At 44.1% G+C, this 288,358-nt stretch overlaps 5 protein-coding genes, 2 long non-coding RNA genes and 1 pseudogene across 15 annotated transcripts; 4 read left to right on the forward strand and 4 right to left on the reverse strand.

Moving 5' to 3' along the window:
• The first annotated feature begins 6,495 nt into the window (after nucleotides 1-6,495).
• On the forward strand, nucleotides 6,496-87,452 carry FAT2 (FAT atypical cadherin 2). Its single transcript, XM_077895818.1, has 24 exons — nucleotides 6,496-6,656; nucleotides 27,144-30,432; nucleotides 32,053-32,367; nucleotides 37,466-37,524; nucleotides 39,137-39,448; nucleotides 40,401-40,611; nucleotides 42,142-42,281; nucleotides 42,881-43,162; nucleotides 44,219-44,429; nucleotides 48,154-52,212; nucleotides 54,051-54,247; nucleotides 56,455-56,608; nucleotides 58,496-58,729; nucleotides 60,909-61,292; nucleotides 63,325-63,539; nucleotides 64,517-64,654; nucleotides 65,268-65,411; nucleotides 67,849-68,046; nucleotides 71,305-72,115; nucleotides 76,107-76,252; nucleotides 79,751-80,192; nucleotides 82,154-82,307; nucleotides 83,908-84,365; nucleotides 85,450-87,452. The coding sequence occupies exons 2-24, from the start codon at nucleotides 27,165-27,167 to the stop codon at nucleotides 85,989-85,991; spliced, it is 13,074 nt and encodes a 4,357-aa protein (XP_077751944.1). The 5' UTR covers nucleotides 6,496-6,656; nucleotides 27,144-27,164; the 3' UTR covers nucleotides 85,992-87,452.
• SLC36A1 (solute carrier family 36 member 1) lies at nucleotides 48,566-155,853 on the reverse strand. 6 transcript variants are annotated; one of them, XM_077895822.1, is made up of 12 exons: nucleotides 155,696-155,847; nucleotides 154,877-155,167; nucleotides 132,218-132,365; nucleotides 125,447-125,537; nucleotides 124,472-124,560; nucleotides 123,886-123,981; nucleotides 121,461-121,545; nucleotides 120,841-121,059; nucleotides 116,306-116,404; nucleotides 113,746-113,912; nucleotides 110,138-110,307; nucleotides 97,077-101,562 (listed from the first exon to the last, which is right to left on the reverse strand). In XM_077895822.1, the coding sequence occupies exons 3-12, from the start codon at nucleotides 132,358-132,360 to the stop codon at nucleotides 101,291-101,293; spliced, it is 1,431 nt and encodes a 476-aa protein (XP_077751948.1). In that variant the 5' UTR covers nucleotides 132,361-132,365; nucleotides 154,877-155,167; nucleotides 155,696-155,847; the 3' UTR covers nucleotides 97,077-101,290. The 6 variants fall into 6 exon arrangements, with proteins under 6 accessions (XP_077751950.1, XP_077751951.1, XP_077751949.1 ...); XM_077895824.1 differs by lacking the exons at nucleotides 97,077-101,562; nucleotides 154,877-155,167; nucleotides 155,696-155,847 and adding exons at nucleotides 48,566-49,202; nucleotides 142,961-143,107; XM_077895825.1 differs by lacking the exons at nucleotides 97,077-101,562; nucleotides 154,877-155,167; nucleotides 155,696-155,847 and adding exons at nucleotides 78,984-79,591; nucleotides 142,961-143,107.
• LOC144312786 (uncharacterized) lies at nucleotides 88,408-108,253 on the forward strand. Its single transcript, XR_013378398.1, has 3 exons — nucleotides 88,408-88,537; nucleotides 89,699-89,811; nucleotides 108,061-108,253. It is a non-coding gene; the product is annotated as an uncharacterized LOC144312786 (long non-coding RNA).
• An 11,120-nt stretch (nucleotides 155,854-166,973) lies between the features above and the next one.
• On the reverse strand, nucleotides 166,974-178,126 carry LOC144311907 (uncharacterized). The gene is made up of 4 exons (XR_013377389.1): nucleotides 177,851-178,126; nucleotides 172,503-172,738; nucleotides 168,945-169,067; nucleotides 166,974-167,526 (listed from the first exon to the last, which is right to left on the reverse strand). It is a non-coding gene; the product is annotated as an uncharacterized LOC144311907 (long non-coding RNA).
• A 19,945-nt stretch (nucleotides 178,127-198,071) lies between these two features.
• SLC36A2 (solute carrier family 36 member 2) lies at nucleotides 198,072-222,787 on the forward strand. The gene is made up of 10 exons (XM_077895826.1): nucleotides 198,072-198,436; nucleotides 201,351-201,441; nucleotides 201,982-202,070; nucleotides 202,591-202,686; nucleotides 206,519-206,603; nucleotides 209,536-209,754; nucleotides 211,464-211,562; nucleotides 216,881-217,047; nucleotides 218,860-219,029; nucleotides 221,685-222,787. Exons 1-10 carry the CDS (start codon nucleotides 198,273-198,275, stop codon nucleotides 221,954-221,956), a joined length of 1,452 nt encoding a protein of 483 aa, XP_077751952.1. The 5' UTR covers nucleotides 198,072-198,272; the 3' UTR covers nucleotides 221,957-222,787.
• Nucleotides 222,788-227,275: 4,488 nt separating this feature from the next.
• On the forward strand, nucleotides 227,276-275,220 carry SLC36A3 (solute carrier family 36 member 3). 4 transcript variants are annotated; one of them, XM_077895827.1, is made up of 12 exons: nucleotides 227,289-227,426; nucleotides 227,585-227,850; nucleotides 230,904-230,994; nucleotides 233,438-233,526; nucleotides 237,682-237,777; nucleotides 243,598-243,682; nucleotides 244,774-244,992; nucleotides 247,153-247,251; nucleotides 247,655-247,821; nucleotides 250,498-250,667; nucleotides 253,518-253,698; nucleotides 275,026-275,219. In XM_077895827.1, the coding sequence occupies exons 2-12, from the start codon at nucleotides 227,711-227,713 to the stop codon at nucleotides 275,144-275,146; spliced, it is 1,458 nt and encodes a 485-aa protein (XP_077751953.1). In that variant the 5' UTR covers nucleotides 227,289-227,426; nucleotides 227,585-227,710; the 3' UTR covers nucleotides 275,147-275,219. The 4 variants fall into 4 exon arrangements, with proteins under 4 accessions (XP_077751954.1, XP_077751955.1, XP_077751953.1 ...); XM_077895831.1 differs by lacking the exon at nucleotides 227,289-227,426 and adding an exon at nucleotides 229,835-230,008 and having other exon boundaries at nucleotides 227,713-227,850; nucleotides 275,026-275,220; XM_077895829.1 differs by lacking the exon at nucleotides 227,585-227,850 and having other exon boundaries at nucleotides 227,278-227,426; nucleotides 275,026-275,220.
• On the reverse strand, nucleotides 238,220-240,146 carry LOC144311999 (rab9 effector protein with kelch motifs pseudogene; annotated as a pseudogene).
• On the reverse strand, nucleotides 263,646-277,238 carry GM2A (ganglioside GM2 activator). Its single transcript, XM_077895832.1, has 4 exons — nucleotides 276,876-277,238; nucleotides 271,545-271,706; nucleotides 265,717-265,899; nucleotides 263,646-265,353 (listed from the first exon to the last, which is right to left on the reverse strand). The coding sequence occupies exons 1-4, from the start codon at nucleotides 276,963-276,965 to the stop codon at nucleotides 265,198-265,200; spliced, it is 591 nt and encodes a 196-aa protein (XP_077751958.1). The 5' UTR covers nucleotides 276,966-277,238; the 3' UTR covers nucleotides 263,646-265,197.
• Between the last annotated feature and the right edge of the window lie 11,120 nt (nucleotides 277,239-288,358).

Genomic DNA, 288,358 nt, shown 5'->3' on the forward strand with positions numbered 1-288,358 from the left:
CTGAGGCCTGGCCTGTGGAGAGGGCCTGGGGGCTGCTGAGGAAGCCAGAGTGGCCAGTGCTCCCTGCTCCCAGAGACCCAAGCTCCTCTCCCCACTGACTGTCTAGGCCTCGGTTCCGGGGTTCCTAGCCTTAGGGCTGCCCTCTTCCTAACCTGGCAGAATGTCTGGAATGTGGCTGTTGAAGGAGACAGGGCTGTTGGGGCTGCCAGAGCTGCCTCTGGAATTCAGGCAGCAGGGAGTAGACTCCTGCCCCTGAGGGCCTCTGCCCTGCTGGCCTTCAAGTGACCCAGCAGGACCCAAGCATCAAGAGCAGGAGAGGGGGTGGGGGGGCTACGAGGCCCTGAACAGGCCAACAAAGCTCACTAGGCCTCAATTTCTTCATCTGTAAAGTTACATCCTACTTCTCTACATCCGTGGCATTGCTGCACTTCCAAAGCCATTTCACATCTATCCTCCTCCGCACCTTGCACATTTCCTTAGCACCATGTGGAGAACTATGGGAAATTCATAGATGATTTAGACACCAGACTGATCCAGGAAACTACTACTTTTTGCCCCAGGCATACTGCTTAGTGTTTTACCAATTCATCCATTATTTAATTTTAATAATTCCTGCAAGATATGTTACTATCACTGTATGGCAGATGAAGACATTGCTACCCAGAGAGGCTAAGTAGCTTGTCCAAGGCCACACAGCTGCACACACAGCTGGCAGAGCTGGGGTTGAATCCATCTATCCAATTTCAAGTCCAAACCTCACCCTGTGCTCCACTCCCCTGACAACTACAGCAAAGGGAGGATGAGGACCACACAGTGATATCCTGCCCTGACCTCACTGTGATACCAGAACAGGGCAGTCTGCTCCACACGGGCCCAGAAACCTTAGTGGTTCAGGGGGGAGGCGCGGTGGGGGCAATGAAGAGATGCTCATGAGCAGGGAGCCTTGTGACAGACCAGGTGGGTGTGCAACCAGGTAGATGCAGGAGGGATGGCAGCCTGGACAGAGGCCTGGCATGAGCAAAGGGAGGGTGCCGGGTCGAGGCTGGGGAGCCGCAGGCTGGCTGATGTGCCCAACTGGCTGCATCACCTGCTGGGCCCAGTGCAAAATGACAATGAGAGGAACCTGATGCCAAATTATGGAGATTCCGAGACACAGACAGCAGAGCATTGTGAGGCCTTTCTAAATTCGGGTGGTTAAGTCCTTGGATTTGATTGGAGCAACACACAAGGCAGAGTGGGAGTGGGGAGGCTAGAAGCATGTTTTTCCTTCTTTTTTTTTTTTTAATAAATAATATTGTTTTACTTGAAGAGCCTTTAGCAGAAGAGTACATAAGTCATTCCATAAATGTTAACATAGAGATCTTAAAATATTCCTTGGGAAGAGTCCTCAGTTATGCCCCTTTCCTTCCAGAATTAAATAAAGCCATCACCCAACAATTATTTCCTAGAAACAGCTTAAAAATGAAAACAACTAACAAGAAGAAGAAGAAAAAACCAGCCACTGTCATCAGTAGCGGTGGCAGCAAAAAGATCCATCAACAGACTCTTGCCTGAAGTGGAGATGCACCCCACTTTCGTGATAGATGGAGTGGCCTCAGTGTTTGCTTTCTCACTCGGTTAAATATTTCCATGGTAGAAGTATGGGTTTTAGAGTTAGCTAAACTGAGTTCAAATCCTCACTCTCCCATTTAAGGGTATGATGACCTTGGATGAGTCACTTTAAACTCCCTGAATCTCAGTTTCTTCTTCTGCAAAATGAGAATGAAAATAATAATATTTCATGAGGAAGGTTTATTTGAAGATAATAGGATATGATAAGCTTAGCTAGCACTTCATAAATTATAACAAATATCAGTTATTATTACCACAAGTACTATTATTGCTGTTGTTACTATGCAAGAGGGAGACGGGGAGATGAGGCTGGAGACGCAGTACATGGTTGTGGGAAAGAGGATGTGGGAGGGGTACTGGCTCCCATGCCAGGGCCACATCAGAGCCCCAAGTCTGGGGGCAGCTATACTTGGGGATAACAGTAGAGGTTCTGTTTCCAGACCTCAGAGTGACTCCCCTATCTCAGCTTCCTATTGGGGTGACCTAACCAAGGCCACTGGACCAGCCAGCCTGGCTCCAGGAGCTCTCAGCACCGGAGTCCCACCTGCCAGCACCAGCCTGGGGCGGGCTGACTGAGGGCTGGATTGACAGCAGATGAGCTCATGCTCACCGGCCTGGCCAACAAGGCCGGACGCTTCTCCTGGCAGGAGCCTGTCAGAACTGCCAGCTGGGGGTCAGGATGAGCTGGAGGGCCCGGTGGTGCCCAGATGCCCATGGCCAGCAGGTCTGCTGAGTGTTTGATTACATTCCCGAGCACCCCAGGCAACGCCAGGGCTGGCTGTTCCAACTCCTGCTGGGGCCCGTCTGTCCGCGCCAGAGCTGACATCCCGGGCTCGGCCCCCACGGCCCACCTGCCTCCCACCTTCTGCTTCTCCCTCTCGGCTGCAGGCTGCAGCCTTCGCAGAGCCAGGTGGCCCCAGCCCCTCGATGACTTCATTCTCCTTAAAGGCATCATGTCCCTTTGACAGCCGGGCCTCTGGAGCCTTTCCTGTCCACAGGTCCACAGCCCAGGCTCCGGGGTCTCTGCTCTGTACCTCTCTCCCAGCCCACTCCCCTCCTGCAGTGTGGCCCTCTCCAGGGAGAAGGCAGCGTGATGGCAGGGGCCCCCAGCCCTGGAAATGACAGCTGCATTGCAAGTTCATTGACATGTTGTTTCAAAATAGCCAGTCCATCAGCCAACTGTCCCCAGTGAGCTCAATCTTCTCTTAAGAATGGTCTTCCCAAGTGGACCCCACTCACTCGGCACCCACTCTGGGTATGTAACACATATGGGTGACGCAATAATGCTGCAGTTCCCTCCGGTTGGGTGACCGCCATTCCTGTTTCCCTGGGACCGTCCTGCTCCTGATCCCTGGGAACCCCTCAGCCCCGGGCCAACCTAGATGTTGGTCAGCTGACCCTGCACTCGCATCTGGGATAATGCTGTCTGTCTCTGAAGATTTGTATCTGCTTTTCACGGAAGAAATCTGAGCCTTTAGCCTGCCCCCAAAAGAATCAAAAGGATCCAGTCTGCTAAAAATGAAAATAACATGATCTGTGTTTTCAGACTTTATGAGCGCCCTGAAGTTAGCCACCTAGTCAGAGTTTTCATCACTGCTCAGGCCCCCCGTTTATACTGTCTGTCCCATGGCAAAGGTGCACAGATTGCTCTGGAAAGGATAACCCAGAAGGGAGGAGGGAAAGCTCACCCAGTCCACAGGGGTAATATGGCTTTCCTCAGGCCGGTAACAGGAGTGGACAGAGACTATTTGCTAGGTTTGTCTTTAGAAGCCTATAACATCCTTGTAAAGAATATTAGAATTTTAGAACATCAGGGATCCCTGGGTGGCACAGCGGTTTAGCGCCTGCCTTTGGCCCAGGGCGTGATCCTGGAGACGCAGGATCGAATCCCACGTCAGGCTCCCGGTGCATGGAGCCTGCTTCTCTCTCTGCCTATGTCTCTGCCTCTCTCTCTCTCTCATGAATAAATAAAATCTTAAAAAAAAAAAAAGAATTTTAGAACATCAGTGCTAGGAATTAAAGATCTGAATTCAACATCTGCTTTGTTGAGATAGGGAAACTGAGGTCTCTAGAGAGAATTCAGATCAGATGTAATTCCTTTTAACGTCCATAACGTGCCTGGCCCCAGAAAGTAGGATGTGATTGGTCTGGGGGTGGGCCTGGGCATCAGGATTTGTGAAACTCCTCAGGTGATGTCAATGCGCAGTCTTCGTTGAGAACCACTGAGTTAGATAGAGATCCATCCCCTGAGAGCTTACTATGGAGCGGGCCAGGGTTGCAGTGAAGACAGGGGTATATGGAAGCAGAACACAAAGCAGAGGGTCACACAGGTGGTTTAGTCAGAGGGCTGCAGGAGGAGGGACAGACCCAGGACAGTGAAGCCCAGTGGTTAAGGACTTCAGACAGATGGGAGGTTGAAAGTTAGCTTAGTCTAGACCTGTGACCTTGGGCAAGTAATTAAAGCTTTTCTGAGCTTCAGTTTCTTCATCTGAAAACTAGAGCATGATAACCACCTAATCCACTGTGGTGGTGTTCAGAGAAACGAGATAATCCCCACAGAGTGCTGAGTTGAGTGCCTGACATTAAGATTAGCTATTATTGTTATATTATTACTTCTCACTCAGGTCAGGAGTGTGGTCGGGGGAGCTCACAGAGGGGAGGTGGCCTATGGGGGCTGTACCAAGATGGATAGGGATGATCTTAGATGTCCAGGAAGCTGTGAGTGGAGCTCAGGAATGAGAAGTGTCCAAGTATGCTTGGGGGACACTGTGGAGTCCAATTTCCCTGGTGCATGGGGCACTGGAGGCCAGCAGATACCCCAGACAGGTCCTGGGGCCAAAAAGGAAGAAGGACGAGGGTCTGGGTCAGTAGTGACTGGGGAAGTCATCCCTTCCTTCCCTCCCTAGGCTGTAGGCTATCCCTGCACTGGACAGGCTGGAGGCCAGCCTTGGCCCAGGTAGGGACCAGAGGGGAGACAGCTGCCTGCCATTCTGCACATGACTAGTCAAAGACCTCTTGGGGGCCACTCAGCCACCTTCCCTTGGGTTAATGCCTAATCGGCCCGGACTCGGAGACTTGGGTGGTAACCAGTCAAGTGGATAATTGTCCAGGTCAGCCTTCCCACTGGAGCTCCCCTCATGCTGCATATCCAGCCCTAGGCCTCTCAATCAGGGCTGAGGCAGCTTGTAGGAGAGAGGCCTGGGAGATTCTCCCCCCAGCTGGGGAGCTCCTCTGGGTGTCTTGGGCAACATACCACAGCAGCCTGCCTGGCACCTGGTCATCCCCGACGCTGGTGACAGATTCCCAAGCGTGCCGCCCACAGTGGCTGCAGCAGGTCCATGAATGAATAGTTGCCAAGAGCTGGGAAATAGCCAAGAGCCTCATTACTCCTTTATAAGCATCAAGACCAGAACCTTAATGCCTCCAGTTGCCCTTAGGGTCCAGCCTGGACTCTTAGAGAACCGTGTCCTAGCCATAGAACCAGGCCTCAGCTTTTGTCACATGGCAGAGAAAAGACATCTGTTCTGAGCAGCCCCAGGAGTCGTCAGCTCATTTAACAATTGAGGAAACAGAGACTTAGCAAATTTGAGTCATCTGCCTTGGGTCACGTAGCTTATAATAATGGTAATAATAAAGAAATGCAAAATTTTTGTTTATTAACCAGGTTCAAGGGTTGGGGCTCAGCTGAACATCAGATAAAGATGCCAACAGTCAGAACTGATTGGTGGGAGAGGTAATGAGTTCCCGATAATTAGAGGTATGCAAGCGAAGACTCACTGGTCAGGGAAGCTGCAGAGGGCTGCGAGTCCTGGGTAGCAGGGAGGGGATTGGATAGGATGGTTGCAGAACCATTTTCCGCTGGGAGGGTGGGGCAGGAACGGCTTCATTTACCCTTCTTTCCCCAGCACCAGGTACAGTCCCTGGAAAAGTGTAGGTACTGGGCCTCACACAAAACAAGCAAAGGAATGCATTCTATAACTGAAAAGCTAATCCCTGTCTGACTTTTTTTCCCTTCCCTTAAAACACTGGTTCTCGACGCAGGGAGCATATTAGAGTCATTTGGGGAGCCAGAGCAGAGAGGTACCCCATAAATTGTACCAAAACTCAGATATCTTGCTTCCCAGTGAGAGGCAGGTGCTGTGCTTGGCACTTTACACACAGTATCTGTCCCGTGGATCTGCACAATCTTATGAAGCCAAGATTCCTATTCCCATTTCACAGATGGGGCAGCCAGAGCTTGGAGAGGTTAAGCCACTTGTAGAGAAAGTCACAGCGAGTCACAATGAGAAGAATGACCTTTCACGGGAGACTTTCTCTGCTAAGTGACTTCCTTTTAACCTTTATTTCATTTAATCCTCATAAGATAAGAGTTATTATTATCCTCATCTGTAAAAAAAAAAAAAAGAAAAAAGGAAATTGAGGCTCAGACTAGTATCTCACCCAGGGTTATTGAGCTGGGAGGCAGCAGCGCCAGGGTTTTGGAACAGACCTGGGTGGGTGGGGGTGGGGGTGGCGGTGGGGGGTGTCCTAGATCTGCAGCGTCAGGGAGGAATGTTCAGGGAGCACCAGCCCAGAGCTTAGCCACCCAGGTCCTTCTTTAGATGGCTCATGGTCTCTGTGTGTCCTCCACCAAGGACTACCTGCCTGGGGCCTCAGTTTATCCCTCTGGAAAGCCCAGGAGGGAGGTGGAGATGGGCCTGGTTTCTCAGCAACTTTCCAGCCATCATTTTCCATGACTCGATTCCCCACTGTGAGTTCTGGGCCACAAACCAGTTGGCTCCCCTCCCTCCCTCCCTCTCCGTGAGACCGAGAGCTGGCAGGAGGGGATGATCCGCCTCAATTCTCCTCCTCCTCCTCCTGGGCTGGGACACACCTACTCCAACTTTCTCAGCAGCCTCCTCGGAGCGCGAGTGCACGCGGGCTTTCCTGCGCGGAGTCTCTGCGCCTCCCTCCGGAGCCTGTCAGCCCCGAGCTCGCGGAGAGGGCTCCAGCCCAGCAGCCCAGCAGCCCAGCCTGGGCCCCCCTCCCCTACCTGAAGGGCATAGGTAAGGACTGCTGGAGGATGGGAGGTTGGGGGAGGGGGTGCACAGCGGATCCATTCTTGTGCCTTGTCCCAGAGCAGGTGGGGGCGGTCCAGGTTCTTGGAGGGTGGGTGACGGGATCAGGATTGGACTGGGGCAGTCATGGTGGGGGTAGGGCAGGGACACCTGGGCCCAGGGCACCTAGGTACACTGATTGCAGCCAGAGATGTAGCCAGCCCAAGCCTGGGGGCTGGAGATTGGGGCCCAGGAATGGACAAGGCCAGGAGTCTGATCTCATGGAGGAGCAAGGTCATATTTGCACGTGTGGGAAGTTGGAGTCGTGTCCTTGCAAGAATGAGAGTCTCCGCATGGGCTTTCTGGTGATGAGCCTTCAGAGGGACGTGGGGACATTTTCCTACGTACTTTTAGGGGGAGGTTCTGGGACCAGGGAACCAAGAGGTGCTGGCTTCTTGGTGTATGTCCAGGGGGCAAAGGAGTCCTATTACAGAAAAGCCACCTGGCGTGGAGGAGAGAAGGAGGGCTTGCGGGACAGTCTGATAAGCTGGCCAGCCCTGGCTCCTGTATGGCTCTTGAGGCACCCTGATTAGAACCTCAGCTTTCCTGGTTGTAAAGTGAGGGTGCTCACCATCTCTAAGGGCTGTAAAAGGCTGTGAGTCTGAGAGGCACCCCTGAGGTGGGGTGAGTGGGAGCAGGTCTGTTCCCCTGTCTTGGGGGAAACAGGAATCCGATGCATATCTTTGGAGGCAGGTGAGCTGGAGTGGAACGCGAACAGAGCCACCAGGCCAGAGTTCAGCCTTCCACTGGAGAGAGGGTGTGCCGTATGCCCCAATGTGGGGAGCAGCAGAGCATGCCCCGGTTTGCGGAGGGCTCAGAAAGGCTGTCTCTGGCCCCTGCCACACTCTAGGGCTGGCGGCCTCGGCTCAGGAGAGAGGAGGGAGGCAGAGAAGCAGGCTCAGGGCTCCTTTGACAGATGGGGAGCTGAGCCTGGGCAGATTAACAGAGCCCTCCACGCAGAACACGACTAGTATAATAGTTATTATTACTGTTGATACTTACTGGATGCTTCCCAGTTCAGGGACTGGGCTGAGTACGCCTGGTCATTTGAAAATTGAGAGTTTTTGAAGCAGGGGGGATGGAAAGAGAATTTCATGATTCACGTCTCTGTAACTCGCAGGCTGTGTAGCCTAAGATGGTTCCATACCTCTCTGGGCCTATTTTCCTACATATAAAATGAAGGTGGCTATGATCCACTCTTAGCTGATTCACCCCAGTAAGCCTGTGGGATAAAGGCAAAGAGGGAATGGTTGTCAATTTTGCAGGTGAGGAATCCCGGGGCAAAGTTTCCCCTGGTGTTCTCCACAGACCCCAGCTTACACCGTGGCAGGGAGGTGCTGAGTCCATGACACTGGCTAGCCCGAGAGAGTGCAACAGTGACACCCTCCTCTGCCAGAAGCTCCCCAGGTCTCAGTTTTCTCATCTGTAAAATGGAAGAGGAGCTAGAGGGAGCCAAGATCTCCCTGGAAACTCCTTCTGATTCCATGATTCTTAGTGGTCTCCTTAAGGACTCAGGAGACAGACCAAGAAGGGCTCTGACATTCTCCAGCCCCTGTGTGTCAGCGGTGGCTGTCCTTTCTACAGGGAGGGGCTGCCAGCTGGTCCCCTGTGAGTTGGGCCACCGTGGTCTGCTCCCTGCACTTTCTTCCTTGGGCACAAATGAACTCACCTCGGCCTAGAAGTTCTCCTTCCAGCAGCCCCGTAACAGACGATGGTGCTGGCACTGCTACTGGCCAGGTGAGGCCAGGTGGGACAGAATGTGGGGCAAGGGCCAAGTCTTAAAGAGAGCCAGGCAATGATGTTGGTATAATCAGGGACCTTCTGTATTCCCTGGGTGCGCCTTGCCTTTTGGGCTCCTTCGGAATTGGACAGGGCGGAGCCTCTGGGCATTTCCCATACTTCCTGGGTCCCCCACACAAGCTGAGTTGGCTCAGAATCTCAATGCTACTATTTATATGGCTGATGGTCTTAATGCTTACATTGATAATGGGGGTTTCTAGATAGACTTACAAAGAAAAGTGTAACTCCAAATCCTGGATATTATTTTAGTTGTGTGACTGGGCCTCAACTTCCCTAAACCTCCGTCTTCTCATTTGAGAAATAGGGCTAACGATTGTCTTTTTCTCAGAGATCGATGTGACATTTAAATGTAGCGCACAAGGTCGTATTCAGTACACTGATGGTCATCAACTAACCGGCTCCTTCTGCTTTCCCTGGGTGGAGACCACCCACAGCACCCTGAAGTCTTCCTTCATAAGAAAAATTGCAGTTGTAGTTACTAATTATTCGAGGGTCTTTTTCTGTACTATCTCTCCTACTAAGTGTTGCTCACTGCTCTGGTCCTGTGTCTAGCACAGCGCCTGGCCAATCAAAGATGCTCATTGCATATCTGCTGAGAGAACAAATGAATCTTCATTTCTAATTCATAGATGAGCACTGTCACTTACAGGGACTAAGCATTAGCCAGTCACAGATCAATAAGAGTGGGGAGCGAAGGATCCTTAGAGATAATTGAATCAGACAGATGGAGACGCTGCAGCCTGGACAGAGAATGCTGAGCACTTGGCTGAGGTCACTCAGCATGTGAGTGGGGAAGGCCTTTTCACTTACCTCCACCTCTCTCTGCCGAGCCTGGCTCAGGGAAGAGTATTGCTTCCTGGTCGGGTTGGTCATTCACTTAGGAGGCCGGCCAATCATCCCCACAACACAACCAGGCTGGTGGCTAGACTCTGAGTGGCCCTTCAGGGGACAGGGGACATAAACCTCATAAATTGGACCTCTCCCCCAACTCCCACAAACACCCCCCCCCACATGCACATGCACACATGGGGTTATACACCACTGCCAGTGAGTTGGCAGGTATCTGTAACTGTGCAACTAGAAGGTTCCTCAGGAGTTCCCTGAAGTCTCCAAGAATCATTGGTCCCATTCAATGGATGGAAACATAGAATTTTTAAAAAGATTTTATTTATTTATTCATGAGATACACAGAGAGAGGCAGAGACATAGGCAGAGAGAGAAGCAGGCTCCCCATGGGGAACTCGAGACTTGCTCCTGGGTCTCCAGGATCATGCGCTGGGCCAAAGGCAGGCACCAAACCGCTGAGCCACCCAGGTGTTCCAGAACCATAGATTTTGAATTACTTGCCTCAAGTCACCAGTTTGTAATGGTGTCCTGGGTCGTTGTACAGCCAACAGGGAGCCATTGCTGAGCATGAGATTTAAACATGTAAAGGGGAGTGCTCATTGACTGGGCTGTCACCAGGTTAGACCATTTCACAAGGACCTTCTACTCTGCATAACTGCCCTGCAGGCCAGCCCAGTAGTGCCTCTTGGCTGCTGCTGGTGCCGTTTTCCATGTGAAGATAAGAGACACTCAGAAAGGCTAAGCCACTTCCTCTCCATCCCACAGCTTCTGTCCTCTCGGCACTCAGTTCACTACACCTAATGAGTGTGTTCCATGTGTCAGGTCCCCAGAGATTCACGGTTGGGGGAGGCAGACCTATATAGATGGATGGATGAATACCTTGAGGTAGGCAATAAAATAGAGGCACACTGAGACTGTCATGGGGGCCCAGAGGAGAGATACTCAGCCTAGTCATAGAGTCAGTGAAGGAAGCTTTCTTGGAGGAGCTGTCACAAAACTTCAGTTTTGAACTCTGAATAAGGCTTAAATAAGGAATGGATAGCAGGAAAGGCACTTCAGAAAAAGAAAGTAGCATGTGTCAAGGCAAGGCAGGTGTGTGCAGGAAACCATCACCTGGGTGGAGAATGGTTAGAGATGTGCACTCAAAGGTAGGGTGGGGCCGGGTCATTGAAGGGCTTATGTGACATGCTAAGGCATATGGCTTTTTTTTTTTCAATGTAATTTATATATGATTTTTTTAATTCATGGGAAATTATAGAAATAAACAAAAGTTAGCAGAAGAGTATAAAAAATCACTCAGCTTCAACAATTGTGTTTCCTCCACTAATTCTTCCCTCATCAGATTATTTTGAAGCAAATCCCAGATATATACTTGCATCTGAAAATATCTTCATATGTCTGTATATAAAACATAGGACTTCAGAAAATCATAGTAGGAGCATGGCCTTTATTTTGTAAATATTGGAGGACTGTTTTGAGGGAGGTTAAGTTGAAGGGGGACTTGGCTACTGTGTGTGGCTGTGGGGAGGAGCAGAAATTTAAGGAAGGGAATTGGAGTACAAGGTTATTTTGTTGTCTCCCCTTGGGCAAGTGCATGCCTGATATTTCCACTGATTAGCAAACTCTCTCCTAAAATTCATCTCCTCCTGAAAGAGGCAATTGCCTTAAACATTTCCCAGTGTGGAGCTTGTGGAAGAGAGAAATCGCACCCCCCCCCCTTGCCTTCTCTCAGTCCTGAGTCTTTTCCCATTCCTGAGACTGGAGTGGCCCCTGCGAGGCACCTGTCCATTTCATTGCTGGGGGCAGGGAGCCCATAGTGGAGAATTCTCCATTTTCTAGGTCCTGTTTGGCTCCAGTGCTCAAGCGGTTGGCCTCCGTGCAAGCTGAGCAGGACTGTACATGCCAGCTGTGGGGTAATGTTAGTGTGCGTGTGCTCACGCGCCCCAGGTCAGAGCTGTTGTCTGTACCTGCAGCATCCCCTTTCCTCTGGATCCTCTCAGCAAATGCAAGACTGCACGGCACAAAATGCATCATTTTGGATGCCCAGGGGCTTAGCCTTGGGAAGCGGGGGAGCATTGCGTCAGGGTTTGGGCACATGAGCTCTGGAGCCAGGGTGCCCCAGCTATGTCCATGGCCTTGGACACATCACTTCACCTCTCTGAGGGTGCAGGGTGTGTAATGCTATCTACCTCGCAGAACTGTGTGTGGATGCATATAAAGTTGTTAGCATAGTAGCCAGCACATATTAAAAGCTCACTAAACATTAGCTACTATGACAGATTTGGGGGCTCCTGAAGTCTTGGGAATTGAATCGAGAGAATCATAGCATCTTGGAAAATTCAAGTCCAAGAAATCTCCAACTCTTGGAGATATATAATTAGAAGAACCCTATTAGATCCCTAGTATGTCTCTACCCTGTAAAGATTCCTTATACAGTGTCCCTGACTGTGCTTTTTTCCATCTTGCAAACATTCAAGAACATCAAGTTATAAGTTATAATCAAATGAACACACCAGTGTCCAACCTGTGACCGGAGCAAAAGCAGATACCCTCAGCTCCCCAAGAGCCCTCCTGATGCTCCTGGCCAGTCACCCTCCTGCCCCTTCACACACACACAAACATAGTGATTACCCAGGCAGCTGGGGTGTTGTCAAATACTTTCTTGATGGGTTGTGTACCATCGTTAGGGGAACTCTAATTATTAGAGAGGCTCAGTGTGTTAATTTGGAAGTTGTAAATGAAACTTTACCTTTAAGTTGTTTTGTTTTCACTGTCCTATTTCAGTGGCAGTCTAGCTTAGGGCTGAACTTCTCAAATGCCTAGGGCTGTTTTTAAAAATCCAGATTCCTCAGCCCCATCTTGATCTACAGCCCTAGAATGTGGGATCTGGGTGTGGGGCCCGGGAATCTGTATTTTTACAAGCTCCATTGGAACTCCAGGTGAGGACCAGCTGGGTTTGGAAACCACTAAACGAATGTTTCCGAGCTCCAATTCTGGAGAGGCCATTTTTCCAATCCACATACCATCTTACTGGCCACTGACCTGGGACAGGCACTTGGGCTTCCTGACTCTCAGTTTTTTTCATTTGTAAAATGGGTATAAAATGATAGTACCTACATCCTTGGGTTGTTGAAAGACTCTGACAGCCACAGGCAAGGGATGAAGCTACAATCAGCATGACTATTACTGAGAAGAGCCTATCTGTGATATAGCCAAAGGAATGTTGGACTTGGTAGCTGAAGACCTGTGTTTGAGTTCTGATTGGGCCATTTGCTGGCAGTATGAACTTGGCCAAATCTTCCGGCCCTCCCCTCTCTGCGTCTCAACTTCCCTATCTATAAAATGGAAATACTCTTTGGTTGCCTTTGAGGGGATCAAACTAGAAAGTGGACAAGAAAACTGCTCTGAGGATAGAAAAAAATGCTGCATGAAGTAAACCCCAGTGAATGGGGACTCAGCTGAGCCTGGGAACCCAGTGGAGAGCGGGCTTGCCTTGCCCTTGCGGTTCTGTGAGGGTGGGGAGAGGGAGCTGCTGAGTGTTCAGTGTTCCACAGTCCTGGTATGCTCTGGCACAGCTCCCGTGCTTCTTGGTTTCTGAGAACTATCTCCTTCCTGGTCCTGGGGCAGGAAGAGTCCAAGATCCCAGAAGCAATGAAGTCCTATGCAATGTGCTGTAGTCAGAATGCTTTTATTATTTCAGTGTCTTCCCTTTTATTAAAGGTTCTTTGAAGTCCTTTATTAGCATTTTCAGAAAACTTTTTAATGAAGTATAATATGCACGGAGAAATGCACAAATCATAAGCTCAATGAACATTCCAGAAACTAACCAGCTCCCAGATGAAGAAACAGAATATTTCCACCATTACAGAAACCTCCTTTGTGCCCCTGCCAGTTACTAACCCCCCGCAAGGACAACTTTGTCTTACTCTAATCCACAGATAAGTTTGCCTATTTTTAAACTTTATATAGTCAGAAGAGTACAGTATGCACTCTTTTGCATATGGCTGCTTTTGCTCCACGCTATGTGAGTGGGATTCATCTGTACTGTTGCCTAGAACAATACTTCATTTCCCTTGCTGTATAGTATTCCCTTGGATGAATATCCTCATTCTGCTCTTTTTTTTTTTTTTTTTATTTATGATAGTCACAGAGAGAGAGAGAGAGAGAGAGAGGCAGAGACACAGGCAGAGGGAGAAGCAGGCTCCATGCACCAGGAGCCCGATGTGGGATTCGATCCTGGATCTCCAGGATCGCGCCCTGGGCCAAAGGCAGGCGCCAAACCGCTGCGCCACCCAGGGATCCCCTTCATTCTGCTCTTGATGGACATTTTAGGTGTTTCCACTGTGGGGCTACTACAATAGTGCCTCTTTGAACATTCTCTGTTAGTCTTTGGTGAGTCCACGTGCACATTTTTGCTGTGTCCCCTAAGAGCAGGACTGCTGTGTCATGAGATGTACATACGTGCATGGAACCCTTTTTATTTTCCGGTTCAGCTCCATTCACTGCAAGTAGAATATGGTTCACGGGGCTAAGCATCTATCTGGGAGATAGACAGACCTGACCACAGCAAGATAAACAATTGCCTCCGGGGTCTGAGATGCTGATGCATAGAGCAATCTGCAGATTCAGAGACTCTCAGGTGCAAGTCAGACACGGGAATCAGACCTGTCACTTTCCCTTTCCTGTCTGCTCTTCTAAATGACTCCAGAGATAACTGTGGGTCTGCCCTACCTGAGGGGCTGTGTCTACACCCCACCCCCCTCTCCCCACAGGGGCCAGCAGACCACCTGTAGGGGACACTGTGCGCTTCAGCGCACTGCAGCCCTACTAAATCAGACTGCTTGCGATGAGGCTGTGATTTTTAACGCACTGACTTTGGGGAAGCACTTCTATGAGCCTGCGGTCTTCTCCTCCCTTCCCCACCCCTCTCCACCGGAGCCTAGGAGAGGGTCACGGATGGGATATCCATTTTGAAAGGAGGCATGAGAGGATCCTAAAGGAAGAGATGCCCTTGCTTAGCAGATCCCAAACACCGGTCCCACCAAAATCACCCTGGGAACTTGTTAAACATCTATTCCTGAGCCCCACCCCTAATGATTTTGTTTAGCAGAGATCTGGGGTGGGGCTGGCAATGAGTGGTTTTAACCCCCACCCGCACCCTCTTAGGGGATTCCCAATGGTGGGAACCACTGGTTCAATTCAAGGGCCAGCCCTGTCTGGTGATAACGCAGTGGGCCCAGTGGCTCCACTCTGTGTGTGCCACGGTGGAGTGGAGCTCAGAGCTACTGTGGGAAACAGGAAATCAGTATGGACTGAGCTCAGGGGGCTTGAGTGTATGGAACTCCAGAGCTTGGCCTGGAGCCAACCAGCAGAGGCTGCTTGGCATCTCATTAGTATGCACCTTGAGGCTCACAATCACCCCTAACTCTTTCGTGCCACCAGCCCACCACAGGTTCAGCCAGCTTCGCGGCACTGACAGGGGCTTCAGAGAGGATCTGCCTGTGGCATCCCACTGCTGGAGTGCCGCTCCCTGCCTGCCCAGGCCTGCCTGCCACCTGCTTTGTCGCAGTTGTGCGCAGAGGGGTCTGGCCTCGGCCGGACGGGCAGCATGGCGAGGCCAGGCCAGGCCAGGCCAGGCCAGGGGGAATGGGCTGAGAGGGAAAGCTGGACACAGAGCCTTTGCTGACAATCTGCGTTTGCTGGGCTGGGAGGGCCCGTGGTTCTACGATCCCTCTCCTCTTGAGTGCTATTTCCAACCCTTCCCCAGGGAAGGGGGAGGCAGGGGATCCCATCACACACCGGTGATCCGAATTTTAATCCTGCCGTGGCCACATGCTGGCTGTGTGCATTGTTAGTTGGGTAACCTCTCTGAGTCTCATTTACCTGGTCTACAAAATGAGGATAATTACAGAGTTGCTGTGAGCGAGTTTAAAGCTACAATGCGTGCCAAGTGCTTACTACAGGGCCTCACCACATAGTAAATGTTCAATAAATGTCAGCGGCGACAGTGTCTGTATCTCCGTACACATTTCACATTCCCTAAATGTCACCATCCTGGGGGTATCATTGGACAACAGCTCAGTGGAGGGCCAGCTCCATGAAGGCAGGAGAGCAGGGACCAGGCCCCGTTCCCAGATGGACACGGGAGGTCCCATAAAATGAGGGGGTTCTGCTCAGCCCCCACTGGGCCCCCTGCTTGGCCCTCTGATGGGTTACCGAGGACCCTTGACACCAAAGGAGTGGGGCCCACCTTCAACACCGTGTCTGCAAGTGAGGGCTCCTGTGTGGGGCAATGTGAGGATGGTTTCAGGCACTTCGTTTTAACTGAGCCTGATGATTATCTTCTCTGATTTATGTATGAAGAGACTGAAACTCAGTCAGGTTCAGTAGTTTACACTACATCATACGGCCAGCAATGGTCATAAACGTAAGCGGCACTCCAAACAGCTGCCTTAGGCCCAAGCCTGAGCGGGTGGCCATCATGTTCTGTGGCCCTAACAGTGGCCTCCCCACCTCCCAGGGTGCTTGAGTTAGAGGAGACCTGACTAGGAGTGGCCTTGGGTGGCTGATGGTGGCATGCACGAGGAACAATGAGAAGCTTCCGTCCCAGCAGCGTCTCAGAGCCAGCTAGGAGGAACGGGGTCCACTTTACTGGTGGCTCCGGGGCCCGCTAGCTCCTGGGAAGGCAGCTTGTCATGTCCTGGATAGAGACGGGAGCTATGCCGAATGGACTCATTATACAGATCACAGAGGATGGGGCGTGGAGAGGCCACCCCGGCATGCCAGCGTCGGAATGAAAAAGATCAGGAAATTCATGTTGTTGGGGTGCACCCACGACATTCTCTACCTTCTGTTTTCACTGGCACCTCACATCCACCCGACTCCCTCCCTCAGCCTCTGAATGACGTTACATTGATTAGCTCTCTGCACCCACTACAGGGGAAAGGGTGACAGGAAAAGAAAATATGGAATAGAAATTCTTCTTTTTTTTGAGAGAGAGGGAGAGAGAGAGAGAGTGTGTATGTGTGTGTGTGTGTGTGTGTGTGCATGAGTGGGGGGAGGTGCAGAGGCAGAGAGAGAGAGAGAGAGAGAGAATCTTAAGCAGGCTCCATACCCAGCCCAGTGCCTGAAGTAAGGCTTGATCTCATGATCCTGAGATCATGACCTGAGTCGAAACCAACAAGTTGGATGCTTAACCGACTGAGCCAGTGGCACCCTGGAATACATATTATTCTTATTATTTTGATGTCATTCAACCTGCCTGCTTGAGCTTTGCTACAGATCATTGCAAGGAAAGAAGGGATGTCACGAAGACCCATGGTGCGTGTGCGCACACACGTGTGTGTGTATATATAGAAGGGTGCTTTGGGAAGGAGCTCCTGGGACATAGGCAGGGATCAGTACACATACATGGTTCCCTTTTTTCCCCATGTACTTTCTTTTTAACACCTAGTATAATTGTAGTAACATTACTGTATTTTTACAATAGTAATGACTAATAATAGTAATAACATTAGCTATTTCCTGTGTACCTGGCACTGTGCTAAATATTTTCCATGCAGAAGCTCATTAAATCCTCCATGAGGTAAGAACTCCATGGGACTTACCATGAGGTAAGAACTGATATCTCCATGTCACAAATGGAGAAACTGAGCCGGGGAGAGACAAAGCCATGTCCCGAGATGCAAGCAGAGGCAGGATGAAGGCCAGGTCTGACCTTGAGGCCTAGCTCCTACCCCCTGCAGTCTCCTCCTGGCTGGTGACCTTAAGGATGGCCTTGTGGGTTCCTAGGAGCCTCCAGGTGGGGAGAAAGGCCAGGCTGGGGGCAGCTGCTTGGTCAGTGCAAAGAGCCCAGGACAGGGAGACTGGGTTCTGGTTCTAGTTGCGCCACCACTGTCGTACATGACTTAATACGATGCCTTCCCTTGTCTGGGCATAGTCTTCCCATCTTTCTAAACAGATTAGACTTCTAGTAGTCTTCCAACTGTGCCCTCATGGAGCCTGGGAATGTCACAGAGATGCCTCAGAAGGTGGAGGTGGCAACAAATGGGAGTTAAGGCTCTGTACCCCCAACTTGCATCTACCACAGCGCCAGCTCTGTTTAATTCACCTATGATAATGATTATAGTTTAAAAATCACAACAGTAAAAATCACACCAGTTAGCATTTATTTCGTGATGGCTGAGTGCTGTGCACCATGTTAAGTATTTAATATGAACCATCGAATCAAACCTTCTGAACAACTGCCTGAGGTGAGTTTACTTACTATATCCCTCTTAAAGATGAGGAAAAACAGAGGCACAGAACTCATGTTAGTTATTCAAGGTCACGCAGTGTGGAACTTGGTGTCTACATGTCTGAAAACTCACCCTTTTGCAAAGGATTCCACTGGATTCAGAGTGACAACAGGCACAGACAGGAAGCACCCCACTAGACAAGGCTATGTAGCAGGGACATTCCGGCCTCTGCAATTTGTGCTACTCACTGAAAGATGCTCTAGGAAACAAACGGAGGGTGCTGGAAGGGAGGTGGGGGTGGGGTGGGGTAATTTGGTGATAGGTTTTAAGGAGGGCATATAATGTGATGTGCGCTGGCTGTTATATACAAGTGATAAATTATTGAACACTACATCTGAAACTTAGTATATACTATATGTTGGCAAACTGAATTTAAATTTAAAAAAAGAAGCTTTTCATTCCTCTGGGGGAGTCTATCCCCCATGACTTCAGAATACAAACTTCCTCCCTCCCAGAGAGCCACCCCAAACCCAGACCTTCAGGAAAGCTCTTCTCCCCTCTCCTTATCCCTCCTCCTGTACAGGGACCTCCTGTCGCCTTTCCAGTCAGGAGGAGAAAATTGAGATTTCCCATGGGCCTTCCTACAAGGTTGAGTTCACACTTGTGTCCCAATCTGTCCCAGGGCACAAATGTAGAACCTGGAGGAGATGCTCTGTTGCCCTGCTTGTCTCTCAAGCTTCTAATTGATAAATATTGTTTTCTGTCCTGTTGAGCTGGAGCTGGTTTTCATCTTACAAACCACTCTGGCCCAGGAACCCCACAGGAAATGGGGCGGGACCCCTTCCCTCCTGTCTCTTCCTCCAAGCCTGCAGATCTTGGGGTGCCTCTGGTTTAGGGAGTTTTCAGCTCCAACCACAAAGTGCATGGATCCACGTAGGCAATCCCAAGAGGAAGAGACCTCTTGCTCCCTCTGGGCCTCACTAAGTGTCAAGGTCTGCAAACCTAGAATGCCCACAGCCAAACTGTCCTCACAGTGTAGATAGAGATGTGGGTGTGAATGGGTGTCTCTTCCATTCGAAAATTGACCTTGGTGATAAACAGTAGCTGAAAGAGCCTCAGTGTCTGGGAAGCGCTCTCAAGACTTTGGAGAGTGCTTGCTCCCTCTGGTCTATCTGCATGACCTCCTTGTTCCTGTTGTGGAGCCTCTGCACTGCCTGTTTTTTTCTGCCTGGAACTTTCTCAAGAAGTCTTTGTGGCCCTCTCCCTGCTCAAATGTCACCCTGTCATGTAAGGCTCCCCTGACCACGCTGATTTACCATCTTTTTTTCTGCTAATTAGAATAGACTTACCACAAGAGTAAGAACCTCATCTGTCTTGTTTCCTGTTCTAGAATGCCCTCAGTGCTCAGTAAATAAGTGCTGAATGAATAAATGAATGAATGACTTTGGCAGAGGAGGCCCAATAACAAAACATTTTCTCATCCTTCCCCACTTTGTCCCTTTTTGTCCCCAAAATTCAGGTGCCTGGAAGCCCTCTGTTTCCTTCAAATATTCATCTCACCAGGGTCATATTAATACTTTCAAGGTTCCTAGGCATTATTGGCCCTTTATCCATGAAGAAATATTAGAAGTTATAGTTTATGGTGATGTCGATATAAAGATATATATATATATATATTTTAAAGATTTTATTTATTTATTCATAGAGATACAGAGAGAGAGAGGCAGAGACACAGGCAGGGGGAGAAGTAGGCTCCATGCAGGGAGTCCGACATGGGACTCAATTCAGGGTCTCCAGGATCATGCCCTGGGCTGCAGGCGGTGCTAAACCGCTGCGCCACCGGGGCTGCCCAAGATATATTTTTATATATGAAAACATTTTCTTCAACCTAAAAGACTGTTTTCTTTCTTCTGAATTTAATAGAAATTAAAATATTTTCATGGGTCTCTGGAAGTACGATGGGCCTTCAGGTGTGCCCACCATGTCTACCAGATAGGTGGATCTTGCATCCTCCTTTGAATCCCAAGCATCCTTGGTTCTTGGTTCCCATGCTATGCTCTTTAGAGCTGAGCTGGCCAATTCAGTAGCTAGTAATCACATGAGGCTATTTAAATTTAAATTAAATAAAATTACAAACTCAGTTCCTCTGTTGTACCACAACAGCCACACGTGGCTGTTGGCTCCCATACAGGACATCTCAGATATATAGAACATTCCCATTATGGTAGAAAGTTCTTTTGGAAAATATTGTTCTAAATAACTGGCTCCAGCTACACCAGCCCTCTCTTCTTGGAATATGGATTCCAATTCTTGGCTGGCACTTGAATCCACCACCTATTAGATGGATGAATCTGGGCAGAGCCTTCAAATTATCCAAGCCTCAGTTTCTCATTTACAAAATGAGGATCATAATAAGTGTCATAATAATGGTGATGTTGATACAATAATTTACTTGGACTGAATGCATTCTAGTGCTTGGCTATTTGTCATGCATTGACTCATTCAGTCTTCTCAACAACTCTGTGAGATGGTACTTATACCATATCCCTTTTACTGGGACTAGAGAGGTGACATAACAGCCCAAGGGCACACGGCTGGTGAATGGTAGAGCTGGGACTTGAAACTAGGTCTATCTGACTCCAGAGCTCACTTTCCTGACTATTATTAATTCTACTCAGTGCTGCACTTCTCCCTCAAAACCAGGTGAGATAATGCATGCAGATTTTTTAACTTACAGATTATATACAGATATGACACTATACTTTTTGTCATCAGTAATAAAGAAGGGGCCCCCCAGGCCCAGCTCCTTTTCACCCATGTCCTAGGTGAGGACTTCCTTTGTTAGTCATCTCTGCCTTCTAATTTCAGGTGTGGGCAGACCTGGCCTTTGACAGCTCCCCTGAGAGCCTCTCAGTCGGCTGGCAGTTCGGGCTGCCTTTTACCAAGCCATGTAATAAGGTGTTCCTCTGTGTCTTTTCCTCCCTGCACATTCACCTACCATATTATCTGTCTCCCCTGCAGCCCTGGGAAGTAGGTAGGAGTAGCTATTATTATCTGCAGTTTACAGATAAAGTGAGGCTCGGAAGAGGTTCTGTGGCCTTCCCAACGTCACACGACCCATCAAGGGCTCAAGCCACTGGCTCCTTTCCTGCTTGTGTCCAGTTCTTGGACTTGTTTTGTTACAGCAGAACCTGGCAGGGGCTGTCTACATACTAACAAATGACTCAGGGTTCATCCAAGTTTCTGAAAAGTAAATCAAGCCTCTCTCCCCACAGGGAATTCCAGTTGGCTTAATCCAGTAGAGCTGCTCTTCAAGCCTAGTCCACACCAGAGTGGGAGTCTTGAATGGAAAGATCCCCCTTTTAATTTGATATCAGATTACTCTTCTCAGCATGTACTCCTTTTCCAGTCCTGCAACTTCTCAAAAATCTTCAGGGGCTCCCTACTACTAGGAGAAAAAACAACTTCGTAGCTAAAGACTTTGGGACTAGCAGGCACATGGAATGTCAATATTCTTTCACTGATGATTTTAATTCTGGTTCAAAGGCACAATCCCTCCTGCTCCTTCCCACCTTTAAGCTATTGTCACAAAGAGAATATACTTAGGATTTTTTTCTTGAGAGGCATGAGAGCCAGCCCCAACACTGATGCCAGAGGCAGACACCATGGAGGGGAGGGGAGTGGGATCAGAAAATACTTACCAAGGGCACTCAAATCCATGGTTAAGTGGATTGGACATTCTCCTATCCAGAAAAATGAATCCAGGGACTTTTTCTTTCATGAAAGTATCTCCAAACTTTAAACAATATCTTATCTCATTGCATTTTCCTACAGCCTAGGAAATCCAGAACATTTGGGTTTGGGAAGTCTGGCTGTGTGTTTTCAGTTCAGCCACCATCTTTCTGGGTGGCCTTGGGTATGCTGTGCAAATCTCACGTCTCTGATCTGAGAGGTGGGAGTAAAAGGGCAGATGTGCTTCCTTGGAGTATTATGTAGGCTACTACATAATATCTGGACATGCCTACAGAAAGGGAAGGTGTTGTGCCGTGGAGGAGAATGTCATCACTGGTCTGTACCTGGGTACTTCTGGGAGTGACAGGCATGAATTTCATTGTCAGAAACAAAGCCTGACAGTTTGAAGAAATCTGGTAAAAGCTTCTTTGGTGGGAGTTTGATTTGGCTTTGAATTAATCTGAGTACATCTGGTTCCCCATTGAAGGGACAGCATTAGTTAGAACTAAAGTCATTGCATGTGGACCATTACAGATATAGATCATAGTACATTAGAATCATAGCGCATCCAATTGTGTGTCTTAGGACTTTTTTATAACAGGGCACAGGACATTAGAAGAGCAGAGCCCCAGCCTGTCAGATCTGCAGGGGTTCCTAGAGGCCATCTACCCAGTTTTTAAAATCTGTGCTTCCCAGTGGGGTGAGGGACAAGCCTGTGGGCAGGGCCCTTGCCTTGCACCCCTGCTCCTAATAGTGCAGCTCTGCTTTTCTCTATTTATAATTTCATTAGGAAAAAAAAAAAAAAAAAAGAGATCCTGCCCTTGAAAGCAATAGAGGGGTTTGAAATCATGAACCCATTCCAGTCCCTTCACCCAACATACCGCACATCATTTACAGAGGAAGAAAGAGGTTCACAAGGGTTTTGTGGCTGATTTGACCAAGGCCACACAGGGAACAAATGACTTTAGATCCAGGTCTCCCAAGGGCCAGATTAGCTTGCTACAAGGAACCCTGAGCAAGCATCAATGAGCATGCAAGCCTGATCCACAGCCAGAGGAAATCCATTCGCTGCTTTTGAGGACTCTTTCAGGGTCTAGTAGAGATCATAGGCCTGCAGAGGCCAAAGAATACCTGTGTGAGTTGGAAGGGACTTTAGAGCTTTATTCGTCTCCCCCAAGGGCAAATATCCCTCTAGAGTACCATATCCTTCTCAGGTTGCCACCCAGCCTCTGCTTAGACTCCCCAGAGATGGGGAGCTCTGTATTCTGAGGTGACTCATTCCAGAATTGCACTTGAGGTCACTAACCACAAGAATGAGGAAAGATCTCATAGCACTGCTCCTCCCATTTGTGCTTAGACTTTTTATCAGTGACTTGGATAAAGACATGGGTGCCACAACCACCAAGTTTCTGAATGTTAGAATCGAGATTCTGAGAAGCCATAGTGGTGAGCTGAAACACTGGCTAAAGTGTATCATGGTCTCATTAAAGCCCTAGAGCATTTAGTTGGAGAAAATCAGCCTGTGAAGAACAGATTGGGGGTGATGTGATAATACATCTGAGAGTTTTCATTACCTACAAACTCAGCAGTCAAGAGTGTGAGCTGGCTGCTAAAAGTAATAGTAGTTGATAATATTTGTTGAAAACTGTGTCACATACTATATTAAGCATTTATGTATATTAACTGATTTTGTTCTCAAAATGGTACTATGAAGTAGAGAAATGAAAATCAGAGAAGGTAAGCCACTTGCCCAAGGTCACATAGCCAGACACTGAGTGTTGTGAACCACTTTCGGCTGTTTTCCCCATCAATGAGAGGGTCTGGGAGTTCCAAGGAGGCAGATTTAATTCAGACTTATAGCCTAGAAGCGTCTATTCATGAACCCTCACCCTGCACTTGCTTACGCCTGTGCACACACAAGCCCCATAGCTACAAACTTATGTGCTCATATCATACTCATTCTGTCCAGCAGGCACACACAATTAAAGTACCCATACAACTTTTCAAAAATAGACACCTAAGTATGTATGCGTGCTCTCCTGCAAATGTGCACATTCACCCACATGCAGATTTTCTTCTAAGTCTGGGGAGCCAAGAACGGGAGGCCCCACCCCAGACAAGCGCCTGCTCGCAGCTTACCAGAACAGCCTGTGGCTGGGCCAGCAAGCTTAGACTCGACCAGAGACCAGCGGCTTCCTGCTCTGCTGGGGCACAGCCTGGACCTTCTCCAGAGGAGTCAGTGGACCCCACCCTCACCCTGACCTCAGGCTTTGATTTTGTTTTGGCTTTAAAAACTAATCATAACTAATATTTATTGAGTGCTTTTCTATTGGCCAAGAGCTGTGCTAAGTACATGAATGGGCATGATCTTTAGTCTGTATAAAATCCCAGGAAAACAGGACTCTTCATAGCCCCATCTTACAGATAAGAAAACAGAGGTCTGAGGAGGTTAGCTTACCCAAGGCGATATAGTTAGCAAGCAGCGACTTTGGACTTAAACCCAAGTGGTCGGATTTACAAGTAATTGTGGCTTCTCCTTCTGGCAGTAGGGTCGGGAGGAAAGAACCTGGCTCTGGTTCTTACCCTGAGATTTTGGGCAAGTCCCTTTCTTTTGGGGGGACTTCATTTTCCAGCTTCAGAAAGGAAGGGATAATCACTAAAGGTTCTTTCAGTTTTCATTCTCTCATTGCTTTTCCTAAGTCCAGATCCTTCCATTTTTCAACTGTTGAATAGGTTATGTGCCAAGCACTGGGAATTTATGCATGAATAAGATACACAAAGCTCCTATCTTCATGGAGCCCAGTGTCTAGCATAGAAGACAGTCACTAAACAAATTAGAAAGAACATAACTGAGTGGGGCTAAGAGTCATGACAAAAACGGTGCGGTATGATAAAGAAGGGTGCTAGGAAGGAGGCTACATCAAATTGGGGGTTAGGATATGACATTTGAGCTGGGCCAGAAAGAGGGATAACAAGGAGTTAGCATTGTGAAAATCTTTTTTTTTTTTTTTTTTGTGCGTTGTGAAAATCTTAAGTAAAGGGAAACAGCAAGTGCAAAGGCCCTGAGGCAGACTCTAGTTTGGCATGTTTGTGGAAGAGAAAGGAGGCCCGTGTGGCTGCAGCTTGGTGAACAGTGGGGAGAGTGCTGGGAGGTAACATTGGAGAAGCAGGCAGGGCCCACATAGAATGGGGTCTTGTAGGCTTTGGTAAGGGGTTTAGATTTTAATCTGAATGCTATGAAAGCCACTGGAAAATTTTAAGCAGTAATTTGAATTGGTTTATGATTTCACAAGATGTTTCAAAATAGTGGTCCTAGGTGCTGTGGGCTGGGAGGACAGCCCAGGGAGCCCACCATGCCTCTGCACCTTGCAAACCTATTCACTTGCCCAGGCATAGTGCCAGGAAACAAATGTCCAGACACAGGCTGGTCTGTGGGTCCTACAGCTTGAAAACAACTCTGGTCACCAAACCCTCATTCAAGGGTGCATCCTCTTTGCATCTTATCCCCTTCTAGGGAGATCCTGCCCCTGGTCCCTTCCCTAAGCTCATCTCTACAAGATGCCTGTGCAGCTGCTGAGTGCTGTGTCTTGTTGGGGCCTGCCCTACACGGGTGCTGACCTGGTGAACAGGAAGCTTTCCGCAAAGCAGGGCAGGCTGAGCAGGGAGGCTGCATGAATGCTAGGCTCCCTGGGCTGCCTAGTGAGAAGACTTGGGACTGGGGTAAGAACTCGTTTTTCCTTGGGGCTTCAACTTCCAAAGCAATGCCATCCTGTAGGGTTAGGGTCCACATGACTCAGGGGTCCACTCCCTCTTACAGGAGACTGTGTTAGGGATGGTTGAGTGGAATGGGGTGAACATGGCTTCTGCCTGAGGCCTGCTTCACTGTGGGCCGCAGCGGTAAGCAAGGAGTAAGAGTAGAGGAGTAGGAAGGATGGGGAGAAGATACCCCAAGTATAAAATCTGCCTCTATCCCTGCTCCCTCTTCTCTAAGGTGCTGGGCCTGGGGTGCCACCAATAGGATTTCAAGAGAAGGATAGTGGGGAGGCTGGAAGGATGGGGCATATTCAAATTCTTTTCTGTCACAGGCTTGCAGATCCCAAGATAGGCAGACTTTTCCATTCCTGCCTCCATCCTGCCTCCCATGTTGGGATGCTCCCTACCAGGTCTTAAAGAAGCTGCATTTAGCTCCCTCAGGACTCTGGAAAGCAAGCCTCTCTTTTTCCCTCTTGCCCCAGGAGTTTAACTCTTTTTTGCCTTTGAAGAGCAAGGCAACTGGAAAAACAAGTCTTGCCTGTTTCATCCAGGAATGCTCCGCACATCTGGCTGGCAGCCATGAAGCTCCTTGGAGTCAAGACTCTCACGGGCAGGCCAGGCACTAGCCTGGTGTATGCAGCCTCACATTCTGCTTCTGGAAGGCTTAGTTTGGCAACCAAACTCTGCCCTCCCTTACTCCCCTTCTACCTTCTCCCTGATGAGTCTGGCTGGACTTTTAACCCAGGTTGGAGTTCAGGGATGAGCCATGTGGGAAATGACCCAGGAAGGAATGGGAGCCGCAGCAGGTCTTAGGGGGTGAAGCACTCATTTGTAGTTAGTTCAACAATTCCCAGAGACTAGTTATTTCCTGGCCACCCACTATGTGGAATGGGGCAAGACTCATCACCCCTCTGGGGCTCTATTTCTCCATCTATGCTTGAGGAGTGGGGTCAGAACTCCATGTCTCAAAGATCCATTGTAGCTCTGACATTCCAGGAGATTCGAAGTTACAGGATGAGTCAGAATTAGGCCCTATCCAAAGGGGCTTGCAGTGGGATGAGTGCAGATAAGCCTGGGATAGGGGAAGCTAGCCCTGGCCTATGATGCAAGGAGCCCCAGGTCTAATTCTTGTTTTGATGCTATCTAGCTGTAAGGCCCTCGATGGGTCCCTTCCCTTTACGAAACTGAGTTTCCTATTAGTAATAATAGCCAAGATCGAGTTAAAACTTCTTTTTTTAAAATAATAAATTTATTTTTTATTGGTGTTCTTAGGGTTAGGGTTGAGTTAAAACTTCTATGTCCCAGGCACCCTGCTGATTTATTTACCTTTGTTATTTCACTTCATTTTCACAACCATCCAAGGAAGGTTGGATATCTACCTGTAGATAATATCCTTATCCCCATTCCATAGAAGAGGAAGTTGAGGCTTACACAGGTTAAATAACCTGCCCAGAAAATCACCCAACTAGCAGGTGCTGGAGCTACAGCTGATGGCCAAGTAGTCTGATGCCAGGCTTATGGTCTTGGTCGCTTGGCTTTTCTGTAGTCCCTGCATGTGCAGACACAGCTCCACTTGGCTGGCCCTCAGCCTTCATGGAGCAGTCTTAGAGGAAGTACTTAGAGCCAGGTTGTTAAGCTTGGGACCTGGGTGAAACTACTTCAACACCATGGGGGAGCCGTGATGATTTTTTAGGAAAAGGAGTCAAGTGGTCAGGGTTGTGTTGTATGTGCCAGGTACCCCTGAGAAAGCATTTAAACTAGTCTGTCTCGTCTTCAAATACAGGGTTTCTCAGCCTCAACACTATTGACATTTGGGGCTGGGTCATTTTTTGTTGTTGGGGGGCTGTCTTGTGCGATGCAGGATGTTTAGCAGTACCCCGGCCTCTCTCCAGTCACTAGATGCCAGTAGTACCCCTCCCCCCCAAACCAGGATAGCTGAAAATATCTTCAGACTTTGGCAAGGGTCCCCAGAGGGGCAAAATCACCCCAGCTAAGAACCACAATAGGAGCTATTTCTTTCCTAACTTACACCCTTCCTTTTTTTTTTTTTTTTTTTTTTTTTGCCTAGGGCTTCGGGAGCTTATCCATCATGGTTATTGCCTTCCTGGGCTTTGTCATTTTCTTGCTCCATTGTACAACCTGTGAGAAGCCCCAAGAAGGGATTGAAGGGATTGTCTCCTCCTCCGCCTGGCGCTTCACACACTCTCTCTATAATGCAACCATCTATGAAAACTCTGCTCCCAAGACTTACGTGGAGAGCTCCGTGAAAATGGGCATTTACTTGGCTGAGCCGCAGTGGGCAGTGAGATACCGGATTATCTCTGGGGACGTGGCCAATGTGTTTAAAACAGAGGAATATGTGGTGGGTAACTTCTGCTTTCTGAGAATAAGGACAAAGAGCAGCAACACGGCCCTTCTGAACAGGGAGGTACGAGACAGCTACACCCTCATCATCCAAGCCACGGAGAAGACCTTGGAGTTAGAAACTTTGACCCGTGTGGTGGTCCACATCCTGGACCAGAATGACCTGAAACCCCTCTTCTCCCCACCTTCATACCGAGTCACCATCTCTGAGGACATGCCTCTCAAGAGCCCTATCTGCAAGGTGACTGCCACAGATGCTGATCTGGGCCCAAATGCCAAGTTCTATTATGCCTTTAACATGAGGTCGGAGATGTTTGCCATCCATCCCACCAGTGGTGTGGTCACCTTGGCTGGGAAGCTCAATGTCACCTGGCGAGGGAGGTATGAGCTCCAGGTGCTGGCTGTGGACCGCATGAGGAAAATCTCAGAGGGCAACGGCTTTGGTAATCTGGCTGCACTTGTCATCCATGTAGAGCCTGCCCTCAGGAAGCCACCAGCCATCACCTCGGTGGTGGTGGTTTCACCAGACAGCAGTGAGGGCACCACATATGCCACCGTGATGGTGGATGCAAACAGTTCAGGGGCTGAAGTAGACTCACTGGAAGTTGTTGGTGGAGACCCTAGAAAGTACTTCAAAGCCATCAAGTCTTATGCCCGCAGCAGTGAGTTCAGTTTGGTGTCCGTCAAAGACATCAACTGGCTGGAGCACCTTCATGGGTTCAACCTCAGCCTGCAGGCCAGGCGTGGGAGTAGGCCTTCTTCTTATTCCCAGATCAGGGGCTTTCACCTACCTGCTGCCAAACTGGCTTCCCTCAAATTTGAGAAAGCTGTTTACAGAGTGCAGCTTAGTGAGTTTTCCCCTCCTGGGAGCCGTGTGGTGATGGTGAGAGTAAACCGAGCCTTCCCCAACCTGCAGTATGTTCTAAAGCCATCCTCAGAGAGTGCGGGGTTTAGACTTAACGCTCGCACTGGGCTTATCACCACCACGAAGCTCATGGACTTCCATGACCGAGCCCACTACCAGCTACACATCAGAACCTCACCGGGCCTGGCCTCCACCACCGTGGTTATTGATATTGTGGACTGTAACAACCATGCCCCCATCTTTAACAGGTCCTCCTATGACAGTACCTTTGATGAGAACATCCCTCCAGGCACCAGCATTTTGACAGTTACTGCCACAGACCAGGATCATGGAGAGAATGGATATGTCACTTATTCCATCACTCGTCCAAAAGCTGTGCCCTTTTCAATTAACCCTTACCTGGGGATCATCTCCACCTCCAAACCCATGGACTATGAGCTCATGAGAAGAATTTATACCTTCCGGGTACGGGCGTCAGATTGGGGATCCCCATTTCGCCAGGAAAAAGAAGTGTCTATATCTCTTAGGCTCAAGAACTTGAATGACAACAAGCCTATGTTTGAGCAAGTCAACTGCACTGGGTCTATCCGTGAAGACTGGCCAGTAGGAAAATCTGTAATGACGGTGTCAGCTATAGATGTGGATGAGCTTCAGAACCTAAAATATGAGTTTGTGTCAGGCAATGAACTAGAGTATTTTGATTTAAATCATTTCTCTGGAGTGATATCCCTCAAACGCTCTTTTATGAATCATACTGCTGGTCAACCCATCACCTATTCCCTGAAAATTACAGCCTCAGATGGGAAATACTATGCCTCACCCACAACTTTGAATATTACTGTAGTAAAAGACCCTCGTTTTGAGGTTCCTATAACATGTGATAAAACAGGAGTATTGACACATTTCACAAAGACCATTCTCCATTCTGTTGGGTTTCAGAACCAGGACACCAATGATGAGGACTTCATTTCCTTAAGTGCATATCAAATCAATCATCATACTCCCCAGTTTGAAGACCACTTCCCACAGTCCATCGATATCCTTGAGCGTGTTCCTGTCAATACCTCCCTGGCCCGCCTGGCAGCCACTGACCCTGATACTGGCTTTAATGGCAAACTTGTCTATGTAATTGCAGATGGCAATGACGAGGGCTGCTTTGACATTGAGCTGGAGACAGGGATGCTTACTGTGGCTGCCCCTTTGGACTATGAAGTGACCAGTTTCTACATCCTCAATGTAACAGTGTATGACCTGGGAACTCCCCAGAAGTCCTCCTGGAAGCTGCTGACGGTGAATGTGAAAGACTGGAATGATAATGCACCAAGATTTCCTCCTGGGGGGTACCAGATAACCATCTCAGAGGACACAGAAGTTGGAACCACAATTGCAGAGTTGAAAGCAAAAGATGCTGACTCAGATGACAATGGGAGGGTCCGCTACACTCTGTTAAGCCCCACAGAGAAGTTCTCCCTCCATCCCCTCACTGGGGAACTGGTTGTCACAGGACACCTGGACCGGGAATCAGAACCACAATATATACTCAAGGTGGAAGCCAGGGATCAGCCCAGGAAGGGCCACCAGCTCTTCTCTGTCACTGACCTTATAATCATATTGGAAGATGCCAATGACAACTCTCCTCAATGCATCACAGAACTTAGCAGCCTGAAAGTCCCAGAGGATCTGCCCCCAGGAACTATTCTAACATTTCTGGATGCCTCTGATCCTGACATTGGGCCTGCGGGAGAAGTGCGTTTTGTCCTATTGGATGATGCCCATGGGACCTTCCACGTGGACTTGATGACTGGTGCACTCAGTCTAGAGAGAGAACTGGATTTTGAGAGGCGGGCTGGATACAATCTGAGCCTGTGGGCCAGTGACAGTGGGAGGCCTCTGGCCCGCAGGACCCTCTGCCACGTGGAAGTGATAGTCCTGGATGTGAATGAGAATCTCCACCCTCCCCACTTTGCTTCCTTTGTGCACCAGGGCCAAGTGCAGGAAAACAGTCCCTCAGGCACCCAGGTGATGGTGGTGGCTGCCCACGATGATGACAGTGGCTTGGATGGAGAGCTCCAATACTTCCTAAGGGCTGGCACCAGTCTTGCAGCCTTTAGCATCAACCAGGACACAGGTACGGGAAGTGGGATGGATGGGAATGCTAGGTGCTGGGAGAGGATGGGTCTCAGCAGATGAAGGGTCATCCTGAAAGAAGGCAGGTTTCAGGCTAAAAAGAAAGGCAATAGATAGGGACTCTCTATCTTGTCCCTTTTATTTTACTTTAAATTTATCTTTATCATATTGAAGATGTGTGTGTCTGTGTGTATGTGTCCCATTTAAGTCAAATCACCCATCTCATTGGCATCTGTGTATATATTTATGTACACACATTTATTACATATTATATATTACTATTATATATAACATATTACATGTATATGCTTATAGAAGTAATGCATCATCATTATAATTTTTAATATAATTGGAAAATGAATGTACTTTTTTGTGTCCCACCTCCCCAGATCTAATCTTTATTAGCAATTTGGTCTATAATTTTGTAAATTTTTCTTCTTTGAATCTTATATATTATGACTGTTTATTCTATTGTGTGAGAAAATAATACAAAAGACACTAAGCTTGCAACACTTTTTCCCCATAACACACCACCAGGATATCTTATATATCAGTGTATATGAATAATTTCCCTTCTTTTTTAATGGCTGCATTTTATTCTATCATATAGATGTAATATCCTTGATCATATACCTTTGCTCAAATGCATAAGTCTCTACAGGAAAAATCCTTAAAAATGCAGTGGCTGGGTCGAAGGACAATGCATATTTTCAATGTTAATAGATAATTCCAAATTGCCCTCCAAAGAGGTGGCACCAACTTATTTATTCCTTTTGAGCTTCATAGAAAATAAGCACAATTCCACAAACACTTGCAAGTACCCTCTGCTTGTGTAGTTTTGGAGACGGGCACCTTGGGGGAGATCTCAGGTGAATAGAGGTGGGGCACTGTCCTCGAGGAGTTTGCAATTTATTTCCAGCGTGAAGGGCAGGGGTGATGTGGTAGAAAGAGCATTAGACTGAGAACCAATGATAGACCCGGCTCTTCTGCCCACTTGCTACATGATCTTGATCAAATCACATTCTCTCTATGGGCCTCCATCTCCCCACCTGAAAAGGAGTGAGGTTCCTTCAGCTCTGACACTCTGTGGCTGTGAGCCTGGGTCCTGTCCTCTCATACAAGTTCTTGCAGCTCGGTGTGACCCATGAGAACCTACGGTGCACTCTTGTACCTCACTCTTGTACCTTTGACTTCTAGAACAGTGTTGGCCCGTAGTAAGCAATGGTGGTGTGAGTGAACTAATGAATCACCATAAGACTCTGAAATCATAAAAAAAAAAAAAAAGACTGAAATCATGAAGATGCTGGAGAGGGGGACAGCAATTTATTTATCAAACCCCGAACCCTTAAATTGGTACCTATAATATCGGAAACTTGAAGGAACTAGGTTAAGGACAATTGCCGTAGGCCTATTTTAGCAGAGAAAGTTTCCAAGAGGCTCTACAAAAGGATATGAATTCCCCTAAATTTGACTCAGCAGCTCCCACACCATCTTGGCTGCATCCCCTTTTCTTGTGGAATTCCTATGTCCACAGTACTGCTTGGGGACTATTAGGGAAGATTATTTCTAAAGCTATTTTAGGCTCTAAAGTATTTTGGGTTTGGTGATCAACTGTCCTTAGGTATGATTCAGACTCTGGCACCCCTGGATCGAGAATTTGTGTCCTGCTACTGGCTGACGGTACTGGCAGTGGACAGGGGTTCCACACCTCTCTCTTCTGTAACTGAAGTCTACATCGAGGTTACGGATGTCAACGACAACCCGCCCCAGATGTCCAGACCCGTGTTTTACCCCTCCGTCCGGGAGGATGCACCTTTGCACACCTCTGTGCTTCAGCTGGATGCCCGGGACCCGGACTCCAGCTCCAAAGGGAAGCTGACCTTCAACATCACCAGTGGGAATAACATGGGATTCTTTGTTATTCACCCTGTTACAGGTAAGGACCTCAGAAATCTGGGTGAATGGGGGGAGCTCTACAACAGTGCTTTTCAAAGTTTGGTCCTCGACCAGCATTATCAGCATCACCTATGAACTTGTTAGAAATTCAAAATCTTTTTAAAAAATTTTTATTAATTTATTCATGAGAGACACAAAGAGAGAGGCAGAGATGTAGGAAGATAGAGAAGCAGGCTCCCTGCTGGGAGCCCAATGCAGGACTCGATCCCAGGACCCCAGGATCACGACCTGAGCCAAAGGCAGATGCTCAACCACTGAGCCACTCAGATGCCCCAGAAATTCAAATTCTGAGGCCTCACTTTATACCTACTGAATCAGAACACAGGTTGGGGCCAGAAATCCATATTTTATTTACAGGGGATTCTTATGTGTGCACAGTTGGAGAACCACTGCTCTACAAAGTCCACGTCTCTGGGAAAATTCTTACTTATGTTAACTTTCTTTCTTTCCTCCAGGCCTAGGGCAGCTAAGCAGGTTGACTGGTGGTCAAGCTGGGACTACTTTAGACCTGAGTGCTCCTAAATTGACCCTTCCCCTGAGTAATAGCCTCACTGAATCTCTTCACCCTCATTCTGAACTGATCTAAAGCCTGCCCACAGAGTGGTGGCAATGGAGAGCCACTTTGGTGTAGCCAACCATCTCACAAATATCTATCCTTGGCCCAAGGCCATCTAGGGCAAGGATGGTGGACGGTTTGGAGGAATCCAGAGGTCATGAGCTTGCAGCTGTGAGCCAGACATAGTCCTCAGAGGTGTTCGGTTTGGCTTGCACAAGTTTTAATCAATCATTTTTCAAATTGTTGCCAACATTTAAAAATTCCATAAAACACTCCAAATTTCTCATTGTTCATAAACAACTAGGAGATCTGGCCATACTAACCCCATATTTGCACAGGGCTGTAACTGCCTGGAGCCAACAGCAGCCCTCTGTGCAGAGCAGGTGCATGTCCTCTGGTACTCATGGTTCCCTCACTCCCAGTTGTACCATTCCCAGCCTGCTTCCCAAATCTATGCTGCCTGCCTGGCTCCTGTTGGTGTTGGAATTTGAGAGCTAGCTCTCAGCACTCTGGGTACATCTCTAAGGCCACATCTTCCTCCTAGAGAATGAACAACAATCCTATAGCAGAGGAGGCTGACACTTTCTTCTTTGAACCCAAGATCCTATTTTCTGGTTCTAATAATTCACTTTTAAAAAGATTTATTTATTTATTTTAGAGAGAGAGAGTGGGGAGAGGCTGAGGGGGAGAAAGAGAATCTCAAGCAGACTCCCTGCTGAGCACAGAGCCCAACTCTGTGAGTCAAGCAGACTCCCTGCTGAGCTCAATCCCAAGACCCTGAGATCATGACCTGAGCTGAAACCAAGAGTCAGACACTCAACCGACTGAGCCACCCTTGTGCCCCTCCCACAATTGACTCTTGGAAGGACAGAACCCTGGTGAGATTGGAGAAGGTGGGAAGGGAGAAAACTCATCACCCATCTTTAAGACAAAAGGGTACAAAGAGGAACATGAGCCTGAGGTCCTGGGACAGACAGTGGGTAGAGGACACTAGTGTCTATTTGCACAGGGACATCTGTTTGGAGCCTTTCCTGTTAACTTTTGACATCAGGGAATGGATTAGTCCTTTTAGAAGGACCCTTTAGCCCTGGAATATAGGCCTAAGCTGCCTCTTTACCTGGGCCCATCCTGTCCTAAGCCTTTCAGAAGAAGGAAGAGGTCTCTCACCTAAGGCACTGGCTTCTCAGCATCTTCCAAATCCCATTCTGTTTACTGTCAACAGTTCCCTGACAGAGGGTCTGGCAAAATGCCCCAGAGAACAGAGATGTTCTTAGTCTTTCTGCAGTTGAGAAGAAATCTGAACCAGCATGAACATTTTTTTTTAAGATTTTGTTTATTTATTCATAAGAGACAGAGAGAGAGAGAGAGAGAGAGAGAGAGAGAGGCAGAGACACAGGCAGAGGGAGAAGCAGGCTCCATGCAGGGAGCCTGACATGGGACTCGATCCTGGGACTCCAGGATCACACCCTGGGCTGAATGAAGGCAGTGCTAAACCACTGAGCCACCCGGGCTGCCCCAGCATGAACTTTAAAAATTAAATAATAAGTCAGCAGTGGAGCCCCTAGCCCACCTTTCTTATCACTCCTATTACATCATCCCACTTCCTTGCTTGGATGCCTTGGATGGTTTCCCCACATCCTTAAGATAAAGTCAGAACCTGTCATGTCTCATACACTTGTGTCCGACATGGCCCACGCTGACCTTTCGGGCTTCATCCTGCCTTTCTCACTCTGTCATTCTCTGGTTTCAGCCATGCGGCCTATTTCAGTCTATGCCCTGTCCTGGCACACGGCCTTTGCACACACTGTTCTTTCTTCCGTAAGTTTCTTCTCCTCTTCTTTTGTCTGGCTAACTCTTGCTCTTCTTTCAGATCCTAGCCTAGCTGTTATTCCTTGAGAGTTTTTCCTGATGCTATGATCCATCTCCTAGCACCATCCACTCCTTTCTTTTTTAAACACTTATCACATAGATAATTATCCTTGTCCTCCACTAAGCTTCAAAAGCTTTCTAGAAAAGGAACTTTGACTATTTTTGCCCTCTATAATATCTTCAGTAACTGGCACACAGTAGGACCTCAATAAATAAGAAGGAAATGAATGAATGAATCTCTGCCAGCATCTACAATCTCTAGGGAAGCCTGAGCTTCATTCATTTGTTCAGCAAATGTTTAAAGGTGTCTGCCCTTATGAAGCATTGAAACTATGTGCCATGTTGAGATATGAAGATAATGAAACACAGTTTCAGGCCTTGAGGCATTCAATGCCACTACTGCTCAGAGGAGAGAGGGAGCTGCTCCATGTAGTAGAGTAACAATGGCTGCATGGAGTGGGGGTGGGGATGCCCAGCCAAAGGGTATGGAGGACTGATAGGCAGCAGTCTGTAGGGGCACGGGGGCAGGGAGAGTCACTGGAGCCCTAGCCAGCAGGGAGGATGAGCCAGCAAGTAGGTCAGTTGTCTGAAGGTAGATCCTATTCCCCTCACTTATCTACTCTAGGATCTCAGGACACTTACTCAGCTATTCAAAGCCTGATTTTCCCACCAGTGAAGTGCAAATGATAATGGCCCTCTCCTGTGTGGTTGTGAAGATTAGATGAGTTAATTGAGAGAGAGATATAAAGAGCTTGGAAGAACATCTAGACACACAGGAGCTCCATGAGTGCTGACTGTTGGGATCCTGGGGGAGAGGGAGGTGGGCAGGTGGTTGGGGTTAAGACCTAGACTGTGGTGGGTCAGGGTGAATGGCGTAGAAGGATCTGGAATCCATTAGAAGTGGAATCAACAGCAGTTGGAAAACCACTGGATGAGGAAAAGTCATAGATGGGCTTGAGGTGGGTGATAGGAAACATTTGTTTGGAGAGGAGAAAGGATAGGGGCCCACCTCATGCCAGGAAGGGTGCTCAGTGGGCCCTCACACAGCCCTGTGGGGCAACTCTGCTATGTCCCCATTGGGCGTGGCACTTCCTGGGAATCTGGACACTGAGCTCAGAGAGGCGGATAAGGCTGACAACGAAGGCAATGCCATGGGCAGCAATTCCACAGGACGCTGGCTCTTAGAAGGTCAGAGGATGTGTTGGGGAGAGAAAGGAGAGAGAGAAGAAAAACCAGAGAAAGAATGTGCAAGATTCAGAGGTAAACAGGGGGAAGACTGGGGTCTTCCCAGTGGAAGAGAGGGGTAATGAAGGGAGGAGGTTGGATGAGGGAGAAACAGAGACAGACAGGAGGGAAAGGGGCAAGAGGGGGTGGAGAGAGAGAAGGTGCAGGGAGAAAAGTCAGCACTGAACCAGAGGAAAGGTTTACCCGCTGAGGACCTCTCTTCCCTGCACTCCTCCTGGAGGCCCCCTGGATCCTGGGTCTTTGCCCATCAGGCCCCTTACCTTGGGGATGAGCTGGGTGGGAGGATCTGGGACAATATTCACACTGTCTCAGAGGAATGTGCCTTTCTTCCTTAACTGGAAGGGTCTCTGGCTGTGGGGTTTTCCAGGAAACCTTTCTGCTCCCCACCATGCCTGAGGCAGTTTGGTTCTCCTGGTGACTTGGTTCTAGTGTGCAAGGGAAGAACACTTAGCTAACAGAGGCCACTCCTCACACGTGCTCCAGCATGGGAGGCTCCACCCCAACACTGAATCCCCACTCCTTTGTCCCCTCACCAAGCCCCCATCTCCATACTTCATTTCATTACTCCATCCTTTTATTGCCTAAATAAGATTTATTTTTTAAAAGATATTTATTTATTTATTCATTCATTCATGATAGACAGAGAGAGAGAGAGAGAGAGAGAGAGGCAGAGACACAAGCAGAGGGAGAAGCAGGCTCCATGCAGGGAACCTGATGCGGGACTCGATCCTAGGTCTCCAGGATCATGCCCTGGGCCAAAGGCAGGCGCTGAACCACTGAGCCACCCAGAGATCCCCTTAAATAAGATTTAAAAACAAAAACACCTTACTGAAAGTTTCAGATGATCCATTGACCTCATTTGTTCTGCTTTCATTGAAGAGAACTTCCCTTCTCAGCCCTGACCTCTCTGTCTGTGGGCTTGGATGCCCCTCTCGCATAATCTGCTTCTTGACTTTCCTGATGCCTGCAGAAAACTGGCACCTTCTCTCCTCTGTGGCTTCAGATGGCCTCAATTTATAGTTTGTAGTGCCTCAGAAAATTAAAACTAGACTTGCAGATAACCAAATCCACCTTCTTCAATGTCCAGGCAAGCTGAGCGGGACCCAGAGGACACCAGCTGCCTCCCCCCTCCCCTGCCACCATAGAACCTGTGCACAGCATCCCTCCTAAAGGTAGAAGCCGGGATGCAGGTGGGAGCCTCCGCTGATCCCATTATCTCTGCTGTACTCTCCCACCTCCTCACTTTCCCTTCTCCTTCTCCAGAGTCCCATCCCCCCTTTAATGTCCTTGTCCTCCAAAGACCAGAAAAGTTCTAGCCCAGGATTTGGATGTATCTGTGAACTTGCTCCTGAGTAAGTGGCCCTGGGAGCCCTCTGCTCAGGTCTCCCTCCTTCCACCTCTCCCCCAGGTCTCCTATCCACAGCCCGGCAGCTGGACAGAGAGAACAAGGATGAACATATCTTGGAGGTAAGTAATGGTACTGAACTCATTCACTGGATTCTTTTTTTTTTTTTTAATTTTTATTTATTTATGATAGTCACAGAGAGAGAGAGAGAGGCAGAGACACAGGCAGAGGGAGAAGCAGGCTCCATGCACCGGGAGCCCGATGTGGGATTCGATCCCGGGTCTCCAGGATCGCGCCCTGGGCCAAAGGCAGGCGCCAAACCGCTGCGCCACCCAGGGATCCCCATTCACTGGATTCTAAAACCTCCTGAAGGAGTCCGAGCAGAAGCCTAGCCAGGCCTTGGGGCCACTAGCACGTCTCCAACCACCGTGGCTGAGGAGGGCACTGGGCTCAGGGAGGAGGAGTTTCTTAAGCTGAGTCTTGCTGTGGTTGGTGATGAAGATTATCAGAGTCTTCCCTGGCTCTCCAGCACTGGGAAGGGAAGGAATCTGAAACTTTGTCTGGGCTGGGCAGGAAGCACTGATTGATTAGTAAAGCCTGCAGCAAGTGCAGGAAAAGGGAGCGGTACACACAGTACACGCGTGCTATGGTTTCCAGCCCATCCCTACAGTCAGAGGGAGAGCCACCCAAGGTCAAGCACTAGGTCAGGAGCTGAGCCTGGATGAAAACCCAGACCTTTGTTCTCTAGATCTGTGGGTTCTAGGATATCTCTAAAATCATATAAACATCCCTGGTGCCCATTCCAACAGGGGGAGTCAGTCTTGATCCACAGGGGAGTAAATCAGAAGGAATCTAGTTATGCCCCCTCTAGAGCTATTCATAGCTCACGAACAGGCATTTCTTCCAGGCCTAAAGACATCAGGTGGGAGGGGCACACATTCTTCAGCAGAACTGAAATAAATTGGCCTTCTCTGCTCCTAGCTCTGGCACATTCCCTTTGTCAGAAATAGGTATTATTAGTAAGCAGCTGCTGCAAATGGCCTTCTAGGGACTGAGGCATCCTCCCTAGTTCAGTAGAGGTATTTATCTTTAAACACCAAAATATTTAAAATATTTAAAAAATTCAGTACCATTTAGAGTGCAAATGTCCTATCTTGCATGATGCCCTTGGGGCTATTGATGCATGGGCCGATTTGCCCTAACATGAAATAGCCCCTGATTCTGAAATTGTTTTAGTGCCTTTTCTCTCACTCTGGATTTCATTTCATGCATCGGTCCACACGCCTGACTCAAAAGGTACCACCCACTCCTTTATATACATCTTCTCATTTGTTTTTTCTAACCCTCAGTAGCTTACGGAAACCAGAGAACAAAGCTTGTGAGAATTACAAGCAAATAAAAAGTAAATGGTCTCTGAGAAATGGCCCATGGGCCTCCTGAGTAAAGAGCACCACTTTTCTCTAGAGCCTCTGTGGCTTTTTTTTTTTTTTTCTTCTAATTCTTACTAGTTTCTTTTTTCTGTTCTTGCTGGCTTTCCTGTGGGCGAGGTTACCAGAAAGCTGGGTTCCAAGTAGGTGAAGTTAGGATAATAAAACTCATAAGCATATACCAAAGAACAGACTGACTCCTATTTCCAGGCCGCTGAAGGCAGGGGTCACGTGTTAGGGTTGCAGTGGGTGGTGATGCATATTAACTGCTTCACACTTGGCCATTCATACTCTCTTCTGTCCCCAGGTGACTGTCCTGGACAACGGAGAGCCCTCCCTAAAGTCTACGTCCAGGGTGGTGATACACATCGTAGATGTCAATGACAACCCCCCTGTGTTCTCCCACAAGCTCTTCAATGTCCGCCTTCCGGAGAGGCTGAGCCCGGCAACCCCTGGGCCCGTGTACAGGCTGGTGGCTTCAGACCCTGATGAGGGTCTCAATGGCAGAGTCACCTACAGTATCGAGGAGAGTGATGAGGGGAGCTTCAGTATTGACCCAGTCACAGGCATGGTGTCATCCAGCAGCATCTTCATGGCCGGGGAGTACAATATCCTTACGGTGAGGAGGGGATGGAGGCCACAGAGGGGGGAGAGTCATAACTGGTTAGTGATTTTCTTTGAGGATACAGGAGAAGGGAAATAGCCATCAGGCATGGTGGAGGTGGTACTCCCTTCTCTGGCTTTTTCTGAGAGAAATGGGAGCCCTGACATCAGTGAAAGCATCAGAATTCTTGGCCTTTCTCTTTGAAGGCAATAAGGTCCTCACCTGGGAAATCTGCTCTAGTCTTAGAGGTAAGGATTTTGGTGAGAGTAGCATAGACTTTGGAGGTAAGCCTGCATTCCAACCCTAGCTCTGCCATTTTATACCTGCGTGGCTTTGGACAAGTCACTGAACCTCTTTGAGCCTTTGTTTTACCATCTGTAAAATGAAAATAAGAACATTTTCCTTGTAGGAAGCCTATATAACATGTGGCTAAGATGTGGACTCTCATGTCTGACAGCCCGAATCCAATCCCTGCTACTTGCTGGCCAGGCAGATGATCCCAGGGAGCTGAATTCAGCACGCTGAATGCATTTCCTCCTGCAGAAGGGAGATACAATGGTACCTCTCTCAGGGCTGTCATGAGAATTAAATTAGATATTGCATATATTGCTCTTAGAGCAGGGTGGGATACTAGTGAAAGCTCCATAAATTCTATTTAGTTTATGTTTATGGCCCATTATGTACAGTCCATCTCAGGAACCACACCTTAAGGCTCTGATAATTTTTTTGCTACGCTTGAAGTTCTTGAGCACAGGTTGTTTTGCTCACCACTGTGCCAGCAGTAACTAGCACGGTGCCTGTTTACAGTGAGCCTTCAACTGTGTGTTGAATGAAGGGATAAGTAGATAAAAGTCCAGCTCCACTAGTCACAGGGTACTCTGTCTCTTCACTGACCACCTGGGTCTTCTTATTTCTTGGCCCCAATCCTACAGACACAGCCTCCATTTCAGGTTTGGCTTCTTTTCAGATCAAAGCAACAGACAGTGGTCAGCCACCACTCTCAGCCAGTGTCCGGCTACACATCGAGTGGATCCCCCAGCCCCGGTCCTCATCCATACCACTGGCCTTTGACGAGCCCCACTACAGCTTTACAGTCATGGAGACAGACCCTGTGAACCACATGGTGGGCGTCATCAGTGTTGAGGGCCGACCCGGGCTCTTCTGGTTCAACATCTCTGGTGAGAGCTCTAGGAGGGCCAGCCCCTCCATCCTTATAAACCAGCCCTGGTCCACATAGCACAGTCCTCTGAGCATTCTCATTCAGGTCATGCTCCCTGGCAGCCCCTCTTTTGTCTATGATTAGTGACTGTCTCTCCCCTTATTCTCTGGGGCAGTGGGTGAGTAGAACCACCACTTCTGCCAAACTGGCCTTCCACACCAGCTATGATCTCAGGGAGAACCTCCATGGTCTCACTGGTAGCTCCCAGGCAGAGATGGGCAGAGCCACAGTTACTCCAAGTGCTTGGAAGACTCAGGAGACAGTACAAATTTTGTGTTTCCTCTACTGCCTCAGTGTGAGATCCATGTCAAGCTGCCATCATTCACCATGAGCTTGAAGACCACTGTACTCTGGGGCCATGCTTGATATTCTAATCCCAGGTTCCATCCTCACAATCGGGGAAAGTGTCCATTCTCTTTATAGGTCTCTATATAGAGACCAAGCTCTTTTGGTCTTCTCTGAAATTCCTTACTGTCTCTAAATGAAGATTTTATTAAAATATCTGGGAAGAGGGAATCTCAGACCCTTTTGGTAATCTGATGAACCGTTTGGGACTCTAATGAACACTCAGGCCCTCTTCCCCGAAAGATGTGCATGTGGACACACCAACGTTTGCACACAAATATAAGGATTTGTAGATCCTCTGAAACCCAGCCAGGAATTCCAAGAACCTCTGAGAGTTTAAGTACCACATGAACCATAGAGTCCTATTATAGAGATTCCCACCCTGGTTCAGAGATTGGATGTACACCTGTCCCAAGCTTTTTGACTCCTGGATCTACTTTCAATTCTGATTCACCATTCTTTTTGTTTGGATTTTTTTTCTTTTGTATAAAATTAACACATGTATTCTGTAGATCATTTAGGAAACACTAAGAAATGCAGAGAAGAAAATTAAAATCACCCGAACTTCCACCAGTCAGAAGATAATCCACTGCTAAAATGTTGATGTATTTTCATTTAGTTGTTTTTCTTAACACACACACACACACACACACACTTAGGGTTATATTAAAGTATTGTTTTATAACCTTTTAAAATATAATGTGAACATATTTCTATGCCACTAAACAGATTTCTATTTAGTAGGCATTTAAATAGCTGCATATTAATTCCATATTTAGATTTGTATAGTTTATGAAATCAATTCCCTCCTGGTGAACGGAGTTATTTTCATTTTTTCCCTACATACAGGCTCCTTTAGACTATGTAAACTATCTGAAAAGCCACAATGTAGAGCTCCATTATTCATGCATGTTTCAGTCCTGGTAGCAGAACACGTTCTATGGCAGACACTGGACTTCCTCTGGCACTCTTCAGTCCTTAAACATTACCTTTCTCTGTACTATCATTTAGATCTTTAAAAATTTGACAATAACTTGACAGGATCTACTATCACCTCCTCTAAATCTGCTAGCCAAATCCCGTTGCACTACTGCTGCCTTCATCATTGAGGCCATGTGTGCTTTCCCCCCTGTTCCCACTCCAGGTGGCGACAAGGACATGGACTTCGATATTGAGAAGACCACAGGCAGCATTGTCATCGCCAAGCCTCTTGACACAAGGAGGAGGTCGAGCTATAACTTGACTGTGGAGGTGACCGATGGGTCACACACCATTGCCACTCAGGTTAGAGGTCTCCCCAGGGACTCCTGAGCCAAGATGGGATGGGAGGCCTCCTTGGTTGGGATAAAGCTACAGAAGGTTTTCAGTGGATGTGGTGTATCTCAGAGGGCACTGAATTTGGAACCAAAATTTTGTCTTCCAGTCTTACCTGATATGCCTTCTATGGTCTTGGGGCAATTCTTGTTCCCATTGTGGATCTCTGGTAATGAAGGACTTTGTCTAGATGAGCAGTTTTCATTTAAAGACAGAGTTCCATAGGGGCTACCATGGCTATGAGGAATGATGGTAAGTGGGGCCCTAGATTTCTACCCTAGTTTCAGCCAGAGTTTTATCTGTTTCATATGTTGGAATTTCACAAAAAAATTCACTTGAAGAAAAGGCCCTTTTAACCAGAATTTTGTTTTTGAAAACCACTACACTGCATGTGATTTCAAAGCCTAGGGATTTTGAAATCCTGTCTTTCATTCAACAAATATTTACTGAGTGATGGCTGTGTGCCAGGCACTGTGCTAGGCACAAATGATATGGTGAAGAACCAGACAGACAAGGTCACTGACCCCCTGGAGCTTACAGTCTACCTTCTCTCTCATTCTCCTCCCTAGGTCTACATCATCATGATTGCCAATGTTAACCACCATCGCCCCCAGTTTCTGGAGGCTCATTATGAAGTCAGAGTTCCCCAGGATACACTGCCAGGCGTTGAGCTCCTCCAAGTCCAGGCCACGGATCCAGACAAGGGCAAGGGCCTCATCTACACCATACATGGCAGCCAAGACCCGGGAAGTGCCAGCCTCTTCCAGCTGGACCCAAGCAGTGGGGTCCTGGTAACTGTGGGGAAGTTGGACCTGGGTTTAGGCCCCTCCCAGCACACACTGACAGTCATGGTGAGTAAACTGAGAAATCAGGGAAGGATGCACTTGCATGTGGATGTGTGGGGGTGGACACATATGGAGCAATGCTGAAGGTTCTCTTTCCCCTGATGAGCTAGGTGTGCTGATGCTCATGATGATCCATGACATGAGATGTGACATTTCACAGCCTGACAGAGGCAGGCTTAAGGGGTGCTTGAGAGTAAAGAAGAGGGGATAGCTGCCAAAGAAGCTCCTGCCACCCTGGCTTTCTCTGAGCTCACTCTAATACCCCTCAACAGTTCTCTCCCTGCTCCATGACTGCATGGCCACAACATGGACTGACACAGTGTCAGAGCTGGGAAGAACCAGAGACTATTCGCCCTGGAGCTAGCACCATGGTGAGGGAATGAGGTGTGCCGGGCACAGAATTGAAGAAGGATTCACTTTCAGGGTTTGGTTCCCGCACTTTTATGACCCTGAGAGTGAGCCTCCTTCAGTCTATGCCCTGCATGCCTAATGTGTCTCACTCAGTCCCAACCCTGACCTGACTCACTACTCTCATACCTGAGGCCCACAGAGGCTCACTATCATGCAGTTCTTTATGAAGGAACCAGAATCAAAGCTAGCCTTCCTGACCCAAGGTGCAGCATTTTATGTGTCAGTTCATCATCCTTTGGGCACATTAATATACATTAAAGGCTCTGTAAAATTCTACAGCAAAGAAAACTTTAACTTCATTTAACTCAATGCCTCTTAAATTTAGTTGACCAGAGAATTTTTTTTCCTGTCTAACATGGTAAAATCTTGAAGAACTAATATTTTCTGAGACCTAACTTGGAAAATACTGTTTCTGTGCTTATCTCTGCCTTCCTCCTAAAGCGGGATTTTCCATGAAAATGGTCAAGCCTAATAATCACTAATTTATAAATTTATTTTAAAAAAGAGTATAAATGAGAGCAAAATTTAAAGGAATACAGAGAGTTACAAATAGGTATATTTTTCACTGGCATTCTATCTCATTGACCTTATTTGACCCTGCCTTCTTGCAGTCCTTTCTCTGTTCATGGCATTATCCCTTTGGGCCCATAGGTCCGAGACCAGGAGATGCCCATCAAGAGGAACTTCGTGTGGGTGTCCATTCACGTGGAGGATGGAAACCTCCACTCACCTTGCTTCACCCAGCTCCACTATGAGGCAAGTGTTCCTGACACCACAGCCTCTGGCACAGAGCTGCTCCAGGTCCGAGCCATGGATGCTGACCGGGGAGCCAATGCTGAGATCCACTACTCCCTCCTCAAAGGTGAGAGGCCTGACAATGAGTCCAAACTATGAGGAAAGAGTTTATGGCAATAAGAAAAACCACTGCAAGTCAAATGCCAGGCTTTCTAAATTTTGGCAAATATCATTTGTAGAGTATTCTTTGAGCTTATAATTGCTTAACACACTTCCAAAGATGGTAAGAATAATAACTAAGGGCCTATTTAGTAATGGGAGAATTTATGTACATACTATATAAATTCACCAACAATCGTATATGTGAAGGATGTTTATGAAGTCCACATAACATTTTAAAAGGCAATTCCCTTTGCCTTTACAATAGAAGGGACCTATAAATACTTTATTTTATTTTATTTTATGATAGTCACAGAGAGAGAGAGAGAGAGGCAGAGACATAGGCAGAGGGAGAAGCAGGCTCCATGCACCGGGAGCCTGATGTGGGATTTGATCCCGGGTCTCCAGGATCACGCCCTGGGCCAAAGGCAGGTGCCAAACCGCTGTGCCACCCAGGGATCCCACCTATAAATACTTTATAAGATGTATGGGACAGTTTTAGGAATTACATTTAGGAGTAACATTTTCTGTTAAAGTTGTATTGTGACTTTATATCTATTATATGGTTTTCCTCCTCTCATAAATGGGAACAACATTCTTTGTGCCAGAAAGCCTTTTATAAAAATTAAAAGAGAAAATGTATGTTAGTATATCTTGTAAACTGTAAAATATTATATGAATGCTAGGGGTTTATTGCTATCATTGATAAGTGTTAATTACACATAATTAAAGAAACAAAAATTATAATACCTAGTATCTAGCTAATTATTAATAATTTTAATGTTTGCTAATCCATAATTAATGATATTTAATAATTATTATTATCTTTAATAAAATTAATACTCCATAGTGCTAGATGTTGTGGAGGGACAAAGTGAAGATGACTTTGCTCTCATAGAGCAGAATGTTCATTTATTGCTTATAAACTTTCCAGAAATCAGAGCTTTTACATTTTTTTAAGAAACAGAAGTTGTTATACCTTGCCATGTGGCAGAAATCTATGCATCACTAAAGAAAAATAATACAAATTCTAACCCATTAATTGCTTATTTTTGTGATTTATGGAGCATAGTCACATCTTTTATATCATTTCATCTCATTGACAACCCCACTGATGGAGGTACTAATTTTATCTTACAGATAAGTTAAGATTCGTTTTAAAATATTCTTCTGATTATAGAAGTACCACATGCTCATTTTCTAAAATATGGGAGAAGCAGGAATACATAAGGAAGAAAATAGCACTCAGCCATAGTTTTCAGTACAGACAAAATAATTGTGTATATTTCCTTCCTATCGTTTTGGTGCATCTTTTGCCTTAGTGAGATTGAAATGAATATACAATTTTGTGCCCTAATTTTTTTCTCAGCAGTATAATCTAAATTATAATTACCCGTAGGTAGTTTACTTGGCTACTTTTAATAGAACTCCTTTTAAATTACAGTCTAGGGATCCCTGGGTGGCGCAGTGGTTTAGCGCCTGCCTTTGGCCCAGGGCGCGATCCTGGAGACCCGGGATCGAATCCCACGTCAGGCTCCCGGTGCATGGAGCCTGCTTCTCCCTCTGCCTGTGTCTCTGCCTCTCTCTCTCTCTCTCTCTGTGACTATCATAAATAAATAAAAATTAAAAAAAAAAAATTTAAAAAAAAAATAAATTACAGTCTACCTACTGAAACTGTATTCTTTGATGGAACTTAGGGTTTGTATCACAAGGGCAAATTAGGAATTCATCTCACTAGTCAACTGGACAATAGCTTCCATAAATGGGGGGAATCAGATGGAATGTTCTGTGATGAAGCCTAGCTATTTGTTTGCATTGAAATAATAAAATATGCACCTGAATGATAAGCAGAATAAGAATAGTAAAGAGCAATACTTTCCTGAGTGGAAGACCTGTACCCTTGCTGGTGAGCAAAATTACTCAGGTGTTACTAAGTCAGAGCATTAAATAGGTAGTCATCTCATCATAAGAAAAAAATTGTGCCTATGTGAGATGATGTTAGCTAAACTTATTTTGGCAATCATTTTGCAATATGTATGTATGTACATCAAATCATTTGTAGTACACCTTAAACTAACACAGCATTATATGTCAATTATATCTCAATAAAACTGGGTGGGGGGAAATGTCAGTTATGCAAGATGAAATTCTAGAGATCTGCTGTATGACATTGTGCTTTTAGTTAACAATACTGTGCTATAACCTTAAACATTTGTTAAGAGGTAGATCTCATGTTATCTGTTCTTCCTATAAAAAGAAAGAGAGAGAGAAGGAAGGGAAGAAGGAAGGAAGGAAGAAACTGTTGCTGTTTAAATGAGGTCAGACTTTAAAAACTGATAACTTTGAGAAACTACATTTTTAGGGAAATAGAACTAATTTTCAACATTATATTTTGTGAATCATATAATGTTGTATAACCATAACTTTCCTCAAAACTTAAATTTGAAATATTATTGTGCATTTATCAAAATAAATATTAAATTTTAAAAGGCCTAGAAAAAAATAGGCAATCAGATGTGGAGAAAGTACTCTCCCTTGATTCTCATTTGGGCTTCCTGATTAGTCAAGGACAAAACTTTTCCCAGGTACTAGGAAATTATAGAATCTCTATAATTCTTCTCTAATCCTTGCTACTCTGTTTTTATTGTAGGAAAAGGATAGGTCTCAGGCTCACATCCTTTAGCAAGAAATAGATTTTATCCAGAATTTAATAAGATATTTTTTCCCACTGACTTGTTTCTATGGTAACCTCTGATTTTATGACAAGCAATAATGATTTTTTCTTTTTTTATGATTTTCTTTTTTAAAAAATAGCAATACAAAAGTTGCCTGTTAAAATATTTTAAGTTTAAGAAAATGAACCAATTTAAAGGAAAATAGCCATTAAATAATGGTACAAAATAGTAAAGGTAGAGGCTGGATATTGAAAAAATTGCAAAGGCAATGTGAGACTGTCTTAAGTTTAGGAAATCCAAGTGTGGTAGAAAGGGCATTTGACCAGGAGCCTCTGGGTCTGTGTGTCCTATCCAGTTCCTCCCCACTTAACTCTGTGCCACTCAACCCCCAAGCCTGACAAGGACCCAAGGACCTTCCCACCATAGACTATATGGGGGAGCAGATAATGCAGTGTTTTAAACTCACCTATAAAAGCCACCACTGAAATAGAGTGGAGTGTGCTTTTCCTGAAAAGTATATGTTTCCTTTCTTTCAAGACCTTCTATACCTTTGGTTTTTTGGGGGGTTTTTTGAAAGATTTTACTTATTTATTCATGAGACACACAGAGAGAGAGGCAGAGACACAAGCGGAAGGAGAAGCAGGTTCCTTGTGGGGAACATGATGCAAGACTCGATCCCAGGACCCTGGGATCAGAACCTGAGCCAAAAGCAGACGCTCAACCACTGAGCCACCCAGGTGCCCCTATAGCTTTGATTTGTAGCTTAGTTTGTGACCCCAAAACTGAGTAATCATTGAAGCTGCCATTTATGGAGTAGCTACCATATGCATCACATAAGGTATTTTATAAAGTAGGTATCTTCCCTATATACTATATCATAACTAAATCCAGAGTAGCATAACATGTAGATTTTGTCCTGTCCAAGTTTTGTGTAATAGCCCCTTTACTGATCTATAAAGCCAAGTTAGTCTCTCTTGCCGTGCGGCAAACTTCAGTTTGTCTTGTCTTTTGTTTCAGGGAACAGCGAGGGTTTCTTCAACATCGATACCTTGCTAGGCATCATCACTCTGGCCCAGAAACTTAACCAGGCAAATCACGCCCGGTATAGTCTGACAGTCAAGGCAGAAGATCAAGGCTCCCCACAGAGGCATGACCTGGCTACAGTGATCATTAATGTCTACCCCTCAGATAGCAGTGCCCCCATCTTTTCCAAAGCTGAGTACTTTGTAGAAATCCCTGAATCAATCCCTGTTGGTTCCCCAATCCTCCTTGTGTCAGCTACAAGCTCCTCAGAAGTTACCTATGAGTTAAGAGAGGGAAACAAGGATGGTGTATTCTCCATGAACTCATATTCTGGACTCATTTCCACCCAGAAGAAACTGGACCATGAGAAAATTTCATCTTACCAACTGAAAATCCGAGGCAGCAATATGGCAGGTGCATTTACTGATGTCATGGCTCTTGTTTACATCATTGATGAAAATGACAATGCCCCCATGTTCTTAAAGTCCATTTTTGTGGGTCAAGTTAGTGAAGCAGCTCCATTGTACAGCATGATAATGGATGAAAACAACAACCCCCTTGTGATTCGTGCCTCTGACAGTGACGAAGAAGCTAATTCCTTGTTGGTCTATGAAATTTTGGAATCAGAAGCTTTGAAGTTTTTCAAAATTGATCCCAGTATGGGAACCCTAATCATCATATCAGAAATGGATTATGAGAACATGCCCTCTTTCCAATTCAGTGTCTATGTCCATGACCAAGGAAACCCTATCTTATTTGCATCCAGGCCAGTCCAGGTCATCATCAATGTTAGAGATGTAAATGATTCTCCTCCCAGATTCTCTGACCAGGTATATGAAGTAGCAATAGCGAAGCCCATTCATCGGGGTATGGAGCTCCTCATCGTGCGGGCCAGTGATGAGGACTCAGAAGTCAATTATAGCATCAAAACTGGCAATGCTGATGAAGCTGTGGCCATCCATCCCGTCACAGGTCGTATATCTGTGTTGAATCCTGCTTTCCTGGGAGTCTCTCGGGAGCTCACCATCAAGGCTTCTGATGGCCTGTATCACGATACTGCACTGGTAAAAATTTCTTTGACACAAGCCCTTAACACAAGCTTACAATTTGATAAGATTGTCTACAGAGCAACAGTGAAGGAGAATTTACAAGACAGAAAGGCACTGGTGATCCTTGGCGCCCAGGGCAATCATCTGAACGACACTCTTTCCTACTTCCTGTTGAATGGCACAGATATGTTTCATATGGTCAAGTCAGCAGGTGTGTTGCAGACAAAAGGTGTGGTGTTTGACAGAGAAAAACAGGATACTTATGAGGTGGCAGTGGAACTGAGGGACAATCGGACCCCTCAGCGGGTGGCTCAGGCTCTGGTCAGAGTCTCTGTTGAGGATGTCAATGACAACCACCCTCAATTTAAGCATCTGCCCTATTACACAATTATCCAAGATGGCACAGAGCCAGGGGATGTCCTCTTTCAGGTATCTGCCACTGACCAGGACTTGGGAGTAAATGGTGCTATCACATATGCATTTGCAGAAGATTACACATATTTTCGAATTGACCCCTATCTTGGGGACATATCACTGAAGAAACCCTTTGATTATCAAGCTTTAAATAAGTATCACCTCAAAGTCTTTGCTCGGGATGGAGGAACCCCATCCCTCCAGACTGAGGAAGAGGTACTTGTCACTGTAAGAAATAAATCCAACCCACTATTTCAGAGTCCTTACTACAAAGTGAGAGTGCCTGAAAATATCACACTCTATACCCCCATTCTCCACACCCAGGCTCGAAGTCCAGAGGGACTCCGACTCATTTACAACATTGTGGAGGAAGAGCCCTTGATGCTGTTCACCACTGACTTTAAGACTGGTGTTCTAACAGTAACAGGCCCTTTGGACTATGAGTCTAAGACCAAACATGTATTCACGGTCAGAGCCACAGACACAGCTCTGGGGTCATTTTCTGAAGCCACAGTGGAAGTCCTGGTCGAAGACATCAATGATAATCCTCCCACTTTCTCTCAATTGGTCTACACTACTTCAGTCTCAGAAGGCTTGCCTGCCCAGACCCCTGTGATCCAACTGTTGGCTTCTGACCAGGATTCAGGGCAAAACCGTGATGTCTCCTATGAGATCGTAGAGGATGGCTCAGATATTTCCAAATTTTTCCAGATCAATGGGAGCACAGGGGAGATGTCCACAGTTCAAGAGCTGGATTATGAAACTCAACAACACTTTCATGTGAAGGTCAGGGCCATGGATAGAGGAGACCCCCCACTCACTGGTGAAACCCTTGTGGTTGTTAATGTCTCTGACATAAATGATAATCCCCCAGAGTTCAGGCAACCTCAGTATGAAGCCAATGTCAGTGAGCTGGCAACCTGTGGACATCTGGTTCTTAAAGTCCAAGCTCTAGACCCTGACAGCAGGGACACCTCCCGTCTGGAGTACCTGATTCTTTCTGGCAATCAGGACAGGCACTTCTCCATTAACAGTTCATCAGGAATAATTTCTATGTTCAACCTTTGCAAAAAGCACCTGGACTCTTCTTACAATTTGAGGGTAGGTGCTTCTGATGGGGTCTTCCGAGCAACTGTGCCAGTGTATATCAACACTACAAATGCCAACAAGTACAGCCCAGAATTCCAGCAGCACATTTATGAGGCAGAATTAGCAGAGAATGCAAAGGTGGGAACGAAGGTGATTGAGTTGCTAGCCATCGACAAAGATAGTGGTCCTTATGGCACTGTAGATTATACCATCATCAATAAGCTGGCAGGTGAGAAGTTCTCCATAAACCCCAATGGCCAGATCACTACTCTGCAGAAACTGGATCGGGAAAATTCAACAGAAAGAGTTATTGCTATTAAAGTCATGGCTCAGGATGGAGGAGGAAGAGTGGCTTTCTGCACTGTGAAGATAATCCTGACAGATGAAAATGACAACCCTCCACAATTTAAAGCATCTGAATACACAGTATCCATTCAATCCAATGTCAGTAAAGATTCCCCAGTTATCCAGGTGTTGGCCTATGATGCAGATGAGGGGCAGAATGCAGATGTCACCTACTCAGTGGACTCAATGGAGGACTTGGATGAAGAGGTCATTGAAGTCAACCCAATTACTGGTGTTGTCAAGGTGAAGGAGAGCTTGGTGGGATTGGAAAATCGGGCCTTTGACTTAAAAATCAAAGCCCAAGATGGGGGTCCTCCTCACTGGAACTCTCTGGTGCTGTTACGACTTCAGGTCGTTCCTAATGAAGTATCCTTGCCCCAATTTTCCGAACCTCTGTATACTTTCTCTGCATCTGAAGATCTTCCAGAAGGGTCTGAAATTGGTTCTGTTAAAGCAGTGGCTGCTCAAGATCCAGTCATCTATAGCCTAGTGCAGGGCACCACACCAGAGAGCAACAAAGATGGTGTCTTCTCCTTGGACCGAAACACAGGAGTTCTAAAGGTGAGAAAGGCCATGGACTATGAGTCCACCAAATGGTACCAGATTGATTTAATGGCACATTGTCCCCATAATGATACTCACTTGGTTTCCTTGGTCTCTGTCAATATCCAAGTGAAGGATGTCAATGACAATAGGCCTATATTTGAGGCTGATCCCTATAAGGCTGTTCTCACTGAGAACATGCCAGTGGGGACCTCAGTCATTCAAGTGACTGCCAATGACCAGGACACTGGGAATGATGGCCAGGTGAGCTACAGGCTGCCAGTGGACCCTGGTAGCAATATCCATGAGCTCTTTGCCATTGACAGTGAGACTGGCTGGATCACCACACTTCAGGAACTTGACTGTGAGACCCACCAGACCTACCGCTTTTATGTGGTGGCCTATGACCATGGAAGGACTATCCAGCTATCTTCTCAGGTTATGGTTGAAGTCTCCATTACAGATGAGAATGACAATGCTCCCCAATTTGCTTCTGAAGACTACAGAGGATCTGTGGTTGAGAACAGTGAACCTGGTGAAGTTGTGGCCACTCTTAAAACCTTGGATGCTGATATCACTGAGCAGAACAGACAGGTCACCTGCTATATCACAGGTAAGGATATGTGTCTTGGTATGGAGGAACTGGGGTACTATAAAAAAAGTCTATTAAGAGGTACCCTAAGACATGGGTTTCAGTCCTGGCTCTGCCACTTATTAGCAATGTGACCTTGGGTAAATCAATTAACCTTCCAGGATCTCAGTTGTTTCATCTATGAATGTGGCATGCCTGTTCTCATTCACCTTACAAGGATGCCAGTAATATCTAACTTGAAAAAGCTCTTGAGAGTTTCCTATAAATTGGCAGGTGTTTTGTAGAGAGAATTTCTTACTATTTTAGGTGGAATAGAATAGAAGAGAGATACTGTAACTGCTCTCAGTTAGCTTCTAGAGGATGGGGAAGGCATCAATAATGGTATAATCCCTGGAAACTCTGTCAGATGACTGCCCCTGTAGAGTCTATTCTGCCCAGAGCAAGATACTAGAAACACTCCTAAGTCAATCACAGGACATACGTGTTAGAGTGAAAACACTTCCATAGCTCTGATTCCAGTTCAACCCCCTCATTCACACACAGGAAAACCAAAGCCCAGATAGGGGCAGAAACTCAACCAAGGTTACACTCCAAGTTTGAGTCAGGTCTGGGATTAAAACCCCACCCTACGAGCTGCTTTCCTCAGTGGATACCTATTGAAAACCTAAACTACCCCAATCTCTGTCCAGTGGCTGAACCATCTAGCCAGGGGCCAAAAAAAAGAGCTTCTTTTCTTCTCAATGTCCCTTTTCCTCTCTCCTGGATGCCATGTCATCTCATCCCCATAGACATGGTTCCTTCTGCTCTCACAGCTGTCTGGGAGAAAGTTAATGAACCTGAAGTTACAACCAAAATTCATAAATTCCTATAGAGACAGATCCTGTATCAGAGCTGTTTGAAATATGGAGATGTAGGGAAATAGAATCTTATCATCCTATAATATCAGACTGAAAAACACTAAAGACTTAATATCTCCGAATGATAGAATAAATGTCAATAGATCATCAACTCCTAGAATACTTGAGTCTTGGAACTCTGGAATCTTGGAATCTCATAAATCCATCTCCTCTATCAGTGCTTGGTGTCAAGGAAAAAATGACTCAGAAGCAAACCTAGTGATCTATGGAAACCTCCATGTAGTCTGTGTTGTCATTTATTTAAAAAACAAAACAACAACAACAAAAAACCCCAAAGGGATCCCTGGGTGGCGCAGCAGTTTGGCGTCTGCCTTTGGCCCAGGGCGCGATCCTGGAGACCCGGGATCGAATCCCATGTCAGGCTCCCGGTGCATGGAGCCTACTTCTCCCTCTGCCTGTGTCTCTGCCTCTCTCTCTCTCTCTCTCTCTCTCTCTCTGTGTGACTATCATAAATAAATAAAAATTAAAAAAAAAAACAACCCAAAAAACAAAAAACCTCAGGGAGCTTAGTGTTTTCGGTCACTTCCCACCTCTCTACTGTTGAACAGATAAACCAGATACCAGAAGGTTCTTGTTTAAAATTGAAATGTGCTTCCTTAACTTCCCCCAGTGCCTTTCAAAGCACACACACACACACACACACACACACACACACACACACAAAAAAAATAGAAGGAAAAAAAGAAAAAGAAACCTGCTCCTCAGCTACATATTCTAGAGTGGTGCTTCTCACAGTGATAATTCCATTTAATAGGTTGAAGTCAGAAGAATCTTCATAACACCAAATAACTCAATATACAACTGTGGGTCCTTAATTAAGGGAGGAAATTTTTGTCTTTCCCAGCAGTCCTAAAAAAAATGTCATGTGGGAAGCCACCTATGGTACAAAGCCTGGTTCATTCCTATTCCTTGGCTTCTGGAAGCTCTGTTTCATCTCTTTAGAGGGAGACCCTTTGGGCCAGTTTGGCATCAGCCAAGTGGGAGATGAGTGGAGGATTTTCTCAAGGAAGACCCTGGACCGTGAGCACATGGCCAAGTACTTGCTCAGAATCACAGCTTCTGATGGCAAGTTCCAGGCTTCGGTCCTTGTGGAGATCTTCGTCTTGGACATCAATGATAACAGCCCACAGTGCTCACAGGTGAGAGCCTTGTGAGGGTGAGGTGGCATTGGAGGCAAAGAAGCTTGAGTGAAGGCCAAGAGGAAGGAGAAGAGCTTGGGGGAACTATCTCTGAAGCTGGGCATCACTGACCAACCCTTGCTTCTCCCCAGCTAGCCTCAGACTAGTGCCTTAGGCAGGGTACATGCTAGGTAATTCCTCCCTTCTACCCCTGGCATAGGGATATCACCAAGCTCTTTAAAACCGTTGGTCCATAATTCTCTCCTTACACTGCCTTTAAAAGTCTACTTCTCTGAAAAATATATCCAGAAGTAAAGTAACTTCATTCTCCAGTCTGCTGTGCCCAGTGGGAAAACCCCTCCACCACTCGGTTTGTTAGCATGGCTCATTATCAAATATGTCCAAAGAGAATAGCCCCTAGAGACACCCTGCACTGCTACCATGCCCATATATATACATAACTCCACATCTACATGGGTAATACAGAGCACCACAGATGCTCTCCCGAGGTTATATGTATACACAAACATGCGGACTTCCCTGTGTTACATTTTTGCTGAGGACTTCATTTAACTCAACCTTAAATTTCCTGTGAAAACAAATGTTGAAGTGGTGGTGGTGGTGGTGGTGGTGGTGGTGGTGGTGTGTGTGTGTGTGTATGTGTGTGTGTTGGGGATGGAACTGTGTTCTTAGAGGACATAAATGAACAATCATTGTCCTGTAGCTTTGCATTTAAACATATTTTTTTAAATACAGTAAATAATTTTTAACTTTTGGGATTTGCATTACCTTAAAGTTTTCAGATAAAGTTAAAATGTTAACATTTTACCTTTATAACATTTTTAATTAAAATAATTTAAATTTACATAAAATCCAGCCATTCAGTATACATGCATAAATGCAAACTCCCACATACTTATTCACATACACATACACAAAGGATCATCAACAACTCTATATATACATGCAAATACACACACACACATATATATACACACACACACACAGATTCATAAGCATATACCTAATACCCACAACATTCATCCATCTGTATGCCCATCCATACAAGAAAATATACATATAAAACTCACACAAACATACTTACATGTGCATTTGCATATATACACTTTGTTTGCACACATATATGCATCACATACCCTGTAACATAAAACAATGCATTTTCCCATCCCCTTTTCTTCCTTTGTCTTCTACATTCCAACCACATAAAATCATAGTAGAAAAAGAGAACCTACATTATCAGGATGCATGGAAAATGTCTTTGCAGGATCCAAGACTATCACCTTTTTGGTGGTCTCAGAAGGGCAGCCTTTTTTGGGGGGATGGTGGCCATACTTTCTTCCTCTTTCGTATTCCCCTTAGCCATCCTAACAACCAGCCTGCATGCTCCCCATGCTGGAAGAGACCAGGATCAACCCCGCCCCCAACCTGGCCTTCCCAGGGGTGATCAACACCATCACTAGAACCAGGGAGAAGAGGTCTGGGGACCCATCTCTACAGCCCACCCAGGCTCAAAGCCTCCATCCAGAGCACATGCAGAGGTTCATGCTCACCCACACCCTGCAGTGGGGGGTACTAGTTTGCTTGAAGACTATGCTCAGGAATAGCAGCTATAGGAACATTGGGCTTCCAGGATGCTCCAGCCTCTCCCCTCTGCCACAACCCCTGCTATGAAGGTGCCCGCAGTGGAGGGAGGATGGGGCAGACCCAGGGGGTCATTGGGTCCAGACCTGACTCATACCCAAGAGTCTGTCTTGGGGTGTGGGCAGGGAGTGAGCCTGACAGCATGACCTCACCACAGAGACCAGGATGCCTGGCCTGGAGTGAGTAGCTTGATCTGACACCTTCCAGAATACCTCATATCACACCCATCTCATCAACCTCATCCAGAAGCCTGAAAGGGCCCCTGTGGAGTAGGGGGCAGCAGGTCCTTCTAGCTATGAGTGTGGGTTTTCAATGTGGAGCTTCTCTCTCATTCATTCTCTTTTCTGATTTGTCCTCTTGTCATCCTACTCCTTGCTTTTAATCTCCATTTCCTTGCATGTTTCAACTTATTCTCTCTGTTCCACCCCTGCCCTGCTTCTCTCTTTTCCTCTCCCCATCTTGCTCTCTATCTCTCTCTGTTTTTCCCTCCCTCTCTGTCACTCTACCTTTCTCTCAATCTAGGTGTATCTCCCACAGTCTCTCTCTTCTTTGTCTTCCATTTACAGCTTCTCTATACTGGCAAAGTCAGTGAAGATACATCTCCAGGACACTTTATTTTGAAAGTGTCTGCAACAGACTTGGACTCTGATACCAATGCTCAGATCACATATTCTCTGCATGGACCTGGGGCAGATGAATTTAAGCTGGATCCTCATACAGGTGGGTTTCCTGAGCTACAGGATCAAGCCAAGAACTTATTTAATGAATACCAGTGCCCAGTACCATGTTAGATTCCTTGGAGAAGAAACAGGAATTTATTTATCTATCCATCCATCCATCCATCCATCCATCCATCCATCCATACATACATCCACTCAGCAAATATATTGGCACCATGTGCCAAGCACTGCACTAGGTGGTGGGGACATAATCAAGAGACAGATAAGATCTGGTCTTGTGGGAAAGGCAATCATTGAATCAGTGGTTTGAAATGTGCTGAGTTAAGAAAAAAAAATGCAGGATGCTAAGAGGAGGTTTGACAGGAGCAGGGAGGGCGGCATGGGAGTAAAGGGAGTAATAGGGATGGACATTCAAGGCAGAAGAATTTATACAACGGTTTTGTTTTAGGAAAGAGCACATACATCTGAGGTCCTGATGGAAGGCCAGAAACTGGTGTACAAAGGGGAGGAGAGAGGACAAAGAGTGAGGGTGGGGGGTACAAATCTCTCCTTTAGAGCCACTAGAGGATTCAGGCAGATAAGCTTCATGGTCAAGGGCATGATTTCAAGATGCGTATACTGCAGACCTCAATGTATCATTGTAAAAATCCTAAGAGATGAAGTATATAGAAGTCTAGCTCAGGTCTGGCACATAATAAGAGTTCAGTAGATGTGGTTGCCATTGTCATTATTATTAGAGGACAAAGCACAGAGGTGGAAGCAGACAGCCCTGCAGGGTAGACCACCCAATGCCTGGGAGAGGTTGGGCTGCGAGAGTCTGGTGGAGAAGACAGGATGAGGTCTGCTTCCTTTGGAAGAACAGCCCCATAGTGAGATCCCTGTCCTGCTGCTGGGCGTGGGGACAGGCAGCACAGAAGGCCTAGGCCTCAGAGGGCCAGCTGCTGACACTTGGCTTGGAACCAGTAGCTCAAAGGATGGCTTGGAGATTCCTGAGCAGGGAGGTGGCAGGTGAGAGTGATGTCCCAGGAAGCTGTCTGGATAGATAGGAGACAACATTGTCCTTTCTCATTCTAGCATGGGCATGCTGAGTCACCCCCGGTAGGTTACCTAATCTCTCTCTGTTGCTGTTTGTTCAGCTGCAGGATGATTGGTGGGGTCTTAAAAAAAAAAAAAAAAAAAAGAACTGGGTGGTTTTTCTAAGTATGGAAATAATACATGCTTATTGTTAAAAAATTCAAACACTGTAGGCATGTATTATGCAGAAATTGGAAAGTCTATATAATAACCAGCCCCTCCCCAAAGATAAGCACTCTAGAGTACTATTTGTGACTTGCTTTTTTTTTTTTCCACATAGCAACACCTTGGAGGTAATAACAAGGCATTACATAAAACTCCATCATAATTCCTTTCGGGTTGTGCAGAAATTTTACCGTATGGTTAAATCATGATATATTCAAACAGCCCCTTTTTGAAAGACATACAGGGTATTTTCAGTATGCTGCTATTATGAACAATACTGCAGAAAATATCTTTATTTATGCATTTTTACACTTGGTCTGATTATTCCATAGGCTATATTCCCAGATGTGTAATGTTGGACCAGAAGATAAACACATTTTATGTGTTGTTAGAAATTGCGTCCTTGCCCTTTAAAAACATTGTGCCTCTTTGTAGCTTGTGGTGAGGATCTTAAACTGGTGACATGGCTGTGGAGTGCATTTGGGAGGATTAGGGAGGAGGTAGGTGTGGGACTCACCTTCTTTCCTAACTGTATATAGGCAGGACTGACCTGTTTTCTCCGACCCCTTTCTGTCACAGAGTGACAAAACCCTGTGTGCCTGTGGTTGTCTCGCATGGATATCTAGAAGGCAAGTTCTGGAGTAATGTCCCCTAGGGAAATCTCACCTGCTGTCATTTCTCTGGCCAGGGGAGCTGACCACCCTAACAGCTCTAGACCGAGAGAAGAAGGATACATACAGCCTTGTTGCCAAAGCGACGGATGGAGGTGGCCAATCGTGCCAGGCAGATGTGACCCTCCATGTGGAGGATGTGAATGACAACGCCCCCCATTTCTTCCCCAGCCACTGTGCTGTGGCTGTCTTCGACAACACCACGGTTAAGACCCCCGTGGCTGTGGTATTGGCCCGGGATCCTGACCAAGGTGAGGAGGAGAAGGATGGGCGACTTGCTCACAGGGTCACTGGGGCTGAGGGTTTGGCTCTTCGTGTGTTGCTCTGAGATGCAGCAAGGACTCTGCCTCCTTGCTGAGTCTACAAACACTTACAAGAGGAAAGTGTTTGCCCACAAACCGCATACCTAAGTGCTAGATGACAAAAGATTTGGGTAATGTTTTGAGGCCGGTACAGGGCCTTTCAGCCTCCTTGTTTCTCACAGGCTCTCAGACCTGGAGCCCTTTCAATTCTGCCATTTACGCTCAAGGACATTTTAAATACAACCATCTAATCTGAAGTACGCTAATTGGAACTATTCAAGTCCAATAAATTTGCCAAAAGAAAGGAGTTTTTGGCACGAATTCTACCAAGCTATTACATTTTGTGCTCAATTTTCTATACAATAAGGCGGAATCATTTTCAGTATTTTACATTTTTATTTTAATGACATTATTTGCACTGGAGTTAATTCTCTTTAGAATTTACAGGGCAAATTAGATTTGTGCGTGATATTTGTTCCATATTGTACCAATTACAACTTCTGCCATCATGAAGCATTGTGTGCTTTATATATATATACAGTACATATGTCCAATTTTCTTGAGTTTTAGCTTGGCATTGAAGGAGATGGGAGATTTTGGAGGAATGTAGGGGTTTAAGAGAGGGCAAATAGAGCAAAGGCATCTAATGGCTACAAGGTCCTGCTGTGCTCACTAGCTAGTACTTGCACACTTCCAGGGACAGGAAGCTCCCTACTTCCTAGGCAACCAATCACCTACTTTCTCATGGTACCTCCCTACTTCCTAGCAGCTACCCTACTGACCTTCTGTGGTACCTTAGATAATTATCAAGTGCTACCTATTTTGAGCTGGCACCCATCAGTCCTGGCCTTGTCCTCTGTAGTCACAACAGATCTCCTAGACTTCCACCCACTTCCACCCACGACACCCTTCCAAGACTGGGAGGTGATGATTATCTGCTCCAGCCCTAAGCTTTCCTTTCTGGGTGGAGGAGACCTAGTTTCTTCAATTACATGCTTCTGATCATGCCTTCTTTCTAGGACACATCCTGTAGCTTTGTACCCAGTTTACCATTAGCCCTTTAAAACTGTTATTATTCTAATCTAAACACTCCATCAGATATTCCAAATGTGACCTGACCAGAAGCTTCCTCTCTTTAGAAAGAATATGGTCTTTCCAGAAAAATGTATATATGGGGAAATTGCATGGTATGTGTCCTTAACTTATGTAAGTTCAACTATTCTAATAGGCAGTTTCTGCCACTATTCCACCAAAAGGGTGTGTGTGAGATGTGAGAACCTCAGGCTCAGGGTGTGTACTCCTCCCACTGGGTAAGGATCTTAGGGCTGAGCATTCAGTATTGGTGTTCTTCATACACAATGGCCCCTACTGCTTTATTTAGTACACAACCATACACAATGGCCCCTACGGCTTTATCTAGTACACAACCAAAATCATAGAATTTGAGCCAAACCTGAGGAAACACCACGTTTTGATTTGCTAAGGACTTTCCATGGGTATGTGTGTTTCCTTAACTTTTTATTTTGACATAATTGTAGATTCATAGGAAGTTGCAAAAATCATACTGAGAGGCCCCTGCACCCTTCACCCAACTTTTCCCATTGGTGACATTTTAGCTATAGCAGGAAATTGGTACTGGGACATTACTGGTAACTGGACTATTAACCTTATTCAAACTTCACCAGTTTTTTTTTTTCACCAGTTGTAATATGCACATTTGAATGTGTGCGTGTGAGCATGTCTTTATGTGTCTAGTTCCATTCAATATTATCCCATATAGAATTTCATGTAACCACCACCACAATCAAAATATAGAATTGTTCTATCACAACCAAGGGACTCACTATAGATTTTTCACTTTGTAAGCTGGCATTGGACTCTAATTCCCACATAAGCAATTTCAGATAATTGTATAGATCTGCAGATACTCCACCCCCAGGAACCTTTCTATGAGGCCTTGAACCCCCAGTGAAGAATCTCCCACTGAAAGATTCTCACTTTTAACCTGAGTATGTTAGCTTCTATGGGGACCCTCCACCCTAGTCTCTCCTGTGGTTAGAAAATTCACTGCCAGTGGGGCCAGAGAAGGGTCTTTCAGTATGAATCATGCTCTTGGTCTCTCCAACAGGTGCCAATGCCCAGGTGGTTTACTCGCTGACGGACTCTGCTGAAGGTCATTTTTCCATTGAGGCCACCACAGGTGTGATTCGGCTAGAGAAGCCACTACAGATCAGGCCACAGGAAGCATTGGAGCTCACTGTCCGTGCCTCTGACCTGGGAACTCCGATACCACTGTCCACTCTGGGCACAGTCACCATCTCAGTGGTAGGCCTCGATGACTATCTGCCCGTGTTCCTGAACACTGAGCACAGTGTACAGGTGCCCGAGGACGCCCAGCTTGGCACAGAGGTGCTGCGGCTAGCCACCCTCACTCGTCCCGGGGCCGAGAAGACTGGCTACCGTGTGGTCAGTGGGAACGAGCAGGGGAGATTCCGTTTGGATGCCCGCACAGGTGAGCCAGCACCTGAGGCTACCCACCCTCAACATGCACCTGCACACCCAGGGTCTTGGGGACCACTGACTTCTTCACATATAGGGCAAAACTCTTTTGGTTCTTTCTTTACTCTTCATCTTTCCAGGTCCCAAGCCCCTCTTCTGCCCTGGGGCCAGCTTATGTGGGGACACCCTTTATTCCTTCACGCCCCCACCCAGGATGCTTGGCAACCCACTCTCCTCCCACAGTTTGTAGCTTCATGGTCCCAGCTCAGGCCCAGCCTCTGGAGGATGAGACCACTCTCTGCCCTCGGCTGACAAGGCACTTGCTGGAATCTGGGGCATAAGCTTCCCAGGGTATGGCTACCTGCTTCCCTCTCACAACCCTCCCCAAATATCCTGGTACCCCTGCCTCTCCCCTCATTCTCATGAAGAGAAGTAGGAAACGGTCTCTTCTTTCCTTCAGAAGAGCCTGAGTCAGACTCACAGAATCTCATGAAAGGGCCTCAGAGCCTGCTCAGGTCAGATTCCTCCCCATAGCACCCTTGCAATAGTACTTTCTACCTTCTAATGCAGCTGTCTTATCACTGAGCAGTATTTTTTAATGGTTGTACTGTGGAGACTTTAAACATATAAAAATGTAGAGAGAACAGTGTAATGAACCCCACGTTCCCATCACCCAGCTTCAGTAATTGTCAGTGTCCTGGTCTGATTTGACATTGGCCCTTCACCACCACCCCCATGCACACATACTGCATTTGGTCGACAGGCAGTGTTTTAAGTCTCTTTTAATCTCTAACATTTTCCTCTCCCTCTTTATTTCATCTACCATCTAACTAAGGAAACTTGAGTCATATGTTGGGCAGAATTTTTTCTATTTTGGATTGATTACTGACTGTATTTTTTTGATGTCATATATCTCTCTAGCCCCTATATTTCTCATAAATGACATTTAGATTAAAGACCATGATCAGGTTCAAGCTTAATCTCATAGCAACAGTGCTTCATAGATGATGTTGGGCTGTACTTTGCACTTTGTCAGGAGGTATATATAACTGATCGGATTTTTTTCTGAGGTTAAGATGGACAATGGGCTTGTGTGTTGTCAGCCTGACCCAACCTAGAGCCAAATCCCCATAGAGTTCTTCATCAGCTGTTCTTCTAATGGTTTTAGCAACCTTAGATGATTATTTCTTAGATACATTATTTCATTAGGCACAGCATAATGACGATCTCCTAATTTTATCATTCCTTATTAATTTACTAATTGGAATTCTTTTATAAAGAAGAGCTTTCCACCATATAACTATGCAGGAACAACACAATAAGTCCTTATTCTTTTCCAATTTTCAGAAAAATAAATCTGTGCCTTAGCAGTTCATTGAACAATTTTGGGTAGTATAAAACTCCTTATAATCTAAGTTCTGTCACTTACTAGCTGGGTGAACTTAAGCAGGTCATTTACTGATGAGAGCATCAGTTGACTCACTTAGAAAATAGGAACCACAGTTATTCCTACTCTACAGAATTATTATAGATTTATATGAGAAAGATTTGATATTACAGATTTAAATGAGATTTCAATGAAATATTATAGAAGTAAATGAAGGAAACACTGCTGTTGAGAATGACAATAAGGAAAATGAGAGATGGAGGAGGAGGGGAGAGGAAGGTAATGGAGAAATAGAAAACAGAGAAGGTGATGTAAGAAATGAAGGATGAGATGATAGGAGATGATGGAGGAGAGGAAGGAAGAGATGATGGAATGAAGGAGGAGGTGATGGAGCAGATGATAGAAGAGAGGAAGGAGGTGATGATGGAAGAGATGAAGAAGGAGATGAAGGAGGAGATGGAGGACATGTTGGAGATGATGGAGATAGCGGAGGATAAAATGGAAGAGATCATGGACAAGACAGAGGAGATGATGGAGAAGATCTGTCTTTCTCAACCCTATTGAGCTGCCTCTTCTGGGGTTTGGCTCAAGACTCTTCAGCTCTATACCTTTGCAATCCCAAATGCTTCATTGCTTCCATCATCTCTTGTTTCTTCAGGGATCCTGTATGTCAACAAGAGCCTGGACTTTGAGACAAGCCCCAAGTTCTTCCTATCGATAGAATGCAGCAGGAAAGGCTCTTCTTCTCTCAGTGACATGACCACAATTGTGGTCAACATCACTGATATCAATGAACACCGACCCAGATTCCCCCAGGATCTGTACAGCACAAGGGTCTTAGAGAACGCCATCGTGGGTGACGTCGTGCTCACAGTAAGGATCTGCAACTTTGCCTTTTAGGGGGCATGGACTTGGGTGGGCTTTTATCTCCCCCTCTCCCAGATGTCTATGACCATGGGTTAGTTTATCAATTTATACACTAGGGACTTAACTCTGACTTGCAGCTACTTGGCCAAACTGTTACGCACGACAGAGGGTCTCAGAGCCATGTTTGATAAGGTCTAGATTGGGTATTGTTAGAATGGGGCATAGGAGAGATCCGAGAGGACTGCCAGAGGCTCCAAGGCCTGGGAAAGGCCTGGTCACTGTGTATGACAAGGAGTATTGGTGTGTGTGTAGGGAGAGAGGCACCAAATAGCACCTCTTTGCATCTAAACATGTAATTGCTCCCTACTACATAGAATGAAACCAAAGTCAAGGTCCTCTATGACCCCTCTTTATTCTGCCTTCTGGTCTTATCTCCTCCCACTCTCTGATATGCATCCTATGCTCCAACCACACAGGAAGATGTGTCTTTCCCTAAACAGCCTCTGCATTTTCACACATTCTGGGCTCGTGCCTGGAATGCTGGCTCTACTCCCAGGAGCCCTCCTTATCCTTCTGGGACCCAGGAATGCTTTGCTAATCTCCCCAGGTAGAATTTATCACTGTGTTCTCTGTCCTCTCATAAAGATGATCATACTTTTCCCCAAATTAGAATTACCCATAAAATTAAACATTAAACTTCCTGTGGGCATATTCATTTTGGCACACCCCTCACCTCCTAGCTCAGGACCCAGCAGCCGGTCAGTATGAGTGAATGAGTAAATGAATGAAACATGGCATGCTGAAATCTATAGTAGGCTATAAAATGAAGAGATTCCTTTATAGGGATGACTGTGGTCCAGGGACTGCCAGCCAATGGCTGTCATTGGAGTGAGGACATATCTGTTCCCTTACTCTCCCAGGGGCAAAAGTTCCTTTCTGGTTCCTCTTGCCCTCCATTCACAACTACTCTCTCATTGCTGCAGGTGTCAGCGACTGACGAAGATGGACCTGCAAATAGTGCCATCACCTATAGCCTGGTAGGAGGGAATCAGCTTGGGCATTTCACCATCCACCCCAAGAAGGGGGAGCTACAGGTGGCCAAGGCCCTGGATTGGGAACAGGTGAGTCATGTGGGAGGGGCCCAATCTGAGTTTATCAGAGCTATAGATATGGCCTTAATGCAGGTCCAGGGGATAAACTGAGGTCCACACCCCATGCTGACTTCTCCAGGCTTGTCCTCAGTGTTCCGCCCTTGTTTTTTCTGTGTGGTCTCTATGGCTTGTGAGGCCAGAGGCAGGAGAGGGACTAAATTGACCCTTAACCTTCACTACAGGAGCTCAGGCTAGGTTCTTACTATTGACCAGGAATCATATCCTTATCTAACCATCTTCAAAGGCAAGATCATTATAACAAGTTATCATTAATTATCTGCTCTGTGCCAGGAACTTTGATAAATTCTTTATATATATTATGCCATTTGGTCCTTAAAATAATCCTAGGGGGTGGGTCCTGATAGCCTCACAGATGTTTAGTCACCTTCCCAAGTTCTCATAGCTAATAAATGGTAGAACTGGGAATCAAATCTATTTCTTTCTGACTCCAAAACCTGGACCCTAAAATAGTATAAGTGGGTAATAGGGGAGTGTCTCCAACCTTATTTTTTTGAAAACATTAGCAATGAGTCACAGAACTGAGGGGTCTTGTTGCTAACTCTCCACTGGCATCTTGCTACAGACTTCTAGCTATTCCCTGAGGCTCCGAGCCACAGACAGTGGGCGGCCCCCACTGCATGAAGACACAGTCATCGCTATCCAAGTGGTTGATGTCAATGATAACCCACCAAGATTCTTCCAACTCAACTACAGCACCTCTGTCCAGGTACGCTTGAGCTTCCAAAGACATCCTGAAGCCTTTCTCCTTTTGTTTCCCTCCTGGTAGAGGGTGCTCACCATTGGTATCAGTCCACCCAAACAGTGGCCATGACCTTGCCACTGATATCCCTAACAGCAACACAGCCTGCTAAAGGGGACTATGAACTATGGAATTAAAAATAATCAGGGGCACCTGGGTGGCTCAGCGGCTGAGTGTCTGCCTTTGGCTCAGGTCATGATCCTAGGGTCCTGGGATTGAGTCCTGTATCAGGCTCCCTGCAGGGAGCCTGCTTCTCCCTCTGCCTATGACTCTGCCTCTCTCTGTGTGTCTCTCATGAATAAATAAATAAGATCTTAAAAATGGCACTGAGGTGGGCACTTGACGGGATGAGCACTGAGTGTTATTCTATATGTTGGCAAATTGAACACCAATAAAAAATAATTTAAAAAAAAAAAAAGAGACAACAGCTGGAATGCTAAAAAAAAAAAAAAGATCTTAAAAAAAGAAAAAACAGTATATATGGTGTGATACTATCCATGGTTTCAGGCATCCACTGGGGGTCTTAGAACATATCCCTATGGATAAAGGGCCTACTCTGCCCTATTTACAGATTTTTTAAAATGGAAGTGCAAAAATGTACCATAGCTAGAATGTGGCAGACTTGGGATTTAAACCTAGATAGTTTTCCAGATCCCCAAGCTATTTCCACCGTACCAATGGTTTACAAATGGGATTTGAAGAGGCCTAGGGATTCAATGGGAACTGTGACAATAAGAGGTGAGGGAGGTGAGGAAGAGGACAGGAAGGTGGAATCTGGGTCCTGCTATGTATCAGCTAGAGTCACTCCACTTTTACTTGTTTGTATGACCATTAGTTAGGATGCTTTGATTGCCAATAACAGATTACCTGATTAAATGTCATTAAATAATAAGGTGTTATTATTTCCTATAAAAAGGTATGATGGTGGGAAGTTCTATTACAGAATTGGTTATTTTAGCAGAAAAACAGCACCACAGCTTTGGGCTAGCTTCTTTGAAATTCCCTCATCTTTCTCATGGTTACAAAACGGCTGCTGCAGCTCCAGCATCATATCATTATCTAACCATCTTCAAAGGCAAACAAACAAAGACTCCACCCCACCCCATCCCAGGATCTGTTTTCATCAAAGAAGAAAACTCAGAACCCTCACCTGGTTGACTTCTCCAGTGATCAGAATCAGATTGCATGATCACCATTAAACCAAAAACTGGCACAGGAAATCAGATTTTATAACTGATTTAGACCAAGCATACATAGTCTCTCTCTCTCTCTCTCTCTCTCTTAGAGAGAGGGAGCACGAGTGGGGATGGGCAGAGGAAGAGAGAGAATCCTAAGCAGGCTACATACCCAGTGCACAGAGTCTGATATGGGACTCAGTCTCATGACCCTGAGATCATGACCTGAGCTGAAATCAAGAGTCAGACATTTGGGGATCCCTGAGTGGCTCAGCGGTTTAGCTCCTGCCTTCGGCCCAGGGAGTGATCCTGGAGTCCCGGGATTGAGTCCCACATTGGACTCCCTATATGGAGCCTGCTTCTCCCTCTGCCTGTGTCTCTGCCTCTCTCTCTATGTGTCTCTCATGAATAAATAAATAAAATCTTAAAAAAAAAAAGAGTCAGACACTTAACTGACCTGAGCTACCCAGGTGCCCCAGTTCATCTCTTCTTAATAAGGGCATATCTTTTCTGAGGATATTGGCACCCACACTTGAACAAAAGTCGGCTTTTGTAAGAAAGGGAGGAAGGAATGTCTGTTGGATAGGCAACCATTAGTTTCTCTTCATAAGATTCTGTTTGTAGATAGGATTTTGTTGCAAAAAGACTGTTAACAACCACTGTGTTATAGATACTGAATTCCCATGTTATAGAACAGAAACTGGAACAATACCCAGGGAATCCATTTTTCTTAGTTGAATTCCTACTCATTTTTAAATTTTCTCATTGAGCTGGATATTCCATTGGTCTTCTACACAGGAAACCATTTATAGGTGTTCATTTGACCCTATGAATCACAAATTTCCGCTTGGATCCCAGGCATTAACTAATTTATATACACGAATCATCAGCTATGTGACCTTGGGCAAGTCACCTTTTATAGGATTGGGCAAGTCACCTTTTATAGGATAAAGGGACTCTAAATACACTTCCTGCCTTTTTGTTCTCTGTTTCTAAGACTGAGACTGCCCTCAGGAAGCTCCTGGTCTAGATTAGCAAAGCCAATAACCAATTTACAGGCTGGCAGAATGAATGAATGAATGAATGAATGATAGCTCAAAGTCCAGACATGGCCTGAGAGAGCAGTCGGAGTGCTGAGGATTCATCCCAGATGAGAGGATCCAGAAAGATACCAAAGAAAGGACTGGAACTCATTTTGCTCTTTGATTTCCTGGCACTCTCTGCCTCAGGAGAACTCACCCATTGGCAGCAAAGTCCTGCAGCTGATCCTGAGTGACCCGGACTCACCAGAGAATGGTCCCCCCTACTCATTCCTAATCACCGAGGGGAATGATGGCTCTGCCTTCCGAGTGACCCCTGATGGATGGTTAGTAACCACTATGGGCCTGAGCAGGAGAGTCCAAGAATGGTATCAGCTTCAGATCAAGGTGAGAGCTGTGTTGGGCCACTGGTGGTGACCATGGGGACATTAATGTGCTGCCAAAAGCACTACTAATGCTTCTATAATTAGAGGAAAATGTATGGAGCTCTTACTAGGTGCTGGGCCCTGGGCTGTACTTCACATGCCTTATTGCATTAACCCCCCCACAACAGGTTTTAGGGTGGGTACAGTTACCACCCCCACTTTATAGATGTAGTAATTGAGGCACAAAGAGGTTGAGGGACTGTCTTATAATACTACTACCAATAAGTGGCAGAGGTGGGTTTTTTTCAGACCAAATACTCTGAGCCTAGAGCTTTAGCTCTGAATTCCCACACTGCTCCCAGGCAGAGCAATACCCTCACTCACCTTGGCTCTAACTCCTTGAGTTTGGCTAGGACAGCTCTCTGAACCTCACAGAAACTGTTGTGGGGTCCAAATTTGAGAAGATACATACATATTTAGGGGGTTATGGTGGTATTGCAAAGGATAGCGTGAGAATAGCCAAAAGAAAGTGGTCAAGGTGGTAGTGAAACGTTTCTTCTTCATTTCATTCCCTCAAGATCCCTTTCCTAAATCTCAAGTCCTAGAGGACCCTGTTATTCTGCAAACTTCTCTGGGCTCAGGATGATATACATCCATTCATCCATCCAGCTAGTCAGTGATTTGCTAAGTCTTTCAACAAATATTGAGCACCCATCCTGTGCCAGGGCCTATGCTCGCTGCTGGTAATATATAGCAGGGGGGAAAGAAAGGGTGATCCCTATCCCCATGGGCTTTTGATTTGAGTCATGGAGATAAACAATTAACAGATGAAGAAATAAAGAGATGAAAGGCTCATAAGGCACAGGGGAGACATATTCAGAGGGTAGCTGCCCTCATAAGGAAGGACATTTGAGCTGGGACCTGGGGAGCCAGCCACATGAGAATGGGCAGGAGAGTGCCACAGGCAGGAACAAGATAAGCCAACACCTCGAGTGGGGAAAGAGCTTAAAGTGGCCTGAGATGGGGCCAACGTGGTCAGCATTATGATCCTAATGGGAATAAAGCTGAAGAGATGGGTGGAATGGATCATGGAGGCCTCATAGCTCAGGTGACCATCCTACTTGAGGTCCAAACTGTGATGCTCCTGAGAGGGAGAGAAGCACTAAAAATAGTTAATTGGTGATCACTGAGACACAACAGGATCAATTTGTGAAAATTAAGACTGATCTGGGCAAACCAACAAATACAGCCATCCTAATTATAAGTCTTGGTAATACATTTAGTATTCATTCCAATCCCAGCTGGAGCTAGCAGTGCAGAAACCTTGGGCTGATAACGAAGATGCGAGAAGTGGACAGACTAGGGACAAGCTCTTCTAGAAATAAACCGGTTTTGGTGATAGATTGGATATGGGGAGAGAGAGAAGAATCAGGGGTGACTCACAGGTTCCAGACTCTAGTGAAGACTGGGAGATGTGCCCATTGCTGAGGCTGGAAGGACGGTGAGGTGGGTGAAGGACAGGTTTACGGGGTAAAATGAGCACTCTGTTTTGCACATGTCACCTTTTAGTTGCCTTAGGTGAGATGTTTAAGTGGAGGTGTCCAGTGGGTAGCAGGGAATGGGAGTCTGTAGCTCAGAGGACAGCTCAGAGGACAGGTGTAGGCTAATGTAGAGGGTTCTTTCTCAAAGCCAAAGTCATGGACATGATTGCCTAGGAAGTGATGAACTCTGTATCCTGACCCAGACAATCTCTCAGTAACTACCGGCAACGCCATCTCTTGCCCTTGACTTGTATTTCTGCTTTCTGGGAGGCACTAGAGGCCAGCAAAGGAACAGGCTATGGACACAAGTAGGAGTTGAGATTCTGCTCTGACCTTTGGTTAGTTACTTGACCTCTTCGAGCCTCAGTGATGGCTTTTTTAAGATGGGAGACTTCGTCGTATCTATCTCATGAGAAATGTTAAGGTTAGGGTTGCTGCGATATCTGATATCATGCATCAGAAGTGGTACAAGTGACTGGCAAATAGTCTGTGCTCAGTTGATGGCAGCTGTATATTAAACTTAGCAGAAGTACTAATTACTGTTGCTGCTATTAGTAATATGTCATCTGTGCTATGCACAAATCCCAGCACTAGGTGTAGTTTCATGACTTGCTCACCTACCCAAAGCCCTGGAATGCATATGAACAACTCTACTGTCGGGAAAGTTGTGGAGACCCCTGGTGACAGCTGTGAAAGTGATAACGTCACTAAAGGAAACTTTGTCCTTGCTAATCTGGACAGAAAGTTGCAGGGATGCTTGGCGAAATATCAAAGGAAAAGGCATTTTTTATTTACATTCTTTTTGCTTCACTGAGGTCATAGCACAGCCTTGTTAAAACCTTCAATGTCTTTTCATGGCTCTGACATAAAACCCGACCTTGTGCTCCTCAGCCTATCAGTGACCAGGCGGCCTCCTTCGCACCCTCCTCTGGCCCTTGGCCCAGCCCACTGGCTCCAGCAGCCATGGACCCTTCCTGCTTGATAGAGCTCACCACATTCTTTCCACTCCAAGGCTTGACACTTGCTGTTCCCTTTAGCACCTCCTCTCCTTACCTCTTCTCATCCCTTAGGACTCAATTCAAATGTCAACTCCTCAAGACAACTCCCCTCCCACCTGATCTGAGTTAGGTCCCTTTCACTCTTCAGACTTCTGTCCCATGCTCCATTTATCTCCTTCACAGAACTTTATCTATGTCTGACATTCTCTTGTTTAGTTAATAACATATTTATGGTCTCTTTTCTCCTGATCACAGCAGAGGGCTTGGCCTATTGAAAGTACTCAGTATTTGTTGACTGGTCTGAGGAAGAAATGCCCACCCTGACCCCAATCACATAGTAAGGGGAGATTCCAAAGAGAACCTCCTTAGGCTGGCAGGAGTCATGAAGGATGTGTACAGGAATTTTGAAGAGACATTTGATGACTCACCTAAGGAAAGAGATAGAATGAGGGACACTGGAGAAGAAGAAGGCATAAGTGTGAGTGGCTGGAGAGATTTAGGAAGAGGCTCAGAGAGCTGTCAGATGAGCAAATGGAGTTAAGTCTTACTGTGTGGTATGGGATATAACTCCCTCCACAAAACCTTCTGTGTTTTGCAGTTATTGTTCTCTTTTTTTATTGTGATAATTATGTTGAGTCTGCCCTCAAACACAGAGACATGGCTGCCCAAGGAGGCCCAGCCTTGTCTGAGCGACAGAGAGCTACAGTCCTATAGTAATGGCAGTGCTTGTTTTGCCCACAGGTGTCAGACAGCGGCATCCCTCCCCTCTCGTCTTCAACGTCTGTCAGAGTCCATGTGACAGAGCAGAGCCATTATCCACCCTCCACCCTCCCACTGGAGATCTTCATCACTATTGGGGAGGAGGAGTTCCAGGGTGGCATGGTGGGCAAAATCCATGCCACAGACCGAGACCCACAGGACACACTGACCTACAGCCTGGCAGGAGAGGAGACCCTGACCAGGCACTTCTCAGTGGGTGCACCTGATGGCAAGATTATTGCAGCCCAGGGCCTGCCTCGTGGCCGCTATGCATTCAACGTCACAGTCAGTGATGGGACCTTTGCCGCCACTGCTGGGGTCCACGTCCATGTGTGGCATGTGGGGCAGGAGGCTTTGCAACAGGCCATGTGGATGGGCTTCCACCAGCTTACCCCAGAGGAGCTGGTGAGTGACCACTGGAGGAACCTGCAGAGGTTCCTCAGCAACAAACTGGACATTAAACGAGCTAATATCCACCTGGCCAGCCTTCAGCCTGCAGAGGCCACAGCTGGGGTGGATGTGCTCCTGGTCTTTGAGGGACATTCTGGAACCTTCTACAAGCTCCAGGAATTGGCATCCATCATCTCTCACTCAGCCAAGGAGATGGAGCACTCGGTGGGAATTCAGATGAGGTCAGCCATGCCGGTGGTGCCCTGCCAGGGCCCCAGCTGCCAGAATCAAATGTGCCAAGCGACGGTGCACCTGGACCCCAGGGTGGGGCCCACATACAGCACAGCCAGGCTCAGTATCCTGACCCCGCGGCACCGCCTGGAGAGGAGCTGCTCCTGCAATGGTGAGGAACAGGCTTCCCCAGGACAATCAGTACTGTAGGGCTCAGCCAGACTGACTCTAGAAATAGAGATCCCAGGGAAGCCCTGTGGGGCAGTTAGAGGGGGGTTTTAGCGAGGCAAAAGGCCACAGGCCACCATGGAATAGGTAGTGTCCTCCCAAAATCTAGTCATGGGATGACATCCTATTCTTGACCCTTTTGCAGTGTTTTGAAAATAACAGTAAGGCCACAAGAGACAGGGCACCTGGGTAGCTCAGTTGGTTAAACGTCTGCCTTCAGCTCTGGTCATGATCTCAGGGTCCTGGGATCAAGTCCCGCACTGGGCTCCCTGCTCAGCAGGGAGTCTGCTTCTCCTTCAACCCCTCCCCCCTTGCTTGTGTTCTCATTCTCTCTCTCTCTCTCTCTCAAAAAAAAAAAAAAAAAAAAAAAAGAGGATACAAGAGGCAGTTACCATGATGGCTGAAAGCACAGGCATCAGACTGCCTGGGTTTTTAAATTTTTTTATTTTTAAAGATTTTATTTATTTACTCATGAATGAGAGACACACAGAGAGAAAGAGGCAGAGACACAGGCAGGGGAGGAAGCAGGCTCCATGCAGGGAGCCCAATGTGAGACTCAATCCCGGGACTCCAGGATCATGCCCTGAGCCAAAGGCAGACTCTCAACTGCTGAGCCACCCAGGCGTCCCATAGACTGCCTGGGTTTAAATCCCAGCTCTGCCACTCGCTAGCCGACTGACCTTAGGAAAATTATTTAGCTTCTCCCTGCCTTTGTGCTATTATAGAGATTAAATGAGTATTAAACATCAAGGGCTTGCTTAGAAAAGTGCCTGATACAGAGAAAGTGGTCACTAAGATGAGTCACTAATAATATTACCATTATTACTACAGCCTGGTGGCTATTAACCTCAAGACTTAAATTAGGCAGCTCAGGTTTTAACTCCAGCTCCATCTCTTACTAGCTGTGTAATCTTGGGTGGGCTAATAAGTTTTCTGAGCTGTTGTTTCTCATCTAGAAAATAATGAAAATATTATCACCTGCCTTCTGGAGTGGGTTTGGAAAGTAAATTACTTAATGGATATAAAAGCACTTAGCCTTTTTCTGGCCCATAAGCACCCTGTCGATGATGGTTGTTATACACGTGGTAGCAGTTGTTGCTAGAAGGACTCTGCTATGTGCCAGGCACTGTGTAGATGTTACCTAAACTGACTGTCACCAACACCCTACATAGCAGGGTCATTAGTTCAAACTACAGTTGAAACTGAGGGATGGGGACTGTATTGGTTTACTTGAAACCACACAGCCTCCACTGAAGGGCTGGTTATTTAAATACCCACGTGTCCCACTCAAAGCCTGAGCTCTTCACCGCGCTCTACAGAAAATCAGTTTTCAGATAAGACTCACCCCAGCACCCCTGGCATCAAGAATCCATGCTCTGGACCAGCTCAGGAGTATTGGCAAAAGGAAAATGATGTTGCTTCCAGGTCACCATCACCCCCTGCCTGGTCTGGCCTGCCCTTTATGGGTTCCCCTGTTTGCATTGGGGAAATTCTTACGCTAAAGATTTGTGGACTTTCTCCAGGTCCCACTGTATTGAAGCTGGGTATGCTACTCTTGGGGTGTGTGTGTGTGTGGGGGGGGGGGTGGAGGTGGGGAGGTGGGGGACTGGGAGGTCAAGTGTGCTTCCCTTCTGTGTCTCTTGCTCCAGAGTTACCTGCAAGGGGAACTGTGATAGCCAAAGGTTCTCTCTTGGTCACCTGGCACCAGACACCAGAGGTTCTAAAATTCATGCTTATGTATAATCATCTGGGGAGTGTGGTTTGTTTTTTGTTTTGTTTTTTTTTTTACATTTTCTAAATTTAAATTCAATTTTCCAACATATAGTGTAACACTCAGTGCTCATCTCATCAAGTGCCCCCCTCAGTGCCCACCACCCAGTCACCCCATCCCTCTACCCACTTCTCCTTCCACAACCCTTTGTTTCCCAGAGCTAGGAGTCTCTCATGGTTTGTCTCCCTCTCTAATTTTCCCACTCAGTTCCCCTCCTTTCCCTTAATATCCCTCTCATTATTTCTTATATTCCATGTATGAGTGAAACCATATGATGATTGTCCTTCTCTGTTTGACTTATTTTACTCAACATAATACCCCCCAGTTCCATCCATGTTGGTATTTTTCTCTTCTGATGGCTGAATGATATTCCACTGGGGAATGTGGTTTTAAAGAGATGTGCTCCTGGGTGTCATTTCCAGAGTGTATTATTTAGAAAGTCTTGTGTGAGGCCTAGAATTGGCATTTTTTATTAAGTTTTTATTTTAATTCCAGTATAGTTAACATACAGTGTTGTATTAGTTTTAGGTGTACAATATGGTGATTAACAATTCTGTACATTATTCAGTGTTTGTCATAAGTGTACTCTTAATCTCTTCACCTGGTTCACCCAACCCCATCCACTCCCCTCTGGTAAACCATTAGTTTATTCCCTATAGTTAAGAGTCTGTTTCTTGGTTTCTCTCTCTCTCTCTCTCTCTCTCTCTCTCTCTCCTTGGAATTGTCATTTTTAACCAGCGTCTCAGGCAATTAACATTTTGGTGAAATACAGCATACAGAAGGGTCCATGTCCCATAGTGTACAGCTCAACTATTTTTCACAAGCCCAATACACCCATGTAACTGGCACTGATACAAGGATCACAACATGACTAGCTTCTCAGAAGCCCCCTTTGGTCTCTCTTCCAGTCACCACACCCATTGTGGGGAGATTTTAAAAATACAGATCCATGTGTGCTTCCAGAACTACTGAGTCATAATCTCTGAGGGTAGAGTCTGGCATTCTGTATTAGATGAGCACTGGGTGTTATTCTGTATGTTGGCAAATTGAACACCAATAAAAAAATAAATTTATTATTAAAAAAATAAATAAAACTCTCTAGCTGATCCTGATATTTAGCCAAGTCTGGGAATTCCTAGATAATCTAGATCATCTTCAATATCCCATCTATTAATGACCTCTACAATAGAATTGCTAGCAGCAGAGAGTTTTAGACCTAAGGGATGACAGACTCAGGATCTTGAAATCCCATGTGCCTCAGGCTTCATGGTTCTTCCTTTTCCTCATGGCTTTTGCTCCCTCTCTTCAACAATCTGGGACATCTGAGGCCTATACAACTCTTCCCCTTGCCTGTCCACTGATGAGCTTATTCACACTGAAGTTTTAGGGATTTAACAACTGGACTCACTTCTGGGGAGGGTACTGTTTGATATATATAACACAGCATTTCTCAAAGTGGGTCTACAGAATGCCATTTCTGAGAACTTTGAAGAGGTGGTCCACATAAGAGGGTCCCATGGTCAAATAAACTGGAGAAAGTCAAGTTTAAGAGGAGACTCCTGTCTCTGCAACTATGCGCTAGCAATTGCTACAGGGTGGTGCACATACAGGGCTTCATAGAAGTTTACCCCCCTTCTTTGGTTACAGTGACTCTCAACCTCTCAGCAGTATTTTATCTGGTTACATCTTCTCAAACAGTTACACTCCTAATAATGAAAGGGAGATCTTGAGGCAAATGACCTTTATGGTAGTCTTGAAATCACACATATATACAGAATCCTCTCCATTCTTCCTCCTTCTTCCCCCAGTGATATCAGAAATAACACAGAAACTATGGAGGATAGAAATTTTGATTTTTACATGTTTAATTGGGTACATTTCTGGCTTGATTCTTGCTTTCTTAATGGTTTGAGCTTGTAGTTCCAGACTCAAGCTAGGACCCAAGGCAAGGGGCTCTGGGGCCAAAAGAAGGTGTGCAGGGTCATGGCCTCTGTCTAGCTGCAGTGACCCTGGCCAGGTACCTCCCCCTGACCCCCAAGAAGCCTCACTTCTTCATCTATAAAATGTGAGCAATATGACCCAAGGGTCGAATGAGACAAAGTTGGTTTGAAGATTCTGTGGAGACCTCTTCATGTGGAGCTGACATCTCCGGTTGCTTCTACAGGTACTGCCACAAGATTCAGTGGACAAAGCTTTGGGCGGTACAATCTTCCAGAGGCACAGAACTGGCACATCCATTTCCGCCTGAAAACACTCCAATCACAGGCTATTCTCCTGTTCAGCAATGAGACAGTGTATGTCTCCCTGAAGGTAAGGCACTGCCAGCCTGAGAGATTTCATGTGGGTGTGCCAGGCTAGGGAGGTAGGGACAACCTCAGGAACAGCCAAGAAGTCCAGTTTCTGGCAAAGAAAACCCTGCATAGTTTTCAGGGATGCTGGTGTGACTATTGGGTTAAGACACAAGACTTTCCAGTTGTGATGTCCAAAGCCCCCCTCAAATGGAAATATATATCCAAAAAACAACCAGAGGTTGGACTGCTCTGTGGGAGGAGAGAGAGCTTCTGAAGATGGAGAAATGGGAGGCCACTTAGCCATGGTGTGCTGTTGTTGTTTTATCACTTTTGCTGAGTAACAGACCAGCATTTTCCAAGATGAGTGGGAGGCTGGCTACCACTGGGGTGCTCAAGAATACAAACCCCAGCATTAAGTTATATGGGATCACATGGAATAAAAATGAATTTCCTTTCTAATGGTCTCTTAGAGCTTTCACCCCTACAAGGGGAAGACTGACAATAAACATAAACATAATAACTCAGAAAATTATAGTTTGTCCAAATGTGGTATGCTTTGGCTTAAAAAAAGGTTAAGGGGCAGGGCACCTGGGTGGCTCAGTGGTTGAGCATCTGCCTTTGGTTCAGGGTGTAATCCTGGGGTCCTGGGATCGAGTCCCACCGCAGGCTTCCCAAGGAGAGCCTGGTTCTCCCTCTGCCTATGTCTTTGCCTCTCTCTCTCCGTGTCTCTCATGAATGAATGAATGAATGAATGAATGAATGAATGAATCTTAACTTTAAAAAGTTTAGGGGTATCAGCACTGTAGGGACTTGCAATTTTAAGTAAGGTAACCAGGGAAGTCTTCACTGAGTTGGTAATTGCACCATAATATGAAGGGGATAAGGGAATTAGCTAGGTAGACATCTGGAGGAACAGCATTCTAGGGAGAGGGAATAACAATGCAAAAACCTTTTGGTAGAAGAATGCTTAGCATGTTCAAGGAACAGTTCAGATGTGTATATGGCTTGAGTAAAAAAAGTAAGGGAGAGAATAGTAGTAGGAGTTGAGATCATAGGCCTCAAGTTCTCATAGGCCATTGAAGGACTTTGGCTTTTATTCTGAGCAAAATGGAAGGCATGAGAAGGTCTGAGCAGAGAATTGACATGATGTGACATATTCAAAAAGGTCATATGGCTCCTGTGTTGATAAACAACTTTAGAGAAACAAGGATAAAAGCAGAGAGATCCAGCCAAGAGGCTATTGCAATAATTCAAGTGAGAGTAGTGGTCTAGATCAGGGTAATGACAGTGAACTGGGAAGAAGAGTTCAGATTTTGGAGAGACTTTTGAAAGTAAAACCAACAGGATTTCCTAATGAATGAGGGCTGGGAGAGAAAGCAAGGAGTAATATGTGGGCCTGAATAATTGGAATGGAGTTGTTGCCAACAGAGCCGGGGAAGGATATGGGTAGAGCAGAGGGATGATCTGAATTTGAGGGATGATCAGAATTTCAGTTTTGGAGATGTAAGTATGAGATGCCTATTAGACTTCCAAGTGGAGCTGGATAAACAAGTCTAGTGTCTGTAGGAAAGGTCTGGGATAGAGATGAAGATCTGGGAGCCTTCAGCAAATACTTAGTATTGAAAGCTGTGAAACTGGATGAGATCACCAAAGGATGTAGATTGAAAAAAGAGTAGACCAAGGATTCATCCTTATGACACTCCAAATTGAGATGTCTGGGGAAAGAGAAGGATCCAACAAAGGAGACTGAAAATGTGCAACCAGTGATGTTGGAGGAAAACCGAGAGTATTATATCCAGGAAACTGAATGAAGAACATGCATCATGAAGGAAGGAGTGACCAGCTGATAACATACTGCTGAGAGGTCAAGTGAGATGGGTAGTGATATTACTCATGGATTTGGCAACACAGAGGTTACTGAATACTCTGACACCAGTGGTTTCAGTATCATGGTGTGTGTGTGTGTGTGTGTGTGTGTGTGTGTGTGTGTGTGTATAATTTTGCTGCAAAGAGACAGCAAAGGAAGAAGGTCTTATCTAGGGGGAGAAGTGGGTTCAAGACAATTTTTTTAAAGATTAGAGCAATAAAAGCATATTTGTGTGATGACTGGAATGTACAGTAGAGAATGAACAAAGATATAGGGAAGAAAAAGGAGAGTCAATGGAAATTCATCCTTGAGGCACCAGGGTGGGACCTAGTACCTGAATGGAGAGACTGGCTTCCACCAAGGTCGATAGATGTGATGGTCAGAGTGCCTGCAAGTTCCCATTTGATTGCTGAGAGCAAGGATGGGGAGGGGAGCATCAAGGGTCTGAAGAGAGAAAAGTTGTGAAAATAGTCATCTGGGAGAGTAAACCAAGGAAGATGGCGCCATAATCAGGCACCACTTAGGGTGAGGGAAACTAAAAAGATATAAGCCAGCGGTTCTCAGACTTCTTGGTTTTCAGGACTTTTTAAGATTTCAGGACTCTTAAAAATAATTGAAGATCTAGGGAAGTTTTGTTTTTGTGGGTTAGAGCTATGAATTTTTCCAGTATTAGAAATTAAAACTGAGATGGGATGCCTGGGTGGTTCAGCGGATGAGCATCTACCTTTGGCTCAGGGCGTGATCCGGGGTCTGGGGATGGAGTCCCACATCAGGCTCCCTGCAAGGAGCCTGCTTCTCCCTCTGCCTATGTCTCTGCCCCCCTCTCTCTCTCTGTCTCTCATGAATAAATACATAAAATCTTAAAAAAAAAAGAAATTAAAACTGAGAAATGTTAAAATCTTTATTAATTTATTTAAAAATAGCAAGAAACCTATTATATGTTAACATAAATATCATATGATTGTGAACAATAATTACATTGTCCAAAATTAGGAAAAAAGAAGAGTGGCACCGTTTTACATTTTTGCAAATCCCTCTTATGTATAGCTTTATAGTAGATAGCTGGATTTTCATTTTTACATCTGCATTCATCTGTTTTGATAGCACATGTCTGGAAATCACTGTATATTTGTGACAGAATGAGAGTAGAAAAGGCAAATAATTTTTTAGGATTATTGTGTAAAAATGGTGTCCCCTTGTGGGTCCTCTGGAAAAGTCTTGAAGACCCACTTTGAGAACCGCAGAACTGTTGAATAAGAGAACAGGAGTGAGGGAGGTTTTCTGTTTGGTTCTTGAGGGCCAACTTTGAGGAGTGCAGAACATAGGAGAGGCTTTGTAGAAGAATCCAAAAGACATAGTCTCGGTCAGCAAGGCTTCTCCGGGTCTCGGTTTCCTCATCTGTGAAACGCAGATGGCATCCCTCCAGACCATTCCATGGAGTGTGGTAAGGACCAAATGAGACCATAGATAGGCATTGAGGGCTTTCATACTCTACAAAGACAATGTTTAAAACAGCCTTGAAAATCACCAAATACTGCCTCTCTCATCCATAAAAATATAACCAACATTCTTTGCACCCTCAGCCTGTTAGCAGTGCTTTTTACAAGGACTTCTTGGCTTTGCTCATGGCCATCTGGGTTTTCTTTGCAGCTGGTCAACGGAGTCCTACAGCTGGAATACCATTGCCCAGGTGGTTTCCATGGAAATCTATCCTCCTGGCTCCACGTGAATGACCAAGAGTGGCACTCCATTGTGGTGGCGGAGACAGGCACTTCCATTCGCCTGTTGGTTGACGGCTCAGGCAATACCTCCCTTGCGCTCCCAGAGAACTGCCAGGGTCTCAGGCCTGAAGGAGACCTCTTTCTGGGTGGCCTTGTTCTCCTGCATTCTTCCCCGGTTGTGTCCCAGGGTTTTGAAGGCTGCCTGGATGCGGTCATGATCAACGGAGAGGCGCTGCAGCTGCTGGTCCACGGCAAGAGGGCATCAGGCTTGCTAGAGAGGCAGGCCCTGACCCAGTGCTGCTGGCACAGTGAGGACTGCAGCCAAAACCCGTGCCTCAACGGCGGCAAGTGCTCGCAGACCCGAGGGGCAGGTAAGGTGCTGGAAATGGCTCCACGGCTTATCCCAGGAGGCGCCTCAGATGACCCCAGCCTGTTGAACTAGCGATCACATATCACTGAAGAGTTTACAAAGTATATTCCTCCAGCACAGCCCCATGAGGGAGAGAGGGGTTGAAGAAAGCCATGGATGGCTCCATTTTACAGCACAGGCAACTGCTGGGCTGTGTAAGGAAACCCAGATCGGGGAAGGAACTTGCCCAAGGGCACATGGCTGTTAAGTGTTAAGGTGCATTTGGGGTGCAGATCTCAAGGGAAAGCCCCCCCCCAAATCCAAGTGTCTCTCTCTTCCCCCTACTGTCTCGTGAGTAACGGATTGGGATGGACTAGGTTTACACTAAGGGAAGCCAGCAGGCTTTGCTCTCGCTCAACCAGGACTGACTTTCTACTTGTTTGGATGGAGGACAGGCATGATCAGGGACCTCTGGTGCTGCAGGCTGAGGTCACACCTCAGTGTTATCCCTGGGCTGTGCCAAGTTCTTCTCTTTTATTCCCCTTTAATCTATACTCAGCTGCTGTCCCCCTTCCCCAAACCCATAGGCAAACACTTAAAGTTTTTAAATGAGTTCTTGCAAAATGTATACTACTGACTTTACACAGGCTTGAATTTCTAATTACATAGGTGCCATATAAGTTTTTACACTTTTCCGTCCACATAGCCACGATTCATAGTCGTTGCTTTTATTGTGGCTCGGTACACCAATGGGTGTGCAGTCCCGTCTTCCCTCTCTACTCAGTTGGCACCAAACACCCTGGAAATCTTTCAACGATCCCACCTCCCAATCTTTTTAACATCCCACCTCCATCAACAATGCTGTGTGAATATCCTCATATGTATCTTGTGAACTGTAAGAGAACTTCCTACACACACACACATACACATACACACACACGCACACACACACACATACACACCATGCCGGGGATGGAATTCACATACCCAGAGAATGTAAATAATTATTTTAAATTTACATTCAGGGCCATGTTGCTCTTCAGCATGGCCACAGCAGCCTGCACTTCCACCAGCAGTGAGGGAGGATCCTAGATCTCTGTCAACACTTGGCATGATCCCATTTTCTCATTTTGGCTTGGATAATAGTATTGTCATTTCCAAAATATCTAAGGGGCCCGTCACGTCTGTCTGTCTGCACTACCAAGTGGCTATCGTCTCTCACCCTCGGGCCAGCCGCCTCCCTGTTCTCTTTTCTCTCCCTTCACCTGCGCCTGCCAGCAGGGCACCAGAGTGACCTTTATACAAAGCAGATCTCAGAGTGTCACTTTCCTGCTTGGAAACCTTGAAGTGGCTTCCCCTTGCTGTTAAGATAGAGTCCTGTTTCCTAATTCCTGCATTTGGCTCAGAGTGATGCTTCGGCCCCTCCCACCTCCCTGGCCCTGCAACCCCCACTCTCCCTTGGCTTGCTAAGCTCTGTTGTTTTATGATAATTAGTAATATACTGATACTATATACAAGTGGTTCAATAGGTTTGAATCCTATATTTGCCATTTCCTTGCTGGGTAATCTTGAGCAAATGTCATGCATTCTCTGTGCCTCATCTCCTCACCTGCCATCAACTTCTATGTGTCCCCTAATGAGGATGACATTAATCAATTGCAGAGTGGTCATGAGGCTCAAATGGGCCGATACATGCAGATTCTTGGCACGGTGACTAGCACTAAACAAGTGTCGTGTAGGATGATGAAGTAGAGCTCCATTACTATTCTGTAGATGCCTGTTCTCTGTAGACTATATATTTGAGGGCAGGGATCACGTCTTCCCATCCAGCCCGGCAGCAGTGCTCTGCAGGGTGCTTGTGACAGAAGGAGGTTCTCAATAACTAGACATGGACGCTTGGATCTGCAGACATGCTGAGGCCTCCCCTCTGTCCCAGAGGGCCTCTCAGCCTGCAGCTGCCTGAAGCTCTTCCCTCCCTCCCAGGCTATGTCTGCAAGTGTCCCCCCCAGTTTTCGGGAAGGCACTGTGAACAAAGAAGAGAGAACTGCACGTCCATGCCCTGCCTGGAAGGTGGCACTTGCATCTCATCTCCTGAAGGTGCCTCCTGTAACTGCCCTCACCCTTATATGGGAGACAGGTAAGTGCAGAGGGGCCACCTGCCATTGGCTCCTCACCCTGGGTGGGCACTGTTCGGAAATGACCTCTGCACTCTGCTCTCCAGAGAAGCCAATGGGAGACCCGGAGCTGAGTGCTCCAGCGACCTGGCTATCTGGCTTTTCCCATGTGCCGAGGCTTCTCCCTCCAGCCACCTACGCCAGAACACTCAGGGAAGGAGGGTTCTTATGAACATTTCCCAAGCCTTGTTCTAAACCTACTGAGTCAGACTCATTAGGCTGGGGCCCGGGAATCTGCACTTCTCATCAGCTCCTCAGGCACTTCTGATTTTTGCTGAAGTCTGAAAATGGCTGAAGTTCTTATTCTCTGGTTCTGGACTGTGACTTCCCAGAAAGTGGCCAGGGAACAATGACTCCTTCAGGTACAAACACTGCTGTAGGTCTCAAACCCCGCTGCAAGCTACCTGTGCTCCATAGTGTGCTGGCCTGGGGGACTGCAAGCATCCTTAGATCCCTAGAATCCCAGAGGTCTAGAGGCTTGGTGATTATCTGCTTTCATAACCCTCCAGTTTGGGAGCTTTTAAAAAATCATCAGGGATACTTGTGAAAAATAGATTTCTGGACCAGCGATATCAGAATCTCCAAAGAATGAGACCTGGGATTCTATCTATAACAAGCTCCCAAGGGATTCCCCTTCCTGTCAGCTTGTGCATAAGACAGCCAATGATACAGTCCACTCGCTCACCTTACAGATGGGGAAACGAAGCCCTTAGAGAAGGAAATGGCTTGTCCAAATCCCCTCATGTGTTTATGACCCAAGTCCGTTCCCTCAGCACCTGGCATTCTGGCCCCACCGCACACCTCACTCTGCAGTAGGTGTGCTGGCAGGACACGTCCTGGCTGAAAGTGGTAGTGTTTGCATTTTAAAAGAGGAACTTGGGAATGACAATGTCTAACCCAAAAGGACAAAGTGTTGGTGGTGAAATTGTAGACACTGAGACTCAAACAGGCTGCGGGGAGCCTTTCCCAATAGCCCTCAAAAGTAGATGAAACTGGCCACGGAAGCCTCCTAGGAGCCTTACACCATGGAATGCCAAGCTGACGGTGACAATTCCAAGTGCTCTCTCTGAACGGTTGTCCAATGGAAGGTCTGTGCAGGACCACATTGGGTTCTGTGACCTCCTGAAGAACAGTGGGTAACACTGGTGGTGTCCAGCTGCCATGGCTGGGTGCTGCTGACTTGCAGCAGGGACTCTGGCATTACTGCTGAGGACAGCTGGCCCAAATGGGCTGATACATGGGGTTGGAAACCTCACCTCACTGGTGGAGTGGATAGCCAATGCCTGAATCTTATGAATCAAAAATAACAGATGTGCCCAGAGCCTAGATTCCAAATGGTCATGAATGAAGTTGTAACTGACTCCCACACCTTACTGGTGGAAGATGGAAGGCTCTGATGTTGATATGTGTGATTGTTATCATCTGCTGCCTTTTTGTTCTTTTTTTTTGGTTGAAAACTGAGAAGGTAGGCTTGAGTGCAGGGGTCCATAAATTTTTGTGAGAGGGGACATGGAAAGGGAAGTACAGCGACTCAACCCCCTGACTCCTTCTCTGTCTCTGCAGGTGTGAAATGGAAGCAAGGGGCTGCTCAGAAGGACACTGTCTAGTCACCCCTGAGATCACAAGGGGGGACTGGGGGCAGCAGGAGATTCTGATCATCATAGTGGCCCTACTGTTTATCATTTTAAGCACCACTGGGCTTCTCTTCTACTGCCGCCGTTGCAAGTCCCACAAGCCCGTGGCCATGGAGGACCCAGACCTCCTGGCCAGGAGTGTTGGTGTGGACACCCAAACTATGCCTGCCATCGAGCTCAACCCGCTGACCACCAGCTCCTGCACCAACCTGAACCAACTGGAGCCCAGCAAGACCTCGGTTCCAAATGAACTTGTCACTTTCGGACCCAGCTCTAAGCAACGGCCAGTGGTCTGCAGTGTGCCTCCCAGACTCCCGCCAGCTGCGGCCCCTTCTCACTCCGACAATGAGTCCATCATTAAGAGGACATGGTCGGGTGAAGAGATGGGTCAGTATAGCCAGAGGCCCTCAGCCTCTGGAATTGACAGAATAGGGTGATAGACCTAAACACTCCATTATGTGAGGCCGCCATCCAGCCCAGTCCCTTGGGATGGAATATGAAGGGATGTGCTCAAGGTCACAGGGCACTAGTAGGCTGGACCAGATGCCACATCTCTGGACTCAGAATCTGTGGCTCATTGCACCACTGCACCATGAACTCCTCCTCTAAATTCCAACTCACTCCATAGGATTGACATCTATGGCAGAAACCTGTAGACCCTGGCTAGGTGTAAATGGGATACCTGGGGTGAAAGTGGGGCTTCTGTTCCTTTGTGGTTTTCTGGGAAAGGCAAGAGTAGTAGTCTAAGCTTCTGATCACCCAATCTGGAGGTGTGGCACCCCCTGGGCTAGACCTGACTGACCTAGAGGGGGGATCTTCACCTCACTCTCATCTTTGGCTAAAAAGGAGGTGAATTTGTAAAGCACTTTATATTTTCTGGCTTATCCACCAATAGTTTAAAGGTATTTTCATAAACTTTTTGCTGATAGGGTAATCAGGGCCCATAAAGACACAGTAACTTGTTCTAACTCACGCAACTATTCAGTAGCAGGGACAGGGCGAAGACCAAGGATGCCTGGTCTCCGATCTTCCAAGCCACATCTCATGCAGTCACCCTCTGTGACAGATGCCATCACCCCTCACCCCCCAGTCCAAAATGTGTGTCTGTTTCCTTCAATTGAGGAGACATAAGTCATTGGTAGGAGTTGGGATGGAGTTGCTGTCTCTAGCAGTGGCGAGTGGGTTGCATGGAGTCATCCATACTCTTCCTTATTCACTGACTCTTGGATCATTGGTACAGATGTGCTATTTGAGCTGGCTTTGGGTTAAACCCCTGGCCTTGACGTTGGCCCTGTTGAATTCTAGATATCAACCTAAGCTGCCACAGACAACTCATACAGATGGCCACATACCCACCCAGTCTTTTGCCCATTTCTACCACATGCAGAATTATGTATAGCAGTGATAAGGCCTGCTGAAACCTTCACCAGGGAAATTCGGAGCTCATTTGTCTCTATCTTGTCATTTTCAGTGTGCCCCGGTGGAGCTACGATCTGGCCCCCAACTTACTCCAGGAAGGAATGCTGGGAATACCCCCACACTGAAATGACCCCTGGCCCTCTGCCGCCATCGCCTCACCAGCACCAGATCCAACCTCACCAGCACCAGATGCCGGACCCAAGTGGCCTCTATGGGGGCTTTCCCTTTCCACTGGAGCTGGAAAACAAGCGGGCACCCCTCCCACCCCGTTATAGCAACCAGAACCTGGAAGATCTGATGCCCCCACGGCCCCCCAGTCCCCGGGAACACCTGCTGGCCCCCTGTCTCAATGAGTACACAGCCATCAGCTACTACCACTCACAGTTCCAGCAGGGAGGGGGAGGGCCCTGCCTGGCAGAGGGGGGCTACAAAGGGGTGAGTATGCGCCTCAGCCGAGCTGGACCCTCTTATGCTGACTGTGAGGTTGGGGCTGGGCATCCCACAGGGCGGGGCCAGCCCCAGGCTCCCCCCAACTATGAGGGCTCTGACATGGTGGAGAGTGATTATGGGAGCTGTGAGGAGGTTATGTTCTAGCTGTCCTCAGAGGAAGGCAGGTAGGAGGGCAAGGACTTGGCACCTTCCTCCTGTCTTCCAGGAGTGAGTTGAGCATGGCTGGAAAAGTGGGAAGGAAGCCCTCATACCCAGTCCAGGCTGCCATATCTTGAAACGTGCTCTTACAGACCCCCAGGTAGTCCCTGAGGATGGAGGGAAGTTGAGGGTAGAGCTCCAAAAACAGCACTAGGGCCTCCAGCAGAATGGGGATGTACAGAGCAGTTAACCATGGAAAACCAGGACAAACTGATTCCTGGGACCAGCAAGAGGCAGTCTGTCTCACTGATTGTCCTCTCTCTGTCCCCAGGGAGGCAGCTGTCAGGGAGCGTTCTTACACCCGCCCACAGATCCATTCCAGAGGCAGAGGCAGAGGCAGAGGCAGGTCTACCCCTGACAGGCAATCACTACATCAGCTACAGGGACAAGGTCCAGGGTCACCTGACCCTGGAGGGCCACAGGTATCCTCTTGGGGCTGAGAGGTGAGCAATGCACCTGTGCATCCTGCCTCATTCATACGTAAATGCAGCATCTGCTCTGTGTGAGGCACTGTGCTAGGCATGGGGCACGATGTGAATGAAGGCGACAAGGGCTTCTGAGGAGCACCACTTGACCTCAGTCTCCTGAGGCCTCACTCCTCGAATCCAGAGTCCAAGGAACTTGCTCCACCTCTTTAAGTCATATGACTTTCCACGAGCCAGGGCCTGCCAAGATTCATGCAGCCCTGAACCTTCTTTGTTAAAGAATGCAGACCTCATGGAACTCTGGGTTCTTCACCCCAAGTTTCTCAAGCACTTTGGTCCAAAGGCAGGCAGGACGTAATTCTTTGTTTTTAAAATTCTTAGGCACTTTTCAATCTTGCTGCCTGGATGAGTTGCCCCAAAGGGATTTTTCTTCCCTAGACATAAGGAACTAAGAACTCCCCATTCAGGGCATCAGGGCAGGGTAGAGGCGTGGAGCTGGACATAAGTGTCCAGGCTGGACACTCTGCCTTTTCCTGCCCCTCCATCTCAGATGCCTGCCAATCTAAGTGTTACCTGCAGTGACTCAACCCTATGCATGGAGGGTCAATGTGGGCACGTGTCTGCACATGTGGGCACCTCATGTATAGTATGTGTGTACACGTGTAGAGTATATGTAGCCAACAGTGGCAGGGACCAGAGGATTCTGGTGGGCCTTGCCACTCCCTTCCTCTACCAATCCCTTTCTCTGGTCCATTGACTTTTCATTCGTGTTGCTTCTGGAGACAAAAGTCAAAAGGAAGAGCAATAGAGACTCTCACCCACAGGGTTGCTGCTTATGGCGAGAGGGAGCTGTGTGGGTGAGGGCGTATTCGTGCGAGTGGCTCACAGCTGTGTGTGTGACTGTGTGTGAGTGGCAGGATGCATGGTTTCATTGATCACTGGTTGTTGTTTTTTTAATAATAAAGTGTCTTTTTTACGGTTATTTTATCTGTCACTTACCTGTTTGACGTTGGTCAATAATTTGTTTTTTCCCCTGTCAGTCTAGCTAGTCTAGTCTTCTGGGGGAGGGGCCTGCTGTACTGATTTTCAGGTGTTAGCACTTGGGGGAGCTGCTCAACACCCCCCCCCCCCCACCGCCATTCAGGGCTCAGTGAGTGATGTTTATCCTGTTTATCCGGTGAGGCCACCATGAGGCTCAGTGGGGGTTGTTTACCCCGTGAGGCCCCAGGAGGAACAACCACAGTGGCAGCAGCCAGCTCTGGAGCCCTGGATTCAGCTCCCGCAGTAACTACAGAGCTCTCAGTCTGCAGGGGCCTGGATGCTCCGGGGGTGGGGCTGCTGATCTGCTCAGCTAGTGGCGGGGGGGGGGGGGGGGGGGGGGGGGGGGGGCGGCACGCCCGGGCGCAGGAGTGTCCTTGATCCTGTTTAAGTTTGGGTCAGGGGAAGGGCCTGAGGGTCTCTGGGCCCCTCCAAGCTGAGGTTCATGGAATATGAGGACTAGAAGGGATCCCCCCTTGAGGTCATCAAGCACTGTGATTCCCAAACCTAGCAAAATGGCTAAAATATAGCCCCAACGTCAGATATACAAAATCAGAATCTCTGGGGGCGAGGCCCAGGACTTTCAGGGAAAAACATCTCTAATTCCAACACAACTGCCCACAATCAGGGGCAAGTCCACTAATCAGCAAGTGAGTAAATAAATGGCCTGGGGCAAGACTTCAGGACTTGCACCAGCACCCCCTGCACCACATGACACTGGTAGGGGAGAGTGAGCTTTATAGCACAGGTCTTGGGAAGCCAGCCCTCCTGGGGTCCGGAGCCAGCCTACGCCTGAGGCTCCACGGGCTCACTTCACAGCCCAGCTGGATATGCATGTCACTGGGCAACTGTGACACGAGCTTGCAGGTGACACCAAGACTGGCAAGCCCAGGCCCTGCTGCTGAGTTCCCAGTAGAGGTGGGCAGAGAAGGCACATCCATGGGGGGCACCAGAGTACATCGTGGCACCGGAGCCTGACAGGCTGGGTTCCAAACCCCCTCTGCCACACACCAATGTGGCCTCAGGCAGGTATGAATTGGCTTTCTGTTTTTTTTTTTTTAGAACAATAAACAACAAATGGTGACCATTGTACTAGAGAATAATACCAGATAGGGGATCCCCTGGTGGCGCAGCGGTTTAGCGCCTGCCTTTGGCCCAGGGCGCAATCCTGGAGACCACAGATCGAATCCCACATCGGGCTCCCGGTGCATGGAGCCTGCTTCTCCCTCTGCCTATGTCTCTGCCTCTCTCTCTCTCTCTCTCTGTGACTATCATAAATTAAGAAAAAAAAATTAAAAAAAAATACCAGATAGTATGTAGATAAGGTTAGCTTATCAGAACTGTGCAGGATAGTCCAGTGTTGCCCAGATTTCTGTTTTTTTGCTTGCCACTTTTATGATTTTTGCCTAATACCACCTGTATCATTATTCGCTTTACAATTTTTAGTGCATTCCAATTTTTTAAAAAAATATTTTTATTCACCTTAAAATGACATATCCACAAACTAAAGGATTTGAAAGTTACTGTTTTTTCCTAGAACACATGAAAACATATAAACATTCAGATTTTAAAAAAAAAAAATTTATTCATGAGAGACACAGAGAGAGAAGCAGGCTCCCTGCAGGGAGCCCAATGCGGGACTCAATCCCGGGACTCCAGTATCACACCCTGAGCCAAAGGCAGACAATCAACCGCTGAGCCACCGGGCATCCCAACATTCAGATTTTTAAAATGACTGTCCAGGGTCTGCTACATCAACTGTGGAAGATGCTGATGTAGTGCATCTTCATTCCTGCTGTTCCTCATCCCAAGGCCCACAGGGGAGAAGATGAGACCCACATTCAGGCCTGCACCCAGCTTGGTTATCTCCCTACAACACAACTTGCTCTCCTTTTCCTGGATGGGGTTGCCTGTCTCCACCCAGCCCACCTTCCCCCACCCCCCACAACAGGCCCCTCCTTCCCTTTGTCTTCCCGAGCCTGCACCTTCATGTACCAACCACCAGAGGGCGCTCTGGGATCAAGACTCAGCCTACTGAGCGGTAGGCGATCCCAAGGTTTTCAGGGAAATTCTTCAGTCTCAAGTCCCTGGGGCTCTGGTTCCAAACGTCCTGAGTCTTACACAGCGTAACAGTGGCCAAGAAAGGCAGAGACGCATGTTTCTTGACTTCCCGGCTGGGTGTCTTTACAGCTGACCAAAATCATCTTTGCTACCACCACTCACTGGGGCACTTGCCGTATGACAGGTGCGGGGCAAGCACTGGACAGATTTTGCCTCATTTAATCCTCACAAAACCCAGCAAGGTAAGTACCGGGACAGAGGGACAGAGGGACAGAGACATACATAAATTAAGTGGCTTGTAACTTAAATTAGTGATTTAAAGTGAGGTCACCCAGTTCACAGGTGGCAGGGCCGGGATTTAATCCCAAGGCAGTCTGACTCCCAATTTTGCCTTACATTTGGGTTCATGAGACAAACTGCAGACACAAGACATCAGGGGATGGAGGGTCAGCAGCAAGGAGGACTGACAGGGCTTAGTCTAATGAGTTCATGGGCCAAGAGTGTCACCATAATTCTAAGTTGTATTAACAGCCAGAGGGTCTGGATCCTGGGAGGTGGAGTCAGCGCAATCCTGGGGCTCTCAATCCCAAACCAGTCCTGTGATCCTGTGCCTAGTTCTGAGGCTGGACCTGAAGAGCACCACGGCAACCTTGAGCATTGCTAGAGGGCACCGGGAGGGGTGGGATTGAGGGCTCACAACTATTTCCAGCATGGAAGGGCAACTGGAATTCACCAGACAATGGTAAAGGAGCTGTAAGCCTGCTCACTTGGAGGGCCATGGAGGGAGGCCGGGCCGGCACAGCTGCACCATCACATGGGGTTTATCAGGGCCTAACAGAGAAGGCCAATGTATCTTCCAAAAACTGGAGCAATGCTCTGGAGGGGACATGTGAGGTCTTGGGGGGAAGACTTAGGCCATGGCTAGAACCTCAAAATGAGCATCCCAGGTGAAGAAAAGCAGAGCCCAAGGCCTTGGGGAGGAAGAACATTCCTTTTGGACTGAAGATTATGGAGATTCTGAAAGATAAGAGTTGAGAAAAATGAAGTATATAAAGTTTTGAGATATGGAGTGATTTGCCCAAGGCCAGTGGCTAGTTTTGTATAGAACAGGTGGTCCATCCTGAAATCCCATGGTGAATGGGTAAATGCCAGCCTATGAGGGCATCTGGGCCCAGATGCTGGACAACAACCCATACTTCAGTGTCTAAAGACATACTTTAGAAGACCTCTAAAGGTCTTCTGATAGCTCTGTCTTGAGGAGAGGCACAGAAGGTCTCACCAAGTAAAGAGCAAGAACTTTCTCAAGGACCCCGCTGGGAAAGGACAAGCCTTTAGAATTTTCTCAAGATCCCTCAACAAATCTATAGGGTGAAACCAAGGAAAGTGCTTGGTTAGACTGATAGAAAACAAAAAGTAAATGCAGTGAGTCAACTCCTTAGAGGATAGACATCATACTCTACTAAAGGAAATCACGCTGAATTTAGTAATCAGTTAATTCCAGATACAATATTAGTCCCACAGCCAGGTACTGGGAGATCAAGTCTGATCCGAACAATGCCTCCAATAGCTCATGATCTAGGGAGTGGCCAAGTAGTCACAGATCTCTAGCATAAGCAGAGATGAGGCTAACTGGAGAAGAGATGTTATTGCTCTTGAGAAAGGAGCCATAAATTATGACTGACATAGCCAGGGAAGGTTCTAACGAGCAGCCATCTGAGCTGGATGTTAAAATTGAGCTTTCGGTTTAGCACAGAGGGAAGGGCCAGGCAGGCTAAGGGAAAAGCTCAGAGTCAAGGCCTAGAGGTTTAAAGTATTTGGGCAGTGGTGGGTAGTCCCAATATGTTGGGGTTGGAATGGGGCGGGGGGGCCTTAGGCATTCAGACTAGGGCCTGGAAATGTTCTATGTCCACTGAGGGGTGTGAGTGATGGAGTTAGTGGCAGAGAGGCAGATCTCAGGGGCAGTATGAAGTTTGGAGTCAGACAGACCTGCTCCACCACTTAGGAAATGTATGATCTTGGTTAAGTTATTGAGCCGTTTATGCCTCAGTCTGCAAAGTGGGGATATTACCAGCATCTTCCCTCACTGAACATTGAGTACTAGAAGAGATAATATAGGTAACATGTTTAGCATAGTGGCATAGTAAAGGCTCAAAAGTTGTTATATATTTTATCACTACTATTAAAAAGGCAGATCGTTTTGTAGTATCCATAACCATACACTTACCCTTCCTTGTTCAATGGCCAAGATAAAAAAAAAAAACCATCACTCCAGCTAGGGATAAGGAGGAGCTAAATGTATTATGGCTGTAGTTCTCAATAGGAGAGAGGGTGATTCCCCCCACCTAGCCCCCCACACAAGGGTACCTCTGGCAATGTCTGGAGACACTTTTGATTGCTACAACTGGCATTTAGTGGCTAGAGGCCAGGGATGTTGCTAAACATCCTACAGTGCACAGGGCATTCTCCACAGCAAAGAATTATTCACCCCCAAAAGTACATAATACCGAAGTTGAGAAACTGTTCTAAGGAAACATATGTGGGCTTTATGCAGTACTATAGCAGCTGGGAACTTGCGCTAAGGGAGAAGTATACTTTTTTTTTTTTTTTTTTTTTTTGTCTTCTGAACAGAGAAGTCTGGACTCTAACCCAGATTCTTTTTTAATTTTTTAAATTTTATTGGTGTTCAATTTGCCAACATATAGAATAACACCCAGCACTCATCCCATCAAGTGTCCCCCTCAGTGCCCGTCACCCAGTCACCCCCACTCCCCACCCACCTCCTCTTCCACCACCCCTAGTTCGTTTCCCAGAGTTAGGAGTCTCTCATGTTCTGTCTCCCTTTCTGATATTTCCCACTGATTTTTTCTCCTTTCCCCTTTATTCCCTTTCACTATTTTTTATATTCCACAAATGCATGAGACCATATAATGTTTGTCCTTCTCCGATTGACTTATTTCACTCACCATAATACCCTCCAGTTCCATCCACGTTGAAGCAAATGGTGGGTATTTGTCATTTCTAATGGCTGAGGAATATTCCATTGTATACCTAGACCACATCTTCTTTATCCATTCATCTTTCGATGGACACCGAGGCTCCTTCCACAGTTTGGCTATTGTGGACATTGCTGCTAGAAACGTCGGGGTGCAGGTGTCCCGGCATTTCATTGCATCTGTATCTTTGGGGTAAATCCCCAGCAGTGCAATTGCTGGGTCGTAGGGCAGATCTATTTCTAACTCTTTGAGGAACCTCCACACAGTTTTCCAGAGTGGCTGCACCAGGTCACATTCCCAGGGAGAAGTATACTTATGCCAATAATAGCAGTTATGGCATGTGGTTTTGCTTATTTACAAAGAGGCACCATTCTGGAGTCTACATTTATCAGATTAAATACCAGGGTGAATACAAAACAGTAGATAATCCAACAATGTATAAAAATAATAATATGCCATGACTAAGTAGGATTTAATCCAGATAAGCAAGACCAGTTCAATATTGAAAAGTCAACTTAATCCGCCATATCAATAAGTGAAAAAAGAAAAGCCATAGATCATATCAATTGATGGAGAAAAAATTTGACAAAATTCACTTATTTGTGATTTAAAAAAAAAATCTCTCAAGGATGGATGGCTCAGTGGTAGAGTGTCTGCCTTCGGTTCAGGGCATGATCCTGGGGCCCTGGGATTGAGTCTTGCATCAGGCTCCCCATGGGGAGCCTGCTTCTCCCTCTGCCTATGTCTCTGCCTCTCTCTCTCATGAATAAATAAAATATTTTTTAAAAAAATCTCTCAGCACGGAAATAGAGGGGAACTTCCATAAAAATCTTAAAGCTTATATCATACTTAGTAGTGAAAGACTGAATGTTCTCTCTATAAGATGAGAGACAAGGCTAGAATGTTCACTCTCACCAACTCTTTTTTTTTTTAACACAGTGCTAGAAGTTCTAGCCATTGCAATAAGAAAAAAAAAAGTACATAGACTGGGAAAAAAAGGAAATACAACTATTTATATATGCAAACAACATGACTATATACACAGAACATTCCAAGTAACCTTGACAAAAACTCACAGAACTACTGAGTATAGATAGGTTGCAGGACACAAGATTAACATGCAAAAATCAATTGCATTTCTACAGACTACCAATGAACACATGGAAATTGAAATTAAAAACACATTACCATTTAAAATTGCTCCAAAGAAAATTAAATATTTTAGGTGTACATCCAAAAAAACATTTACAAGATCAGATAAATAGCTAAAATAAAAAATAATGAAAACACCAAATGCTGATAGAAACTGGGTCACTCACACATTGCTGGTAAAATGTAAAATGGTACAGCCACTCTGGAAAATGCTTTGCAAATTCCTTTTAAAACTAAAAATGGGCTTACATACAAGTCAGCGATTTCACTCTTGGATATATATTCCACAGAAATAAAAACTTATTTTCATGCGGGAACTTGTATGTAAATGAATATTCATAGCAGCTTTATCTGTAATAGCCAGACCTGGAAACGATGCAGTTTAACAATGGTTAAATCAACTGTGGTACATCCACACCATGGAATATGACTTTGCAATAAAAAAAGACAAACTATTAAAACAGGCAACAATTTGAATGATCACCAACGAAATTATACTGAGTGGAAAGCAGCCAACTTCAAAAGGGTACATATTGTGTAATTCAATTTATATGACGTTTGTGAAGTAACATAATGATAGAGATGAAGAACAGATTAGTGGTTGCCCAGGGTTGAGGATGTAGTAAGAGCGCAGGAGGTATGTCCCTATACAGACAGCATGAAGGAGTCTTGTGGTGATGGCACAGATAAGCATCTTGACTGTGTTAGTGGAAGCTATAAATATGATAAAATTGTTTACAGCCACACACACACATACACACACATACACATGTGCACATACAAATGAGTGCATATGTGACTGAAGAAATCCAAAAGAGTTCTATATATATTGTGCCAACATCAGTTTCCTGGTTTTGGTCATGTACTATAGTTATATAAGATGTTAACATTGGGGGAGCCTGGAAGAAGGGTGCACTGGACCTCCCCATACATTTCCTTGCACCTGAATCCATAATTACTTCAAAGCAGAAAGTTTTAAAATTTCTAAGACTAACTTTTAAAATATAGCACTAAAGAAGACTGTCCAATGGCAAGTAAGCCAGGAAAAGGTGCAGGACAACACTAAGCATTAGGCAAATGCAAATTAAAACCACAAAGAGGTATTACCCTATACCCATTAAGCTGGCTAAAATTTAAAAGACCATAATATCAAGTATTGGTGAGGATATGGATGGAGCAACTGGAGCTTTTATAAATTGTTGGTCAGAACAGAAAATAGCGGAGTCACTCTGGAAAAACAATTTTCCAATTTCTTATCAAGTTAATATACACTTACCATACAAACCCACAATTTCACTTCTAGGTATTTACCAAGAGAAATGAAAACATATGTCTACATAAAGGTCTGTACATGAATATTTATAGCAGCTTTATTCATCCTAGCCAAAACCCAGAAGCAACCCAAATATCCACAATTTACAAATGAATAAACAAATCATGGTTCATCCATACAATGGAATATTATTCAGCAATAAAAGGAAAGAAACTACTGATAACAAGGCACGATACAGATGAATATAGAAAGGATTATGCTAAACGGAAAGAAGCCAGATATAAAGGCCTATATAATTAATGGCTGCATTTATGTGACATTCTAGAAAAGGCAAAACTAGAGACAGAAAAATCAGATCAGTTGTTGTCAAGGGCCAAGTGTAATGGGGATGGGATTGACTGCAAAGGAGCACAGAGGAACTTTTTAGGGTAAAACAAACATTCCATATCTTGATTGAAATGGTAGTCAAATGCATTTGTCAAAATTCATCAAACTGTATACTTTGAAACAGGTGAATTTTATTACCTGTAGATTATACTCAAATTTTTACCCCCCAAATGGGGTGGGGGAGACCAATGACCAAGGATCTAGTAGAGTGCACCAGTTAAAGATACGCAGTTTCTTGCATATGTCTGCTATAGGCAGAGTCTAAGGAAGCGAACCTACTTAGCAAAGAGCCCCAAGTTTAGGGTCCCAATTCAGTTCACTGTCACTCAATTTATGCCTCCAGCAGTTCAGTGGGTTTACATTGAGGGCCCTTGTTACCCGGAAGGGGAGATTATAACCATTAAGTGTGAACATGAGCGGAACAAAAATGTGAAGAGGCAAACAATCTAAAAAGTTTCGAATGCTCTCCACAAAGGAAGTGAGCAAAACATGATTATAGTGAATAAATGCAAAACCACACAGCAAGTAAAACTGCTTTGGAGTCTTGGTTTTCTTCAATTCGGCTAATAATTCAGAAAGTGCTTTATAAGCTCTCATGCCCCGGCGGTTTAGAACATTCTCTCTAACCCTCACAATAATTCCTAAAGGAGGACCTCCCTCCTGAGGCTGTAACAGAGAGGAGGCGGCAGCCAGTGCCTTTGGGAAGTGCTTGTGTCCTGGAATAACAAGGCTTGCCTGTGCATCCTAATTCTGCCACTTACTGGTTGATGACTTGGAACAGTCACTGAATCCCTCTGACCCCACAATTCCAGAAATAAATATTGATAATCAAAAGCAGTCATAAAGCATTCCCTGTCTTCCTCTCTGTAAAGTGCTATACTTCAGAAGTGTGCCTCGAGGGCTCTGCTGTTGAGTGGGTATAATTCAGTAGCCACCCAAGACTGGTTTTCAGATCATCTTAGAGGCAGCTAACATAGTCTTGTTTTCCCTCTTAATGTGACAACAAAGGATGAGAGTTATCTCTTCTGCTGCTCTAAAGTCAATTTCCCTGCTTCAAACATATATACATGCGTGGAAGGGGTAGGACTTCAAGGAATTGGCCTATATGATAGTCAGGGTTGGCAAATCCAAGACTTACAGGGTAGGCTGGCAACTCTTGTACAGGAGCTGATGCTGCAGTCTTGAGGCAGAATTTCTTCTTTCTCATTGAAATGTCAGTTTTCCTCTTAAGGCCCTTCAACTGATTGGATGAGGCCCACCCACATTTTGAGGACTAAGGCAACTGATTATAGACATCAACCACATCCACAAAATACCTTCAGAGCAACACTTAGAATAGTGTTTGATTGAATAGCTGGATTATTCAATATTACAGCCCAGCCATGTTAATACAGGAAACTAACCATCATACCTGTCAAGTACAATCATCTGACATACACAGACAGGGTTGAGAGTTCCTAATCAAGTTTTTAGGAAAAGCAGGAGTAAGCTAAGGAAGGGCTGAATTGTCTAACAGAAAAACAACTACCTGGCCCCTTTCTTGGGAACTCTCAATTCCATAAGTGGTTCTTTTATTTGGACTACTCCCCCGGATCATCTCTGTGACATAAACTACAAACATTTTGACCTAGTCAGATCTAGTAAAGACATCTGAGTGATATTTTTTTAAAAAGGCAAAAACAAAGATGCAGACTGCAACCTCTCAAAAATAAAAAATAAAACTCGTTTATTGATAAAGGAAAAGTTTAACACATGATACATGTGCAGAACACAAAACAAATTCTTCTATGAGCTCCTGCATGATCTACATCTCTACACATACCATGCGAGAAATAGACATCCATGTAGGCACATACACAGTATAATATACACGGCACTGTCTGGTTACCAAGACCTGGGGATGATAGTTTCTCATATTCATTTTATTCACACATTCATTGACGTGGTTTACAAGAGAGTCACATAATTTTATTGTTCACTAAAACAAAACAACTTCCCCAGCATCACCTTGATTGAAACAAAAGAACATGGCTTAAAACAGGCACCCTCCACCCTCATCCCCCACTCCTCCTTCCAGTAACCACATATCAGCACCACTTACATCCCCTGGCCTGAAAATGGCCCAGTGGTACAAAGAACAGGGAAGAAATATCACAAGCTGATGCTGTCAGAGCAAACAGCCTTGCGAACAGCGGGACTAATTAAATTATCTAAAAGTATTGATCATGATTGCAAGCACAAACTACACCCTCTCCTTTTCCCCTAATGGTCTTGGAGATTTGTAATGTACTTTGGAAAATTTAATTCTAAGGCAGACTTTGGAGCCGACTCCCTAATCACGTTGTGCCACTTGGACTTTGTGTCTCTGCTGGAAGGAAGTGGCTTTGTGTTCCGACCAGGGCCAATGCCGGGGTCTGCCTTAACATCTGACTGGCTATGAAATAAAACCCACTGATGTGGACTCCTCTGCTGTGAGTAGTGAGTAGAGAGAGCTGTAAACAGAGATAAAGTGAGATTTTGCACTTCCAGAAAACATGAGGTGAATATGTAGTGTCAAACAGAGATGATATTCTATAATTCAGGAAGGGAGACATTTGAGAAGAAAAAAGGAAGCCAGAGAACAGGGCAGGGGGACAGATTTCCCTAAGATCCCTTTCTGGGATCATCACTTTAAGACAACTGAAAAAACTGCAAATTGTACCTTTCATGGGGGTAGAGTAAGTAGTGAGCACCAGCCAATGAATTTGGCTGGAGAGGTGAGGGGAAGAGAGGGATGGCATGAGCTGCAGGTTCCGAGCTAAGACACGACACACATTCACATACGGCTGGCCTGCGTTTGTGCAGGTGAAGGGCTCCTAGCCAGGTGGACAGCAGCACAATATAAATAATGACACTTGTAAATGTTGACAATGGCTAGAAAAATTAAATAGAAGACACCAGATCACATTCTTCCCAACGAATACCTGCATTCCGACTCTTCCCAACAGAGTGGGAAACCTCTTGACAGCAGCATATGCAGGAAGGAACGAGGGGCTCTGAGAAGCTACCTCTAGGCTAATGGAAATCTGAGGCTGCACTGGGGAGGCTGGGGAACAGACACAGCGCCTAACAGTTATGGGGCCAGAAAATCCCACAGTTTGCCTTTGGCCCTGCAGATGCAGCCTCACACTCCAGAGAGCCTTGCTCTGTTGCTCCTTGATCAGACTTCTGCTTATGCTGGGCCTTTTTTGCCAGGGACCAGAGCAGGACACAGGGAGAAGCTGGGCAGCTGGTTCCTGAGGGGCAATGGGAAGAAACCAGGGAAGGCTCTCCAACTGAAGAAGCCTCGTGGGCAGAAGAGTAAGCTTCCCTGAGCTGGCCCAGAGGGCTGCTTCCAGGAGAAGAGAAAGGGCTTCCTCTCACTTCCGTCTTCTGGCTGACCCTTTACTTGACACCTAAGTGCTAGCAACTGCACACTGAGAAAGGCCCACTCACAGGATGCCCTCACCCCCTCGGCCTGGGTCTTCTGAAGCAGCAAGAGCACAGGGAAAAGACCAAACAGGGAGAAGGCTGTGTCAAATTAGCTTCCAAAAACCCCGAAGCTAGCGCCATCTCTCCTCTCACCTCATTTCCCAGGCTAGGGACCCTGAAGCAATGAGGCTACATTTTGCTAAAGACCTGGGGCCAGAGGACCATAGTTATGCACCACCCAGTCCTCAGGTCCAGTCTTACTATTCACCTGGACAGGACGGCCTCTCGCAGCTTCCTGAGTCACAGACACTTCCACCACAGAAAATGTGGGGAGGACACACATCTGATCCCTTTCCTCTGGCACACGCCTTCTCACTGAAAACAACTCTAAGGACTGCCGTGGAAAGACGGCTAGATCCTGGGGCTTCCAAACAGAAGAGAACAACCCTTGAACCCAATCTGGTAACTTCTAGGCCTGAGACTTCATAGGGCACGCCGTTGCCACCTCCAGCTGGAGTCTTGGTCCTATAAGCCCCTATTGGCAACTACAGAAAGGGTGGTGAAAAGTATCGTTCTCCTCAGGGAGTCCAAGTCACAACTGATCACATGTCCCTTAGTTAATAAATTATTAGTAGGTTGGGAGTCACTGTAATGACAATTTGGCTTTGGAGCAGAAGAGAAAGGTAGGGCTGGGTCAGGGGATCACAGCCCTTACGAGCTTTGGTGAAACACACAAAAAACATGAGCCCTGATGACGCATGCTGCTCTCCAACTTTCGAGGTGAACTGCATCTCCAAGTAAGCAAGAGGCTGGTAACAGCAATGGAGGATGACCTTGTCCACATGCATGAACACACACACACACACCTCACCACACACACACGCACACAGCTCAGGGGATGGAGAGTTCATGAATGCCCTTCTGAATAGTTCTCACACTAAGAGGCAAGAAGAGACAGCTCAAACAAGGCAATGCACCTTTCTCTGCTTTCTCTGCAGTCTGTTCCCAAATCTCAAGGCTGACCTTGAGGTGAGCCATCACTGAGACTATTTCTGACACTCAGGGAGGCATGCAGGGGAGGGACGGGGTCATAATTAGTGTTTAGAACACAAGGGACCAAAGTCCCTACTGAGTGGTTCCCTTTAGAAGTCTAGGTCATGGAGGCAGCTTGGGGCAGGGCACTGCTTCTCCCTGTCCCTCGTTGATTGTAAACGACCAAGCACCACACATAGTATCAGACCAGCTGCTTCTTAATTCTATGAACTTAATTTCGCACTCTCTGTGCACACTGGCCTCATCTTCTCATGCACGGCAAAGTGTGGGTGTCTCCCCAACATACTGGAGACTGAACGCTACTGTGCCATGTGCCTGTCAGGGGCTGAGGCTGAAAAACAGGCCCAAGTGCACAAAGCACCCATCTTGTAAGCCTCCTGTGGACAGAAGCACATCCCACGTGGCCATTTTTTCCTTGGCCTAGTGCGCCGGCAAACATATCCTGAGTCCTTCATATCTTCTCAATATGAAATCAGGCTGGTCGATGGGAGGCAAAGTCCATGCCTCCCCACAGAGGTACACATTTAGATGATCCTGATTAAAACCTTTGGGGTACTCAGCCAAGAGTGCTGAGTACCAAAGCACACATTTCCTGGAGCAAGTTTCTTTTCCGCAGGAGAAGCCTAGTAAAAGTTTACTAAGGAAGGAACAATTCATAATAACCCCAGATCTAGAGACAGAGTCTAAAAACAGAAGCTAATTTTAAATAAAATATAAATATTTTCAATTTAGGCAGCACTTGATATCTTTCAGAAGCTAAAGCAACTAAGAATATAACATCGTGACCCACACAAGGAATTCAGAGAAGGTGTTGCTGAGGGTCACAAGCCAGAGAGAGTAAAAGATTAAAAGCTCCAGCTTTGGGGGCTGGTTTTAAACTACTAGGTAGGTCCAGGCACCTCCTGGATACTTGGATAGCTAGGAGGATACTGAGGTAAAATATTTGGGAGAGGTATGACAAAGAGAGAGGCCTAGCCTTATAAAGAGAGGGTGGTTCCCACTCATTTAATCCAGGCCTGGGCCTGGAAAAGAGAAAACATGAGGTGGGATGCTAAGATTTTTAAATAAAGTGAGCTGTGCAACAGGAATAAATCAAATGAGGTGGGTCAGAAGGGCGGGGTGAGTAAGGGAAGAGACATCATAAAGGAAAACAGTTGAAAAGTTCTGGGTTAAATAAGTACAAATGCACAGGGATGGCATTGCCACTAAGAGGGACTTCTGCATATCTGCTACCCATCCTCTCCTCTGCCCTCAGCCCCACCTGGCCCAGGGTACCTAGGTGTCAGCTAGAGGGGTTCCCCGACAGCAACCCTGCCTTCCCCCAGAGCCTGAACCCTACCCGAGGCTCTGGGGCCAGGTTCTGGGGAACACACAGAGGTGGGGTGGGTAGCTGCAGGGAATGCACCCAGATTGCTATACAAAGGCACTGGTGGAGTTGATGAAGATGGGAGCATTGCTTGGCTGGATCAGCTCGTAGAGGGCTTCATATGTCCCCACCACAAAGCCCACGAAGCCCAGGATGCTGATCAGGGCGTCCTTGGCGATGGTGAGGGGGCTCATGCCCTCCGAGTAGTACGTGGTGATCTCCAGGAGGGGCGGGATGATGAGGGCCAGGGCGCTGCTGCTCACAGACCCCACCAGAGAGATGACCAGGTCCAGGCGGGGGATGAGGATGGCCAAGACGCCTGTAGGAGAAGAGGACACACCTGTTCAAGACTACCCAGAGCTGGAAGAGACCTCCTCACTGCTGAGCAAATTTAGCAAATGTTCTTCCTCTAGAATGGAGAGCTCTGTAGAAACCCAGACATTATCCAGTCCAATCTCTCATTCCACAGATGAAAAAACAAATGCCTATAGGTATGGAACAACCTGGGTCTCACTGCAAGGTTGGCAGAACTAGACTAGAACCCAAATCACCTGGCTTTTGGCTTTTCCTGCCACAGAACATGACTTCTATCTTTCTGGAGCAAAGGAACTAAATTACATTCCAGGATAGTCTGGTCCCCACCAGAGGAGATAGGCTAGAGCAGAAAGGGAGGTGGACTTGAGTGGTCATTTTTGTACCACTGAGGGTACCTCCAACACTAACATTTCTACTTAATGGACAAATACCAAAATGGGGGGGGGGAAGCTGTCCTTCTGAATGGTATCACTATAACCCCATTTCACAGAGCATTTCCCCACAGGGCAGGGAGAAGCAATTCAGTGTATAGGCTGACCTGAGAAGCCAGGCCCCACACAATGACTGCATGCCTACGCCAGGACAAGCTAGTGGCTCCCACACCTGAAACTTAGCTGCAGGTGTACATGAGGGAAGTGGAAATGATGGAGAAGAATGGCAGACTGCATTAGGAAGCCTAGCTTCCACAATATAGCCATGACTGCCTCGCTGTCCAACTAAGAGAAGGAGGCTTCACTAACTGCCCTTACTTTGGTGGCCACTGATTCCGCTGTTCCCATCTGACTCAGCCTTCCACTGGGGGTGAGGAGTGAAGGCCAATGTTTCACAAGTTTATGGAGGATTATGGGCTCTGGAATTAGGCTCTTGTGTTTAAATCCTGGCTCTCTCTGAGTGACACTGGGGGAAGTTATATAGCTGCTTTCTGTTCACCGGTTTTCTCGTTGGCAAGATGAGGATACAAATGGCTCCTGTGTCACAGAGATATCATGATGATGAAATGAGCTGACCCAGGCACTTAACAAAAGGCCTGACATACAACAGGCTCATAATATAGCTCATATAATCATTGCTAGTATATATACTGTTGCCCAAGAAAAGTGCACTAATAACTCAGTAGTAATCAAATGTATTTTGATGAATTGTCTTCCCCCCCGCAGGCTCCAACTGGAGATCCTTAGCACATCCTGACCTTGCTGATTCCCACCAGTTACATCTTATATGGGGGCTTCAGTTCCTTTGCTCCAACCTCATTTCATAGAGCAATTTAGCCAACTCGTTCTGAGGAAGGCACCACAGTGGTGAGATTGCCAGAACATCTCAGTCTAAGGCAGCCAGTTTTATCCTCAGGTCAATTCTCCTCCTCTGATGGACTGTCCGCATTGATCACTGCTTCTCTGAGCACAAGGGCTGGGTTGCATTTAGAAGCCAGGTTTTATGAGAAGCGCTTGCTTTTGAGCTGGAATAGCACTCCGTTGCAATAAGAGGAGAGGCACATGGGACCAAGACTCACCAGGGCAGAGAAGGGTCATGCCTCCTTGTCTCACATTTACCCTGAAAATGTATCAACTTAAATGAATTCAGTTCCTCATTCACACTGGCCACATTTCAAGGATTTAACAGTCACCGGTGCCTAAAGGCTACCGTCCTGCACAGCACAGATCCAGAACACTCCCATGAAGGCAGAACCTTTAGTGTCTGGTAGACAGCACTGTGAGGCAGCCAATCATGGGCTGAATCTGCCTTGGGTCTATGGGAATATAACTTGGCAACATTATTACTATTGTCCCCAAAGAGGTTAAATTATAGAAAGTGACAGAGTTGAGACTAGACTCCAGGACCTCAAGTCCCTGGTACAGTCACATCACAGAGCGGACAATTAAAAATGCAGAATGATACCTGCAGGAGGGAGAACAGAGGAGCTGGCTCATCAGCAGAAAGATCCTGTCTGTCAAGAACTGCAGAGTCAGATGCTGGGTTAACTTTTTTTTTTTTAAGATTTTATTTTTTATTCATGAGAGACACACACAGAGAGAAGCAGAGACAGGCAGAGAGAGAAGCAGGCTCCATGCAGGGAGCCCAACGTGGGACTCGATCCCAGATCCCAGGATCACACCCCGAGCCAAAGGCAGACACTCAAGCACTGAGCCACCCAGGTGCCCCCCTGGGTTAATTTTTGTAGGAAAACGTTGCAATAGTTTAGCAGAGAATTGGTATACAATCAGCCCTGACCTCTCTCAGCTTTGTAAAGAAGTAAGACAAGGGTTTTGAAGCCTGATGACAAAAGGGAATACAAGGATATTGGGTCTCAGATCTGCCTCTGCCATGGTTTTACAGCCCTGCGGCAGGCAATCCCTTCCTCTTTCCCCATTCTAGTGTCCGGCCATAATGACAATTATCCACTAACACCTTCACTGTTCTGAGGCCTTCAGAGAGTCCACAAAAAATGTAGGCTTTTAATTTGCCCTCCAAGTTAAAAATAGTCTGTTTCAGCCCTTAGCTGTTTCTAAATACAGTTGGTGATGCCCCTCAGATCTTCGGGGTTGAATCTGGAGGAAAGTTGAAAATAAATTGTAGGCTGATGACACAATGGCATTCTCATCGTGGACAACCAAATGCTCAATAAGAGTTGATCTGCTGTGTGACCCAGAAAAGGACACCTGCCCTCTCTGAGGTCTGGGTCTACATCTGCCTAATGTCAACCTCAGTGATGGCTCCCTTAGTTCCAATACAAGTGAGTAGCTGGCAACAGCACTGGGGCAGCAATCAGAACTGAGCCCTGAGAGAAGCTGGTACAGGAACATGGTAAAGAGTATAGGTTATGGACTCAGAACCTGAGCTCTAATACCAGCTCCATCACTAGCCAACCAGCTACTTAACCTGCCACTGAATAGTGACGGTCACATGAAACCATTCACATAAAGAACTTAGAGCACTGAGTGCACAATAAATGCTTCATAAATGTAAGCTAATACAATCACCAGTCCTAGCACAAATAAGCTCACCATGCAGAGCCTCAGCTCAGTCACCCATGAGGTCAGGCAACTGTATTAACACTGCATGGTCACTGAAGTCTCACTCAGCTCTGAAACACTAAGGAACTATACAATGCAGGTTAAGTCACTTAGCAATGTGTTCTGGGAGATGTCCCTCAGCTCACTGTCAACTGGGAAGTACCATGTACAGCTTAATGGTGGCACAGCAAAGCAATGGGGTTCCTCTCCTAGAACACATGGTCGTGCCAAAAACACAGCCTCCAGCCTGCCTGGTTTTGTGCCATTACAGGGAGTATGAGTTTTTCTTCCAGTGCCAGCCCCTGGTCTCCATGGATGCTCCAGCCCACTCAAGAGAAGGGAGGCATTTCTCAGAGACAATGAGCCCGAGGAGAGAGACATCGGATGACCTGTCTGGCCCTCCCAGCATTGAGTCTGCCATCCCCCCCTCCCTCCCTCACATTAACCTGAAGGACATATGGTACTTAATGATACGACTTAAGTGAGATCAGATGTGCTCAACTCTCTGATAAGAATTAAGAGGAAACAGCAACAGAAGCTTGTGTGATTGCAATCTTTTCTCAGATTGGACAGAGATGTTCCACTTCATCATGACATTTTAAAAGCAATCTAAAAATTTGTTCTTATTTTTACTACAAAGAATATACAAGATAAGCTTGCTTAACAAAAATATCTTTAATAGAGATTTTTAAAAGTGGCAAAACATTTCTCTTAAAGTCAGGATCATGGGGCTGCAAAGGGAAGGCCCTCTTCCTGTTCTGGCAGGACCAGACACCACAACTGAACCTCAAATGAAGCTTGACACTGGAGAAAGATAATGAGGGGTGAGGGGAGAAGGCAAGAATTGTAAGCCTCCCACTAATATGCTGCCGGAAGAGGAAGACAAAAAGACCCAACCAAATTAGCCCAAATAGCCCAAGGGCTCAATAGCAGGGGTACCTGTTTTGCCCCTACACAAAATGTAGCAAACTAGTTTTAGCTAATTCCAAAGATGGGAATCAGATATTTAGGAAAAATGTGGGAGCAAATAAACCCTCTTCTAGCATGGTGTCTTTACTCTGAGTTAGAGCCCTCTAGAAAAAGAAACTCAAGAAGAAAGAGACCTCAGGAAGCAGCCAACCAGGAATATCCTGCCCTTACTCTCTCCCTGCTTCCCAACAAGAACAGCCCATAGAAAGAGGAGGACAGCACGCTCCTCACTGGCAAGTCCACTGCCTTCTGCAGCAGCCTGGCTGTGGCATGCACAGCAATGGGGGCTGAGGACAACCCTACTAGCCCACGTGATTAGTCAAGAGGGCTCCAATGGTATTACAAAACATCTTCCCTTTGGGTTAAGGGATACTAAAAATAGGATCTTTAAACTGCTGAAGCAACACAAGGCAACGTTCAGAGAAGGAACTGACTGGGATTCTAGAGCCTGTGGCTTTAAACCAGCAACAGAAAAGCTGATTGATGCGCCAGAAGAAAAAGCACTTAAGAGAACAAACACACACTTCCAGAAATATGTTGGACACCAATAGCCCTGTGTCCGGAAGCTCTTTTTGCTATTTCATCATGATTGATGCTGGTGAAGCCTACCTATGTTACTCTAAAACGCCTAGAAATCTACCTTTAAAATTAATAACAGTCTTGAACACAATATATGTAATGGGAGTATAAATTAAAAGCACAAAAACAAGGAAAACCACCTACATGTCCAACACTAAAAGAGAGTTTAGTAGATATGACATACCAATATACTGGAATATCATGTTATCATGAAAATATTTATGAAGGATATGCATATTCATGATATAAAATATAAAGCAAAAGACAAAGTTCTATGCATACTATGATGACAACTATTTTAAAAATGCACCCATGATGATTAACACCAAAGATAAAATGCAAAAAAAAGTCACTTTGTTAAGTCCGTGGGATATTCAGAATTTCTTCAAGTAACCCCAGATCTAGACACTCTTAAAATGTTTTTACATTAACTTTTTTTTTGAGCAATATTTTGGTAGAAATTTAAAATCAGGCTCAAAGCAGATGTGCAGAATCACAGAATCACAGACTTGAGAGAAACCTTAACAATCAGATACCCAGCATGTCTCTGTAGCTGCAGGATAGAGAAGTGTGAAAGGCCCAAAGGTTCTGAGGAGCCACTCTGTTTGGACCTGGAAGCTTTATGTTCGATAGGGTCTGGCTGCTTGGAATGTTCTACAGCTGTGTATTCCAGTCCAAACAGACCTTTTTAATACGGTTTTATGGTTTTCCATCTTCAACAATACATTTTAGAAATGTTTACTTCAGCAAAGTAAGATGCTTCATGTGGCAAATGCCACAGAGAGTTAGTACAAACCACTGAAGGACAGGTGGAATGCCTCGTGAACCTCCAAAAAACTACTTTTTCTATACCTCTGTGCTCCCTCTGGAGCCAGCCTCTTCTAGCCTCTCCTCCTACACAGACTGTGCACACAGGTGACCTGCTAAGTCTGCAATGCAAACATATGGCCTGGAAATAAATACCATTCCATATGCAATCACAACAAAATGAGCACCATTCCCTAACACATGTATTCCCCCTACCTCTCTTCTCCAACAGTCTAAAATTAAGCACCAAAAAGTAGACAGCAGTCTTTGGGGAATGGGGGAGAGTGGTGAGAAAGGTGAATTACAAATGGAAAGAAAAAATGAGTCTGGACCAAATTCCTCTGCTCCCCGTTGGGAGTGGAGAGTGAGGAAGGGGAGGAAAAGTTGGGGAAAAGGACAAGAATACACCATAAATAGCAATAAAACAAACTGCTGTTAAAATTTATGGGTATAATTGAAAACAATCAGTTCTAGCAAAGTTCTAAAATCATATGCCAATTAACTTTAGGTAAAAAAGATCTGAAAGTACAGAAAAAAATAAAAACAAAATGAACTCACATAAATACATTTAAGTTGGTGCTACAGTGAAATGCCTCTACTCAATCCCACAATCACTTCAAAGTCTCCGGGGAAGGTAAGAGAAGCCCGAGTGCTCAGAGATGAAGAGGCTGCATCATTTAACAGGCTGACCATGCAATGCTAAGTCACAATAGATCACAGAAGGGGAAAATAACTGAGTGTGTTTAAAGATCAAAAACAGCTTATATCCTTTGAGCATCACGCTCTATAAGAGAGATGAAACCCTCAGACAGAGTCAGGAGAAGCAAAACAAAAATCAAGAGACATCTAAGGATAGCATGAGGTCTGTGAATCAGAGACTGCTGGCTCCTGTGGGGCACAGTGGAAAGAAACTTGGCAGGAAGCAAGACATATGCTACCGGAGGCTAAGCCAGGCTTGAGAAGAAAATGGGGCCAGGAGAGAAATCAGGCCCAGCATCGCTGTCCCAGCTCTTCAGGCAGGAAGAAATTGGTATCTAAGCAGTTAGAGCATATGTTACCTAGACAGACCTACCTTTTCTAGAGGAACCACTGTGAAAAAAGCCAATTATCTGAACTATCCCCACCCTTTCTTTCAGTGCCCTTTGGATTCCAGAATGAGAGCAATGAAAGCTATCATAAACACTATACACATGAAAGCTGTTTCTTCCACACTTAGAGATGATCCATCCACAAAGAAACATATACATCTGAGTCAAAGCATCGAGAGTTGGAGGCAGAAGATAGGAGCAAAATCCAGAGTACCTCAGCACATATTAAGGCAAATTACTGGAAAAGTAAGATACATTATATTCTTTCCTTCTCAGTTGCTCTGGGGTAGCAGTGGCCTATAGATAGCTCCAGGCACTGGATTAGCAGCTAAGTGGGCTTCTTCTATAGGCTGGACTAGATAGGGCCAGAAGGTCTAAAGGCTACATGTAAGAAGTGAGATTCTTGGTTGCCATCAATTTGTTGGAGTCAGCAAATTCAAGCAGTCCACCCTCTGCCTGGGTCCTATCCAAGCCTATCCTATAATAAACAGATAGAATGCTGCCCAACATTAAATCCAAAGGTCCTGAGACGGCATTCGGTTCCTTAGCTCTAGGATGTCCCTTCTACACAAAGATCCATGACACTGAGCTTTAACCCACAACTTTGAAGAACAATGAGAAAGAGAACTGCAGGTAGCTTGAAGAAATCTCTTCTAGGACAGGTATTCTCTCAAGGAAGTTCATTCTGGGATGGGCACCAGTTTGTTCTTTGAAGAGATGTATTCTGGGGTAGGCACTATTCAGTTCCCTTAAGAGGGTCCTATCTAGTATAGCCACCAGTCTATCCCCTTGAAGAGGTCCATTCTGAGATAGGCACTAGGCAGTTCCCTGAGGAGGTCTATTCTGGGAAAAGCACTAGGCTATTTTTGGAAAAGGACCATTAGTCTGTTCCCTTGAGGAAGTCCATTCTGAGGTAAGTGATTTCACTTCTACTGAGAAGACTATTTTGAGATAGGTACTAGTCTGTCCCGTTGAAGAGGTTTACTCTGGGATAGGCACTAGGTTACTCCCTGAGGAGGTCCATCCTGGAATAGGCACTAGTTGATTCCCCATGTCTAACCTCTACTTCCCTTCTCTTCCTATCAGTCAACTCACAAGTCATTTCTGATTTTCCAGACTATGACCAAATGCTAGACAACTTTCACATCATTCATCTCTAAAAGACTCCATTCTGGTTCAATTTAAAAATTATATAGACCTATCTTTACTCCAAAGACAGAGGCTTGGACTGGATAATTTAAGAAGCTACCAGGGAAGTCTCAATATAATAAAACCAGGACATTTCTTTTCCCAAAACAGTACAATTAAAAAAATTAAATAAAAATTCAAACATAGCTAGAAAGTGAAGCTAGATTCAAGGAGTTCGATCTGGAAAGAAGTTGCAAATCTTCTAGAAATTTAAATTAGATATTATAGACCAATTTATTTAGGGGTTCTCTATCAACTCACAGAAGCTACCAAAGAAAAGATGAAAAGAAAAATTTATTTTTATTTTAAAATTTATACTTGTTTCAACCAACAGCAAATATTACTACATCTTGTCTCCTAACTCACACTCCTGGGGATGTGGTCAGGGAGGAGGAATAAAAGACAAAGTAAAAAATCAAACATCTAGATTAATCCATACAGATTTTCTAAGAAATGCATTTAGTAAAGGTCTAGTATAGTATCATGTAGGCTCAAAATGAAATCTAAGGAATAGATTGTCACACTGGAAAATTTCACACTGTGAAAACACAAATAAGCATGCACCCGCTATCAAAGTAACTCGCACTCATATGCATAGGAGTTAAATGGCTCTCTTTAGACTCTTACCTTATATTATCCCAAGGACATGGGATAGAAATTTTACATCTTTACTATGAATTATGCCCATCACCGTAACATTTTATGCCATCTCTACAAATAAACTACTTTTCTCATTTCCATGTTCCTGAGAGCACATATATAATCAATTCACTTCACCACCTGGCCAGGCTTCAACTCTGCATCTGAGACTGCAGGCCAAGTTTTCTGCTCACACATGACAACTGTTTCACTCCAACAGGCTCTCAAGAAAGCCCTGGGGACTGGGTGCCCTTTGGGAAAAGAAACAAACAAAGCAATCATCTTGTCTTCTACTCACACGTCAGGCAGACCAGCACGGTGCGCACGAACAGGTCTACCACCAGCTCCCAGTGCTCGGGCACACGGGACACGAAGAAGGGGATGATAATCTCAGCTGGGACATAGAACTGGAGGGCGTACGTGAAGAAGATGCCGATGGAGTACAGCAGCTTGACTGACTGGTACAGCCTGAAGAGAGAGACAAGACAGGGTCAAAAGCCTGCTCTGCTTCCACGTGCATGAGCAGTGAGAGGGCTAAGGGTCTCACTGTGATGTGGCCATATCTCTCCAAGTCACAAACACATGTGTCCCTTGGACCGAGCAGCTTCATGTCTAGGGATTTATCCTGCAGATATACTTGCAGGTGTGCACAAAAAATTTACATTCAAAATGTCACTGCAGCATATTTTAAGTATGAAAGACTGAAAACAGTTTAAATGTTAATCAGTGAGGAACTAGTTAAATAAATCAATGGTGTCCCACACAGCTGTTCAAAAGTATGAGGGAGAACTACAGGTGCTGATAGGGAACTAGCTCTGGGATACACTATTAAGTGAGAAGCCCATGAAGTGGAATAGTGCCTACAGTGTGCTACAAATTGTCCCAAAAAAGAAAAAAAAAACACTCCCCCTCACACACACGTACAAGATGGCATTCTTACATCTAAACATTTCCAAAAGGGAAATACAAGAAATGTGATTGCCTCTGAAATGGGAAACTGTAACGTTGGAGACTTGGGAGAGGGAAATGGAAACAAACATATTCTATATACACCTTGAACATCTGGAATCTTTGCCCAGGACATATATTCTTTTGAAAATTAAAACAACTAAGATATAACAGGCCTTCTTATATTCTTCCCCTCCAATTCAGTGTTCCTTAGAATCAGATAGTGACCACACAGGCAAGAAGCAGGAGCAAAACCCATCTTTCCACCCCACTGTGGCCATCTCTCTACCAGTGTTTCATATGTGGCTTCTCAGGGAGACCATTAAGTCACCATCCACTAACTCTATCTTATCTCATGCCTGGGACTGTGCAGAGTATAAAACAAGTCTCATCCCTAAGTACTCACGGAACTGACACAATCATTAAAGGGAAGGCTACCCTGTCTCTTACCGATGTTCTAATTCAAACAAGACCCTCATGCATTACGGCAAGATACATGGACCTCTCCCATCTTGTTGGAAATCTATTTAAAAGTGGTAATTATATTGTATATGATGTGCACTGAATTTCTTTGTGGTTGAACTTAATACCTAGAAGATGCTCTTATGCTATAAACAGGAGAACACCCTGGGAGAGACTGAGTTTGACAAAAGGTCTTACTTGCTCCAAGAACAGATAATAAAACCGCTTTGGAAAAATCAGCTGGTGGCTCTATAATTAAACTCAGTAAAACACCAAAGCCTTCTGGAGTGCTGGGCAGTCTGGAAGCAGTATAGTCACCTGCAGGGATGGCTAAATAAATTGCACCCAAATGGAGATGGAAAGATTAGAGTAGCTGGGATTGGAGTGTCAGAGGAAAGAAGACAGGTGCTTATCTATGGCTTTGGATTACACGGGCTGCTTCTGTTCCTGCTGATATATTTATCTTTAGTTATGCCAAGGTACCACCTGGCTCTTGAAAGGATAAGAACATTCAGAAATTTAAAAGCAGGCATCAGGGAGAAAGAGAAAGACTTTCTGAAAACAATAGCCCATTGCAAGGCTACCACTTGGCTGGCCACCCCACAGACCTTGTGCCCAGACCCCCCCAGACCTTGTGCTGGTTAGGGGGTCTTGTGCTAAACACTTGATGGCACTGCTGAATCAATGCTTTTCTCCATTTTCTCCACCTGTCCTTGCACAATGCCTCACTGATTGGAGCTCTGAAAACATGCACAGACAGGTCAACTAGGCCAGCCCAAAAGGTCCTACTGATCCCCAGGGCACTCAACAGGCTTCTCAGTGTCTGCTCAGCTGCCCTCCACAATGAAATTCTAATCTTCAAAACAGAACAGTTGCTTTCAGACACACCCTGTGACAGCTACCTTTTATTTTTTTTTTAAATGTCTTATTTATTTATTTATTTATTTAGAAAGAGAATGTGTGGGTGTTTGTGTGTGTGTGTGAGAGAGAGACACACACACAGAGACAGAGACAGAGAGAGAGGACACAGAGAGAGACAGAGACAGAGAGAGAGGACACACACAAGTGGAGGGGAGGGGCAGAGGAAGAGGGAGAAGCAGAGTTCCCGTTGAGCAGGGAGCCTGATGCAGGGCTTAATCCCAGGATGCTGAGATCATGACATGAGACAAAGGCAAATATTTAACCAACTGAGCTACCCAGGCGCCCCTGACAGGTACCTTTTTAGTTAGCATTTCAGTGTATCTCAGTGTTGCCCTGCAATACAGTAACCACGATCTAAGCAAGGTGAGATACGGAAGGGCTCTCCACAAGCCTTCAGCCAGGGGCTTGCACATCAGGCCAATGACTGCTACGGGAGAGGCACAGAAGAAGCTGGGAACTTCGCTGATTCGCCCTCCTCTCTCCCTGTGTTTTTGGAATGTTTAAGGGGAACCGATGGGATACTTGGCCCTTCAAGGCTCAGATTTCCAGGGTAGAATGGCATTTCAGCCACCTGATCAATCAATCCATTTGGTATACACCTCCACAGGACTTCCTCCTCCAAACAAAGAAGAAAGCTCAGGGCAGGGTCCTCCTTCTGATCACACCAGGATAGTATTACAAAGTGCTTTCTCATGCATAGCATTTGGTTTTCCTGACAATCCTGGCAGGAAGAAATGACTACTCCTGGTTCCCAGAAGTGGGAGCTGAGGCAGTGAGCAACTGTGACATGCCCAAGGCCAGGGCTGGAGATGGCAGACCGCCTCTATCCTCTATGTATCAGGTGCTCCCTGAGAACACCTCATTCCTAAGATGCTCACAGTTCCTGCATTTAGTCCTCCTTTTCATTCAAAAGTCATCCCCTGGGTGATGAACATGTGCCAGACATGGTGCCGGGTGCTGGGGTGCAATGGAGCCCTGCCCTCCCAGAGCACACCATATAGAGAGATCACACTTTGGGTAAATGGACAATTACAGCACTATGAAATAAGAATTAGGCTAGGGTCCGAATGGGGTCCCACAAGAGCAGAGGGAAGGGGCATCTAACCTAGAAGGGAAGTTGTGGGTGAGACAGCAGAGAAAGTTTCTCAAAAAGAGTGACTCCTAGACTAAGTTTTCCTAGCCAAGTAGGAATGAGGTACAGGAAGGGCTAGAGCCGAAGTGGGACTAACAGGCACCTTAGAGGTTTTGCCTTTATCAGAGGAGCAAAGGGAAGCCCCTCAGGACTCTCAACAAGGGAATGGACGACTGACTTGAGTCTGAGATGGCTCGTACAAGTCATGGGAGAACAGGTCTGGAGAAGTAAGACTGAGGTAGGTGTATGAGTCAAAAGGCTCAGTAGGTGGCCAAGGAAGGATGGTGCTGGCCTAGGGCAGGGGTCAGGCTTGCAGCAGTAGGCTAAAGTGAAGTGAGCTGATTTAAGGGATAAGAAGGAGGAAAATCCACATTCTCACCCATTAATGTAAAAAAAACCCCCAAACATCCAGTGCTCCCTGGCTTCCATCCTCCCCCACATACCAGCAATTGGGCAGGTTGAGGGTTATGCTCCCTTGGATATTAGCTCCAAATTGCAGGTACCCCAGACACCCCAGACTGATGTAGAGGGCAGTGATGATGGTCATTCCCATGTATAGGATGAGCGGAAATTTCTGGGGATCCTTCATTTTGTTTTCAAGGGGCAGAACCTAGGAGAATAGCAAGAGAAAAGAGAAAACACAGGAAAAAGCAACATTAAGGCCAAAATAAATTGTAATATTTTCAGAAAAAGTAACTGCTTTATCCCCAGGATTTCCCCAAAAGCACATCTATCTTTTACTAGACAAATAAACAAAGGCAGGTTATTTCCTTAGAGCTGAAGAAGACACAAGAGCCTGCCGTGGAAGCAGAGAAATCCTGAAAGGAGAAGGCAGGCCAGAGCTCTGCCTCCTGCTCCAGGATCCCCATGGGCTGGGGGTGCTCTCTGCTCCAGGCACAGCCACATGGCAGCTGCATCAAAGGGGAACAGACCTTGTCTGAGATCACAGCTCTGCTAACCGGCTCAAAGAATACAAAATGTAGGTCAGGGAAAACTGCCACTCTAGTTTCCAGAAATTGTTTCATTACCTCCAAAAGAGCAGGTGCCAGCAATGACATGTTAAATCTCTGAGTTAGAGAAATAGAAGTGCTAGGGGCGTCACGAGGTAGACCATAGGGAGATTCAAGTTGGCAAAAGTACAATAAAACCCACTTTCCAGATTCCTATTCCAAACCACTGATCTTGCCACCCTCTCCCTCACAGGAGGGGACATTCCAAAGCAAAGCAAAGGCCCTTTTGAAGACTGGTTCATTTAAGGAACAGGGAAAATGGAAGGTATTGTTGATAAGCTGCACAATCTGTTATCAACTACATTTGGCACGGCTGACAAGGAAAAGCAATGCAGAGCAATGTCTAGCCATCCCATAATGAGCAAAGCATCTCTGATCTTGTCATGACACTCCTTTTCCTTGAATACCTGCAGCCATGAGGCAGAGTGGGTCTGTGCCAGACATACCCTGGCAGATGCCACGGGCCTGCTACAGGTCCAGAGCTGTGAGGGATGCCATGGCTCCCTATTTCCTGCCAGGGCCTAAGCACCGCACCCCCTCCCCCACCAGCTCAGGGGGCTCAAGCTTGTTGATCCGCATCCAACTAGAAACAGCTTCTATGCTTTCCTTCCATTACCTTTTATGGAGAGTCTAGAGAGCCAGGGGGCAAGCAGCCCATCTCCTCCATGTCTGCCAGGCCTGGGCCAGTGGCACAAACACAGAGGAAGTACAATGACAATGAGCAGGGGCCCTTCGCCTGGATGCACTCAACAGCCCTCAAGTCCACACTAAGTGTTAGAACAGCAGTGTTCCCTCCCTTGTAAAAATAGAAAGCACAGAGAAATCTTGAAGTAACAGATAATGATTAGAGAATGAGTCCACAGCCAAACCTGGGCTATTGAAATGAAGCAAAGAGCATCTCCTGCATTGCACTGTTGAGGAAAAGTGATAAATTCAGTACAATGTTACTCAAGAACCCAGGGTCTCCAGGCAGCTTCCCACATTTAACTCAATCTTTTCTTTCCAGTCCCACATACTTGCAGCCTCTTTCTCACTGCTGCAATATGGGCCATTTCATGCTGCGGCCCCAACAGCAGGGAAACATTTTTGTTTGTGAGTCAAGGAGAGACACTCTTCCCGCGCACTGAGCAGCCCCAAGAAAGAGCAAAGGGAAAGGTGCAGAACCTCAGGTCAACAGCTTACACACTGATCCCTTAGAGAGCCTCCCCTGTGAGGTTAGAGCCCTAACCCATTCCTCAATACCACTGGGCCAATTTCTAAGTATTGTCACAAAAAAAATCTGTCCAGCTTCTAGGTTTTCTCAGAAGTGTATAAAGTGATAGACAAAGCAAAAGGGGATAAAAAGATAATCCATGAAAGGAAGTGTCTTCCCTTTCCCTACGCTCTTGGCCAGCAGTACTAATAATTTTTTTCAAAGAATAACTCCAGACTTTTATTATGAAAAATATAAGTAAAAATCAAATTAGGTACAACTGAGTGGCAGATTCCTCTCCTTAAAGGGAAGAATTGGGTGAAATCACAGTAATGATGGGGGAAGCTAAGCCAGGAGTGAAGGTGAAGGTTATCTACACATACAAAAATACAACACTCCAGTGTTCCAAGGCAGAGAGATGATTTGTGTGTTTATTGATTTAATAATAAGTCAATACTATTATTACTAAAAATAAAAAATTATTTAATGCACACTATGTGTCAGGGACTACGTGAAGCAATTCACACATATTTAATCCTAGCAACTACTAATCATTAAGTTTACCTCTCAGAAGTAAACAATGAATGTGTAACAGAGGGGGTTGAATGTAAACATTCCCAAATCACATTCAATTTATTTTCACAAGCTAGAGCTGGGAAACTCCAGTGAGATCCCTGAAATGCTGTCCATTAGCTGGCCAATAAGTTTCAGAAGATATTTTCTAATAGCATTTCCTCAGCCTTCCATAAAGCAGACCTCAAGGACACCAAGGACAACAGATGATCACAGTGAAACTCTTACCATCCCAATGCCTTCAAATGCAAAAATGGCTGTGCCAAAGAACAGAGGATAGGTCTTCCAGGATGCCACCAAGGGAAGGCGGCTGGGGTCTGGGATATTCTGAAAGAGAAAACAAAGTAAATGTTATACAGAGATTCGAGATTTAAACTCCAACATTGGAGAGGTCGTATCTTTTCCTAAATCCAAGATCTTCTGAAGGAAGAGAGTCTGATACCTGACAGATGATTTGAGGACATTTAGCTTTTCTATTTTTTTCCCCTTCAGGCTGAGAAAACCCTACCTGCTTCAGGGAAAGACTATATAGCCCTTTTTGTACTACAAAAAACTCAAATACTGCATTTTGCATAAAAAAGTCACATTCTTTCATTAGGTAAGCTCATCCCCAGAAATTTAACCTAAGTAGGAAAAAAAATCAAGATATAAAAAGAAATAGAACAAAGTTATTTAATAGTAACTAAAAACAACCTAAATATTCCCAAACAAGTGAAACAGGTTTAGCTTACTGCACATCAGCCATACCACAGAATATTATGCACTATTTTAAAAGTAAAAATTGAGATAGCTAAGCAGCACATGAAAAATTACTTATGAAATAATAGTGAAAACATCAACTTTTTAAATTTACATATTCACTATAACACAACTACATAAATACTCCACACAGATAAAGCTGGAAGAAAAGTTGGAAGATTTTTAAGAGAGTTCTTTTTTTTCTTTCTTTCTTTCTTTCTTTCTTTCTTTCTTTCTTTCTTTCTTCTTTCTTTCTTTCTTTTCTTGTGAATGAGTTTGGACACTTGAAACGTTTTATTTATAAACACATTAACAGAAGTCCTGGAACATTTAGGAACAGAACAGCAAAAAAAAGCATTTAAAAATAGAGGCAAACAAAAATCATGGCAATTGTTAACTGCGGATACAATGTAAAGATGTACAAACAAGCAAGGAGGTGCAGACACAGAATCCTCCATGGCTCACCACTGAACAATAGCCCCCATAATGGATAGCATGGAAGGGACAGGACTCAGTGTGGGACTGAAGCTTCTGTCCATTCAGAAGTGGTTTTTTCAACCACGCTCATGCATTGCTTACATTAAAATAAGAATTGATTTTAAAACTGCCTTTACAATGTTTTAAAACTAATTTAACTGTAGAGGCATTTAGATAAATATGGGGCATGCTCTAACAGTATAACAGAATCATATCAGTGAACGAAAAGAGATCTAATATTAACCTCTGTAACAGGCTTCTCTTTGAAAGTTTTCAAAGCAATTGCTTTGTTATACCATAGTCTCCCTAAAATAGAAATAATTTTTAAAATACTTTTTTCCCCTGAACCCCTGCTAATAAAGATCTCTTTATAAGAAGTATTTCAGTATTTGGAATGAAGACAGACTAATAAATATTTTTGCTCTGCAATGAGACAAAGAGTGAAATTGGCCTGTAATTATTCTTGAGTCACAGTGCAACCTAAGTTCTGGAAACAGGAGCGATCTGTTGGTTAGTGGATGACTATTGCTCAGGTTCATACATCAGATCTGGCTGAGTTATCAGAGAGAGAATTTCAGAATACATGTCTGGGAATACTAAGGTGAATGAGAAAAACAAAAGGAATCTGTAATTCTACATACTTAATGATTCCTACTAACTTAGAGCCCAATCCATTAAATGAAAAAAGTTTAATGTGCAAAGAAACATACATATTAAAATCAGCTTATTATCTTTTTTTAAAAGATTTTATTTATTTATTCACGAGAGACATAGAGAGAAGCAGAGACATAGGCAGAGGGAGAAGCAGGCTCCATGCAGGGAGCCTGATGCGGGACTTTATTCCGGGACTCCAGGATCATGCTCTGGGCCAAAGGCAGGCACTAAACTGCTAAGCCACCCAGGGATCCCATCAGCTCATTATCAACAATACTGTCTCCTCAATTCTATGATACTATTAATTTTAGTGATAACAACTTTTTGAGAAAATGCTGTTAAATGTACATAAAAATTGCAAGATATACTCCAATTTTGGAAACACTGTAACTGTGAAAAAATTGCATCTCAGAATTAAGGAAATGCAGTGATAAATACAATTATTGGGAGCCCCCTCTGGGTGAAGCACTCTGCTCAGAACTATGCCATCTGTCAGTCCAGGTGATGAAGATATGGGGAAACCTGAACAGGTGGAAGACCTGAGTCAGCTTCCCGGGATGGCACACGCATGACGAGCAAGAGCACCAGTTACACACATGCTCAGGACTGGGAAAAAAAATTCAGAAACACCGGACAGTGGGAGAAGATGCCAAAATGAGATAGTAGTTAAAATAGCATCAGCAACAAAAGTGACCCGAAGGGAGCATCTTCACCTATGTATCACTTCAAAATGAAGCTGCTCAACGCACAGCCAAACCACTGTTCTCCCAAGCTGCCCCCAGAGCAGAGAGCACTGTGTGATCACACAGGCAGCTCCTGACTGAGTCCAGAGGCAGGCTCATACTCACTCTCAAGAAATCAGCAGGGTGCCTCATCTGCAAGTGCAGGTTGCATGATCCACAGACAATGCTCTGAATGAGCACTGCCTTCACCTGGGTCTGAGACACTGTTGGAACCCACATTCCCATCCCAGGCTTCAGTTCATGGCAGCCACTATTGTCCAATGATCCACAGTGCTTTAAAACTAAATGTAGCATGTGTACACATCTGTGTGAGGTGACCTAGCTCATTTTAATGTCCACTGCAGTGTGTCCTAAGCACTGATTGAGATCTCTAATTACAAAGTTAAATCATGCATTTATTTGCCCTCCTTAGTTTAACTTAATTTGCCAGAGGTAGAGAAGGAAACTCTCTAGAAATGGTCAATCATGCGTTCAAAGGCCTGCCTTCCATTCCCATAAAAAAGAACAGGACAGGGATAGCAATTTATTCTGTTTGTAAATACTAGTTCTGTAGAAGAAGAGTCAATATCTGCCACTCATTTGACTTCTTAAGACAGGGAAAAATCAGTAAATGCTCACTGAGTACAGTGTTAATCTAAATTCATTATGTCATATCCTCAGTTCAGGAAATGTTATTTTACAACGCACTGTTTTCCTAGAAACCATATCAGTGATTGACCGGGTCACTGTTCAGCAGACTGTGTGAAAATGAGTCAATGTTCATCTGTCAGGCTGACCAAAATTAAAAAGATTGATACATCTAGTGTTGGCTACATATGCACTATGGGAGTCTATATGAAATTGGTAAATGGCTTCAGGAAAAAGCAACATGGTAATATAAAAATTCAAAAGTGCAAACTCTTTAGCAACTACATGTCTAATAAATAAATACCTTGGAGGAGTATTTATACATGTCTACAGAAAGGAAGGCCTGAGAATATTCACTGTCATAATACTAAAATAACACTAAAAACTATAAGCAACGTGATGGTCCACTAACTGGGGACTGGTCCAATGAACTATGGCACATCTATTCTCTGAAATGCTATGTAGCAATGAAAAAGGAGGTAAAACCGTGTGTATAAATAGGGAAAGCTCCCTGAGGCTCTGTTGAGGGAAAAAAAGCAAGGTAGATGAATACTACATTTAATAATTTTAAAAATTATGTTAAACACAAGACAAAACATACTTTTGTTTTATGTATTTCTCTACATACTAATATAGTGTGTAGATATATTCATAGGACCTAGACAAAATCAATCACATAGAGTGAATCCCTGAGAAAAAAAGACTCAAGGTAGACATGTGGTTTTCAACACTTGTGTTGCCTGCATTTTAATGAGTATGTACTGATGAGTTCTTGGGGGAATTAAATTTAAATACCTTTTTTTTTAAAGTTATGCTTCTATTCACTGGCTTTCACTTTTCCTTTTCTCAAGTCTTGGCAAAATGCACTGTCTTGTCCATAAAGAGCTACAGTGTTTGAGGGCACACTTTTCTCAGCCTGGTCTTCTACCCAACGACAAATAGATGTCCTCTCTTGTACTATTCTACACGCCTGGCCACATGGGCTATGCAAGGGGAGGTACAATAACTGAGTTTATAATTTTGACAAATAAATATATAACTGGACTGGTAAATAATTATTTTATCTAAATATTAAGTTAGAGAACTTGATTTTTATTTTTATCTTAATATTTTTCTATTTTCCCATTATACAATGATTCATGTATTAACATGAAATCTAAACCAGTTTAGATGTTTTAGATTTAGTGATCTCAATGGGGGTGATTTTGCACACACATGCATACCAACCCCACTCCCAGCATATTCTTCAATGTCTGGGGACATTTTCGGTTGTCATAACTTGGGGAATGGCTGCTACTGGCACTTGGTGTGTAAAGATCAGGGATGCTGCTAAACGTCCCATGATGCACAGGACAGCCCCCCATGACAAAAAGTGACCTGACCCAAAATGTCACTAGTGCCAAAGCTGAGAACCCCTAATCTAAATATACCACACGTAAATAACATATCCCTATTTATGTTCCACTTACTTGTTTGCTGCTTTGATTATATAATAGGCAGAGGGAGAGCCTTGGCTCTTCTTACCTGGACAATGAACTGGTAGAGCATAACCAGGCTAACTAGCATGGTGATGTTGGCCAGCAGAGAGAAGATGGACAGGGCTCGGAGGTTCCGGACAAAAACAAGCAGCACCAGGAAGGGCAGGAAGGAGAGCATGTAGAGTCTCGAGTCCATGGTGGGCGTCAGAATCACCGTCTCATTGTTATGGCAGTTGTTGGTGGTCCCATTGGCCGCTTCTATCACCTAAAAGGAAGAGAAGAAATGCAACAGGAAAGGCCTCTCAAATAACAAAGGCCAGTGGACCTCCCACCAAAAGGGTTTCCTAACTGAAGACTCAGTATGTGAACAAGGCCATATAGAAGCTGTAGTAGGAACCACTTTCCAAGATCTTCATAATTATCAGCAACCCAACTGTCTCAGCTGGGTTTGATCATATCTTACCTTAAGACAGGAGAATGGACAAGATATCTTGAAGTTTCGTAATGCCCTAGGTCTTTAGATGAAATTAAATAAAACACACTTTTCTATGTAAAATGTTAAAATCTTAATTCTTTTGTTGACCAAAACAGGCTTAGAAGGAATCCTAAACTCAAAGTCCACTCATTTCTTGCCATTCTCTCTCTCTCTCTTAACTGGGGCCCTACCTGTTTAAAGTTGTCAGCCAAAAAGACAAAATAGACACAGCAGAATCCCAGCTGAGTGACAATCAGGAAGAAGTCCACAATGTGCCTGCAGATGGGGAAGGGAAGAGAGAGTACAATGATCAGAAGGATAAAAAGCAAGATTCCCAGACAGATAGGTGTTTGAACGGTACTTCTTTTTCCCAGGTCATCACAGACCCTTCCTAGCAGGTGACAAGAATTAGTGTGCCTTGATGAAAGGAGAAACTGTACTAGGTGCCACCAGTCTGGAGCTTTGGAGGAAGGTGAAGAAGGTCATATCTGTGTGGTGACTGAGGTTCCCTTCCTATGTCAAGAATGCTGCATGGGGTCAGGCAATCCTGAGATCAGAATGGCCAGAACGAAGCACACACACCAGGACCACAGACCAGCCCCTTGGCCTCCCTCTCCCCATGGCCTGCCTATGCCATCTCATACTGTATGTTCTAAAGCTACAGGGAGCCCTCAGCATAAAGCCAAGGAAGTGGACTTCTTCATAGTCTCTGGATATGAGAATCAACCTGGATCTGAGAATCAACCTACTCTCACATAAATACACAGGAATAGATGTACCAGAACAGACTGCTGGTGGAAGCAGTTACAACAACCACTGGTGACAACCTAAAAGGTCATCAAAAGGAAAATGAAATGACAGACCATTCTTAAATGGAGTAGTATACAGCAGGGAAGAATATGTTAAACCTACATGTACTGATAGAGATATGTCTAGGATCTCTAATACAAAAAAACAAATTTCCAAACAGTATGCACAGTATGGTCAATTTATATTAAAAAAGGTTAAGAACATGTGTACATTTGTATACACACAGAATATTCCAGAAGTATACCCATGCAACTATGACCAGTATGTACTTTTAATTTTCACTTTATAAATGCCTATCTTGCTAAAAAAAAAATTCTTTTTTACCATAAACACACAATAACCTCATTAAAGATAGAAAGTAAGGGAATAAGGGAGGAGGGATAGAGAGAGAGAAGAGGGATTGGGGAGAAAGAGAAAGAGAAAAACAGGGAAAGACAGGAGAGGAGAAAAGATGGAAAGGAGGGAAGAAGGGAAGAAAGGATCAATCAACAACCAACCAGCCAACCAATCAACCTGCTAATCAATGTTGGCCACTTGGCACTATGGCTTCTCCCAGTCACAGAAAATGATCCTGCTGAAAAAAATCACAAAATAAACCTGCATCACAGGAGGAAGCTGACTTTGTGTGGAATTATAAAAAACTCCGATGACTACGAGAAGGGGTTTTCCTGGAGAACAGAGTTTTAATGTAGTTCAATTTAAAAAGAATAGAGAGGAGCCTGGGTGGCTCAGTTGGTTAGTATCCAACTCTTGATTTCAGCTTGGGCCATGATCTCAGGGTCATGAGACAGATAGAGCCCCCTGGTCGGACTCTGTGATCAATGGGGAGCCTGCCTGGGATCCTTTCTCTCTCTCTCTTTCTCCCTCTGCCCCACCCCCACCCCATGTGCACCAGCTCACTCTCTTTCTCTCAAATAAATAAATCTTTAAAAAAAAAAAAAAAGAATAGAAAAGGATTCAGTCTCTGATATCAATTCTTTATCTTTAAACATATCATGTCCTCAAACAGGAAACAAAAATTAGAGTATTTCCCTGTAGGCATTTGAAAAGTTACCATAAGGACAAATTTCCAAACACCCTCACCTCTTTCTTTCCCCATTAAACCATTTGTTCTAGCTCAGCTCACCCCTTCCTTGAGGCCTTCCTTCTCCTACCCAGTGCCCTGCCCTTAAAGCACCTATCATGTGGACTTCTCATCTGGCACAGGCAACAGTCCTTAAATCTCCTCCCTGTCTGAGCTCCTAAGATGCACTTCGATGCTCTCTACTGGGATAGACTATTCCTGATCTCTTGTCCTCTTGATCTCGAGCTTCCCACACACCTTTTTCCTTACAGAGACTATAAGTCCCTAGAGGGTCAGGACCACATAATTTACCCCAGGGGGATCCCCCTTCCCAATACCTAGAATTGTTCTGTACCACGTATAAGAAAGTGCTTAAATATCTTTACTAAACAAATGAGTGAAATAAAAAATAATCACTGGTCATGGACTGCCAAAGCAATGAGGAAACCAAGGACCAGAAAGAAAGGGGTCACACAGCCAAAATGACTGCTGGCAGAGCTGAGGTAGAAGCCAAATCCACAGACTCAGTGCTCTTTCCACTGCTCACACTACATGTCACATTTCCCCACTCTGTCTGAAGGCCTCCACTCTGGGAGTTCACAGCAGCAACAACAGAAGAAACTGGTTACAAAAAAAGGAAAGAAAGAAAGAAAAGAAAGAAAAGAAAGAAAAGAAAGGAAAGAAAGGAAAGAAAGGAAAGAAAGAAAGAAAGAAAGAAAGAAAGAAAGAAAGAAACTGGTTACCTTCCCCAATGTGCGTGGTTCCGGAGCCAGGAGCTGGGGCTGGATTCCAGTCCATACATCACTGTGTCCCCATAGTCCACAAAGGGCTTGTTCAGTCTAAGACGGGAGAGAAAGAGGAAGGGAAGAGTGTATGAATTCAACAAAAAGTGACAGAACAAACATAGTTCACCGATACCTGGGCCAATTCTCTACTTGTCACCCTGGTGAAACCACTGAGTCCTGTATCTAATGCTTTCAAGGATCAGAAATGTTAAGTCGACAGGCCAGTTACTTTCTTTCTTTTTTTTTTTTTTTTGCCAGTTACTTTCTTATAAGCAACAACCATTTAGTAGAATCATTTCAGTGGGGGTAAATACTACAAAGCACACAAAAGTAGAATGTGGTCTTTGGCCACTGCACATAAGGAAATACGACAGATGGCAACAAACTAAAAAAGAACAAAACTAACAAGGGAAAAGGAGTACTGCAATAATTAGCAGTCATCTTCAGTTAGCACAAAGAATTTAGAGTGGTCTGCTTAAGTCTTCTCTTTCACTGCTGGTAAAAGAACCCAAAAGGACAATTTGGCAGCTCAGAGGGCTCTCACCTGCGGCAGAAGTGGTGCGCACATCTCACCAGGATACTCATACAGTGCACAGCTACGATGCCTATCACCAGCAGGCTGAGGGGACCCATCTGGAGACAGGTGTTGCAGATAAGAGAGAGAGAGAAGTAGATTGAATTAGGAGTGAGCCCAACAGAGATTGGATTTGCAAATGATCAAAACTCTACTAAGGCACCTTCCAGTGACAGAACTTCTGGCACAGCATTACAGAGAAAAATGTGATCCCAGTAGAGATTATTTCGGTGAGAAGGCACCATCTGAACCTTAGCATGCCTTCAAAAGAGTTAACCTCATGAAGAAGAATGACACAAGGCTATTCCAAGACAGTTATAAATCAGCAGAACAGAAGGCTCCTGTGGTCTGGGAAGAAGAGAGAGGTCAAGAGGTAGAGGGAAGGGGAAAGTTCTCATCAGGGTAATACCAGTTCAGGATAAATAGCCCTCAGGTAAGAGCAATCCATATCTATGAGCTATCTCCAACTCAAAGAGAAACCAAATGGCTTTAGATTATAGTCTATAGGGGATGAATCATAAAAAGAGAAAGTAAAATTCTCAGAGTTGGCCTCCTATGGGTGAGGCATGGAAGGACTATGTAGAAAACGAACAGGCTTCTGTTATGAATTCATTAGTTAATATTGATAGAAAATCCCTGAAACATTTTAAATATATCCTCCTCACCACAGAGTAAGCTCCACGAAGGCAAGAATCTTTCTCTTTTTTATTCACTGTTAATATTCAGAGCCTAGAATAACATCCAGCACACAGAAGGCCCTCAATAAATATGTTTAAGTGCATGAACACTTGAATTTTACTCTTTCTCGGCTGAATTAAAAAGCTTTCCATTTTTAAATGTTGTAAATGAAGTAAATTAAAACACACACACACACACACACACACACACACACACCATCTCCTAAAATTTGTCATGATACTTCTCTTCACCAATGCAGACCCTTACCAAGATGCCTGCATTTTTGACTGCCAGAGGCAGCCCCAGGAGTCCTGTGCCAAGGTTGCCTTTTAACAGGTGAATCAAAGTCTGGAACCATCTGAAGTGGGAAGAAAGTAGACAAGAGCATGTTAACAATAATGGTAGCTAACATTTATTAATCATGTAGCACTGTGCTAGGTGCTTTCATATGTTACCTCACTCAACTTCCACAATAGCCCCCAGGAGATATGTATTAACTTTATTTCATGGAGGAGGAAGATACTTGCTCAAGGTCACACACCTAAGAAAGAGTTCAGCCAGGATTCAAATCCAGGCAGACTGACCCTTGAGTCCTCTCCTGGCCTCTGTGCTATAAGCTCCACTCCCTGTGGCACTCTGTCCTCTCCTAGTAGCTCTGGCCTGGGTTTCACCAGAGCTGTCCACTGTAAAGACCCAGATCCAAAATTGCAACAGAGGATGACAAGCAGGAAGGACAGACACTGATAGGAGAGAAAGATGAGCGAAATAAAAAAGCCCAGAACTCTAACAGAAAATTTTATGCAAAGTAAAAGAGTGAAAGGAATATGGTCTCACAATTGGTCAGTCACTGGGATACTTTGGGCTAGAAAAAAGGTCAAATGCCAGAGTCCTAGGATTAGAGAAGCCCTCTTCAAATGTCTGTCACCTAGTTTAATCTGTTGCCTTGAGGATAGATTTTCCCCTCACCTGTTATACAGACTACCCACTTCAAGCTGTAATTATAAAGCCTCTTGGGCATCCTCATTCATTTTTTCACTCAGCAAATACTATGTTATGTGTAAAACACTGTGTTAATACAGTGGTAGAAATAAGTATGAATCAGATATGGACTTTGGTTTCTAGAAATTAATGACTCACTGAAAATAAAGCAGATACATTAATGCCACCCAGGTAGAAAGATGCCTTATTAAGTGCCTGGGAAGAGTGCTCAGGCAGGGGAAGGCAAAGTGGGGGTTTGCAGAGGGGAGACCTGAGCCAAACCCACCAGGACAGGCAGAGCTTGCAGGTGTGCCCAGGGGGAAGAAAGTCCTGTGTACACAAGCCCAGAGAGAGAGACCTGGGGCGCCAACAGAGAGGAGTATGTCAGTTTGGTGGCCATGTGGGTGGGGATGAAGGTGAGCATCCTGTAGACAATGAGAACTCCTCAAAGGACAGACCACAGAGAAGTGCCCTCATCTGCTGCATTTTCTATCCTCTTACCTCCAGGATACAAAACAGGTCAAATATAGCATCATTCTGCCTCCAGCCACAGACTCACTCAAGATTTGGCCCCTGGCACTGTCTGGAAATTCTCCTGCACAAATACCCTAAATCCCTCCTAAATGATGCTTCCATGTATTTCTCCGAATCTGCAATTCAGTAGAAACTGAAAGCAAATACTACGTGTTAACTTGTAAGGACCACAATAACTGGGACCTATCTATACTCTCTGTAATGAAATTTTACCTCTGGTGACCTTTCTCCTTCTACCTCCAGGAAGAAAACCTCTTGACCCTTCTGCTGTCCTGAAGCTTTTCTTTTCTTTCCTTTTTTTTTTTTTTTTTAAGATTTATTTATTCATGAGAGACAGAGAGAGAGAAGCAGATACATAGTTCAGAGGGAAAGCAGGCTCCTCACAGGGAGCCCAACATGGGACTTGATCCCCACACTCCAGGATCATGCCCTGAGCTGCCGAAGGCAGATGCTCAACTGCTGAACCACCCAGTAGTCCCTGTCCCAAAGCTTTTCAGTAAAGATCCAGAAAATATCTTTGAATCTAGATGAGAAGAGGCTGAGTGCTCTCCTGCACTACCCTAAGGAGGAAACAGCCTAAGGACCACAAGGGTACAGAGGTGACTCCTTCATTATCAATGGCCAGTGACCAAGAGATTAACGGGCAGGATGACAGGCCAATCAAATGTCTATCTTAGCAAATGTTTAATCCACTCAAGGCAAAGGTAAGCATTGTAGCAAACCCACCTGCCCACCAAAGGCTTCCGCCAAATGCCTCTGGGCTGGGTTTTGTAGATCAGGTCCCTTTTAGCCCTTGCTTTACTAGTAACTCCATAGGACAATTCCCTTCCCTTGTCTGGACCTTTGTCTCAGCTGTAGAGGGAGGGGACTGGACAGGACAGCATACCTTCCAACGTGACTTCAGGATTCTAGGCAACTGGCCAACATTATTCTTTCTAATCAATGGCTCCAAGCTTGGATCACCCAGAACCATAGAGTATCACAGACTCAACTCCATGGACTGCAGAGTCTTAGGAGGGGTATAGGAAGGGAATCTTGCAAATCTCTGTAGCTCTGATTATGTTCTCAATCAGTAGTTCTTACACTTTCTGGTCTTGAGAGTCCTTTATACACTTAAAAATTATTGAGGATACTAAATAGTTTTTGTTTATATGGATTATGTCTGGTGATATATATTACAAATTCAAATTGAGAAATTAAAAACATTTTATTAACTAAAACAGTAAAATTACATGTAAAATAACATATTTTTTTTTTTTTATGATAGTCACACACACACAGAGAGAGAGAGAGAGAGAGGCAGAGACACAGGCAGAGGGAGAAGCAGGCTCCATGCACCGGGAGCCCGACGTGGGATTCGATCCCGGGTCTCCAGGATCGCGCCCAAGGCCAAAGGCAGGCACCAAACCGCTGCGCCACCCAGGGATCCCTAAAATAACAGATCCCTGGGTGGCGCAGCGGTTTGGCGCCTGCCTTTGGCCCAGGGCATGATCCTGGAGTCCTGGGATCGAGTCCCACGTCGGGCTCCTGGCATGGAGCCTGCTTTTCCCTCCTCCTGTGTCTCTGCCCCTCTCTCTCTCTCTCTCTCTCTATCATAAATAAATAAATAAATAAATAAATAAATAAATAAATAAATATTTTTAAAAAAATTGTTATTTTTTGAAGGTTTTATCCATTTCTTTGAGAGAGAGAGCGAGAAAGAACACTCAATAAAGCACAAATGGGGGTGGGGGGTAATCAGAAGGAGAGGGAGAAGTAGGCACCCCGCTGAGCAGGGAGCCAGATAGCGGGCTTGATCCCAGGACCCTAGGATCACAACCCAAGCCAACTGAGCCATCCAGGTGCCCCTTAAATTGTTATTATTTTTTAAAATAATAGATTTTTAATGAAAAGTAATTCTATATTCCAAAATAAAAACTGGCATTAATTTACTTTTTATGCAAACCTCTTTAATGTCTTGATAGATGGATTATCTACTTCGCATTCAATCTGTTGTGATATGTTGTTTTGGTTGAAGTACATAAAGGAAATCTGTCCTCATACAGACATGCAGTTGGAATGTGTTTAAATAGTCTCTCTAGATAATTGTGGTAATTTTCCTTCGATACTATACCGAATTTGACATGTGGTTGTTTCTTAGAAGTTGTAATGTGGAATCTGAACTTTTCAATATCCTATAACATTAAAATCTACTGGTAATCTTGCTCTTCAAATGGATCTTTTACTCATGCACACTTTTCTAATATCACACTGGCCATTTGGAAGATACTTATTCCCTGAGTTATGCAGATCTTTGAAATGCTGGCACATTTCATTATACAATGTCTGAAAAAAATCATATTTATTAATATCACTGACCTTATCAGAAGTCTTTAAGTAGAGGGAAGCTGTCAAGCTCACAGTGTTAGATACTAGTTTTTTTCTAGTTTTGCTTGAAAGCTCAAATTTTATTATGGGCAACAAATACTATTAATTGTTTTTCTTGAGGTGATGGTCTCATTCCTCTCATTTTCAAGAAATTAAGTACTTGGTACCGCCAAATACTCAGGTCTGAATTACCTACAATTTGTTAGTTCTTCCTAGCAAAAAGAGTATTCTACGAAAAATAAAAGCAGTTGGGCTCACAATTTCAATAATCACTCAAGGTCTTGTCCTTAAGACAAGCATCATATACTTAGGTATGCAGTAGAACTATTTCATGTGTACGTCCCATTTTGTCATGCAGGTTATTTTAAAACCTGTACTGAAAGGTTAAGTAATAAAATGAATAATTTGCTTCATCAAGGGCCTACTTAAGTGAAACTGACTTATTCTTTGTACATGTGCAGCAGCAAAAAATACGATGATTAGCATACGTTGGTGGCACTGCCTTTATTTATGCTAATGTACCAGCAATTTTACCCACCATGCTGCTGAACCATCAGTGTAAACGTCAACACCATGAAAAGACAAATAACATCTTAGTATTATTATGAAAATAGTTTCAATTTCACAGACTTCCTGAAATGGTCCTGGGAACCCCTAAGGGTCTGAAAACCACATTTTGCAAACGGCTGCCCTAGATAACGTAGAGAAAGCCACTTTCAGTGAACTGGTTTCTTAGCCTGACAGCCTGGGAAAAAGTACCAAAGCTCAATCAACAGCTGGTACAATGTGACTCAACAGGGCAACAAGAAGACAAACTTGCTCAATAGAATAAAACAAGGCTGTTGTCAAAGCAGTCAATAGCTTGACAATATCAAATGTTAGGAAATAACTTCACTAAAACAGCATTATGGAAATGTCTAGGGTTTCAATTTGCACACCCAACTAGGGATTTTTACTGACCCTTAACCATTAGAAGAGCCAGTTACATGCATGTATGTACTTTATTCCTTGCATTTTGTTCCTTATACTTTGTTCAGAGTTCTTTGGTCCTTGGTAAACTAGATAACAGGGTAGGGCAAGGCACAGTAGACAAGGAATCCAGCTCAAAAACTTGTCTCTAACACTCTGATATATTAGATAGAGATTCATGTGAGCTAACAAAGTCACCTGAATCAGTTTACACCTTAATCACATCTGCATATTTTCTATACATAAATGCTTATGTGGATCCAGGCTCCAGTAAAGTACTAAACCAATTCTCCAGGTCCAACGAAGTATTTTTCTCTAGGTCACTTGTGGTAATTGACATCATTTACAGATGGGCTTTCCTGGTCCCATATATCACAATATCAGAGCAGGATGGGCCCTCACAACAAAGTACACCCTGGAAAATATCCCAATACAAGCCCAATGAAGGTATCTCCCAATTTTCTCAATTTCTAACAAGCAAGGAGAAATCATTTTGGGTTGACTACTAGTTATAACCCAATGTGGAAAAAAGAGATAATTAGAATAGCTAGCAGGCACACATTACTTTTAATATACACAAAACTTGTGTGAAGTTGCTAGTGGTTGGTTTTGAACTTCAGAAAAGTCCCTTTAAAAATGAAAATCTAGACCCCATGTTGCAAGGATTGCACAGACAAGCTGATGCCTGAGAACAAGTAGGAGCAAAAACTGGAAGGGAAACTATACAGAGAGAGGCTCGGAAGAAGTATTTCACAATGAGTATGACTTCTGAAAGGAAAGCTATCAGGTGCCATTGGCTGCATCTGGAGTTCCTTCTGCCTGGGGGGAAGTCAACTGGGTAGACAGGTTAAGGAAAACAGGGGAGAAATGGTCCTCACTGCTGCCAGTTGTTCTCTGTGCAATCTTTCCCCTCAGCCAAGCAAATGGAGAAATCTACAAAAGCATGCCACATGAGAAATAAGCTAAAGAGACCGAATCTTGAGGAGCAGAAGTCAGCTAGTGGTAATGTGGACAGACCATATCCTCTGGTTCTATCCTAGTTCTATGCCCTGCCCCAGGAGAGATGCAGCCAGGGGGAGCTTTACCAGGAATGACCTCCAAGAGAATCTTCAGTAGTTAGCTTGGGCAGTCACACAGGACAGCGTAAATCTAGCACAGGAAGGATCCCTCGTTAAGTCACACCCAACCCACAAGGAAACATAGAAAGGATAATAGCTAAGCTTGGGGAATAAACAGAAGGGCCAAAAAAAAAAAAAATAGATGGAATGCTGGGATCTAGAGAAAATATAGAAGTCTGCTGATATTCAGGACTGAGTCAGAAAACTCAGTAGGGTAGAAAACTCTCCTCTGAATCTTCTAATTCAAGTGAGTGAACACAGTTTTCACAGAGGACTCCTCAATTTTCTCTTACATTTGGGGAAACTAAGGCCCAGAGAGGGCCAAACCACCCAGATGAGTCCTGGGATTCAGTTTCCAGAGAGAAGACTTAACCTTGCCTAGGAGTTGTAAGGCAGAATCCCTCCACTCAGCCTCTTGAATTTTATTTTATTTTTATTTTTTTGAGAAGAAGGGGGGAGAGAGAGTGGGGAGGGAGAGGTAAAGAGAGAATCTTAAGCACACCCAGTAAGGAGCCCAACATGAGGCTTGATCTCACAGCCAGAGATCATGACCTGAAGCTGAAATCAAGAGCCAGATGCTTTACAGATTGAGCCCCCAGGTGCCCCTTAACCTCTTGAATTTTTTAAGTGCAAGAGAAATTATTCCTTCCTCCATCTTACCACTTCTTCTGCCAAATGAACTGGCTATTAACTGATGGGGACAGAAGTCTAAGCGAGACTCAGCAAATGAAGCTTCCAATTGAGCCTAGAGGTATTTGAGGTTCTAGCACAGATGACCCATGGTTCTGAGTTAAGAGAATGTTCTCTCTAGGAGTTTCTCTTATGTTCAGCACCAGCCTTCCTGGGACCAACACAGCTGAAAGGAGCAAAGAATATAAAACAAATGGGAGGGAGAGCAGACAGCAAGGAGCTCAAATCTCAGAGCTGTTATTCACCCAGTCTTCCTTCCATCTGTAAAATGGGGAATTGATAAAACAGGGGAGCAAAAATACCTCTAAGGGAGACTATGTTACTAATACAGAGCTTAAGTACATGAATCCCACCCAGGAGAGAAGAAGAAATAGCTACTTACGTTGTGCTGTTGCTTTCCCCAAACCGCTGGTAGGAGCCGGGGGAAGAGAAGTTGTTTAGGCCTTCAGATGGGCTCTCCTCAGGGCTCACGTCTGTGGAGCTGTAGTCATGGTAGTCCTCATTCCGAAGTCTCTGCGTAGACATGGTAGCTGGGGGGACAGGGTCAGTGCTAAGACCCCCAGTGGCTGGGGCCTTTAGCTCCAAGCCTGTAGTGGGCTCTGGGGCAGAAGCAGCCATTGTTACAGCAGCTCAGGGACAGCTGCACTATGAATTAAGTACAGTGACAGTGCCTGATACCAAGGGAAATGGGAAAAGTGCAAAGTACACATGGGCGGGCTGGGCTCACTTGGCTTCTGTCTCCCAACCTTCTCAGTGCCCCACTCATAAATTTCTAAATTTGTCACGGCACACCTGGACAGAGCAAAGGTGAGGCACTGCGTGGGACGATTGGGGGAAGATGCAGACAGGTGCTTCCCGGAAGCCTTTCCTGCTCCTTAAGTTGGGAGTAACCACTCTGTCTCTGAGCTAATTTCTTTGAACCTTGAACAACAGTTATATTGTATCTATATCATCTTCCCCAGGAGTAAGGTCTCAGAGGATGGGAACCTGAATAGTCCTCACAGAATCTTATATTTCTTCTGCATGCAAGAGAAAAAAGACCTTGTTGCATTCAAAAAATCCCCTCCAAATCATCCAATTCTGTGCAGATTCCCCCACCAGGTTCCAGAGCCACAGATGAATTCCTCTCTCTCTCCACCATGACCTCTGCCTCCATCCTGTACTGTTTGGAGGTCACCAGGGACTCTCAGCCCCTGACCCCAGGACTCTTACCTTGCAATAAGTCAGAATTGTAAGCAGCTCAGAGGAAGAGCAGGAGCATGAGAGGGCTCACCACTGGCCCTCATTTCAATACCTCCCCTCTACAACCCTTCTTTTTTATTTTTACGGATTTGCCAATTCCGTAAAGATAATGAAAGAGGAAACCTTTTCTGTCGCGTGCTGGGGAAGGATGGTGAGGGTATTTTCTCTAGGGTGGACTTTTTCAATAATGTTACTACAGAAAAGAGAAGAACAACAACTTCTCAGCCACACAATAAGCATACATTTTGGGAATTCTGTAAGCCCCCAGAACCCTAGACACTATTGCTAAAAGAGTCCTCAGAGGTCACTCCAAACTGATCATTTTACAGATGAAGAATCAACCCCCAAAACGATGAAGGAACCTGCTCTGCTACAGGCAGGTAGCAGCAAAGCAGTAAATATATATCCTGCTGCCCTGCCAGACCTGGAAACCTCTACCTGAAGGTACCGCCACTTGCAATGAGGGAATATTATAATGGAAGAGAGTCAACGTCCTGCCCTCCAAGAACTGGCAACCACGTGAGGGAAGAAAAGTACATGTACCTTAAAAATTACAAATAAAAATCCTCCTGGCACTTGACAGACTGGCATACCTGCCTGCTATAAGCAGGCTCTCCCCCAGCATGCAGCTGAAGCCTGCAGTGAGTCCGATGCACTGTCTCAGATACCTGGTGAGAGACAAGATCTCCATCGCTCATCACAACACATCATCCTGCCCAACCCCCCACTAGCTGCCAGAGGATCGCTCTGTGGGACTTTTCCCACAGGTCAAGTCCCAGAGGACTCTTTGGAAACTGGCCCTACTCTGCCCCTAAATGTGATCCAAGGGATCTCATTTTCCCTCACTGACTGTAATGAAGAGAGGACCTACATAATCCCACAGGGAAAGTGCTTCCAGAAAGCTAGTAAAGTCCCAGAGAGGATCCTGCCCAGATTCACCACCATAGGGATTTTGTTAAATATCAAAGAGGACATCATTTACTCACATGCTAGAGGGATTCAAAGCAGTCATCTAGCTCTGCGGTAATTAAACTCATAAGAGGGCCACGGGAAAAATCTATAAATTATCTTACTATGAGCAGTTGAAAGCTGCTATCCACACTGAGCTAAAAGGTCAGTGTCTACGTATGTCAGAAGGCCTGGGTTCTGAGACTGCTTCTACCACCAGTTTCCTTAGTAACTTGGAACAATTCTCTTTATCGAAAAAGTGCAGAAAGGGGTAAGGGACAATGACTGAAAGACCTCTCAACATCTCTCTAGCTCAAATATTCCAGGATCAACTAATGTAATTATCTATGCAAACAACTAATTTCTAGTCTTTTCCAACATACCAAAGTGTCTGAGGAATAGAGTCTTCCAGGTGAATCGTGCATATTTCTGAGGGAGAAGGGACAGGATACAGGGACCAGCAAACTCCTCTATCCCTCCTCAACAACCAAGAAATCACTCAATCGCTTACCTGGCCCAGATGCTCAATTTATTTCAAATACTGTAGAGAGACTTCTTTATGTTGTATATGAAAACTGAAGCTACCCCTCCAGCAGAATATTACTAAGAAACTGCTCAAATAGAAGCTAAAATCTATAGCTCTAATGTCTGAGAAACAACTGCAGGATGTGGCAGATGTGGCTTGGCAACTGCATGCATGTTGAAAAGAAAAAAAAAAACACTACTTATAGGCTTTAGCTGATGATAAGCTGAACAGAAGTCAATGATTTAATAATAGATGCCAAATAAGCTAATTCTAGGTTGCATGAGGATGAGAGAACCACAGGTAGATGACAGCACCATTTGTTTTTGCCATGCCCTGTATTCTGTTCCAGGCGGTATACTGTTAAGGGAACAATAAACAGTGGTAGAGCCAGGGCTCAGCACCAGCCTGAGAAGGGATGACTAGAAGCACTGAGAAGGCTCAACCTGGAGAAAACTGGCAACTTGGCAGGTGTACAAACTGCTTTTAAAACTTTTAAAAGCTGTCCTAGGGGTGCCTGGGTTCAGGCTGGATGTCTGCCTTCGGCTCAGGTCAGGATTCTGGGGTCCTGGGATTGAGTCCCACATCAGGCTCCCTGCAGGGAGCCTTCTTCCTCTGCCTATGTCTCTGCCTCTCTGTGTCTCTCATAAATAAATAAAATCTTAAAATAAATAAATATCCTATGGATATTCCCCTTGTCCTGGGGAATGGCGAAGATGAGTCAGAAAAAGGATCAGTGTGGGGGGGTGCGGGGGGGAAGTAGAGGGAGGCAGGTGTTTGGCTAGACATAAGGAAGGACCTTTAACAAAAGGAGTTGTCCAATGGAACAGACTGCTCTGGGAGGGAACGTGTTCAGTCCCTGGGAAAGTCCGAGCAGAGGTCCTTCTCAGAGCTGTGAAGTAGGAATCTAAGTACTATAGTGGGTGCAGTCCCTCCTGGAGCTCCTGCTATGGCTCTGTGACCACTAAGTCTCTCTCCTCTTGTTCCCTAGCTGTCCCCATTGAGTACTGGCCTCCAAGGCCACCCTGCCCCTGGGCTCCCTTTGATAAAACCTGGTTTCCAAATCTCTTGTGCAATTGTGGTTCCTCCCCCGTGGGAGATTTTAATAGCACCTGCTAACTGTTAACATGAGGGGTATGATATGTGAAAATTCAGGACAAGCTTGTCCTTCAGGTTCTTGGAGACAAAGAAGAGAGTTTATACATTATGTGTGGCCCATCAACACAAACTCAAAATTTTCGTTAAATATTTAGACCCAAAAGGGTTAACTACTACACAGTAAGAAATGTCTACATGTTTGGTGGGAAAATACTTTTTTCTTCAAGTATGGATTCAACCACAATTGCACTAAAATATCAGCTATTTATATAACCTTAACAACTTTTTTTCTTACATAAGTTATTTTTTAGTTACCAATATTCTCGTTATTTTAAGGTTTTTCCCACTTATTTCATATCTACTCTTCTTTTGATCTGTAGAGTACACATAATAATGATTAGTTGCAATATAATGGTCCATTGTTTGGATGGACCATTATATCAATTATTATATTATATATATAATAATTATATTATATATATGCCATTATATTATAATGACATAATAATCTGCTTCTCTAGCTCCCAATAGTTGGATATGAGGATTATGCCTTTTAAAAAATCTCTTATATCCCAGCTAAAAAGAATTTATACAAATAGTTTTTAATTTTTGAGACATATTTTTGGTGAATAAGCTCATTTTTATGGTTCCTGATATACAAATGGTTGAACTAACCTACAGTGTTACTAGCAATATATGGATGTAACTGTCTCTTCATAACTGTGCCAATGTTGGCTTTTATCATTTTAATTTTTGTTCTTTTAAACAGAGGTGGCTCTTTGTACTTGTTTTATTTTACGTTTCTTTAATTTCCAGCAAAATAAAAACAGCATCTTTAATCTATCAGCTTCATATTTACTTTTGAAAATACATATGTTCTCAAAATAACCATCTAAGAGTTTACTGATCGGTTTCTATTCCAAATTCAGTACAATTATCAAGGCCAATTCCAACAAGAGAAGGAGAATCCATTTATTTATATATCCATCGATATATATATCTTTTGGGGTATATGAGAAGGTTAGGGGAGGAAAAAGGAATGAAGGGAGAGAGAGGCAGTACTAAAGTCTTATTTTGCTTTCTCACCAAAAACTAAACAATACTTTTAAGTGTGACTTGTAAACACATAAAAAATATTATGCCCTAAAAACTAGAAGAATTAGTAAATTCAGCAGAGTTGTAAGATACAACATCAGTATACAAAAAAAAAAAAAAAAAAACAGTTGAATAATCTGAAAATTGAGAAAACAGTTCCATTTGCAATAGCATCAAAAAGAATATTTCTTAGGAATAAATTTAAACCAAGCATGTGTAATGTACATGAAAACACAAAATATTGTTGAAAGAAATTAAAGGCCTAAAAAATTGAAAAAACATTCCAATGTTCATGGATTAGAAGATTCAGTGTTTTTAAGATGGCAAAATTCCCCCAAACTAATCTACACATTCAGTGGAATGTCTATCAAAACCCCAGTTGCCTTTTTGCAAAAATTGACAAGCTGATTGTAAAATTCCTGTGGAAATTCAGAGGCTCAGATTGGCCAAAACAATTTTGGAAAAGAACAAAGTTGGAGGACTTCCCAATTTCAAAATTTAGTACAAAGGTACAGTAATCAAGACAATATGGTACTGGCTTAAGGAAAGACATATAGATTAATGAAACAGAACTGAGAGTCCAGAAATAAATCCTCACATCTATGGTCAACTGAATTTTCAAAAGGGTGCCAAGATAATTCAATGGGGAAAGAATCATCTTTTCAATAAATTATGCTGGGACTACCGGATACTCACAAAGAACGAAGCTGAACTCTACCTCACACCATAGGCAAAAATTAACTCAATATGGATCAAAGACCTAAACACAGGAATTAAACTATAAAATCCTTAGAAGAAAACATAAGCATAAATTTTCATGACCTCATACTAGGTAATGGTTTATTACATATGACAGAAAAAGCACAAGCAAAAAAAGAGAAAACAGGTAAATTAGACATTATTGAAATTAAAAATGTCGGGACGCCCAGGTGGCTCAGTGGCTGAGCGTCTGCCTTTGGCCCAGGGTGTGATCCCGGAGTCCCAGGACTGAGTCCCACATTGGGCTCCTTGCACGGAGCCTGCTTCTCCCTCTGCCTATGTCTCTGCCTCTCTCTCTCTCTCTCTCTCTCATGAATAAATAAATAAAATCTTAAAAAAAATAAAATAAAAAATAAAATAAATAAAATAAAAAATGTCCTCAAAGGACATTTGAGGTCCAAAGGACACCATCAAGAAAGTGAAAAGCAGCCCACACAATGAGAGAACATTTCTTCAAATCATTTATCTGATGATTTATATCCAGAAAATATAAAGAACTATTACAAAAAAAAAAAAAAGGAACTATTACAACTCAATAATAAAAAGAAAATCCAGTTAAGAAATAGGGAAAGGGAGACAGAAAGTGAAGACTCGTAACTCTGGGAAACGAACTAGGGGTGGTAGAAGGGGAGGAGGGCGGGGGGGTGGGGGTGAATGGGTGACGGGCACTGAGGGGGGCACTTGATGGGATGAGCACTGGGTGTTATTCTGTATGTTGGCAAATTGAACACCAATAAAAAATAAATTTATTATTTAAAAAAAAAAGAAATAGGGAAAGCATTTGAACAGCTATTTTGCCAAAGATGTAAAAATGGCCAATAATCACATGGAAAGATACTCAATATCATTAGCCATTAGGTAAACGCAAATCAAAAACCACTTCATACTCACCAAGATGGCTAAAATCTAAGACAGATAATTAATAAATACTGATGAAGCTATGGAGAAATTAGAACCCTCTAACACAGTTGGTAAGAATGTAAAATGGTGCAGTCACTTTGGACAACAGTCTTGCAGTTTCTCAAAATACAGTTACCAAATAACCCAGCAATTCTATTCTGAGGTATATCCTGAAATGAAAATGTATATCCACAGGAAAACTTGTACACAGATGTTCACAACAACATCATTAATAGTCAAAATGTGGAAATAAACCTGATGAATACATAAATGATATGTGGTATATCGATACAATATTATTTAGCAATAAAAAGCAATTAAATACTGATACATGTGACAATGCGGGGTGAACACTGAAGACATTATTCTAATTGAAAAAAAGTCAGTCCCAGAGCACCATATAGTATACCATTTTGTTCAAATGAAAGAGTAGAACAAAAAACAGATTAGAAATTGCCGAGGGTCTGGGGTAGGGAGTTAAGAGGAATCAGCAAGTGACACCGAAGGAACAGTTTCTTTTAGGGTGATGAAAATGTTCTAAAATTGATTGTGGTGATAGTTGCACAGGTCTGTGAATATACTAAAAGCCAATGAACTGTATACTTTAAAGAGCTGAACTGTGTGTCATGCCATGTGAATTATATCTCAATAAAACCGCTTTAAAAAACCAAACAGATTTCTCAGCCCAGTCTGATTCAACCTGAGCACTTTATTTTTAACCAGCTTCCTAAATGATCTTGATTACAGGTGGATTTATATAAAGCACTAGAAAAAAAAATACATGACCTTATGATAGGTACACCCCAGGCCTCATCTCCTACTAGAGTTCGTGGATTGGTGATATTTGCAGACTATAAGTGCCGCCCATTATTCTGAAACAATTATATTGGGTTAGACTTTGGAACCCAGAGAAACAGTGAATTCTCTAAATGCATTTTCTCTTTTCTGTTGCTGAAATTCCAAAGTCATGAACAAGGACACAGACTGTGTAGCTATATGTGGTCTACAAGGAGGGAAATGAGCATTTCTAACTTCCACATGATTTTTTTCTGTTAAGATTTTATTTATTTATTCATGAGAGACACAGAGAGAGAGAGAGAGAGGCAGAGACACAGGCAGAGGGAGAAGCAGGCTCCATGCAGGGAGCCCAATGAGGCACTCGATCCCAGGACTCCAGGATCACACCCTGAGCCGAAGGCAGACGCTCAACCACTGAGCCACTCAGGCGTACCCTACATGATTTGTTTGTAAAGGGCATCAGATAAAACTCCATTTAAACTACCACATAAGTACATTCCATAATTTGACTCCTGCCTAAAAGAATCTGGTGAGAGGGCAGCCGCAAAGCAGTTGCTGACCTCAGCAGGCTCTGCATAGCAGGAGCTGATGAGACAAATACACTTACTTTTTATCCATAATCATAAAAACCACTAAATGTTAGGACCAGGCAAGACTTCCAGAAGATAAAGCCGCAGCCTCTTATTCAAAGGTGAGAAAACCAAGGCCCCAGCTGGTTAAGACATGGGATTAGAATACAACATACCAGATTCTCAGTCCATGTTTCTATCATACCATAAATTATCCTCCCTGCAGTCTGCTTGGAACAAAACTGGAGCAGGATTAGATGTGCAGGGGGAACTGTGCATAACAGAGAGTACATGAGTTCACCACAGAGAAATTCAGAGCAGGAAGTCAGAAAGTTGACAATGCAAACTTGCAGTTCTGCAGTTCTCTATCACTCTGGAGAGTTGCACCAGGTCCCTACCTTGGAAATGGTGGCTATGTGCCTTAAGCATCGCAGTACCTCGGACACACAGATTCCCAGCTTCACGGAATAGGGAAGCACAGAGGAGTATTTCCTACTAGAGAGGGTCATTGAGACCTGGCCCTGGGTGTCAAGGCTTCCAAGAGAAATGTCTGGGGGATAAAAGGGACAGCACCAAATGCAACATCATGTGGTTTCTATTTTGTCACATTTACAATGTCCCATCCACGAGACCCCATACCTACAAAACAGAGCTAGCTTTGTGTACCTAGACCCAGTAAGGTTTGGCTTAAGGAGGGAGGCTCAGGACTCCTCCAAGGCCTGGGTTGAGGTAAAAAGACTCAGTTTGAGTTTCCTCTACGGGACAAAGAGAAAAGCTAGCCCAGGTGTTAGTGGTCGGTCAGCCACACACATCTAGAAGGGACCATCAGAGCTGCCAGCCAAGTATAAACCAAAGTCCATTTACTCAGCCCATTTCTAGGATCTTGCTTTCAGGTCAGAGTGTAAAGAAGAAATGTATCATTAACAGTGCAATGACTCTTTAGCATCTGACCTTGGAAGAGACAGCAAGCATTTGAAGAATTAAGACACTCCCTGGGGAGGCGAGGAGGAATTAAAAAACAAGCAAACAAATGAGTACTTCACACAAGAGAAGGTAGTATGGGACAAGGGGGAGAATAAAGCATTCACAAAAAGTGGACATCTCATCTATTCCACCCACCGTACTTTACAGTCTACATGCTAACAAGTCCAGTCCTAGGATTCCACAGAACTCCTTGAGTTGGAAGAAAATTTCAAACTTATGTAGTCAAGCTTATGTAGTCCAAAGCTCTACCCAACAAATAATATAATCATCTATAACATTCCCAAAAGTAACTGCCCAGTGACCATGATCTCCAGTGACAGGGACATCCACGCTCTGTGCTGCAACATGAAAGAGCTCTTGTTCTTTGAGAGTTCTCATGGTCACCCAAAAACCACTTCCCTCTGGGCACTTGCATCCATTGGTCCTAGTTGTAGTCTCTGCAATACTGCAGAAGAAATGGAATCTGCCTCTAAAAGAGACAAAGATAGCTCTGAGCACCTCAAGCTGCCAAAGAGATGAGGCTGAACGAATAACTACATGGTCTAAAGGGAAAATAAGGATCTAACAGCAGGACGCTATAAATGGCACATTCAGAAAACAAAGGATGAGAGACTTAATACTGTCATCATAACAGCCTCTTCTTCATAAAGCCTCCACCTCGAGGTCTCAGACCAGAGCAAAAGACCAAGTCTTTTGTGTCCCCTTTACTTCTTGACTACAAAAGCGTCTCTAAAGAAAACATACTCTACATGCGCAAGTTAATTCCTGTGGACTACGCTCTGGACTGGAGTCACAGAGGGCCTTGAGCATGCTTAAAGAAATTAGAGACCGTCAAAATCATTTTCAGCCGTCCTTGTTTAGCTTGGGCTTCCACAGAGATAAGAAGACAGAGGAGGATTTCGTAGCAACCTAGCAATAAGTGAAGCAGGGAGACTGCTTCTGGACAACTGGACTAACCCTTGTTGCAAGGCGACAGCAATGCACACAGGGGAAAACCCACTCAGATTAGAAGACAAACAGAGCGAGGTGCACAGAAGGTCAGCGTGGACGAGGTCCTTGGGGATTCAAGTCCGTGGTTCTGCAGGCTGGGAAACCTGAACCCACTGCAGGATGGGAATCACCTAAGGTTGCAAAGCCAAGTGTCAGAGCCAGAACAAAAAATCTCCTCATTCCCCAATCTCGGTTCTTTCCATTACGCCATGCCGCTATCTCATTTCAACAAGCTTCAGACGACTGCATCCAAATAACCAGCATTCTCCCAAAGGAGACCAGCTACAGAATGAATGAATGAATGAATGAATGAATGAATGAATGAATGAATGAATGAAGCAAGCCAGCCCGCCAGCCCAGGGCTTTGCATTCTTCAAGTTAATGCCAGGGCTCTCCACAAAACCCAGCTGGGAGCCACCTAGCCTCCCAGGAGCAGACTCCAATTCTTATTTCCTATTTCGGTGTGATTTACACAAAATTGCAGGACAGTCAGAAGCAAAACGATGAGGCTGCAGAAAAAAAAAAAAAAAATCGTGCACACTGAAACGGGGAACCACACCCAGGGCCAAGCCAACCGGGAGATGGAGAATGCAGGGCTAAGAACGGGAGCGCCCGAAGAGACGGGGACGGAAAGGGGTGTCTTTTCACGTGTCCCGTTCTCGGCAGGAGGCAGGAGGCAGGAGGGTGCTGAAAAGCAAGCGGCTGCTGGAGCTTGGGGAGGCGTGCGCTGGGGTGGCAGGGCGCCCTGGGCAGCCCCCGCCGCCCGCCGCCCGCCGCCCGCCGCGCCTCGAGGTCCCCAGCGGGGGATGCACCAGGCGACGTCCCAGGGCCCCGGCCCGGGGGTCTGTGGCCCCCAGACCCACCACAGCAAGTCCCCGCAGGGCTCCCGCGCGGGCCGGCGACCTGCCCGAGGCGACTGCGCCCCTCTCCCGGCGGGTGCCTCGGGGTCCCCCCCTGTCAGGCGGCGACGGGCGCTCACGGGGCACCGCGCCTCCAGCGCCTCCTCGGGGAGGGGCGCCGGCACCTTGCGGCGGCTGCCGCGGGACGCCGAGCCCACCGGGACCCGCACCCGCACCCGCACCCGCACCCGCACCCGCACCCGCACCCGGGCCGGCAGGTGCCTGAGCCCCGAGCGCCCGCGGCGCCCCCAAAGGAAGGCGAGCCGGGTCCCGCAGGAGCAGCCCCGCCGCAGCCCCCGCCCGCCGCCGCGCGGACTCACCGCTCGGGCTGCGCTGCGGCGCGGGCTCCGCGGCGGCTCGGGCTCCGGCTCCCGCCTCGGCGCAGCCCCCGTCCTCGCCTCAGCGCGGAGCCCCAGCCATCCCCCTCGGCCGCCGGGGCCCGCCGCTTCCGGGCCGCGTCACGTGACGCGGGCGCCCCAGCCGGAGACCCGAGTCACGTGTCCCCGCGCGGGGCAGCTCCCGGGGCGGCACGACGCTCCGGAGCCCGGCGCCGCAGCACCACCCGGCGACCGGTTGCCGCCACTGCAGGCAGGGCCGAGGGGGGCGCGGGGGCGCGGGGACCACTGGGCGGGGCGTGGGTCCCGGAGCCCGGCCGCCGGTCCCTGGAGCTCCGCCCCCTGGGTCGTGGGCTGCCGCGGCACACGCGGTGTTTTCCCTAACACGAGTCCAGGAGCACATGCTGCTTGTATCATTTTAAAAAATACATCTTTAAAAAAAAAAAATCACCTAGTCAGATTTTTTTCGAGACTTACACAAATTCATTTGTGGTTGCTCCTGGAAATGGGAGAGTGTGATGTAAGGCGGGCAACATTATCTTTTCAATATATTTAAAAATTGGGGGATCCCTGGGTGGCTCAGCAGTTTAGCACCTGCCTTTGGCCCAGGGTGTGATCCTGGGGTCACCGGATCGAGTCCTGCATGGAGCCTGCTGCTCCCTCTGCCTGTGTCTCTGCCTCTCTCTCTCTCTCTCTCTTTCTCTCTGGGTCTCTCATGAATAAATACATAAAATATTTAAATATATATATATTTAAAAATTTAAGTGACATTTTAAAATGGGTGGCGACATTTCAGTATGTTTGAGGTGTGTTATCTTCTCTTGCTTCCTTCTCCTTGAATTTTTCCTTTAAAAATTATGTAACTAAAAAATAAATAAAAATTACGTAACTACTCACACATGAAAAAAGAATAAACTATTGATATAGCTACAAAACGGATAAATCTTAAGATAATTGTGCTGAGTAAAAGACATCAGAAAAAATTGTCCATTTATTTCATATTCTAGAAGGTGCTAGGTCATCTTCAGTGACGGGAAGCATATCAGCGGTTGCCTGGGAGTGGGTGGGGAGGTCAGAAGGGGAGAGATTATAGAGGGGCCTAAGGAAACTTTCCAGGTGACAAATAGTTTCACGAGTAAACATAGGTTTTACATTATCAAATTATACACGTTCAATACGTGCAGTTTAAAAATAAATTTTAAAAAATATGCATAGCTTACTGTATATCAAGTATACTTCCATAAACCTGTTAAAATGGTAAAAATTATATGATACATGAATGTATTTTTATTACTAGAAATGTTAGACAATATATAAGTATATAAGCAGTGAAAATTTCCCTTCTCCCAAATTCACTCTTTTCTTCAAAGAATTATAGCTACTAGCATCTGAGTATCGTTCTCCATACCCTATATTATGTATTTATAGAAATATTTATACAGAGAGACATACATAGATTTGTGGTGTTAAAATCTAGAATTATGAGGATCCCTGGGTGGCTCACGGGCTTAGCGACTGCCTTCGGCCCAGGGCGTGATCCTGGAGTCCCGGGATCGAGTCTCACCTCAGGATCCCGGCATGGAGCCCGCTTCTCCCTCCTCCTGTGTCTCTGCCTCTCTCTCTCTCTCTCATAAATAAGTAAATAAATCTTTTAAAATTTTTAAAAAAATAAAATCTAGAATTATGAATAACAGTACTTAGTGTTTTGCTTAAGACTTTTTACTCTTCACTGTCTATACTGTCTAAATTATTTCCTAAACACACACTACTTTATATTTGAAATCTTTATATGGGATCCCTGGGTGGTGCAGCGGTTTAGCACCTGCCTTTGGCCCAGGGTGTGATCCTGGGGTCACCGGATCGAGTCCTGCATGGAGCCTGCTTCTCCCTCTGCCTATGTCTCTGCTTCTCTCTCTCTCTCTCTGTGTGACTATCATAAATAAATAAATAAATAAATAAATAAATAAATAAATAAATAAATAAGAAAATGCAGTCTTTAAAAAAAAATAAAATCTTTATATGTTCTGTAAAGATAAAACATATGCATGTTCTCTTTAAAAATATACCCCAGTTGGTTCATTTCACCAGGGAAAGAGAAAAGAATGCAGGTTCATGCTAGTTTAGAATAGGAAGGGCAGTAGGTTCATCTCATCCCTGGAAGAACGCACCAGTTCATTGAATGCTCAGTGCCAGAACTATGCTTGGAATGCTTCTGAGCCCATGTCACCCCCAGGCCTTGAATTTCATTGATTCTATGGCAATTTCTAAAGTCTTACTCAAGAAAGCCAGATCTTATGAGAATCACAGAGCTCCCTGTTGGAATTACTGATGAAGTGAGAATTTGCCTTCACCAGTCTGCTGCTGAGATACATTGATTATAATAGAATTCTTTTTTATACCTGGCCACCATACTCTTACTAGAGACAACCTTGAAAAAAGGTCGCATCATTTTCAGATATTGTTAGGATTCCATCAACCTTATCATTATGAAGTCCTAATTAGAATTAACACAATTACATATCCTTCCAACTATACAAATCTCCACCTCTGCTTCCACAGTTTACTCAGAAATACAAATTAAGATTTCCTGTTCTTCATACAGCAATTTGGCAGTGTGACAGGATACAAAATCAATGCCCAGAAGTCAGTGGCATTTCTATACACTAACAATGAGACTGAAGAAAGAGAAATTAAGGAGTCAATCCCATTTACAATTGCACCCAAAAGCATAAGATACCTAGGAATAAACCTAACCAAAGAGGTAAAGCATCTATACCCTAAAAACTATAGAACACTTCTGAAAGAAATTGAGGAAGACACAAAGAGATGGAAAAAATTCCATGCTCATGGATTGCAAGAATCAATATAGTGAAAATGTCAATGTTACCCAGGGCAATTTACACGTTTAATGCAATCCCTATCAAAATACCATGGACTTTCTTCAGAGAGTTAGAACAAATTATTTTAAGATTTGTGTGGAATCAGAAAAGACCCCGAATAGCCAGGGGAATTTTAAAAAAGAAAAGCATAGCTGGGGGCATCACAATGCCAGATTTCAGGTTGTACCACAAAGCTGTGGTCATCAAGACAGTGTGGTACTGGCACAAAAACAGACACAAAGATCAGTGGAACAGAATAGAGAATCCACAAGTGGACCCTCAACTTTATGGTCAACTAATATTCAACAAAGGAGGAAAGACTATCCACTGGAAAAAAAGACAGTCTCTTCAATAAATGGTGCTGGGAAAATTGGACATCCACATGCAGAAGAATGAAACTAGACCACTCTCTTTCACCATACACAAAGATAAACTCAAAATGGATGAAAGATCTAACTGTGAGACAAGATTCCATCAAAATCCTAGAGGAGAACACAGGCAACACCCTTTTTGAACTTGGCCACAGTAACTTCTTGCAAGATACATCCATGAAGGCAAAAGAAACAAAAGCAAAAATGAACTATTGGGACTTTATCAAGATAAGAAGCTTTTGCACAGCAAAGGATACAGTCAACAAAACTAAAAGACAACCTACAGAATGGGAGAAGATATTTGCAAATGATGTATCAGATAAAGGGTTATTTTCCAAGATCTATAAAGAATTTTTGAAACTCAACACCAAAGAAATAAACAACCCAATCATGAAATGGGCAAAAGACATGAACAGAAATCTCACAGAGGAAGACATAGACATGGCCAACAAGCACATGAGAAAATGCTCCGCATCACTTGCCATCAGGGAAATACAAATCAAAACCACAATGAGATACCACCTCACACCAGGGAGAATGGGGAAAATTAACAAGGCAGGAAACCACAAATGTTGGAGAGGATGTGGAGAAAGGGGAACCCTCTTGCACTGTTGGTGGGAATGTGAACTGGTGCAGCCACTCTGGAAAACTGTGTGGAGGTTCCTCAAAGAGTTAGAAATAGATCTGCCCTACGACCCAGCTATTGCACTGCTGGGGCTTTACCCCAAAGATACAGATGCAATGAAATGCCAGGACATCTGCACCCCGATGTTTCTAGCAGCAATGTCCACAATAGCCAAACTGTGGAAGGAGCCTCGGTGTCCATCGAAAGATGAATGGATAAAAAAGATGTGGTCTATGTATACAATGGAATATTACTCAGCCATTAGAAATGACAAATACCCACCATTTGCTTCGATGTGGATGCAACTGGAGGGTGTTATGCTGAGTGAAATAAGTCAATAGGAGAAGGACAAACTTTTTTTTTTATGATAGTCACAGAGAGAGAGAGAGAGAGAGAGGCAGAGACATAGGCAGAGGGAGAAGCAGGCTCCATGCACTGGGAGCCCGATGTGGGATTCGATCCTGGGTCTCCAGGATCGCGCCCTGGGCCAAAGGCAGGTGCCAAACCACTCTGCCATCCAGGGATCCCAGGAGAAGGACAAACATTATATGGTCTCATTCATTTGGGGAATATAAAAAATAGTGAAAGGGAATAAAGAGGAAAGGAGAAAAATGAGTGGGAAATATCAGAAAGGGAGACAGAACATGAGAGACTCCTAACTCTGGGAAACGAACTAGGGGTGGTGGAAGGGGAGGTGGGTGGGGGGTGGGGGTGACTGGGTGACGGGCACTGAGGGGGGCACTTGATGGGATGAGCACTGGGTGTTATTCTATATGTTGGCAAATTAAACACCAATAAAAAATAAATTTATAAATAAAAAAGATTTCCTGTTTAATATGGATGTATAAATAAACATTTTGATTCTTTACTCCTAGAAAACTATGCAAAAGCAAAAAGGAAAAACTTTGAAAACTCTATTTTCAACAACGGTAGAAGATAGAATCCACAGGTACCAAAATACGTGTGAAGGCTAACAAAAAGCAGCTGCAATCAGACAGAAGCTATAAAGGAGAATGGAAAAGAAACTCCAAGAGAAGTAAAGGGACCCAAGTGGGGACAGATCTCAGAATCTCGGAAATGCATCGGTGAAAACACTCTTCTTGAAGATGAAGAGCTCCCTTAGAGCTGCATGGCTATATTTCTTTTATTTGCAACAATGGACTTGGAAACAGTTCAGCAAGACTCAACAAAAGCCCTCCTGAATCTGGTTTGGATTAGGGAAGCCAAGAAGATGAGGATAACAACAAGAATCACAGAGATGAACCATATTTAGAAGAAGCAATTGGTCTGTGGCAATAGAACAGAAAAGACTGAACATATACTTGTTGGTGAGAATGCAGAGAAACTGAAGTCTCATCAACTGCTGGGAAAGTGTACAATGATGCAACCACTTTGGAAAACTGTATGACAGTTTTTTTTATGAAGCTAAACACATAGCTCTCCTGTGATCCAGCAACTCCACTCCTAGATATTTACCCAGGAAAAATCAAAATGTTTATCCACACCAGGGCCTGGACTAGGATAAGGCAAGAAAAGTGCAGCAACTAGGAAATTTAAAGAGGCACTCACTTTCAGGGGTGTACAGGTGCAGAGTTGGCACTTACATGAACACAAGGGTGAGTGCCTCCTTAAACTTTGTGACCTAGGCTTCTTGGCTTTCCTCACCTTCCTCCAGGCTGTTGTCCACACCAACTTGTATTCAGATTTTCACAGCAGAGAGCTCAATAAAGGTAAATAATTAACAACCCACACATTTATCAATAGGTGAATTGATAAACTGTGGCATATAGAGCAGGAAGGAATTATTGATATATGCAAAAATGTGGATGAATCTCATTACGCTAAATGGAAGAAGCCAGACACAGAAAACTGCATACTATATGATTTGATTTGTATAAATTTATAGAATGAGCAAAATTGATTCTTGTGACAGAAAGCTGAACAATGGCTGTTTGGGATGTGTGGGGTGAGGATTGGCTGTAAAGGGACACAGAGAGCTTTTTGGAATGATGCTAATATTCTATATATTGATTGGGATGCTCGTTATGTGGATTTAAACATTTGTCAAAAGCCATTACCTGGACAATGAAAATATATTAACTTGATTATAAATAAATTGTATCCCTAAAGATTAATTTCAAAATGTTAATGAGACTACCAGACATCTGGAGAAAGTCTCTAAGATAAAAGAAATATCAAATGCACAAACCCATGAAGTACTTTGGAGGAGACTATGCAAAAAACAAGCACACAAACAAATACCCTCAGAGAGATGTTACAATCATGACATAAGAACCACAGCAAAAAATATTGCTTTTAAAAAAAATTCTGAGGGAAAAAACAACTCTTGGAAGTTAAAAATATAATGACGGAAATTAAGAATCAAATGGAAGAGTAAGAAGATAAGGATAAGGAAATTTGTTCTTTTTCGTTATTAAATATTTATTACCTATGTGCCAGGCACTGTGAATAGAACAGTGAACAAAATAAACAGAAATCCCTGCCCTTATGAAGCTTGCATTTTAGTGCGGGGAGATAGACAACACAAATAAATAAGTAATATACATATCATGTCAGCAGGTGTACTGTTAGGGAGAAAAATCAGGAGAGTAAGAAACAGAGTCTAGGGACTGAGAGGAGGGATTGCAGTCTCTTTAAATAGGGAAGATACCACTGAGAGGTGGTATCTAAACAAAGTCTTAATGTAGGTGAGGAAACAAGTCCTTGGATTTCTTTGAGAAGAGCATTCTGGGCCAAGGGAATAGCATGTGCTAGGGCCCAGGAGGGAATGTGCCTAGCCTATTTGAAAAATTAAAAGGAGGCCAGTGTGTATAATACTATATATAGCCAACCTTAAAGACTCCACCAAAAAACTACTAGAGCTAATAAATGAATTCAGTAAAGTCACAGGACACAAAATCAATATACAGAAATCTGTTGCATTTTTATACAGTAATAATGAAGAAGCAAAAAGAGAAATTAAGAAAATAATCCCATTTACGATTGCACCAAAATGAATAAAATACCTAGGAATAAACTTAACCAAGGAGATGAAAGGCCTCTACTATAAAACATTGGTGAAAGAAATTGAAGATGACACAAAGAAATGGAAAAGCATTCCATGCTCATGGATTGGGAAAACAAATATCGTTATTTGTTCCTATCAAAATACCAACAGCATTTTTCACAGAACGAGAGCAAATAATCCTAAAATTTGTATGGAATAACAAAAGACCCCAAATAGCTAAAATAATCTTAAAAAGGAAGAGCAAAACTGGAGGTATGACAATCCCAGTTTTCAAGATAAACTACAAATCTGTATTAATCAAGATTGTTGGTACTGGCACAAAAATAGACACAGAATAAAGAGCCCAGAAATAATCCCACAATTTTATGGTCAATGGAACAGAATAAAGAGCCCAGAAATAAACCCACAATTTTATGGTCAACTAATCTATGACAAAGGAGGCAAGAATATCCAGTGCGAAAAAGAGTCTCTTCAACAAATGGTGTTGGGAAAACTGGATAGCTACAAGCAAAAGAATGAAAATGGACCCACTTTCTTACACCATACACAAACTGGATTAAAGACCTAAATGTGAGACTTGAAAGCATAAAAATCCTAGAAGAGAGCACAGGCAGTAATTTCTCTGAGATCAACTGTAGCAATATTTTTCTAGTTATGTCTCCTGAGGCAAGAGAGATAGAAGCAATAATCTCCTGTTGGGACTACATCAAAATAAAATATCTTCTTTAAAACAAAGGAAACAACAACAAAAAAAGAAACCAAAAAAATTTTTTAAAAAAGCAAAGGAAACAATCAACAAAACTAAAAGACCTACTAAATGGGAGAAGATATTTGCAAATGATATGTTCGATAAGGGGTTAGTATCTGAAATACATAAACAACTTACCAACTCAACACCATTTAAAAAATCCAATTAAAAAATGGGCAGAAATATCAGAAAGAGAGACAGAACGTAAAAACTGCTAACTCTGGGAAACGAACTAGGGGTGGTAGAAGGGGAGGAGGGCGGGGGGTGGGAGTGAATGGGTGACGGGCACTGAGGGTTATTCTGTATGTTAGTAAATTGAACACCAATAATAAAAAATAAATTTTAAAAAATGGGCAGAAAACATGAACAGACATATCTCCAAACAAGACATACAGATGGCTAACAGACACATGAAAAGATGCTCAGCATCACTCATCATCAGGGAAATGCAGATCAAAACCACAAGGAGATATCACCTACCACCTACCACCTGTCAGAATGGCTAAAATAAAAAACAAGAAACAACAACTGTTGGCAAAGATGTGGAGAAAGGGGAACCTTCATGCGCTGTTGGTGGGCATGCAAACTGGTGCATCCACTGTGGAAAGGCTCCTCAAAAATTAAAAATAGAGTTACCATATGCCAAGTCAATCGGAGAAGGACAAACATTACATGGTCTCATTAATTTGGGGAATATAAAAAATAGTGAAAGGGAAGAAAGAGGAAAGGAGAAAAAATGAGTGGGAAATATCAGAAAAGGAGATAGAACATGAGAGACTCCTATCTCTGGGAAACAAACAAGGAGTGGTAGAAAGGGAGGTGGGCGGGGGGTGGGGGTGATGGTGATGGGCACTGAGGGGGGCACTTGATGGGATGTGCACTGGGTATTTTGCTGTATGTTGGCAAATCAAACTCCAATAAAAATAATAAAATAAAAATAAAATAAATAAAATAAAATAAAATAAAATAAAATAAAATAAAATAAAATAAAATAAAATAATTACCATATGCCCCCCTAATTCCACTACTGGGTATTTACCCAAAGAATACAAAAACACTAATTTGAAAAGATATATGCAACATAATCCAATAGTGAAACTGTAGAAGTAGGCTAAATGTCCATTGATAGATGAATGGATTAAAAAGATGTGATATATATATATACACACACACACACACACATGCGTGCACACACATATATGATGGATATTACTCAGCCATGAGAAATAATGAAATACTTCCAACTGCAGCAATATGGATGGATCTAGAGGATATAATGCTAAGTGAAATAAGTCAGAAAAAGACAGATACCGTATGATTCCCCTCATATGTGCAATTTAAGAAATAAAACAAGTGAACAAAGAGAAAAAGAGACAAACAAGAAACAGACTCTTAATTATAGAAAACTGATAGTTACCAGAGGGAGGTAGGTGAGGGGATGTGTGAAATAGGTGAAGGGGATTAAGAGTACACTTATCATGATGAGCACTGAGTCATGTATGAAAGTGTTGAATCACTATACTGTACACCTGAGACTAATATACCAATGTACATTAACAATACTGGAATTAAATATAGGGAGGTCAGTGTGGGTGTAGCAGAGTGAGCTATAGGAAAAGAAGTAAATTAGGTCAGAGCAAGAAAAAATGGGTGAAAACTATGTAGATCTCTGTGAGCTATATTAAGGACTTTGGCTTTTACTCTGAGGGGGCTAGGAAGAAACTGGAGGAGTTTGAGCAGAGGAATGCTGTGATCTGACTTGGGTTTAAAAGGATGCTATATCTTTGGGAGTAAACCCCAGCAGTGCAATTGCTGGGTCATAGGGCAGATCTATTTTTAAGTCTTTGAGGAACCTCCACACAGTTTTCCAGAGTGGCTGCACCAGTTCACATTCCCACCAACAGTGCAGGAGGGTTCCCATTTCTCCATATCCTCTCCAACATTTGTTGTTTCCTGTCTTGTTAGTTTCCACCATTCTCACTGGTGTGAGGTGGTATCTCATTGTGGTTTTGATTTGTATTTCCCTGATGGCAAGTGATGCAGAGCATTTTCTCATGTGCTTGTTGGCCATTTCTGTGTCTTCCTCTGTGAAATTTCTGTTCGTGTCTTTTGCCCATTTCATGATTGGATTGTTTGTTTCTTTGCTGTTGAGTTTAATAAGTTCTTTATAGATCTTGGATACTAGCCCTTTATCTGAGATGAGCACTGGGTGATATGCTATATGTTGGCAAATTGAACTCCAATTTTAAAAAGATAAAATAATAAAATAAAATAATAAAAGCACGCCATGTCTGTTGGGTTGATATAGGCAAAGGCAGGAAGGGGAGACAAGTCAGGAGACAGTTGCTATAATCCAGAATAAGATTATGATCATTTGACAAGAATAAGAATGACCACAGTGAAGGTGGTGAGAAGTGGTCAATTTCTGAAAATATCTTTATGGTAGATTGGAAATGTCAAATTTCGATGGATAGGAAATGGAGTATGAGAGAGGGGAGACAAATACTTTGGCTTGAGCCCCAGGAGGGTAGAGCTGCCTTTTACTAGACCAGGAAGACAATGACAAGAGCAGGCCTCTAAGGATCAGTGAGTCCAATCTCTCTTCCTTTGGTGGAGAAAATAAGGTCCAGAAAGGAGAGATGTACCTAGAGTCACACACACACACACACACACACACACACACACACACACATCATGTGTCTCTTGGCTTCAGCTTCCAAGCCCTTGGCCCCTACCTCACACAAGGGTAAAAAATTATAGAGGATGATCACATTTTGTTAAGAAAAAAAAACAGGGTGCATATACATGCAACACAGTCTGTATACATATCTGAATTACATGAATTTAAGATAGTGTGATATAAAAATATTAGTAAAGTTCCACTTCATATGCAGAATTTAAGACATTAGAATCCCACCCAAGTTTGACCTTTCACAAAGTATCCAGCCACTTCTGTGAGAATCCAGTGAGAAACACCACTGGTGACATAGAATTTCTGTGGGTGGTATGAGTAACTATTAGCTGTAGTACAAGCATTCATCATCAGTGTAATTTAAAATCTTCTATAAGCTATAAAACTATAATTCAAGGATTCGTTAAGTGGCACAAATGCTGAAAATCTATTTTAACATCCTTAATTTGGGTATGGATATTAGAAGAGATAAAATTCCTATAACAAAGGCCAGACACCATCATGGCGTGACATGCTGATGACTAAGGAGAGTGCATCCTGTAAAGTAAATTAGGAACAGAGTGGAAATGAAAAGCAGCAATTAAAGCAAGACCCTGCTAAGGAACAAATACCAGCTCAAGTACATAGGAAAAGTGCTGGTGCCAGATCAACACACTGTAATGTGCCTCTTGGCCCAGTTACTGGTTTTTTTTTTTTTTTTTAATGATCTGAAAGGCAGTAATGATAATAAGATGTTTACCACTAATATTTCTGTGGTAAGCAAATTATGTTTAAAGAAGAAAAATATCATAAGGCTGAAAGATTTTGCACTCTGGAGTCCCAGAGAAAAATTGCACAAGCTCTTTAGAGCCCCTCTTGTGAATCCAGTAGAACTGCTGTGCCACGACCAATGCCAACACTCTGATGTCTAGGAGAGCGTGTGATAGACAGCAAATTCTGCTGACACAGAACTGGGAGGCATATGTGAAAAGACGGCAAGGGGTACATCAGTCTGACAACCTGAATTAACCAGCAGGATTACACTGACAGGAGCATCAATCACGTGTGTGAGACACAGCTATACTCATTGGAACCAAATGCTGCTCACACAGGAAGGCATCACAAGAACAGACTTTAAACATGTTGTTTTAACGTAAGGAAGACTTTTCCAATAGTGTGTTATGGCCAATGGGGTACCATAAATGAGTTAAAGGGGTGGTGAGGTATTGATACTCCTGCCTTCTGAAGCAGCCAGGCAAGTCCCAAGGTGCTCCTGAGACATTACCTCGTGCCATAGCAGGCTTGTTCCTTTATCCTGAAGATCTATAAAATGCTATCATTTTATACATATGTTATGATATAAAATGAAAGATTGGGAAACACTGGATAAGTAGGGTATTGATGTCATTTGAAATGGAGACATTTTTGAGAATGAAAGGGGCTGTATTAACTTTTGCATCAGGACAATAGGCATATAGTGGGACTATTCCAGAAAATTGGGATGTATGGTATAGTAGGCAGAGTAATGGCCCCCAGACAGGTCCATGCTCCTAATCTCCACAACCTGAGAATACATTACCTTAGATAGCAAGAAGGATTTTGCAGATGTGATTAAATTAAGGATCTTGAGGTAAGGAGATTGTCTTGGGTTGTCAGGGTGGATCTAATGTAATCACAATGATTCTTACAGGAAGGTCAGAGAAGAGAGAGCTATTTCATTGGCTTTGGAGATGGAGGAAGGAGCTACATGTCAAAGGAATGTGGAAGGCCTCCAGAAACTGGGAAAACGTGGAAGCAGATTCTTCCTAGAGCCTCCAGAAAGAACACAGCCTTGCTGAGATCTTGATTTTAGGACTTCTGACCTCCAGAACTGTATGAGAACAAATTTGTGTTGTTTTAATCCACCGTGTTTGTGGTAATTTGTTCCAACAGCAAAAGGAAACCAATACAAATATCTATAATTTATAACAAATTTACCTTTGTGCTTATATAACTTTAAGTTACACAGGTAAGAAAAACTGAAACGAGTATAAATTTTTATCTAATATCATACTGATAAGTTGAAAAATATCTTTGAAGTATACTATATAGAGAGATGGAAAACTAAAGAACTGGAATAAACCTGATTTTAAAAAGTTTAGCCCCAGAAAGAGGGACTCTGCATGGAGAGGGTTAGATAAAGAGACTCTAGGTTTCTTTTATTATATATCCTTTGGTTAAAAAATTAATAGTTTAACCCTGGGCATGTATAGTTTACTTTTAGTATTAATTTTTAAAGTAGGATTATATTGGAGGAAGCCTTCAAGAGATTATTGGGCTCAGGTTCTCCAAAGCTGTAACCCCCACCCTTACCTGAAACCTGCTTAGGTCCCACCTCACCCACAGGCCCTCCCCTAACCTTTTATTCAGCCAACAGCTTCCTTGGCACAAGACAGAGCCAACTGGTAGGCCTTCCTGAAACAAGGCAGGAGAAAGCACTGTTGGATGAGGAATATTCCCAGGATTGGACCCAGGAGCTTTAACAGATCTGGAGCAAACCCTAAAGCCCCATGTGTAGGGCTGGCAGACCTTGGGTTTACCTCACAATGCTAACAAAGGGCCTGGGAGAGCTTAGAAGAGAGAAGGGCCTCCTGTTGCCATTGAAAAAGCACTGACGTAGGAACCCAAAGGAAAAAGCTGAGGCCAGCTCTGCCATTGACTAGCAAGTCTCTCTCAGTCTGGGCTTCAGCTTCTGAATTCGTTCTGAAGTGAATAGGGGAAGGAAGTTCATCTCCTAACTCTTCCAGCTCTGTGAATCCTTTACCCTGTTTCAGCTGTCTTCCTCCTTCCAAAGATAACTGGGTAGGTGCTAGGTCAGGCACAGAATCATCATATATCACATCTCAGAGTTTCTTTGAGATAGTCTGCTGCAACGCATTCATTTTATACATGGGAAAACAGCCCCAGAGAGACAAAGGTATTTCTTCAAGGTTACACTTGGTAGCAAGTGTGAGAACTTCTAGGTTCTCCAATGATCCCTCACTTAGACCCTGGGGTTCCATGGTTATCATTTGCCATATGAAGGCACAGAGTGGTACCTGTTTAATATGCAAACAAATTGTATGAGTTTTTGAAAAATCCAATATAATATGCCATTATGGAAAACAATATTGCAACAACCATATATAAAAAATGAGTGGTTATAGTAGTTTTCTATTGCTGTGTAATAAATTACCACAAGCTTAGTGGCTTAAAATAACACACATTTATTGTATCTCAGGGTTTCTGTGAGTCAGGTGTTCATGCAGGAGGCTTAACTGGGTCCTCCGGTTACAAGGATCATAAGGCTGCAGGCAGGTGTTAGCTGGGCTGCATTCTCATCTGGAGGCAGAAGTGGAAAAGAGTCTTCCTCCAAGCTCACTCAGGTTGTTGGCACATTTAATTTACTTGCTATTATAAGACTGAATGCCCCAGCCTCTCACTGGCCATCAGCTTCTTATTGGCCCTCGGCAACCAGCCATGTGGGCCTTCTAGAATTGCCACTTCCCCAAATGCAGCTAGACTTTAGGCCTCTAGAGAGAGTCCTCTAAGAGAAAATTGGATATGACATAATGTAATCATGAAAGTGACATTCCAATCACCTTGGCCACATTCTGTTGTCAGAAGTAAGCACAGGTCTCACCCACAATCAAGAGGAGGGGATATACAAGAGCCCAAAATAGCATATCAAGAGGGGTGATACCTTAACATTTATCCACCAGACAGATAAGTGTAAAGAGGACTGAAATTCCAACTTGAGTGAAATTTCTACTTAAATCAATGGTAAAGAGGGTTGAAATTTCTACTCTTATAAAGACAAGAAGAGAAATAAGGTCAAGTCATTGGATTTTGGCACAGGAGGCATTGTTACCCTTGACAAGAATGGTTTCAGTGAAGTAATAAGGATCAAAGTCTGCCACAGTAGATTCAGGAGAATGGAAAAGGAGAATTGAAGAGAGCAGAGATAACTTTTTCAAGGAGTTTTGCTATGAAAGAGAACAGAGAGATGAGAGAAAAGATACTTTATTATATGTATATGTTCATTGAAATAATGCAATAGGAAGGGGGATTTTAATGTTCCAAGAGAGAAGGAAGGATCATGGCAAGAGAAAACCTCTTGAGTAAGTAAAGGACAAGGGATGAGATCAGTGTTTGAGGTAAAGTAACTTAAGACAGATGAGGACGGCTCTCCTGGTTTCATGGAAGAAAACCCTGGTATATGGATTCAGGCACAGATCAATGGATAGATTTAATGGCCAGAGGATAAAGAAGTTCTCTTTTGATTGAACAAAGAACAATGTCAACAGCTGAGAGTGACGGTGGTTTGAATCAAGAGAAAAGATAGGAAAGAGTCCCCCTGAAGAATGGGACAGCAACATGAATAAGACAAGTTAGAGATCTGCCCAGCAGTGCTACGACCCACCTGAGGTTTGTGTTCATAAAGTTAAGATGTGACCAGCTGGCAAATCTGTGTATTTTTCTCTCACCACATTCAACTGCTTGAGTGTAGTCTCAAAGTAGAGGCAAAGGTGCTTCTAACCGGTGTTAGATGTATTGTGTTTTTGAAAGTTAGATGCAATACAAGGAGAGGGGACAAGATGGATGTGAGTGTGTAGCAGGAGTAACAGCAATGACTGTCCAATCACTGGGTAAAAATGGGAGTGAGGATATGAGGGGACGAGTGCAGATAGGTAGCAGAGTAGCACCGGTAGACTGGAGACCGATGTTAAAGATCTGGTACAGTCTGCAAACTAGTGGATATAAGATGGACCGAGAGGAGTTTGTAAGCCATCCAGAGAACAGGACACTTGCAGTAGAGATTTTGAAGGTGGTGCAATCTTTGGTGATGACAAAGTCTAGGGAACGATAGGGGCGTGGGTGTCTACGACAGGATGGAAGGCAAACTATTTGGAAGCAGTGCCCTGCAGAGGAAGTGGTAACTCAGTAGAGCCGTATTTTGGTTAGAACAAAGAGGTGAAAAGAACATTGCCGCGCAGGGACTTCCCTCTTGCTTAGGAAAACCTTTGTTGACCCCTTTCAAGAATATCTGCTTTTATTACACTTAAGTCTTCAGAGCACTGACTACAGTTGAAATTTTTTGCTTATTTATGAGAAACACTGATAAATATTCATGATGTCCAATTAAGCTCATGGAAAGCAGGCACCACACTGCCTGGAACCAGGGGTTCTCAGCATCCAGCAAAGTGCCTGGCACATGAGTAATCAACCAGTATTGGTGGCAGGAAGGAAGAAGAAAAAGAACAGACTCACAGAGCAATTATGAGGAGTCTCTGCATGAGTGGAGGAGAAGTGCATTTATCCACCCGTTCATGCTTTTGATCTTTTGTTCTTCCTAAGGAGCAAAACCTGTATCATTCCAGGCCAGGGAGATGGAGTTGTATTTAAGTTCCTGAAGTGCTAAGGCTCAAGCAACCAAGAGCAGGGCATTGTGGCTCCTACAAGGAAAAGCTATTTTGCTTCTGCCAAAGTCATGGAGGCTCCTAACCCCACACCCACTCAGTGTTTGGAGCTGAAGAGTGAAGTATTCATCTCCCTAAAGCACTTCCACTAGCAGCCAGTCCCTGAGTGGTGCAGTCCAAGGAATACTCCAGGGGCTCCCAGGCAAGGCTCAGCAACTCTCCCATCAGGGCTCTTGTTATCTGGAGGAAGCCAATGGGATCTTGTAAGTGTCCTTTCCTCCCCAATGGGAGCTCCTGGGTCTAGGATATTGTACCTTAAGACTTTTGTGGGAATTCTTTCCTTCTTTTCAGTATCTCAAAGAGCAAAATCTGGGCTCTTCTCCATTTCTGACAGGCAAAGAGAGATGTAGGGAAGTTATATTGGAGCAAAGATAATGTGCCTTGAAGATAATACTCTAATTATAAGCATAACTTTCTAGGGATCCTTTCATTCAACATTATTGAGGACCCAGGCATCATGGGGTTACAACAATGAACACAAGACACCATTATGTCCCTGCCTCCAAGGCTCTCAGAGTTCATGGAGGAAGATATGCACACACATAGCTGAAATCCTAGAGAGAATGACATGAATGAAGTCAGTGTTCTATAAGGGTTCAGAAGAGAAGTGTATTCTTTCCAGATAGTGAAAGCAGAGAAGGCTTGTATTAGAGGTAGCATCTATGGGATCCCTGGGTGGCGCAGCGGTTTGGCGCCTGCCTTTGGCCCAGGGTGCGATCCTGGAGACCCGGGATCGAATCCCACATCGGGCTCCCGGTGCATGGAGCCTGCTTCTCCCTCGGCCTATGTCTCTGCCTCTCTCTCTCTCTCAATCTCTCTGTGACTATCATAAATAAATAAAAATTGAAAAAAAATATTAAAAAAAATAAACTATTTCTTGGAGAAATGGTATTGCCAGTGAGGACACTGAAGAAGACAGACCAGACTTTGGCAACAGAATCAAAGAATCCTAGGTTTGACATCGACCTGGGTCATTAGAGCATTGTGGAAATAAGCACTGGTTTTGGAGTTAGTGGGAACAGACTCCAAATCCCAGCTCTGCCACTTACTAGCTGTGTAACCTGGTACAAGTTTCTAAACCTATCTTAGCCTCAATTTTCTGATCTGTTAAATGGGGGTAATAATAGTTTCTACTTCAGATGATTATTGTAAAGAACCAATTAAGTTGAGCCATGCAAAGCACTTAACACAATGCCTGACAGGTAGTAATTGCTGAAAATGTTAGCTGATTCTAGCATGAGTCTGACTAGCTGCCCAGACCGTAAACACCCTGAGGACCATGACCAGGCCTCATTTACCTCTGAATCCTCCCAAGCCTATTACTGGGCACACAGAGCCATCCTCTTTATCAATCTCTTAAATTGGAAGTGAGGGAAGATTTTTAGGGGAATAAATGTGGTTGAATCTTAAAAAGAGCTTTAAAGAAGGTTGTGTTAGTGCCAAAGGTTTTTTTTTTTTTTTTTTTTTTTTATTTATTTATGATAGTCACAGAGAGAGAGAGAGAGAGGCAGAGACACAGGCAGAGGGAGAAGCAGGCTCCATGCACCGGGAGCCTGATGTGGGATTCGATCCCGGGTCTCCAGGATCGTGCCCTGGGCCAAAGGCAGGCGCCAAACCGCTGTGCCACCCAGGGATCCCTGCCAAAGGTTTTTTAAGAAGATAAACATCATCTGTCCTTTAAGGCACTGGTCTGCCTGAGATTTGTTTCTAGAAGTATATTGAGCACTGTCCATAGTAGGAACAATTCAATAATTTTATGTGAGGAAGGAGATCGCTGAGCTAGATGACCTCCGAGGTTACCTGTGGTAAGACCACAGAAAAATGCACTCACTCATTCCCATCCTGGCTCTGCCATTCCCATGATAGCTGTGTGACCTTGGGCAAGCTCTCCCATCTCTGACTCATAGGTGCAATGGTGAGAATAAATCCTATTTCTTTTAGAGGTGTTGAACAGGTTACATGAGGTACTGGATATTAAGCATCATGTAAGTAGCCCTTACACTGGGATTTCTCCCTCAGATCCTGTGTAGGGCAGGTCTGAGTCTGATGCTGTCATCCCATGGGTTTTCTGTCACAACTTGACCCATTTTATGAGATCATGAGGAAGGCAGAGGAAATGTTCTTTATCACTTGTCCCCAGAACACCCCAAGTTAAGGTCAGGTCTCCTGTCCTGGAACCCTGAATACAATTAGATCCAGAGTTAGCATCTGTGCCAAGGAAACAAGAATGAACAATGGATCCAGGAGACTCACTGCACATCAAATTCACTTCTGCTTATACCTGAAGAGTGATGTAGGAGCTAGGTCACCTCATGCTCCCACCAGCGTCTCCTCATCTGCCTTAGGAAACCAGAAGCAGTGCAAAGTTGGAGACCAGGCACTGAGTTCCCAACAGGGGGCCTATTCCATTGGCCCACAAGCTACACAGGATGGGATGGGTTACAAATCCCAGTCACACCTCCCTGCTTTTTTTTAAAAAAATAATGGTTAGCATAATTCTATTTGAAGTTATCAGAAGCACAAATATATATATAGCTATTTAGTATCCTATGAGTCTCCAGTGTTCTGATGGAGCCCATGACAGAAGGAGTTAGGGTCCCTTTTTTTATCCTATTCGTCCTTTCCTCATGACCATTTAACTGCTCCAGCTCTGGTCTACTCTCTGTAGTGTCTTACTGTCTGTCCACATGAGACTGACTACTTATATACTTGTATCAATAATAATCAAACTTCAGAATTCATAATCCCTCTGTATACATTTCTTAAATATTCAGGATTTTTGCTTTGTTTTATTGGCTTTATTTTTTTAGAGTGGTTTTAAGTTCATAGTAGTGTTGAGCAGAAAGTACAGAGTTCCCATATACCCCCTGCCATACCACATTCTCAGTTTCTCCACTATCAGCGTCCCCCACCAGAGTTACCATGTGTTACAATTGACGAATCCACACTGATACATCATTTCCACCCCAAATCCATAGTTTACATTAGGGTTCACTCTTGGTGTTGTATATTCTATGGGTTTGAACAGATGTATGACAGGCGTCCACTATTGTGTTATCCTACAGAATAATATCACTGTCTTAGAAATCCTCAGTGCTCTACTTGACCCTCCCTCCCCTCACCTCTGGCAAACACTGATATTTTTATTGTTTCCATAGTTTTGCCTTTTCCAGAATGTCATATAGTTGGACTCATACATTAAGTAACCTTCTCATGTTGGCTTATTTCAATTAGTAATATGCATTTAAGTTTCTCACATGTCTTTTATGGTTTAATAGCTCATTGCTTTTAAATATTTATTTTTTAATTTTTTAGAGGAAGAGTGCATGAGCAGGGGGAGGGGCAGAGGGAGAGAATTCCAAGCAGACTCCCCACAAAGTGGGGAGCCCGACTCAGTCTCAATTGATTCCAGGATCCTGAGATCATGACCTAAGCCGAAACTAGCAAGATGTTCAACCAACTAAGCCATCCAGGTGCCCGGATAGCTTATTTCTTAACAGTGCAGAATAATGTTCCACTGTCTGGCTGTACCACAGTTTATCTATTCACCTACTAGAGGACATCATCATTGCTTCCAAATTTTGGCAATTATGAATAAAGCTGCTATAAGGATGCATGTTTAGATCTTTGTGTCGACATAAGTTTACATGCAACTCATTTGAATAAATACCAAGAAACAATTGTTGAATCATATTTTTTTTTCTGAATCATATATTAAGAATATGGTTAGTTTTGTGAGGAACTGCCAAATTGTATTCCAAGGTAGCTGCACTCCCACCACCAATGAGTGAGAGTTCCTATTGCTCCACATCCTTGCTGACACTTGATGTCAGTGTTCTGGCTTTTGACCATTCTAACAGGTGTGTAGTGGTATCTCCATGTTGTTTTAATTTGCAGTTCCCTAATGATATAGGATGTGGAGCATCTTTCATATGCTTATTTGGCCGCTGTATATCTTCCTTGTTGAGATGTCTATTCTGGTCTTTTGCCCACTTTTTAGTTGGGTTGTTCTTTTTTTCATTGTTGAGGTGGGTTTTTAAAAAGATTTTATTTATTTATTCATGAGAGACACAGAGAGAGGCAGAGACATAGGCAGAGGGAGAAGCAGGCCTCATGCAGGGAGCCTGATGCAGGACCCAATGCCGGAACTGCAGGATCACTCCCTGAGCTGAAGGTAGATGCTCAACTGCTGAGCCACCCAGGCATCCCTATTGTTGAGTTTTAATGAAGGCAACAGTCCTTTTCCTGTTATGTCTTTTGCAAATATTTTCTCCAAATGGCTTGTATTCCCATTCTGTTGACAAAGCCATTTTTGGCTCAGTCAAGGGTTCAACTCTTGACTTTGACTCAGGTTATGATCTCAGGATCATGAGATCAAGCCCCACATCAGGCTCCAAGCCCTGCTTAGGGATTGTTTCTTTCCTTCTCCCTCTGCTTCTCCCCACTCACTCATACTAAATAAATAAATAAATAAATAAATAAATAAATATCCATTTTTGTCCTGTGTTTTCATCCTATCATACCTACTCAACTTTCTTCCTTCTGTCCACATCCTCATTTCCAGCTAGGTCCTCTCAGTCAGCTAGTGATAGGCCTTGTGGCCATGCACTGCATGGGTGTCCTGGTAACTGGGCCCACCACTTCTGTCACAGGTGAGAGCCTTCAAACCTCCTCATGAACAAGACTTCTTTTGCTTTAGTTCCACTGCCATGTTTTGCTCAGTGTCCTGCCACCTTTCTTTATATGCATCCCAGAACAAGGCCACTCAATCATGCCCCACTAGCCAAGAACTTACTCAGTTTTTCCTCTCTGCAGTTTCCATCACAAAAGTAGTTCCATTTTTCACTTTCCACTCACAATTTAAAAAATAATATTAAGTATGCTTTTTAAAACTCACTTTAAAATACCTATTTATACATATATTTATAAATTATTATATATAATATTTACAAATACATAGAAAAGGTATGGATTTGAGAACACCACACGCTTTTAAAAGTAGCTATTTTTGAGGAAAGGAGTAAGGAGGAAAATTAAATTGGGATGAGGCAGGGAAGGCTATGAATAGGTATGTTCCTTTTTTCTTTATATACTTCAGTGCCATTTAACCTTTTTATAATTGGCACTCATCACTGCTGTATTTTTTAATTAAATGGAAAAGAAGTCACATTCCTTGTTATATTTCCTTGAAATTCTGATGAGCCCACAGGAGTATGAGCCTCTGTACTCCTGGCAAAAATCGTTGTACCTAGAGGTAGCATGCATGATGATATTCACCACTAGCACAAAGACCAGCAATTTGTGTGCTCTCAAGGAAGCAGGTATAAAAGGAAAATCACTGTGGTGAGAGCCAGGACACCTGAAGTCAGGTCTTGATGTTGTCCCAGCTCGCTGTGTGACTTTGGACAAGTGCCCTGCCCCCTCTGGGCCTGAATGTCCCCATGCGTTCAGTGAGTACATGTGACCATTAATTCACTTGGCCAACAGCTCCAGGAGGATGGGCCTTGTGTCTCTTATTCAGTAACATGTACCCTACTGCCTTGCACAGCTGCAAACACTCAGGTAGCCACTCATTAAATGTTTAGTGAGTTGTAAATGATTTTTGGAACCCTTCAGGGAAAATGAGAGGGCAGAGTGAGCATGAGTGGGTGTTGGTGCCCATCATTTCTGCCATACATCTACCATTTATCTTTCCATTCAGCCTTGTGCTAAAGAAAGGCCTGCCTTGCTTTCTTCCTATTATATACTTCTGAACCCAGGAGAGACCCATTTCCTGCACTCTCTCCCTTAGACTTAATGAGCCCTTTATGAACTATCTGGATATGTTGATGCAGCACTAGCAGCCAGCCCCTGTACCTGGCTCTGGGACCATGCCCTCTAGGGGAGGTACCTTGTTCTTTTCTTGCCTGGAATGGGGTAGGATGGTGAATTCCAGTAAGGTTTCAGAGAGCTTCTGGCCCAATGTTGATATCTGTCTCTCTGGAAACACATCTAATTAATATCAACAATTTTGGATGTCCTAAAGCAGTTCTCAATGTTGGTCCCCAATCCAGCTGCTGCATCAGTGTCACTTGGGAACTTGTTAGAAATGCACATTTTTTGGTCCCACCCCAGACCTACTGAATCAGAAACTCTGGGGATAGGACCCAGCAATCTATTTTTAACAAGACCTCCAGATAGTTCTGATGCACATGAAAGTTTGAGAAACACTGCCCTAAAGAAATGACTGTGCAATGTTGACTATCAAAGAAGCTTCTAGGAGCAAATTAATATATAAAAAATGGACATTTCCTATGCTTAACTGGAGAATTTTCTTTAATCCTAAAAGGAAGACAGCAATGGAAAAATAACCAAAACTCAAGACTTGCACATGAGTCCAGATGGATTTTTACAGGGTCAGAGCCAGGAGCTTCTAGAACCCAGCCCTCTAAAAGTACAAATCGAGAAAATGAACTTTCAATACAGGGAACAACTTGCCCAAAGGTACACAGTGATTCATAACAGGCTGAAGACTCTGGGCAAACATGTTATATAAATGCAGTCAGTTTCTAGTTCCCCCAGGAAAAAGAATAACTGCTAGTTACTCTGAGTGTAGATTAACTGATTCTTGGTGGTTAGAGTTTGGAGTCATTTCTCCTGGCAGTCAGGGGATAGCAGAGCTATATTGTTTTTGCCAGCTCTTCTTCCTCCCCTCACCCCACCGCCCACTATTCTGTAGTCATTGGAATTCAAAAGATTAAATGATGAAGCTACTGAATACTGCTTTCACAGTATAAATTTATTTCACAGAAATAAATCACTCTCAATTCATGGATGTCATGCTGTGGTAAAATCTTTACTGGCAATCATTTATTTATTTTTTAAAGATTTTAAAAAATTTATTAAATATATATATATGTATATATATATATACATATATATATATATAGAGAGAGAGAGAGAGAGAGAGAGAGGCAGAGTCACAAGCAGAGGGAGAAGCAGGCTCCATGCAGGGAGCCCGACATGGGACTCGATCCCGGGTCTCCAGGATCAGGCTCTGGGCTGAAGGTGGTGCTAAACCGCTGAGCCACCAGGGCTGCCCCTGGCAATCATTTATAAGAAACACATTTTGATATCACACTTTGATGTGATTGTGATTTGGGGTACTCTGTGAACATCTTTATTCAACGCTATTGGTTCTGTTAATCATGGACTTGGATAAACAGAAAAAGCATAGTTGCAAGGCAAGCTGGGACCAGGGTGTAGGACATGGGTGGTGGAGACCCTCCAGCTTCAGTGGCTATGGTATCCAGGACCCAGAAACTAGAAGGTACATGTAAGCAGAAAGTGGTCAGACTAAGGAAGCCCTAGGCGAGTCTGAGATGGTTCATGACCCTGAACACCAGGGGATGCTAGGCAGCATGCAGTGACTCAAAGTCTGCTTTCTAGAAGATGAGTCCATTTACCGAGAAACCAGGGTCTCAATCACTCATTCATTTGTTCACTCACTTACTGAACAAGTGTCAGCTCAGTACCTACTCTGGACCAGGCACCAATGCTAGGTGCTAAGGAGACAAGTTGAATAACACAAGCATGATCCCTACCTTGATAGAGTTTTATGACCTAGCAGTAGATATGGAAAATAAAGAAGAAAAAAAAGTATCATTATGAATTAGGAAAAGAGCAATAGGGGGTTGTGGAAAACTTGTCCAGAGGTAAAGTTTAAGCCAAGATCTGAAGTAAAAGCAACCTCTTGAAGAGGCGTGGGAAGAACTTCCTTAGGGAATGGTATCACACATGGTTGTGAAGTGGGAAGCTCAGAGTCCTCCAGAGGCTGGCAAAGCATTCTGAGGAGGAAGAGATATAGAAGGAAAGAATGGAAAGGCAGGCAGGAGCCAATCATGTGTTAGAATGTTATTTCAAGAGCAGAGAGAAGCTCTTTCTTTAAGTAGAGAAGAAATGGGTAGGAAATATCAGAAAGGGAGACAGAACATAAAGACTCCTAACTCTGGGAAACGAACTAGGGGTGGTGGAAGGGGAAGAGGGTGGGGGGTGGGGGTGAATGGGTGACAGGCACTGAGGGGGGCACTTGACAGGATGAGCACTGGGTGTTATTCAGTATGTTGGCAAATTGAACACCAATAAAAAATAAATTTATTATTAAAAAAATAAATACATAAATTTTAAAAAAAGACCTTGAGCTGCTGTGTGGGGCATAGATTGGAGGGACAAGAGTGGAAGCAGATTCATTCTATGGGGGATGGGATGGCCCATACTGAGTAAGTGTTCAGGATCCAAGTCAAGTCAGCAGGAATTTGCAGGAGGACAAAACCTTCCTTCTCCAAGCCCATGAGACTGGACAGCAGGTAATGGGATAAGGAGACCAAGGCAGGTCCTCTTGGCTCCATAGTTCCATAGACACAAAGGTTCTGCCTGAAAACGTACCTGAACACAGGTGTAATGAGCCTGCCAGGGTCATTCCTGTCCCTTCTGGAGCTGGAGGAGGTTTGAGGCTGCTGCAAGGCTTCCTCGCCGTGGCTGTAGGTAGCAAGGGCACCCACGTAGGGGAGGTGAGGCAGGGGTTAAGACAGCACATTAGGTGGCCCCATATTCTCTCTGCCTTCCTTCTTTTTATAACAAATAATCTCCTCCCAACACCAGGGTACATCGTGTTCTTCTTCCTGGTTGTAGATCACCTGGGCTTCTATGCGTTCCTTATGTTTCTGGCAGATAACTGTAAGCAAGCAGAGCCCTGGAGCAGAAACACAGATGGCAAGAGATATCCCAGCTTAAGCTTTGAGCAGCTTTCTCTAAATCAACCGAGTTAGTGAAAGCTTAAACAATTCAGCCTTTGCTTTGGAACTTCCAGGTCCCTACCTCAGAGCAGCGACAGATAAAACCAAGCACACCTTGAAAATATTCAAGGTCTTCCTGTTGGAGAGGATATTACTCTGAACACCTTAATCTGGCTCATGAGACTCTGCGTGACCTGGCACTCAACTACCCTCCAGCCTGATCTTCCACTTCTCTTCTGTATGTGTCTTATGCTCCAACACAACTGTGCTATCTACTGTTCCCAAATATATCCTGTCTTTTTCCACCCCTGAGCCTTTACTTATGCTATTCTTCCTACATGCAAGGTCCTTCCTCCTCCACTCATCTCCAAGTATCTAACTCACACCTATCCTCCTCATCCACACAGCAGAATTGCTACCTTATTTTTTCTCTATACATATATATATATGTATAGTTGAAATTAGTGTATGCATATATATACAAATGCTATATATGTATATATGCATTAGATATGTGTATATGTCTATATATACATGTATATGTCTCTATATACATATATAGCTTCTCTTAAATATAGTTATGGGTCCACATCTCTTCTTTACAACTAGCTTGCGAGCTCACTGAGATAAGAATAGTTCCTCTGGAACTATTAAAACAAAGTATCTGCTCATAAATACTTGTTGGGTATGTATTTTCAGCACACAGTTCTTTAAGCCCTAACGCTGAAACAAACTCAAGTGGTGTAGCCTGCCATAAAAAGGCAGGCTACAAGGTACTGTGTGCATTTAGGTCTCACTTTTTGTAAATACCTATGTCTGCATGTGTATATATACAAATATCTAATTATATATAGATATATAGGATCTACTCTAAAATAATAATAGCATTTATCTCTTTGAGATGAACCTACAGATGTATCTTTTATCTTCATTTTTAAATCATTATGGTTGATTTTATCCCTTCACAACACAAAGCCAACACAGCTCTTTCTTAAACAAAATCAAACAATATAAACATTATAGAATTAAAGCTCTCTACAAATCTCTCTTTTGCAAAAACATGCCACTTAAAGTTATGTGAATCATTTTTCAAGTTTTTTCATGAATATTCAAATATCCTATGTAGTAATCATTCTTTTCAAACTATGATATTGATCTGCTATTCCCTTTTTTTTTCTTGCTTAATGATATATCCTAAATTCATCATAGGTGATTTATTTACCAAGTCCTTATTGACAGACATTTGGGTTACATCTATTTTAGCTTATGCTATTGCTATTATAAATAAGACAAAATCTCTAGAGATAATTTTGCTTTGTTTCTTTGTTTTCTAAATTTTTAACCACAAATATTTTCTATCATCCTAAAACAGTACCTTTATTTTGAAAAAATGGAGTATCCAGGCCACCTCTCTGTTCAGAATTTCATTAAATGCTCTCAATTCATTCATCCATTCAACAAATGGGTATTGACTATCGACCATGAGCAAACTGGATACCTATATTCCGGTGGAGAAGATCAACATTTAGCCATAATAAGCCAGTTAAAATCACAGCCTCTGATAAACCCTATTGAGGAAATGGGCGAGGTGCTCTGATCTAGTTGAGAGGCCTGATTTAGTTTGGGGAGCATTTTGTCTGAAGGCTGGGCAGTCACTACGAAGAGAAGGTTGAGAGAGAAGGGAAATGTTCCACAAAGGATACTTCCAGTGGCTTGGAGCTTCCTAGGGCCAAAGATTGGCCAGAAAGGCCGGGGTGGAGGAGGGGCATGGGGAAAGGGACTGGTAGGTCTAGCTGAAATTCTCATCATCCTTTCTTATCTGTAGGTTATTAAACAGCCAACGGGACCACAAGCGACTGCTGGGCCCAGCGCTCGCTCGTGTCTCCCACGTCCACGGCCCAGGCCCACTGGGGACATCCACATAAGCGCAGTGTGGGCACTCCCTTCTTCTGGCGCTGCTGGTGTTCATCCGGAGCCTCCCTGGCCTACAGACCTTCTCCACGCTGGCCAACATTCTCATGCTTGGAATCCTTGTCCTCATCTTCCAGCACCTCTTCCAGGCAGGTTCCCCACCCCAGGCCATCCCCTTGGTAGATGTGCGCGTGGGTGTGTGGGCACGAGCACATGCATTTACACACATAGGTGTGTGTGGAACCAAAATCTGGAAACACACCTTCCAGACTGTTAATGATGTTCTCTGCAGAAGAAATTTAAGGTTGAGATGTGCTTTTTTGTTTGCACTATTTGACGTGTACAGGATCATCTCAATATTTTTTCCACTGTTTTCTTAAGGGAACGTCTTTTTTTTTTAATGCCCAGACTGCATAGAATGAATGCATCTCTGCCACTCCAACTTTTCTGTACTTTGTTTACATAGATAACATTTACATATATGTCCCCAAAGTCAATATAACAGATTTAACCAAACAATCAGTGACAAAAGCCTCAAGGCATTTCTTAAATTGTTTTATATTACAGATGCAATCAAGCGTGGGAATCCCACATAGCTTGAAAGGCAGAACAAAGGTCCACAAAAAGGATGTGGAAGATGTTACTGTAGATAAAGCAACTTTTTGCCACATCAATTTGTCCTGAATATCACATTGTAAGCATTTATAGCCAAACATAGTTTATTGCTTACCTATAGACATTTAACTGAATTTTACTTATGTTTCCAAAATTGGTTATGTGTTTGGCATTGATGTGTCATGTGACATAATTTTTTCCATTCAAAATAATAGGAACTTGTTATCGCATCTTTGTACAGGTTGTGAAATTTTAGGAGATTACTGATATCAAGAAGAGTTTCCCCGGGCCACTCAACAAGTATACCTACTGTATACCTTTTGTTATCAGAGACAAACTGTAATAAGGTCTCTTACTCAACTCAATTAAATGTAACTGGGGAAAGGAGAATGTAGGACAAAGATCCTTCAGGGAACTTTCCTGGAACAGCCAAGCCCCAAGAAGGATCCTAAGTCAGTCAGGCTTCAGGGGTAGCAAAAACCCAGGAGTCAGGCCACATTAGGGCTTCTGATGTTTCTGCTCAGGTTGGCTCTGTGTATTGGCTTTCTTTCTCTTGATGTGAACCAACCCTGCCCCTAGATCTTAAGTTTTAGATTTTACCATTTTTTGGCACTAGAAGAACACAAATCTGAGTTCTAGCTGGTCCCAAAAATCCAGGGAAGGAATTCACTGGTTCAGCTTGGGTCAGGTGCCATCCCTGAACCAATTAACTGTAGTGGGGGAAGCACTCATAGAAACTATAACTGATAGAAAGGGGTCAGGCCACTTTAGAATGTTGAAGGAGGGCAGGCCCAGTGGCTCAGTGGTTTAGCGCCACCTTCAGCCCGGGACGTGATCCTGGGGACCCAGGGTTGAGTCCTGTGTCAGGCTCCCTGCGTGGAGCGCTTCTGCCTCTGCCTGTGTCTCTGCCTCTCTCTGTGTCTCTCATTAATTAATAAATAAAATCTTAAAAAAAAAAAAAAAAGGAATGTTGAAGGAGAGTTGCTGAGTAGATAATCCCATAGATATCCTTAATAAGCCTTGACGAAAGAAAAAATAAATGAATAAAGATTGGGCATAGTCCATCCCTAGCCTTCAACTTTGCTCATCCACAAGGCACAAAACCTTCCCCCCTAGACATCCAACAGGTGTAAGGTCAATCAAAAAAGGCCTGAAATGTGGATTTGAGTCCTAGCTTTGCAACTCACAAACCATGTGATCTTGAATAAGTCATGCTTTAAAATCAAGCTAACAATTTTTATCTTGTTAGGCTGTTGTGGTTTAAACTACTTTGTGAAAACTCAGTGATTCTCAGGCAGCAGAGCAAGTTTAGCGGGTTCAGGTATCCACTCTAGAGCAGTGGTTCTTAAGCAGGGGTAATTTGCCCCCCAGGGGACATTTGGCAATTCATGGAGACATTTTTGGATGTCACAACTAAGAGGGTTCTCTCCACTGGCAGTTAGTAGGTAGAAGCCAGAGATGCTATGTAACATCCAGCAGTTCTCAGGACAGCCTCAGTCAGTAGCACTGAGGTTGAACATCTCTGCTCTAGAGCCAGGTGACCTGAATTCTATTTATAGCTCTCCCATTTCAACTTTGACAAGTTATCTCACTTTTTTAGGCCTCAGTTTTCTCATCTGGGAAATGGGACTGATACCAGTACCCATCTCCTAAGGCTGTTCTGAGGTTCAAACAGATTAATAGACATGAAGAGCTTGGGCCCCTATCTGGAACTTAGTAAGTTAGTAAGTACCACTAAACATAAGCCATTACCTCCCCCAAACCTGGCTAGGCAGCAGAATCACCTTGAGATCTTATTTAATAACAGATCCCCAAGCCCTGCTTTAGTTGTACTGGATCTGAATCTTTGGGATTAGAATCTTTTTCTGTTTGGGGGGGGGGGGTGTTGGTTTTTTTACTTCCCCAGCTGGTTTTGATGATGGGCCAAGCATTGGAGTGACTGTTCTAAAGCATTACTATGCCCAAGCATTGTCTTGGGACCGGAAGCATCAGCAGCATCTCAGAGCAGGGCAGCGCAAACTCCAGGGTGCATACAAACCACCTGGGGACCTTGTCACACTGCAGGTTCTGATTCAGGAGATCTGAGTAGGGCCTGAGAGTCTGCATTCCTAACAAGCTCCCGGGCGAGGCCAATGCTGCCAGTCCTCTGGCCACATTCTGCATCACAAAGCTCTAAAGCACTTTATATACATATACGTTATGGTGTCCAAGACTGGACTCAGTTATGGACTCAAAGCCTGTCTAATTCCAATCAGGACTGAGCTCAGATAGCTGCCACTGGTTCTGCTTTTCAGCAGCCAAAGCAGGATAAGGAAAGGATACTGCACATGAACTCCAGATGGTCTCTACCTCCAGTGGACCATCTCCCCCTCCCCAAGCCTGAGCAACAGTGGAAGCCCCTACTCACCCTTTCAGGTCACCCTGGCTGGAAGATCTCTCTGTTCCCAGAAAGAATAAAATACCCTCAGAGGCTTCTGGAGACAAGTTTGCTGCAAACAACCTGGCGATCATCTTGTTTACAAGTGGATTTTTAAGGTGTTCCTTTTCATGGCTGGTGTCTCTTGAAGAGCATTGTTCTTAAGCTGTCAGGCCTCACCAGACTCCAGGATTCTGTGTTTTTACAGTCAGAGATTTGGACTGGACCTGGAAATCATTTAATTCATTGGTTTATCAAAGTATGTTTCCATACCTCTGGTGGTGTATGTAATGAGTTTAGGGGGGAGATAGTTAGGTAATACTTGTTCATTTTCTTAATTACGTATTTGTATTAATTCATTCTCTTCTACCTATGGCAATTTAGACTTACATTATAATCTTTTATTTTTTTATTTTTTTTAAATTTTATTTATTTTTTAAAATTTTTTTTTATTTATTTATGATAGTCACACAGAGAGAGAGAGAGAGAGAGAAGCAGAGACACAGGCAGAGGGAGAAGCAGGCTCCATGCACTGGGAGCCCAATGTGGGATTCGATCCCGGGCCTCCAGGATCACGCCCTGGGCCAAAGGCAGGCGCTAAACCGCTGCGCCACCTAGGGATCCCCACATTATAATCTTTTAAAAACAAATATTGTTTTGAAATATTGACTTGTTGAAAAAAATATATAAGTAGAGCACATGTATAATAAATGACTGAAGTTCAGATATGCTGTTTTAGTTCAACTTCCCTATTTTGGGGAAGGAGAAACCAAAGCTAAAAAAGCCCTGAGCCTGGATTTTCTAATCCTTAAAATGAAGATAATCTTACTCTGTAGGGCCATGGTGATAATTAAACAGTCCATTTAAAGAATTCAGTACATGCCTGACCCCTCATAAAGACCTAAGAAATATTAGCTGCTCACATCTGTATTAGAGAGGAATCTTCTTAATAGGATCACTTCTTGGAGCCTCAGGCTTACCGTCTGTAAAATTAAGGCATCAGATCAGAGGGCTTGGCATCTGTGGCCTTCAAACTCCCTTATTTTCTCACTGAGTTCAGGTCTTCAGTTCTAGAGAGTGGCTGAGACCAAAAGGCCAACTTCTATCCCTACTCCATCCAAGTCTCCAGCACACCTACATGTGGAGAAATCGAGGTCCAAACACTTGCCTGGTGATTTCTGCCCTAGAACTCAGCCCCTCTTGCTCTCAGTTCTGTCCTGACTTTCCTATGGCTTTTCTCTCCTTAAATAAACAAAGCCCGTCCACCACGGGCGGTGGTCAGCAGAAGGTTGAACATTGTAAAACTCTGCTGGCTGGCTGGCTCTCCATATGCTGGATTTCCAATGTGTTTTCTCAAGGCCAATTTGATCATAACCATGATCATTTTCCTCTGCCCTCCCAGGTTTCTCTGTTAGGAAATCCTAGACCCCTAGTGGCAAACCTGAAGACCTGCCCTTTGTTCTTCAGGACAGCCACCCCTGCTTTCAAAGGTATTGGGGTGGTTAAGTTGGCGATGGAGTGAGGATCCCATTCCCTCCCCAGATGAGGGTGAGGAAGCAGAGTAGTCTAGGTGAAGGGCACTGGCTATGGAGCCGAAAGATACGGGTTTGAGACTGGCTTCGTCTTTTCAAGCTGTATGATCCTGGACAAGCTATCTAATACCTCTAGGAGCCTCAGTTTCCTCATTTGTAAAGTGGTTTTATAATACTAACAAAACAAGGATGTTGTAAGGCCTTAGTTAGATAATGTAGGTAAAATAGCACGTTGTTGGCACAAAATAAGTCACCATCATTATTATTTTGTTTTGACGGTCCTTCACCAAGTGTGGGTGAGAGAAGACTAACACGCTAGAGAAAAATATCTGACAGAAAGCCTTGGGATGTTGGGCAAATCTTCTCTTTTCATGAGTCTTGTTTTACCTAGCTGTAAAATAGAACTGTAAACCTCTTTATGACAACCCCGACAGCAAGTTAACCTACTTAAACACATGGTCTTCATATTAAAAATTTACTATTTACTTTGCTATGTTCTTCATCTGCACTTTTGGATGCTAGAGAGATTTTATTTTATTTTATTTTTTTTTTTTTGCTAGAGAGATTTTAATGCAGCATGAGAAAAATTACTAAAAAAGCCAGCACTACAAGCGAATTTAGCAATGGTTTTCAAATAAATTTTTTATCCTGAGAGCCCTTTCAATGAAATCACAAGAGGAACACAATATTTAATACAAATCAGTACCTCACATACCTCAGAAAAAAATTATACACACACACGTATGTATACATATATCTATGTGTGGGAATATATATATATATATATCACACACTCACATGTACAGAGAAGATGGCAATAAAGTAAATGTGCTTAATTTTGGGGAACCCGGTGAAGGATATATGGGTAAGGCATAAGGGTATATTCTTGCAACTTTTCTGTAAGTCTGAAATACTTCCAAATAAATAGATCAGAATTTTATCCCCAACCTGAAGTGGTGCTCACATCCATACAAAGATAATAAAACCAGGGACTAGAAGCAACGAGCCTTGCCTAAGCACATAAGGCTCTGAAATTCCAAAGCCAAGGCTTAAGCCCTCACCTTCCAGCTTCTAGATCAATGCTTTTCTCTGCTTAGATTCTTCTTCTAATCTTCCTCTTCTTTTTAAGCAGTTTATCTGTTAGTTCTGTTTTGACTGAAGTGTTACTGGGTCTCCCTGCCGCCAACTCCTCCACAGTTCCCTCCCTCCCTATACACACACACACACACACACACACACACGTACACACACGTGCATACATGAGTAAGGCTTCCTGAACTGTTATCCAGAGCTGATGCCCCCATGTTACTACTCTGAGACACAGAATCACAGATCATAGACGTTGGAGCTGGAATAAAGCATTCTACAGATTTTTCTAGAGACTAACACTATAAATTAGGACACATTTCTTCAGTACAATCTATATTCTTTTTCCATCCTTCGGTAAGGAGCTGTTGCATATTATGGTGTGTAAGGTAGTCTCCCCTGTAGTCTCCAAGCAAAAGGAATCCAAAATTATCCTGCAGGCCATACACGGGTTGTTGCTGGAAGGTCACCTTCCAGATCTGAAATTAGGGATGGTGCTCCCCCTGGTGGGATGCATGCCAAAGCACAACTCCTGCAAAGTTGTGCAGCTGTGCAGACAACCAGCTGGTACACTCTAAGATTTTCTGTAACAGCAATCATCATCATCCTTGGTCCACAAAGCTGCTCAGAGGTAGAGCCTTTCCTGGGCATGGAAGAGGACATTCACATCGGGATAGATGAACTAGAAGACGTTTAAGGTTTTTTTCAATAACTAATACTGTCATAATTCAGTAGTTCCTTATACTTAGTGGTGCCATGTCTTGGAGTTTCTTTTTCTCTCTCAAGCTTTATGATGGTAGAGATGAAGGAATTTAGAATAATAAATAGTGGTTAAATGAGGTCTCTACATAGATGGGGACCACTGTGTGATTATGGCCTCCTGTCCACAGGTTTTGCCTCTGAAAAACAAGATGCAGAACCATTCTCAGTTTCCACTCACCCTATGTGGAGGGATGTTCGAGATCACCATCCTAGCCTAGGGACCTTGGGCTATCTCAGGTTTAGGGCCATCACTCAGGCAAGCATCACCTTCAACCTCTCTAACTGCTGGTGAGTGAGTTCAGGCTTCAGAGACAAAAGGATGATGTGCAGGGTGGGGCTGGCCTAGCTTCCCCTTATCAGTGGGGAGTAGCAAGAGCATGAACGTGGATCAGGTCTTCAGTGTGGAGAAGAGATGCCAGGAAACTGCACCATAGAGAGAGGTGGACTGGGTGAATCAAGAGATCTGGACTCTTGTCTAGCATGGCCATTAATTTGCCTATGTTCTGGGCAGGATATTTTTTTCTTCTATGACTTAAGTTTCCCTATCTACCCAACACGGGGATTAGACAAATGCTTTTTAAGTGTCCTCCCAGCTTTGACTGAGGTATTACCAGATCTCTTTCATTTACAAGCAAGTGAAAGCCAATCCAGTCTGGCCTAAATTTTTAAAAAAGAAAAGAGAAGTCCACTCATATGTATAACTTCAGGCACAGCTGGATCCAGCTGTTTAAGTGGTATCAGCAGGACTCTGTCTTTATCTCTGCTTGTTTTCCTCTGCATGGACTTTATCAAGTAGACTCTTCACAAATACAGTATACAGTAGCAGATCACTGCTGGCAGCCTCTCAGTGACAGGCCATTCTCCCATCAGTCTCTCATAAAAAGAACTTCTCTTTTCTGAAAGGTCCATAAAATCCTTAGAATGAATTCTGATCCCTGAAGCAGGGGCCACATGTCCATTCTGAGCCAATCCTATGGCCAGTAGATGAAATGTGCCTATTGGTTGGCCTGGATTCTGAGCCTTGCTGGAGCAGATCTGCTCCCTGAACCTAGCCGACTCAGAGTGGGGACCAAGTGCTAACTGATCCCCATCAGCAGCTGGCTGCTCAGTTAATCCATTCGAGGCCCATGAACACGGACCATAATTGCAGTCAAATCTGAGGACCACAGATTATGTGATAGACATCCTTCCAACTTCTTAGTAAGCCAGAGAAGGTAATCATTGCAAAGGTGGTAAATGGGATATCACTAGAAGGTGGTTAACAGCTTCTTTTCTCTTTTGCTCACCACCTTGACTTCCCGGAAGTGCTCGGATTCTCAGGTATGTAGACCCCTTTTGGATTCTGCTCCCTGCTTTACACCCTTACATTAACATCCTCAGGAATATTCTATGTGAATTAGATAAAGAGCTTAGCATGGTGATAATCACAAAGATCACAAAGAAGTGACTCAATAAATTTTCATTATCATTATCTTCCCCTGAAAATATAGTTCCATACATGTGATTCCCTTTAAAAAAAAATCTAAACCAAGATATATTGTTTTCCTTGTGCATGGCCTCTAACTGATTTTTGACTACTGTAAGTTTGGCAGAAAAAGAACTGAAATTAAGGGGTGCCTGGGTGGCTCAGTAGCTTAAGGGTCGGACTATTGATTTCAGCTCAGGTCATGATCTCAGGGTCATGAGATAGAGCTCCCCCCTTCCCTCCTATTCTGTTGGGCTCCTTGCTGAGCAGGGAGTCTGCTTAAAATTCTCTCTCTCTCCCTCTGCCCCCTACCCTGCTCATACTCTCTCTCAAAACAAAACAAAACAAAACAAAACAAGAAATTCACATGCTTAATCTCATGTATAAATAATAAAAATTTAGAAACATGTACTGTGATCAGTTGGATTTCATTTTGAATGAGTAATTCACACTCATCGTTAATATAATGGAAAAGAAAGAATACAAGTACTTACTGAGCATTTCCCAAGTGGTTTACAGGCATGATCTCATTTGTCCTTAACATAGCCCCATCCGCCAAGGGAGATAACAGTACCAAGTCAAGGAGTCCTGACACAATTTGGCCACATTCTCTAGCCTTATGGAAAGGCTGATATGTGCATAACCAATGTATATTCCGTGTGAGAGGCTCTGGAACCTGAATGAGAACCAAGTGTTATAAGCACTGAGAAGGACAGTTAATCTTGACCAGTGAACAGAGAGGCTTCACAGCAGTCTCTGAGACTTGAATGATGAACAGGAATGTGACAGGTGATGATTGGAGGAAAGGGCATTCTTGGTGGAAGGAACAGCGTGTGTGCAGAAGCAGTGATGCTGAGGGTATGTCTCACTCTCAGGGGATTGCTCTCATTGTCTGGTATAGTTGCAGTGTTGAGCATGTGGGGTGGGGCAGAGGCAGGGACTGTTTGAGATGAGTCGGTGGGAAATTGCACTTGAAATATGATGGGCATTTAATCTCAAGCTCGGGTTTGACACTCTTTCTTTTTTTTTTTTAATTTATTTTTTTATTGGTGTTCAATTTACTAACATACAGAATAACACCCAGTGCCTGTCACCCATTCACTCCCACCCACCGCCCTCCTCCCCTTCTACCACCCCTAGTTCATTTCCCAGAGTTAGCAGTCTTTACGTTCTGTCTCCCTTTCTGATATTTCCCACACATTTCTTCTCCCTTCCCTTATTTTCCCTTTCACTATTATTTATATTCCCCAAATGAATGAGAACATATAATGTTTGTCCTTCTCCGACTGACTTACTTCACTCAGCATAATACCCTCCAGTTCCATCCACATTGAAGCAAATGGTGGGTATTTGTCATTTCTAATAGCTGAGTAATATTCCATTGTATACATAAACCACATCTTCTTTATCCATTCATCTTTCGATGGACACCGACACTCTTTCTTATCAGCGATGAGATACCATTAAGGTCTTTTTGAGCATTATAGTAACATAATCACTCATCTCTTTTCTGTCTTATGTCCACTAAAAGTACTGTGTTTTCTTTTCTATTCTTGAGTCCCGTGTGTTTAACATTTTATGATCAGGGACCATCAGATCCACCTCCTGCCTTTTAGCAAATACAAAGTATATCCCCATTTTATAGATAGGGCCAGTGAAGTTCAGGGAATTAAAGTGACCTAGATAGTTAATGATAGAAGATGAGTTAGGATTTAGAGCTCCTACAACTCAACCTACTTTTTGGAACATACATATCATACACTGTGACCTCATGCAAATTTGATTATGAAAGAGGGAGAGTGTGCTATTTTTAAAGTGCTGGCAGTTTCACTCATCATCCCCACTCATCAGATAGATGTTCCTGAAGGAGGTGAGAAATGTGAATCCACCACCTTCTCTGTAGGTCTTGATCCCTTCATGCTCTTCAGAGACTAAAGTTCTTCACACTCTTTCTTGAGTAGGACTTTTGTGCCTAGATATACGTGTATGACTTTTTGTACTATATGACCTCTTAACACATTGCTATATTTTAGGGTGTTTAAGGGATTATTCAGGGCAGTTTTGACAATTCCCCATTTCTGCCCCCTTACTCTGGCTAACTGGTTTCCCTGCCTCAGCAGGTTCTCCAGAGGTATGCTGCTGGTATCTACAGATAGATCTTTGATGATCCCCTTTGCCTTCCACACATTGTATGTGTCTGTCAAGCTCCTGTCCTTGGGTAGTATCTGACTCAGACCCCTGCAGCTCTGTGTCCCTGTGGAAATCATCATGCCCTCCACTGAAGCACCGGGCCTTCATGTAGACCTGGGCACCCTTCCTGCTGTGGTCTGTCTACAGAACATGTGAGTAAAAAAGCAGGGAGCCTTGCTTCTCCTGTCCCTCCATGATACCCCAGCAGTGTCCAGAAGTCAGGCTACCAGAGCCACCTCAGGGCAGAACAAAATTTCAGGCAGAGTTCATGTTTGTGGAAGTAAGCCAAACCTAAGGGAAGCTGTTGTGGTAAGAAACAGAATACAACGCAAGACTACTGAAGCTAACACAAAGAGATTTGGAGGTAGCTCACAGAGACAAAGGAAAAGCAAAAGCCACAAACCTTGAAAACGAGAAACCAGGGAAAGCCTGAGATTAAAGTCAGAGGAATCAAGAGAATGCCTCTGGGATGAATTTCCTCCAATTCATTTCCATCCTCATGCTCTCTGCTCAAGATGCAAATTCTATGTCTTGCATCAAGATGCAAGACAGAGTTCAATCACACATGCCATGCATTGGACAAAAGAGGTTGGGGGCATTCAGACTGAAGTGCCACCCAGACCCCTATGTAGTGAGAGAAGGATGGCAGGTCAATGCAAAAATAAGGTTCTAGTTATCTTTACAACTTTTTCTTTGATGCGTGGGTTTTTTAGCAGTGTGTTGTTCAATTTCCAAATATCTGGGATATTTTTGATAACTTTCCATTATTGATTTCTAATTTAATTCCATTTTTGTCAGAGAACATTCTGTGTGATTCCAACATGTGGATTTGTTTTATGGCCGAGAATATAGTTCATCTTGGTCTGTGCTCCATGTGCACTTGAAAAGAATGTGTATTCTGCTGGTGTTAAGTGGAACATTCTATAAATATTAAGTAGGTCAACTTGATTGATGGTGTTGTTCAGGTCTTAGATATCCTTACTGATTTTCCACCTGCTTATTCTGTTAATGACTGGGAGAGGAGTATTGAAGACTCCAAGTACTTTTATGGATTTGTCTGTTCTTTCAAATCCATCAGTTTTGGCTTCATATTGTAGAAGCTACATTGTTAGATATGTGCACATTTACATCATTTAGATTTGTCTTGATGCATTGACCCTTTCATCACTATATAATGTCTCTTTCTATCTCTGACAATATTCCTTGTCCAAAATCTATTTTGTCTAATATTAACACAGCCACTCCAGGTTTCTTTAAATTAGTGTTTGCATAGAACACATTTTTCCCCTTAATTATAACAAATTTATGTCTTTATAGTTTAAGTAGGTTTCTTATAGACAGCAATTAGTTGGTTCTTTCTTGTACATTCAATTTGGCTATCTCTTGCAATTGGTGTGTATAGACTATTTATATTTAACTATTGATATGGTTGGGTTAAAATCCATCCTGCCATCTTGCTAATCATTTTCTATTCCATCTACTCTTTGTTTGCTTTCATTCAGCTTGCTTTTGGATTGTATATTTTTTAAGAATTCCATCTTATGTTTACCTCTTTCAACTTTTTTAGGAGTTGCCCTAGGTTTTATAGTACACATCTTTAACTAATCACAGGGTATTTTCAAATAATATTATACCATTTGTGTGTAGTGAAAGAATGTTATAACAGTGTACCATCAAGTCTTTCCTCCCATTTTTGTCCTGTTTTTGTCGTATATTTGTTTTTATATATATATTATAAACCCATAATATATTGCTACTATTTTTTCATTAAACCTGGGATAGCCATAGCCAGACTTTTTCTTAAAAGGCCTGGTGGTAAATATTTTAGGTTTCAGCCCACATAGCCTGTACTACAACTATTTAACTCTGCCATTGTAGCTCAGAGCCACCACAGACACTACATAAACTAATGGGCACAACTGTGTTCCAATGAAACTTTTCTCATGAAAATAGCCCACAGACCAGTTTGCTGATTCCTGCTTTAGATAATCCAGTCCCTTTAAAAATAAGGGGAAAAATGGGATGCCTGGGTGGCTCAGCAGTTAAGCTTCTGCCTTTAGCTCAGGGCGTGATCTCGGGATCCAGGATTGAGTCCCACATCGGGCTCCCAGTCAGGAGCCTGCTTCTCCCTCTGCCTGTTTCTGTGTCTCTCATGAATAAAGAAAACTTTTTTTAAAAAGGAAAAAATATCTTTTATATTTACCTTTCATTAACTATTTCCAAATATCCTTATTTCTTTTTGTAGATCCATAATTGCCTGTCACCATATTCCTTCTTCCTGAAGAATTTCCATTAACACTTATAGCACCGATCTGCTGGTAATGAATTATCTCAGTTTTTGCTTGTCTAAAATAAGTCTTTACTTCTCCTTCATTTTTGAAAAATATTTTCTCTGGGTTGAGAGTGTTTACGTATTAGCACTTTCAAGATGTCATTCATTGTCTTCTGGTTTATATGATTTCTTTTTTTTTTTTTTTAAGAGATTTTTTTCTTTTACTGTTTTTGCTTTTTTTTTTTTTTTAATTTTTTTATTTATGATAGTCACACAGAGAGAGAGAGAGAGAGAGGCAGAGACACAGGCAGAGGGAGAAGCAGGCTCCATGCACCGGGAGCCCGATGTGGGATTCGATCCCGGGTCTCCAGGATCGCGCCCTGGGCCAAAGGCAGGCGCCAAACCCCTGCGCCACCCAGGGATCCCCCGGTTTATATGATTTCTGATGGAGAATGCTACATTTCTTATATTTCTTCCTTGGTATATACATGTCCTTTTTCCCCTGGCTGCTTACAGATTTTCTCTTTATTTTTGGTTTTTATTAGTTTGAATATGATGTGTCTAGGTGAGTGAGAGTGTTTATATGTGTGTGTGTGGGAGGGGGGAGTGGTGCTTATCCTATTCTGTTTTGATGATTTTCTCTGAACTTCTTGATCTGTAGTTTTATGTATTTAATTATTTTATGAAAAGTCTGGGCCAGGGCAGCCCTGGTGGCGCAGTGGTTTAGCGCTGCCTGCAGCCCGGGGTGTGATCCTGGGGACCCTGGGGTGGAGTCCCACATCGGGCTCCCTGCAGGGAGCCTGCTTCTCTCTCTGCCTGTGTCTCTGCCTCTCTCCCGCTCTCTCTGAATAAATAAATAAATTAAAAAAAAAAAGAAAAGAAAAGTCTTGGCCATTATTTCTTCAAATATTTCTTGTGCCACATTTTCTTCTCCCTCTGGGATTCCAATTACTGTTATGTTAGACTGTTTTATATTGTCTTATAGCTCTTCTGATGTTCCAACTTTTTTCACTCTTTTTAAAATTTTTATATTTCAATGTGGGTAATTTTCATTGAGCTATCTTCAAGTTCACAGATTCTTTCCTTGGATCTCTTGAGTCTACTGCTATTCCTATCAAAAGAGTTCTTCATATCCTATCAAACATTCTTCATAGTATTTTTTTTTTACTATTTTTATAGTCTCCATCTCTCCACCGAATTCTCTATTTGTTCACACACTGTCCAAATCAATTTCAGAAATGCCATGAAGTACAAATAGTCACGTTCTGAATTCTTTTTGCCTTCTGGGATGGTGGAGAGCAGTCTTGGAGCTGAATCAGTTTATGAGAGTAGCTTTTTGTAGAAGACAACCAGGATAACAACCTAGAGAATCTCTACTAGAGTCACAGAATCTCAGAATTCTAAAAGCTTGTCATCTTGGAATCTTGGAAGCTAGGGTTCAAAAAAAATTCATAGGATTTTAGAATTGAACTTCAGAGCTTGAATACCTCCAGGGAAGGGAGTTCACCAGCTCCCAAGGCAGTGGTGTTCAAAGGGATGCTGTCCTCCCTCAGGCGGGATGATGATGTTAATGCACCACTAGAGGGAGGCCACTCCCTCCTCAGTGTCACAGTCACAACAAAAGTAGGATCTCCCCTCTCGCTGACCTTCACCTCCACCATATACCAGGAATGATATAGCCACTGATTGGTGACCTTCACCTCCACCATATACCAGGAATGCCATAGCCACTGATTGGAAGAAAAAAAAAACTAAGGAAGATCAGTACACACTTGTCTTCTCTAAAGTGTAACAGAATGTTATTGGATATAGAGTTTTAGTTCCTTCTCAAAGGAAGGGATAAAAAACAATGCCCTAACCTTCTCGAATATCTTTTTTCTTAAATTTGCTTTTCCAAATTTTTGTTGGTAGTTGGAGCCAATAATAAGACAGATTATTGTTATCAACTAGAGGTTATTTTAACCTCACTAAGCCTCAATGATCTCATCTCAAGTGGAATCCATTTCTGTTCCGTTTCCTTTTTAGGCTTTAAAATCCCATAATGTAACATTTTAAAATGCTAATGATATATTAACTGAGAAAGACATATAGTAAGACAAGGTATATTATGCAGTGCTTTGTAAACAATGAATGTGAGTGTGTGTGGGGGGATTGGTGAGTGTGTGTGTTTTGTATGTGTCCAGAGGGGGTGGATAACAATTGATCTCTAGGTGGTAGAATTGTGTATATACTTTCTATGTATATTTTCCAGTTATTCTATGTTGAATATATTTTTTAGGAAACCAGGTTATATAAAAACTCAAAAGTACGATGCAAATATAAAGAATGATTGTCATTGGTCTATGCAAAGTCCCTCCCTGAATTGAATTTATTTATTTTCCCTCTTTACTGACACTAGTGATTTTCAACCAGAGGTAATCCCTGCTCCCTTTTGCAACAAAAATAACATATACACGTATATGTAGGTTGTGTGTGCATGTATATTTGGTATATGTGGGATATATATATAGAGAGAGAATAGAATATATTCAGCCATAAAAATGGAGGAAGTCCAACTGCCGTTTGTGAAAATGCAGATGGACTTTGAGGATCTTATGCTAAGTGAAATAAGTCAGACAGAATCCCACCTATATGGAATCCAAACGACAAAAAATAAACTTATTGAATAAGAGGTCAGATTTGTGGTTACTTGAAGCAGGGGGTGGGAAAATGAATGAAGGTAGTCAAATGGTACAGATTTCCAGTTTTAGATATGTGAGTACTGGGGAAGTGATATACAGCATGATGACCATAGTTAACACCACTGTGTGGTAGATGTGAGAGCTGTTAAGAGAATAAATCCTAAGGTTCCCATTACAAGGGGAAAAAATACTTTTTTCTTTTTTTTGTATTTATATGAGATAATGAATGTTAACTTATTATGGTAATCATTTTATAATATATGTAAGTCAAATCATTATGCTCTTTACCTTAAACTTATATAGTGATTCATGTCAATCATATTTCAATAAAACAAAAACCACACATATTCTTGTAGTCATTTTGATTCAGAGGACATTTTGTTATTAACACATCAAAATCCACAAACACCAGTTTTTCTTTCCATGTGATGGTTTTAGAGACTTGTTTCTTCCCTTATTCCTGAGTATGTCTTAATCCCAGGTATACCACAGGGAGTATAGGAGAAAACAATGGAGAAGAGGAGTTAAAGCCAAAGAACAGGATAAGAAGTATTTTCCACATTACTTGGTAATTTTTTTTTTTTTTATTACTTGGTAATTTTACAAAAGACTAAAAGTCTATTGATTTGTGTTTCAGGCTTTATCAAATCACAGCCCCAATACAGTCACATTGAAGTTGCCCCACCACAATAACCTGTCCCCATAAAGCATTATTAGCAGGATGAAGAGATCCCCCTCTGTGGTCTAAAGACAGCTTTCCAAAGCTCTGCTATGTTAGGATTCTTTTTTTTTAATTTTTATTTATTTATGATAGTCACACAGAGAGAGAGAGAGGCAGAGACACAGGCAGAGGGAGAAGCAGGCTCCATGCACCGGGAGCCCGACGTGGGACTCGATCCCGGGTCTCCAGAATCGCGCCCTGGGCCAAAGGCAGGCGCCAAACCGCTGCACCACCCAGGGATCCCTATGCTAGGATTCTGTTACTATAGATGTGTTCCCTCTAGAGAATTTGGAAATCAGGTGTTTTCTTCACCTGCAGGTTCCATGGTCATCCTGATCCCCAAGCTGGACCTAATCAGGTCTGTAAGCCTCAGTACCCTGGTCGTCTTCATTCTATCCCTCCTAGAGATCACCACCTACCCCTCAGAGAGGGTGAGCACTCTCATCATCACCTGGGACACCCTGATCAGCATTCTGGGCTTTGTGAGCTTCATGGTAAGGACCTGCCAAGCCCCTGACAATCCCATCCAGCTGGGAGATGCACTTCCTTTCCCAGCAACACTGGCACTGTGGAAGAATGTTTTCTATTTGACACTTCTCCCTTCACTCCTTAAATATACTAGCCTTGTTTGAACAAAGATCCCCCTTTCATTGCTAATGTCTATATTTTTATGAGACCTCCATAGTGCTGGGCATTTTGTACATTGCCTGACCCACAGCAAGCCTGGATCAATGGTGCCTGCTCCTGGGGTATTGCTACACCAGATCTCCTGTATCACAGATGTGTCCTCTCAGCTTCCAAGCTGAGATACGTTAGCCTTGCTTGAAGAAAAGTAGGTTCCTTTCCTGCCTCTCTGGCCCTCAGAGTAGGAAACAGCAAAATAATAAGAATCACTGACATTTGTAGAGCACTTTATCTTTTCAAAGTAGCTTGTCCACGTACCTTCACTCGTTTTCCACAACACTCAGAGGTGGATGATGCTGGACTCTTTAACCATATTTGTAAAAGTGAGGCATCTGAGGGTATGTGGGCTGGCCCAGATCAGGTAGGAGTAAATGACAGAGCTCAGGATTAAAACTCAAATCTTCTGACCCCATTTCTGCCCAGCTGCATGACTTAAGTGACTTTTCTCTGGGATTCCCCATTTATAAAATGGAAGGGTTGGCTAGATCTCTGAGGACCCATTCTAAGCCATCTTTGCTCTGTACACTTCAAAGTCTTCTTAACAAGAGGCAGGCCTCCCCCTCCCCGCCCCCACTTGTTGGAGCCAGCTGTTGCCTTGCCTTCAGCCTTCTGTAGCTCCCTGAACTGGTTGCTTTCCCTGAGCCGATCAAGTAGAAACAGGAGAATGATAATGGGTTTGCAAACACTGGTTACCTCAACCAGATGAAGATGCAGCTGAGCACTAGCATAGCATCTGTATAACATGAGCAGCATCTTGATTCAAGGGGTACTGCACTGAGCAGAGATTCATATAGAACTGGATTTTAGTTCCAAGATTACTTTCAGCTAGCTAGGGGAGTGGACATGTGGAAGGTCTACCTTCCCATCATTCTTTCCCTCATTCTAGAAACAATGCCATGATTTTGCCTTAAGGAACCACCCTTTCTCGCCACTCCCAGCCAATGTGATTTCAGAAAAGGAGACTCCACCTTGACTCCAGGAGTGGGCACATGACCCAGACTTCATTCATAGTCAGTACAGTCACCCCCTCTGCCCATAATTTTTTGTTCTGAGGTGGTCATGTGATCCAAGGGCTTTGATCAGTGATACCAGGATAGGGGAATCTTTGTGCTGTAATTAGTAAACCCAGATGCTCAGCAGAAGCATGTCTTTAGTATGAGAAAATTAAGTCAAGAGATGGAGGAGAAGCCTGCTAATATCACTGGAGTTCCTTCTTCCATGGGCACGTGATGCAGAAGCCACCTTGTACTTCCCAGTTCCCTGGGCTAGTTTTCTTTTGTTTAAGTCACATTAGGCTAGGTTTCTGACATTTACAACTAGAGAACCCTAAGTCTCTCAGTGACCTTGAGCAAATGTGTTCACTTCTTTCAGGGTTGCGTTATCCAAAATAAAAGAAATGAAACTCTAAGATCCTTAGCATCAACAGTCTAATTCTATATTATACTTAAAATGGAATCTCACTATACATCCATCAGAGTGACTATACTTTAAAAAGATGAACAATACCAAGTGTTGACAAGGATGTGGAGAAACTGGAACTCTTGCAAACTTCTGATAGGAATGTAAAATAGTTGGAATCACTTTGGAAAACAGTTTGGCAGTTTTAAAAAAGTGTATACTTATCATACAACCTAGAAATTCTACATCTGAGTATTTATCCAGGAAAAATAAAAACACACGTGTCCACACAATGATGTATATGCAAATATTTATAGCAACATTACTCATAATAGACTCAAGCTGGATGCAGTCCAAATGTCCATCAACTGGTAAATGGATAAATAAATGTGGCATATCCATAGAATGGGATAACATTCAACAATTAAAAGGAACAGACTATTGATGCAAGCTACACCCTGGATAAACCTTGAAAATATGCTAAGTGAAAGAAGCCAAATGCAAAAGACTACATATTGTGTGAATCCACTTATGTGAGATGTCTAGAAAAATCTAATTTATAGAGACAAAGAGCAGATAAATTGTTGGTTAGGGCTGCGGGGGTAGAATTGGGGGTTAACTGTAAATGGGCAGGAGGAGATTTTTTGGTGTGATGGAAATGTTCCAGACTGGCTTGTGGTGGTGATTGTACAATTATAGATTTACTAAAATCATTTAATGGTACACTTGTAATGGATGAACTTTATGATATGTAAATTATAACAATAAAGCTATTTGAAAATGGAATCTCTTTGGTTAGCATCTCATTTATTAGCAGAGAGTCTTTTAGAAACATTAGAACAGAAGAAAAAGATGCCTCCTCCAGCAATTATCTCTTAAAAATTTTCTTTTAAGTTTACTCTTTCCTTTCAACTCTTTTTGCATCAGGAAAAAATGCATTAGAGATGTAGTTTGAGTGGGATGGCCAGGAGAGATCTAAAACATTCATGGATGTTGTATCCAAGTTAGTCAACTCAGGAAAGTGTGAAAATGTTTGAAGCTGAAGACATGGTGGTTTAAACAGTGTTGTTGCCCTGGCGAAAAGAAATCGTCAGTTTGATATGTGTTTTATAGCTCTAGGACTGAATATTATCTCTTACACGGTCTCTCACATGACCACATTCAAATCACTAAGGCACTTGAAAAAATGTAGATTCCTAAATCAACATTAAGGGGTGGGGCCCAGGAATCACAACCTTAACCAGCTTCTCAGGTGGTTGCCTGCCCACTGAAGTTTGAGGACCATTACTCCAGTCAGTAATGGCTACTAATTGGGTGGGAGGGAGAAATTTCTCAGGGAACATGTATTCATTTCACATGTCACAAAATTCAAGTTCTAATCCTGTAAAATAGCAGTGGATTTCTGGAAGTGGAAGAGTAAGAAGACACAGAGAACACACAAGAACTTTTTCACGTTCAAAAAAGATAGACTTAGGTCAGAGGTTGACAGAAATTTTCTGTGAAGGGCCAGATAGTAAATATTTTAATCTTCGTTGGCCATATAATCTCTGCCATGACTAAGCAAGTCTGCTGTTGTAGTGTGAAAGCAACTGTGGATAATATGTAAATGGTAGGACATGGCTGTGTCCCAATAAAACTTTATTTATAAAGATAGGCATCAGGATAGATTTGGCCAAAAAGTCACAATTTACCAATCCTTGCCTTAGATTGACACAAAAGAGAGAAATCAAACAAGATCAGTAGCAATTCTTGGCATCCACTCATCTTGTAAGAAAGTATAAGTCAATGAAATCTCCTACGCTACAAAATCAGCAATGGAAGTTCAATCTTTCCTATGTCAAGATACATACCCCCCCCCCCCACCCTGGTGGTGCTAGAATGGCTCCTTCTAGTGTAAAGAGAAGTGAGGATTTGTCACTAATACTGGCTACCAGCAATATTTCTCTTGCTGCTGACTATCACACAGCAATAAACTCCTTAGCTATGTGAGCCTGTGGCTAAAGCTGAGAGAGTGGTTGAGGCTGATCTTCTGTGGCATTATGAACGGAAAACAAATGAGGATTTTCTGGTTTTCCACCAACACCTGTTTGTGGCATTAACCCTCTCTGGCCTCAAGTGACTCATCTGTAACAAGAGGACAATAACCCCTCTTCTTCTTTCTCTCAGGTTGTTAATGTCAATGGGATCCTGGTTGGGTTATGTCCTTGGGAACTGCATAGTCCTGTCCCCATGGGAACACTCTGCCTGGGTAAATATTAGCTGCTGGATCTCTCTCCTTTGCCCCAATTACCTGCCTCTTTTTTCTTCCTTAATGATCCTCACCTTTGAATAAGGAATCACTAGCAGGTAGAAGGGAAAAGATACCTCTGAAGTTAAATTTGAGGAAGAAAATCGTCGCCAGTTCTGTAGCACATTTTTTTTCTTTTTTCTTTTTTTTTTACTAAATTTATAGCAGAGAACTATGGCCAAGAAGATGGATTAACCACAACCTAAAACCCAGCAGTTAGCCTCAGTATGGAAGGATTTTGTTGAACTGCTTCCTTCTTTGTCTTAGTATGAGTGGGTGAGAGAGTGGCTTGAAGCTAGACTTCAGTGTGTGCATTTCTCCTTGCAAAAGTTTAGGAGGTGAGCCAATCCTGAGAAGGGAATTGCAGCAAAGAGACAGTGTAACTGAGGCACGTACTACTTGTGGGACTCTACACTTAAAACAAAAAGGAATGCAGTGATCACCAGCACACAGCCCCTCTCCTCCTAGAGCTGATGGTCTCATGCTCAAACGGACATGAGTACTCAATAGACTTCTCAGTGTTTTCCCTCTAGCACATTATCAGAGTCCCCCTGTACTCTTAACATACCCTTTTTAAAAATTTGACTTTTGTTGCAAAAATAATATATATGTCTTTAAAAATTAAAGCCCTGAAATTAAAATGTCAAGTTCCCACCCCTGCTTCTACCCCTGTGTCTTCTCTTATGCTGCTACAATGCAGGAGAAACTATTATAAATTCTTTTTTTTTAATAAATTTATTTTTTATTGGTGTTCAATTTGCCAACATATAGAATAACACCCTGTGCTCATCCTTCCAGACTTTGCAAGCACATATAAACATGGATGTGATATATGTGCGTCTTAGTCCATGCTCGCTGCTGTAGCAAAAATACCACAGACTAGGTGACTTATAAATGACAGAACTTTGTTTCTCACACTTTTGGAGTCTGGAAGTCCAAAATCAGGGTAACAGCATGGTCAGGCAAAGGCCTACTTCCAGGCTGTAGACTTCTCATTGTATCCTCATGGTGGAAGGGACAAGGGAGCTCTCTGGAGTCTCTTTTATAAGGTGACCTAATCACCTCGCAAAGGCCCCACCTCCTAACACCATCACATTGGACATTAGGATTTCAACATTATGAATTTTAGGGAGACACAAAGAGTCAGACCACAGCAGTGTAAGTGTATGCATGTGTGTTTTCTATGTGTGGGTGGGTATTTGTGGTTGTATGTGTATGTGGCTTTTTATTTTTTAGAAAAAATGGTTATATTATACTTAGGTGAGGATTTCATTTTTCACGATAATATACCCTGAACATCCCTCCACATCAGGATGTACAGATATACTTGGATCTTTTTCACAGCTGCAGCCACATTTTACTCAATAGAATTCTGATAGTTCATTTAATCATGATCCCCTTGAGGTATATGCAGGTTGTCTCCAATCTTTTGCTAGTACAGATAATGTTATGGTAAATATGGTGGTATACACCTGTGCAACCATCTCTGTAGGATGGATTCCTAGGAACTGAATTGCTGAGTTAAAGGGAATGTGCTTTTTAAAATTTTGATAAATATCAATAAAATAAAATAAAATAAAATTTTGATAAATATCACCAAGTTAACTTCCAGTGCTATGTCACATATTTTAGTGGGCCTGTCTTTGATCAATAGAGGTCTTACAATGCTGTGCCTTGCATTATAGCTCCTAATGTTGCAGTTTTATTTCTCCTACATGATGAGCATCTTTCTGCCATGCAGCATCCATTCTCCCTTCTGCTGATAATTGTTCCCTGATTTTCCTTTGGAAAACCACTTCTGCCCCCCACCATGTACATAGTTCTGAAGGTGACTCTGTCCCCCCACTGCAGGGGTAAACAGATAACCCAGTCCTGGGCCATCAGACATACAGTAGCTGGTTCAGGCATGGGCACATGTGTGTCCCAATCTGGTCAATAGCAACTAGTGCCAGGACTATTTCTAGAGCTACTGAGAAAGAGGGGGAGTAGCCCTAGAATATCCCTCTTTCCTGTCCTATCAAAGTAGACCTCAATCCAATGACCCCCAACCCCAGCTGAGAGGTGGGGCTCTAGGTCCAAGGCAGAGTCATTCTCCCTGAGCCTGTTTCCCCATATATAAAATAAGGAGGCTGGACTGTGTGTTCTCCAAGGTCATTTTAGCTCATGTGATTATGCACAGAGAAGCACAGGGACTTGTCTGAAGTGCAGATATTTATTTAGGTATGAGATCATTTCCTCCAGAATAGCTGTTCTGCAAACCAAACCTAATAAAATGAGGACATCAGTGTTTACCCAAATGAGTGGAAAGCTTATGTCCACACAAATGTTTATAGCAGGTATATTCACAATTTCAAGAGGTTGGAAGCAATCAAAATGCCCTTTAGTAGGTGAATGGATAAACTATAGTATATCCAGATGGTGCAATATTATTCAGTACTAAAAAGAAATGGGCTATCAAGCCATGAAAAGACATGAAGGAACCTTAAATGAATAGTAATTGGGGAAAGAAGCCAATCTGAAAAGGTGACATACTGAATGAGTTCAATTACATGTATTCTGGGAAAGGCAAAACTATGGAGACAGTAAAAAGATCAATAGCTGTCAGGGATTGGGGGAGGGAAGGATGAATATGCAGAGGATTTTTAGGACAGAGAAACTCTCCTGTATGATAATATAATGGTGGATACATGTCATTATACATTTGTCCAAACCCACAGAATGTACAACACCAAGAGTAAACTCTAATGTGAACTACAGATTTGTGGTGATAATGATATGTCCCTGTAAGCTCATTGGTTGCAACAAATGTACCTCCCTGGTAGGGCTGATGATAGTGGGGAAGGCTGGAGGCTGTGGGTGTTTGGAGTCAGCAGGTATAATGAAAACTCTACCTTCTGCCTAATTTTACTATGAACCTAAAATGGCTCTAAAAAATAAAGTCTATTAATAATAAAAAAAAATTGTAAGACAACATCAGGTTTTGGTAGACAGTCCTTAAACTGAGAACCCTATTTGAGGTTCTTTTCCTGGCTCTGTCTCAAACACAGTTTCTGTGTATGATCATTTTCTCTCTCTGAGCTTCAGTTTCATGATCTATATAATGAAGAAACTAGTCTGTGGTTTGAGTTCTACAGGTCTGTGACACCTAACGATACAAAGGGAGGAAAAACAAGAGAGAGAGAAACAGGCAGAAAATGAAGGAGGAGGCAGGTGGCAAGAGGAGGGAAAAGGGAAGAAAAATGGGACAAAGAAACCACAAAGTCATCAAGTGGTAGATAAGGAGCTAAGGAAGAAGGCAAATTGAGCCAGAGCCATCAGTAGTATCTGCTTCAGGTAGATAGACAAGGAAAATGGGTTGGCCCAGAAGCCACATCTGGGTCCTTAGTCATACCTGAATGAGAAAAGCTGTAATGCCCCAAGGGAAACAGTTACATTTATTTGATGAGCTCTGTGTGAGAGGTAATTGTGTGCACAACCATGTGCTAGGTACACTGGCCCAGCCATGGAAACACTACCACTTACCAATTGACAGTTTGACTCTAAAAGACAGATCCGGGTTTGATGATTGGCTGTGTAAAGCAATCAGGTGAATAATTGCCCCCAAAAAATCCACATCCAAGTCCCAGAATCTGTGAGTGCTACTGTTTTTGGCACTTTGCAGACATGGTTAAATTAAGATACTCAAGATGAGTAGATTATCCTGATTATCTAGGTGACTCTGAATGAATCACAAGTATCCTTCTAGGAAGGAGGCAGAGGGAGAGTTGATGACAGACAAAAGAGAAGAAAACCATGTGATAGAAGCTGAGTCAGAAGGAGAAGCCACCACACGGTGATGCAGGAAGGGCCTGGAGTCAAGGAAGGCAAGGAATGCAGCTCTAGAAGCCAGGAAACACACGGAAACAGATTCCTCTAGAGCCTCTAGGGCCCTGCTGACACCTTGAAATTGATTTTAGGCTGGCATCCAGAACTCTGAGAGTGTAAGTTTGTGATGTTTAAGGCCACTAAGTTTGTGGCAATGTCTTAAGGCAGCCAAAGGAAACTAATCTAGGCAGGGGTAAGGACCTTAACTCTTCAAGCCTTATTCCCATATGTTACATATTCATTCCTCAGATGTTTTTTGAGAGCTACCATGGGCCAGCCCTAAGCACTGGGGACATCAGGGGACCAAGCCCTTTTCACCTCTATGGAGCTTAAATTCTAGTGAGAGAAGCCACTATGTAAGTAAGACAATTACAAACTGTGCGAAGCAGCGTGAAGGTAAACAGCGGGTGTGGACCCACTGTAACTAGGTGCTTTAAACAGGGTGATCAGGGGAGGCCCTCAGAGGAGAAGAAACTCCGGCTAAGACCAGCAAGGCAAAATGCAGAGTAACAATGCAGGCACAGGGAGGAGCAAATGGAGGAAAGGCCAGAATTTTGGAGAACCAACAGACACCTGGTATGGCCTGGTGTCCTGTTCTAGGGAGAGGGCTGAATAAGGGGAGGTTGAGGGGGCAGCAGGGGCCAGAGCAGCAGGGTCTTGGGACCTCTGGTAAGGAGTCTAGATTGTTATTCTCAAGGCAATCCGGAGCAGGAGGAGGATTCAGGCAAGGGAGTGGTGTCATCACCTGCTGCTGTGAGGACGTAGGTTTTTAGGCAGGGAAGAGAGAGGCAAGGAAACTCCTTGGGGAGCTCTTGCTGTCCTCCAAGTGAGAGGTGGTGCTGGCCTGGACAAGGGTGAAGGCCCTGAAGGTGTAACCATTAAGTAACATGATGAGTGTCACATACCTGGCACGTAGGAAATGGCCCATAAGTGGAAGTCTCGTTATGGTATCATTATTACCACCACCACCACCACCATCATCATCATTATCATTATAAGCTTTTACCAAAACCAAACTGGGCTGAACACCACTCACACTGGTTTGGGTCATGCAAGCAGTGCAACACCTGCGGCAGGTGAAAGAGGCCCCATCGTGTCCTCATTTCTCTTACCAGGAGAGATGGTAGAGACACCCTTGTCAGCATCTCATAGATGAGGAACACCAAGGCCTGGAGCTGTGAGCCACCAGAAAGGGACAAGTGCTTTTAGCATTAAAAACATCGTCCTTTTGGGGCACCTGGGTGGTTCAGTTGGTTAAGTGTCTGCCTTCGGCTCATGTCATGATCCCAGAGTTCTGGAATGAAGTCCTGTGTTGGGCTCCCTGTTCAGTTGGGAAGCCTGCTTCTCCTTCTCCCTCTCCCCCTGCTTATGCTCTCTCTCTCTCCCTCTCAAATAAATAAATAAAATCTTTTTTAAATTAAAAAATAAAAAATGATAACATAGTCCTTTATCCTAAGATTGTGTCCTCCCAGCTTTTGGGGACTGAGATATTCTTTCTTTTAAGAAATGATCCTTTTAAGATACTTACAGGAAAAACATGAGAATTTGGCCATCTATACCAGTCCCTAAAATTCATTTGGAAATTTGATAGCTGCAGGAAATCCCAAAGTCTTGAACCTCATAAATTATGACATGGATGAGTTTATTATTATTATTATTATTATTATTATTATTATTATTATTACTATGGAGTTTTTAGTATACATTAAGCATTGTCAGGGCACACAGGGATAAACTGCAGCTTCAGAGGCACATTCCAAGAGGCCCGGATTCACATCAGAGCTCAGCCTCTAGTGCCTTAGACAAGTCAAGTAACCCCCTTGAGCCTCAATTCCCTCCTCTGTAAAGTGGGGGCATAACGCACTCTCAAGCACATAGAAGAGAGTCACTGCAGTGAGTTAGGATTATCGCCACTGTTGTGCACTGAGGGAGAGATCCTAGTCATTGGCTATAGGCTGTGAAGAGCTGCAGGGCGGACGGGGGGTGTTGGCGAGCACAGGCGATGAATTCCTGTCTGGGTAGGGGTTTCGGTGTTGTTTCTGGAGTCTCCAACTTCCTGCCTGAAGGAGAGCTTTGTGTTGGGTCCTGCCAAGTCCTACAACTTTAGGCAAAGCACTTCCCAGCCTCTAATCTGTTAGGGGGGGCGGGGTGCCCGAGCAACGACTTTTACCCCACAGCACGGTGGAACTCGAACTCTGGTCAGCATCAGAACCGCCTGGGGAACTTGGTCAAAATGCAGAGGCCCAGATCCTCCCTACTTCAATGAGTCGGAGTCTCTCTGTGCCTTATTACCTCCGCAGATGATTCAGATACACGCCAGCTTTCAAAACGGCCGTCAAAGAATGAAAGAAACAAGGCCCTCTGTTTGCTCTAAAGGGTCATAAAAGATTATTATCATTATTTAAAGCCCATTTGTTCCACCCATTAGGGCGATGCCAGCTGAGTAGGGTGTCCTCACACAAGCGGCACGTGCCCCGACCCAAGGGAAGTCGGGCCTGCGGCTGGGCAGCCCGCGGGGATGAGAAGCGCGCACCCCAGGGTCCTCCGTGCCTCAGAAGCCCCCAGAAACTAGTATCCGTTTCCAGAGTTGGAGGAGAGAGGAGCAGCACCTTTCCCAGGGTCACAGCAGCTTCAGGGGAAGAGTGGCAGTGGAATTAAGAGCTACGGTGCCGGCCAGTGTCACAGGGCTTGCTTTGGAGGCCCCACCTGGGAGAAGGCCTCTTGCCTGCGCACTCGGGGTGCAACAAGTGGGGTGTCTGCAGGCAGCGCTCGGCCAGTTTCCTTGTAGCTGAGGATGTCCGGCGAGGGCCCCAGCAAATTCCCGTATTCCAGCGGCTCCTTCCCCGAAAGTCCGAAGATTAACTCAGGCTTCTCACAAGCAGAAAAGGAAAAGAGGAACTAGCCCCATATCTCAACATCTCGAGCTCCTTGACAATCTCCTTCATCCATCTTGTTGCCTAAGCGGGAACAAAGATCTGCTGGTGGGATGAAAGCTGAGATTAGAATCGAATTACTGAGGCTCAGGGCGGCGAAGGAGCAGCCCCAAGGATGAAGCCTGCCGCCCCGCAGACCAGGAATGCTGCCACGTAAGGCTGCCAGGCGAGTGAGCGGAGGCCGTTTCTCAAACCACAGCAAGTGTCTCAGTTAATTCAGGGCAAGAAACTTGAAGGGTGGGGCCGGGATTCAAACCAAGAGGTCAGTGTGGTGGCCAAAAAGCCACAGGTTTCAGAGACAGTTCTGGCTAGGGTAGATTTGGGGCTCTGGCGACGATTAGCTGTGACCTCGGGCAAGCTATTCTCTACCTCCCTAAGCCTCAGTTTCCACATCTGTAAAAACAGAAGGACAATATGCTACCCAGAGAAGTGACCAGGCTTTTTGGAACCTGAAACTTATACCACTTGGGTGGGCTTGGAGGGGTGGGTGTCGGTAAGGGGTGGAGAGGGCCTCTTTAAGAACAGGAATACAAAATTACACGTTCAAAATTGCATATGGGATCTTGGAAGGGGTCCCATGTAAGGGAGGGGCCGGACAAATCTGTCTCGGGTGCTACCAGTTAGCTGAGAGATGACTGGAGTAAAGCTCTTGGCACATGAGATGATGGTATGGGGAGCGGTATGACTTGAGTAAAATGCTATAATTTTGAGGAAGGAGGAAGTCTTGGCCCATTCATCTGTCACTGAAGCAGAGATAATGACAGAGGATAGAACACCAGAGAAACCCCCGCAAGGCCTTCTTTAGCTGCAGTTTGTCCTGAATGTCATGTACAACCTTAGGCAAATCACGTGCTTTCCTGGTGTCAGTGTCCTACCCACTGAAATGTGGCTGGGGGGTTGTACGATCTCTGCCCTTTTTCCAAAAGAACCCTCACTGCTTTCTCCTGGAGCTTCACAAAAGCTACGAAGCAGCTACAGGTGCGTGAGTGCTTGCTCCTTTTTACCCTCAACTTTTCTTTTTTTTTTTTTTTTTTTTTTTTTTTTTTTTTTTTTTTTACCCTCAACTTTTCCCAGGGAAGGGGATCTCCCAGAAGGATGCCTTACAGTAGGTGTTAGCCAATGAGAAGTGGAACCCCTGACTTGGGATGAACAAGGAGATGGGGTATGTAGGTATTCTCTTGGAGACAGAAACAGGGTATTAGTAGGGTGCCTGGGGGTTCAATTGGTTAAGCATCTGCCTTCAGCTCAGGTCATGATCCCAGGGTCTTGGGATCAAGCCCTGCATCTGGCTCCCCGCTTAGTGGGGAGCCTGCTTCTCCCTCTCCCTTTGCCCCTTCCCGCTGCTTTTTCTCCCTCTCTCTCAAATAAATAAATAAAATCTTAAAAAAAAAAAAAAAAGAAATAGGATATTAGTTAAAAAACCTGCCAAGGTGGGCCCTGGTCCCTACTCTATCACTTTCTGGCTATGTGATCTTGCTTGGGCAGGTCCTTTTAGTTCAGAGTCTGATTTCTTCATTATTTAATTTACAGAATTAAATGAAAAATACAGGTAAAGCACTCAGGAGAATATCTATCTCTTAGTGAAGTGCTTCATACATGTTAGTTATGAACATGATGGGTATTGGAGTCACTGCTATTAGGTGAGATGGATGACTTCTCTCCCAAATTCCTTCCCGCCTCTTCTGCTCCAGCTTCTCTTGCACTGGGCTTCTTCGGGCAGGAGGAGTGTACTCCGGGGGAGGTAGGCGGGGCCTCATTCCAGCTCCACCAGAGCTTGCTGAGGCACAAGCCGCTGAGCTGGGGTTTGTACCTGTCGGACACCTTCCTGCGTGCCTCCTTCCAGAACAGACCTCCTCAGCATCCACAGTCCTCTCTCAGAAGCAGTCATGCCTGTGACAAAGAGTGGCAGGGGTCGCCAGGGGGCTGTTGACCTCAAACTGGACCTCACATCCTCGCCCAAAAGTGCCAAGAAGCTGCAGAGCAAGGACTCCAGTTTCTGGGATGGACACCCTTCCGAGTCACCAGGCTTAGAGAAGACCAAGGGCATAACGTGAGTGCTTTTTTCTGCCACCCCTATTTCTGCCTCTGGGCTTACAAGCTTGCCCTGACAAAAACCCTGGGGTGGCTGTGTCTGACCCCCAACCCATTATGCTGATGGGAAAAACAAGGTAAAAAAAAAGTGTAGTCAGAGACTGAGTCAAGGTGAGAGCTTATAGGGGCAGGAGCAGAGGCTCAGAAAGCCCCAGGATTTCATGGCCCCACACTCAACACGTGCAGATGGGGACACTAAGGCACAGTCACTCAGGCCACACACTGGGTCATTGGCAGGATGGGCACTAGAATCCAGTGCTGGCCCTAAGCCAGTTTTGTTCTGGTCAATCCTGATCATTGGCAGAGTCTCAACTTCTCCAAGGAGGTGGGATCTGAACTTAAGACCACAGTGGCTTCCTTGACAACCAGACATGGACTCCTCTCTGCCTCCTTCTTACAGTGACCCTGGCCTCTACTTTGACCCATACTTCAATTTTGAGGATATCCAAAGCAAAGAATGTGGAAGACTTTCTTCCACCTCCCTGGGGTGTAATTAGGGGTAGGGAAGACTTGCAAACCATGACAAAAAAGGGATTTAGATGGGGGAGCCAAGCTACAGGGCTCAGCAACCTCCGCCTCCACCACTCAAGCAGAGTGGCCAGTTCACTTAGGAAATGTGGGTGGGGTGGCCTGCTGGAGAGTGCTGCTGCTTTAAGAGAATGTTGACAACACTGATAAAGTAGAGAGCACCTGCGTTCAAATAGTCATTCTGCACTTTCCTCCCCTAGCCCCAGCGTCCCCCATATGCAGAATAGAGGTAAATGGATGGCAGTGTGAATTTAAAGAGGCTGCCTGTGGGAATGACATCTGAGGGGAGGGGGTGGACAGCAAGCAGGGAGAAGTTATGGGCCAGCAAAGCCCCTTTCCATCGTCAGCACAGTGATTGGCACTCGACAGGGTTTGGTTGCCCTCAGGTGCTAGTCCTGGGGGCTGTGAATTCCTGACACTGCGAGTGAACTTTCCAGGCCTTGGGCCATCCACTGCTGCATTGGGCTGTTTCTCAATCTGAGGCTTTGAGGAAACCAACTAGCTCTGGTGTCCTAAACTGACACATGGCTTGGTGGCAATTTCAAGAATCAAAGAAACAAAGTGTGAGAGAACCCAGAGGGGTTTGGAGGGAAAGAGAATCAAGTCAGGCAAGCATGGAACTCAGATCAGCTCACCTAGGTTCAAATGCCCACTTAGCTGCTAGCCAGCTTGAACAAGTGACAGAACTTTTCTGTGCCCCACTTTCTCCTCTGTGATATAACATTTCATTCCACCCAGGATGGCTGTAAAGGTGATTTGCACATAAAGCCCCTTGCAAACCCAGCACCCTTAAAAGCTGGCCACTGTGAATACCATGAAGGTCCAAGGTCAACAAAGGAGTTAGGGCTCAAACATGAGTCTCCTGCCTCCCAGCTCACCACACTAAGTTTTTCAGTTGGCTACATGGCCCAAAGTTAAATTCTGATTTCTTAAGTCCCTTGGTTAGAAATTTCTAAAGTGACCTGTTGACCCTTCCCTTGTTGCAAAACAAGCCTATTATTGGAGGGCCGTAGGGCACAAGTGCTCAGTCAGCGATGTTGACACCCACTGGGAGAGAGAAGGGCACGCGATTCTCCGCCCACTTTCTCCCTCAATTGTTCTCTTTAACCCATAACAAATCAATGGGCAGATCCTCAGAAAGCTAGAGGAGCTAGGGATTAACATAAAGATAAGGGTGGTTGGGGCAATCCTTTCAAAATATCATTCCTCCCAACATTTACAGAGACTCAGCAAAGTAGATGTGTTGCCCAAGATGACACAGCTAGCTAAGTAGTGGCCTTGGGATTTAATCCCTAGTTCATCCAACCTCAGAGACCAGGTTCCTTCCAGAATACCTCTGGTGCCCTTCACAGTCAGTGTCCTCACTAAAAGTCTCTCCCAAGTAATTTCCGATGTTTCTCAAGTTGTGATTATAAATCCAACACTCACATTGGTTGAATCTGATCCAGGTACCAAGAGGTATAGTAATAGGTGGTTCTGTAACTCATCAGCATGGAGAGTACCTCCCTGAAACTATTTATCCCTGAAGGTACCCATCTGTCTTAAGGGGTCTGAGTTTTTGTTTTTGCTTTTCTTGGGGCAGGGAGGAGACATGCCTTTCCCCAGTTTGAGGTCCTGGCCTGATAGGCAAAAAAATTCCTCTGAAGCCCAATCCCCAAATGACCCTGTCTCCACAGATCTCATTTGAGGATCTGAATCATCTGACATACTTAATTGAGAAGGTACTATGATTTCTCTTCGCTGATGGTCTCCATCCCTCTTCTCTGAGTTCAGTCCTGTCTCAGCTACTGGTTCAATGACCTTGGGCTGTCCCCTTTCTCCGCTTCTGTTTCCTTGGTTAGAAAATGGAACTTTTCCCTCTATGCATCTCTCTGGGCCTATTTCCAGGAGGTGGTCCAGTAGAAGTGGGATGAAGAACAGGGACTCTGAAGTGGTTCTGGGTTCGCATCCTGATTCCACAGTATATCTTTGGACAAGTCATAAAAAAATCTCTATGCCTCAGTTTGCTCATCAGCAAAATAAAGGCAATAACCTACTTTCTAGTCTTGCCAAGAGAATTAAATAAGACAATACGGGTAAAATACTTAGTATGGTATCTATTATATACTAAATATTAGAATGGCTATGTTGAATGTTAGCTGCTAAAACCAGGACAGTTTTGGCAAATGGGATGGTTGACCACCCTACAGGAGATCCAGAGGTGCCAATCAAGGCCACAGGGACTGAGTGATGGCCAGGGGCCCAGCTATCCAGCTGTGTTCAGGTGTCGGCATGCTGTGAGCAAATGCCTGTTGGACCTCCTCACCTTCACACACCTACCCTCATGTCTCTTTTCTCTCCTTCAGAGCGTTCCAGACCTTGGTTCACCTGGTGAAAGGCAACATGGGCACAGGGATCCTGGGACTACCCCTGGCAGTGAAGAATGCAGGCATCCTGGTAAGAGGGGCTGCTGCAGGTGGGGCCTGCATGACTGAGTTGTAGCAGAGAGTGGGAGGACAGTCTCTAAGAGTTTATAATGGCTTGCAATAAGCACTCTTTGTGGGAAGCAGCTTGGTCCAGACTTGGAGTCTAGACATCTAGGATCTGAGTTCTGGCTCTGCTGCAGACTTTGAGTGGCCCTGGTGAATCATTTGTCCCTTCGTTGGCGCTCCGTTTTCTCCCCTGTAGAATGCAGGGGTTGGACTATAATGAGTTTTCCAGTTGTGCCCTATGAAGCACTAGTTCTCAGGGACACCTCAGAGGCCACTAAGGGTCACAACTCCTATTGTAATTGCTTTATGTACTTTATTGAAGTACTACTTGAGACTGTATTTGAAAGAATAGTTGTTGCTGCTAAAAAAGGACTCACAAAGCAGTTTGTTAGAAAGTTCCTTGAGTGCCAAATGGTATCTGTACTAGCAAATCTCTCCTTGCATTGTTCTTCATAAATCCATTCTCTTTTCTCTTCCCATTTCCCCTGGCTCCTCCTTACCTCAGATGGGCCCACTCAGTTTGCTAGCAATGGGCTTCACCGCCTGCCACTGTATGCACATCCTGGTCAGGTGTGCCCAGCACTTCTGCCACAGGTGAGGAAAACTGTTCTCATGTCGGTTCCTTTGGTACTCAGTTCTCAAGGATATCCCAGAAACATCCTACATATCACAAGAGTTTCCCTCTTTCTTCCAACAAGTATCCAAAAAGCATTTGGGACAGAGACCTAAGGTGAGGCTCTGGGATATTAGGTAATCTGAATCAGGCCACTGTGATTATCTGCTTGGTTCATTTGTAAATTGGGCATAAATAATCCATGCCTAACCCTGCCTTGGAGAATTGTGATGAGACTCCATTGGGATCATGGATATGAAAACTACTGAACCCATGTGAGGTGTGCTTTATTAACCTTGTTATATAGTAATCACCCCTACTTGACAGGTAAGGAAAACAAGCAACCCAGGAAATACTGCCAGGTGTCTAGAACTTGGGTCTCTGCCCTAGTGGTCTTTCTACTCCAGCTGGGTCCTGCCTGCTATGTGTCTCCTGACTTTTTAGTATATGATCTTAGGTTAAACCCTGTCTTGGTAACTATATATGCACCTTCTCCTACAGGCTTAACAAGCCCTTCATGGACTATGGCGATACGGTGAAGCACGGACTGGAAGCCAGCCCCAGCGCCTGGCTCCGGAACCATGCCCACTGGGGAAGGTAACTTGTTCTTGCTTTCCCTGAAGTAGACTAAGGTACAGGAGGAGGAGATGAGGCTGTCAGGGATGCCTTCTTCCCTGGAAAGCTGGCTCATGTGGCACAAAATGTTGGACTTTATGCATGGAAAGGGGTTCATTGGCAACGTTCCTGATCCAGCCCCCCTCCTTGTATACCTCCAGTGACAGTGTGTTCATTCCTTTGTTTGGCAGCTTTAATAATCTTCACTTATTTATTAAACTATATTTATCCAGTTATCCTATATACCAGGCCCTGGAGATACTGTGGAGAGCAATGTGAATGACTTTCCTTTCACAGAACCCATAATCCAGTAGGAAAGACAAGCATTACACAGTTTAAGAAACAGTTACTTAATAACCACTAGGATAAATATGATGAAGAAATACTAGCTGCTACTGAGCAGGTAAGGAGATGTGTGTGGGCTCATGGGGGCTTCCTAGGATGGAACAGTTGAGATGAGCCCTGAAGAGAGGAATTCTTTTTTTTTTTTTAACAATTTTTAAGATTTTATTTACCCATACATGAGAGACACAGAGAGAGAGAGAGTCAGAGACACAGGCAGAGGGAGAAGCAGGCTCCACGTAGGGAGCCCAACGTGGGACTCGATCCCCGGTCTCTAGGATCACACCTTGAGCTGAAGGTGAAGCTAAACCGCTGAGCCACTTGGGCTGCCCTTCTTTTTTTTTTTTTTTTTTTTTTAAGATTTTATTTATTTATTCATGAGAGACACACAGAGAGAGGCAGAGACATAGACAGAGAGAGAAGCAGACTCCATGCAGGGAGCCCGATCCCCGGACTCCAGGATCATGCCCTGGGCTGAAGGCAGGCGCTCAACCGCTGAGCCACCCAGGCATCCCTGAAGGAATGGAATTCTTAAGGATGAGGAATTACCCAGGGGAAAGTGGGCAGGAGCCTGGAAAACTACATTTTAGACCCTCCTAAGGGTTTTTTTTCTTTTCTTTACAACAACTAGAAAGCTACTGGAGGGTTTTAATCAGGCAAGTGATCCTATTTGCATCATTTAAAGATCTCTCTGGTTTCTGTGAGGAGAATACATTGTAAGTGAGCAATCATCAGTTAAGTCAGACCCATGAAGAGGCCAGTGACAACTGCCAGGCAGGTGGCAGTGACAGCTGGGACCAAGCTGGGTAACAGTGGGGATGGAGAAAAATGAATTTCGTTATCCCAAATCCCAGATCCTGGGACTGTGGGGAAAAAGGAAAGTCAAGGTTGACTGAGATTTCTGACGGCTACTGTTTTGGACAAGTTGGGTTTGAGGTTCAAGTGGAGATGCCAAGTGGCCAATGATATGTATAGGTTTGAACTTATTGTCATCATACAGGAGATACAGAACTGAAGTCATCAACCACAAAGCCAGGGGACAGAAGAGGTCCCTTAGGAAGAGAGTTGTTGTGGGTTGTTGTTTTTTTTTGTTTTTGTTTTTTTTTGTTTTGTTTTTTAAGATTTTATTTATTTATTCATGAGAGACAGAGAGGCAGAGACATAGGCAGAGGGAGAAGCAGGCTCCATGCCTCAATCCCAGGACCCCAGGATCATAATCTGAGCCAAAGGCATATACTCAACCACTGAGCCACCCAGGTTCCCCAGGGAGAGAGTTTATAGTGAGAAGAAAAGAGTAAAAAAGACGGAGATATTAAGGACCTTTTGCTGAGCTGCAGCTCCTGCCTTTTGCTTTCAGGAAAGACACAGAACAAGTCAATCCCTTCCATCCTCTGGTACTTGAGATTGTATCTGCTCTTTTATCTTTGTTTTCAGGCCTGTGCCCACCCCCTCTCCATACTCTTTTCTGAGTACCATCTAGATCAAAGTCTCTCTTGAACTGTGATACTCAACCATTACAGCCCTGCTGTGTGCCCTCTTACATAATATAGTCTGCAGAAAACCATTGGCTCTGGCATCTCCCTTTGGCCCAAAGCTCATTCACATACTGAATCAATAGATTCAGCCTCTGAGTAGACAAGGAAGGCTTTGGGATGATAACCAGAATGTTCCTAATGTGTGACCCAAGAGGAGATTTTGCCTGTCACTTACCCCTCAAATCGTTGTAGTCATCGTTGAACATGTAAAGCAGCTTTTCCTGCTCTTTTTAGAGACCTTGCTCCTCTAATCATTTCCTCTTCTATAACTTCAACTTTTTTTTTTTTTTTTTTTTTTTTTTGGATCTGTGGGCTCTTCCTCTCAACATTTAAATGCATTCATGTATCTCCATCTTAAGAATAGTAAAATAAACTCATAAAGCTTCCTGGACCTTACACCATCCTCTAGCCACCGTCTTAGCTCCTATTCAGCAGCTGCTTATTCAGCAGATATTTACTGAATTCCTGCAGTGTCAGGACATGTTGAGGCAATGGATCTACAACGATGGACAGAATGGGCATCATCAAGACTGGTGCTCACCCTTAGCTCTGTGAGAGAACAGCACATCCTCTGCCTTGACTTCCATACATCTGATTCCATACACCTCTTCCATGGGTCACCTGCCTTTTCTGTCCTTATACTTCTGTTGAAGTTCTTTCCACCAATGTCCTAAAAGACCTCCTTATTACACCCTCTTTGCCCTAGAGAATCTCTCAACAGTGTGGGTACAATTGACTATTCTCTTTTTCAGACACTTTCTCTCCTTGGCTTCTATTAAACGCCTCCCCACCCCCAGTTTCCCACCTACCTCTCTGGCCAGTCGTTTGTTTTCACTTCAGGCTCCTTTGTTCCTATCTTCCCTTTAAATATTGGTGTTCTCCAGGGTTTGGCACACCACCTTCTCTTCTTCTCCCTCTACAGGCTCCCTAACACTGACCTGTCTTCTCAAGGCTTTATCCATTACTGACAAATCAACAGTTCCAGACCCTCATATAGTTGCCACCTGAATGTCTCCTGTAGGAGCCCCTGGCTCAACGATTCACATACTGAATATGTCACTTCTTCCCCTTCCTCTAAAATCTGTTCCTTCCAGTGCACTTCATTGTCTGACCAAAGCCTATCAGTAACCTTCGATCATTTCCTTTCCCTTTCCCCTAGATGTAAGTGATCACCAGATTCTGTAACTTCTAGCTCCCTAGTACTTCGTAAAATGCTTTAATGCTCTCCTCCTAATGGCCAGGCTGCTGGACACCTCTGTGAATAAAGAAGCTCCTATGCAGTCTACCCCATGCTGAGGCTGGCCCCCTCCAGTGGATTCCCCGCAGCCAGAGAAATCTGCCCAATCCCTCTGCTGAGATGCTTTCCTCACTCCTCCCTCTCCATCTCCTCCTCCTTGTCTTTTTAAAAATTTCTCTCTCTCTTCCCCTTCCCAAGGGACTCCCCCTCAGATATTAGTTTTTCTATGAAGGCTATCTACTCTATAATTAGAGTAAAATATTCTTTTCACCATGGCCCTTAGTGCCATATTCTTTTTTGATCACTAAACTATAAACCACTCAAGAAGGGACCATGTATTCTTTTTGTTTCCTCAGAACCTAATACGGTGTCTGGCACGTGGTAGAAAAAAAATTGTCATGTTAATGATAGCTAATAAAAATGGTGTGCCTACTTCCTTACATCAATTATTATCAATTATGAGGAATGCTGCAGAGCCAGGTGTGGGGAGTTCCTAACCATGAAGAATTTTGCCACTTGCTGAGCTGGGAGTTGAGAAACATTTTTTTTTAAAAGAACTATTGTCACTTGATTTATTGCCCTATAGCTGGTTGCGATAGCAGAAGGAAAGGTGCTGGAACTAGGTCATGAGCCCCTAGGGACAGAAATAGAAATGACAAACCAATTCTTCTTTTATAACTCATTTTTTTCTCTGTTCCAGGCGTATCGTGAGCTTCTTCCTTATAGTCACCCAGCTGGGCTTCTGCTGTGTGTACATTGTGTTTCTGGCTGATAATTTAAAACAGGTAGAGTCTTCTAGAGAAGGTGGAAGGGGAAAGGACATGGAAAAGGAGGGTCTTCTCTTAGTTGTTCAGCAAATGTGGCTTCTTCTTTTGGGCTCCTACTGTCCTCATCAATACAACAAAGGAAGTTAAACTAGATGTTACGAAAGAATCCAGAATTCCCCAATCCACTTACTGTTCTACAGTGGTTACTTTTCCAGTATCTTGGACCTGTTCTCAAAGCCATTCTCTAAAACCTAGCTGGAAGAAACCTTGGATTTTTGTTAGTTGTCCTGCCTTGGACCTTAATCATTATTAACTCTCCTAAGACTGATATAGCTCTTTTTGGATGATACCTAATCTTCCTTAGACCATCCTTATCTACCGTTAGCTGCTTAACCTCTGGTTTAACAGTTGGTGTCTCCAAGAAGTTGTTTTGATCTAGCCCAGAAGTTATCTTGTAGCAATTTAAGTAAAATATTATGGGTAATAACAAAGGACATCCTTAGTCTTAAAAAAGAAATTATTCTTTAGGCTCTTTTTTTGCTTATAATACCACAGAAATTTAGAGATATAAAGAAATTAGAAAGAAGGAATAAATAGCAAGCATTCAGAGTTAGCATCTATTCTGGGTCAGGAACAGGGAGTATTATGTATGCTTTCCCCCATTTAATTCCCTCCATGGCCTTATCAAAGTAGGTACTGTGGTTATTCCCATTTTGCAGATGAAAAAACTGAAGCTATAAACTCTATTATGTATAGATAGACGATTGCAGAGCCAACATTAAAAATCCCAGGCTTTTGACATCAGAGCTCAATTATTTTTAAAAGATTTTATTTATTTATTCATGAGAGACACAGGGAGAGAGAGGCAGAGACATAGGCAGAGGATGAAGCAGGCTCCATGCAGGGAGCCCAATGTGGGACTCAATCCCGGGTCTCCAGGATCACACCCTGAGCCAAAGGCAGATGCTTAACTGCTGAACCACCCAGGTGTCCCCAGAGCTCAAATTCTTGAGCACTATGCTATATTGCTTTTAAAAATGAAACAAATTTGGGGTGCCTGGGTAGCTCAGTTGGGTAAACATTGGACTCCATCTCAGCTCATGTCTTGAGCTCAGGGTTGTGAGTTCAAGCCCCATGTTGGGCTCCATGAAACCTACTTAAAAAAATAAGGAAGAAAGAAAGGAAGAAAATTATTATTAATCCAACCATTCATAGTTATTGTTTTAAGTTAGCATTACCTGATTAGCATTTTGTAATGTCCTTACCATTTTTTTGTCCTTACATTTTTTAAAAAAGATTTTATTTATTTATTCATAGAAACACAGAGAGAGAATGAGAGGCAAAGGCACAGGCAGAGGGAGAAGCAGGCTCCATGCAGGGAACCCAACGTGAGACTCCATCCAGGGTCTCCAGGATCACGCCCTGGGCTGCAGGCGGCTCTAAACCGCTGTGCCACCGGGGCTGCCCTGTCCTTACATTTTTTAATATAATTTTTACTAGTTTCATAATATTCCATCACACAGATTGGCTAGGATGTAGTCTTCTATCATTGGATATTTTATTTGTTTCCCTTTGTTTTTCTACTGTAATCTGTGGAAGTCTTTGTAAACCCCTTATTTCTTTGGCATCTATTCCTTAAAGTAAAATTATTGGGTCAAAGAGTTTGATTGCTTGAAGGCTCTTAAAACGTGTCACCAGATTGGAAATCAATCTGCTATCAGCGGAATATTATAATCTGTCTAGAGACAAGGCAAACATTCTCTCGAAGAGTTTGCAGGCTGAGTAGGATGTGTCCTAAAACAAAAAAGTTAGCTATCAGTATATTTTGGTGCTGGGTCAGGACACCACTAACAACACTCTGAAGGCGGGGCTGCCTCATAATGAACTTAAGGAACAAAAATGTGCGGGGGCAGAAAGGATCACTGGAGTAAGGGAAGGCTCCCTTGCGGAGGTGCATCTGAGCTAGATGTTGGAGGACAGGTTTGAGGAGAAGAGGGGTGGGCAGCCAACAAGGGAGGAGTGAACACCTGGAGGCAGGAATGTAGGGGACTGGCTCAGGAGAGGCAATAAAATTGGTTGGAGGAGAAGGTGTGGACTTTGGGAGAGGATAAGCCTTCAGGATTGAATGGGCCCAGGTTGAGGGCCATGAATGCCTGCTAATGTTTCAAGTATTTTTCCTGTTGAAAGGAATTAGAAGTCAAGGAGTCAGAAAAAAAATAAGATTTAATTGTTCATTTAAGTAACTGTGGTGTGTTCTTAAGGGAAAAGGAGATTTCAAAATAAGAGCAATTTACATATGCTGTAAAATAAAAAGGATGAGCATAATACATGTAACTTGTGATATGGTATAGAAAATGTATAGATGAAAAATAGAAGAAAAAAAATAAAATGCATAGATGAATATATTCTAGGACATGACCCTGGCTACTAATGGGTACTGAGATTATCATTGCTTTCACATCTTGCCTAATTCTAGTTTCTAATTGTTCTGCAGTGGATTGTATTGCTTATGCAATAAGACTGTATCCATTAAGTCAGGCTTAGTCAGAGTAATACCATCCTTCTTCTCTCCCACCCTCCCTGACTTTGCCAGGGGTGTTTGTACTGTGTGCAGGGGTGGGGGGTGTTTCTTGTCTGTCACAATGATTGGGGGATGCAAATAACTATTATTGGGTGGGATCCAGGAATGCCAATATGTCTTGCAGTGAATGGTCCAGTCTTCATAAGGAATAACTCTCTCACTCAAATACCAGAATTAGTCCAATTAAGAAATAGTAAGTGATGGGTTTTTTGGTTATAAGCAAAAGAAACACCCTACCTCATTATGAGGCCCTACCATGTGAGACATGCCTTTTGTGAGGAAGTTTGATTATGGGTCAGGCACTAAGTTAATCGTGTGGCTAGTAGATTTATTGAATCTTCCCCCTTGCTTTTCCTATTCCTTCCTCAGGTAGTGGAAGCAGTTAATGGCACAACGACCAACTGCCATTATAATGAGACCGTGATTCTGACGCCCACCATGGACTCGCGACTCTACATGCTCTCCTTCCTGCCCTTCCTGGTGCTGCTGGTCCTTATCCGGAACCTCAGGGTCTTGACCATCTTCTCCATGTTGGCCAACATCAGCATGCTGGTCAGCTTGATCATCATCACCCAGTATATTGCCCAGGTGAGTACACATACACACACCTGATTCCTCCACTGGGCAGAGCTTTTTATCAATAACAGACTGATTCCTACCTAGGGTCAGCTCTGAGGGTAGGTGTGTACCTCACTCTTCTACCTTGTACCGTTGTACCGTTATTTCCACAAAGATGTCTCTGTTATTCTTCTGGATAGCTCTTCTTTTATATTGCTTCTCCAATCCTTGTCAAATTCTAGCCTTTGAAAAAAATTATGCTTTGCAATTCCTGCAATGATTGGATAGCAGCAAAAGGCAAATGAAAAGCAGGAGCTCGTACTAAAGCTGAAATTTACCAAATTACCTATAGCCCTATATCCTCTAGGCTACAATTCCAGGTGTCCAAAATTACCCATAGGAACTCAAGAGAAGAAAAATAGTATTTAGTCACAGAGACAGCCTTAGAAGGCTACAGGCCTTCTATCACAATGCAAATTACAATACCTTTGAGGTTGAGTTGCGAATATTGATTTTCCCTCAATTTCCTACTTTTCTACTCTTTCTAATATTTATTTGCTGGACAAAACTACATAGAGATTTTTTTTAATTTTTTATTTATTTACTCATAATAGACACAGAGAGAGAGAGGCAGAGACATAGCCAGAGGGAGAAGCAGGCTCCATGCAGGAAGCCCGATGTAGGACTCAATCCTGGGACTCCAGGATCACACCCTGAGCCAAAGGCAGACACTTAACCACTGAGCCACCCAGGCATCCCAAGGCTACATAGAAATTTAAACCTAGAAACCCCCTGGCATATGTCATAGACCTTTCAGATGTTCTTCACTTTCAGAAATCACAAGAAAAAAAATTATCTTGTCCATGGAATTTAGTAAAAATAACAAATCAGTCAAATTTTTTAAGGATAATTATAAATAGGTATTATATTCCTCAAGACAATATTGAGAAATTCTCCAAAATTGAATTTCCCAATAAGATAACTACCTTCAATTTACTTATAGACCATTCCTAAGGTTGCCTATTTGGAGAAATGTCTCTATAATTACTGTCTCATTCAGGTCACAGGGTACATAACATATTTATTCCACACTCTTTCTTTCCTTTCAGTTTATAGCTCATTGAAGAAGAAAAGGGGACTTTCATATCTAACTAATTACTTCGGATTCCTGAGACTATCACTAACTATAGTCACAACAGTTTCTGTCACCCATAACCACTGGTACATTCCAAATGTCTGTGGGACTTGAAGCTAGTACAACCTGTGGTGCATAAGATTTTCTTTTGGAGGGTTCTAGTAAACCATACTCCTTCCCCATGAGGTGCTGACCCTTCAGTTCTTTGACAGTACTTCGGTGTTTCTGTCCTCTGGCCCTATGGTATGGTGCATGTTAAACTCAACTTTGGTGGGACACCTGGGTGGCTCAGCAGCTGAGCATCTGTCTTCAGCTCAGGTCATGATCCCAGGGTCCAAGGTTAGAGTCCCGCATCGGGCTTTCTGCAGGGAGTCTGCTTCTCCCTCTGCCTTTGTCTCTACCTCTCTCTGTGTGTCTCTCATGAAAAAGTAAATAAATATTTAAAAATAAAATAAAATTAAGTTTGATGCCTACTTCCTTTTGAAGTTTTTGGAATTTCTGACATTCCTTTTTAATGTAGGTCTGCTCTCAGAATACTCTCCTCTTATATGAACCAAAACATGCTTTGAGAATAAAGGTCTTACTACATTTCTCTCTCCTGTAGGGAATTCCAGACCCCAGCCGGTTGCCCCTGGTAGCAAGTTGGAAGACCTATCCTCTCTTCTTTGGAACAGCCATTTTTTCATTTGAAAGCATTGGTGTGGTAAGGTTTGAATTGGGGTAGACATTCTCCTGTGCTCTGGGTGGCCCTCTGAACAGGAGCAGGGAACTCTGGGTTTCTGAGTCTCTATGTGCACACAGGAGAAAGTAATCTTTTGTCCCAATTCATCTGTTAAACATTTATCTTCATACCAAGATGTGTTTCTTAATCTTTTAAAATCAAGGCAAATGGAGGAACACAATTTACAGGATTTAATGAAACAAAAGGAGTCTTAAGCTGGGAAGTACTATATATTTACAATGGATTATTACATAGTTTGTGTTTCCACACTTGAGGAAGGGTAGTGCTATGTATGTGATTTTTGTTTACTTTTAGTTTGCATACAATACAATTCACTTTGCGGGGTATGTGTACATTTCTGTAAGTTTTGGAAATGCAGAGAGTCACAGATGGACCACAATCAGGACACAGAACAACTCCCCCATCACAAAAAACTCCCTCATACTGTCCCATTGTAGTCAGCTCCCCACTTCCCACTAGCCCCTGGCAACCACCTTCTGTTCTCCATCTCCTGTTGTTCTATCTTTTCCACAATGTCTATATACCTGGGATCATGCAGTACGTAACCTTATGAGACTGCACGTTAAGGTCATCTGTGTTGTTGCATGCATCAGCAGCTCCTTGCTTTCTATTGTTGAGTATCCACTGTATGGACAACACCAGGATTTGTTGATTAGTTTCACCCACTGAAGAACAGTTGTTTCTAGTTTTTGATGATTATGAATAATACTGCTATAAGCAAGCATTTGTGTACAGGTTTTTATGTGAACAGAAGTTTTCATTTCTCTAGAAAAGTCTGTTACTCACATATTAATGTATGTTTAACTTTATAACAGACTGCCAAACAGGTTTTCATAATGGCTGTACCACTTTGCATTCCCACCGGAATAGATGAACATTCCAGGTGCTAGTTCTTCTATGTACTGTCAGCATTTTTAAATTCTGTCATTCTAATAGGGACATAGTAGTATTTGATTGGTAATTTTGAGCATCATTTTGTGGGCTTGTCATCTGTATATACTCTTTGATGAAGTGTCTGTTCCAATCTTCTGCAAACTTCCAAAAAACTGAGCTGTTAAGTTTTAAGAATTCTTTATATTATTTTTTAAGAATTCTTTATATTATTAAAATGCAAGTTCTTTATTGACTATATAATTGCAAATGTTTTTTGTAGTCTGTTGCTTGTCTTTTCCTTCTCTTAACCATGCCTTTCAAAGCTCTTTGAAAGGCTTAAATTTGATGAAGTCCAATATGTCAAAATTTTTATTTTTATGGATTCTGCTTTTATTTTTTTATTTCTTTTTAAGATTTTATTTATTTGTTCATGAGAGAGAGAGAGAGAGAGAGAGATAGAGAGGCAGAGACACAGGCAGAGGGAGAAGGAGGCTCCATGCAGGGAGCCCAATGTGGGACTCAATCCTGGGACCCCAGGATCACACCCTGGGCTCAACCGCTGAGTCACCCGGGCTGCCCTGGATTCTGCTTTTAGTACTTTATCTAAAAACACTCTGCCTAACCAAAGTTCACAAAGATTTTCTCCTATATTTCTTCTAAATATTTTATAGTTTTCATTGTCCATTTAGATCTATGATCTGTTCTGAGTTAATTTTTGATAAAGGTGTTTGTATGTTGGAGTTCATTTTTTTAAATAGGATGCCCAATTGTTCCAGCATCATGTGTTGAAAACACTATCCATTCTCCATTGAATTGTTTTTGCATCTGTGCAAAAACCTTAACAGTGTTGTCTTTCAATCCATCAACATAGAATGTCTTTCCATTTATTTGGGTCTTCTTTAATTTCTTTGAACAATGCTTGATGCTTCACATCACTCCCACACATGCACAACTTAGAACAAAGCCTAGGACTTCACCACAGATTTAGGGGATCACTTTCTCCAACCTCCTCTTATGCATATTTTCCCGAACACTCACCAGCTTCTAATGGCTTCTTTTTCTGGTTCTCTGGCTAGAAAGCCAAAGTTTTAACCTCCTATGGTGCTGTGCATTTCCTGTGACTGAGTCTGACTGGGATTAAGCACTGAGAGAAAAGAGAGGGAAAAACTAAAATAAAAATAATGGATGAATGAACAGTGATTCTTTCTAGGCCCTGCTTCCTGGACATGCTACCTGTGCAGTCACATAGGGTAGGGACCTGTCTTTGGAAGAATCCCACACATGGTTTAATGCTCTGTTTTTATCATCGTGAAATTCTTAATTTTTGAACAAGAAACCCTGAATGTTCATTTTGCAATGGACCCTGCAAATTATGTACCAGAGCTGATTTGTCCTCACATTCTTTGAAGTCCCAAAGCCCCCTTTCCTAGTTCTTTTGCTCAAAGAGAAAAATTTGTATCAGATTTTTAGGTACCTGTGTGAACACCATAGTCATTGATACACTAGGATGCTGTTTTGTGACTGGGACTTGCCTTGGGAGTGTGATTGTGAGAGTAAAAAAGGAAACAAACAAACAAACAAACAAAAAAAATAGGGATCTCTTCCATACTGTCTGTCCCACAGGGGTCTCTGTTCCATGTCCTCTAGCCAGAAAGAGGATTTCTCTTGGACGGTTTTCTTTCTCCATCCCCTGCATAGAATTCTAGGATTTGAGGTCCTCTTGAGTCTAAATTGGGAGATACAGTAAGAAAAAAATCAAGAAACCCAGTACCATAAAGGTAATTTGTACTGGTTTTGATCAATCCACGTGCTATTATATACTTTGCAGGTCCATGGATAGTTGTTTTATGTATTCTTTCCAGAGATTTTAATTTTAATCAGTAAGAGAGCTATGGTGGAATGTGTCTACAACATCTTAATGCAAGTGGAAGCACAGTATATTTAGGATTTTGGACAGAAATACCAAAAAGAAAGAGTGCAGTGGTTGAGCAAATGACTTTGGAAGCAGAATATGCTGGAATCTACTTTGGCCATGAACTCTAATTCCCCAACTAAATGATAGTAGCAATTGTTCAATAAGTATTAGTAATACACCTACTACGTGCTAATGATGATGACTTTCAGAGTTCACATCAGCTCTAGAAATCTTTTAGCCCAGTCTCTAACTTTACAGAAGAAGAGCCTAAGCCTTGAAGAGGAAAGGGACTTGAGCCAGATCACCAGCTGGGAACAGCTACAGCTGTAGCTAAAGCCAAGTGCCCCTTACTCCCAATCCAGGGACCTTTGCACTTTATGTAAATGGCTGTTTATCAATTTGATTATAGGAGGAGAGAAGGAGAGAGCCAGCTACTGAGAAAAAAGATAATTTTTTAGCCTGTAGAAATTATGCAGTGAAAATGTATTGCAGGGTGGGAAAGCTCAGGTTGGGTCATTCAGGCTCCACATAATCCCTCAGACATTTTCCTGGCTTCTACTAGGAACCTGCCCCTAATCTGAAAGAAAGTGGAAAGGCATTATGATGACCTTGACGTGGCATTCCCCTCAAGCATTTTTCATTTGCATGGGGTTGAGATGCATATAGGACAAAAAAAGGAGTTAACAGTACAAGGGAGTAAACACTAAGGTCCTACTGAATAATAAATATATCGAATGCTGGAGGGATATAGTCAAGATTGGGTAGAAGCAAGTACTTGAATTTTGGAGGACAGCCCCAGTCTGCAGCCTCAGTCTGCCACTTTCATCTTTGTGTAAATTGGGGCAATTTACTACATCTTGAGTCTTGTTTTCCTCATCTATAAAATAAGAATTATACAAACACGATCTTTTTTTTAAATAATAAATTTATTTTTTATTGGTGTTCAATTTACCAACATACAGAATAACACCCAGTGCTCATCCCTCCCGTCAAGTGCCCCCCTCAGTGCCCGTCACCCATTCACCCTCACCCCCCGCCCTCCTCCCCTTCCATCACCCCTAGTTTGACAAACACGATCTTCATAGAGATGTATGTAGTCTTCACAGTATTAAAAAGAACAGTTAGCATTTACTAAACCCTTACTGTATGCCATTATGTTGCTCATATAAATCTCAAAAAAATTCCAGTAGGTAAGTTTTCAGATAAAGAAACCGAGACACAGATTAGCCTAATGATGCATGTAAAATGTGCTTTAGCCTATGGCCTGATCAATGAGAAGGAGAAGGTGGAGGTGGGCTGTTAGCTGATAGAAGCCTAAGGAAGAATTTATGGGAGGAGAGGCCAGCAGATTGGTTCCAAAGACAGAAGTGAACTTGGGATGCCCAGCAGGCTCCAGATAGGCTGTCTCAACTTGGATTCTCTCAGAGCCAGGTATGCATCTGGAGAAGAAGGATCCCAAGAACATGGTGTATAGGGAATGTCCTGCTGAGGAACCAGGAACCTCCAGTCCCAGCTCTGCCACAGCCCACTGTGTGTAACCTGTGTCGCAGCCTTCCCATCTGAACAGACAGCAGCGAATGCACTAGAATTGGAAGTCTCAAACTCCAAAGCCTTTAGAAGGCAATGTGGTTGAAGAGGCCAGGTATACATCCACATGAGGGGGAGAGGTGGGCCTGGTGAATGGGGCAATAATATTGTGCCCAAAGGCATTCACCTTCAATTGTCTAAAAGGCTGTGCTGGCCAAACAAAATGCATCTGCTAGCCAGATCAGGCTGCCCCAGAGGCTGAGTTCCTTGGTCTGCACAACCTAAAAAGGGCCCTTCCAGCTCCAAATGGTCCAGGGCTCATCTTGTGACTCCAGGCCTTCTTTCCTTTCTTTTCTCATTTATTGTGGTAAAACATATCTAACATAAAATTTACCATCTTAACATTTTCAAATATACACACCAGTGACATTAAGAACATTTATTTTATCATGAAAGCATCATCACCACCCATCTCCAGAACTCTTTTTGTCTTGCAAAACTGAAACCCTATAATCATTGAACAAAATGGTCATTTCCCCCTCCATTAGTCCCTGGAAACCACCATGCTACTTTTTGACTCTCTGAATTTGACTGCTTCAGGTACCAGTGTAAATGGAATTATGTACCATGTATCATTTTGTGACTGGCTTATTTCATTCAGCATAATGACCTCAAGGTTCATCCATGTTATGACATATGTCAGAATTTCCTTCTTTTTTAAGGCTGAATAATATCTATTGTATGTATATACCATCCTTGTTTATCCATTTATCCATCAATGGACACTTGGGTTGCTTCCACATTTTGGCTATTGTAAATGATGCTATGAACATAGCTGTACAAATACCTATTCAAGTCTCTGCTTCCAGTACTTTTGGGATATACTCAGAAGTCACATGCCTTTCTTCTTTTGTTCATGTTCCTCTTTCCCCTTCTCTCTTTTTACACTATGATCCTTCTGTAGGTTCTGCCCCTGGAAAACAAGATGAAGGACGCCCGCCGCTTCCCAGCTATCCTGTCTTTGGGAATGTCTATCATCACTGCCCTGTACATTGGCATCGGGTCTCTGGGCTACCTGCGGTTTGGAAATGACATCAAGGCCAGCATAACCCTTAATCTACCCAACTGCTGGTAACTTCACGGGCCCTCAGGTGGTGGGCACTCAGGGTCAGGTGGAAATGTGTGGGTGACTGCTGCCTCCCTTCCAGTGATGGCAAAATAGGGTCTAGAGGGCCCCCACAGTGAATGAGAAGCAGAGCTATCACAGGAACCCTGGGCTCTGGTATCTCTGTCCAAGGAGCTCCTTCTTCAATAGCTTCCCATGTTGAGTGAGGCTTTGATAACTTAGTATAAAGGAGGACATGATTTAGGAAGAGAGAGAAGAAGTGACAGTCCTTGCTCACCTAAGGAGAGAAGGGAGGGGTCCTCAGGGAGAACAAACAGCAGAGAGAGGAGTTGGTGGGTGGCAACACTCATCTCCAACTACATTTCCTAAGGCCTGTGCTACAGAGCCTTGCTTGCCCTAACCAAGAATGCACATCCTCCAAGTTAGAATAGCTAGGATGAAAAAGTAGTAAAACAAGAACCAATTTGGGAAGACCACTGTAAAAATTTTATGTTTAAATGAACCCAATTCATGAAACCCAGACTTCAACAGTACCATATTTATTTTTTTTTAAAGATTTTATTTGAGAGAGAGATTGAGCACAAGCAGGGGGAGCAACAGAGGGAAAGGGAGAAGCAGATTCACTACTGAGCAGGGATCCTGACACAGGGCTCAATATCAGGACCCTGGGATCATGACCTGAGCTGGAGGCAGACACTCAACCCATTGAGCCACCTCAGTGCCACAACAGTACCATATTCATTTATTTGTTTATTTTTTTAAAGATTTTATTTATTTATTCATGAGAGACAAAGAGAGAGAGAGGCAGAGACAGGCAGAGGGGGAAGCAGGCTCCATGCAGGGAGCCCGATGCGGGACTCGATCCCAGGTCTCCAGGATCACGCCCTGGGCCGAAGGCAGCGCTAAACTACACTGAGCCACCCGGGCTGCCCAGTACCATATTAAATAGACACATGAGCCTGTATTGCATTGTGCAGCACTGTCTCTCACATTGAGACATGTCATTAATTACAGGATGCTATCTTTTTAAGGGTCACTTGGAGCTTCATTTGCTTAAATGGGGCTCCTTTCCCAAGGTGACAAATATCACTTATCAAGCATTTACTGCATGGCAATTCTGTGCAGACACCAGTCTAGGCACATAGGGGCATGGAAGGTGCTGACCAAGTAAGCTATGATCTTGAATTTCACTACCTTCCCCAGCTCATGATCTAGTGAGAATGAGGGAGGGTTAGTTTATATATACAAATAGAACAGAACAAGAAACCCTCCAGAGTAGCAGAGAGGCTTTGGGGACTTTTGTAAACTGCCTCTTCCCCCAAAGATTTGGGACTCTGCAGTTCTCTCAACCTATAAGAAGCATGTGTTGATGGCCTGTTATGTGCCAAGAGCTTTGGGGCAATCCAGAGAATCGCTAAGGACTGACATTAGATCACAAAGGACTACCGTGTTTATACCCAGGTTTTTTGGTCTTCACCTGGGCAAGGTAGCTGGCCTTGAGCCTCTAGTTCCTAAAATCTAAAATTGACCATCAAGTGATAGTGGTTTATGAAGGTATTCCATAGAAGCATGCTCAAGGTTCTTTTTATTTAGAGATGACCCCCCTGTTGTCACTTGAACCTGTGATACTTCCCTCTGTTTTCACCACATGCTCTGCCATGACTCCCTCTTGACTCTGGCAAGTCCCCTGCCCATCATTTTCAGACAAGGAAACTGGAGCCCAAGGGACTATCCCAAGGTCAGGGGTTAATGTTCTGAGGAGGCCAGGTATCTGAGCATGGTGACCTTAGGGAACATTTCTCTGGTTTGTCCTGCAGGCTGTACCAGTCGGTCAAGCTCTTGTATGTCGTTGGTATCCTGTGCACATATGCTCTGCAGTTCTTCGTCCCTGCAGAAATCATCATCCCCTTTGCCACCTCCCAGGTGTCAAAGCGCTGGGCGCTGCCTCTGGACTTGTCTATCCGCCTCGCCATGGTCTGCCTGACGTGTGAGTACAAGGCAGAGCAAAATGTTGCTCTTTTCCTGAGGGCTGTCAGGAATCCACCAGATGGTGAGGGATAGTCATGATAACCAGCACTGATTAAGTGCTAATTGTATTTCAAGGACCATATTAAAGCATTACAAGGAGTAACTCATGTAAGCCCAGGGACACCTAATTCTTCTCCATGTACCTAATTAGACAGAGTCACAGGTGTCCAGCCTGAGAGAGTGACACAGCTGGTTGAACACTAATCATAATGTTAAGAACTGATATGTATTAAATACCTGCTGTGTACCAGCCACTGTACTCTTTTTTGGCCATATTTCAAAGTATTTTATTCAGACCTACAGGGACTCTCATGAGGTAGGACTATGATAAACTTTACAAGTGAGAAAACTGAAGCAGGGAGCGATAATTGGCTAGGGAGCGCCAGAGCTTGGATCTGAACCCACATCATCAGCACCCTTCACCTCCAAGACAGAGGTCAGTGGCCAGTGAGTCCAATCTGACAGAAGAGGTGTTTTTCTGAGCCTCAGAATGTTGTATAAATTTGTGCCAACATTTAAAATGTCCAAGATCTCACATACAAATCCAGATTTCTGATGTTTTGGGAGAGAGACAATTAAAATTGTTTGGCAAGCCTAGGATCACATTCCCCAGTGGCAGCAGTGAGCTGGACTTGCCCCTTGGGCTTCAGCTGGCCCCGATCACAGCCTCTCAGTACTCCTTATGCCTCAAGCCCACTGATCCAGGTACCCCACTTCTGCAAGTGTTTTAGCAGGGTTGAAGGAGATGCTAGTGATTCCTGTACAGAGTGTTGTGTTCCCCAGCTATCCCTAAGGCTCCTTTTAATTGATTCTAAGACTTCTCCTTGGGGCGATTCTTGCTTCTTGCTGTACTAGACCAACCCATGCAATGCAGTGGACACCAGTTTTCTTTCTTTGAAATGATTTGTTTGTCCCGATTTACCCCAGGAAGCAGTGACACTGCCATTCGGAACCTTAGAGACTCTAGCGAGATAAGAAATTTGTCCTAAGTATGAAGATAATTCCTGAAGCCTATGGCTTCTGCATGCATTGCCCCAATCCACACAAATTAGGAATAAATTGAAGTAACAATAAAGATACCTTTTCTGGGTGCTTTACATCAAGTAACTCAGTTATCCCAGGACATAAATGAGTTTAAAACTTGAACACCATTTGCAGTGTGAACCATAATACCATTATGGACACATAGCATTTATCCCCATTTTGCAGAGGAGGAAACAAGCTGAGCAAGAGGTAGGGACAGAACCACGGCCACACAGGGGAAACCAGAATCCTGCCTCCCAGCCCTGTTTTGGTTCTGATATACCACACACCTCCTCCACAGGAGGCCCGGGGGAGACTTTTGGGCTTTCTTGGTGAAAATCTTCCAAAAAGTCAAATGAAAAAATGTAGAAGCCCAGGCCTGTAAAACATAATTGAAAAATGCATAATTTCAAAATCTTTAGCTTCTGGTGTTTGTTGTTTTCTGACATGTATGTAAAACCTGACAAAGACATTCTCTTAATGAGACCCTGTGCTCTTGTTCCAACTGAACACCCCCTTTCTCCTATAAATAATTTCATATTCTAATTATTTGCAAGTAAGAGGTGTGTGTAGTCATGTTAGTTGTTAAAATGTTAGCTCTATAAAGGCATTTTTTAAAAGTTGTTGTATCTTTTGTACATTGATATGTCCCAAGCAGATGGGACAGTTCCCAGCACTGTTATTTATTAAGAGCTTGATCACTGTTTTATTTAAGATGATTTTATTTATTTGAAAGAGAGAGAGAGAGCAGTTGATGATTAGAGGGAGAGGGACAAGGAGACTCTGTGCTGAGCAGGGAGGCCGACACAGGGCTCGATCCCACAATCCTGAGACCGCAATCTAAGCCAAAACCAACAGTTGGATGCTCAACTGACTGAGCCACCCAGGTGTCCCTTAATCATTGTTGAATAATATGGGGATTTGAAGTGCACCTCAGTGGCATAAAAATTATGTTAAGCTAAAAGCATTTAAACAAACAGCAGCCACAGGGAGGGAAAAAATAAATGCTTATCTGAACTTCATTTGCTGAATTAAGCAGGAACTTCTGACAAGTTCAACCACCATAAATCCCCTCTGGAAGGTTTTCTGCCAGAAAGGAGACTAACCATCATCACACACTAATTCCCTAAATAAACAATCTGAACCTTGCATAACTTCTACTTGTTCTTACATAGATGCTCTTTCTGCCCCCTTCTTTCCCCTTATGAAATGAGCAAGTGAACCTCTTATCTTTGGCTGTTCTGTGTTGCCTGAAGTAAACTCTGTCTTTTGTCCTGTTAATTTTGTCCATTGTCAGTAAATCCCCAGCTCCTACCAATGCCCCCCCCCCATCATTGAACCTCAAAAAGGAAAGATTTCTCTTCCTAACATTATGAATGCATTTTTTGGGAAAATTATTAGGACACACACCAAATTTTTAATTCATAACGTCTAGTGAATGTGTTTGGAGTATTACAGGACTTTTGATGTTTTCCTTATGTAACTAAATGTGAGAAACAACTAGTTTGTTTTAAGAAACGGATTCTAAAGCCAAACTCGAAAACCTTAACTAAGTGCTGAAGATCCATGTATCCTGTATCATCTCCTGCAGGCACCTTGGCCATCCTCATCCCCCGCCTAGACCTGGTCCTCTCCCTGGTGGGCTCCGTGAGCAGCAGCGCCCTGGCCCTCATCATCCCACCCCTCCTGGAGATCACCACTTACTACTCAGAGGGCATGAGCCCCCTCACCATCGCCAAGGACCTCCTGATCAGCATCCTGGGCTTTGTGGGCTTTGTCGTGGGGACCTACCAGGCCCTGGACGAGCTGATCTTCTCAGGACACCCCCTCACCTCTTCCAACTCCACCATTTTTGTTCAATGATAATGGCTACTCCTTACCCACCAGCACCTGACTTCTACTGATATGGATATCTTTTGTATGTATTATCTTTATTTTGCTGCTTTACCTTTCCTCCGGGCCAAGTTATGGTGAAACAATCAAGGACTCACCAGCTACAGGGTCTAGATGGTAATTTAAAATTTTTTGCTTATTACTTTTCTTTCCATCTCTTGCTTTCCATTAAGTTGAGAGCCTCCCATGGAAGGCTCTTGATTCCATCCAACTTCTTGGCAATTCACAAGGTGGATTTTGTACCTTGAGTGATGCTCTGCAAGAAGCAGCCACCAGGGGGAAACCAAGTGACACCAACTGGCAAAAGGATGTGCAGCTGGCTAAGGCTGACGCTGATCTGGTAAACAAAGGGTTTCCCCTTTTCCAGAGCAAAGACTAGAGGGCCTAACCTATAATCCAATAAAGTATACACAACTCCTATGACAAAAATGGGTAGGACAAAGAGGTCCAATGTGAACTGCAACTCTCAGAAAGGAGCCATCATCATATTTAAGTCCAGGGCAATAAACTTTCTAAACCACTGGATAAAGTTCTGGCTCAGTTTGAAGATCCCAACAGTAGATAGGAGGCATGGAAGTAGATCAGTCAGTGGCAGGGGGAGGTAGGTGGACAATACTATTATGGTATTTGATGTTATTTACCTCTTAATTCTTGGAACAAGCATTCTACCTACTGCGTGTCAAGCATAGTTCAAGGTTCTCCTAGTAGGCTGCAAGAATGTCAGAGATTCCTCTTGACAATGTGACTTTGCAGTTCCTCTTATCAAGAGGTGAAATATATGTCTCTACCCCTTGAATCTGGTCTTGGCCTCATGTCTTATTTGGGCCAACGGGACATTAGTAAATGTGATATAAGCAAAGGTTGGTGATAGCTTGTGCATCAGGACTTTCATTGCTCACTGTGCTGTGGAGCCACGACCACCCAGTGAAGAAGCCTGAGCTAGCCGACTGGAGGATGAGAGGCCGTGCGAGCAGAAGTGAATCATCTCAGTTGAAGCCATTCCTCAGATCAACCAGCCTGCCAACTTCAAGACACATGAGGGAAGACTCCTAGACTACATCCAGCCCCATTCAGGCTGATCCAGATCATAGAATTGCCCAGACGATCCACAAAATTGTGAGAAATGATAAATGTAATTTTAAGCCATAAAGTGTGGGAGTTTTTATGCAGCAAAAGTTAACTGAAACTCACTTTTTTTTTTCTGAAACTCACTTTAAAGGAGATATGCCAAGGATAAAAACACCCCTTCCCTCAAAAAACTAGTTCTCTGTCCACTGGGAAAGAATTACAGGTAACCCACTTAGTTGGTACCATTATAGGTCCTTATAAGGGCAGAGGGACACTAACTGCTCTGGAGTACTAAGCATGGCTTTCCACAGGTGGCGCCATTGAGCTGGATTTTGAGTAGAACTTGGATCTCCTGACACTGAATCTTGCCCTCCTTCCACTTCAATTTGCTTCCTTCACAGTCCTGGGCCTTTTCTCATGTCTGAGCTTGGCTGGCTGCAGGAGCCAGCCAACCTGAATGAAACACTATCTCAAGCTTCCACGTAGTGTTTGCTCCTTCCTCCCTAAAATCACTAAAATTGGAAAAGCACCCCGAAATAACCAAGTAGATATTATAGGCAGATCTATAATCTCAGGGGAGAGTTTTTCATCAAATTTACTGTAATTTATGGGAATGCCCTCATGCTTGTTTCTGCTTCCATTTTTTAAAAAATTTTTATTTATTCATGAGAAAGAGAGAGAGAGAGAGAGAGGCAGAGACACAGGCAGAGGGAGAAGCAGGCTCCATGCAGGGAACCTGATGTGTGACTCAATCCTGGGTCTCCAGGATCACGCCCTGGGGCTGAAGGTGGCGCTAAACCACTGAGCCACCCAGGCTGCCCTCTGCTTCCATTTTAAGAGAATATTTGAAAAAGCCCTTTCCTACTTATTTTCAACCATGATCTTTCCTAAACGGCCTAGGAGAGATGTTGGAGGAGAGTGTCCACCCCAATTCCTAAATCCTGGTCTGCTCCTTTTGTATGTTGCTTTCTACCTGCTAGACTTCCAGAAGGTACTTCATGCGTACCAGCCCCGCTCAGGTGAGAGAAGGGCCAGCAGACCGCACCCAGATCCCATAGACTACAGAATACCTGCTGGGAGGGCACTCATAGGTTATGCAGTGGTCTACAGCCCACCTGGCCAGAGAGCTGGCTTATTTCCACCCTGCACTTCTCTGTTTCATCAACAAACCCAGAGCACTTCCACGGACTGAGCCAGTCCGTGGAAGAATGCTTTCCGCGGCAAAGCATTCTTCCTCTCTATATTTTGCCTCTCCCACCATCTTCCACCATCGCCCCAATCAGCCTTGCTAAGTTTAAGATTGTCCTCTCTGTTATTAAAAAATGGTCACTCGTTGCCAGGGACAAGGCCCTACAGTGTAAGATGCTCAGGTCAATCTTACCATTTAGACTAATCTGGCTAAAATTCAATTTCGGAAAAAAAAAATTTAGTAACATGGATGTAACCAAGAAAAGTAAGCTGGGGAGACTCATTAGTAATTGTCAGCAGTGCTAAAGAATACCAGTCGCTAGAATTGTGCTTCAGTGGTGGGGATATTAATTTTTTTTTTGTCTGGTACTGGTTTACACACACACACACACACACACACACACAGACACAGAGGCCCTCCACCTTCTACCTCCCATCCCCACTGATTCTTTAACTTTTAGAGCTTGCTCTTGAATCAAGGAATCCTAGCAAAAATCCTTTCTTCCTTCCCTCACTGAGCACTTACTGTGTTTTGCTTGGGATTATCTCACCTAATCCTTAACCCTATGACATATGTACTGTCATTGTCCCTAGTTTTCAGATAAGGAAACAGGCTGAGAGATAGGAAGGAAGTTACTGATGATCAAACATGTAGTTGGGTTCAGGACTTACACAGCTGTATACCAACATCCCTCACTTTGTAGGGCCCAGGAGGGATCTCAAATGCTGATATGGTCAAAGCGAAAAAGAGGAAAAACATGTCCAGTGAAATAAGTCAGTCACGAAAAGACAAATAATGTTATTATCCCAGTTTTACGAGGTACCTGGAGGAGTCAGACTCTTAAAAATATAGAATGATGGGGGCAGGCTGGTGAGGGGAACACACAGCTGCTTAATGGGGACAGAGGTTCAGTTTTGCGAGAAGAAAAGAGGGCTGAAGATTGGTTACACAACGTTGGGGATTATTTTTTTTTAAAGATTTTATTTATTCATGAGAGACATAGAGAGATAGGCAGAGACACAGGCAGAGGGAGAAGCAGGGGAGACCCATGGGGACTCGATCCGGGATCTCCAGGCTCACGCCCTGGGCAGAAGGTGGCGCTAAACTGCTGTGCCACCCAGGCTGCCCTGTTGGGATTATTTAACGTTACTGAACTGCACATTTAAAAATAGTTAAGATGCTAGATTTGATGTTATGTGGAACACAATTATTTTCCTTACACAGGAAGTTGGTAATGGGATGTGTACAAGTGATGAAGCACAGCCAAATGTTCACAGTCGTTTTCCCTAGATGGTGGTGACTCTCACCCTCTTGAGTTTTGTGTTGCTTTGCTTTAGAATGAGCGTGGCCTTGACTATAATCTCTCACTATCTAGTTTATTTGTTTTGTGTCATCTTCCTGCTTCCCACTAAAGTGTGGACTCCTTGAAAGTGTTCACTGCGAAGCCTGCAGTGCCTGATGTGGAGAGACAATCACTAGACAGTACTAAAGTGGTAAATAAATGCAGTGGTGGTGGGGGCGGGGGGATTCTTTTCAACTTGAGAAAAAACCTTTGGGGCATCAGAGGAAAGAGAGGTCTCATTTGATGACATTCAGAGGAAGGAAGAGGCGCTTGGAGCAGATTTGACAGCAGTATTGAGTTGACGTGGGCAGCATGTGGCTCCCATAATCTTCATAAGTAGCCTATCTAAGACCATCCCAAAGAACGTGCAAGCCAAGATTGGTGTGCCCAGGCTTGCTCTGCAAAGGCATCTCCAAGACAAGGCTTGTGCACACTAACTCCATCCTTCCCATTATGTCAAAATTCTTGACGTTATCTTGATCCCTCCCCTTCCTCTATACCCCACACCACGTCCGTCCTTCAGCACATCCTCTTGGCTTTACTTTTTAAAAGTACCCAGACTTCGTGTGCTTCTCACCATCTCTTTAGCTACTGTGCTGGTCTAAACCACTGTTGACTGGCTCCCAACTCATCACAGTGGTCTCCTAATTATCTCCCCGCTTTGACCCTTGCCCTCCTTGAATTCGCTCCCAACCAAATGGCCCTGAGAGATCCTGTTAAAATGCAAGTCATGTCACTTCTCTTCTCAAACCTTTCACAATTTCCCATCCCAGAGTAAAAATTAAAGGCATTACAGTGGCCTATGAGATCCTATCTATCCCGTTCCATCCCTCTTCCATTACTTCCACTTTCATTAACTGCACCACTAGTGTGACCATGTAATTTATCATCCAAACAAGGACACTTTTTGATAAGGAAAAGAGGCACTATTGGTGATTATGCCAGGGCAATAAAAACACACCAGCACAGTCCTGGGCAAACCAGACATGTGTCAACTCTGCTCATCTCCCCTCTCCTTTGTGCATGCTGAGCCAGCCACATGGCCTTATTGCCATTCCCAAAATACCCAGGCCCTCTTCTGCCTCAGGACCTTTGCACATACTGTTCCTTTGCTTTAAGTTTCTTACCCAAAACATACACGAGGCATGCTCCCTCATCCCAGTCAGCCCTTTACTCAGATGACAATTTCTCAGCAAGGCTCTCTCTGACCACCTCATCCAGGATTGCAACCCTTCCCCCACCAGCCAACACTTCCTATTCCCCTTTATTCCTTTATTTTTCTCTATAGTACTTATTACCAACTAACATAACTTGACATATCTGTTTATTATCTGTCTCCTCACTAGACTGTAATTCCATGAGTGAAGAGATTACAGTAAGTTTCTATCCTAATGTATTCCCAGCAGGGAGAACAGTGCCTAGTATACTCAGGTACTCAAGAGATATTTCTTGAATGAATGATTTTTTAAAAAAGTTTACTTGTACTCACTTCCAAATAGGTACAGAACACATACCCTTCCTGTACCGGAATCCTGAGCAGGTAACATTTGAACTGCGCCTTAAAAGGGCCACTCTTCACTCCCACCCAGTGAGGGTGGTGGCTGGATCCACTATTGATTGGGCCACCCTGCATCCTGGGATTCTGCAGCACCTTATTGGCTGGGCAGCCTCCATTGTGAGGTAGCTGTGGCTTCCTCCTCGCGGAGGTAGGTGAGCACTGAGCCTGGCCCCACATCCAGGCACCAGGACCTGCAATCCCAGGGTGACTTCCTCCTCCCAGTCACACTGTTCACTTTGCCCTGTAGCACTTAGGGCTGAACTGGGAGGGACTGGAAGCCCAGGTAAGTCCTGGCTTATGGCCAACCAAATATAAGGGGCCCTGAGTGTCATGCTGAGACTCTCCTAAGTCCCCCAAAGCCAGGTGAGGCATAGCCAACATCAGCTTCCCCTGCCTCCAGCGCTTCACTGATTCGCACATCCGGGCTTCATTCTGGGTCAGGCATCGTTGGGAAACAGGAACCAGCATCTTGTGCCTGCAGCCCTGGTTTCTCTGGAGAAAAACCCATGGGAGGCTGGTTCAAGGTGGTTACAGGCCTTCACCCTGAGCTGCCACCAGCTACCCACCATGTTGAAGACGTCACTGCTTGGAAGAGACTTCAACAGTGAGCCCAGCCCCTTGGACAACAGGTCCAAGTCACTCTCGGAGAGTAGAGGCAGTGTTGCTTCAGAGAATGTCCATCCTACTGAAGAAGCCAACAGATTATCGTAAGTGGCCTCACTGCCCTTCCAGATCTGAGGTCAAGCGAGTGCTGCCCTCACAGCTCAGGCCACATCTGCCTACTTCTCTCTTCCTAACACTCTTAGCCCAACTGAACACATGTGTGGAGGAAAGATGAAAGCAGAATCTAAGAAGGTTGATCCGTGTGGCTCTGGGTATGACCCTTGTCTCCCAGTTTTTGCAGAGAATCCAAGCAGAGTAGCCGCCCCAGTGTGAGCTTGATTCTAGGAACAGTTTCTATCATACGCTGCTTGCTTTTCCACGGTTTCAGACTCTTTCCACATCTGCTATTATTCATTCTCCCTCCCTCCCTCCTACAAACCCACCCAGGACACAGAAGGTCACCTCCTAGCCCCTTGACCCTACTTTTACTACTATAAACTCAGACACACAGAACTTTTTCTTAGAGCTTTATTGGCAATTTAACTATTATCTAGTAATCAGACCAAATAACATCCTTGGTCATAATGAGATTGTAAATGACAATACCCAGTGTGGATAAGGGTGTCAGGAAATGCTCTTGCTCGTCCTTCTAGGAAGAATTAAACTGGTACCTTTCCAGATGGCAATGTTGTATGTCAAATCCTAACACCTACTTATATAAAACATACAAATACTTATTTGGCATATGCTTCCTTTGAAAGTACACACACACACACACTCATACACACACACACAGCTGGCAGCAGTGGCTGCTTTGGGGTAAGAGGATTGGGAGACAGAGAGGCAGGGAGGTTTATATTCACTACATAAGGGGTTTTGGTTCTGTTTTTGTTTTACCTTTTAAATTTCATACTGTGTATTACTTAGGTACTTTTTAAGTACAGATAGAAATAAATATATCCTTTGATCAATAAATACCACTTCTAGGAATTCTTCCTAATGAGCTATTAACACACATATTCGTGATAATTTTATTGAAGCACCAGTTATAATATGGATGATTTGGAAATAATAAGATATTATTTGAATAAAGTATGGTACACACATATAGTAGAATATAACACAGCCATTACAAGTGGTGAAGGAAATCTGTTTGTGGAAAATGTGTGGGACACACCATTCATAAAGAAAATTAATTTAGGAAACAGTATAATAATGGTTCTGCATATGTGAAAGTGTGCACCTTTAAAAACAAACAGAAATGCCCAGAGGGACGCTAATCCAAATGCTAACCATGGTTATTTCCAATTAGTAGAATTTTGGTATTTCATCTTATAATAGCAATGTATCATTTCTCAAGGAAAAATAATTTTTAAAAAATCCGCCCCCCCCCCAAAAAAAACCCAACATATGTTTTACCATCCAAGGCCCTGACTAATGTATAATGCTGTTATCTAGGGCACCTGGTTTCTCCAAAAGTTGGTCTCACCTTTTCAGATCAGAAAAGAGATCTGATTCAACTTGGATAAGATGATGCTATAGGAAAGAAGTAAGGAATGGAAGGACAGAGGGCAGGAAGGGGGGAGAAAGAGCATTATCTGTTGGAGAAATTACTAAGAAATTTGGCAAAACAAGACAAAAGTTTTGTTTTGCTTTGACATGTTTTCCAATAATTGCAATTATCAAGAAATGAAAGTTATAAAAATGGCCTCTTGTAAGTGAAGGGACAACAGGTACCCTCCTCCGTCCTCAAATTAATGAAGATGTGAAGTCAGGGGGATGCCAAGGGCCTACCCTGTTGTCTCAGCCCCAACCTTCTCCCAGGTTGTTACTGAATTGTAAAATTTGACACAGTCCTGAATCCCTAACAGATGGGACAAAGACCTGGAGAGATGAGCACGGTCTCTAAGGGACCCACTGTGTGACCGAGGCAAGCTGCCTGTAGACAGTCCTAAGACTGCACAAGGAGGTACCTCCAAAGGCCTCCTCAATGTACCTTTCATTCCAGGGGCAGGGGACACCTCAACCTACTTAACCCAGCCCTTACTTGCTGTTTTTCTATTAACCCAACTCTGCTTCCCCTTCCAGGGGCCCTGCTAGCAGGTGAGCACCATAAAGTCAGACTAAAGGTGGTAGTGATACTGATAATGAAGAAGATGGTCATGATGAGGGTGGTGGTGGTGAGGATGCCTCACATCCTAGAAGCACTTCATAATTCCAAGATTCATCATGTCATTACCTCTTCTGATTCTTCCCTGGGAGGTAGGCAGGGCAAGAATTATTGCCGTTTTCTATCTTTTTTGGCAGATGAACAGAAGATGTACGCAGCTAAGGGTCTTTGCAAAGTAGTGACCAAACTTCGTAGGTCGATGGCACAGCTAGAACTCAGAACTCAGTGCTTCTTACCTCTGAATTCATTGCTCTTGCACCCAGCTTTTCATTTCAGTTCCTTCTTGATTCTCTTCTCATGATCCTTCCCACCTTCTCCCTTCCCAATGGATGGGGGGTGCTTGGCAGGAACTGCCAGCGCAGGTGTGGAGAGTATTTAGAACCCTGGTACCCAGCACCCTGCCAGGCACATAGTAAGAATTCTATATGCACAATAACAATTGTTATTAAATTGTATCCAATGCAGAGCATGGAATAGTTCACAGGAATGTTGGTTGAGAAAATGGATGGAGTGAACTAGAACCAGCATAAATATTCCATATGCTGGGAAAGGTTATGTTTTTTCTAGTGAGCAAATTAATAAATGACCAGGTATCGATGATTACTCTAGAAATTGAGGAAATTACTAGTAATTTTTTTCATTGTCTATCTAAAATGCCAGGCATTTAGTAGTCTCAATAAATATTATTTGAGTGAATTGGCTGTGAAAAAAAAATCATTGGATGTGTTAATGCATAAACTGCTGGCAGGGAGTTATCCAGAATGGGAGGAATTGTTAATCTTTTCTTTAGAGCCTGTTGTGTGTTAAATATTCGTTGAGTCACCTAAACTAGCACCAGCCCTGGATCAGATGTTCCAGAGTCCACTTCACCTGGTTTTGTCCCTCTTCCCAAAAGACAGTGCTGGAGATGCTGGAAGGAACCTGAATTTTGGGTCACCTTTCCCATCCACTAAGATACCCTCTTGTCTCCCTACTCTCCCCCTACAGGATCATGCAAACGTTGGTCCATTTACTGAAATGCAACATTGGCACAGGACTCCTGGGACTTCCCTTGGCCATGAAAAATGCTGGCTTATTGGTAAGAGGGACCTGTGCAATGGAAACTAGGTATACCAATTTGGGGGAAAGCGGTAGTGGGCCCCTAAAGACTCTGCACTTTTATCAATGGACAACTGGGGATACCCTCTGCAATAGGAAATGTGCCTCTTGGCATCAATCCCCTGGAGTCAGCTTGGAGTCCAATGGAGTGTTCCCAGAGGGGATAGGCCATTATTCTTTTCTCCCCCCCAGTTTTATTGAGATATAAATGACATACAGTACCATATAAGTTTAAGGTGTACCACATAATGACTTGGTAGTCATATATTGCAAAAGGATTACCACAGTAAGTTTGGTCAACATCCATCTCTTCATGTACACATATAGATGTTATATATCATATAGTTTGCAACATCCAGACACATTATGCAGCAGTATTAACTATGGTTCATCATGTTGTACATTACCTCCCAAGTACCTGTTTATCTCGTAATTGGAAGTTGGTACCTTTTGAACCCCTTCATCGAATGCCCCCCCACACTATAAAGACCCACCATCCTCACACACTGGTACGTACCATCATCCTCCACATACCCAGCCCATTTCATTCATGTACCTTCGCAGCCTACTCCCTACAGACATGTGCACACTGGCTCTTGTTTCAAACCAGGAGGTTGACCGTGAGAAAGCAGCTGGAAAGAGGAAGATAGCAAAGGCCTTGCCAGTCCACTGACACCTTGCATCATCCCACCTCTATCTCTTCACATCTGCCATTTCTTCTGCCTTATTTCTTGTCTTTTGAAGTCTGCCTCCTCCGTGAAACTTTACTGTTTCCTGCTAAAATCAATGCCACCTTCCGCTTGTGTTTTTCTAGAACTTATATCTACCTCACCTGGAATTCTTACAAAGAGAAGACATAATGTTTTAGTATACCTACTTTCCTCACTTACCTGAAAGCCCTGAGGGCAGGAACTCGCTGATGTAGTCTTACATCTCCTCACAATAACTGCTATAGAGACTGACACACAGGAAGTTTCAATTCATGGCTATTGAATTGGATGGATGCCAAATATATTATTTCCATTTAGGTGATGCTAATTTCTCCCTTTCTCCAGGCCTGGTAATTGGGTTGCATGTCAAAGGAAGGCATATAAAGACCCTGGCTTCTTTTGACATGATTTCCAGCCTGTAACAGTTCCAACCCACAGATGAGACTCTCCCCCTTGAAATCCTCAGAGTTCTAGAACTTCTGAAGAGTATTATTACCACATGGCCCTCAGCCAAACTATCTATACCAGTGTGGTATATGCTATTGAAGATAAGCTCTGAAAAAAAAAAAAAAAAAAAGAAGATAAGCTCTGTTATCTTCTTATTTTTGCTTCTGAAGAGTCATTAGTGATTCCTCTGCCTTCCATCTCCCAGAGCTTCTGACCATGATTCATTTGAGAAATACATACCAGCACCTACTATGTGGATTCTTAGGTACTGGGAATATAGAAGTAAAGAAGATGAAAAGAAGTCTCTGTTAGATGGAGGCTATGTTCTAGTGAAATCTACAGGTGCTCTTCATCTCTCATTTGTTACATCAGGGCACATCTATAAAGGCACAAGTGTCCAGCACAGGAGAGGTGAGAGAGTCTCTCTTTATTCAATGCCCCTCTGATCATATCTGAGAGATTAGGATTACTAATGACCTCTGTTTTTAAATCTCATCACACAAATTAAAAAATGGAAACTATGTGAGGATAAGGTAGTTCTATTAACTTGACTGCAGCAGTCATTTCACTATGTATATGTGTGTCAAATTGTCATGTTTTACACCTTAAATATATGCAATCCTTAAAAAAATAGAAGGGTTAATGATGAATTAGATATACTAGAGCAATGATTCTCAACTGGGGACAATGTTGCACACACCTCCCGAGACATGAACAGTGTCTAGAGACGTGTCTAGAGATGAGCTGCCAGACTCATAGAGGGAGTGCCACGCACCTTGAGTAGAGATCAAGGGACATGCTAAACATCCTACAAGGCACAGGAAGGCCTCCACAACAAAGAATCATCTGGTCCAAAATATCACTGATGCCCCCATTGGCAATTCTATACTAGAGGAAGAGAAGTCCTAAAAGAAACCTTGGTCTTCGAGTATCTTGGAGGAAGTAAGGGCTAGGGTATGAGAAAAGGAGCAAGGGATCTAGACGGCAGAACTCCAGGCAGATAAGGAAAGGCATGGATTATCTGTGGAGGTGGTGGGGTAGTCACAGGAAGTGTGCCAGCAGAGATTAGACAGCTGATTTGCAGTGATGCTGACTCCAAAGGCATTCAAACTAGAGTGTCTATGGCCACAAGGACATTCAGGCAAGGACCTCTATCCCAAAGGCAGCTTTATGATGAAAGGGACCATTGCACCCAGACGGGAAGAGGGCCAGTTATGGGAATGATCAGTGTATGGCTCACTGTCCCCACCTCTCTTTCCCCTCCAGGTGGGTCCGATCAGCCTGCTAGCCATTGGGATCCTCACTGTGCACTGCATGGTCATCCTGTTGAACTGTGCCCACCACCTCAGTCAGAGGTGAGAATCCTGCTTTCCTCTCTCCCCAGGGCCAGACCCCGTATTGAGTTTCCTTTGACCACTGACCCAATTAACCAGCCACTTCAACGCCCCCACACCTACTGCTCTAGATTCTACAGAGGTGGTAGAGAGGGTTAGACAATCCCAACTGGAAACTCCTATGTCTGGGCCTAACTCTGCTAACCTGCTGGATGACTTTGCCAAGTTCCTGCACCCTCTGCCTTAAATATCTGTACCTGGAAAGATCAAAATTGATAAAAGGGGGCAGCTCCAGTGGCTCAGCGGTTTAGCGCCGCCTTCAGCCCAGGGAGTGATCCTGGAGACCCGGAATCAAGTCCCATGTCAGGTTCCCTGCATGGAGCCTGCTTCTACCTCTGCCTGTTTCTCTGCCTCTCTCTGTGTGTCTCTCATGAATAAATAAATAAAATCTTTAAAAAAAAAAAAAGGTGATAAAAGACGCAAGCATGCTTTATAAACTACCGAGAACATACAAGATACTTAGGATGTCCTTCCTTCCCTCTTATCTCCCCACACCCTCCCTCCCCCAACTCCAAAACACACACACCTTGTAGGGGTAATTTGTCCCAGGCAAATTCTTTCTGGGACATATTTAATGAAAGCAAAAAAAACAGTTGAAGTGAATAATTCACAATGGCTCTAGTCATTAATAAAGCATCCATACAATACTTGGTGTTTACATATTTGAAACTGCCATGCCAAAAAAAAAAAAAAAATCCTGAAAGAGAAGACAAATGCAGTGAAGACAAACTTGTTGTGAGTTTCATATTTATAAACCAACCAATTCGTGGGTGATTAGTAATTCCTTCTAGCCAACTGCCTGGTGGCTCTCTGTCTGTAACACTTAGCTGCTCCAGAGGCATACAAATCCAAAGGGGTCTTATAGATATGCAGAAACTCCCCATAGGTCAAAGTAGAGACAGTAACTGAAACTTCTCATAAAGCCAAATTATCAAACCAAACAGGTGTATCTGGAGTATCTCAGTCACACCCAACTTGCAGCACACTTTCCAGCTCACAAAACACTTTTAAGAGCATTTACTTATCCAACTATTAAATTTATCACACAATTACATGTGCCAGATACCTGGCCAGAGCTTTACAAGTGTTTAAGTAACAAGAGTTTACTCCTTACAGTAAACTTTTATGGCAGGTACTATTATTATCCCCAGCTTACACATGAGTAAACTGAGACCTGGGTGAATTAAATGCCTTGCTCAGGGTCACACTCTAGGAAGTTGCAGAGCCAGTATTCAAAGGCCTGTGGCACCCACTCCAACCATTCTTTTTTTTTTAATAAATTTATTTTTTTATTGGTGTTCAATTTACCAACATACAGAATAACACCCAGTGCTCATCCTGTCAAGTGCCCCCCCCAGTGCCCATCACCCATTCACCCCCACCCCCCACCCTCCTCCCCTTCCACTACCCCTAGTTCATTTCCCAGAGTTAGGAGTCTTTATGTTCTGTCTCCCTTTCTGATATTTCCCACACATTTCTTCTCCCTTCCCTTATATTCCCTTTCACTATTATTTATATTCCCCAAATGCATGAGACCATATAATGTTTGTCCTTCTCTGATTGACTTACTTCACTCAGCATAATACCCTCCAGTTCCATCCACATCGAAGCAAATGGTGGGTATTTGTCGTTTCTAATGGCTGAGCAATATTGTATACATAGACCACATCTTCTTTATCCATTCATCTTTCGATGGACACCGAGGCTCCTTCCACAGTTTGGCTATTGTGGACATTGCTGCTAGAAACATCGGGGTGCAGGTGTCCCGGCGTTTCATTGCATCTGTATCTTTGGGGTAAAGCCCCAGCAGTGCAATTGCTGGGTCGTAGGGCAGGTCTATTTTTAACTCTTTGAGGAACCTCCACACAGTCTTCCAAAGTGGCTGCACCAGTTCACATTCCCACCAACAGTGCAAGAGGGTTCCCTTTTCTCCGCATCCTCTCCAACATTTGTGGTTTCCTGCCTTGTTACTTTTCCCCATTCTCACTGGTGTGAGGTGGTATCTCATTGTGGTTTTGATTTGTATTTCCCTGATGGCAGGTGATGCAGAGCATTTTCTCATGTGCATGTTGGCCATGTCTATGTCTTCCTATGTGAGATTTCTCTTCATGTCTTTTGCCCATTTCATGATTGGATTGTTTGTTTCTTTGGTGTTGAGTTTAATAAGTTCTTTATAGATCTTGGAAACTAGCCCTTTATCTGATATGTCATTTGCAAATATCTTCTCCCATTCTGTAGGTTGTCTTTTAGTTTTGTTGACTGTATCCTTTGCTGTGCAAAAGCTTCTTATCTTGATGAAGTCCCAATAGTTCATTTTTGCTTTTGCCAACCATTCTGCAAATCCTGTTTCCCCTCAAGCCTACTGGGACAATTATATCACTTGTAGGTTTCTGATACCTAAGCCATTCATGATAAGTCTTTTCCTGATTTTTTGAAAGACTTCATTTACCTGAGAGAGAGAGAGAGCATGAGCAAGGGGGCAGGGGGACAGAGGGAGAAGCAGACTCCCCACAGAGCACAGAGCCTGATGCAAAGCTTGAACCCAGGACCTCAAGATCACCACCTGAGCCGAAGGCACTTAACTGACTGAGCCACTCGGGCACCCTTGATTTTTTTTTTTTTTTTGATGACTTGTTTTTCATTTTTTTCTAATATAGATGTTACAGACTGATGATCTAAGAGCTTCACAGTTTTGTTTTGTTTTAAAGTTTTTTATTTATTTATCCACGAGAGACACAGAGAGAGAGAGAGAGAGGCAGAGACACAGGCCGAGAGAGAAGAGGCTCCATGCAGGGAGCCCCACATGGGACTCGATCCCGGGTCTTCAGGATCATGCCCTGGGCCGAAGGTGGCACTAAACCACTGAGCCACCCGGGCTGCCCCAGTGTTTTTATTTTGTTTTGTTTTATTCCATGTTTAAAACCCTAGAGATGTCACATTGGGAAAATTAACAAACAAACACCACCTTCTCCTTGCAATTAGACAACCTGGCACCTCTATAGTGTCATTCCTTCATTGCTCTGGGAGAACCAAGTCCCAGTTGATCCCTTTTAGAATAGGATGTGCTCCAGGGGCCTGGTGCAGTCTTCACTCTCCTGCTTCTGTGGTATACCAGCCCTTCTCCCCAGGTTACTGATACCTGCCTGGCCCCACAGCTTTTGAATTTATAACATTTAGACTAATAAATATGTCCCTCCTATGCAATGTGACCTCATTTATTTGGGAATATCAAGCACAATGAACCATAATAAAAATAGAAGGATTATGCCATGTTTTCAGCGCATCTCTACATTCATTGGTCACTGTCTCCTCCCCTAAACCCAGACTGTAAAAAATAAATAAATAAATAAATAAATAAATAAATAAATAAATAAACCCAGACTGTGTGTGAAAAACACTGGGACTCAGAAACCTAAAGAGACTTGTTCATGGTCTCTCAGCCATCTAAGGGAGAGAGGGGTGTTGGTTTTAAACCCAAGACCCAAGTCTGAATCTCCTTCTCTCTCCCAGCTACTCCCCTTAGTGGGGATCCATCCCCCGACTACCTGCTGCTGCTCCACTGTTCACAGGTGGTTTCTCTTCAGGCCCTTCCTGGTCCTTAGGAAGGGCCATCTAGGGCAGAGGCTGTGACTGGGGTGTCACATCCTACACGGGTGCTGGGCAGAAACCTCAGTACCACATTTGCATGGGATCTGGTCTGAAGCAGGGATCTCAAATGTTCCAACAATCTTGGCAGTTGATCACTGGCTTGGCCATACCCACACCCCCTCTTCTCCTACTTCCTCCTCCCCCTGACTAGGTTTACACATCTCACACCTTTCATGACCCCTTTTTCCTGGTCTGCATGACCTAAGTCAATGCAAAGCTACTGTTTCCTTAAAAAACTTTTTTCACTTAAATAATAATGTTTAAGAAGACCACCACAAAAAAGGGGGGAAAGGCAGTTTCCTCAAAGTTTTAAAAGTGTATTATAAGATATCTTGTTAATACCATTGCTAGAAAATTTCTAGAATGCTTCGTGTTAACACACAAATATATAATAATTACTCACTTTGGGAGTAAGTTGTGCCTTTAACAAAAATGTTTTAAGTTACATGTTGCTTGTCCTTTCCCTAGATTGCAAAAGACTTTTGTGAACTATGGAGAGGCCATGATGTACAGCCTGGAAACCTGCCCAAATGCCTGGCTGAGGACCCACTCGGTGTGGGGCAGGTAGTATTTACTCATAGATGTCATAGTAGTAGTGGCAGGAGTAGTAAGATCAATAATAATCCTCACCGGATCCTCCTTTGTTCCCAGTTATCCAGGGTTAAGTGAATATGTTGTTATTACAAACTGTAGAACAGTACAGAGAACCTCCTCTGATAGCTCCATCCCCACTCTTCATCCAATAAGTAACCAGTGATACCTAGTTAGTAAATATTCTTCTAGACTTTGTCTCTGCATGTTCATGAGTATATGTGTGTGAGTGGAAATTTAGATTTCATTTTGCATTTTCCTGTACACTGGTTAGAATATTTTTCTGGAAATTTGCTCTTTCATCTAACAATGTGTCTAGTTTCTTTCCACACTGGGACAGGGAGACATACCTGATTTTTTTTTCATTTAACAAAAATGTGCGATTTATTAGTCAGCTAGAGTCAAAATGCAATCACTAGATTTCCCCTTCTCTATTCATCTTACCAAGCACAATACAGAACAGCATGTTAGCCTGACTTTCTTCATGTGAGTCACCAGCTTGGGTCACTGTTTTGCCTGTAGAAGCCCCTTTCTCCGCATCACAGTTCAGAGTGACAGAATTGGAATCTTCTTTCTCAGAAGTACACATCACTGGCCATGGAATGACACATAGAATGATCCAATGGTCCAGGTGGTAGAAAAGTTTCAAATTTATGCAAGGTCCCCCAGATGCTGCTTTTCTATGTGAGATTGGTACATTGTATCCAGTGCTCCTGTGGGAGTCACCCCTCCAAAGATGATACAGGTGTTTCCCCAAAGCCACAGCTGAGTGGACAGCGCAGCCTGTGGGAGGTGCCCCAGTGGGACTTAGTTTCTGCTACTTCTGGTCACTTGTGTCAGTGCAATCACATCATGATAGAATCTGTCCCCTGCCAAGCCTCCAGGGATGAAGAGCTTTGTCCCTGCTGCCACCACCACATGACCATGCCCGGGAGATTGGAAGTTTTTCACGTGTGTCTGTCTGTGACCAGGTCAGAGTGTTTGCATCAAACACATGCAGCTTCACATCCTGCATGGGCTGGGTGCCTCTCTTTCCACCCACAAAGATATACAACTGGTTTCCAGTGGCTTCAGATGATGTGTGAATGGTCTTGGGAACAGTGGGGGATTGCTCACCTCTGGCATGGTCCCAAAGTCCTAGTTTCAGGATTCAGAACTTGTAGGCAATTTCAATTTCCTGACTAGTCATCACCTCCAAACACCCAGACGCTGTGAGGTGCATAAGAAAGAACAAAGCCAGCATGCTTGGAATGGGGCAAGAGGCCCTCCAAGGTGGCTAAATCCCGGATCTGGGGTGTGCACATCTGAGAAGCTCTTGTTTGGATCTGCTCCCCCAACAATGAAGACCTTGCCTCTCAGCACCACCTGCTGGGGGTTGATATGAACAGCTCTGACCAACTGGAGCACAGGATCTGTCTCCAGGGTGCAGGGTGTGTGCATGTGTAAAGGTGTTCCATGTTGCTTTCCTAACTTGTCTCCGGGCAACTGGCAGCAGCTTTGTGGTGTCCTGTGGCAGCTTAGGATGGTCCTGGGCTTATCTGATTATTTGTGAAGGTTCAGGATGTTCCTCCATGGGGACATGTGCCATTGTTTCATTCAAGCCTTCCCCTAATGAACATTCAGGCTGCTTCCTTGCGTGATAAAAAGTGCCTGGTATACAAGAGGCTTTTCTTTGTCTTAGTGCCTCTGATCATATCTTCGACTTTGTAGATGGGCAGGGAGAGTCTTTATTGTCCTGGAAATATGAGATGACCAAAGCTCATAAGGAAAAAAATAACATGTCCACAAACAGATATAGATAGCAGTTGCACAGAAATTCAACCCAAACCTAACATTTCAGCCTTTCTCAGCAGAGCCCTTCAGGAGGTAGTGAGTCAGTATTGTGACTGCCAAGATCCCTTCTGCAGCTCCTCTCTTGGGACTCTCAGTAGGTCATCGCTCTCTTGATCAGAAGTCACTCTGATTTTCAGACAGGTGAGGTCATGAGGCAATAATAACGAATGACTCACAATTGTTCATCCTTTCCCACCAAAGTTTTTGTTTCTGATGACCCCTGAATAAAACTTTTGGGTAAGAAGGGTCTTTAGAGACCACCATATCCATGCTTATTCAATGGAGAAATGTAAAGCCCAGATAGGGCAATAACGCTGCCCAGGGTTACACAGGAATTTAGTGACAGAGCAAGAGCTTGAATCTTGAACATCTAGCTCCCACTCATTATACTGTACCATTTTTCAAGAAGCTCAGTAACTGAAAAAGAGTTGGGAACATATTTTAAACAATGATTTGTAATTTTTAGTGTGCTAAGGGATACCTGGGAGCTTGATAAAGGCAACAATCATCAATGGATGCTCAAGCCATTAGGCAAAAAGTCATTGGGAAACTTTAAGAAGGAAGACAACACTGATGTCATCTGACCCCAGGTATTAATCTTAGTATCTCATGTCTAGACATGCGATAACCAGACGCAATGTGTCTTATGATGGGATACAGCAGGACAGCAGGGAGTACTGTTATCACCCAGGAAATATCCTTGCCAGAGAGATAAATAAAGAACCTCAATCTAGTCAAGCTTCTAGAACTAATATCAGTTTACAGGAAACACAGGGCATAGAGAAATGCATTAACTGACATTATGAGGAAGTCATCAACCATATCTAGAAAGTGAGACACACTACAGGATAAATTATCTGGTATCTTCAACATCCTCCAAAAAGTTAAAAGTTGTAAAGGAAAAAAGGAGAGCAAAGGGAATATAGCAGTTTTAAAAACTTAAGAGACATAATAACAAAACACAGAGTATAGACTTTAGAAACCAGCAGTAAAATATTTTTGAGATATTTGGAGAAATCTGAATATGGACTGTTATTAAATGATATAAATATTATTATTAATTTTTCAAGGGGTGATAATGTTGGAAATATATATATATTAAGTCCTTGTCCATTAGAGCTGCATATAGAATTATTTACAATGAAGTACCTTGAGTTCTCTAGTTTGCTACAAATATTCCAACAAAATAAGCATGTGTGTAGGTAAAGGGATGGTTGGAATAGGACTGACAAAAAGTTAGTGATTGTTGACTGGGATAGTCACACGAGGAGTCATGGATTATTGTCATTGCTTTTGTATATGTTTTAAAATTTCCATAATAAAGAGAGAGAAAACATCCCTATTCTGGTCTCATATGATATCACTGAGTTTCTGATTTGATAGGCATTAGAGAGTCAGGAATCTGTATTTTTGGCATAAACCTCAGGTAATTCTGATGCAACTGGTACAGCAACCCAACTTTGAAAACCACTGAACTAAAGTCTACGGCCATGTCACCCTGAACGCACCCAATCTCATCTAAACTGATCTAAGTAGAGGAACATATTTTGGTCCCTTAAACAATAAATGCATCTTCAAATTTCAGATAATTGAAGAATCCAAAAGAATAATGACAATAATGGAGTATAATATACTAAATTTTCAAAGTTAATGTGAGTTTTTTTGTGTGTGTGATACCAAAAAAGAGGAAGAATACATATTTTTTAAATGCCAACCAATAAATTTAGAAACAATTACAGGATTAGAAAACCATTACCCTGCAACCACAGATTAAATAATTGATTCAGACAAGGATCATCAATGAATGTTAAAACCCTTGGTTTGAGAGGACAGGATATTCATATTGTCTCAAAGCTTTACTTCCAGATTATAACAAGGGAAATGTGCATTGGCAATGGAGACAAATGACTGTCATCATCACAGTGGAGCCACAGGACCCCAGGGCCTCCCAATATGATGGAAAAAGTACAAAATATCACCTATGTGGTATGCTTGCCAACTATGCTTACCTGAATCTAAACATGAGGAAGCAGTCATCAAAGTCCACAATGTGGACATTCTCTTTTTTTTCTTAAGATTTTATTTATTTATTTATTTATTTATTTATTTATTTATTTATTTATTTATGAGACACACACACAAAGAGAGGCAGAGACATAGAGGAAGAAGCAGGCTCCCCTCAGGGAACCTGCGATGTGACTCAATCCTTGGACCCCAGGATCACGACCTGAGCCAAAGGCAGATGCATAACCATCCTGCCACTCAGGTGCTTCCAGTGTGGGACATTTCTATAGGACATTTGGCCTGGATCCTTCCCCAAAAGCCAATGTCATGGAAAACCAAAAAATGTGGATATTCACAAGGCTGCTCAATTTGTCAACATAGAGAATAACACCCAGTGCTCATCCCATCAAGTGCCCCCGCTCAGTGCCTGCCACCCAGTCACCCCCACCCCCCGCCCACCTCCCCTTCTACCACCCCTAGTTCGTTTCCCAGAGTTAGGAGTCTCTCATGTTCTGTCTCCCTTTCTGATATTTCCCACTTATTTTTTCTCCTTTCCACTTTATTCCCTTTCATTATTTTTTATATTCCCCAAATGAATGAGACCATATAATGTTTGTCCTTCTCTGACTGACTTCTTTCACTCAGCATAATACCCTCCAGTTCCATCCACGTTGAAGCAAATGGTGGGTATTTGTCGTTTCTAATGGCTGAGCAATATTGTATACATAGACCACATCTTCTTTATCCATTCATCTTTCGATGGACACCGAGGCTCCTTCCACAGTTTGGCTATTGTGGACATTGCTGCTAGAAACATCGGGGTGCAGGTGTCCCGGCGTTTCATTGCATCTGTATCTTTGGGGTAAAGCCCCAGCAGTGCAATTGCTGGGTCGTAGGGCAGGTCTATTTTTAACTCTTTGAGGAACCTCCACACAGTCTTCCAGAGTGGCTGCACCAGTTCACATTCCCACCAACAGTGCAAGAGGGTTCCCTTTTCTCCACATCCTCTCCAACATTTGTGGTTTCCTGCCTTGTTACTTTTCCCCATTCTCACTGGTGTGAGGTGGTATCTCATTGTGGTTTTGATTTGTATTTCCCTGATGGCAAGTGATGCGGAGCATTTTCTCATGTGCATGTTGGCCATGTCTAGGTCTTCCTCTGTGAGATTTCTGTTCATGTCTTTTGCCCATTTCATGATTGGATTGTTTATTTCTTTGCTGTTGAGTTTAATAAGTTCTTTATAGATCTTGGAAACTAGCCCTTTATCTGATACGTCATTTGCAAATATCTTCTCCCATTCTGTAGGTTGTCTTTTAGTTTTGTTGACTGTATCTTTTGCTGTGCAAAAGCTTCTTATCTTGATGAAGTCCCAATAGTTCATTTTTGCTTTTGTTTCTTTTGCCTTCGTGGATGTATCTTGCAAGAAGTTACTGTGGCCGAGTTCAAAAAGGGTGTTGCCTGTGTTCTCCTCTAGGATTTTGATGGAATCTTGTCTCACATTTAGATCTTTCATCCATTTTCAGCAAGAGAAAAAACAAGAACCATATGATCCTTTCAATAGATGCAGAGAAAGCATTTGACAAAATACTGAATCTCATAGTCTTAAAAGAGATATGCTGAGGGAGTTAAGGTTGAAGTATTATGATTTCTGCAATTGACTTTCAAGTGGTTCTGAAAAAGAATGCACGTGTGTGTATGGATGAATACGTACATTCATACACATACATATTTATATAATGCAGGTAGGACCAAAAGTTAACAATTGGCATATTTATTTGAAAGATATATGGATGTTAATTATACCGATTTTTTGGTTGTTTCTGTGGGCTTCAAATTTTTCAAAATAAAAAAAACAAAGTATTAAAAAAATAACAGAAATAATCATTTCAAAATAAAAATAAATACATTTTTTAAAGTAACTTGTTTTCTCCCTCTGTCTCCTCTTTTCCTACTCAGGTACACTGTCAGCTTCTTATTAATTACCACCCAACTGGGATTCTGCAGCGTTTATTTTATGTTTATGGCAGACAACTTACAACAGGTAAAGAGGATTCTTAGAGTGGGAGAAAAGCAGACATCCCACTGCTAGGACTGCATTAGCAAAAGTGTAGTGTTCAGATCTTGGGAGGAGATGGTTTCATTTCTCATGCCTGATCAGACTACTTGGGAGTTCTCTCAGTCCTATAAATCACCTTTAAAAAATGTGTTTATTTATTTGAGAGAGAGTGAGAAAGCAAGCATAAGCAGGGGGAGGAGCAGAAAGACAGGGAGAAGCAGACTCCCCACTGAGCAGAGAGCCTCAAGTCGGGGATCCATCCCAGGACTCTGGGATCATGACCTGAGCCAAACAAAGGTGCCCCAAAAATAACTTTTTAAGAGGATTATTGAGAAGCCAAAGCAACATCTGAGGAATATAGCCAAGATGGAGAGAGAGGCTTGTAATCATGTCCAATCAGAAACAATTGGGAATTTTTAGCCTGAAAAGTGTTGGTGAGATTCACTTCAGGTATCTCAGGGTTGTCACAGTGAAGATGACTAATTAAATGTAAGACAAACAAGCTGCAATCTTGCCCTCGTTGCATTTCCATGAGGCATAACGAATCAATCACAGTGTTCTTTCTTGGCTTCATGGAATAGAGGGAGCATAATTGGTTTTGTGCATTCAAACAGCCAGAACTATGGCAACTGTTGTAGATGAAATATTCAAGCAGATAGATATTGCTCAGTATTTGAGCTTTCTAACTTTTAGGGCTATCTAAAGTTAAAGAAGATATTCTTGTGTAATCAACTTCCATTCTCCGAGTATATGAGAAGAAACCATTTGACGAGGAGGAAGAGGTTGGGTTAAATGACAAAAAGAGATCTTAAGATTCTAAGGGTTTCCTTTTGTCAAAGTCATGGGCACTACAGTTGGGGTTACCAGATTTGGCAAATAAAAATATACGACACTCAGGTAAGTTGGAATTTCAGATACACAAGAATTTTTTTTTCTATGAGTATGTCCTATGGAATATCTGGGACATACTTTACTAAAAAGTTACTTGTTAATTATCTGAACTAGAAACTCATGTGGGTATTTTGTATTTAATCTGACAACTCTGACTATGCTGCCCCTCGTTATGTCTATGTCAGATGGTGGAAGAAGCCCACGTGACCTCCAACAACTGCCAGCCCAGGAAGATCCTGGCGCTGACCCCCATCCTGGACATCCGCTTCTACATGCTGACAATCCTGCCCTTCGTGGTCCTGTTGGTGTTTATCCAGAACCTCAGGATGCTGTCCATCTTCTCGACGCTGGCCAACATCACCACCCTGGGGAGCATGGCTCTGATCTTTGAGTATATCATAAAGGTCTGTGCCTGAAATTGACTGCAGAAGGGGTTCTAGATGCTAACCAGGGGAAAGATAGGATAGTATCATTACGGGCGGGTGAAGGTGAGAAAGGTGCCCTCCTCTGAGCAGCCTCTGCTAAGTGACATCTGTGAACACTTCTGCCCACAAGCCACAAAAGCTAGTCAACATCATCACCATCATCCTCATTGTCACACTGGATAGCAGTGAGTCAGCTGACAGTTAGTGAATACCTTCTGTGACGCAGGCATGGTGCAAAGCACTGGGATTCAGTGGTAGGTGAAACTGGTGGTGTATCTGCTCTCATGAAAGTCACATCCATTCGGGAGGATATACCTCACTAAAAACCAACAAAAATTACAATGGTGGTAGGTTGACAAGGGATACACGTATGATAAAGACATTTTATTTACTTGGAGTCAAGTTCTTAACATATATTAACTCACTGAATCTTTACAGTGATACTATTTTATATATTTTATGTTTTGTAAATACTACCCTTATCCTCAGTCTACAGACAAGGAAACTGATCAACAGAAAAATTTGCCTCCCAGGCCCATGCTTTGCCATTATCACCACCCTGAAATTCTACCATTATAGCTTCATTTCTTTGAATCTGAAAATCTTAGTTTCCTATTGCTGATGTAGAAAATTATCACAAATCTAGCCATTTAAAGTAACACAAATTTATCTTACACTTCTGGGTGTCTCACTGGGATAAAGTCGAGGTGCCAGCAGGGCTGGGTGTCTTTCTGGAAGCTTATGGGGAGAATCTGTTTTCTTGCCTGCTCCAACTTCTAGATGCCACCTGCATGCCTTGGCTTATGGTCCCCTTCCATCTCCAAAGTCAGCAATATAAGGCTCACCCTTCCATTGAGATGCCACCCTCTCTCTAGTTCTTTCTTTCAATTCCCTCTTCCACTTTTAAAGACCCTTGTTATTACATTGGACCCACCCAGGTAACCCAGGATAGTCTCCTTATTTTAAGGTCTGCTGATCAGCAACCTTAATTCAGGCTGAAAACTTAATTCTCCCTTGCCATATAACATAACATATTCACAGATTCCAGGGACTAGGACATGGATATCTTTGGAAAAGAGCCATTATTCCGCCCACCACAGGAAGTCTCTTAAATTAATCATCCTCTCTGCATGCACACCAGCTACTAGACTGTAGGACTCTGGGGGAAGTGATGAGAAAGAGGCTTTGGAGAATGAGAAGACAGGAGACCTGAATTCTCACTCAGGCTGTGCCACTAACTTGCAGAGAAGCCTTGGGCAACTCCCTTCTCCTCCCTGGGTCCCACTTCTCCCACATGTAAAGATGTGGGAAATCACAATGTGGTAAATACATTCAATGCATTCCTTAAGAGGGAATGAACTCCTGATCCACACTACAATATGGTTGAAGCTTAAAAACATTATGCTCAGAGAAATAAGCCAGTCACAAAAGGACAGGTATTATATCATTTCACTTATATGAGATAACGTGGGGTAGTCAAATCCATGGAAATGTAGAATAGGGGTGACCAGGAGCTGGGTAATGAGTTATTCTTTCACAAATACAAAGCTTCGATTTGGGAGGATAAAAAAGCTCTGGAGCTGGGTGGTGGTGAGGGTTGTACATCAGTGAAAATGCGCTCAACACCACTGAATTGTACACTTAAAAATGTTTAAAATGGTAAATTTTAGGCTATGTATAGTTTATATGTATATGTAATTAGGCTATGTATAATTTACCACAATAAATAAAGAACTTTAAAATTTTTTTAAAGATTTATTTATTTGAGAGAGAGAGAGAGAGAGAGAGAGGGAGAGCATGAGTGGGGGGAAGAGCAGAGGGAGACAGAGGGAAATTCTCAAGCAGACTCCCCACTGAGTGCTGAGCCCAATGATGGGATGGTGACAGGGCTCCATTGCAGGACCCTGAGATCATGACCTAAGCCAAAATCAAGAGTCAGATACTTAACTGATGGAGGCACCCAGGTGCCTCAAGAACTTTTTTAAAGGTAAGAAGGCTGATTTGGCTCTAGCTATCTCACAGGTGCTCCTGATAGTGTCTCTGTTGATGGCAGATGTGGCCCAACTGTCTACCAGGCAAAGTTGGAGGATGACTCCTATGCCATGGCAAAACCAATGCCCTTCTTCTACTCCCTTTCAGGAGATTCCAGATCCCAGTAGCCTCCCCTTGATGGCGAGCTGGAAGACATTCTTACTGTTCTTTGGTACAGCCATTTTCACATTTGAAGGCGTCGGTATGGTAAGATGGACATGAGGTTTGCAAGAATGGTCCCCGGTGCCCTCTGGGGAAGCCGGCCATTCCAGAAGTCTTAAAGTATTTATGAAAAGTGCATAAATACTTTTCATAATATGAAAAGTATTTATGATCTGCTCCTGCTGGAAGGGAAAATTAGGACCCATCCACTGGGTCACCAACCACTCCATGCACCACACTAAGCCTTGAAGCCTGAGTGCAAATATACTCATTAGCCCAGGCCGAGTAGGGCACTCCTGGCAATAGAGTGGAAGCAAATAGAAAGGAGTGTGGCCCTTCCTGACCCTGGGCCACCCAAAGAAAAAAGTTTGTACCCGTAGGGGAAACCTGATCCTTCATGAGGAGCCATGCTTCTGACTCTTCTTTCTCAATCTCCTTTCACTTTTAGGTTCTGCCTCTCAAAAATCAGATGAAGCATCCACAACACTTTTCTTTTGTGCTGTACTTGGGGATGTCCCTTGTCATCATCCTCTACATCTGCCTGGGGACACTGGGCTATATGAAGTTTGGGTCCAGTACCCAGGCCAGCATCACCCTCAACTTACCCAATTGCTGGTATGTCCTTGCCTGCCTGGGGTGATGCGAGGGGAGCAGAGTCCTGGGATCTGAGCCTTAGCGACAGAATGTGGCATTCCTTCGGGTTGTCACTAACACCATATATTAACTGCCAGTGTTCGTATGATGATAACAGGTAGGTTTGACAATCCAGGCATTGTGCATTATCTGGTTAAGCCCTCATAATAGCCCTATGAGTTAGCATGATTATTATGAAATCCATTCCCTAGATGAGGAAGTTGCTGTTTGGAGTGACCACATGGAACCTTCCCAGCTCACACTGTTTGTGATATTTGACACTGAATCTGTCTGACTCTATGGTTTAAAGACCCTAACACAGAATGATCTGGGAGTATTTAGGAAGCACAAATAGCAACAATAAAAAGTATAATTCCAGAATAATGCTTGAGGGTCCCACAGATGGACTATTAGTCAGGCCTCCAGTTCCAGAAATGGACCTAAGACACCATTGTTATGCCTCAGTTGGAATTTAGTTTGGGGTTCTTACACTTGATCATTCATCTACTCATCCATTCATTCATCCAGGTAACATTTTTGGGGCTGGCACACAGCATTCACCGAGTGTTGTCCATTATCATTATTCTGGCAGTATACTGAGTGCATTGAGACTATGCAGTCAGTAGAGCCAAGTGTTGAAGAGCACAGGTTCTAAAGCTAAGTAAAGGGATTTGCATCCTGATTCTTATGTGACCTTGGACAAGCTACCTAATCCTGCAGACCTCATTTCCATTGTTGGTAAATGACAATACTAATGCCTATGTGTATAGGTTTGGTTATGCTCCAGTCATAAACAACTCCAAAATCTCAATGGCTGAACACACACAAATGCTTAATCTATGCTCATGCTACATGCCCAGTATGGGGTGGCTAGGGCTCAGCTCTATACTATCCCCACTCAAGGACACAGAATGATAAGATGGCCATTCCCTCAAATGCTGCCATGGCAGAGAGTGCGGTGAATCAGGCCCTTCACCATGAAGCTGCTAAAGGTTCCCTGGGAAGTGACATGTATGTTCACCCAGCTTGTACTTCTTTGGTCAAAGCAAGTCCTATGGCCACATTTCACCCCAAAGGGCAAGGGAGTGATTGTGAGGATTAACTGGATATATATATATATATATATATATATATATATATATATATATCTTTAAAAAGTGTCTGACACAGGGGTGCCTGGGTGACTCAGTTGGTTAAGCATCTACCTCTTGATCTCAACTCAGGTCTTGATCTCAAGGGCATGCATGACTTCAAGCCCCACGTTGGGCTCCATTTTGGATGTAGAGACTACTTAGAAAAGAAAAGTGCCTGGCACATAGTAAATACTAGCCAAGTATTAGCTATTGCCATTGTTATATCTCCCCACAGCCTGTTCCTTCAGAGGTGAGTAGAATGGTAGGGCATTCATTTCCCACAAGGCCACAGCTAATAAAATGAGAAAAATACCACCAGCCCCACCTACCTCATTGTGTTGTGATAATGACTAGGTGGGGTAATAATGTGATTTCTTTAAAGTCAAGATAATCATTCTAATATGTTATTTCTATTCTGGGCCATTCAGGCTGCCACTGGCTACCCTGGACAGGGCACTTTCCTTGTGTGGGCCTCAGCTAGAAAACAGGCATCAGGTGCCATGAGAACTTCACATCTGCTCTGAACCGGGCTGGCCATCAGATTCCCCAGAGGAGTCTTAGACAAATACCTCTTCCCATTAAGAAAAGGACCAACAACCCAAGAAAAAAATGGGCATGTGCACACAGTTCACAGGCGAATTTTTAAAATGGCATTTTATATGTTTGAGAAGATAGAAATGCCAGAAAAAAACAGAATGGCAAAGACTAGCATACATTCACACATTGTGTTTTGACAAGGATATGGGGAAGCAAGCATTCCAATACGCCAGGACAACAAAGGGGCAATATGTTAATAGCTATCCAAAATTGAAATCACATATACTTTTAGCCAGCATTTTCACCTCTCATGATGTATACTAAATGTGCATAGATATGTCTGTAGCAGGATATATTTTGCAGCATTGTTTACTAGTGAAAGACTAGTAAATATCCATTAGCTGGAGACTGGGCCAAAAACATTATAGTGATCTATGTTATTAGAATACCAAGCATCTATTAAATAGAAGAGCCAAGTCTATGTGTACTTACGGAAAACAATCTCCAATATATATTTAATGAACAAAAACGGAGCTCAGTGGTGTGCAGAGGATGCTACCGTGTGTGTGTGTAGGTATACCTACATCAGGTATAAGCTTTTATGTGCACTGATTATTTCTGAAAGGGCTACAAGAAAACTGTTAGAGGAACTGCCTATGGAAAGAAGAACTGGAGGCTGGAGATCGAGTGTGGAAGGGAAGCTTTTTACTATATGACTTTTGAACTAGCAATTTTACTCTATACAAATATACCTTTTTAAGAAAGTAAAAGAATTAAAGGCACAGACACCTGAGCCACAGGCCTATTGAATCAGAATTTTCAGGAATGTGCACTTTTAATGAGCTTCCCAGACGGCTCTGATGGCAGGTCAGGCCTGAGCCAGTTCTGTAACTGGGTGACAGGTACCAGCTTCTGAGCAATGAGTGAGTCCTGAATGGCCCTGTCTGGAAGTTACATCAAATGTCATGTCCTATCCATCTGTCTGCAGGCTGTACCAGTCGGTCAAGCTGATGTACTCCATTGGCATCTTCTTCACCTACGCCCTCCAGTTCCACGTCCCAGCTGAGATCATCATCCCCTTCGTCATCTCCCAGGTGTCAGAGAGCTGGACACTGTTAATAGACCTGTTTGTCCGCACAGCCTTGGTCTGTCTGACCTGTGAGTAGAATATAAGGGCACTCTTTGCCCAAAGCTGTGGCTGTGAGTCACATTGGCGTCTACCTCAGTATCCTTGACTCTGCCACTTACCTTCTTTGTGACCTTAAGCAAGATAGTTCACCTCCCTGCACCTCAACTTTCCACCTGAAAAGGGGGCTTAACAGAACGATCACATGTTGCAATCGTCTCTACTGTCTACACATGGAAAGTATCCATTGGCTGGTTTATGGGAGAAAGAAGTAGCATTCATTCACTCATACTCCTATGTTCCTGCTAGAGGCCAGGCACCATACTGACATTGCCTTATACTCGTGACAGCCTAGCAACATAATGTTACCAACTGGAGGAACTATGGCCTAGAGAATTTAAGTAACACACTCAAATCATACAGCTGCTAAGTGACAGAGCTGGGATTTGAACACAGGTTCTATAGCATCTAAGCCTGTCTTCTTCTATCATGTGCCATATTCCTTCCTATTATAAATTAAGATCAAGTCCCTTATCATAAAGTGGCATTGAACTATAGGAGCAAACAAGGGGCTGATTGTTAGTCTTGGAGATCAGTTTTTGGGTGCAATATTTACCCTTCTCCTCCTTCCATCTTCCTCTCTTAATGCTTCCTTCCATTCATTGGTTCACTCATTCATTCTACATTAGGCACTGTTGTAGATGTTTGGGAAACATCATGAGTGGGGCTGGGGAATTTTTTTCTCTGAAGCAAATCAGAAATGGTGCCCCATGAGGAAAGGGGGAAAATCTAGGGATGTTTTGCTTGGAGAAACGAAGGCTTGGGAACTTCTATATCTGTCCTGAAACACCTGTGAGGTAACACACAAGAGAGAGAGAATTTTGTTTTAGAGACTCTTAGTTTAAAGTTGAGCAAATGCAGTTTCAGTTCAGAGTCAGAAGAAACTGTAATTCTTGGAGGCTTCCAGAAGAAGAACATGCTTTCAGATGTTCACATAGATGGAGTTCTAGAAGCAGAAGCAGCACATTCGATGGTTTAAGAGATCACAGAGTTTCCAGTCTGTACCAAGACATTAGGGACCTGTGGCTCTATTGTTCTGAGATCATTCCTAATAGGAAGGGTCTAAGTTGAGAAAAACTGAGTAGTTCAGGCTACTTAAGATCAGGGAAGGCAGTGTTAGACAGAGCTGACCATCTAACGACATGCCCTGCTTCTATTATATGTGGTATGACCACTTCCTCCTCCTTCTTCTGTCAATTCCATTATCCTTCATTCATTCAACAGTCATTTGTTGAGCACCTACTGTGTGCCTGACATTGTGCTAGGCACTAGGGATACAATAATGAATAATAAAGAAGACATGCTGAGTAAGAAATATATGCAAAGAAATAACTATAGCACATTGTGATGAATGTTATGATGGTACATAATGATGTACCACCATATGATGGTTAAGATAAGAAGAGGGTTCTCTAAGAGTACATAAGAAGGTCCTATATTTTAGCCTAGGTCAGGTCAGGGAGTCCTCTCCAGTGGAGTGATATTTCAGTTGAGATCTAAGAGATAAGTAGGAAGTAGATGGAGGAGCAAAGAAGGTACCATATGTAGGCAGCAGGCTGTGCACAGATCTGAGACAAGTACTTATGTACCGGCCTCTTTGGAAAACTAAAAGTGGGGAGTGATAAGATCTGAAGCCAGAAGACCTGGCAGGGAGTCATCAGAGACCTTGTGCTAAAGGAGATCGGCAATGGAGGGCTATGGAAGGTCTATGAGCATGATCTTTCTAGAGAGTTCCTCCAGCCTACCTTGCATTATAGCTTTCCTTTACATTATTTTCTCTGTCCTGTCAGTATGGGCTCTCTTGGAGAACAGACACTGATTCCTCTCTGTGGCCTCCTCTAAGTAAACAATTTATTAAATATCTGAGAAGGGAAAGCTGTGGACATGACCATCCCATCAGAGGGATGATGAATTCTCAACTGTGAGAGTCGATGAGTCTCATTATCTGACTGGATGTTGCAGCAATTTCAGAAAGAAGTGAGGTTTTCTTCAAATCCAGCAGGCTAGTATGAGTGCTTTCCAAGACAGTTTTTCTCCTAATTTGTTCATAGGAAAATCATACAGTTGTGCAAAGTGAAATCACATAATTGCTATATTTATTCATTCATACATTATTGAAATTGGACCCCCATGGAAAATTCATGTTTATGTTCATCATAGGTATAAACAATGGAGATTTAAGAAGACCCCGTTTTAGAAAAGGTGGGGAGAGAGCAGCCTATTGCTGTGTTTATGTTTTATGCTTTTAATTACCAGGATCATTCTAGGAGTAGGAAAACAAGTAGTCGAGATTCTGACAATGACAAAGCCATCTCACTTTTAATTCATTCTTGCTTCTCGACAGTAGCTATATTTTGTAGAGTAGTAAAAATTCACAGTAGATTCAGTGTCTGATTAAGAGCCAGACATTTATTGAGCACCTAGAAGAAAGAGCCTTAGACAGGCATTTCGATGGATTCTCATCAAGAGAATATGTGACCTCGGCCATATCCCATTCCCTCGAGGGCTCTAGATGACCCACCTCTTTAATAAGAAGATGATGATAATAGATAGATGACAGAGGAGCCTTTAAAATAACTATTATATTTGAAAAACCCAATAGATAGAAGGAAAGCATCCATATTGGCCATTAAAATAGAGCTGGGAGTCCAGAACCACAGTGCCTGACCTCCTGCTCACATCTGCAATGAAACTCTTTCCCACCTTTCCAAAATAGTCTGTCAGGCATCTATGGGATTATAAGGCTCCAAAGAAATAGTTTGTTTCTGAGCTTCCTTCTTGCAGGAACCATCAATGATTCTAAATTTCTTCTATTTCTGCAGGTGTCTCAGCCATCCTCATCCCCCGCCTGGACCTGGTCATCTCCTTTGTGGGCTCAGTGAGCAGCAGTGCCCTGGCCCTCATCATCCCGCCCCTCCTGGAGCTCATCACCTTTTATCCTGAAGACATGAGCTGTGTCACCATTGCAAAAGACATCATGATCAGCATCCTGGGCCTTTTAGGGTGTGTATTTGGAACATACCAAGCCCTCTATGAGTTGATCCAACCCATCAACCATTCCATAGCCAACTCCACAGGTGTCTATGCATAATTATCTATTTTTATCCTAGTAGCTCTCCCTCCCATCCCCAACTTGACTTCCATTGTGGATGTTATATACATTCATCAAATCCCAACATTTCTATATTAATTAGCGACTTCTTTATCTTTCCAAGAAAAATGTACATGACACAAGTCAGTACTCATATCTCTCAGGCTATGCCTTTTTTGGTTTTGGATGTCTTCAGAGGTCTTTTGCACCTATGAACCGAAACCACATTCAATTATTTGTATCATCTCCCTCATTTACTGGGAAGAGGACTGCCATTTGCCCATGGTATCCCTGGAAACAGACCAAGCACAAATGTAAATGCAAAAGCAATTGTTTTCTCTATTCTGCAGTTGCTTCCCTTAAAGCATAAGATTTAGGGAAGTGTGTGTTGGGGAAAGGGCAGTGTTCTATTTGGATATTCTTCTAAGTGGGAGAATCACAGATGGAACAAAGAACTTAGTAGTAATTTTATCCGACCATTTGGCTCTGCCACTAATGTCCTATGGGATCTTGGGCAAGTTCTTCCTTCTCTCTGTCCCATCTATGAAATGCAGGACTAGACGAATCAGTTGTTAAGGGTTCATCTAGATCTAACATTCTGTAAGTGAAAAAATAGGTTAATTTGTCCTTCAACCACATGTGTGAAAATCAAAGTGATTGCCATCTAGCAAGCCATACTATTGCCCTGGAGATATGGACCTACTGGAAGTAGAGTAAGGGATACAAACATATTTCTTAGCAATCTGTCATTATGGTGATTTCCTACCTAGAAAGACATTACCTCTTTCTCTCCTTCTCTTTTCTCCCTCTGAAATTTTAAGGCCACTTAGAGCTATTTAGGCCAAAGAGTCTATGCAATTTGTGTGAGAGAGAAGGATTTCATCATGTGCAAGGACTACTGACCTACTTTAAAAAAATTATACCTAGTTTTGGGAAGGGTTTTGAAAAACAGATAATCTTGTATTTTGCAGATGGGAATATACATTGTTATAGCTTTTCTGAGGGACAATTCTATAATACATAAGTTTTAAAATATGTGGCCCTCTGACCCACTAATCCTGGGAATTTATCCTAAGAATACTTTGTGTTTGCAAAAATTTATGTAAAAGGAGAGCTTATATTTTTATAATATTAAAAAGTTGGAAACACCTAACTTTTAACCTAATAGACACATTAGGTTAAATTATGACTCTTCCAAAATAAAATGGTATATGCCCCCCACCTATGGCAAAAATGCACCCATTGATATGTAAATATATTTGTGATTGATCAGTAGGTAAAGCTGGTTTATTAAGAACATTATGTGAACCTAAAGTAGACAAAGACGTTATGAGAAAATAAAGCTACAGATCAAAATCTTTCATGGACATACATGCAAAAATTGTAAAAAAAAAATTAGCAAATCAAATTCAACAGTATATTAAAAGGGTAATGTATTATGGCAGAATGGGATTTATTCTAGGAATATAGGGTTGGTTTAATATTTGAAATCAGTGTAGTTCATTCACCATTATTGATAAACTGAAATAGAAAAAATAATCATCTCAATAGACACAGAAAAGCATTTGGCAAAATCCAACATCTATTCCTAACATAAAACTCCTAGTGACTGGGCAGCCCGGGTGGCTCAGTGGTTTAGCGCTGCCTTCAGTCCAGGGCATGATCCTGGAGACCCAAGATCGAGTCCCATGTTGGGCTCCTTGCATGGAGCCTGCTTCTCCTTCTGCCTGTGTCTCTGCCTCTCTCTCTGTGTGTGTCTCATGAATAAATAACTCTTAAAAAAAAAAACAAAAAACAAACTCCCACTCCCAGCAACTAGGAATAGAAGGAAACTTTCACAACCAGTACAAAGTGTCAATGAAAACCTACAACTAATGTCATGCTGGATGGAAAAAAACTCAGTGCTTTCTTTCCCTGTACGAAAGATCAGAAGCAAATCAGAGACGTCTACTCTCACCACTTCTATCTGATATTGTGCCGGATATCTAAACAATGACATAGGTCAAGAAAAAGAAATATATGGCATCCAGATCAGAAAGGAAGAAAGAACTGTCTTTATGAAGATGTCATTATACAAATATAGAAAAATCCAACAGAATCTAAGAAAAAGCTACTACAAATTGGTTTACAAAGCTTGAGGACACAGAGTCAATATACAAAATCCAACTGTATTTCTCTGTACTAGCTGAGAACAGTCAGAAATTCCACTTATAATTTCATCAAAAAAGATGAAATAATGGGGGAATAAATCTGATGAAAGACATGAAACACCTGTTAAAGACTATAATATATAATATTCATGAAGACTATAATATTTTTTAAGATTTTATTTATTTGTTCATGAGAGACACAGAGAGAGAGAGGCAGAGCCATAGGCAGAGGGAGAAGCAAGCTCCATGCAGGGAGCCTGAAGTGGGAGTCAATCCCGGAACTTTGGGATCATTCCCTGGACCGAAGGCGGGCACTAATATTATTTTGCAGGCACTATTATATTTTGGTAAAAGAAATTAATACCTAAATAAATAGAGACATAAACCTTCTTTATGACTCAGAAGACTCTTTGTGGTTAAGATATCAGTTTTTACCACATTCAGCAGGCTTTTGTTTTGTTTTTTGTATAAATTGACCAACTGGTTCTAAAATTCATATGAAAATGTAAAGGACCTAGAAGAGCCAAAATATCTATGAAAAAGCAGAACAAAGGTGGAGGGCTAACACTGTCTGATTTCAAGATTTATAACAAAGCAATAGTAACCAAAACTGCATGGTGTTGGTGCCAAGACAGACAAGTAGATGAATAGACCAGAATAGCACCCAGAATAAACTCTCTCCGTATGTGGGCAACTGATTTTTGACAAAGGTTCAGAGGCAAAGTAGTTGGAAAAGGATTGCCTTTTCAAGAAATGGAGCTACACAAATTGGATATCAATATGCCCAAAAAAGGGACCTAGGTTCCATACTTTACATTGCATATATTAATCAACTCAAAATAGACCTATAAATCTTAGGCCTCAGTATAAAACCTGAAACTATAAAATTTTTAGGAGAAATCATAGGGGAAAAAATGTTGTGACCTTGGGTTAAGCAAAGATTTTCTTAGATACAATACCAAAAGCACAATCCATAAAAGAACAATTCAGTGCAGTAAGCTTCATCAAAATTAAAACTCTTACTCTTCAAAAGACACTGTTGAGAGGATGGAAGGAAAAGCCACAGTCTGAGAGAAAAATCTTTGCAAAGTTATGTGTATTGAAACTCTCATACCCAGAATACATGAAGAACTCTTAAAACCCAGTGATAAGAAAACATCCTTTTTTTTTTTAAAATAAGCAAAGGTTTGAATAACCCATTACCAAAGAAGATATATGGATGGTGAATAAGCATATGAGAATATGTTCAACACCATTAATAATTAGAGAAACCCAAATAAAAGCCATAATGAGATCCCACCATATAGCTAACATTTAAAAGATTGACATCACTAATGTTGGCAAATATGTAGAGGAACTCCAGCTCCCATAAAAGAAAAGGAAACATATACCTACAAAAGACTTATACATAAATGTTCATGGTAGCTTTACCATAGTAGAAAATGCAACACGTTCTGTAGGGACAGAAAGATTGTTGAAAGGTGAAGGAGTGGGTGAGTGAGTGGGAGGCATTACAAAGGGGCATGAGGAAACTTTTGGGCTTGATGGAGAATGTGTTCATAATTTTGATTGTGAGGGTGGCTTCCCAGGCGTGTATATATATTTTAAAACTTACCAATTATGTACTTTAGGTATACACTGTGTAATATTAACTATGCCTCAATACAGTTGTTAAAAAACAAAATGTGAAGCATGATTCCATTTAGGTTCTTTTTAAAAAAGAAGTCATTTGCATATACTCAAGCAATTTTGAAGAGTATACACAACATAAAATGTTATAGGAATTTTCACAAGTTGGTTGAGTTAGAAATGAAATTTTATGGGTTTTTTTTTTTTCTGCCTGTGTTATTGTGTTTTTAGCAGTAACGTTGATTTTATAACTAAAGAAACTTCATGTGAGGGGAAAATTTGTGTGTGTGTGTGTGAGGGGGAAATTTAATGATTTGTTTCACTATAACAGAAACACAATTTTAAAAATAAAAATTTTATCTTTAACCCATATGAGAAAGTACATAAAGCATAAATGTACAGTGTAATGAATACTTACAGGTAATGTCACTTTTCAACCTCCCCTTCTATGACATGACTGATGCTATGGAATCCCAGGAATCCCAACTGGAGTTAGCTGACTTCTCATCCTCAGCACATCATCATCCATTTACCAATAGTCAGATGTCCAGCAACTAACTAGCTCTTGGAGGAGATGTGAAATAACTATGAAAGAGAGGGGAGGCAGAGGGGAGCATCCCATCCCTAGATAAGAAAGCTACAAGCATGGAGAAAGTGAGGCTTTGATATATATGGAAGCTTTCCTATAGAATATAGAGCAAGTTAAGACAGTGGTTTATGACTTTGGCGGGGGGAGTCATACACCTTGTTGAGATTCTAAGGGAAGCTATAGATCCCCCTTCATAAAATTCATGTAAATGCATGCATGCTAAACTGTATGTGCAATTTCAGGAACAATCACAAAATCCATAAAGTTAATAGACCCTGGGTTGCAAAAGAACCTTTGGAAAGAGGAATGCAAGAATGTCTGCTTCTCATAGCATTGAACAATCTATAGATAGTGGATAGCCAACCCTGGCACTAAGGTTTGCATGCAAAATAAAGCAATGCAAAATCAGATTAGAGAGGTAAGCTACCAGACATTAAACGTCAGGCACCATGTGACTGGTGCAACACACACTATCTGATCGCAGCCTGGCCTTTGAAGATCACTGATAGGACCCAAACTGCTCATTCCTGATGCAACAATGTAAGCTGAATTCTCTACTGCTACGTGCTTCTTTGGCAAAAACTGGGACCTGGTAGCTGGAATAGAGATATTTTAGGGGATATCGAGGATGGAGAGGGATTCCTTCCCCTACCTCAGGACCTTCAGAAATATCTCCTGTTGCAGTTCTCTGCTGGATAAATGTGATCAGTCTTAAAATGATAGAGCTGGACCACATTTGGGGCATAAAGTGGAATGATCTGCAGAATCATTTTAGGGAGACGCTTAATTTGGATCTTCAGCAGGCAAGCCCATCAAAATGAGGAATGATGAGAGAACTGGGGTTGCTACAGAACTCACTGCTAAAGCAACACAAGCCTTGCATGGGCGGGTGGGCAGCAGAAGTCACCCAAGTGAAATGGAGGCATTCAGAGTTGGCCCCAAGTGGACATTAGTGACACAGTGCAATGGTTTATAAGTCACAGTGCCCCTGGCAATGAAACTGAAAGGCAAATTCCTAAGGATAGACAAGATTTGCTATTGGCAAACAGTGTCCAGGCTGACTCAAACCTACACAGGAGCCTCTCAAACGAGTACCTGAGTTCAAAGATCAAAAATGGGTGATGGGCCAGAACTGTCTGGTATGGCAAATACCACTTGAAAGTGAAATTGAGGCGATACGACTCTTGAAAGGGAAGTTCATCAGGAGGACTCCAATTTCAGAAGCTGGACTTACAAGTCAGGGAGGTAAGTTCCCAGACAAGGAATATGCAGCACCGTGTGACCGAACACGCACACTATCTGATTACAATCAGCACTCTGAAGATCACTAATAGGACCTGAACTGATCTTCTAGGATAAATTCTCTGATGTCTGTGCTGCTTTGGTAAAAACTGGGACCCAGTCGAAAGGCCCTGGGTGATCTGATCCCTCCTGAACTCTCCAGCTGCTTCGTGCACCAGCAGCACCTTTCCTTCCAGTTTTAACGGTCCTTGTCCAGTTCCCTGAAAGCACCATGTTCCTCTTTGCTTCAGAGCTTCCACATACACTATTCCTCTCTTCCCCTACTCAAGTCCTCATTTCTCAGATGTCAGCCATCGCTTCCTCAAGAAAACCTTCTCTGACTTCGTACTATACTGACCCAGACACTGCAGTCCCCAGTAACTTCTACTTTGTAACACATCACAATTGTGGTGTTTATTTGCATGTTTGTCTCTCTTCCTGCACTGAAGTTACATGAGAGATAGCTCAAACTCTTTTTTTCCCTCAAAATGGAGACGTCAGCAACATATTTTTTAAACTTTATTTTTGAAAAATCTTTAAGGTGGCAAAAATAATACAGAGTTTCCAATATACCTTTCACCTAGCTTTCACTTAATGTTAACATCTTACCCTAATACAACAATCAAAGCCAAAGTAATTAACTGGTGAAATCCTGTTTTTGGGCCTTTTTCTAATCCAGCATCCAGTTCAAGAGCTCACAGTATCTTTATTCTCTCTAATCTGTGAATGTTCCTTAGTCTTTCCTATTTATTTTATTTTAATTTATTTTATTTACTTATTTACTTTTTAGGGGAGGGAGAAGGGCAGAAAGAGAAGCCGTCTACCTGCTGAGCAGGGAGCCCCACATGGGACTCGATCCCAGGACCCTGGGATCACAACCCCAGCTGAAGACAGATGCCCAACCGATTGAGCCACCCAGGCACCCTTCAGTTTTGGCCATGGCCAGTCTTGTTCATGGCCCCGTACTTTTGAAGAATACTGGCCATTTATTTTGCAGTGTCTTTCAATTTGGGTTTTTCTAATCTTTCCTCATCTTGGAGGTTAATCCATTTTTGACAATGCCACAGAGGTCTCATTGTGCTTTATCGATGCATCATATTGGGAGATACATGGTGTCAATGTCTTATTACTAGTGATGTTAACTTAATGATATACATGGTTAAGGTGGTGCCTGCCAGTTTTCCTCACTAAAAAGTGACTACTTTCCCCTTTGCAGTTGGTATCTTGTAAGGGAAATACCTTGAAACCTTGCAAAATCTTGTTTTGTTCTTTAGAGAGAGAGAGAGTGCTAGCACAAGTGGGGAGGGAAGGGGCAGAGGGAGAGGGAGAAAGAGAATCCTAAGCAGGCTCCACGTCCAGCATGGAGCCCAATACTGGGCTCCATCTCACAACCCTGAGATCACGACCTGAGTGGAAATCAAGAGTCAGTCACTTAACTGACCAACCCACTCAGGCGCCCTACAAAATCCTGTTTTTCATTATACTTTGACCTAACAATTTTAGCATCCATAGGTGTCTCCTGTCTGCAGCAATTATTACAATGATATTTGCCTAATGGTGATTTTTTTTTCTCTTTCCAACATTCCTTCTACATTTAACTGGGATTCTGTTGTGTATGGACTAATGGATTTTTTTTTATTCAATGGATTAGAACACATTACTGTCATTATTTATAGTATTGCTCAAAATATCCAAGATTTGGCCATTGAGAGCTCCTTCAAGTTGGTTCCTGTGTCCTTACAGTATGCCCCCATGCTCTCATTATCCACAATATATTTATTTTTTCAATCCTAATAGACATATTTTCAATTGCTAACCCCTACTCCTGTGAAAAACAAATTGACTGAGTAGAATCCAATATTTGTGTGCAGATCCTTTGTACTTTAGCTTTATTGTATCCCATCGAAGTACTGTAACTTCAGTTATCTTTCTTACCTCCTTCAATGCAGTTGCATTCTTCATTTGAAATATAATTCGTTTGTTATCATTTGTATTCCATGTTGTTTCTCCTCATCACCTGACTGATTTTAATCATGTTTTAGGTATGAGGACCATTATTATAGTTCTAAGAGTGCCAGTTACACGAAAAGATACACTCAGAAGTCTCCTGCTTCCTTCATCCTTTATACCCTGTTATGATTTTCCCTTCTTTCCACAATATCCCTACCTAACATAAAGGAGATGTGGTTTATGTATACAATGGAATATTACTCAGCCATTAGAAACGATAAATACCCACCATTTGCTTCGACGTGGATGGAACTGGAGGGTATTATGCTGAGTGAAATAAGTCAATCGGAGAAGGACAAACATTATATGGTCTCATTCATTTGGGGAATATAAAAAATAGTGAAAGGGAATAAAGGGGAAAGGAGAAAAAATGAGCAGGAAATATCAGAGAGACAGAACATGAGAGACTCCTAACTCTGGGAAACGAACTAGGGGTGGTAGAAGGGGAGGTGGGCGGGGGGTGGGAGTGACTGGGTGACGGGCACTGAGGGGGGCGCTTGATGGGATGAGCGCTGAGTGTTATTCTATATGTTGACAAATTGAACACCAATAAAAAATAAATTTATAAAAAAAAATCCCTACCTACCCTCTGCAAACAACTAATCTCATTAATGCTGGCTCATCTTTACAAATGAGCACATGAATGTATATTTATTTATACCCACATCTTCCTTCTTACATGAAAAGTAGCACATTGCACATTGCACTTTGCCTTTGCACTGAACAGCATATCCTGGAAATCACTCAATATCGATTCAAAGATCTCCCTCATTCTTTTTTATGGCCAAGTAGGATTCAGTGTGAACATATTGTGGCTTATTCAGTCACTTTCTTAGAGATGTTTACATTTTTAGTATTTGCAATCACAATGCTGCCATGAAAAGTCACATGCAGGTGTATTTTTGTATGGTGGGAGGTGTATCTTCAGAGGAGATTCCCAGCGGTGGAATGTAGGATCAAAGAATAAGCACTTTTGAAGTCTGGTTAGGTGCTAACAAATTCCTGTCAAGGATTGTACCACTTTGCATCCCCACCAGCTGTGTAGGCATGCCTGTTCCCTACAGCCTAGACTAGCAGTGTGGTTCTATCTCCATTGTGCACCAGTCTGAGAGGTGATGTTCTATTGTTTTGACAGACATTTCTCTAATCATAGGTAAGTCTGCAGGTTTCATGTTTAAGGCCTATTTTTACAACTTAGTGTGTATGTGTGAGAGGAGAGTTGTCTATTCACGTCTCCTCAATTTTTCTATCAGGTTTTTAGTCCCTTGGATGTTTCATTCTTTATATAGTAGAAATATTAACACTTGGTCTATGATATGTGCTGAAAATGTTTTCTTCGAGTCTTCTTGGTTTTGTTTTTTTTTTTTTTAATCGAAGATTTTATTTATTCATGAGAGACACAGAGAGAAGCAGAGACATAGGCAAAGGGTGAAGCAGATTCCCTGAGGGGAACCCGAGGGAGGACTTGATCCCAGGACTCTGGGATCACATCCTGAGTTGAAGGCAGACACTCAACCACTGAGCCACCCAGGCGTCCCTCTCACAGTCTTTCGACTTCATGGTATTTCGTGAAAAGCGACTTTTTTTTAAATGTAGTCAAATGTACCAATCTTTTATTTCTTGTGGATTTTGCATCTATGTTTTCTTTTAGTAGTTGTATGGTTTCATTGATATTTAGACCCTGGATCTATTTGGAGTTTATTCTGCATTTGGTGTGAAGTATGAATCTATTTTCAACTTTTTCCAGTTGGCTCAGTACCATTGCTTAAAAAAGTCTATTTTGCCTGTGATTTGAGATTTTTCACACCCTCCCCACTGAGACCCAGGGAAGCATTTGACCCAAGAGCTTGGCAGGACATGGAAAGATTAACCGAGCTAATGAGATTCCATTCTAGGATATGAACTGAGAACAACTGTGAGAACAAGGCCTAAAAAACCAAAAGGGGAATAGGCTGGAGTGGTCACAGAGCAATAGGAAAGCAAAAAAATAAAAACAAGCCAAGGATCTTGGATGGTGACGAGACAGATTGAAGCAGGGAGAACAAGCAGCTCACAAGGCAGAAACAGAAGAGACAGTCCCTGGAATCACTTCGGCTCGTCTGTGCCTCCAGAGCAAACCCTACCAGCAGGAACAGCCCACCCCAAACAAGCTCCTAAAAACTCGACGATGGACAAATGTGCAGTCAAGACAAAGGAGGAATTCTCAGCAAGTTAAAAAGGTTTATTGCCATTCCAAGCTTCAAATGATCCCAGGAGCTGGGAGAAAATTACAAAGGTAACTTCTGAAAACTAATCCAGGGGTCAGTAGGTTGTCATGGAGGACGGGACGATGGGCGAACCCAGGAACCCGAGGTGAGTCCATCTCTCTTTGTTGGATCTTTGCTCCACAGAGCAGCTGCTGGTGGGTTCCAACTCTTCCGCATTTGCCCCATTCAGCCTGACAATGCTGCAAGGCTGGGGCAGGCAGCCTCATGATCCCTGCCACCGACAGCTCTGAGAGGCTGCCTCCCTCGTCCCGAGCCCTGCAAGAGCCTGCTCTGTGGGTCAGACCCTATGGATCCGGCCCTGCAGAGGGACAAACAACCCTGGAGGAGTCGTCTCAAGACTGAAAGGACAAGGAATGCATGTTCTTACATCAGAGGATGCAAACTGGCCACAGTGGGCCAGATTTCCCCTACTGACATGTCGGTTTTGCCCTTTTGGCCTGCACAGTGTTTTAAAAAAATCATCTGTTGCCAATATTTAAAAACTATAAGATTTCATATAAAAGTCTGGACTTCTGGCTTCTCCAAGGGAAAAAAATTTGAGACTATTTGGCAATACTGGGCCTACGGCATTCTCATGTGGCACCAACTGGCCACGGCTCTACCACAGCTGCCCCTATGGGCTGAATGCACCCTTTCTAACTCAGCCCAGGCCCCATCATCCCTGACAATATTCCCAAGCTCAAGCCTGGACATCAGCTGCCTTGTAACAATGCATATCTGCTGCTATAAAAGGCGGGGGGTGGGTAGGAAGACATGCCTGGAAACAGTATGCTCCTTGTCATCATCCTCACTCATTTAGGTCTCGTGTTTGGCCCTGCAGGCACCTGAGTCTGTAAACTTTCTTAAACACATAGGGCATTCTTAAATACCTCTCCCAGTGAAGCCCCACCACGTGCCCTGCCTCCCCCGGATACACTATGCCCCACTGTTTGCTGGGCAAAACTAGAAAAGAATACTGAATTAATCACAGAAGTTAATGGAGGAATAGACTGAGGTGAACTACTTCAGCCCCTTCCTCATAAGGGGGACAAAAGTAAAGCAAAAAGTGTTATTAATACTTCCATTCTGCTTTTAAGTCAGTGACCCAAAAAAATTTTTCTAAAGAAAATTACAAAGGTAACTTCTGAAAACTACAACTGGGTTGGTCTGAACTCAAGATCACAAAATACATTGGTCCCATTCCTTGATTGTTTAGAAAATGAATTAAGCTCTTAGAGAGAAAGTTATAGAGTCAAGGAGGGAAATGAAGCGGCCAGCCTGGCAGCTGCTGTGGGCTATCAGAGCTGCCAAGCCGCACCCCTAGGTCAGGGCTGCCCACCCATGCCATGCAGGTGGCACAAAATGATTCTCAGTGAGGGAAGTGGCATCATTGCAGAAAGGGCTTGAAGGGGTACAGAGAGTCAGGATTTGACCTCAGCAAATGCAAGACAGAAGAAGAGGGATACCTTTCTCAGGCCCCTTCTTTCTGCTATTGCTGGTGCCACATTATTTGCCCATCAGAGAGGCAGAGATCCTGACACAGCCCAGACGCTTCCCACCGCTGCTGAGGATGCCCTGGATGCGGTAGTGCCCAAAACTGAGCCAGGAGGGCAGCTCCATGTTGGGCAGGATGAATTCAGTCCGAGGCAGCGAGTAGATGCCCTGCAGGAAAACCAGTGGATCACAGGTCAGTGGAAGCCTACCGAGGGGACTCTCATGGAACTCTCCCAAAAGGGCCATGAACTGCCCTTTCTGCCACTACCCTGAGAGCCACATGAGACTGGGGATAGTCATAGCACTACAGAGCATGGAATGTTAGAGCTAACCGGCACTGGAGGTCATACTGCGGTTTAAGTCTCCCAACCCACAGATGGATCAACCAAAGCCCCCGAAATATAAGCATTTCAGGATAGATCACCCATAGACATCCAGATCTGTGGGAAGAGAATGCAAGAACCCTTCCTTCCAAGTCCCATGTGTTTACTCCAGCCACAGAAAGAATGCTCTCCTTTCCTATGTACTTACTGCCTTGATGGGACAGTGGCAGGGAAGCCCATAGGTGTGCAGAGGCTCCGGGCAGGGCTGTCCAGGGGGAATAAAAGTGTCAAGTACTTGGCAGATGTCTTCATAGGTGCAGCTACCAAGTTCTTCCACACATGGGACTTTGACCCAGAAACCAGCCAATTCCTTCTCCACAATTATTTCCACCTAGGGAGAAAGAGTTTGAAACAGTATAAGCTCCAAGGCAAACATACCAACTCCTCTACATTTTTAAAAGATCAGCATTTTATTTTGATCACGGAATTTTTGATCGATGGGGTCTTGGAGATATTCTGATCCAGAAGTGACCATGTGGCACATGTCCCAGTGTTATCCTTCCCGGTACCTATGGCAGATAATTAATGATTGTTGTGATATTCCGCTCCCCGCCCCCCCCCCCCCCCCCCCACTGAACCATAGTCTTAAAATTCTTTAGGTAATCACTACCATAGGTTGAAGCTAACACTGGAGCTGAAATGCACTTGTCATGTAACTGCTAACTGGCACCACTTGCTAGACTTTCCTTCTCAGCCCCATCTTGGCTTCAAGAGCCCTTTCCTGTGTAGGACCTCAGGCAACAATTGCCAGCCGATTGGAGTAGAAACCTCTTTTCTATCCTTGGGTAAATTTTCTCTGTAGAGCTGTAAAAGAATTTAAAACAGTAGGAATTTATAGGGAGCTCACTTTGGGATTGATATAAAGGAAGATCTTCATCACAATCATAGCTAGGATATAAAAGAAATACCCCCCAAGAAGTGGCAGGCTCTCCAGACTGAGTTGGGGAAGCCACCGAAGGACCCCATACTCAGAAGAAGCTGGATGAGAAGATCGATGATGTGCTTCACACCTCCATGCTGACATGATTCTACTCCTGTTCTAGAGGTTGCAGCTGAGCCGGAAGAGGCCAGGACTTCAAAGCAGACAGTCCCAGCTGTGCCTGCTGTGTGCCAGGCATTCACTAAGTGAGCTCTCTCTCTTGACCGTGTTTGTGCCCCACCAGCAACCCCTGCCCCCTGCCAAATGTATTAAGGGAAAACAGTAAGGAAAGGGAAGGGGGAGGTTAGCTCACTCGAACATCTGATTTCTTGTGGGTGTTATGGCAGGAAACCACAATTTTAGGGTCCCTTTCAGTTCTGAAATCCTAGCAATGTCATGTTTCCCAGCCTCCAGGCTCACTTGATTTAGGACTTTTGTCTTTAAGAGACAAATCCTGGATGGGCACTTATTCCCCTAGAGTCTGCTGGGCTTGGGCTGGCTCCCCAGCTTGTGGACTCAGTCTTCCAACAGCCCTAGATGTCAGGATCCAGGCTCAAGAGGAAGGGAGGCATCAGTGTACTCTGGATCCTGAGCAGATAGATTCAAATTGCTTTCTTCGCTGAACTCATGGCGCTCTGCTGACACACACAGTATCCCGCACCCCCACTCACACATGGTCCCCTGCCAGTCTGCCTCTGTGCTCTCCTGCCAAGCCTACTCCAGCCCCTTCGCCTAGGAGAGCCAGAAGGCCTGGACTGGAAAGCTATCCCCGCCACTTCCTAGTATTGTGCCATTGCATCGAGCTACTTTGCTCAGTTTCCATTCCCTTGTCTCCAAAAGCAGGATATTTTAGAGTACCAACCTCTTTCATAAGATCCCATCGAGTGAGACAATGCCTGTAAAATGCTTAGCACAGTGCCTGAAATCCAAACATTAACTCCTGCAGGACTACTTATCCTACCTTCTCCCTCAGCCAGTACCCCTTGTTTCTCCAGTATCCCAATGAAAATGGTTAAGTCGGTTATGCCCTGAACAGAAACGCCCAGATGGGGGGACCAGTGAGGGCCAAGTCCTGGCTGGGGTCCTCCCATCAGGCTAGAAGCCTATGGGGCTGTATCCACCAGAAGGAGCCATGCCTTGCCTACCCAGGCCAAAGACAGCACCGGAGGTACTCAGTAGGAGTGCATGGAACGTAAGGCAATAGGTTCTTTTGAGGCAGTGCCATGCCTTCCACTTGGGGATTGCATGGCTCAGTTCCCAGCCCCTGTTATCAATCTGCCTCCTCCTATGGCTCAGGAAAGCAAGCAAGGCTGAATAATAAGATACCATCTATCTCTCTAGTCCAAGACTTCCTTGCAAATTAGGTAGCTTGATTTAAATAAACTTCTGTCATGGGACCTGTCTCGACAACCAGACAGACAGAAGCTCTGACCAATAATCAGGGCTGGATCCCTGCACCTGCCAGGGCCTGTGAGCAAGTCCTCAGGTCTCCACCCCTCCATCCTGACAATGGAATATTTGGATCTCATGATCTCAAAGAGGCCTACCAGTCCTGACATCCTAAGAGTGAAAATTTCTTATGGGTTGAAAAGAAATTCTTTATCTTGGCCTCTCCCACACAGATAGGCACACAAAAGCTCTAAATAAAGATACATGGGGAGCAGCTGAAGGGGAGCCACCTGATGCAATGGAAGGAGGCAGTTATAAACTGAGTACTGTAGGTACATGATTCTCGGGGGAAAAATAGGTCAAACTATCAGGCCTGAAAGCCACATCTAAAAGCCCAAAATTAGTGTATATGCCAAATAAAAAAGCGATTTATGATTCCTGAGGATGAGAAAACAAGGGTCTCAGAGACTGGAACTTGAGAGAGGGCCCACAGGAGGGAGTTATAAATTAAGCTGAATCCTATAAAGCAAGTCAAAAGAGGAAAGGGGAGCTCCTGGGTGGCCCCAGTCTTGCCCATGGCTCATGGAATCTGGGGCATCCAGCTTCTAAACATTGCAGCAGGGGCTAAATTCATCCAGGTCTGAGATGAGACTCTGGATTAAAAAAATTCCACTTCAGCATGGTCAGCGGAAGAGAGGATGAGTTGGCTCTCCTGTTTGCAAGCTGTGTGGGCCTGGATCCCTCACTCTCCTCTCTGGGCCTCAGGAACAAGAGATGGAAGACATTGAGGCCTCCAGGCTCATAAGGGGCTGTCTCTAGGGGATCTCTGCTGAGCAAGGGAAAGTTCTGGAGCACTCTCCTACAGACACACCAAGCACTAAGTCCACCTTCGTGCCTGAAAAAGTTCAAGAACAGGTAACAGCATAAGGACACCCAGCCTTGAATGTGCTAGTAACTACGCGACCTGGGCAAGCTGCACCCTTCTATGAGCCTCAGCACCCCTGATCTGTAAAACGAGGCTCATCACCTTTTCTCCTACACAAGTGTTCAGGGGCTTTCATTTGATAGCTAATATGCATATTACCTGAAAAGTGAAAAGAACTAAACTGAAAATATACAAGAGAAATGTTAAGAGCAAGGGAAGGAGCAGAGGCAATCCAAGCACAGTTTTTATAAAGTACAATGGCCCAAACTTAAGTACGACAGGTCATAAAGTATCAGGAAAGGGGTGGGGGTCCATCTTAATGGCCTTCGAAAAAACCAAGAAAAGCAGGCCAGGGGCAGAAAGAGTTCACCAATCAAAAGTGAAGCATCACAGAAATGCCAGCATTCTGCACAACAGTGACAGCAGAACAAGCATGATGGCACCTGCCATAGAGCCCAACACTCCAGACTCAGCAGAAAGAGCACGGAAATGGCATTTGTGTGACCCTGGTAGATTATCGCTTGAAGTATAGCTAAAGGAAATGTAATGATCTAGCCTGGAGAAGACTTGGAGGGAGGTACAGAGGAAGGCAGGGCCCAAGAGCTGTCCACACATCCCGGGCTTCTGTCCAAGTCAGAGGGGCCACAGGAACAGACTGACACTAATTGAACTATTAACAAGAGTTAACATGTAGCGAGCAGGTCTTGCGTGCCAGGTTATGTAAAAAAGCACACTGCATGTTATCAGCCCAGTTATGTCCACAAGCAACCTAGAAGGTAGAGGCTGTGATTCAGCCAGGGGGAAGAGTAGTTACCAGGACACATTCCACATCAGAAGCCTTTTAAAGAATCAGAACAAAACTGGTGCCAGAATAGATCTGCACCTGGGCAAGCTGAAGGGCATATAAGAATATGTTGTGGGGCATCTGGGTGGCTCAGTGGTTGAGCATCTGCCTTCGGCTCATGTCGTGATCCTGGGGTCCTGGGATCAAGTCCTGCATCAGGCTCCCTGCAGGAAGCCTGCTTCTCCCTCTGCCTATGTTTCTGTCTCTCTCTCTCTGTGTCTCCCATAGATAAATAAATAAAATCTTTTTAAAAATGTTATAAAGAAAGCAGTTGAAAGTAGTGAGAGGGACTACAATGTATGGTGTTACAATAGATATATGAAAAGCCTCTATTGTTCTGTAGAAAAGCATGTAAACAGCCACTCCCATAAGAGGCAACAGACATGATCAAACTGGCTAATCCCAAAGTAAATACAAAAGGCAACAAAATTGGGATGACTGGGTGGCTCAGTGGCTAAGCATCTGCCTTCATTTCAGGGCCTGATCCCAGAATCTCAGGATGGAACCCCACAACAGGGTCCCCACAAGAAGCCTGCTTCTTTCCCTGCCTATGTCTCTGCCTCTCTCTGTGTGTCTCTCATAAATAAATAAATAAAATACTTAAAAAAAAAAAGGCAACCAAATTAATGAAAAGACATCGAACCTCACTAGGGATGACATAAAATAGTGGAAAACATTATTAGAAAATGCTCAGAATCAAATCTGTGAAAAAAGGCAAATCTGTTGCTGGCCATCTGTTGGGAGAGGATATATGGAGTTCAAATATCTGGAGGCACTTTGGCAATATGTACCTAAAGACCTAAAAAAATCTGTGCCTAAAAATAAATAAATAATTAAATAATAAATAAATAAAATAAAGTCTCTGTCTAGATAATCAGAAAAGTACAAAAAGATACATGACAAGGATAATGTTGGCAAAGGTGTTTATAACAGCCAAAAAATAAACAAAGCCAAACAAACAAACCAAAAACTGCCCTAGAAACAAATTAAATGTCTGACAATAGATTTGTTAAGTACACCAGGACAGATCTACAACCGAATATTTCTGCCATTAAGAAGAGTTAGGTAAACTGATGCCAAATGCCACAGAAAGAGGTATAGAACCTACAGTATGATGCTAAAAAAAAAAAAAAAAAAGGAAGTTTATTTTTTTAAGATTTTATTTATTTGAGAGAGAGTGAGTAAGAGCAGTGGGGAGGGGCAGAAGGAGAAGCAGACTGCCCACTGAGTGGAGAGCCCAACGCAGGGCCCGACCCCAGGACCCAGGATCACAACCCGAGCCAAAGGCAGATGCCCAACCAACTGAGCCACCCATGCACCCCCAAAAAAGCAAGTTTAATAGCACATGCCATAAAAATCCACTATTGTAAATGTACATATATTTACAACGCAAATGTACATATATTTACAAATGTAGAAAATATTCTGACGATTATGTAAATAGCAGTGACTACCTCATGAGGAGGCACATTGCAGGACACGTTTACAAGGTACACTGCTTCTTATTTTCATACATATCCACTCAAAATTAATATGCATGTTATATGTGATTGTATGAGGGACAGCTCCAAATCCTAGCCTACCAAATGTTTAAAGTGCCTACCCCTTATCACTGGGTAGTTGAGATTTCAGGGGATGTATCTCCCCCACTTTTTGAGAATTTGTAATTTCTAAAGTGACTACATATCACTAAGTGACATCCCTGTTTTATAATTCACAACAGCATCAAAACAAAATTGCCCAACTGGAGTAGAATTCACACATCCTTTGCTGCTCTGTGATTCCAGGATTGCAGAATTACTCACGGTCACCTGAGCATACATCCCTAAGGGGCCCCGCCAGCTGGCCCATGCCACTTCCCTCCAGCACCTCCACAACCCTGCCCACTTCCAGGCTCACCTTCTGAGGATCGTTGAGGGGGACACTGGTCCGGACCTCGAAGCCAAAAGTCATGTTCCCAGGAAAGAGAACAGGGTCAGGTAGCAGAGACAGGCTTCTGAACAACACAGGGTCCTTCGCCCTATCGCAGTTGTTCCAGAAAAAGCTCCCGGACTTGGGTGGCTGAAGAAAATCAGACAGAAAGAAAAGAAATGTTGACAAAAGGAACGCTCACAGGGCAGAAGCATCAACAGAACAGGCTATGGATGGTGTGACAGTGGGCGAGGCACTTCCCCTCCTTGAGCTTTTATCTGCACTTCTGTATCTGTTAGCCCAGGATAACACCTTGGTACCCATCTCCAAGGTAGTACTATACCAGAAAACTCAAAAAAATATAATCTCCCCAAAGTGTGCTGTAAACTAGAAAGCACAAGATGTCAGATCTTGAGCTTCAAAACCGGTGAACAACCACATCCACCCTTGGTTGGTGCCTTCTCTGACCTCCACTCTCAGCCCCCCACCCCTCCACCCCTCTCCAGCCAGCCCTGGCATCTCCTAAGAGGGAAGTTCCTGGAGGGTTCACCTTTGCAGCCTCATACCCAGATCTTATTCATGTCACACCCCATGCCCAATCCAGGGCCAGGAATAATTGGAAACTAACACAGTGGGAAACCCCTACCCTCAAGGAGTATGCAATCAGGTCGGGAGGGAATAGGACACACGGAGAGAGACACCCAGTGGGGCGCTTGTCGATGAATCCTAGTGAACAAGCTTCCCCAATCCTAACCAGTGCTTCCTGCCTCCTATCCCATTGCCCATACCCTGTCCCATCTGAATCACCATCCTCCCCTTTGCTGAGCCACTTTCTCTTCTTCTTCAACATCCCCTAGAGGTCTCTAGATTTCACCATCTTGTCTGGCTACACAAGACCGCTGACTCCCCACTCCCACAGAACCTGCCTACTCGTCTATGATCTTTAACACTTCCTACACCGTGCAGACTCTGCCCACCCACCTGCACCTTTCCCAGCCCCCTGAAGGCCACCTAAGAAACACTTTAGGCATTCCCACTATGTGCATCCCATCTTAGAAGGAATACCTGCCAGCCCCACACCTCCAACTGACCCCGTCGTCAACACAGCCAACTGGGCTGAAAGGAAACTTCTAACCCAAGCGAGGCTGGCAGATTCTCTTTGCCTCTGGGAAATGGAGGTTGAGGCACAAATCACTTAGAAGGCTTTCTGCCGTCATTGGGTCATAATACTTGGGATAAGGTCAGAGCACCTAGACCTGTGACCCACGACCAAGCCAAAGTTTGGGAAGAGACAAGAACTAAGGGCTCTGCTGGTCTCTGGAAGAGAGAACAGAAGTGTCCCCTCCCCAACCCCACCCCTGTCCAAATAGGCAATATGGGGTTAGCAGTGAAAGGCAGGACTCTGGAGTGAGATATAGGGTAAATCAGAGCTTGAGTCAACAGGCCTGGCTCAGCCACAGCATCACATGAATCTATAGGCCAGTTCCCCTTTGGCACTCCAATTTCCACATCTTTTAAGTGGAGGCTTTATACTTTCCTCTTAGGGATGTGAAGATGAGAGCGTGCATGTAAGCTCTTAACAATGCCAGGCCCAAAGCATGAGCTGGCTCACTGAATGAAAGCCATTTATATGGCCCAGCCTCCACTTCCTGCCATTAGTTCCAAGAGATTCCTTGTATACCTGGAGTAAACTTCCCTTTAGTTGAGCTCCTTGGAATGAGTTTCTGTCCCTTGGAATGAAATGTAATGACATGAGTAAGAAGAACAGAACAGGGTCTGATTCATGCCTGCGTGCCCCACAGCCCCTTACACAGGGTAGGTGCCGATAAATGTTTCCTTCAGTATTCATCCCACAAATATTTATGGAGCAATGATCACGGGCCCTGGACTAGGTTTGTGTTCATAGTGGTAAACAATTAGAAATGTTCTTGCCCTGCCTTGAGGAGCTTAGAGTCTAAAGCCAATAAATGTTACCCACCATGATTTCAGAGCACCGGAAAAGAAATGAACAGAGGTAATGTTGAGAGGAACAAAGGACTTACTTAAACAGGGTAGTAAGGGAATGATACTTAAGCTGGACCCCTGCAGGATGAGAAGTCGGCCATGTAAGTAGAGAGAGAAAGATTGTTCTATCCAGGCAGAGACTACATGGGCAAAGGCCCTGTGGTAGGAAGTTTCGCTGGCCTGGCTGGGCACTATAAGAAGGCTATTGGGCTACATGTAGCAGATGACTGACCCAGATGAGGCTGGAGGGGAGGCAAGGTCATTTAATGTACGACCTCGTAGGTCAAAACTGGGACCCTGGATTTACTGTAAGTGCAACAGAACCCCATTGCAAGAGAGTGCCACGCTCTGGTTCATGGTTGAGAATGGACTGGAGAGGAACAAGTCTGGAAGGGGGAGACCAGTTAGGAGGCCATTGTCAAATGAAAGAATGCCTGGACTTAAGAGTTGGGCTGGAAGGCAGGTAGGAGGACTAGCCATTTTCTGGGGCTGTTTTCACAGATTCTGAGGCACCCTGCTTCACATCGAGGGCTGATTCCAGGCTGGGGCAGGTGTCCCGAGCGTCCTGTTGGAGATGAAGAATTCCTTCCCTTCTTCTAAGCTACCTTTTCCTTCAGCCCCTGAGGAAGGCAGAACAACAGAGTTTTCCCCCATGCCTGACTAGAAGCCGCTCTGGCAAAAATTTCTGCAGCTGGGTCCAGCCTCGTCTGGAAGAGGAGGCACAGAGGATTAGCAATGCCCACTAAGGGCCAGACCTGGCACAGGAGCTCCTCTGACCTGTGCATGATATGTTCCCAGATCCCCAGTGGATGCCTGAAACCACACATAGTACTAAACCCTATATATTCTATGGATTTTCTTCTATGCATGCTTTTTTTTAATACATACCTATGATGAAGTTTAATTTATAAATTTGGCACAGTAAGAGATTAACAACCATAACTAATAGAAAACAGAACGATCATTAACACCACACTGTAACAAAAGTTATGTAAGTGTGGTCTCTCTCCCTCTCAAAATATCTTACTGTACCACACTCACCCTTCTTCTCGTGATGATGTGAGACGAGAAAGTGCCTGTGTGATGAGATGAGGGGAGGTGGGTGATGCAGGCATTGTGATATAGCATTAGGGCTACTATTAAACATCTGATGAAGTCAGAAGGGGCATCATCTGCTTCCAGCCTGCGACTCACTGGGCTTACAGACCACAGAAGGCAAAACCACAGATAAGGGAGAAACTACTGTATTTGCCATCCCCAGGATAGGCCAACACGTGGGAAGAGGCAACAGAGGGCAGAGGGAAAATGCACAGCTCTGGAGGCAAAAATACAGGTATATATCATATCACAGACCCGGGTTCCAATCATACCTCAGCCACTCACACGAGCTGAGGCCCTGGACAAAGTTACCCTCTTGAGGTTGTTTCCTCATCTATTAGATGGACATAATTATATCTTCTCACAGGGCTGCTGGGAAAATGAGAAGTATGCACAGAAAATACAGTCGCCACGCCTCAAGCCTGGCAAACCATGAAAACACAAGACTGAGAACCTGTCACAGACCAGAGGAGACTGGGGTGGCCTGATGACAGATGCACTGTGCTACCTTGGACTGGATCCTGGAACACAAAGAGGACATTCATGGGAAAACTGGTGAAATCCAATAAAGTCTAGAGTTTTAGGTAATGCTGATGAACCAATGCTAGTTCCTCAGTTTGGGCAGATGCACAATGGTAATACGAGCTGTTAACATCGGGGAAACTGGGTGGGGAGTTTATGAGAGAACTCTGTGTTATCTCTGCAACTTGTCTGTAAATCTAAAATTATTCCCCCAAAAAAGCTTATTAGAAAAAAAAAAAAAAAAGCACACAACTCAACACATAGCACAGAGTATGTGCACAATAAATGACAGTCATTATACAGTGTCACAGAGTCTATTAAGCACCTACCGTATGCCTGCACGGGATTAGACATTCTCCCCGCTGTCTGATGCCGGTCATAGCCCAGCAACACAAGAGTGGTTAACACGAGAAGAGGAAATAAAACAAGTTTCCAGATGCTTAAGTGGTTACCATCACCCCACTGCCCTTATCTGGCTCCTGGTCTCAGGCACCAGACTCTGAATCACATGAGCCCAGAGAAAACTGAAAGTGCCTTTTGCTGTACATCACAGGTGGCACCTATTCTCTACCGGCCTGAGCAAGGTGGGTGAACTCTATGATGTCTCAGGGCCTCTCCAAAAGTGCTGATCTAAAACCCTCTGGTCTGGGATGGCATCCATGGTCAAGACATAGGAGAGACTGGGGATGCAGGGCAAGTCCAAGGTCTAGCTCGACTCCACCTCATAGTGGTCAGCCCTGGAGCCAAGAGAAACATTCTCAACCTATACTCAGGGACACACTGGGAGTCCTTCTCGTCTTGGCCTCTAGGCCAAGAGGTCCTTATGCTTTCATTCAACAGGAAAAATAAAATAGACCCCTTGGCCCCCGGGGGCAGGGTGAGGCCGAGTCTACCGGCTTGTATCACTTTACCTGTTACTTTAGCCCCTTTCCAACCATGAAAGCATTTCCCTTCACCCACACCCATCTGAGAAAGGCAGGCTGGTATCATCATGTCCATTTTACAGATGAGGAGACCATCTGTGTCTTGCCCACAGCTATGCAGCAAAGAGACAAATGCAACTAGGCTTCTCCAGGTCTCAGAAAGGCAGAACTTCCCCTTCCCAAGGGTCTGGAGCATGGGGTGAGTGAAAAGTGAAGACTCTTCCGTGGCCTGTAATCAGAAGCAGTGGGTCACAGGGCTGGATCTCTGTCACCAGAAGAACAGGTCTGGGCCTACCTGCCTCTCAAACCCACGCTTGTCACGACAAGCTGAGCCACAGAGAAGACAGAAGGGGAAGGGATGAGTGCCAGGCCTTTTTATGGGAGGTGGAAGGCGGGGGCAGGTAAACAAGGCTGAGTCTCTGGGCCTGAGAGCAGTTCCTTAGCCTTGCAGTTCTGCCAAATTTCACTCGGATGTTCGATATTCCGAAAGAGAGCAAGAGGGTAGAGACCTAAGGGAGATGAACCTTCCCTAAAAGTGGAGCAGAACAAGGCCTAATAGCCCACGTTCACTATACAGATGGGTTAACCGAGACTCAAGAGAGAAAAGGACCCACTCGGAGTCCCACAGATAGTGACTTTGGGAGGCTCTGCAGAGGAGAAGGAATTCTAGAAAGCAGAGTAGCCACCCCCATAATCCCACCCCAACCGGACCGGCGAGCTGGAAGCAGCCCCGAAAGGAGCGAGGGCGGGCGGGAGTGGGGGGCACACTCACCCTTCTCTGGTGGACGCGTGAAGGGTCCGCAGGGCCGGCGAGAAGCAAGCCCAAGACGATCAGGAGCACAGCATCCACCTGGGAGGCCATTGTAAAGAGCGGGTCCGTGCAGGGCTACTAGGTCTGTGGCGGCGGCGGCGCCCTTAAATGTTAGCCTTCGTTGGTTATGCAAAGCTGGGCATTGCTATGCAAAACCGAGCGCCGCCGCTTCCAGGTTTGCCCCGCCCAGTGGGGGGACCAGAGGTTGCGGGGCCTGCGGTTGGGTAGGTCTCTCCCGACAAACCCCCAGCAGAGGTTCCTCCTCCAGCCCCCGCCTCCAGGCACCGCCGTGCAGCCCCTCCTTCGGGCGGGAGACTGCGGAGCTGGGGGACGACGGGGGCGGGGCCGGGCCGGGGGGCGGGGCCGGGCCGGGGGGCGGGGCCGAGCGCGGGGCGGGGCGGGGCCGAGCGCGGGGCGGGGCCGGGGCGGGGCGGAGCCAGAACTGCAGTTGCTAAACCGACGCAGTGACCTTAGCTGCGGAAAAGCCTTTTTGTTTTGAAACCCGTGTGCATTCTTTGACCCAATGTCACGCTCCCTGTTCATATTACGTTTTCCTGTATCCGTATTCCGAATCACTGTGTTTTTTCAATAATTATAATCACAATTGTAATAACCGAGAGCAAGTGCTTTAATGCATGCTAAGCACGTTAAACGCCTATGAGAAATCTTTTTGCCCCATCTTAGCACTGAGGAAGACATACATACACCGTGGGGTTTAGCTTTGCCAAGGTCACAGAGCTGGGAAGTGATAGAGCAAGGATATATAGCCCATCTGCTTATGTAGCCCATCAGCCAAGATTTTGTTAAGCTATAATGCTTTTAAGTTTTGCTTTTTAAAAAAGCAATAGGGATATTATTCCTGCCAAATCACCACTAGATTGTAAACCCTGCAAGGGGTGGGACTATGAGTTTTGGTCACTAACATGGACCTGACCCATAATGAGCAATCAACCTTTGTTGAATAAATGAATACATAAGTAGAATTTAAAACTTACCTAATCAGCTTTTTTAAAATATTTTTTTTTAATTTTGTAATTAATTTTAGATTTACAGAAAAGTCACCTGGATGGTGTATGCAACTGATGAATCACTAAACTCTACCTCTGAAACTAATAATACACTACATGTTAACTAATTGATTTTAAGTTTTAAAAAAGATCAGGGTATTCTTATAAAAACGAGGAAACTGGCATTGGTACGTTGCCAGACTTTATCCAATCTTTTAATATGCTTTAAGTTTTTACTTAAATTTCAGTTTAATATTAATAAAATACAGTGTAATATTACTTTCAGGTGTGCAATATAGTGATTCAACACTTTCATACGTCACCCAGTGCTCAGCACAGCAAGCACTCTCCTTAATCCCCATCACCTATTTCACCCCATGCACCCTCTCTGCTAACCCTCAGTTTGTTCTCTAAAGTTAAGAGTCTTTTTCTTGGTTTGCCTCTCTTTCTCATTTTCCTCCCTTTGTTAGTTTGTTTTGTTTCTTAAATTCCACATATGAGTGAAATCATATGGTATTCGTCTTTCCCTAACTGACTCATTTTGCTTAGCATAATGTACTCTAGCTCTGTCTATATCATTGCAAATGGCAAGATTTCATTCTTTTTCATGGCTAAGTAATATTCTATTGTGTATATATACCACATCTTCATTCATCAGTCAATGGACACTTGAGCTGTTTCCATAATTCAGCTATTGTAGATAATGCTGCTATAAATATTGGGGTACATGTATCCCTTTGAATTAGTATTTTTGTAGTCTTTGGGTAAATACCTAGTAGTGTAATTGCAGGATCATAGCGTAGTTCTATTTTTAACTTTTTGAGGAACTTCCATACCATCTTCCAGAGTGGCCACACCAGTTTGAATTCCTAATAGTGTAAGGGGGGTTCCCCTTTCTCCATATCCTTGCCAACACCTGTTGGTTAGCATTTTTCACAGAGCTATACCAAACAATCCTAACATTTCTATGGAATCATAAACACCCTGAATAGCCAAGGCAATCTTGAGAAGAAAAAGCAAAACTGGAGGCATGATTCCAGATTTCAACCTCTATTATGAAGGTAGTATGGTACTGGCAAAAAAAAAAAAAAAATAGACACACAAATCAAAAGAACAGAATAAAAAACCCAGAAATGAGCCCACAACTATATGGTTTATTAATCTTCAACAAAACAGAAAAGAATACCCAATGGGAAGAAGACAGTATCTTCAACAAATGGTGTTGAGAAAATTGGACCACAGCATGCAGAAGAATGAAACTGGACCACTTTCTTACACCATACACAAAAAGAAATTCAAAATGGATTAAAGGCCTAAATGTGAGAGAGGAAACGATCAAAATCCTAGAGGGGAACACAGCAGCAACCTCTTTGACACCAACCATCACAACTTTTCTAGATATGTCTCCTGAGGCAAGGAAAACAAAAGCAAAAAAATAAACTATTGGGACTTCATCAAAATAAAAAGCTTCTGCACAGCAAAGGAAATGATCAGCAAAACTAAAAGGCAACCTACGGAATGTGAGAAGATATTTGCAAAAGACATATCCGATAAAGGTTAATATCCAAAATATATAAAGAACTTAAACACCCTGAAAACAAATAATCCAATTAAAAATGGGCAGAAGACATGAATAGACATTTTTCCAAAGAAGACATACAGATGGCCAACAGACACATGAAAAGATGCTGGACATCAATCATCAGGGAAATGCAAATCAGAACTCCAATAAGATACCATCTCACACCAGTCAGAACGGCTAAAATTAATATGCTTCGTAAATTGCACACCTTCCTCCCATTCTGATAAGGTCTTCTTTCTCTCATCTAGAATAGACTCTTCATTATATGCAAGTGCACTTTCAGGCCCCTTGAGATAGAGGACTTGCCCAATGACACACAGCAATAGCAAAATGAGAACTCACTTCTCCTGAAGCTGATCCCACAGTGGTATGAGAGATGCTCATGTGGCTTCACTCCTTGGTGGCTGTGCAGGTGCTGGATAGGGGAACTGGAAGCCAATGCTGGTCAGCCCTGGAGCCTCATTGGCTACAGAAAGGGGGGTGTACTGACTCCCTTCCAGCATCATTTCTTTTTCATCTTTGCACTTGCCAAGGCCCCTAAACCCCATTACCCACTTCCTCCCCGCTCCTAAATGCTCCAGTCCCTCAGCCTGGAAGCACACCCCTTCAAACAAGAACTTATTGATCTTGGGCATCAAAGGTTAATGCTCTCAGCCACCTTGGAGGATCTCTCAGTGAGTTGGTACATTCCTTGTGGATGAGAGTATTTGACACCTCCATCTGAAGGGCTTTGGAGGAGATGCTGGAACACCACAGACACATTGCCTGGAAACTAAGACCATAACCAAGGTGGGAGGTGAAACCACAAGGACAGTGTCTCATTCGGAGCACTCACTCCGTGTTGGGCAGACCCAGGGCTTTGCCCAGTGAGAGCCTAGGCAAGGGCTTTATTCTCTCCAGCCTCGGTTTCCTCATTTGTAAGACAAAACAAAGATTAAAATAATAATAATAATAATAATAATAATAATGACGGCAAACAACTAGTTGTTGGTGTTAAACTATTCTCTCATTCAACAAATACAGATTTAAAGTTGAACTATATAAAAGTCCTGCCCCCACGTCATAACCCCATCCCTACCCCAACAAAGTCCATTCCAGAAAGGCAGTCAGCAAGTAAAGGCATTAACAAGATACTATCCAAGAGTAATTATCCTGGAAGACAAAAAAATAGAAAGTGTGGTGGGCCTGCCTTCTTGAGTCTGGTAGGAATTCTCTGCGGAGGCAGAGAATCATCCTTGGGAGAAGTGAAAGACATTTGGGCTGAGAGCCAGGATAAAACTTAAACATGGTCAAGACCATCAGGCCATGGTTATTGGCTGGGACTGCACACCACCATCACCTTAGGGAGCTTTTAAAAATCCCCATCCCCAGGCCCACACTCCAAACCAACAACACCTAAATCTCTGGCATTGGTACATTTTTAAATTCCAGACAATTCAAGTGTGTAGCTGAGAGCGACATCTAGTGGTGTGAAGCACCTGCCTGACAATAAGTGCACACATACATAAAAGTGACAATTATTATTTTTTTTAATTTTTATTTATTTATGATAGTCACGCAGAGAGAGAGAGAGAGAGAGAGAGAGAGAGAGGCAGAGACACAGGCAGAGGGAGAAGCAGGCTCCATGCACCGGGAGCCCGACGTGGGATTCGATCCCGGGTCTCCCTGGGCCAAAGGCAGGCGCCAAACCGCTGCGCCACCCAGGGATCCCAAAAGTAACAATTATTAAAACGAGGCTCTTGTCCTTGAAGAAATCACATTCTAGGAGTGATGGATTGGAAGCCTGGAAATTGTTAGTACTCTAATGTTTATGTTCATGGGCTTCCTAGAGGATTACCTAGGTCTGAGCCCTTCCCAGAGGATTACCTAGGTATGGCCCAGGATGACCTAGCACCTGTGTCCCCTGGGGTGTGAGTCAATGTTCCTAGGACCCAGCATGCGTGGAAAGGCTGGTCTGGTGAGTGCCCCCGAGTAGAGTGAGGAGTGCTTACTGCTTTAAACGCATATGAAGCAGGCACTGAGTCAGATCAGAAGTCACAGACAGGCAATACCAGCCTGAAACACAATTTGTTTGTATGGTATTTCTTAGAGATGTACTTACTTGCCAGTGTATAATAAAAACAAGTAATTCCTCACTAAATTGTGGATTTCCAACTTTTTCTGGAAAAAAAAAAGAGAGAGAGAGAGATAATCTGGACACATCAGCCTGCAATCCTGCAGACAACATTCCATTGAAGCTGAATGATCATTGACCCCTTACATGGGACCTGAACTTAGCAGTCTCCAGAGCCCCTGCATTTGCATCTCTCATTTCTGTTGTAGCCAGGTCTCCGTGTGGTTTCAACCCACATGTAGTCTTGGCATCTGGTTTTATGTATTTTTTTTAAGATTTTTATTTATTCATGAGAGACACAGAGAGAGAGGCAGAGACATAGGCAGAGGCAGAAGAAGGCTCCATGCAGGGAGCTCAGTGTGGGACTCAATCCCCAGACCTGGGATCAGGCCCTGAGCTGAAGGCAGACGCTCAAGCACTGAGCCACCCAGGTGTCCCTGGACATCTGGTTTTAAATCATGGCTGTGCTTGTGATTAAAGGGTCATTTTCAAAAAGAAGGTAAAATCATAGCTCTCATACAGATAGAAAACGAGCACACAGGAGAGATTTTATTTATTTTTTTCAGTGAGGGATACAGATGCTACAACCAGTGCAAAGGGAAGTCTAAAGAACAAACGCATTTGTAGATCAGGAATACTGAGATAAATGCACAAATGGAGGCAAAACTGCCTCTTCCATGGTAGGTGAGAGAAGTCAATTTAACCTCCACAGGACTAGCATTTACAAGTCCAGAAGATGATTTTCCGCTGGCATGAGTTATCTTCAGAGGCAATGACAGGCACAGAGCCCCCCGCCCCATAGAATCACAAGCCGATATTGGAAGGGGACGCTCTAGGCAATAAATAGTTTTCCATTGAAGCCAAAAATTTTTATCTAAATGGTAAACGGTATTTCCAGCCTTAAGCAATGCCTTCTAGTCCCCTGGCTCAGGGCCACACCCCTGGGCGGGATTGCTGAGCACAGAGGAGCACCACCTGCTTCTCACCCCACCTGTTTGAAATCTGAGCACCTGGTGGCCTGACAATGCGCTGGGGGACAGGGGTTGGCCTGGTCTGACAGGTGAGACTGCACTGAGGAAGGTGCCTCTGGAGCACCAGCCACACCTATCTGATTCCCCCACCAGCCTAAGTCTGAAGGCCCAGGGTGGGAGGCCCCTGTACAAATTTGCATGGTTCTGATTCCCCAAAATTTTCATCTCATTAGAGGCTTTACCTAGAGCTGTGATCTCAGTGCTGGCACACACTGAAACCACCTGAGGAGCTTTAAACAAATGACCTGAGAACCCATGCTCCGGCTGCCCCTGAGGGTCTGCCCTGAAGGTCTGCCTCAGACACCAGCATTTTTTGAAAAAGATTTATGGGGCACCTGGGTGGCTCAGTCTGTTGAGCCTCTGCCTTTAGCTTAGGTCATGATCCCAGAGCCTAGGATTGTGCCCTGTGTTGAGCTCCCCACAAAGTGGGGAGCCTGCTTCTCCCTCTTCCCCTGTTTGTACTCTGCTTCCCCCTGCTTGTACTCTCTTGCAGTTTCTCAAATGAAAAAAATAAAATAAACTGATTTGTCTATTTATTTTAGAGGTGGCAGAGGGAGAGAGAGAGAGAGAATCACAAGCAGACTCCCTGCTGAGGGTGGAGCCGGATGTAAGGTTCAGTCTCACAACCCTGAGATCATGACCTGAGCTGAAATCAAGAGCTGGATGCCTAACCAATTGAGCCACCCAGGCACCTCAGACATCAGCATTCTTAAAAGCCCCCCAGGGGATTCCAAGGTGAAGCCAATATTGAGAACCACTGGTCTAAAGCCACTTTTATCTAACAGTAGAATGCATGCAGAACACCTGGGATCTCATTAAAATGCAGATTATGATCCTAGGTCTGAGGTAGAGCCCAAGAATGTACATTTCTAACAGGCTCTTCTGGAAGCCAACGCTGGCTGATCTGAGGATACAAGGAGAGTAGCAAGGGTCCAGACTGATTGACTTTTCTCTACCACTAAGTGGCAGAGGTAGGATACAGACAGGGTCACTGTTTCCTTCCAAGGAAGGCTATAGGTGACCTTCCTTCTTCTCCGTTTACTGAGACAGAGCAGAAAGGACAAAGCCTGGCATTCCCAGGCTTTCATCTCTGCGCATCACCCTACTGCGTGTTGACGTGGGATGGGTTTCAGGATGTCTGAGGGCCAGTCCAGAGGCAGCATCCAGCTCCAGGGAATTGGGTGAATCCCAGCAGGCTGACCAGAAGCTATTCTTTGAAAAGCTCTGTTCTACATTTCCTCCCCTTCCCCCCTCCTGCTTCTGTCTCTGCTCCCCTGCTGGCCTCCCAAGGAGCTCTGAAGGATTGAGTTAAACAGACCCTGGCTGTTTCTGTCAGTAATTGTCAACCAAGGACAATCCCACTGACTTCTCAGGAGGTCTGGGTAATGCCTTCAAAGAACCTTAATTGTCTAGTAACTCCTAGTGGGTTTAGGGGTTCGGGAGGGTAGTATGAGAATCTTGCCCCTTAGTGATGTCACTTTGCAATATAGGTGAGGGTGGTGGGGTGCGGGGCCAAAAACCAAGAAAAGAATTCTTGAGACGTCTTTGGTGCAGAAAGGCAGTTTTATTAAAGCATGGGGACAGGATTCGTGGGCAGCAAGAGCTGCTGCCGCCCCAGGATTGTGAGGAGCTACTGATTACATACTTTGGGATTTGGGGAAGTAAAGGTAAGGGAAATCCCAACAGAATTTTCTTTTTTTAAAAGATTTTTATTTATTTATTTATTTATTTGAGAGAGAGTGCATGAGCTGAGGGAAAGGCAGACTCCCCCACTGAGCACCGCCCCCTTGACAAGGTGGGACTCCATCCCAGGACCCTGGGATCATGAGCTGAGCCAAAGGCAAACACTCAACCATCTGAGCCCCCCAACAAGATTTTCTTACCTTTAAAAAAAAAAAAAAGATTTTATTTACTTATTCATGAGAGACACAGAGAGAGACTCCATGAAGGGAGCATGTGGGACTCAATGTCGATGTGGGACTACATGTGGGACTACATGTGGGACTACATGTGGGCCTCGATCCCGGGGCTCCAGGATCACACCCTGGGCCGAAGGCGGGGCTAAACCACTGAGCCACCCGGGCTGCCCCATTTTCATGGGCTAAAAGAAGACTCAGGAAACCTGAGGCCTTGCTATTGTCAAACCAAGGTTATTTCTCCCTCTAGCAAGGCACTAACACGGAGACATCTGGGAGCTTCCTGGAGGAACGTCATACTCCTCCTGCCTCAAGCATCTGTCAACGGGCTGCCTGATAAGGACATTTAATTCTATCTTCATTTCTTTCTGCCTTCCTTTCTCGCATCCTTAGGACCTGGGACCTGGACTCGGGACAGGGGCAGGCAGTGCACTGGCCCCGGAGTTCCGCTAGGCGGCACCATCGTCACAACCTGCACGCGAGTCCTCTAGTTTCCAAAGGCTTCCATGACCGGTCCCGACCGTTCCTTCGACGGGCATCTCCTGGGCCGAGCCAAGCCGGGGGCTCAGGCCCTGGGATGCAAAACTGCGCGGACCTGCGCGGACCTGCGCTCTACGTCGGCAGCGCCGTGGCTCGCGGCACCTCGCACGCCCTTGTCTGCGGGGCTGGGCGGAAACCCGGGCCAGGGTGTCGGCCGCCCCTGTAGTACACGCATCCCGCCGGCAGGGGGCGGCCGACACCCAATTCGAGCTTCGGTGGGCGAACGCCGCGGCCCGGGGTGCACAGATCTGAGTTTTCAAGAGAAGCTGGAAATGCAGAATTTTATGTGAATTCTTCAGATCGTTCCGTGTGGGCAGCTACCTCAGATCGTTATAAAAGGCGGCGTGAGCTAAAATCAGTGTGCACGACACGTGCACCCCAGGGAACCTCTGCACGGACTCAAGTCCGACCCCAGAGTGCGGCATCCTGACTTCATTCGAGAACGCCAGCGCTTTGTTATCATTATTCCAACGCCCGCGTTTTATCTGGGGGGAGGCTGAGTTCAGAGAGAAGACGGACTTGTCCGGGTTTGTGAGGGCGGAGCCCAGAGCGGGGACTGGGGAATCCTGACATCAGCGCAGGCCCGTCAGCACCCTGGGGTCCCCAGCCAAGCGCGAGTCTGTAAGGGGGCGGGCTCCGGAGAGCGGGTCCTGCCCAGGGGAACCCGGACGGGGCTGGGGAGGTCGCCAGAGCCCAAGGGCAGGAGGGGGAGAGGAGTTTATTTTTAGCTGCCCAGAATGTGCCTGTAAGCCTTATTTAGACATCAGGCGACAGAGTGAGCTGGAGGCAGCGGGGGCGGGGGAGGAGATAGCCCCCTCCCCCTCCCCCTCCCCCTCCCCCTCCTGGGGCTCCTTTTACAACTGCTCTCCCCTGCCTGCCCCTTATCATCCTTTCTGGGGGCTCTGGGGCTGCTCTAAATAGCAGCCCTTGCCGCGTGGGCGCTGCCCTGCTGGGGCTGGCTGGCCCTCTGCTCCACCTCGGCCCTTTGTCCGCTATTCCCCACAGTCCCGCAGAGAAATAAAGCCCCGGGGTCCTGGGATGTTTTCTCTTCGCCTTCTGGGGTCACAGATCTCTCTGAGAAACTGGTGTAACCCATCATGGTGGTTTAGAGCCCAGGTCGTGAAGTCTGGATGACGTCTAACAGGACCCTAAGCAAGTCCTTAGCACTCCCCAAACCTGAATTTTCGATTTAGTGCAGTGGACGGTTCCTGATGATTACATTTGATAAAGGATGTAGACTTTAGCCTATCATAAATAAATCACCCATGATTGACGACAATGGTGATTAAAGCTGTGGACCCTATCCAGAAAAAAAAAGGGAATCGCTCATACGAACACAATTGTGAATGAAATTTCAAGAGGTTCATGTAAGGTCGGAAGCCGGTGGATCCCAATCTAACTTCAAACCCAATCCAATCAATTAATCCTTCCATCATTTGTTCAACACATCTTTGCTTGAGTTTACTCCATGCCAGGCACTGGGTAAAACATGGGGCGGAGGCTTGAGGCCAGAGAAGTGTGAATTATCCAGGTCAAAATGCAAATCAATAGCAAGCCCAGAAACAGAATGAAAGTCTCTTTTTACAAAAACAGCTTTCTTGAGGTATCATCCGTTTAGGGAAACACTCACTGCACATACTTAATGTATATGATTCCATGAGTTTGGACATATGCATATAGCCTTGAAACCACCCCAATCAAGGTAAGAAACATATCCATCACTTTCAAAAGTTTCCTTGGGCTCCTTTATTTTTTTCTTTTGTTTTTGTGGTAAGAACACTTCACGTAAGAGCCACCCTATTAGCAAGTGTGTAAGTGCACAATTGAGTGTTGTTAACTCTAGGCACTATGTTGTAGCACAGATCCCCAGAACCACCTTGCCAGTCTCTGCTCCTGTGAGTTTGACACAGGAGAATTTGAGAGACCACATAGAAGTAGCCTCTGTGGCTGGTTTATTTCACTTAGCGTGATGTCCTTCGGGTTCATCCATGTGTCACATGTGGAGGAATTTCCTTCTTTTTAAAGGTTAATATTCCATTGTATGCACACACCACATTTTTTTTTTTACCTATTCATCTGTTAGTGGACATTTGGGTTATTTCCGTATCTTAGCTATTGCCAATAATGTTGCAGTAGACATGGGTGTGCAGACATTTCTTCAAGATCCTGATTTAAGTTCTTTTGGATATATATCCAGAAGTGGGATTATGGGATCATATTACTATATTTTTAGTTTTTAAAGGAACCCCCACGCTGTTTTCCATAGTGGCTGCACCATTTTACATTCCCACTAACAATATACCAGAATGAAAGTGTCTTGTATCCCAATCTTGACTCATTTGAGGAATCACTTCTATCTCTGAAAAGGGACCGTAACAAAGGTCTCTTCCGTGGCAACGAAAATGGATCTGAGCTTCCTTTGTTTCAGGACCCCTGCCCCAGCAGATCCTCGCATGCTTTCTCCAACATGTCCTACCCAATGTTAGCTTCTGTTTGCATACCTCCTGCAATGGGACACTCACTCCCTGTCAAACCAGACCCCTGAATCTTGGACCAGTCATAAGGTCTTTCCTCCCAAGGAGAAGGACTTTATATTCTTGGATGCCTCCATCCGCTGCCTCTGGTTTTCCAAGACAGCTTGGGAGACCGATCATCTTCAAGTCCTCTGGATGCAAAAGCACCTTGAGGAAGGAAGAGGGGGAATGGGGTGAGCTGTAGATACAATCTGCTGCCAGCCTCGCCTGAACTCACACTCTTCCAGCAATCCAGGTTCCTGAGGCTGCCACCCTCTGCAGCTGCTTCTTTAAGAAGTGCCAAGGGGCTGGTCCTTGCTACTGTCCTTGGATCCTGTCCAGGGCCCTGATTTAAAAGGTATTGCAACGTTTTTTAAAAAACAAACATGTGTTGTAACCCAAGGCCCTGGTAACCACAACACTGCCGGCTGCTAGCTGCTACCTCCCAGGCTAAGAGGGGAGGAAACTGCTCTCCGCCTACCGCCTACCGCCTACCGCCTACAGTGGCACCCCATACTCTGCAGGGCCCGCCGTAGTTACCATATTATATCAGGCTGGGAGCTCAGTGAGGGCAGGGCCTGAGCTGGACCTGGGGGCTGCAGTCCTTCCAGACTGAAGTACCTTTTGGACCTGCACCAGTTCTATCTAGAACCGTTCCAGTAGATATTTGATGGCTCTAAGCTGGTGCTCTCTCTCGGGCCTCCACTGGAGCCCCAGCGTGACCATTTATAACACCGATCTG

Source organism: Canis aureus, chromosome 4 (assembly GCF_053574225.1).
Source record: "Canis aureus isolate CA01 chromosome 4, VMU_Caureus_v.1.0, whole genome shotgun sequence".
In the NCBI taxonomy this organism is placed as follows: domain Eukaryota; kingdom Metazoa; phylum Chordata; class Mammalia; order Carnivora; family Canidae; genus Canis; species Canis aureus.

What these genes read in the sequence shown, in the direction of transcription:
- FAT2 (XM_077895818.1), top strand. Translation starts at nt 27,165, where the DNA reads ATGGTTATTGCCTTCCTGGGCTTTGTCATTTTCTTGCTCCATTGTACA. An exon ending in CACACACCATTGCCACTCAG is followed by an intron (nt 42,282 to 42,880) that starts GTTAGAGGTCTC and finishes TCTCCTCCCTAG; the next exon opens with GTCTACATCATCATGATTGC. An exon ending in GGTCACCTGCTATATCACAG is followed by an intron (nt 52,213 to 54,050) that starts GTAAGGATATGT and finishes TCATCTCTTTAG; the next exon opens with AGGGAGACCCTTTGGGCCAG.
- SLC36A1 (XM_077895820.1), bottom strand. Translation starts at nt 132,360, where the DNA reads ATGTCTACGCAGAGACTTCGGAATGAGGACTACCATGACTACAGCTCC. An exon ending in GGGGAAAGCAACAGCACAAC is followed by an intron (nt 125,538 to 132,217) that starts GTAAGTAGCTAT and finishes TTCCCACTTCAG; the next exon opens with ATGGTTCCAGACTTTGATTC. An exon ending in TCAAAAATGCAGGCATCTTG is followed by an intron (nt 124,561 to 125,446) that starts GTAAGGGTCTGC and finishes ACCTGTCTCCAG; the next exon opens with ATGGGTCCCCTCAGCCTGCT.
- SLC36A2 (XM_077895826.1), top strand. Translation starts at nt 198,273, where the DNA reads ATGCCTGTGACAAAGAGTGGCAGGGGTCGCCAGGGGGCTGTTGACCTC. An exon ending in GAGAAGACCAAGGGCATAAC is followed by an intron (nt 198,437 to 201,350) that starts GTGAGTGCTTTT and finishes TCTCTCCTTCAG; the next exon opens with AGCGTTCCAGACCTTGGTTC. An exon ending in AACCATGCCCACTGGGGAAG is followed by an intron (nt 202,687 to 206,518) that starts GTAACTTGTTCT and finishes TCTCTGTTCCAG; the next exon opens with GCGTATCGTGAGCTTCTTCC.
- SLC36A3 (XM_077895827.1), top strand. Translation starts at nt 227,711, where the DNA reads ATGTTGAAGACGTCACTGCTTGGAAGAGACTTCAACAGTGAGCCCAGC. An exon ending in TGAAAAATGCTGGCTTATTG is followed by an intron (nt 230,995 to 233,437) that starts GTAAGAGGGACC and finishes TTTCCCCTCCAG; the next exon opens with GTGGGTCCGATCAGCCTGCT. An exon ending in TGGCAGACAACTTACAACAG is followed by an intron (nt 243,683 to 244,773) that starts GTAAAGAGGATT and finishes TGTCTATGTCAG; the next exon opens with ATGGTGGAAGAAGCCCACGT.
- GM2A (XM_077895832.1), bottom strand. Translation starts at nt 276,965, where the DNA reads ATGGCCTCCCAGGTGGATGCTGTGCTCCTGATCGTCTTGGGCTTGCTT. An exon ending in CCCTCAACGATCCTCAGAAG is followed by an intron (nt 265,900 to 271,544) that starts GTGAGCCTGGAA and finishes CTTTCTCCCTAG; the next exon opens with GTGGAAATAATTGTGGAGAA. An exon ending in GCCACTGTCCCATCAAGGCA is followed by an intron (nt 265,354 to 265,716) that starts GTAAGTACATAG and finishes GTTTTCCTGCAG; the next exon opens with GGCATCTACTCGCTGCCTCG.